This window comes from Bacillus rossius, chromosome 5 (assembly GCF_032445375.1).
Source record: "Bacillus rossius redtenbacheri isolate Brsri chromosome 5, Brsri_v3, whole genome shotgun sequence".
Classification (NCBI taxonomy): Eukaryota; Metazoa; Arthropoda; class Insecta; order Phasmatodea; family Bacillidae; genus Bacillus; species Bacillus rossius.
The window spans coordinates 31,668,124-31,956,481 of NC_086333.1; the positions used below are offsets into that span (position 1 = coordinate 31,668,124).

Consider the following 288,358-nt stretch of genomic DNA (forward strand, 5'->3'; position numbering starts at 1 on the left):
TGTTTGAATTATACATATAAATTGTAAAAGTAATAAAAATAATAAATACGATTGTTGCACTCAATCAATTTTTGATAATTGCTTGAATTGTAGGTCTTTTTGACCATGACACAATCAAACAAACGCCGGGTGTACTGGAAAAGTCTTAGCCATGGGATTATATGAGAATTATTGCTATTACAAATTTTTGACATCAAGGAAATATGAAACACGTAAATCAGGTTGTTTATAACGTGATAAGAGCCAACTGCTTTCTATATGAGTGAATTTTTTTCCATTCTACTTCTTAACTCGTTACTTCTCTTTATGTTACCAAAACAAGAATTTCATAGTAACCTTCAGTGTTAATTGCTTGTTCAATATTTTTTTTTATAAATCCTCTCCAAAAATTAATGATAGGACCCAGGATGATCTAGGAAAGTTTAGACACTCTGCTCACTTAATTAAAGTGCAGGCATATAATTAGGTTCGTGAGATTGATTTTTTTTGCAGACTGCTCTGTCGTAAAGAACGGTGGGTAAAAGCCCAAACTAAACCAAGTATTGTGTTCCCTAATGTGGTGGTAACGTACCGCTGAGCTCCTGGGCTCCGGGCGCAGTCCCGCCGAACTCCGCCGGGAACAGTTTCGCCGGGTAGAACTCGTGAAGCGCCTCGACCCCCTGCGAGTGCACGAACAACTGCGGGCACAGACACGGCCGAGATCACCACACACACACATCGCGCTGGTGCGATCCCTCGCCCGTTCCAGGTCAGTGTTTCATATCTATGGACTAGATGCTCAAACTAGTCAACCTCTTGAACTATATATATATATATTTATAAACTGTGCATACGTATTGCATAATTAACCGGCAAAGCTAAATTATGAACATTTTTGGCAGTTAGATAAAGAGAACTAAATTCAATAAATAACAAAAAAAAAATGGTTTTAAAGACAATGCTGGTGGATACTGTGTGAGATAATTTAATTTCTTAAAAAAAAAAAAAAAAAAAAATTAATAATATGGTTTGGCCTCTCGAGATCTTTAAATACTTCTTAATATTGGATAATGTTTTCCTAGGGTATATATTTTTAAAAAAATATCACATAAAAGCCAGTAAACTAAATTTTTAAACTTTAAAGGTTTAGATTTTATTCCTTCCCATTCTCCTTATCCATACTACACAAAACGTTAAAAATACTAATTTACCAGCAAATTATGCAAATTTAATGCTATATAATATATTTTTATTTTTATTTTGTGGAAGTCAAACACTCAAAAATTAGCCAAGTTTAACTGTGTGGAACGTAAATATAAAATAATCATTTGGCACGGAACATTTACCCTTAAGAATGCTGAATCATTCCCAGTGAACTTTCCAATGCATAACTAAGACATAAAATATTGTTTTAACCTTGCGTTCATTTTTTTAAATTTAAGTGCATTCTTGTAAATTATTGTTTTTTTTTTCACTTTGTGCTTAAGCATTTATGAACCACACCTATAAAATATATTAAGCATAAAATATTTAACACTTAGAAAAACATACAATCAAATTTTTGTAACTAACATGACATTATTAATACCACAAATATTGTTCCTATTCAAAAAGTGTTCTGACCGATGTGGAATCGAGCAAAAAATAGAGAGAGAACCTGAGAGGAAAATGGTACCAACATGTTATATTCAGTAAAAAAAACTATAGTTGACAACACATGAGACAAACATTTTAAATAGATTCAGTTAATTTCTTTCCAAAATGCAATTTACGTCTTAGGTATCTTAACAGTACACAAAATATGGAAGACACAGTTCATTTAAAATAACACAAATTTATTTTATTTATCTAAAAAAATAACAATAATTATTTTTACTACTAATAAGAACACTCATTTTATTGGTCTCAATATATTATCAAGATGTGATTGTAATACAATAAGTTGTTCACATCAAGATATCAAGTAAATTTTCGTTATTGTGTTGTAAATTTAATTCTTAAAATAAAAGACCTTAGATAATCAAAAACACACTAATAAATCGCAAACGATAATTTTCAAAGCATAAATATTATAAGATAGTCACATACACCTGACAAGTAGACCGATATATAATATTAAGACTCACCCTTTTCCTTAGCTTGGGTTTGAAGAAAGGCTTTAGGAAAGCAATAAACTTGTCCATAAATACTGGCGCGTTGACGAAGTGCATTGCTTTGATGCGAATAGGCAAAGCATCCTGAGGAGACAGATAGAGGTATGTTAAGTATCATCTTATTGGTTTTGAAATAAATATTCTAAGATAAAAAATGTAAATATTTTATTTAAATAATATAAATATATATTTACTATAAAAATATTGACAAAAATGATCAATATGGTAATTTTATTTCATAATTAATATGAAATTGTTTTTATTTTGGTTGAAGTAGTTCGTATTAAGAAATATTTTTTCTTTGTTTTTTATGGTACTGATTATTATTAAAACAAATTTAATATCAAAAAGAAAATTATTTTAATATGCTTTCGTTTGGTCTTGTACTAATTTTTTTTGACATACTCTTTGTAATTAGATTTATGTCATCTAGAATGCAAATAAATTAAAAAAGATAAAAACCATCACAGACTTGCATTAAGGCATGAAAAAAATTAAGTCCCAATATGCAAAAATTGTCCTAACAAATATTTAATGGTGTCGTTTAAATAAATTAAGAAAGCAAATACAGCGTTATAAATATCAATAACATTATGAAACATATAACAATAAAATAAAGAAATTTATAATTTTTTTGTGAAAAAAATCGAACAATTTACGGGATGTAAAACAATAAGCATTTGATCAGAAAGTTCACTGTCGGTATATTTAAGACTCAGTAATATTGGCGCCCCGTTAGTTTTACCTTATTCAAACTACATGCAGTTTAATTCAATTTATGTAATAACAGCACAAAGAAAAAATAAATGCCTTTTTAATTTTTTTTTAGAAATAACTCTAATTAAAGCTTTCACATAGTTTACTAACACAAATTTAATAACTACTTAGAAGCAGTTTTCTTTTATTTAACTTCAATGAATTTTGTACTCAAAAATTCCACAATAATGAAATTAAAAATTCAAATTCTATGACACCCACTAATAACGAAAATTTCTACTTTACTGTTATTCATAACTAGCTTATTCACTTATCATTAAATAAATGTTACTCACAAGATAGTAAAAAAGAGTGAATACATATTATAATTTGTTAAAACATTTTCCATAATTTTTCACTAGTGCATATAATACAATAATCTTTTAATTTTGGTATGGAATCTTATTTAAAGACTTTAGGATATTAAAGGAGAATAATGTATAAATATATTTTTTTTAAATTACAGGCCTTTCAAACAAGCAAAGATAAATTCAAACAAAGTTTAGACACCAGTTACAAGGCAAATTCTAACAATTCCTGACTTTAAGAAGTGAAGGATATGAAATTAACTATTCGTAACGAATATAATTTTACATGATTGAATAACAGTATTTCTGGTTTATGGGATATTCGTGCCACGACAAAATCACAATGATCCTGACAAAACCAATGGTTGTAATATTTCCATTGAAATCCTGATAGCTTTTGCAGGAAACTCCACCATGAATATCTTTACTATATTAATTTATAGAATGTCCCATAAATCAAAGTCAATCTGAACGGTTCTGAATCAAAAAAATTATATTCAAAAAGTGTCATAGTTTTTGAGTTAAAAGTTTTTTTCACAAGTTTTTAAAATCTTCAACCTACAGCCAAACTATAACATACTGTGAATATTATTTTTTGCTACGCAATAAAAAATAAATCCTATTATTGATTACCATTAAAAAAATCATTCATGTAATAATTTTGGAGAAAATAACTTGCGTGAATTATGCAACATCATACATACAACTGCATTTTTAATCGGAAACGTTAAAAACTTAAAACTGTACAAAAGTTACTTTTCAAAATTATAAATTTATTTTCTTCAAATTTCAATAATTTTAAATGACATCTTAAACAAGAAAGGTGTTTTTTTTAATTATAACTATTTAAATTCACCATATTAACAATTTCTACCCCTGTATACTTCCTAATAAATTTTCTTTCTTAATGTACAGAATGTTTGATTTAATCTTTAAAATTTATCAATAATGGTTTTATGAATAATAGCGCAGAAACAAAATTGAGCCAAAGTTTATAATATTTCGGTGGAATTTGTGCTTTTAAAAATTTTTTTAAAAAATACCTATAACTCTTCAACAACGACACATATTTTTAATTAGCAAAGTAATTTACTGGCATATCATTTGTTTTCGGCTTGACGTCGAGTTATGGGACAGCTTATATGAAAGATGAGTTGGAATTGGACATAAATATTTGGCTACAGGTTCGACAAGACTTAACAATTCTAATACATTCGTTGGACTTGTAGGATGGTGTACGGTTTTGAAGTTGGAGCTAAAAAAACAACCATTTATTTTGTTATAAATAAAAGAGAAGATATTTAATATAAAACATGAAGCAGCAGGATGAAAATGGAAATCGACGTGTAGTTTACCATCTGACGCTGGGTATAAATGGCTGAAATATGACTGACAATACGTTCCACTGTAATAAATAAACAAATATCACAATGTGATATTACCCTAAATAACACTGTTTTCGATAAATGCTAGTAACGAATTTCTAACGTAAAGCTACAACTCTGACAGGCATGCAAAGCACATGACACCTAGTATGCTATCGTTGCAATGGATAGGGGCTTTCATTGTTACGTTAGGTACTCTTTATTGAGTTAATTTATTCAATAACATATTTATTAAATTTTCATTATGCTTTCGTGTCCAAAAAAGTGATTAATAATAACACATCATATTTTTAAAATAAAATATTATTATAACGATTACTTTTAAATGCTTCTATTTTTTACACATATATGTAAGTATTAACTTTCTCGCAAACAACTTTTAACGTTTTAATTTGAATATTGAGAATACTTAAATTTTGGGATGAGACATCAATGTACCTAGTTCATAATGGGAGGAAATATATTTGAATGTAATTTCATTGTATAAAAATATATCAACACCATATTTAAGAGAAGTGATATAGAATATTTGTGTTTATAAATATGACATTTATAATATGTAAAAAAACTTCACTGAAAACCTATGGAATTGCAGATATGAAGTAAGTGCGTCTGTTGAAGTTACCGTACCTAACAATAGATCAACGAATAAAATAAATCTATAAAAATTGGAAGGCACACTCTCAAAACTGTATATACTATTGTATTAAAATAAAATGATGATTTAATTTTACTTAAAATTTTCCTACAATTTAAAACCATTTTATACGTTATCGTTTTTTAAAATAATAACATGAGTCATTTGATATGTACAATGCACATATATAAAAAATTTGAACCGTAAATTAATACCTTTAACCAAATTAATTTTTCATAAAATTTAGACCCATACATGGAGTAGAAAAATGCAGTGCAGTTGCACTGGCTGTGTAAGCACACTAGCATGTTTGAATAAAAAAATGAATTTTTTGTAGCACACGCTTAAATTTTCTGGTATATTATGAGTTACATTAAAAAAGTATTTTTCCTCCGCTTTTGGGGAAAAATAAATAAAATTTTCCAATTACATTATTTTGTAAATTCAATGAATTAAAATATAAGGAAATTCATTTAAATAAATAAAAGCATTATATATATTTTTGAAGGTTATACAAAATTAAAAAAAAATATATTTAGATATAAATTGTTACTTTTATTGAAAACATCACATGTTTAAAACTATATTTACCACATTTTACTTATTTGTTTTTATTTTGAACTTAAAAACTAATATTTAAAGATAAAATGAATACACGGTATAGTTTATTATAATTCGAATCCTCAGAATGAAGCTTGTTCTTTTAGGCTTATCCATTTAAAAATAATGCTTTACTTAGACAAAATGTTAAATGATAATCTATGAAATTACTATCATCATAGAAAAGCGATTGATACGAAAAGCTTTTGCTTTAATGTTAATATTAAATAGACTTCTAAAAAAATATTATTACATATTCATATTTAGGTGGCCATGTAGGAAACTTCAATTAGATAAAAATTTTGGAAATGAAATAACAAATAACAATTTAAGAGAGAAATTTAAACAAGAATGACACAATTAATAATGGCGCATTTTTCCTTTCGAAGCCTACTGTTGCTCGCTTATTAAGAAGCTGATACTACGTGTGATCTTACGATGAAGCAATGATTAAATGTTGGAACAAGGCGAATCTAAAGCGGCACGAAAAAAACCACAAGTTTTTTTTTTGCAATATATTCAACAAAACCCACGAAACAATCAGGGATCATCATTATTATCTCATTTCAGCAGTGATATTGAGACCCATCACAACGAAACAAATTATAAAGTTTTGATCTAAAACGCCATTATTGCTTTAACAATTAACTAAAAAAGTCTGTCAACAAATGTTTAGAAATTGATTCTACCTGATTTAAGCTGTGTAAAAGTTTAAAATGTACATAATAATAATATCAACTTGTACTTATCGTCAATGTAGAATATTTTCATCGTAACACATATAAATATTACTATCAGAATATAAGCATCTTTAAAATAACGATATTATGTGTGATGAAAATATTAAATTTTCGTATTTGTAAATGATGCCCCAAACAATGTGCCCAAGACGTGGTATAAAAATAAATATACATTTGCAGACAGTGGTTACAGTGGTTATATTAAATATATTTCTTTACATAATTTAACTTGTTTAAATGCATGTTGTCAAACAAAATTAAATTTAATTTAAAGGTAATTTGTTTTACTAATGTAAGTAAGAGTAAAATTAATTACTAATTTCACTGGAAATGTGAAACAAATGTTTTTGGAGATAATTAAATGGCTTGATAAATACACTAGGTAATACGTGGCTCCCACCTGGATGCAGACTATGAGCTTCTTGAGGATGGTGGGTGTGAACTTCATGAGGTGGGCCCAGGTGATGCCCGTAGCGTCGTACACATGCACGTCTCCCAGAACTTTCTCAGCGCGCAGGCGCAGGTCGAAGCCCATGAAGGCTCTCTTGATGGACTCTTCTACTTCAAACCTCGCCGGGTCCAGCTCTCGCATCTTCATAAAGACCACCCTGTAGCCCTCAGGGGTCATGCGCGGTAGTACCAAAAATTGTCTGCAAGCACGCGCGTACAGAGTTTTAACACATTGCTAAAAAAAAAAAAAAAACACTAAGAACGGTGGATAGTCGTCTCAGTGGCCATCTGCAGTAACGGAACTGCTGTTATTACAGACGAACACTGAGGATGCTAGATAGTCGTTTGTAGCCACCTGCAGTAACGAAACTGCTGTTATTACAAATGAGTACTGAGGATACTGAATAGTCGTCAGCAGCTACCTAAAGAAATGGAACTGCCATTATTTCAGAAGGGAACTGAAGATGTTCAATAAGCATCAGTAGCCACCTGCAGTAATGGAACAACGATTATTACAGATGAGCCTGAGGACGTTGTATAAAATCAGTGACCACCAGCTGTAACACAATGGTATTTATTACAGACGAACACTGAGGACGCTGGATAGTCGTCAGTAGCCGCCTGCAGTAATGGACATGGCTTTATTACAGACATGCACTGAAGAACTTTTTTTCATTAAAATTGGATACTTAATAAAGATTTTCAAGATGGTGTACATGATGTCATACTAGCTGACGGTATATTTACCTTGACATAAGTGGTGGGAGGTCAGTCTGTCGGTGGCTTCCGTGGAAAAAGGGTCTGTCACCATTTTTTTAAATGTTTTTTTTTTTTTTTTTTTGCTTTTACCATGTTCGAACCGAGGACTTCGTGACGTTAGTTCGTATATTATTATTTTTAAAATGTTTTTATGAAAATTTGATTAATATAATTTTTGAATTTTTATTCCAATTTTTAGTTAAAAATTACAGGTTTTCTAGATGGTGGCCGTAACTAAAAGTACAACGATCTAGGATCCATTATGTCGATCAAGGTCAAGGTTAAAGCTTCCCCAACAGCGGCTTACAGTGGGTTGACCAGGGTAAATTTAAACCGCTATGGGGACGTTTCAAGCCGCTGGTATTTTTAAGGACTAAAAACGGTACATTTTCCCTCAAAACGGGAATATTTCCTTTAAAAAGAAATTTTTTTTATTTTTCAAATTTTTCGAGATTTTTTATTGGAATTGTATTCCGAAAAACTGGAAATTTTGGGCGAATTTTGGCGAATTCTGAGCGAATTTTGGCAAATTTTGGACAAATTTTTACTGTCAAAATCAAGGTCAAAGGTCAAGTTTATACACGATAGCCGCCGTGACGTCAGATCAATCACATTGACACAATCCACAATCATCAGCCTGAAACCTGTCCCAGGAGCCCCTTTTATATTCTACGATAATATTGTTACGAATGTAAGCCGGGCTGCGGCGCGCAGGTGCAGCGCTAGTGGCTGACATCAGGTAGCCGCCGCAACATGAGAAGTGCCACGCGCTCCTGATTCGCCACTTCCCTTCCCTCCAGCCCTCAGCTCCTCACGAGCCGCTGTTATCTTGACATCCGAAACCTGACTGCTGCGGAATGACGCGACTGGCCCCAGCCGCGCTCGTGAATTCTAGAAGGCGCCTGGGCTGATATATTTGCCGAGGACACCGGTACCATGGGGAGATCTGTCGGGAGTTCTCCCGCGGCGGAGTTTCCGGGGCGATAGTGCCGCGGGTGCGGCAGATTGACGAAGTCCTTGGCCGAAGGTTCCAGGGCAGGGAGTGAGTGAGTTCAGTGTAGTTCGGAGTTCTCCCGTGGCGGAGTTTCCGGGCAATAGAGCAGCGAAGTCCCTGGACGAGGTTTTCAGGGCGGAGAGTTCAGTTCCGGGCGATAGTGTCGCGGGCGCGGCGGAGTCCCGAGCGAAGTTCCGAGCGAAGCGTCGAGTGGGATCTCGGCGAAGGGAAGTGTGCAGCGGCAGTGGAGTGCGACGACGGAGTCCCGCGACGGTGGTCCACGAGGGGTGCTGCGGCGAGAGTTGCGCCAGAGGTGCGGCCCAGCTAGGTGTGCAGTGTGTAAGAAACAAGTGACTGGGGAAGAGACATTTATTTAAGTGTCATTAATTATTTAGGCATTTTTATATTATTTGTTAGTGAAGTAAATCGTGACAATAAATAAAACTGTAGTGTAATAAAATCTTTAATTGGGCTTTCCTTTATGAACTCGAACGTAACAATATTATAAAAAATTTGGTTCCAAAGTGTGTAAGAAAAAAAGTAATAAAATTTAGTACCGTTTTTAATATGCATATAAACTTTACAAGGTTTAAATATTTTATAAAAAGAAAAAAATATATATTAAATATTGCAACTATTTTATTAATCCAAAAAAACCCACAAGTATTTAATTACCCTTGGTCAAATTAAAAGTATATCATTCATATTGAAAAATTACAAAATATAGTAGATACTCGAGTGGAATAATATATTTTAATATATGTTAATTTTTTTAAATTATTTAATATTTATAAATCCTTTAAATTATTGGCCAAACATAAATAAAAATATTATATGGATGGAGTGTCCATTTCATGCTATAAACGCTAGGAAAAGTATTACTTTTATTGTGTATATTATATCCAAGTCAAATTACAAAATTAAGGCAGAAAATCATCGTTAATTGTTATAGTCAGTAGGTAAAGATGGTGTTTCAATCATAGGTTTCTCATAATTTGATGAAAATATTGTTCATATTATTTTTTTATTTTACAAGCTACTTATTACCGAAAAAAAATTAATTTGTTTAGGTAATTAAATAACTTTACTTTTTTATAGTTTAAATACTTACACGACTTCACAGCATTCTTGAAAACTCTTGGAGGTTGCATCTCTGTTCTTGAAGAACTCGGGCACCGCACCCCGCACGGTGTAGTACATGTCCAGGACTTCCTTGCATCGGGACAGCCTGTTCTTGCAGCCGTACAGGAAGTGTTCCAGGAATGCCTCATCTGCAACACATATGAAAAATATGAGTTGAAGCTAACTTCATGAAATTGGTGTTGATTTGATTTGAACGTTAAATTACTTAATTTGTTTCGTAATTTAAAATTTAATTGAGTTTTTCTGCGAAGCGTAAAGGACACAATGTTAATATAGTTAAATTAATACTGCTTTAGTTATAATAAATATTTATATTAAATATTTTTTTTATATTACTTGTGTTTATTTAAGGAACATTTCCTGTCGATGGTAAACGCATAAAAAATTAATACCATACTGAAAACTGTACCACGATGATCACTTTAACAAAAAAAAGTCATTAAACATATTTGAAGAAACATTAACAAAAAATAAAAATAAACTACCAAAATTAGAAATATTATAAAAACATTCTGGTTTATCCTAGAACTCTATCCTTGCCGAACAAAGGAGTTCACTAGCTGGGCAAAGCTAAATTTTGTAATTTTGAATTTTTTTTAATTTTTTTTTGTTTGTGATTTATTGAACTTGATTGAGCAAAACGTGCGCTGGTTTTGTTTGTGTGCTATTTTGTTGGTTTATCCTGGTGCCTCTGGTCATTCATAGCGAGACTTCTGTTGGGTTTCTCCATATGCTCCAGGTTATTCCTGGCAATACGTCTGCTGATATTCTTGGAGTGCTTCTGGTTATTCCTGAGTAAATAATCCCTGTATGTAACATTTTTCGTAATAAGACAAGAAATTTTATTCTGAGTTTCGTATAAATCGCTGAATTCCTGTTATTTAATTAGTACGTACAATATAATTAGGTGGAATTCAAACAAAAAAATCGTTACTCAGTCTATAACTATGCATTAAAACAACTAAAAAAAAAAAATACTTTACTTGCAAACAGAACTTCCTTCTCCTTGATTTCTAGTGAAGCCATGCTTCTCTTGCGATCGTGAGTGAGCATTGCGCATTGTTCAAATCATGGAATAAAAGATGCATTACTGAGAGGATTGCTATGCTTTGAAACAGGTGAGAAACCCAATTTTGCAAGATGATTTTCTTCACCTTAATGTATAACAAAGTCATCCTTCTTTTGCGATCTTGAGTGAGCATCCTGCATCCCACACAAAAAAAAAATATTATTTACAACACAATATGTGGCGTCAAATGTTGCAAGAATAGGGACTAATTTGTCAAGTTTATTTTATGAGTTAAGTTAACTCTCGCCGCTGAATGGGGCTTTGGAGCATTGGAGCAGTTATATTAATTGAAGCAATTGCACCTTTGGTGAATTGGAGCACATGGAGCATAGGTGCATTGGAGCTATTGGAGCTTTTTATCAATGAAACACATGGACAATTAGAGCACTGGAGCATTTTGAGCTTTAGAGCATTGTAGTGCTGGAAATATTGGTGCATTTAAACAATTGGATCATTGGAGTTATTGAAGCATTGGAGGATTGGAGCTTTGAAGCACTAGAAGCATTGGAGAATCGAATCATTGGAACTTTAAAGCTTTGAAGCACTTGGAGTATTGAAGCATAGGATAATTGATGTATTGGAGCAATTTGAGCTTTATAGCATTAGAACACTAGGATAAACTGGATAATTGGGATATTTGGTGCATTGAAACCATTGTAGAATTGGTGAATTGGACCATTGGAGAGTTGGCGCATTAGAGCACTTGGAACAATTGGAATTTTTGAGCATTTTGAGCATAAGAACAAATTGAGCATTGGTTCATTGTAACAGTTATATCCTCGGGGTAGTTGGAGCATTGGGGCTTTGGAGCTTTGAAGCACTTGGAGCATTGAAGCATTGATACATGGGAACAATTTGAGCTTTGAAGCCAAAGACTGTTGGAGCCAAAGTCTGTTGGAGTCAAAGAGAGTTGGAGCCAAATACATTAGGAGACATTGCATTCTACTGCATCTTGCGACCGATCGTATCCTACTGAAGAGATCGTATTCATGTAATGAGATAGAACCCTTGCGCCGTATCCCTCCGATGAGATCGTACCCCTACGATGATAATCGTATCCGTTTGCCTTATTCCGGTGACGAGATAGTATCCCTGAGACCAGTGGCGAGATCGTATCTCTGTACCGTATTCCAGGACGAGATCGTATCCCTGTGACCAGATAGTATCCCTGCGATGAGTTAGAAACCTACTGCTTTGAATTTTCGTCAAATTCTGCGTTCTTTTCGTTAAATGTGCTTTCTTTATTTATGTGCTTCCTTTTTTGAATGTGATTCCTTTTTAACTAATCTGCTTTCGTTTTTTAATGTACTCCTCTTTAATAACGAATGAGCATTGATAAGACTTTACTCATGACATGATTGGACTCGTTCGGAGACAACTGGTCTGACACTGAAAATGACTATTTAAAATGTGGTCGCGTAGTTACGAATATTACATCTTATTTCGGAGACACTTGGCCTATATGACTATATTTGTACATAAACTCATTGAAAGGTATTCCCTGCATAATAAATTAGCCTTCCATGTTAGACACTGCAACAACATATTAATTTGGCGGTCAGGTATTCTGTATAGAGTCGTTTTACGTACAGAGAATAACTAATAAACTCCATGAAATGTAAAAGGAAACAAATAAAGTTAATTTTAGGCATTAAATAATCATACCACTGTCTAAAATCCAATAATGGACGTATATGGATCAAATCAATCATTGTTTTAATAGATAATTCTTTTGATAAAATATTGAATTTTTTTCCAGATTTATGGGTAAGTAAATACAAATTTATTAGATGCAAGATGGCATTGAGGCTAATACATGATTAAGTTAAAATTTATTTTAGGGCCGGCCCGTGCGAATTTATTAATAGATGCACAAACCATAGTGTATATATATATATACATACATACACACACACACACACCTATTTCTCCTGGTCAAGTTAAAACTTGAGAATGGCTTTACTGATTTCATTCATCTTTTTTTTTTTTTTTTAATGTTTTCTTATACTTCGTAGAAGGTTCTTCGATTAAAAAAATTAAGAAAATTACGCAGAAACTTAAAAAATTTAGGAAAACTTAGCGCTTGCCTTATTACAAACTTTTTTAATGTAACCTTAGCCCCAGCGTTATATACTATTTGCTAAGCACGTTTGAAATAACTGTCAGTTGTTTGACAGTTGTCTGTCAATTGTTCAGACAGATCGCACATTGCCAATACCGATTACAAAGATCGCATTATTCTAGCGTAGCGTTATATTCTCTTTGCGTTAGTTAGTTGTATTGGTCGGAATCAAGGACTTCATCATGGAAATCCATGGTCGGCATTAAGAACAAATTTTAACCCTTACCCTGCTCCCTGGTCGGAATGATATCTTTGACGAGGTAAAACTAAACCATTTTGCTTTGAATTTGCATATTGTTAATGAATTATGGTTTTTATTTCTTAGTGGACACTGCACAGTCGATTTAATCAAAACATTGTATGGAGTTATAAGTTTGTTCATTTATACTTTTCAGTTGAAATTTTGATATTAAAAATGCCAAGAAGAATACATACAAACATAGGTCGCAGAACTCGCAATGCTGCAAGTCAAATATATTTAAGAGCAAGTCAAACTAATTAGAAACATGAAGTGCGAAATTAAGTTGAACGGAATAGATATCAATAACATAGAAATGTTGAATTTGATTCACGTCGAGCTGCATTCAATTATAACGTGGCAATCGATTACAGTTCACAGCAAATCGTTGCTATTGGACCTATGAACGTTGTATGTTCACATTGCAAGGCATTGAAGTTCAAAAATAAAGCCCCTGGATTATAATGCACCAGCGGCCAGATAGTATTGATGGCAAAGGAAGCACCACCAGACCCACTAAATTAGTTGGTTTCAGATTCCGAAAACATTTTGACTCATATCCAGCAGTACAATAATTCCTTTCAAATGACCTTATTTGGTGCAACAAAAATAATTCGAGATAATTTTATGCCCACTTTCAAGATTCAGGGTCAAAAAGATCATCAAACAGGTTCCTTATTACCAACGCCGGACAGTGATTACAAATTTTTGCAAATTTATTGTATGGGCGATTCAGCAAGACAAGACGATCAGCGTTGTGAACACAATAATTCAGTGAAAAGACCAATTGTGGACCAACTCCAAATATTTTTCCATCAACACAACGAATTGGTTGGATTATTCATGACCACATTAGATCGCATGCCAACTGATAACCACAAAATTGTCATCAGAGCCAATAAGACGCCTGTAGGACAACACGCAAAATGTTTTTTATGCGCCAACAATAATTGATGAAGTCGCTATTGTCGTTGTGGGTGAAAATTTAGATAATCGAGATATTGTTTTACATAGGCGGAAGGATCAACTTCAGCGTGTCTCCGAAACACATCGATTATATAATGCGTTACAATATCATATCTTATTTTGGCAAAGTGAAGATGGGTATCATTTTTCAATGAAGATGATGAATCCAATTACAGGCGCCAAAACTAACAAAAATGTTAGTTCAATGAATTATTATTCATACCGACTGATGGTTTGGTAAAATGAGGACTACCACATCTTAAAATGTCGGCGTCTATTTCTCCAATATGCTGGGGATATGTACGTGAAAGTTGAGACAGAGCGATTGACATTTATCAGGTTGAACCAGGCAAAACTCCGTTCCGAGGAATATGTTCATCTGCGGGCTGCAATTAATGCTGACGGAAATGCACAGAATGTCGGCAGAACAAATATTCTCCCAAGCAACATACGTCGGAAGTCCTCGGCATATTCATGAATACGCTCAAAATGCTATGTCGTATGTACGTCATTTTGGCACACCAGACTTGTTTATCACGTCACGTGCAATCCACAGTGGACAGACATTCGACATGAACTTTTACCTGGCCAATCACACATCGATCGCCACGACATCACTGCAAGGGTGTTCAAAAGAAAATAAAAATCACTCATGGATTTTATTGGCAAGCATTGCGTGTTCGGAGAGACGCGTTGTTGGATGTATTCAGTCGAGTGGCAAAAGCGCAGATTGCCACATGCACATATACTCATTTAGTTGTTTGAGAGGATAAGACCGAATGAAATCAATGATGAAATATCAGCAGAAATTCCCGATAATGATAAAGATCCATTGTTACATGAGGTGATTACAAAAATATGATTAATGGTCCCTGTGGAATATTAAATCCTATTTCTCCATGTATGGTTGAAGGAAAATAATCAAAGCTCTACCCAAGAAAATTAGTAGCAGAAACAAATACTGGCAAAAATGGTTATCCAATATATCGCCGCAGATATACAGATTAAAATGGAAGGTCAACAATAGTCAATGTGAATCAACAGGACATTGAAGTTGATAATCGTTGGGTTTTTCAGTTTTCGCCGTTACTCTCAAAGGCAATTAAAGCACACATAAAATTCGAATTTTGCCAGTCCGTGAAATCTATTAAGTACATTTGCAATACGTGAACAAAGGTTGTGACATGGCTGTGCTTGGAGGTGCTGCCGAAAATTCAAACGATGAAGTCACTCAATTTCAAATGGGCCGCTATGTTAGCAGTAACGATGCGATGTGGCGTATTTTTTCATTTGCAATACATGAAAGACACTCAACAGTTTTTCACTTGGCCGTACATTTGGAAAATGGTCAAAGAGTGTATTTTAAACTGAGAATGTATTACTAGTTGACACGCCACCATCGACATTATTGACTAGCTTCTTTGAAATGTGCCAAAATGAAGACTTTGTCAGATCGTTGCTTAACTCTGAAATCCCAAGATATTATATATACCTGAAACCAATCGTCAAAGAAATTTCCACGACGGAAACAAGGGCAGCCAGTTCCAGGTTACGCACAAATATTTTCCGCCGATGCACTAGGAAATATTTACACAATCCATCCCATTCAAGACGAGTGTTTTTATTTGCGTTTACTGTAAGTCAATATTCGTGGCCCAACATCATTTCTACATCTGCGAACAGTTAATGGTGTATTGTGCGGCACATATAGAGAAACCTGCCACACATTTGGGATTGCTAGAGAATGGCGCTCATTGGGACTACACAATCGAATATGCTGTAATGTCGTCAAATGCTAAACAAATATGAACATTGTTTGCTATAATTTTGTGCACATGCTTTCCATCCACATCGATTGATATATGGAACAACAATAAAGATCATATAGCCGAAGACAGATTGCATCAGATGTGACTTAGAACATTGAATGCAGATTTGAAAATGAACGAAGAAATTCACAATGGAGCATAAATTTTAATTGACGACTCGTGCTTGATGCTTACCGACAAAAGAATATTACAATTAGGAATGACAATGCCCAATCGCCCAATGCACGACGCATTTATTGAAGAGTTGAGACGCGAAACCCAATAGCATTGCGATACATTAAGAGAAACCGTTCAAAGACACGTATCCCTTCTAAATCAGCAAAAAAAAAAATGCCTATGATATACTCATGCAAATAGTGAACAATGGAACTGGCGGAATGTTTTTCGTAGATGCGCCCGGTGGAACGGGAAAAACATTCTTGATATCATTGATTTTGGCAAAGATTCGATCGCTAAACGGTATTGCACTTGCACTTGCATCATCAGGTATTGTAGTTACATTGTTGGATGGATGTTGCACAGCTCATTCAGCACTCAAATTGCTGTTGAACATGCAAGTTAATGAAACTCCAACTTGAAACCTTTTTAGGAATTCTGCGATGGCCAAAGTGTTGCAGCAAAGCAGATTAATCGTTTGGGATGAATGCATGATAGCACACAAAAAAATATCTTTGGAGGAATTGGACCGCACAATGAAAGATTTACGAAACAACTAAAACCTATTTGGTGGAGCGATGATTCTATTGGCTGGTGATTTTCGACAAACATTGCCAGTAATGCCTCGATCAACGCCAGCCGATAAACTTAATGCTTTTTTGTAGTCGTCCATTTTAAGGAAATACGTCAAGACACTAAAATTAAATATGAATATGCGAGTCGTATTGCAAAATGACGAATCTGGTGAAGTATTTTCCAAACAATTGCTCGATATTGGTAATGGCAAAATGTTGTTGACACATCGTCTGGATACACTACTTTCCCTGCAAATTTTTGTCACTTTACTGCTTTGGAGCTGTTGGAGCATTTGGAGCTGTTGGAGCATTTGGAGCTGTTGGAGCATTTGGGCGCATTTGTAGTTGTTGGAGCTTTGGAGCTGTTGGAGCTGTTGGAGCTATGAAGCTGTTGGTGATTTGGAGCTGTTGGAGCTGTTGGAGCTTTTGGAGCTTTGGAGCTGTTAGAGCTGTTGGAGCTTTGGCGCTGTTGGAGATTTGGAGCTGATTCAGCATTTGGAGCTCATTCAGCATTTGGTGCTTATTCAGCATTTGGAGCCAATTGAGCATTTGGTGTTAAGGACATTTTTATTTTTCTTGACGATATAAGACAGAAAATAATCAATCAGCTTACTGATGACATAGCATCAAACGGACGTTTGAAATATAAATTGTGGTTAAACTGTATATATGGAAAGCCATATCTGTTCGATGACAAAGTGAAGAATTGTGCATTCAATACATCGGCTGCAGTAATTTAGTATTCTGACGATGTGAAGCAAACTGTTTAACACGGTATCCAGAAACTCCGTCAAGAAGAGGAGGACTTTGTCAGTAAATCTTCTGGCTGGTCTCTGTCTAGTATAAACCTATTGAAGCTTAGAATTAGTCATTTCAAGCCAACGCAGGCCTAAATGTTTATATGATTGTTAACTTTCGCAAGTGTTCCTGTCGTGGAATAGAAATTATGTAATAAATTTAATGTTTGTAAAAGAACTTGTGGTGTTTTATTTCTCAAAACTGAGACTTTTTGGTATTTTAATTAAATTTATTTTTAGCTGGTGGTCGTTATTGCTTGTAGGATGATGATGGCTAACATGGAAACTATGCTTCTTTTAGGACTTTGATCATGATTTAATGAAATTTATATGTTTCACAAAAAAAAATATTAATGCATTGCCAAGGGATCGAACTGAGAATATGAACTAATCTAATCAATCATTACTTAAATGAGTGAATTTTTTGATAAATTTAGGATTTTTCCCGAATTTCTAGCTAAATAATTACGATTTTCCAAGATGGCAGACGTAACGAAAAGTGCAACCAAGGTTTTAAATGATTTTTAATTTAATTTTAATGAATCAATTTTTTTAATTTTTTTTTTTTAATTTTTCCTGATTTCCTAGCAATAAATTTACGGATTTTCAAATTGGCGGACATGACGTCATACTAGCTGACGATATATATATTTTGTTATAAGTGGTCAGTCTGCCAGCGGCTTCCTTGTAGGAAGGATCGGTCACAATTTTTTTGTCGTCCTCACTGGGTTATAACCGAGGACTCCAAGTTCCATGTCGCAAATATATGTTTTTTTAAATATTTTTTACTAAAATATTATCAATTCAATTATTTTATTTATTTTATTTTTTTCAATAAAATCGACTAATAAATTGAGATTTTCAAGATGGCGGCCATAACAGAAATTAAAACGGTGATGTTATAATTTAAAATGGCTGCCTTGGCATCCTAATTTTACAGGTCATGACCTCGGTGGCTTAAAGCGGCTAGCTCTTAGGACTTTTAAGCCGCTTTTAGGATTCTCAGTTTTATTACTAAGGCAAAAAGTCTTTTGAAGTTTTTTAAAATCCTAATCTTTGAATTATCAAAATTTTCGAGATTATTTTGCGGAATTTTTTTTTCAGAATAATTCGAAGGTTTGGCGAATTTTGGGCAAATTTTGGCAAATTTCCGCAAATTTTGAAGGTCAAGTTCACGGCCAAGGCCAAATTTTAAGGTCACAAATCCAAGAGGGCGGTCAGCATCTAGCACCACAGCCTTAAAGCCTGTGCCCGGAGCCCCCAAACTATACTACTTCTAACTTTTAATAAAATTGCTTGCAGCATTAAGTAATAAATGTATCATGCAGAGATTGATTTCTCATTAATAACCAGAAGCAATCGGGGTACATAAGCATATGTAGCGCTAAGAATAATACGGAGAACATAGAGAAAACCAACAAAATATTGACTGTAAAAATCAGGAACACACGAAAAAAAAAAAAAACTAACGAATTTTATACTAAATCAAGATCAGTAAAAAACACAAAACCATCAAAAACACAAAAATTAATCAAATATAAAAAAATATAAAAATTAGAATTCTGGTTTGTGCTAGAACTGTTTTCTTGGTTAACAAATGAGAAGTTCACCAGCTGGCAGATGCAGTTTTAATTTTAAAAAAATTAATTACAGAATTTCTTTGTGTCTTTTTTTTTTTTTTCAAAATTGCAGATTTTTTTAGTTTGACAATTTTATTATTCAAATTTTTTAGAAATTTTGAAATTTTCCTTTTAAAATAGCATAGTAATAACAACGAATTTTCAAGATGCTGGCAGTAACAAAAATTACAACAATGACGTCACAGGCTTACGACTGTGGCGAAAGGTGTAAGATTCTAGAATCCAAGTTGGGGGCCATGACATCATAATCTAAGTAGTGGACCTCGGTGCCGCCTCCACACTCCAACACGAAGGCTTTGACCAGCCAATATATACTACTAATATACTGTAAATATAAGATAATAATATACTATTTTCTCTGAAACGTCGGGTATTGCCACTAGGTATTGTTGGTTGAATAAATGCGCACTCAAAGGCCCTAAAAAACTTTTGAATCCAATATATCTCCGTGTAATTTAAGTTCTAACAATTTATATTTTTGTTTCAATACTTGACTTTGAAAATTCTATTTTGTTTTTCTTTCGTTTCGTTTAAGGCGTGACAGTTGTCATTTCCTCCATATTGGACATTGTGAGAGATTTTTTCATGGGTCCATCAGCTCGGACTGATATACATCGAAATATTGAAACTAGCAATATCTCAAATATAAGTTTCACTTCTTTTCCTCTCATCGAGATGAGTATTTGATTGATTTACAATTTGTAATAACGGTTTTAACAGTTGTTTAATAGTTACTATACATATTTTTGGTTGAATTGCTTATAATATATTCAAAGCAAAGTGCGTACACTTATTTAATTAAGTGATATTAATTTAAATGCAATACTATTATAACCGTTAACTATTTCTTCATGTGTCACAAAACACGACCGGTAACGTTCATCTAAACCTTGTAACGGATTGATGACAGAAACGCTGAGACACGTTAGCATTAGCCAACACTCGCATGAAACATACGACTCTCTCAGGACTATCTTCAGGGCACGACCAGGGCAGGGCAAGGCGCTCACAGCAGTCAGACCGAGGGTTATGGCGGTATCCCCCGTCGTTCGGGTAACGTAGCGAATACGCACTGCCTTGTTGGGATACAATCCTAACCCAACTCGAGGGTCGCGTTCCAGAACGTGAAGAAACCGAATCCCAATGAGGAAAAAAAATCGCCAACCGTTTAAATAAACGGTGCCCTGCTTGAGGCTGGAAACTGGTTTCAACGCAAACTGGCGGACGTTTCACAGCCATCGATACAATGGTTACGGCAAAAAAATACAAGAGATAGCAGCATCATAGCACAAATGTCAACCGAATTTATAATATTTTCAAGAAAGTTAAAGTTGCAATTTTTTTTTGTTAAGACCATTAAAGTGTACAAAATGTATTCCAGGATAGTTTCGCAATAAAAATGATTCATTTGGCTCACCAACGCCCTCGGTACGTACCCTGATGTTCACGAAAATGTCTATATCGAAGTGTTAACGCCAGACGTGAATCCACCATCTGGACGAGATAAACGAAACATTGAGCTCTGCGCATGCGCGGAATTGAGCGACAGATCAAAACAGACAGGACACCTAAATCTGTTCTCTAATAATAAGAGACTGGCCGTGTCCTATAGTACACTTGGTATACAGTTAGGGTATAGACGTAGCATTAGCCACATGTAAACTATTATTTATGTGTTTTTGACTACCAGCCAAAGTGGTAATGGACCTCGCAGCACGTATGCACATCTAGTTCTGTGCAGTTTTCGTAGAACTCCCCGGATGCTTTGTAGCAAAGGTCACGGAACTTCCTCGTTAAGTGTGGCGTTTGTAGTTTTGCGAATAAAGCCATCTTTGCCTGAGACAGTTGTCAAATTCTGGGGTTTCAGGTCACAGGAAAGTGGTTGAACGCCACTCCTTCAATAAAAGCACGGAACTCGGATCGAAATGTTGAATTGAGATCTCATACCATGATCAAACGTTTTAAAGACAATCGCATAGCAAAACAATCGGGTTTGTTTTAAGCTCGTGCCTCACAAACTAGTAACCTGTATCCTTGTAATGCCTTATTCCTCCATCTATAATAGTATTTTAGGTAAGAAAAATCATGCAGGAACTTATAATGCTCGCTCGCTATTGACTCACAACAGCTCATGGCTGCAGGTTTCTCCCGACGCTGCCTTATAGTTGAAGGTTCAAGAGTAAAGGACGCCAGAACACCCGGACAGGTTCCCAGAAAACTTGGACAAGTTTAAAGAATTAGCCTCGATTCTGCTTGTCGTTGGCCTTGTTGGAAGTTGCTCAACTTGGGTCCATTTATTTCCGGCGTAAAATATTCTGAATTAATCGTACACACATTTTCTGATCATGGCTTTCTTCCTGTTTGCGTTCACAACTTTTCCGTAATGAGTAGCAGAATTTAATATACGCCATCCTTTCCTGCGGTATGATGTCACATTTGCAAAAGGAGATTCCCTTTATTCGATATGGTGTTTATATGTGAATATTGTGATATCATAACGAAAATTATAGAACAAATAGATTTAAGTCAATTCACAATTAAGTAATATTACTATAAAATCACGGTTATTAAAAAAAGTATCTAAAACATTTTATTCGTTGAAAAAGCTATTTAAAACTTAAGGGCAAATTAAGAGGCAATGTGTTTGAAATTTTCCAGCACAAGTTCCGATCTATATTTTAAAATAAATCCTTTACGTTTAAATATGTGTTACAATTTCATGAACGATTTTTAATACATAATTTTGTAATAAAATTATTTAAAAAACGTTTTCTAACTAAAAAAATAATAATTACCTTGATATGATTAAATGATTAAAATAAAATAATTTAAGTTTAAAAACGTACGGAACTTAAATCTTAAAAGCTACAATAAGATGAAATAGAGAACAAAGGTAAAAATAAAATAAAAAAGAAACACAGTATTGTTTTGTTTTGATTGGCTGTCTTTACAATACTTTTGCATTGGCGTGGATATTAGATTAATTCACCTGTTATGTTAAATTTAATTTCACGTCACAAATGTTTATGTGAAAACATATATTGTTAACGCGGAGTAAATAACAGTGTCCATGTAGGCTTCAATGATAGTCGGCTCTAACACTCACGACGGTTGACTTCCAGCGGTGGGTTCACCTTAAACGACGCGTGCAGTGCTTCTGTCTGAGCACACTCATACAGCTGGCTCGTGTTCCATAGCACTACCTTTCCCGACCATTCTATACTCTCCTCAGCCGGTTTCAACTTATTGCTACGTATTCTCGCCTTATCTTCCGAATCCGAATTTAAGAATTTTATACATTTGCTGTGGTGTTGTGCTGTTCTTTGTTATCCACAGTAAATTTGATTGGGAATGAAAAAAGAAATGAAATTAAAAGAATACGTCTCAATTCGCCCAAATTTCATAAATATATATGGTCAGCGTTCTGAAAATTTCCAGTAACATTAAATCATTTATACTGTTTTTTCATTTGGTAATGGTGGACGCATTGCTTAAAGTTGCTAAGCCCATTAATGTATTTTTAACTTTATACTTGAGTAATAAAATACCTTCAAGAAGTCTCAGAAAATAATTTTTTAACATAGCATAATAAAATTTATAAAACTTCTAAGCGTAAAATATATATTTTATTACTGTTATGACGAAACGTAAAATATCATATTTTGAGTTGCTGATATTTAAATTTACCGATATCAATAATCATCCAAAATTTATTTCCAAATATATATATTTCTCATTATAGGCTAAAAGTTTTAATGAGATTTTTTATTTTAAAGCTTCCATATCTTACAATCTTTCGCACTTTTAATAAACCATATAACTTAATTTTTAAAGTTGCGGCACAGCAATACCGGAATGGAAACCAAAACATTAAAGACAAATTTTTAATGGATTGATTAAATTACAAGTTTAAGGAAAAAAATACCGATAAATTAAAACAATCTCAACTAGGTTATGATGTAACACATCTTGGAGTCCCAATGAGAATGGGCAGGAATTTTTAGCGAAAAACTCTGAATGCTCATTTGTAAAGGCATGCATATTTCGCGAAAAGATTCCGTGACCAGTTGAATGTTAAAACACTGTAGCATCGTCTATGTTTCGTAATTGGGTGGATTTTTTCTTATTTATGTCGATCGTTTCGTAACCAATCACAGTAATTCAGTGCGGAGGCAAACGCGTCCTGAGTGGCTCGGTCAAACATGGCAACGACTTCTCTCTCAGACGGCCGCCAATCACAAGTTACAAACCGCTGGTGCGGGTACACCTTTTTGCAGTCAATTAGGCGTTCAGGTTTTTTTCACGAAAAATGCCTGCCCCTACTCATTGGACTGCAAAATGTTCACCCGCACCAGAGATATTTTCTTTGTGATTGGCGGCCGTCTGCGAGAGAAGTCTTTGCCATGTTTGACCGAGCCGCTCAGGACGCGTTTGCCTCCGCACTGAATAAATGTGATTGGTGTTCTAACAATAGGCTTAAAATGAAAAGAAACTCGCTCAATTATGAAACACAGACGATGATTCAGTGTTTTAACTTTCATTTAGTCTCAAATTATTTTTCACGTAAAATTCATGACCCTACCAACATCAACAGACACGTAATCCAAGATGTGCTAAAACACGCTAGAACCAGACAAATTTCGGCAGCCACTGAACCGAAAATGCATCTCTAACTGTCGTAGTAAAATCAAAAAGGAAAATAAATACCTTTAGTACTGAGATTTCTTTCGAACAGAACCATTGGCGTTATTGTTATGTCACAGCTTTGTTTGAGTCTTGGCTCAGTCATATAGGCTAGTGATGAAGCAGGCAGATTTTCGTCTTCCTCATACGTTTGTCATTAAGATAATGATTTGCTAACGCAACTTTCAAAACCGTAAAAAATTTTGACTTGAAAATGTGAATTACGTTTTGCCTCAAAATTAGTATATTATTTTCCTCATTTGTCTAGTTCTATGTGAAAAAATAATTTAATATGATTGACAAACTAAACAATTAAATTTTAAGTAGTGTGTAATTTTAAGTCTTCATGATTTCAAACTAGAAAATATAACTTAAAAATATTATATTGCCTCATGTTATGACGCGACTTCAATAGTTTGAACATTATCATTTTGATAAAACTAGCTCGAGGATAGTTTAGCGGGAAAGAATAAAGAATGTTTAAAATACCTAAGGAATAATTATTAAAATCCCCAATGAGTTGTAAGTGTATATCCTCCAGGGGCAGGAGCCCTCTGGGCGCTGACGGCACTCACCCTCCTCGTCCGGCAGGTGGGGCTGCTGCCGCAGCCACTCCTGGAGGTGCGCCACGTGCTGCCGCGTGGCGGCCGGGTCCTCGGCCAGCTTGTCGCGCATGCGCCGCTGCGTGGCGGGCGACGGCGGCTGCAGCAGCGAGGCTCCTCCCTGCGGCATGGCTGCAGCTGACTGCGGCCCGCGCGCGCCCGCCGCGGCTATAAGAGCGGCGCGAGGCCGCCCGGCCGAGCTTACACTCCGGGACACGCGCCGCTCGAGGCCAGCTCTCGCCAGCCAGTCCTCTTCTGGACACTTCCACCAACTCCTGGAACTTTTTAACAATGCACAATATGTTCTCCAATATCACAAATTGATCGATTGAAAAATTTTCTCGTATGCAGCGAAAATATTTTGAATGTTTTTGACACAATAGGCAACAACAAATTTCATAACATAAGCTAACCAAGGAAATTATCTTTTTTTTTTTTTTACCTCGAGGCACTATTTTTCATCCCTTGCAATAATTTCGAGATCAAATTTTTTTTTATTTCGACAAAGGCATAAAATAATGTTAAAACAGTTTTAAATTATTTCGAGAAAAAAAAATTGGTTGTCTGTAAAGTCGGTTTACGGACGATAGTTTAACGTGACAACGTCATAACAAAACATTGATGAAATGATTGCATACTTTTATGAATAAAATTGAATCATTTTTATTGAATTATGACTATTTTGTATGGATACAAAGAAGGAGTGAAATGAAATATATAATTTAATTGATAAATTAACTTTTATTTGCACACATTAATTCAAATATGTTTATTAATTTAACGACGATATTAATTAATCCATAACTTTTATACATGTTTGCTATTTAACTTCAAGACCGTCGAGAATGTTTTACGCTTTTTCGCAATGACATATTTAACGACAAAGATTGTTCGTCGTGAAATTAAACGTAGAATTTAATAGAAATGCCCTTGCAGTTAATAAAATAAATATTAGTAAGTTTAAGAAAGAATTTCGGCTTTAATCTCCAACCCAGACGCTCGTGGTGCGCTGGGGCCGAGATTAAAATTCATCGAGATTATTTTACGTTGTTATGTTTTCCTGTGCTTAAATTGATATGCAATTGTGGCTCCGGGCACGAAATTTTTTATAATTCATTAATACTAATGCCCCTCGCGATACACAAAGAAAAAATTTATTAACTAGTGCCTGGTTGTCGCGGAAGCGGATAGATATCACGATTCGTCCGTCACAGTAGATGACAGTACCGTAGGGGAATAATATTATTTCGTTTTTATATTACGATTTTATTACAAATATGCGTCCCAAATATACCAAACTTATTATAATGTTTACAATGTTTTTTTAAAAACAATGTGCAAAATATACCGGGTGTAATTTGAATTATTATGTATAACTGTAAAGCACTATTGTTTGTACAAAAACGTATTAGAAAATTCAACATTACTTTTAAATACCCGTAGCGATTGTGCTGAAAATCGGTGGACGATCGTTAAATTACATAATATTAATAATTCAAACGACGAAAACATGATTGAAAAGCCAAATCGATGGTGGTTCCAATCGAGTGGAAAAGAGATGCGGCGCAAGCATACAATGAGCGTAACGGGACACATCGTAGAGGGACAATGTGCGTTACGGGACACTTTTTCGTGCGTGTGGCCGGCGTTCATCTATTTTTTAGACGTTGTCACGTCAAAAATTTGATACTTAGGAAGTTTTTATTTTTTTATTTTTTTTTAAATTTCAACCACTGTTTTGACGGTAATAGTTGGTTTTATCAAAAATTATTTCAGCGTTACGTTTTAAATAAAGTTGAGGGTTTTAACAAATAGAAATCGAACTGATTTGATAGTATTGAATTTTTAACTTTCCACCCTTGTTATTTCCACCCCTTGCAGTAATGTTATGTTGCATAAAAGTTTGCATTAGACAATGTCTAAAAAGTTAAACCAAAAATAGAATGGATTCGAATGTGCACATGGTAGAGAAGTTATTTTTTATTTCAACCCAAGGCATTTTTAGCCCCTTGCAGTTCAATTCTGTTATATAAAAAAAAATTCCAAAAACGTTTATAGATAAGAATAATCAAATTAATTTTTTTAAAAAAAATTATGAAATGATTTGGTTGTATGTCTACTAAGGGCGTTATTAGTTTATTTTGTCATTTTAACCCGTATTTATCAACCCTTTGCAGCAATGTTTAATTGTATTAAAAATTGTATCAGAAGAAATAATTAGGTTATATTATTAAGGTTGAAAGGATTTGATAGTGTGCATACTAAGGGATTATGAATTATTTTGTCATTTAACCCTTGTGTATTCTACATCTTGCAGTAATGATTAGTCGTATAAAGATTATTTTAGATGAAAGTTATAGACAATGATGTAAGTATATACAGTGAATAAGAACGGATTTAACAGTATACATGGTACGGGTAGCCTACTATAATTTTTTTAATACTGCAACCTTTTTTAGCCCCAACCAAAAATGGCTCGTCTTATCAAAAATTGTTTCAAGTACGTTTTTACACAAAAAATTAAAAGATTTACAAAAAATTTGAAAGGTTTTGATGGTGTACTAATTTAGGTAGTTATGCATTTATTTTGTATTTAAACCCCTTTTTCATCCACTCTTTGAAGCAAATTGTTGGTGGTATAAAAACGTGTTTCAGACAATTTTTTTGGATTTTTTTATAGTGTTCACAAACAATTTGAACAAATTATATAGTGTGCCAACAAAGATTTATGAATTTTTTTTAAATTCTACCCCGATTAGTTTGAACCCCTTGTAGCAATGGTTTTTCTGAAAAAAATTGTTTAAAAAAAATGTTTTAGATACAAATTACAACACTAATATACATTTGGAACGAATTTTATTTTGAACAAACGAACGGTGTTATGTGTTTTATTTTGTCCTCAAACCCTTGTTTTTTCCACTCCTTTTAGTTGTGGTTAGTTAAGTTGAATTTTATTTAGACAAAGATTTTGGTATTACTTTTACAAAACTTTTACAAGTTATAATACGTCAAGCGGATGTGATATTCGTCATATTATGTGAGTTATAGTGATTTTTATTTTAAAAAATCTCCCCTCTTTCTACCCCTTGGTTCGGATATTTCCCGTTAACGTACTGGACTAAGATTTCCCACTTATATATTTTATATATAACTTTGGAAGTTATTTGTGAAAATGTACGGCAGTTATCCTATACATTAAAACTTTTACATTACCGATAGCTTTGGGGTCTATGGACTACGAAACGAAAAACTACATTAAAATTTTGTAGATGTCGCTACATGGTAATAGCTACAAGATGTAATATATGTTTGAAATTTACCTAAAAGGAAACTTCCGTTCCCATGTCAAATATCATTTCATTTTATATTATCATGTTATTACTAAAATGTTTGAGAACAATGACGCCACATAAAAAATGTATCACAAGCCACTAAAATTATTTTGTTTGTATTAATAAACACACTTTTTATATTTTCAAATTACAAAATGAAATTTTTTTTTCTACTGATTGTCGTACATTTTGGCAAAGTGTTGAGAAGCTCATAATGCCTCTGTTTTATTTACATTCTTATTCGCTAAGTAAAACCTTTTTCTGTACAGTATTACAATTGTGACATTTATTTTATTCGTAGTTAAAAAAAAATTAAGAACTAAACAATTTTACTAATTTGACTGGCTTGAGTATAATACCAAATAATAAAATTCTAACTACTGCCAGCGTTCTTCAGCTTGCTGCGCACGCGGACAAAGATAATGCAAGGACAAAGGTATAGCTGGCTTCTAGTCACGTACCTGCAGAGCCGGTATTGAGTTAGCCTGCACCAGCGAGTGCGAGTCCGAGCAAACTCGTCTCCCGCGCGGGCTTCCCAGCGACCAGCTGTGGCCCGAGGCCAGGCCGGAGTCTGGCTCCGCTCTGCCCCGAGACAGTGGCCGGACGCAGTCCCGGTGCTGTCCGGATACACAACACAGCACGTTTACTGACTTGACAAACAAGAATTCACCAAATAAAAGTCCTTTCTTGATTTCGGTTAGCTGGGTCTTTGTAGATAAACGCCGTATATTTCTTCTTCTGAGTTTTGTATTTTCGTTATAAACAAGGTAAAATAACAAACCTGGAAGAAATATGTATTTGTTTTTCCAGTAATTAAAACCAGTTTTCAGAATTAATTTTTATATGCCTATATTATTCTTGTTGATTCATGTTCAAAGTAAGTGGACTTAGTACGTATGAATTTAAGATGAAACTTTTTTTTTAACGAGCGTTATACGTAAAATGAAGGGAATATTTTTTAAACAGAGTAGCCCTGAGTATAGATATTTTAGTAAGTATATCCGGTACATCTTGAGGACTGTGGGACCATCACAGGGACATCTGCATTATAAGTCAGGCAAGTACGTGAATGAACTGGTGCTGGCCTATTGTGAGGGATGATCCTACCTTTTGCCTGGAAATATTTCAGTAGGGCATGGAAAATTAAAATCGGGATTTTTGGACAGGAATTCAAAACCTTTTCTCACCAAACGTGAGTCAAACGTAAAAATGTTGCAACATGTCCCGATGTGATGGACTGCGCTCTTAAATTTAGCCGTAAAAAAATCTGTGGCGTTAATTAGGATCATCTTATTTAAAAAATTGCAACATTAAAAAACGTGTCTCATGGTGAAAGTAGTTACCATATTTTTTAAATAATATACCATGTTATACTTTTTTTCACTCAAACAATCTATTAAAAGTCGGAGATGAGTAACTGTATTGAAAATGACATTAATTTAAAAATCAATATTGAATTTTATTATCTTAACTGGATTGTGTTTCTCTAAAGTAGTACCTATATATATTTGCATGTGTCATTTTAAACACGTTATCTTAAGAGTTAAATGAGATAATGATAGGCCTCTGCGCACAATAATTAAAAAATCATGCTGTGAATGAAGCTAAAAGCCCAGTACAAATATAAAGATTTATTTAAAAGTCCTTTGACAAACTTTAATTACAGGTTACACGTAACAAATATGGGGTCACAATCGCAAATGAAGATAGTTACAGAGAGCTCTTTGTAAGTGAGTAGGTTGGCACTTATCGTAATAAGAACTTTCAAGGTACTGTGAAGAAGTAGGAGGAGATCTGTGGCCATAATATTTATGGCAGACATGAAATTCCTTTATGAAATGTTCATGCATGGACTGACATCAAACGTTTGCGACCTCATAATTTTATGTAACATTACTTTTTAATATATACATTATATGAAGATTAGAACCACTATAGTTAACCTATAATGTAAGCCAGGTGTGCTTAACAGTAGCTCGGTGTTGCTAAATGTCTTACGTTATTGGAAACCGAGACAGGTTTAAAACTGCTTAAGTAACAGTCACTAGACGCGTTCAACTGTTGACAAGTTAAAAAGGTTTTCGACTGCCAAAACATTAGTTCACAGTCAAACCGAGTGCTTATAGGATCCTGATTGATGCTGGAATCACCTTTCGGCAATCCAAAAAGTAAGCGTCATTTCAGCTAAGCGATATCACACATGAGTTCACACTACTTGATTTACGATTAACGTAATGGAAAAATCAAGTATTTTCATACTATTATTTTATTTATGTAACTAAATTCTTCTGGAAAATGTTGCTCTGAGTAACTGGAAAGATTTTCAGTATATCATCACGTATTCCACGCTAAATCTCTGATAAGCAGGCATGTGCGTCTTGATTTATTGAAAAAAGAATCATTTAAATACGATTTGATTTTTTTTTTTACTTTTAGGGAGGTCAAGAAAATAAAAATCCGCGAAGAAGAAATCCTTGAAATAACCGGTGTTGACTGGAGGCTAAAATCTTTCTCTCTCTCTCTCTCTCTTTCTCTTTCTGGATAGGTTGGAGGCCGGAAACCTAGTATCAGGTCTGGAGTGTTGGCGTGAGGATAGGAAGGTTGTCTACAACTTTAGCCAACCTCCTGTCAAAAAATGTTCCTGCTGGTGTAATGCAGATCGAGAAGAATATCTATAAATTGAAGTTTTCACTGTGTTGCGCATTTCATGTTTTAATTAGTTTAACATTTCGTGAGCCCTAGACGCCAAAGATGGTCAACTTTAAAAAGTATGTGTGTATGTAGAGTTTTTAAGAAAACTAACGTATTTTTACACAATGAACTTTCATACATATAAATTAACATTTTAAAATTATCTTTCTCGATTAGTTTCGTGTATGGTAAAAATATTACTTCGTGAAATATAAGAAGAAAAAAATATTCAGAAACGTACCAATTACTTAAACTTCCTTAATAGGAATGATATATATTTTAAGATTATTTCTAACGATTCTTAAAATTGGATGAAGATGAGAGGTAAATAATGTATATATGTATCCAATTCCCTCAGTTATCATAGTATCAAAAACGTTAAATTATATATTTACGTTCCAAGTAGTATGAATAATGGGTGTCTAAAAAGTTTAACTAATTTTTGACTTAATACACTGAACAATTATTAAAAAATTAACAAAATCCATCACATTTCAGTTACCTTTATTTTTAGCACAGAAATAGTTTCACAGCTTAAAGGATATAGAGTTAATTATATTTACACATATAATTGAAATATCCGACATAGCTTGGGTGTAACAGAGTAAATCAAAACGTTTTTCTTAAATTTAACGAGAGAGTCTCGAATACAAAAATGTAAAGATATATTTCAGAAATTTAATCTTGCGTACTTGGTAATAATTTAGGGGCGGGGGAGGGGAGAGGTTTCTCAGTTGAGATATATTTTAATCAGAATAAGACAGTTAGTTTTGTTTATTTTAAATGCTAAATGTGCAAAATTTCATAAACGAACAAAATTTCCTCTTTAAGTCTCTGTCTCACGCGTCTATAGACTTCTCATTTATTTTATCCAAGGGATCGTTCAGAAATTATAAGATGAAACCTACTTCCCATTTGTTGTCCAGTCACCAATACTATAAACACATATATTCATTAAGTTTAATATAAAGGATGTACAAAATAGCGCAAGTGTCCGTATTTTTCATCACTTGCACGACTATTTACATACAATACATAACTTTGAGTGAATATCCGTTTAATATGTCCGTGAAAGAACCACAATTGCAAGGAAGGTATGGTGTTTAACTGTCAATAAATGACCCTGTAGTTCAAGTCTAAAAAATGAAATAATCAACATTATGTGCAAAGTCGACTATTAGAGGTAAGGATAAAAAACGAGACTTAAAAATTAGTAAAGGTTGTATGACATATTGTAAAATAATTTAACTTACTTGCTGAGCCCTGTATAAAAATTACTAATTTGTACAAATAGTTTATTGATTAGCTAATAACAGCGAATATAATTTTCGTAATTTTTAGTGTTTAAAATGCAATGATAATTAATATAAAAATGTAAGAAGATACTGTTCTGTGGTGTAAATCGAAAATAAATATTTTTCATTCAACCCCAGACAATTAGCCACTGAGCTAAAAAGATGCAAAAACAAAAAAAAAAGTTTAGTAAATTGAGTTATAATCATCATAATCCCATGATTTAAACATATTTTTCAAAATACACTTATCTTTATTATTACCACAATACAAGTTTTGAAAATGTGTTTCTGGGTGGTTTTGTCATCACGAAGATTATTTTCGGCATACTTTTACGCTTGGCACGCCCCTTAATGTTCACGTAAGCGAATATATACAGGTGAATGCCGCCACACTCGGTTGGCTGTCTGTAAGACTTCGGTTCGTGGATGGAGCAGAAAAACGTATCTGAATGAGACTTCAGCATTTTAAACATCCATTCAAGGCGCGCGTGCACTTCAAAGTACGTATTGTGTTTCTTTTAAAAATTCATTATTAATGCGCCTAAACAGTATAACATAAAATTTGTTTTAAAAACATTTTTATACAACCAACTCTTGCTGCAAGGTTTGAGCTAAATAATTCACCGAACAAAAACTTAATTACTCTCGTTGTTGACAACTATACGAACACTTTTATTTTTTTTAAATCTTTTAAATATCACACCAGTTTTGTGTATAAAATAATTTTTGATAGCTACAAACCTTTACGTAGATAAAAAAAAATTTAAATTATATGTTATGCAAGAATATGGGTGGTTTACTTTCGTAGGGGTTTAAATAAACCCACGGCACTGCTCTGGGCAGATTTCAAGCATGTGGCAATGCCAAACTCTAAGTCACATCAACCAGCTTTCTGTGTAGTACCTGTGTTAACAGTCATGGAGGAATCTGTGCAGGTATGAACCAGAATATTCTATATAATTTACAAATATGCTTAATTCATCTTTAAAAAATTTAACAATTTTGACTGCTTGAATAAAACGAAAATGTTTGACTTATTCCTAGCCAAAATTCGAAAACATATAAAGTATAATATAATTAATGTTTCCAGAATGTTTTTGACTGATATTTAAAGCTGCTTATACGTGGACCTTCATTCCTTTCAGAAAAAAACCTTCGTATGCTCATATGCTGAGCTGAAAGGGATTTTTGTGGTTATACAATTTTTTTATTTAAATATTTAATTTCAAATATCAATTGTTTAAGGAATGCATTTAATATTTAAAATAAACTGAAATAATGTAATGTAATTAAAGTTTGAAATATTTTTCTCACTTCATTGTGAATATTTGCTTAAAAATTGTTGCCAACTTTTAAAATTGTTACTGTAAAATTATAAATATTTAATTTAAAGCAATATTTTGGATGAAAAGTTGGTGAGCGAGGTTTTGGAACAATCAAGCACGAAATAAATAAAAACGTTTTACGTTTTTGTCTAAAAGTACGAAATGTAGGTTAATGCGGTTTTACAGAAATTTAGTCAAACGAGATTTGTCAGCATAGATATGCAGAAAAAATGTACTCTTTTCCAAACTGTAAACTTTAACCTGAAGCATTTAAATCATTGTGTAAGTTAAGACAACGCCAGTTTTGTACCAAAATTGTCCAAAATATTTATACTTATACTGGTAAACACAAGAGGTTTTTTTTTCCATTTGATATGTTCTCAGTTTTTCAAAAATATTCTTTAATAAAATATTTTTTCTCTATCTAGGTTTTACATTACTATTTTTATCACAAAATATTAAAAGAATAACCATAATTATAACATTTCAGAACTATGATGAATGTCTTTAGCAGTTTTCAAAAAATTTAGATGATTATTAATTATTTAGATATAAGAAAAAAAAATATTGTAATGCTCCTATCATTTCATTATAAGTATTTTAACCAAAAATTTCCATTTTTATTTTCTTGAAATATTTACTTACTGAAGTTCCCAGAAACATTTTAAATTTTTTTAAAATCATAATCAATAAGAACTGAAATTGGTGGATAGGGATCGAGATATATAGTTATATTTAAAAGAATAGTTATTATTTATGAATAAAGTTTCCTATTCCCTATTGCTACATGTGATTTTCATGGAAAAAAGTAATTTAACGGTGAAGTGAAGGTTTCAATCAACCGATTATAGTAATAGGAAAAAAATTAAAATCGCTCAAACGTATTTGTTAAGCAACATTTATAATAAACTAGCTTACTATCCAATGGTTCACTTACGCCAATTTCAGGAAAGTGTTTTTCGTACAAGAAGCATCGAAAAAAAATTACATGTGTAAAGAAAATCATAAATACAATGTCTAGGCTTTATGTGGTTTTTGCATAAAAACAATTTTGAAGTGGCAGTACATAAGCTATAGATATTTAATATTGTCTACGTTTGCAAATTTTTCTCCCGTTTAATCCTTGACAACATATAATTTATGTTTTTGTTTACTATTTAGTTGTAAGTAAATTAGTAACATTTTTCGCACCCTTTTTTAAATGTAATACATATTTAGCATACTTTTGTATTTATTGTTTTACATGCAATGCCTGAATAAAATAATAGCTTTCTTGCCCCAGAAAGTAAAATATTCCAAGGAATCATGAAGTTCTCATACTTTTATTTTTACATGAAAAAGTTTTTTCTACCCCTTCAGTATCAGTAGATACGTAGAGATATTGAAATAATAAACAAAATCAAAATATATTAGACACATTTTTTAATCAGCGTACACTAAAATAACAGTAAGTTTTCATTTTTCAATTAAAATGTATGTATATCTATTTATATACTCACCCCCATTCAGTATACATTTTATAGCTGTCTTATACCATCTTTGAATTATTTGAATTAATAGTAAATGATTAACTTCCCACTCAATGTTTTTTAACGTGCCAGTATTTATCCTATCTCAAACCTACACATCCCATTTACACATTACTAGAGGTAAAATATCAAAACTTTGGCGGTTCTGTAAGATTTATTTTCATCCTTTATATAAAACTTACCCCTTGATCAGGTTCATAGATGTGATTTTTACTATAAAACAAAACTTGGCACTTATCAAATTAGTGGCAATCGATTTACAAGAAACTCAAAAATACACTTTTTTAATTGATAGATTATATATTCAAATTACACTTATTAAATATCTTATCCCACTTGGGTAGCCCAAGAGTTATGAATAATTAGATACAAATCCATTTCAAACCCCTTTTCCTCTGCATAGGAAGACAATTATAAAAATTTTTGAAAAAGGAATGCTAGTAATTGGTTGTTTTTCTATTAATGTCTTATGTCTGGCCTTCTTCATACCTGGCTGAAACGATCAATATAAACCTTTGTGTCACCTTTCACCCTCTTAAATGTTGAATTCAGGATGTCAACTTAAACACTTTCACAGAATTTACTTTTTTATTGTTCGACCCAATATTTTATCTCACGTTATACATATTTTTAAATTTAAAAAAAACTAAGCGGTGAAATTAAAAATAAATTACATGCATAATTTTTTTATACTTAGTTTATAAAATGCCACTCCAGTAGATTAAGGAATATGAAACAAAACTTAGTAATTTTACAACTGTTATGAATTGAATTGGCCAATTTGCTGTTCATTATTCGTGCCCAATATATAACCGCCAGATTTATTTGCTCATTAACATGAATTTTTAATAATCAAACAAAAGCTATTTCTTACACTCACTTAACGGTTGAATCTTCAATAATTAAAAAATACAAATCAAACTGCATTTTGATCTATATGCTTTAAACATAGTCTAGTAGGTTATAAATTATGAATTTTTTCTTTATATGCCTAAACGCATCCACTTAACACCTCATATAGTGTAAATTTCCGTTTTATTATTTAAAAAAATGACGAAGTAATTTAGGAATGAAAATAAGAATATCCAATATCTTTAATTCTACTCAATTACCTTCCGAGAAGTATTTAGTTATTTCAAAACCATATCACCAAAACTTTTCTCTTCTAAAGTTTAAATCCTTGAAATAATATATAACCTTATTCTTTATTCAGCCAGTGATCCATCCAAGAACATAAAAATTCTTAAAATCGGTTTAGTATTTTTAGAGTGAGTCTGGATCAAACGGACAAAAAGACAAACGAACGTATAAATTGATAAAAAGACAACATACACGCATGAATAAAAATGTAGTTGTGTAAGTTCTGAACAATGTAAATATAATTTTTGTTTAGCTTTTGCTATATTTTTACTGAAATATTTTAACATTATATTAAATTTTAGATTTTTGATCTACCATTTGAAGTAAGTACCCTTTTCCAATTACCCGTGGTTCTAGAGCACACGTGGAAAGTGAGTAATCAGACGGAGTAAAGGCGATTGTGAACGTTGCGTGTATTCTTGTTTTATAGTTATTTATCAAAACCTATTAACTTTGAGAATGAGGCCACGCTCGTTTCGTGGCCAGATTACTCATCTTCAGCCAAGGTCGTCGTGGTCGAGTAACAGCGAGGTCACACCATAATTTTATTAAGCTGGAAACGTGTTATATTCTGCTGCGAGTCTTTGGGTATTATTCTCCATGCCATGTCAATATTTTGTTTGTTTCTCGACGATTTTCTGGTCATTCATGGTTTCACTTCCGTTGTATTTTCTCCGTGTCCTCCTTGTTATTCCTGCCGAGACTTCTGCTGATGTTCTCCAAGTGCTTCTGGTTATTTCTGAGAAATCTATCCCTGCATGAAAAAAATTTTACTTAATAAGGCATGCAATATTACTCAGAGTTTCTTATAAATTGCTAAATTCCTGTTGCTTAAACAGCACTTATCACTATATGTAAGGTGGAATCCATACAAATAATTATTTCATTACTTAGTCGAATACTATTCCTTTAAAAAACTGAGAAACCATATCTTGCAAGACGAACATCATACTTCATGATTTCTAGAGAATTCCTATTTCTCTTGCCACCGTGAGAAAGCATCCCACATCCTGCATCCCGCTTAAAAAATAAATAATATTTATCTCAACACAACATGTGGTGCCATCTGTTGGCAGGAATAGGAACTAACTGCGACAAGTTATTAAATGGGTTAATCTTACTTTCGCTAACAAAATATTACAAATTACATTTAAGGAATTGATCCAAATTAAATCTTTCAGTAAGCATCTGTAATAAGTCACAGAAGCCAATATGCATCCCAGGTTGTTTGCCAGCTGCATAATCTGAAGGACATAGCTGTAGATACTGCACCAAAAAATTGGTCCTGAGAAGGAATGCTATACGTCAAGAGAAAAATGATTCTGTTAAAAATCCTCTACCCAATTGTTAAGGTGTGATCGTTATAGCAGGTTGTTTACACAAGTTTATAGCTTAAAAAAAACATGGCAAAACTTGTAAAACCAGCCGTATTTCCGAGATAGAGGACATAAATAAAGCTTCTACACTTATGAAGAGTGTGCTGCATGATGTAAATAATTTCCCGTGTCTTAACAAGATTATGTTTATAGCTCTCCTGATCTCGACAAAGAACTTAAATTGAAGTATGCTGACGGTTTAAGAAAGACTGAAACTAATGGAAGTATCATTACCGTGAAAAGTAAGAATACTTTCAAGCCCATATCAAGTAGATTCTTCATACGTGGTATAATGATGAACGCTTAAAGAGGAAGATATTAGGGATTAAGATGCTTCGGTGTCCACGATTTCTCGTTCTTACAGTAATACAGGTGAAGACGCTGGCTTCTATGGTGATGGCGACAGTGACTCAAGCTGATGACGCGATCAAAGCAAACTTCCCCGTTTTCCAGAACGATTCAAAGAACGGATGCGGGAAGGTTATTAATAATTTTGAAGGTCAGGTAAATCCTGTGCTAGAGGTAGTTTCATCGCAGCTGATCTTTCTCCTTGTTCGAAGAGCGCCTGGCTTCCCAATGCATATTTGGAGAAGGTACTCGTTCCGTCGGCTTGCGCGTGACCTCTAGGTTGGCGGAGGAGGGGGGAGGCGCCAAGGACGACCGCTCCAGCTCTCCTGGAGTCCAGGCGAGTAGTTCGCCAACCTCTCGCGGGGTCTCGTGCGACACACGGGCTTCTTTGCGCGAGAATGCAGGCCAGCGAGTTCAAGTACAATCTCAAAAAATACTGTGGAGACAGTTTCATTCCGTTATGTTATATACATAAAACAAATCAACTAACGTATAACAATAACACCCAAAAAAATAAAAAAATAACATTTATAACAATATTATTTATAAAAGAAAATCCTATTTAAGTAATTTCTTAATAAAACCCCATCATCTTTAGACTACATATTATCCGGATTATGATCTTGCGCAGCTTTCAGCAACTGGCCGGGTTTGATGTAAACAGCAAATTTAAATAAATTCTAATAAACTTTAATCGTTCCATTAGAATCAGTTATTTATTTTAAGTACTACATATAAGGGTAAAATATATATTTTAAAATATTATTTTTATTTATGTTTCGAATATTTACTCTTTTTGAATAGCAGAGGACGTAATAAGGTACCAAAATCCAATAAAGTTTCTGGATTTTAATCGTTTGAGTATTCTACTCAGTAAAAAGTGACAAAGCACGTACAGATTTATAAACGAATTTTGCACGCCATTTATCATGCTGACGTTCGTGAGGTTAAAGTTTTTCCTGGTCGTGCTTGTGTGAGGTATGAAACTCATATCTACGTCATTGAGAAGCGGAAACTATGGGCGATAGTAATCATTACACAATTGATAAGCCAAACCGCAACGCACGTGGTTATCTCACAATCAGGGCCAGGAGACACAGAATAAAAATACAAGAAAACTTACAGGAACGAGTCTGCTGTTACTGGCTTTCAAAGTTAGGAAATGAACGATTCCAACACGTGAGCACACGCTGAAAACAGCCGTTGCTTAGTTTGGAGAAGCCAGCACGCCTGCCGTGCATTTAGTGGGCAACAGAAGTACTCGATCACGTGGATAGAAAAAGAAGGTTTTTTAAAAAAGTACATATGCGGACTGCCTCAGTTCCTTGAGGTTTAGCTTTGTTAATCTTTTGTTTAGTTCAAAAGCAAGCTAAAATGGTTTTTAGTAACGTTTCGAAAAAATACTTTGTTCATGATATTTTTCACATTCTGTATTTTTCCAACGTTTCGTTTGATTTCAGTATTAACACTTATTGATTAAGATTAACTAGCCATAAATTTTAAAATAAACTATTCGAAAAATCTCTTTATTCTCTATAAAAAAATCCAGTTTTTTTTTAATTTTTGAGAGTCACTTTTAAGATGGCCTTCATTAAATCAAACATTTAAATTTTCATAATATTAAAACTGTGAAAAATGTACTATTACTTCTTTTAAAATATGCCTACATCTCTTCATACTAAAAAAAAATCGTCATCTAATAGTTTTTTCACTCGTACATCCAAACACGAAAAAAAAATATGTTAGAGCGTGTTGGGAAATTATTAATGAATGTTAAGATATTAATTCCATATGAGTCAATTTTACATTACATATGTATGACTTAAGATATCCGTTTTAGTGACGGTATTTTAGTCTAAGAAAGAGTAAGGGTTGCCCTAAGGGAGAAATATTGCGTCCAAGAGCAATACAGAATTGACGTGAAGACAAACAGGTGGTATTGAGGCAACTAGTGTGTGAAAATAAATCTCTTTCAATGGTAGCAATAAAGATGCAAGTGCCACTTGAGTATTGCATAAGCACACCTGAGACAATTATATAGCTTAAGCTAAAAAAGTGGATTGCCAGTTGGGATGCAATAATGCAAATTATAAAATTGAACTAGCAAAAAGTAGATTATAAAGCTTACCATTTTTAAAAACCAAGTATCATCTCATTTTAAGTCAGTTTTTCAACTGTCGGGGAGAATAATACAGACCAAATGACATGCTGGCTCAAAAAGACCGAAAAACTACCAATGTTGTGAAAATAAATGAAAACTGCATATGTTGGTTGATTGTTTTAAATGTATTAAAAAAAATTTATCTTAAATATTTTTAAATGACTGTACTTTAAAGTACATACCAATAGTTCTACATTAATAGGAAGAATCACCTCGGAAATGACTCAGAGCGCTTTTATCAATTTAGGACAGAGCATGGACCCGGACTGACAAACAAGCGTACAGCTATCGAAGGCAACAAAAACTGAGTCGAGGTCGACATGAACTGAGAACCTTCAGAATGAACACATTGCTTAACGAATCCTGGAGCCAGGTAGACATTATGTAGTTATATCTTTTTTTCCTCTCTCTATCTCTCTTAGTTCTTTCTCTGTCATGATTTGAATGCAATGCATCCTACAATTATATTTATTCATCCACACATTATAGTCGGCCTCAAGAACATAAACAATTTAATTAGACTTGTTTGCGATGCTGCAGCAATTTGCTAATTGTCGACCGCTAAACTTAAAATTTAAATAAAAGCAGTCAAATAAGCTGTTGTTTCTTCACCACCTTTATATAACATATATTGCATTCATGAACGCCAGTTTTTATGAATAAGTTTGTTGTTGTATTTTGTTGTTCTGTTAAATTACAAGGCAAATAACAATAGTTACGAGTTTTAATTCACTGAGCCTGGTGAAAACAGAAAAAAATCTTTTTAATCGGCTCGTCCCAAATACGCTTTTTCTTTTTAGCTAGACCACCTTCAATTAAAATTTTTTATTGGGTTATCTATATTTGAGCCATGCGTAACAATGTATCAAATTTGTAGACTTCACATAGACCCCAAATGACTAAGTTAGCAATCACCCTTGAAAAACACTAATCGCATAAAATATATTATAAGGCAAAAAATGTCCACATTCTCATTTTTATCCAAACTAATTTAATGCTTATTGAAGATTCTAGTCGTGAACCTATTATTTCAAATATTATAAACTTTTAACAAAATATATTTTGATGAAATTTTGATTTCGGCTTTTTTTTAACCTTCTAAATGTGACCTCGCAATATTTGCTAAAAAAATGGTTTTCAAACACTTTAACTATACTTAAATCCCAAATGAACAATTCCGCAAACCCTCTCAAACTTTGCATCTCATCGAAAAACATTCCATTAAAAGGGTAATTATTTTTATTTTCATTCAAAATATATATACCAATAAAATTTAATTTGGTATTTAAATGTTTTTGAGCGTATTATGAATAAGATAATTTATTGGACGTTTGGTTTACATTTTACTAGGGCCAAAACCCATGTTCGCGATTCAAAGCCTATGACCTCCTACCTAGAATATACACCACATGCGTATTCGCAGGGGCTTCTAGGCTGAGAAGAATCAGCCTACGATGTAGCGTATGGTTTGGTGGAGAAGTCTTTCAAACGAAGAAATGAACAATCCTTTGTTAAGTGTTGGGGCTTCCCTCCTCGCCTTAATTCGTGGGCACTAGATGCCAAATACTTAAAAAATTTGCTGGTTTGTAATAATTGTTGGGTAACATTTATTTAGAAAAAATTATTTTTATATTGTTATTGCACTGGAAACATAGAAGTTTATTGTAAAATGTTATATTGAAATAACTATATACATAAACAATATTTTAATGCTAAAATAATCTTTATTTTGCATCGAAGCAGGGATGAACCGAGGACAATAATCGATCGGTTCAACCCATTTATAAATAGGAAAATGATTTATTGTTTATTGGATGATTTTTTTTTTAATTTTTGTTTGGTGATTACGTATTTTCAATATGGTTGCCAATAATGCCAACAAGTTGGCAGACTTTTAAATCTTATTTTTAACACAACTGCGCTCTAGTGGTTTTAAATAAAGTAATTTGGCGATATAATTTTTTATCAGATGAAAATAAGATAACGTATTAAAATAGAGCAACCATGATGTCATCTTGCTGATATAGTATATATTCCCTGGTATAAGTGGTGGGGGTCAGACTGCCAGTAGCCACCATTAGGGAAATATATTTTTTTAAATTTTGCACTTACCAGGTAAGAAACGAGCACTCAGATGTGCATTGAATTAGTGGTTTTTCATAATTTTTATTAAAATGGTTATTGAAAATTTTTCTAAGTTACAAGAATTTTCCTTATATTTTTGCATATTATGAATTTCGGAATTTCAATTAGCGGAATTAAAAATTGCTGAAGGTTCTAGAAAACAAAATAACGGTTGTAACGTTATAATACAAGATAACGGAAATGATTGATTGCAATATGGTGGCTGTGATTACATAATCAAATATAGCGGCCTGGCTCAATGTTCTCTAAAATTATGGCCTCAATGATCAAGGTCATAGGAGAAGGTCACCAAAATTGTGGCCATGACGAATCAGTTCAATACGGTGGACTGCACCAGGCAATTCTCGCTCTTCTGTATCATATACGAATGTATAGTACTAAATTATGTCAAGTTCACAACAAAAAAAATTGGTTTAGTTATTGTTCATTATAGTTTTAAGTTAAGTAGTTATTGTGTTTGTAAAAAGCACCTGTATACCTGACAAAAAAACTTTTTAAAAATACCCGTTAAGCATGTACACTAATCAAAAGGCTTTTAAAATTAATAAATTTTAAATTAAATATTTTATCCCTGCATAAACAGTACCTAATTTTTAAAATAATATATACTTTAAGGTTTGGAAAATTTAAATAAATGCCATTTTATATTGTAAAGAGTTATCATTTTACCTCGTAAAAAATAATTTCATTAATTTTACTAAAAAAATTAATAGTCTTAAATCAGTGAAGTATTCATATTACAAGCAACCTTTGAAAACGCATAAGCTTAAAATATTTAAAACGTTATACGAAAAGTAATAATTTTACTGTGCAATCTTAAGCACAATTATGTAGCTGGAACGAACCTTGAAACAGAAGAAATTTGCAGAACTATAAACACAAATAAAGAATAACTTTTAATGTCACTAGTTATACCTTGTGCACAACCGGTTTTTCTTTGTCTTGGCCTTGGTTAAGAAATTATGGTTGTCCTTTGGTTTAAGTAATAAGCAGTAAAATTATAAAAATCAACAAGAAACTCTATTCCTGTGAGCGATGGTTAAATTCAAGTATTTTATTTTTATTTTTACAGCCGGGTACGATCCTAACTATTTATTTCAAAAAAACTAAAAACAAAATACTTTAAATAATAAAAATTATTTCCGGTCTTTTATGATTGAATCATGAAAAATCCGAAAGGGTCTTTGAATGATTCTTGCAATAACAAAATTTTTTATTAAAAATATAAGAGCGAGTTTTTCTGTACTCGTCAGTGTTGTGTAAAATATAACCTCAATAACGAGCAAATAAGGTGGTCTGAAGTTGCAAATAAAATATTAATATAAATCTTGGACACGAAATTCAAACACGAATTCTTAATATACTGCCAAAAGTAGTAAGTGAATGAGCATCCGGGGACAGGCTTCAAGGATGAGGTGAGAGGTGCCTACCGCCATCTTAGATTGTGACGTCACGGCGGCCATATTGGACTAAAACTTCCTCAGTAATTACTAAATATAACTCAATATAACTTAAAATTACTAAAACATTTTCTCTATTTCAAGGGAAAACTTACCGCTTAAAGAGAAAATTTCCCGTTTTATTCCTCTATAATTCAAAAATTTGAAATTTGAAATACCTGAAAAGCCTTTTCACTTAGAAAGAATCAAAATAACCCCAAAAAGGCGACCAAGCTCCAAGGTTACGATCTTTATCTTGACCGTAAAATTCAAATTCTTTTATTTTTGACAAAAAATTTCATATATTTAAAAAATTGCATACTCAAATGATTAGTTACTTAATCAATTTCGGTCCTCCGTTCTATTCCCGGTAAGAGCAAACGTGTAATTTTTTAATACAATTTTTTTTAAAGAAATACTACTTAATTATAATGAAAAGAAAATTAATAGAAATTGCTTACGTCACATCCAACACCTTGAATAATGATGTAACCGTTGTTTTTTTAAGGCCGCTATATTTAAAATCCGTAATTATTATGCCATAAATTTGGGAAAAAAATTAAAATTGATTAAAAATATAATTAATCAAATTTTAATACAAATTACGCCATCTTAAACTAAAACATCACTGTTTAACATTTCGTTACATTTGTCATCCCAGATTCTAGAAACTTTGCAATTTTCGTTACGCCCACCATCTTGGTTGTGTATGATGTCATAGTTGCACATTTCGTTATGGCAGCTATCTTGTATTATGGTGTCACGACCCACCATATTGAAAATTTATAATTTTTATCATATTTTGATGGGAAAAGATTTAAAATTCATAAAAAAATTAATGAATTAAATTTTAATATAATTTTAATTAAAATACAATAATGTCATAGAACTCGGAGTTCTCGGGTCAAACGCAACATAGACAATATAAAAAAAGACGACAGATACTTCCTCCACTGAAGCAGCCGAAAGACGGACCTCCTACCACTAATGACAAAGGGATATATTACGCCAGCTAGCATTACATCAAGTCCGCCATCTTGTTTTCGTCTGCTAGAGTGCACTGCCGCCATTATAGTTAAAATTTTACCTACTGGAGTGCAGTGATCATTTATTATTACTGTGGCACCAGCCATATTAAAATATGGACGCTATCTTAGAAATCCATTAAAGTAGTATACAAATGTATTAACAGGACAATCATCAAGGATTGGTACCGGTTGTGCCGACCACCATCTTAGTTTGTGGCGTCACAGCAACCATATTGTTTTCGTCTGCTGGAGGCCACCATATTTTTTTCGTCTACTAAAGTGTATTTTTGTCATTTAGTTTAAATTCTAAGCCACTAGAGTGTAGTAATCATTTATTATTACTGTGGCGCCCCGCGATCTTGACATTTGGACGCCTTTTTGAAATAGTTTAATTATTTGACTAGAAATTTGGGAAAAATTTCTTATTCCATTATAAATATCTGCGATTAATAAACTAATTTATTAAATACATTCCTGTCCTTTGTTCTATCTTGAAATATACATAAAACATAATTTCGTGTAAAAAATAACCATTATATAATTGTTTTTAATGATCTAAATGCAGCTAAGTTTCCAAACCAACCGGCCTCTAGTAAGCAGATAAGACCACTATATTAAAATTTGTTATAACTATAAGTCCGGGAAAAAAATCACTTTTCTTACGAATACAATTAATTACATAATATATATTCTACTACAGGAAAAATTTTACAGTTAGCAATCTTATAAACATTTAGTCCTTCGTCCACTTAAAAAGACTAATTCTTAGCTCCAATCTGTTTCCTGAAGACAGAAACCAGCCAGATATTTTGCCTACAAAGTCTTTTTCTTCCGAACCAAGTTTTTTGTTACTATGTTTAACACACTGCCTCACATCGTCACAAATGTAAATGGGAGTATTCACCGTCTTGAATACACTCTTATTCACTTTATCCTCGAACGGATATGGTTTAGAATATGCAGAGTCCAACCACAAGTTTTTTTTAAAGGTCAGTATGTAGCTACTTCATCAGTAAGATGATTGATAACGTTCAGAATGTCGTCGTCAAGAAAAATAAAAATGTTTTGGCTTAAACTGTCTTAAGCTCCAACTGTGTTTGGCTCCAACAGTCATTGACTACAAATGTATTTGACTCCAAAAGTCATTATCTCCAAAGGTAAAAGCTCCAATGCTTCTATTGCTCCAAAAGCTCCGAGTGCTCCAACAGACCTACAGATTTAAGTTATCCAAATGCTCCAACAGCTCAAACCATTACAAGAGACCTATGTGCTCTATTGCTCTAATAGCTTCACTTGACCAACAACTCAAAATGATCCAAAGTTAAAACAGCTTTAATTGCTCCAACTGCTCCAGTGCTCCAAGTGCCCCAAATGATCTAATGTGCACCAACTGCTCCAAGTGCTCCAACCGGCCACAGATCCAAGTGCTCCAAATGCGCTAACATCTCCAAAGCACGTAAGGCACCAAGAGCACCATTGTACGAATTGCTCAAATTGTCCAACAGCTCCAAGTGCTCAAAAACTCGAAGTGTTCCAACAGCTAAACTGCTTCAATGCTCCAAGTGCTCCAACTGGCCAAAAAACCCTAACGCTCCAAAGCTACCATTGCCCCAACTGATCAATGCTCCAAGTGCTTAAAATACTATAATGTGCTCCAACCGCTCCAAAGTTCCAACAGCTTCAATTGCTCCAACTAGTAAAATTCTCTAAGTGCCCCAATTGCCCTAATGTGCACCAACTGCTCCAAAATTCCAATAGCTCAAATTGTCCCAACTTATACAATGCTCCAAATGCTCCAACTGTCTTTATTTCCAATGCCCCAACAGCTCCAAGTGCTCCAAATGCTCCAACGTCTTCAAAGCACCAATTACTCCAAATTTCTTTTGGTTTCAATGATCTAAGTGCTCCAATTGCCCTAATTTGCTCTAACTTCTCCAAAGTTCCAACAGCACCAAGTGCTCCAAGTGTTCCTTAATCTAAATGCTCCAAGAGCTCCAATGCTTCAATTGCTACAATTTTTCAATTGATCCAAGACTTTCAATACTCCAACAGCCATTGAATCCAAAAGTAATTTCTCCAATGCCCCCAGTGCTCCAACAGCTCCAACAGATCCAAATGCTCCCAGTTCTCCAATGCTCTAATTGTTCCAACAGCTCCAAATCTATGTCTGCTCCAAGAGTCCCATTGCTCCAAATGCTGCAACTGCTCCATCTACATTGAACTCCAAATGATTTAAGTTACATGTTTTGATCGAACTTGGCCTGATTGCTTCTATGACTGTTATTACTCCCTTTTTGGTCTGTCCATGGTGATGATGTTTACATATTTATTTAGAAGTTGTATTGCGATAAGTCGGGCATTGTATAGAAAATTCTTTTCGATTTAAATATCGTAAGTACTGATTTAGTTAAAGTAATTTATCAATTTAGAAGGTTAAAAAAAAGCCGTTTCATTAATCTCACTGTATTTAAGAATAGCATTTAAGATAAAATAAGACTTTTACAGCTGTGTGTTATAAAATTAAGAACATAAATTCTGTTGCCACTAATTTTTATTACTAAATGGGTTTGAAATTGTAACCCACGATTTCATCGGCAAAAGATCTAAGAAATAAGGGACAAAAATGGCCAATATTATAGCAAGCTGCAGTAGATTCCTATTATTTTTTTTTTAATTTTAAGGCTATCACGTTTAATGTGATTTCAATTATGCATACCTCATAATAATACGTTCAGGGAAAAAGTGTGAATTTTGTTTTATATTTTATCGTAGGTAATTCCCTGGTTATTGTTGTGGAATGTTTGAAAACTCTGTTTATAGCGATTTTTAGCCAACTAAATTACTAAAAATTTTAAGTTAACAATTTTTTATTCGATTTTGGTAAGAAAAGCCCAACAATTCATAACGCAGTAAAAACCTCAAAAAACTTATTAGACATTGTAATTATGTAGTGAAATTTATATAGATCAGCTATTCCAAAGTAACGGATGTGACAATTAGACATATTTACTATCACAAAAAATATAAAATAATCATGTTATTGGATTTTAAATTTGAGGACCACGTACATTTCAGTACTTTATGACTCTCTTGTAACTTTTAAAACAAAAAAGGAAATACGGATGTAAGAAATGTCTTATTACGGCAGGTAACGGACGTGACTCACACGGCTTACAGAGTCACGAGACGTACACAAATTACTTCTTATTCATCTGATCTGGTACAAGTGAGTGTAACAATATTTTTTTATTTGTTCTGATAAAAGAACGAACATGCATTAAATATCATTAAAATTAATACATCTACAACTTAAAAGAGAATATGAATTTTTATTTTGGGTAACCGATGTGACACCCTGAAGTAACAGATGTGACCAGTTTGAGTACTGATTATTGATAATGTAACATGCTGTGATATTTCAAATTAATTAAGAATGATGCAATAAACAGACTAAAAATGTACAAAACAAATAAACACATGTATCCATGAAAAAAATTCTTACTAGAAATAAATAAATAATCATAACTTATTATGTTTTATAAATGTCAAATTTTAATAAACTACAACTAAAACACTTTTTTTGAAGACATAAAATACACTATCTCCACTTGCTGTTATGTTAGATGCAGGTAAAATGTTTTTTATTTGTTCGAAATCAATGTATTTTTCATCTTGAGTATTCATGGTGTATTTTGTTTTGTCCTCACCATATGGTTTCATAAACCTTACTAAAATTTCTCCGTCAGAAACCCCACTTTGTGTTACTGCTACATGTTTTTTTTTCACTTTCACTCTTTAGTTCAGTCAAAACATAAATGCCAGGTTTGATATCATTACTTTAATATCACAATATTGGATGCTTCTTGATGATGAACTACATTGTGGTTGGATGTCCTCAGAATTATCATTGTCGTAATCTGTGCTGCTATAAACATCTTTGTATCTCAATTATTTTATCTTGGAAATTACAGGATTTTTAATGTGTGAAAGCTGCTTGCCAAACATATTTACAGTTGTCAGTTTTGCCTTGGCAGTGACGCCCACAAGGAGGTTATTACTGTCACGTGGAAGGGAGTGGTGTAATGTATGTAGTCCAGGAATATTCAAAACCGTGTTACATCGATTGACCAGGAAAGTTTTGTTTTCTTCAACATCTTCTTTTGGTACATCAATTACTTATGTTTTTATGCATGTCATTTCTACAAGTACATAAAATTTTTTTGCAGAATTAATACTTAAGTCTTTTGCCTTCACAAGTCTCCATATCCCATTTTTATGTGAACCACCCACACCATCCACTGCACCTTTCCATGCGAAGCTGCAAACGTATTCCATTCAACTGTTGAGCCATAATCTTATTACATGTAACACAAATTGACCAATGTAAATTTACTCTTAAATTGAGAGGCTGCATTGTCTGAAAAAAAATTATATGCTCCACAGATGGCATGTTTAACTTGATATAATTGGTAATAACTTTTAAGAAAGTCTATACTGAGTGCCTTGAGTGACTAAGATCATAGCTTATATTGGCAATGCTGTGCACCTCACCGAAAAACCATATGCAACAGGAGAATACTGTAACTTGCCGCTGCTTCCAATGAGTAATCTGGATTTGGTTTTGAGCTCTCAGCAAAGTCAATCTGCAAAACTACTTCTTTCTCATTTTTTCGCTGCTTGCATTCTTCAAAGTACTTGCTCTGAGTTTGTTTTACAAAACAATGAGTTTTGAATTGTGGAAGTTTACTATTTAGTTCACAAACAAGCTCCATAATTGTAAACTCCTTTTCAGTGAGTTGTGCATTTCCTTCTATAATTTCCCATTTCTTGCACTTAAGAGTGCGCGATACATGTGGTTCCGAGCAGCAAAATCGACGTTTGCGGTGGAGCAGATTCTGTAAATACAATGACATAAATTGGATTTTGGTAAAATATTATTTACAGAGAAAGGATGGATCATAAAATCTTATTACTCGAAATTTTGGTATGTGTCTTATTTTATTAACTAATTATTCCTAAAAACGGTGAAGTTTAGTAGACGAATGCTAGTATAATTTGATTGTAAATGGGAAACAAAATAATAATATTATACAACACATATGTGTGCATGAGTTAGAAACAGCAGGATGCATTTAGAAGCAATACCAGCTGAAAAATCTGTTCCGCCGTTACCTTTGTAATCGGTGTACGAAAAACTAATTTTACACATCGTAGTTCACGCGTCCACACACAGATGTCGGGCACTCCGTACGCAGAGGAGCATCCGAGACCGGCCGCAGCGTGGGAAGATAGCGTGGGAAAGGGCGGGCGGCGCCGGGCAGGCGAAGCCAGTGCGCATTCCACGACACGCTGGTGACAGTAGATAGGACAAACTGAATCCTTAAAAATGAGATCATACCATGTTTCACCAACATCGGAAAAAAAATTACAAGTTTTGATCTCTTAAGTTTATTACATATCCAGTTATTATAATTACATACGGCCATCTTTGTATTGTCTCGTGGTAATAATGGGATTTGAAAGTAAAAGTATATAATTTAAAAAGGCCACTGAAAACTAGATGCTGCGTGGCATTTTGCTGAAAACGAAAATTAGAGCACGTTGGCCTGTCGTTCTCCATATTACCTGCTAGGGTTGCTACTGTAGTTTTTGAAGTTGAAAATTAAAAAAAATTAATAATGGAATGGAAAATAAATATAATATACAGAAATAAAATTCATTACTAAACGATCATCAGTTTCAATCTGGCTGTATAGTTAATTTGGACTTTACTAGTGCAGAAAAATGTTCTATAAGTAAATACACTTGTTGAACTGTACTCTAAATAAATTGGTGGTCATGTGGGTAAAGGCGTCATAGCTCTAAACCAACGTTTGAGGGTTCGAATCCATTATTAATCTTTTTTTTTCTATTGCGGAAATAGTTTATCGTCCCATTATAAGGACTAACATAAAGCAATTTTACAATATCAGTAGCCTTTATCGAAACAATATAAAATATGGCGACTACAAAGGTGCCAACTATCACACACTAAACCTTTCTCAGGTTGTATCTGGCTGTAATTTTTTTGTTGTCAAGTTGCAAAGAAATGGTATGATCGCAAGGGTTTTGTTTACAAATTTAAGCAAACGATCATTACTATGGGAGTAGCGCCTCTCCCTTTACTTACTCTATGTGCTGCGGCCGGAGGTTTTTTTCCCCCTCGTTGCAGTAGGTAATAGTCGTTAATATTTAATGATATGTTGTTTATAACGACAAAATACACACAAGTAATACCAAATGTATTTAGTTCGAAAAGTTAAAGAAATAAATTGGGGTGAAAAGGGGGGGGGGGGGGGGCAAATGGGCCAGCCCCGATTTTACAAAGGCAGCGATTTTACGAATGTCATCCTTGGAACCGTGAGCCAAGGGCGCCCATACCCATGGGCAGGGTAGGGCCGTGGCCCCCTCCCCCAGCTTTCAGGAAGAGGAAAAAATGTATGGGTTTTTGAGGATTTTTGGAAAATGGTAATTTTTGACACTTTTTGTCAATTTTTGAAGGTCTGCCCCCTCCCCCAACAAACTATTTTATAGTCTGGCCCCCCCCCCCCTTACAAACTGCCATATGGGCGCCCTTGCCGTGAGCATACGTAAAATCGTGGTTCTAGTATTATTAAAATGTGGAAACTAACAAGTGTTGTCACAAAAAACGAACTCGAACCCAAATTTATTGACACGAACTTGAACCGAACTATTTCAAAGTTCGGTTCGAGTTCGAAATTTCGAACGTTCGCACAGCCTTATGCAATACAGTAGAGCACTCCTCAACCGGAATCATTGGGGGGAGGTCTATTCCGGTTATGGGAAAATTCCGGGTAAGGGGAGTTGCGGTAGGGAGGCAAATAAATAGGCCTTTACATGCTGCACATATTAACTTATATGTATAGCCAAACTTCTACTGTAAATATTTTCCACAGTTATAAAACCATACAATAAAAAATATGTAGATCTACAAGTACTGTTTTCAAAACGTACCGGGTCGTAAAACTCCGGGCTGGTTAAATAACCTTCATTCTAGAAAGCTGGCAAGCGGGTGTTTCTTATCTCTGTGGGTGGGTGGGGGCGTGCGTGATTGAAGAGGAGGGTGAAGAGGGTTCGGGTGAGGTAGTTTGTTTAAAAACACAGAGATAGAAAATACAGATAAAAGTAGACTTTTAACCATATATTAAAGAAAATATTTACATAATACATATTTGCACACTAAATTATTGTCTACAAACTGAAAGCATCACACATTGGAAGTATATGTTACTCGCTATCACGTGTGTCAGCGTGTATAGTGGGAGTCGGTGTACATACTCTCGCGCCGGCCGGAATTTTCCGTTTACTTGACATAGTGAATCAATGAAACTACTTATAGGATAAATATCTTTATAGTAATTCACGTCCTACGCGAAAACCAGCGGTGTATTTACGTAATGCGCGGGAAAGACAGGCTATAATTAGCTCTCTGACAGACGTGCGCGCGCGCGCCTACATGTACAGTCAGGCAAAAGCAAAAACGCCTCGTTCCAGTGCGGAAATGTTTTGGAGGTGTTTTGTAATGTTTTAATTTTTTTGGAAAATTAGTTCCGGATATCGGGAGTTCCGCTTGTGGGACTTATTGTTGAGGGGTGCTCTAACTGTACTACTCTTGAAATGTCACACGTGAATAGAAACTTATCAAATAAGCGTAGCATAGCAATTATATATCGCTTCTATTAAAAACATGATTTCAGAGGATTTAAAAACGGCTATCCAGGACTCTTTTTGGTCATAACATATTTTATATTGCTACATCTGGACACACATTAATGTTAATTGTTGCTGACATCACATAACACAGTAAAAACAAATACTAAACGTCCAAAATATATACGGCACAACTGCATTGCCAATTCACTATCTAGCACTAGCGGCCGGCCGAGGTCGACGTGCGACCTGAAAGATAAGGTGTAACGCTGTAAGCAACTACCGCGTCTACCATAAAAGGCAAGTGAATGGGTGTTGTGGGTTTGACGGAGGGGAAAAAGTAAAGGGAGGAGGGCATCGTGTTGTGAGGTTGTACGGGCCAGCAGATGTTTTCCTCAACTGTAGTTCCGGATAACTGGATGCCGGATACACGGGGGAGGAGTACAGTATAATAGAATATTATAATTACATCGTAAAATGTTATTGGTCCCGAAATGTTTGTATCAGTACGCGGTGTAACATAGTTACACTTATTTGTAAGTGAGGAGTATTTCAAACTTTTGGGCACGGTAAACGAATCTTACGAGATGCTATAGCTTCAATTATTTAATGTGTACTACTTTTGGCGGTGAATCCTTTTTGAACCCTTGTTCTGTTTTGTGCGAGTACATTACAATAATCGTAATTTTCACCGCGACTGAAACTGGAGAACATTGTAAAAATTCTCTCGTGTCTAAAAATTTCATAAATACGCATGAACAGATGAATAGAAAACAAATTGCAATGGCTACTAAGGTACTATTCCATCTTTAACAATTAATCGTTAATTTGTGGTATCATATGTGGTTTTCTACTAAGACTATGCTTTATTTCAAAATAAATTTTGACGTACTTTATATAGTAATTTAAAAAAAAAAACTTATTGGTGGAAAATAACTTGAAAGTTTATGTATTTTATCGCTCAAAGACTTGTTGGAACCTACAGCTTCGAAGCAATTTGATACCCCGAAAATCTTAATGAAATTTAAGAACCGTTACTAATACTTAGCTAACCAACATGAAGGATTTCGGGCTCTTTTCGCGAAAAACCGAGACTGCCTAAAATGACTCATGCAAACTGAGTCAATAAAGGTGCTTCACCTACACCATTACAGACATCCTGCACTACGCCAAGAGACCCTGACCCTTTGACCCCATAACACGTAACATTTTTGAAATATTGTATTTCCCCCAAATTTAATGTTACTGACAATATTTCATTTTCGTGACTTTTTATTAATACATACACGACTATGTGACCTTGAACTTTACTACATACCCAAATGAGCCAAAAATCCCCCCCCCTTTTATATACGCCCATGGACCTATCCTACTGTAAATTCATTTCATATAATTTTCTTAAAATATAGGTACCTACTCCATAATCTTTTATATTTTCTGCACACATTACTTATTATTTTGTGGATGCGATTTGTAAAACTTCGATTCTTGCAAGGGCCGAACACGGAATGTCATCTTTCTAAAGTATTCTATATACATTTTTAAAGTTAGTGATGTATTATATATATTATATGTGTAAACTTTCTACTGTATTCCATATAAATATATATGTAAACTTTCTAATGTATTCTATATACAACGTGTATCTAAAACATACTGACAAATTCTGGCATAATATTCCTGGCGAAAATACAAGACGTAAACCTGTGTACCATACTTTTCTCGTCAATGGATTCGGAGTTTTGAACCCCCAAAAATCAAATTTTCTTATTCTTGAATAACTTGCACTGCGTCTGATGATTTTGTAGAACGCAAATTTTTCACCACTAGATACGTAGGTTGTAATGAACATCCTTCAATGAATATAACTGCATTTCTGTTTTAGCACATTTTACCTCCTGAAAAGCTAATAATAAATAAAAAAAACCGGGGCAGGCATTACAAAGCACGTTTGCAAGGTGTAAAGTTTCCTTTCTAAAAAAATTATATGCCACAGTTTACTTACTGATGATGTTAATTTCAAGATATGGAAAATTCCATTTTCGGAGGTTCGTAACTCAATTAATGAGTAAAGTGGTTATTAGGCTTTCGTCTTGTATTCTTTCCAGAAACAGCCTGCCGAAGTTTGTACGTATGTTTTAAATAGTCGTTGTGTATATATGTCAACTTTATATGTATTCTATATATAGTGCTCAATAACCAAGAGTAAACTTACTTTGGTTAAGTTTCTGAACCTATGACTAGCCAATTGAAAGAAAACGCTACGTAACATGAACGAAAAAAAATTCTAAATTAATACATAATTTTTCACCCAAATTTATTACATGTTTCAATATTAATTTTCGATGGGCTCTTTCGTGGGCATCTTTATTGGAAGGCCGCGGTGTGCTAGGGTTAATGGCTGTCGCTCATTAGCTGTTATAGTATCTGTATCATATTTAGATAAACCGTAGCTTCAATTACAAAATAGCCACTGAGCGACAGGCAGCAAGCCCTCCCACACCTTAGGCCGCGGCCTTCCACCATAGACGCTCTTAACGACACATATAATTTAGTCTAAAATTTGCCGCAATATAGATACACTACTTAAAATATAACAAGACTCGCTGGAAAATGATTAAAACTAAGGCCAACGTGAATGCGAGTTCAGTAATTGAACCTTCAGAGGTAGTATATACATAGGTGGGTAGTTACAATGACCATGTTCTACGTTACTACGTTATATGAGAAGAGACATAAGTTTTCTTTCTGTAGCGAGAACTTGGCTGAATTTCAACATAACACAATAATTATATAGTGAACTGTCATTCAATTTCGAAAAACAGATATAACTTACATTGAGATGAAGTCCATTTTGTCCGAATTTTGACGTTCACTTTTTTAGAAAGTTTCTGGCAGTCCAATAGTTTTCTGGTAAAAAAAGATCTTTGCAATCCTGTTTACAGAGACCTTTCTCACAAGCTAAACGTCAAAATTCGGACAATGAAATAGATTATAATAGTTCTGTTTAAATTATGATTACCAGTTGTGATTTCAATAATAATAATAATTTATGTGTAATATACTGTAATGCCAGTAACATTCACTTTTAAGTTCACTTAATTGGTTACGGAGCAAATATTATGTTGATCGATAAAAAAAGGTAATCTTAATTATACACAACATACATTTATAAAAGTTAAATTAAAGTTAAAATTAAAGTATGGACATTTTGATTTAGAGAAAATATAGAAACTAGTATCTAGGTCCATTGCGGAGAAAAAAAAAAAGACAAATTCTTGTTTGACTTTTCAATCAAAAACGTAGACTACCCGGACTTCATGTTTTTTTTAAACTTCGAAACGAAATTTGGAGAAACAATTAGCAAATGTTCATGTAGAAAATAGTACACTAGCAAACTGATTAGAATAATATTTCCTGGAGTAGTTCAGCTTCAGTTGCCTGAGCCAGTGCCTAGTAATTCGGGTCATCCAGACAACGCTGACCAGACAGAGCGGAAAACTGTTCCAGCCTATCAGGACGCGCCATTGGTATTAACGCAACCTCGCGCGATAATAGCAGAAAAAGTTGAGGTCAAGCCGATATTTTGTAATGCGGAAAGTGCCGAGATCGGTGATTTTTCAGAGATTAATATGCTGTTATCTTCTCAAACTATTAACAAATTATGTTGTGTTTTATTCTCTACAAATCAACGGTACATTTGTTACAAAACACGAGTCAGAAACGTCAAGTGTATTAAAAAAGGTATAGATAAGAAGTTTCGTTCTGAAGTTGTCAGACAGATGACAATACTAAACTATTAGGTATGTAGTGTAACCTTGTATCGAAAGTTCTATTTTTTTTGTTTCGCTTGCAGTAAAATGTAATATAAACATGAGTGATAAATTTACTTTGTAATATTTTATGTACCAGAACTGTTGTACGGTTTTTATTTAAACGAAGTGATGTATCACACAGTAACATCCACGGACGCCGAAACGGTTAAGCATAAAAACGGCGTTCCTTTAAACGAAAAAAAAAAAAATGTTCTATCCGCTCTGCCTGGTTATGTATGAAACGGGCGTTATAGTCCAGTGTCGTCTTGTGCTTCTCAGCACATCACAAAGCCGTTGCGTTGGCTGCTACAGTTGACTCATCCCACCCCTATCAGCCGTCCTTCATTCTTCTTTGTGTCTCACTTCCCCCCCCCCCTCCTTACTCGCGGTGACATTCCGTTTTCCTAATAGTTCGCGGTATCTCCACTTGGGTTCGCACCATACGCCCGTGGCCGAAGGCAACGCTATCCTACGAGGAAAAAATGAACCACTTCAACTGACCGCGCGCGAGAAAATATTATCTCCCACGCGCTCTTAATTATAGCGCTTGGATTTATGGTGTATGGTAACAACTGCCTTAAATAATACAAACAGTCCCTGCAGTAATTGAGCATACAGTTTTCATTTTCAGTGTTTTAACACACAGAACACAACACTTTGATAGTATTTGATAGAAATTCACCCACTTGTGAAGCAAGTGCTTCAACCATGAATGAAACATTCAGATGATGTCTGCATATATAAACATTATGTGGAGTCATACTAGCTGGAAGAACTGGAGGTAGTTGAAGCATGAAAAACATAGTACGAGACATCTTTGTTTCTAGGTATTTTTCAGTTAATTCAGCGCATGCTTCACCAATATTCATAAACATGTGACGGATCGGAACTTGTTCCCTTTTTACAGTAACGGGAGATTTAATGGCCTTTACATCTCTTTTACCAGGAGATTAGCGACTTATCTCATCAGAATTGTAAAAATCTGTCACTAAAGAGCACATATCTTCATTCCGACTCACTGGTGAATTTTTTGTGTTTTGGAAGATCTTGCATACTTCAGGGCTAAATGTACTTCCAGCTAGCTCTTGATCTACTGCTATACGTTTTCGTTGACTTGATGGCAGTGCTGGAACAGCCTTCTTCACTGCTTTCCCAAGAGTTTGTGGTCATTGATAAGATCCATACTTGGAAATTGGGGGATCACGTTCAGTGGCTGCTAATATTTTTCGTAATCTACATTTTTGCTCTCGAGCTCTAGCCTTTACCCTCTTATTTTATATTTCATTTTTGTCAAAAGTATGACCTGACAAGTTATATTTTTTTCTGGCTTTCTTTTTCCTATCGCGATCTTTCTGAAGGCACAAGTACCACTTTTCTGGATCTTCTTTTTTCCTCTTCCTAGACTCTGCCATCAGTAAGCCTTTTGGTTTTCCCATTGCCTGAAATAAGAAAGGGAATATATTATTAGAGGGTGCTGGTTGGCTAAATATAAGAATTGAGTTAGTGACTTTTGAAAAATTCTACTGACAAAGGTTTTGCCCTTGCTACAACACTAGAAAGTGATTGATTAACATGAAACTGAAAATATATCATTCATGGAACTAAATAGTTTGACCAAATGTCACACCACAATTCAAGATGTTAAGCAAAACAACGACACACTCAACTTCCTTAAAACTAAAGGTCTTTATTCAAGCTCTTGTTAGAAACGCAAATTGTAATTTTCAACATTAGGATTCATGTTTTTCTCAGAAAAGCTTTTTGAACAAAAACAAAGGAGTTTGTATTAACTTATAGCCACCTAGAACAAGGTACCAATCCTAACAATGGTTTTGAGAATGTTTAATTTTTTTACTGAGCAATTTTTGGCTTATAAATACTTTTCACATTTTTTACCAAATTAAATGTGTGAAGTCCATTACCAACATTTTACATTAAAAACCGCTTTTAAAATTGTTATAAAATTTAACATAAAAGTTTTTGAGATGATTATTTATATTTCCAAATTATATGACTGCAAACTTAATGAAGTAACCATAAAATAAACTTTTACAAGTTTATGGTAACGGATGTGACATGAAAGTTGTTTACAAATGACTGTAAAAATAATTTATTAAACTAACCTTTTCCTGCTTGAATTTAGTCTCTCAGAATACTACACGATTCAAGCTACCTGGAATATATAACCTCAACTTTCACAGTTGACCACTCCATAGACATTATAACTATTCAAATATGTTATTATCAAAGAGATTTTTGCAGTTCGTGTCTTGCACAACATGCCAATATAACAAAACCCTGAGGAAAAAGTTAAAAAAATTTTTATGATTACTTTCATCAACTTTGCACTTTTACCATATACACAGCAGGTATAAAATTATAATGAGCAAAATTATTTTACAATTCATGCTTTGGTTTTACTTTTTGTGGAATGGCTGAGGTGTTGGATAAAAAATTTTTTTTTTTATATATCTCAAAGAATAAATCTTAGCTTATTTTTAACAACCCCTTTGTTTTAGATAGTGTAATTATTTTCTTGTTAAGTAATCACTTATTATTATTTTACGGACTTAAACATAGGTGTTAAAATTTTAATACGAATTTTGAAAAATAATCCTTTACGGGTAAAATATTTTGGTACATTAATTGAAGTTCACGTAGTAAGTTTATATTCAAACATAAATAAACATAAGTGTTTGTTATTGGTCTTACAATAGGAATGAAGCCAGGTGCTCTACCTCAATGAACAACCACTACTGAATAACATTTCAAAAATATAAATCTATTTATTGACTTTAACCTGAACAGAAATTCGTAGGTTGTCGCTAACTTATACAACTTACGCTAACGTTAGATAATAAGATGTTAATAATATAAATAATATGTTTTATAGTCACGTAAAACAGTTTCTTTTTGATTCAATACATATTGTTTTTTTTTTCATTTCACCATTTTATACTTGTTTTGATATTACATAAGTACCTAATTGGTGTGCAGAATGATGTCTAAGTATTGTTTAATTTTTGCCATTTTTTGGCTAAGCTTTATTTAACAAACATGAAAATTTAAACATTCCCAATAAGTTTATGTTCTCAGCTCTGACTGAAATTAGAGCTGGTGTGTATATTGGTTAAAGGAATGACAATATTTAACGAAGGTTCCAGACGAAAACTTAAAACATGATGGCTTAACTTTACTTCCAAATTGACCGTCCACTTACGGAAAGTTCGTAAAGCAGAGAGGTGTTCTGAATCCAGCTACGGAAGCTAACGATTAGGTTTGGAAGCCTAGTCAATGCTAATGCATCATTATAGTTGTTTACAGAAGTTGTAAAATGCGAACAATCTCTTTGCGCCTCGCCGAATACAGGTTTTTAAATACAATTCTGGCTCGAGTGTTATTAAAGTGATGACATGTTTCGAACCAGCCGGCCTCAACAAGCGTGGCTACGCGCCAGACCTGCTGTCCTTGCTGCCTCGGAGGTGCGCAGCCCTGGCAGGGAGCGGAAAAACCAGCGGAAAAACCAGCGGAAAAAGACTATGAAGGCAACCGCATGACCTCAGGGCTCACATTCAGTGCGCAGAGCTCCAGAATAAACCACGTGTTTCGAAAACTGCTCAAGATATCCGAGTGGTGTATGCTTACAAAATAAAATATATAAATGTGCTCAGGTTGGATGGGCAATTCTGTTAACATATTTAATTTTTTAGTGCAGTTTTGGGAGAGTGAAAAAAACTAAAACATGTGTTTAGAGAAAAATGTTTCGACGTTAATAGTGCTGTTAAGATTCTTGAAAGAGCCTAACTGATTGCATTACACATTTAAAATTCATTCCTCCGCCATATAATGTTATGTTTACCGGTAAAATTTCATAGTAGTACTATGCACGACTAGAAGACTTCGCACCATATTCAGAACCTTGCGCCTGAATGAGATACTGCGCTAGAAGCACTAGCATCCCGGCTTACTAAAACAAATACACAAATGACTAGGGGATCCCTTAAATTTTCGCAACGCAGATGGATTTATACAATTTTTTTTTCATAGGAGGGAGTAAGGTGACGTATGAATAAAACATTGGACTCACATTACAGAGAACGTGGCTTGAAATCTATTGTCTGGTGGTTTCACTTCGACATGAAAAAGTTTCCCGACATCATTTTATGCAAAGGCTATGTTTTATCACGTATCTGATGGGAATTTTTTTATTATCGGTTTTTTATGACCTCCATGTCCTCGTAATGCTATGTCCGAATAAAACAAAATTCATTTCAGAACCACATGTAAATTATTCCTTGTACGTTTATTTTATGAATCCATGCTATACCATCTACCCACCAATTAATTTCATTGACATGTTTGCTGGGAATTAACTTGAAAAAAAAATTATACGTATCTTACCATTTTCAAAAGAATATTATCACGATTAGAGAAAATAGGACCAGAAAGGATAACCCAAAAAAAAAATACTTGAAGATTTATTTATTAAATAATATTTACATTATTAATTAAATTACCACATTAAAAGTAATGTTTGATGCTAAATTACTTCTTAATTAATTCAGCTCAGTTCAACAGTGGCTGTCTATAGTGCTCGTATCTTACCGTGCACCTCTGTCCCGACACACTGCCTGGCACTACTCTCTCGTCCGCCGCACACACAACAGGATGCATCAGTCCCAATTGAATCTATCTTCTCGCACGAAGCCCGTTGCTCACCATCCGCTATCGCTGCTATGTATAGAATGAAAAGTGAATGACGCAGAAATCCACATAGTTTTTAGGTTTAACACTGAATGGTGACATACTCGTGGCACATAAATAACTTGTCAATCTTTACTTGTATTAATAACCCTAATGGGATGACCTGCTTAACCACATACGCTTTGTGAAACAATGGGTTGTCAAGAAATAAATTTTTTAGTGCTGTACAGTGTAGCAAATTGATTTTCCTACTAGTGAAGAAGGAAAATAAAAAAATAAAAGTATTTACATGCTAAAATATAACTTCTATAGAGTGACGAGCTTCATATACATATGGGGTAATTATTTTTGTGTTTATATTTATCAAACGGTTATAAAGGACCTCTAAAATTTACAGTGGGCACTACAATACTTGGTCACACACTAATTATTTGAGTTGTGCCACGGTGTTGGGAACGCCACAGAATTTAACATAACTAGTGTTACGGGCATTAGAAGGGCATTCGGTATAGTGAGGCCTTTTTTGTGGTGCAATATAGTCACGTGTCTAAATTAGGTGTCTTGTTGCTTTAAGCACCCTATTGAACCCCGACCTATAGCACTGTAATATGAAATAAAAAATGTCCATAAAAGAATATCCCAGTTTCAAAGATAAATAGACTTCCGTTATAGACAGCGCGACAACATATTTAATTCTTCGAACATGTATATTGTCTAGAATTGTAAACTCCACGAAAGATAATGGAAGCAGGATTTAAAATTAATTTTCAGCTATAGTTAGTTACCCTTAACACTGTCGAGAATAAATTTTAAGGACGGAAATATATTGCGTCGATTATTATTTAAATAACTGATTTTTTAATGAATTATGGAATAATTTCTTAATACCTATGTCAATAAATACAAATTTTTCAGATGGCGGTCATATTGGCTTACTGGAAGCTGGTATATGAGAAACTTAAGCTGCTTTCAGGATTTTTAAAATGCTTTATTTAAAAAGTATTTTTTGTCTAAAATAGCTTTTTTGCTTCCATCTAGTATCGAAACATGGATGAATATAGTTTATTATATTAACAAGTGATTTCTTATGATGAATTTTGTAATTTTTCTTGAATTTCTAACTAAATAGATAAAATTTTCCAAGATGGCTGTCAAATGTCATCTTCGACTTACTGCAGGCTGAAATAGAGGAATTTAAGCTTCTTTTAGGTCTTTCCACCATATTTATAAAAATTAATATTTTTTTACATAAAATATTTGTTTGCATCAATCAAGAATTGAACCCAGAAAAGGAATCGATTGAATCAATAAGAATATTGATAACAGATTGTTTTGATAAATTTTCGACTTTTCCCCGAATTTATAGATAAATAAATACAGATTTCCAAGATAGACCACAATTTCAATGATATCAGGTGCCCTGGCACTAAAAAATTACTGCACTATATAGGATGAAAATATGGTGGCAACGCACTCTAGCAGACGAAAACAAGATGCGGACATGAAATCATAGTAGCTGGCGATATATATATACACATCTTGGCATTAGTGGTGGGAGGTCATTCTGCCAGTGGCTTCCGTGGAGGAAGGAACCATCGCCAATATTAATCAAATGGTTTCGGCGGGTTCGAACTGAGACTCTATTATGTAAGTGCATTTTTAAATAATAATTTATTTAAGTTTGATTAATTAAATTTTTTAGTTTTAAGTTTTTTCTGATAATAATTACGGATTTTCAAGATGGAGGCCATGACCTAAATTGCAACGATGAAATCATAATTCAAAATGGCAGAAAGTTCTAGAAAACAAGATGATAAATCCAATATGGTGGAATAAAGATGGCCGCTATGGTCAGGGTCAAATGTTAAGGTCAAAGATCATCCAAGATATCCGCAGTGACATCACAATCGAAGATGACGGACCAGCACCAGGCACCAATGCATGAAGCCTATCCTCGGAGGAACCAATATATACTACTCGTGATGATTTGAGGACTTTCCAAAGTAGTCTGAATGTTTCACTTACTCATTTGACAACAAAAAACAGGTCTTTGACAAACACAAGGAAGAAGTTTCTGTGGACGAATAAATAAGTATACAAATAAGATTTGCAATATGTTTTCAGCCAGTACAATGTCGGAATTGGCCAGCGACTTTCATAGTGTCATAAAGTCTGTGGAAAACATGTACTTGCTAGAAGAGCAAGACTTGTACGTGAAATGTAAAATGAAGAGATATTTAAAACAATCATTAATCGTATCGCCGAATTTAAAAATAAAGAAGAGCCACCCATGATGGTAAATACAGTTGATGACAAAGTGGCAACTGTAAAGAAGAGAAAATAAAAACCCGTTCAAGATGAAGAGGACTTTGCGAGTACAGAGTTTATGCACAAGGAAAAAATTATAGAAACGAGGACACCAAGTTAATCCAATGGCCTGGCCATATGTGAGATCTTTCATGAATTTGAATAATGACACTACATATGGAGTGTGCAGAAAACATAAAAAATGTTTCCTCAGAGCTAAAGAAATATACTTTTTACCAGGAAATATTGTATGCTTAAAATAATTCAAAACACATACGACTCCGAGTCTGTACGTAATGCTGTTTCACAGGGAGTCTTAAGTCTATTCCCAAGAGGATTAGAAAGAGTACCAAAAACTGCTAGAACTAACCCATGTACTTTTTTGCGATAACTATCTGTAAAGTGGCATATATTGTCGCGTAGCTCAAAATTATCATTAATTTATTTAATTAGTTTATTTGTTGAAAATACAATTTTTAAATTCTTTTCGCTAGTTCGGGACTTGGTTTCCCTCACGCTAAGATGGGGTAACACCTTTGTTGGATTTGGGTTTGCGGGGGGGCTGGAAGAGTGCGAGTCTTGCACGTCTTTGTCTGGGAACGCAGGCGTGACCGCGTTTCAGCCAGGCCAGCTGACACGTTGTTTGCTGCAGTTCCAGAGAAACGCGGCGCAGACTTGTTTGTCGTTTTTTTTTGAGGCCAGCTGAGAGCGCAGATTGTGCGCAGTCGCCGTGCGCAGGCGAGTGTCGCAATCTAGCGGCCGGTTTTCTGACTACGTGGGCAACCTGGCGCGGCCGACCGCGCGGCCGGCTTGTTGTAATAACTTTACGTGTTTGTAAAACACAGGAAAACTTCCCGTCAGGATGTTTTCCCCGTAGGGGTTTTGCGGCCAAGAAAATAGCTTAAAAGAGATGTAAAATGTTTTCGCGGGGCGGTAATCCTGTGGAAGGCTGTCATGCTGCCCGGCCGCGCGGCGACTTGGTAATGGTTAGGTGAGTGCTATCGGAAATGGCGCCTGAGTGATGCCGGACTCTTAGCCTTCAGTGTTTCTTCGTAGTTAACTTTAAAAATTCTCGTTTGGTGTATTATTTGCTCTTATAAATAATTTGTTCTTAGAAACTTAGTGGTTTTAACGTGTAATACGTTGAGCACTACCGTTCCCTTTTTATTTTCAAGTATAACTCGGTAATTTGTTTGCATCACGATCCTTGTCTTTTCATGTAAATGATGACGTTATAAACTTAAACTAAATAATTTCTAAAATCCGTTTCAAGGTAGTGGATGTTCTTAATAAATTTTAAAAATGAAGTTGTGGAAGAGCTAATGAAGCTTGGTATCACTGGGTGGCCTGGAGGAAATTATTACGATTATGTTAATGTGTTAGTACTACTAAGAAAATCTTATATATGGTTTATTGTTTTTCTGTCGGAATATCTATAAGGCTGGTAGCGGACATGGAAGGTGCCTCATTATTTGTCAGCTTTATTTAACTGTTATAAATAAATGTGATTGTTCTATTGTTTTTAGGTTACTCTTATTTTTTTCTCAGTATCCTGATTTTCTATTCTTGTATAAGAATACACCTACTAAGATTCAATCCTCAGTGAGATGCTCTATGGCTAGTTAATGTTTTGAGTTTCTTATGTTCAGAGCTACATTTTTGAAGAATTGAACCCCCCCTCTGAAAGTGAGACGTGACAAATGGTGGAGATCGCCGGTTAGTAGGTATAAAGAATGTTGGGATACTGAAAAATAAATTAAGATAAGAGTGTTAGGTGTGGTCTAACATTTTGATTTATTTTAGTGAAGAAGAAGAGCATGCAGTGCAGCTGGTGTATTAAGATTGATGTGTTTATAGGATTAATTGTGTAATGATAATAAAATTTATTTTAGGTTATTTCAGGAAACCAGTGGGAGACCAGGGATGGCTGTATTTGTCTAACAATAATTAATTTAAGGTGAAATGTGAAATGTATGCTTAAGTTAAGGACTAATGAAAATAATTTAAGGTGGAGTCTATTAGGGATGGCTAGTAAATACACAATTGAAATATTGGATGACAAAGTAAAAAACCCTGAGAACAGTGATAGTAGTTCTTCGTCAGATGATGAATCATTGAAAGTGTTAAAAGATAAATTAAGCGACATAAAACCAGAATTGAAAGATCAGAATTTAAACATGGAGACAGGCAGGTGTTTTGTGGACCCGGGATATTTTTTTGGAAAGAGATGTGAGGAGGTTGAGGAATTTTTAAAACAGTTTCGCAGAGCAGCCAAGGTAAATGGGTGGAATGAGCAAAAATGTTTGTCATACTTGCCTACATTTTTGAGAGGGCCTGCTTTAAAATGGTATGACAGCTGTGAGAGCACATTGGAGAATTTAACTACATTTGAGGAATTAGCAAATAAATTAAGGGATGCGTTTGTGAGAGTGGGTCACATAGAGGACTTAGAGTTAAGATTGCAGGCGCGAGTACAAGCAGTAGATGAACCTTTCGAGTCATTTGTGTACGACATATTGAATCTTTGTAACCGACTTGATGCTAAGATGAATGAAGCTAGTAAGGTTAGATATGTATTGCGTGGGTTAAGGCCAGACATTGTAGAGAAAGTTATGCTTTTCCCAAACAATACTGTGGAACAGTTACTAGGTAATTTGAGGAATATTGAGGCAGGTCTGTATTACGCTAAAAATCATGAGAGGACACAGTGGGTAAATTCGAAACAGGAACAAGTACCTATCAGAAATCTTAAAGAAATTCAAACACCAGAAAGAGAATTGTCATCTATCAACACGAGAATTGAGGACAGTTTGATAGAGTTTAATAAACAATTAAAACAATTACGCGGGGAACTAGATACCATGAGATTACAGGCACAACCAAAGTCACAGTTTAGAACTCAGGGAGGAAATTACAAAAATAACAGTACACTAACACAATACCATCGAAATCAGAACAACAATTTTTTCAGGCAGACCCCAAGTAATTCATTTCCAAAAATAACTGACAGACCACAGTGGACCTCAGATGGTAGGCCGATTTGTTTAAAATGCAAACGACCAGGTCACTTGATACGAGATTGCAAAACGTCACAACAGGGAAACTAAATAGGGCGAGAGTCGGTCGGGGTGACAACTCGTCCCTTGTTAACCAAATGTCTCTTTTACAAAATGACGGTATTTTAAGTCAGAAGACAAAAATGTTCGGAAAAGAAATCCCCGTTTTTATCGATACAGGAGCTGCGGTATCACTAATTGAGGATAGATTAGTACCGAAAAGTTGTTGGAAATCCGCAGAACCAAGAGGTTTTACAGGAGTCTCAGGAAGAGTTCAGAAACTTAATAAGATGGCCAAATTAAGATTTAAATTAGGACAGTATGTTTATTCACATGCGGTAGGTCTGGTGGAAGCCCCAATAAAAGGGATCATTTTAGGATGTGATTTTTTAACCAAATATGGAGCAGAAATTTCTTGTAAGGGAGGCCAGAAAATGTCATTGACCATAACACGTCCTGATTGCTTCGTAAATACCACAAATACCGAAATAAGGGAGGTTAAAAGCCAAACCAAAGTAAAAAGAGACAAAATTCAAGTAGATCAAAACCAAAATCGGGTTAATCATAATGTAGGTCAGGATGGAACACAGGAGTTAAGCCAAATCGAGCCAGAAAATATTTTCAGGTTAGGTTGTGTGACAGTTCACAATCATGTTAGAGTAGAGCCAAGGATGCATCATCTTATCGAAATTAATTTTGAAGGAAATAATTTACCTGATGAGGTGCTGATAGAGCCTAAGGAGGATATTTACAACAGATATTCTGTACTTGTACCTAGGAGTATTGTAAACAGAAAACAGCATACTCACATTTGGGTTACTAATACTACTAACCAGTCAGTTACTCTTCATAAGGGAATGAAATTAGGATATTTAAATGAGTTTGAGGAAACACCCAGTATCGAGAACAAAGAAGTAACTAAGGTATTACAAGCTAGAGATAAAAATAATGTCGATTTTGATGTGTCTAAATTAAACATTAATCCAGAGTTACCAGAGGAACAAAAAAAACAGACTGGTAGAGTTGTTGTATAAATATCAAAATGTTTTCAGTTGGGACCCCAGCCAGATAGGGAGAACAAAAGAGGAAGTAGTTTTTCTGGATACAGGGGACAGCACACCCATATCATCTGTACCTTATCGAGTTTCTCCTGGGGAACGGGAAATTATTCATAACATAGTACAAGAACACATTAAAAATGGGATTGTGAGACCCTGTGACACGAGTTGGTGTTCACCAGTTGTTCTTGTTAGAAAAAAAGACAACGATTATAGGATGTGTGTGGACTACCGTCGTTTTAACACTATTCTTAAGGATAATAAATACCCCCTTCCTCGAATAGATGATTTCTTAAGTCACTTGACTGGTGCTAAGTATTTTACTCACTTGGATATGAATTCAGGATACCACCAATTGAGAGTAGCTGAACAGGATCAGGAAAAAACTGCATTTGTTACCACCGATGGTACTTTTTGTTTTGAAACCCTTCCTTTTGGTTTGAAAACCGCTCCGTCAATTTTTCAGAGATACATGGATAAGACTTTGGCAGGGTTAAAGTGGGGTTCATGCTTAGTCTATTTGGATGACATTCTAGTAGTGGGCAGTACGTTTAATCAACATCTTGACCGATTAGAACAAGTTTTTAAAAGGATGCAAAATGCTAATTTAACCTTGAAACCGTCAAAATGTACCTTCGGTTATTTTGAAACCGATGTGTTGGGACATTTGGTTAACCATGAAGGGATTAGACCCCACCCCGATAAAGTAGTAGCAGTGAAACAATTTCCTACACCTAAGGACCAACGAGGGGTGAGAAGCTTTTTAGGCCTAGCTTCTTTCTATCGTAAGTTTATAGCAAATTTCTCTCAGATTGCGAAACCCTTGTCGACATTGCTAAAGAAAAATGAAAAGTTTATCTGGACCGACAAGCAAGAACAAGCATTCCAAATTTTGAAAGAAAAGCTGATTTCTTCCCCCGTGTTAGCTCACTTCCAGGAAAACCAGCCCATTGAAATACATACAGATGCTAGTACCTTAGGGATAGGAGCCACATTGTTACAAAGAATTGATGGAAAATTACAACCTATTGCCTATGCCAGTCGAACTCTCACGTCAGCTGAGACTAGATATCCTATAACTCACCTTGAATGTTTAGCCTTGATTTATGCTTTAGACCAGTTTCGGCCTTACATTTACCTGAAGCCATTCAAAATTGTAACCGATCATCATAGCCTATGTTATTTGAATCGTTTGAAATTTAATGCTCATAGCGCAGGAAGGTTAACCAGGTGGGCATTGAAATTGATGGAGTATGAGTACACTGTATGTTATAGTAGTGGAAAAACTCATGTACATGTAGACAGTTTGAGTAGAAATGCTGTCAACACAGGGACAGCCCTTGACGAAGAAAAATCCCTTGAGTTACCTGTTTTTGTGATGCATGATGTGGATTTAGCTAAGCTGCAATATTCTGATGTGAGTCTAAGACCTTTAATTTCTGAGTTGACTCAACCGTCAGGAATCGATAATAAGTTAAGCCGACAAGCGAAAAATTTTTCTTTGCTGAATGGTGTTTTGTACAAAAATAACTCTAACCCAAGTGGTAGAGACAAGCTATTAGTAGTCCCAGAAAGCTTAAAGGCTGAAATTCTGAGGGAAAGTCACGACAATCCCACTTTTGGCGGTCACTTAGGAGTAGTTCGCACCGCAGACAAAATTATACGTCGTTATTATTGGACCAATATGCTAAAAGAGATTCAGGCCTATGTAAGGAGTTGTAGGGGATGTCAGGGGAAAAAGGGAGTTCCTCAAAAGAAAGCAGGGTTATTAGAACCATTACCTATCTGTGAACCTTTCGAACGTATTGGTGTCGATATTTTAGGCCCTTTTCCAAAAACCGTGTCAGGAAACAAATACATTCTTGTTGCTATTGATTACGGTACTCGATGGGCGGAGACTAAAGCCACCCCCACTAGTAACGCCAATGACGTAGCTAAGTTTTTACTAGAAAACATAATTTGTCGCCATTCTGTACCATGTTCCATATTGACAGATAGAGGAAAAGTTTTTACTTCCAAAGTCGTTAATGAATTACTTAGGTTAATGGATGTACAAAGTTTGAAAACCTCAGGATACAGGCCAAACACAAATGGATTATGTGAAAGATTAAATGGAACAATAGCAATGATGCTATCTCAGTATGTGGCATCCTCACAACGTAATTGGGATGAATATGTACCCTTGGTCACTTTGGCATACAACACGGCGAGGCAGGAAACATTAAAATTTAGCCCATTTGTGCTCATGTATGGTAGAGAACCTGTATTACCCTCAGATGTTCAATTAAGTCAGCCTGTAGAAGATGAGGACAGCCTTCGACTGCGTACTCGTTGGAAGGAGATCCTGCGACAGTCCAGAGAGAATTTAAAGAGACAACAGGGTATCGATAAAAAAAGGTATGACCGCAGACGACGAGCGGTGACCTATAAGATAGGACAGGAGGTTATGGTGTACACACCTGTTCGAAAAAAGGGTTTGTCAGAGAAACTATTGCATAAATGGTTCGGTCCTTATGTTGTGGTGGACAAATTGTCTAATAACCTGTACAGGTTAAAGAAGACGAGTCGAGGCAGAGATGTTTACGAAGTTACAAACGTAGAGAGAATGAAAAATTTTTACAGTGTATAAGTTATGATAAGTTATGTAATAGAGATTTTTTTATTGTGGTTGTGGATAACTAAATAAAACAAAGAGAGAGAGAAAAAAAAAATAATTCGAAAGTTTTGTAACACTTGTAAACAAAAATCGAGCCTGTCTAATATTTAGTTTTGTATAGAATTTTTACAGAGTCTTAAGGCGTGATCATCTTCCGTACTGACGATGAGGATGCTACACATCGTCCTGGTGCTCCTGCAGCTGGGAAGCAGCAGACAACATCGACCGCTACCTGAAGGAGCAGTGGGGGTGGTTGCGGGAGCGCATTTCGAGCCGATACCTCAGGTAACATTGTACACTTCATCGGTACCCGTAAATTTTAAGGTTGCTTGGCCAATGCAATTAGATGACATTCAGGATAGTATCAAAGAAATCACTTCTTGTCCCTCCAATAGTTCAAGTGAAGGGTGTGTTATTTTCAAAGAATTAAAACATAGCTTAATTTATACTGACATGCTAATTAATAAGGTAAACGAAGCAGCAGGGGATGACGTATTGGATTTTCAGTCTCAAGTTCGGGAAAGACGAGGGTTAAATTTCATTGGAGAGTTTTTTCATTGGTGTTGTGACATTGCCGTCAATAGTCAATTGAATAATCTTTTCCTAAATGAACAACAAATGTCAGAACACATAAACAAGATGGAATCACAAATTTTAAACACTCATGAGGCACTGGCAAATATGAGCAACACTATTTTTGTTATAAACGAGGGAATGACCGGAATTCTAAAAAGAGTACAATCAAAATTCACAAATTTGTCTGATTACTTAAAAGACCTCCGAGAGACTATGGTGACTAAGTTTTCAGGAATGGTTCAAGACATAGGACATTCATTCCAGTTTCAGGTACTGTTGGCCTCTCAATTAGCCAAACAAGCGCATACATTTACAAGACTAGAGATTCTGGACCAGTGCCGGTCAAATAAAATACCTGCCATTGTAGTTACACCAGCTCAATTGAAAGAGAAATTAAATATGCTAAATGAAATTCTTAATAGGGATGGTTATGCGTTGTCCATAAGTGTATCAGAAGTTCAGAAATATTTTAATTTACCCATTTGTAAATGTCAAGTCCACAAGGAAAATTTATACCTTCAAATTAAAGTACCAATTGTTAAACTAAATTCCAATTGGAGATTGTTTCAGTTCGTCGCAGTCCCATTTCAGTGGAAGAACTCAACTTGTCATTTGGATCATGCTCCGAATTTTCTGGCAGTGGATGGAGACCATCTAATCACTATTCAGGGTAGAAATTTATTAGATTGTAGACCATTTGAAGATAAATTGTGTTTTGTTCCCAGGTTCTCCGGAGATACCCTAGGTAGTGCTTTGTGTCCAAAGGCTCTTTTTCAGGGGATTACCGTTGAAAATCTTAGTACCACATGTGCGTTTCGATGCCATTCCGGAAACCAACTGATGATCACCCAGGCTGGACCAGAGCGGTACTTCCTAACAAACCCGTCAGGAAAATTAGACTTGCAATGCATGAAACATAACAATGAATCTTTATTTTTAGGAAGTGGAGACATCCTCGGAGCTGTAGATATAGAAGTACCGTGTGATTGTCGTTTGTATTTAAACCAAGAACTTAAAATTAACGAGTTGTATCCATGTGATGCGTTAACAAAATCTAAATTTCAATTGGTACATGTAATACCAGCTGCTTGGACGAAGTTACGTAAATTGAAAATTTTCCCTCATCCTACGTCAACACATACAGTTTTTCCATCCTTAATGGATTGTTTAGATGAAAATTGGCCAACTCTAATACCACATTTAAATTTTTCTTTGACAAAGTTTGAAACCCCTTTAGACCCGATTCATTTAAGAGAACCAGAAAACGTACCAAGATTTGTAATGAAAAACTTACAGAGTATTGCGCTTTCCATTGTAAGTAGTGTATTATTATTTATTATTATTAAAAATCCATATCTAGTAGGTATTGGAACGCTACCAAGAGTATCCGCCTTGGACAATGTTACTACCCTTGGCATAGAAATAAGTGTAACTGTAATTACTATATTGGTAATAGTTGGAATGTTTTTAGTTCTGTTATTAAAATATCTGAGAAATCGGAAACCCCTCAGTATGTCTGTAGAAATCTCGACTACAGTAGAAAATGCTGTTCCTTCTACCAGTGGAAAGGTAGAATTAAAAGACATACTAGCCAGAGATAATGGTTGTGTAGCTAAGTTATCCAGTGAAACTGGGGAGGAATTGAAAGTAACCATTTCCATTTGTGATGATCAGTAGTGAATGAATTTTGTTCAATGTAAAGCTTTACCTACGATTAGAAAAATTAGAATTTGATTAATGTTTATGTGAAGGGGCATGCGCCCATAAATAATTTTTATAGAACCAAATAACGATGGAGGGAGAATACCAGGTTCAATAAGGGGAATTATGACGTCAGGACTAATCATTGAGAAAGTGGGTGGGATCCTTTCCGTATTCCCATTTTCCACCATAAACCCCCCCCCCCCCCCCTTGTGTTTTTATTATTCAAGAAGTGACATTGATAGTTTTCGTCAATCGAAGAGAATGACTTTTGAGGCGGACTTGTTAAGGGCAATTTCGAAAGGAGTGCTGTGGTGCAGCTCCATCCAGAACTCTTGTCCCTTCTCGAGTTGGGAGAAGGCGCGTCGTTAAGGGTCAGCCAGATACCACGTGGGCCAGTTGGGAGAAGAGGACCTGCTTCTACCCATTGCTGCGGGCTGGTGCCCGTATCGTCGAATCGTGTGGTGATGCACGATTACCAGGAGTATCAGCGGTTTGGGAGTGGCCATGTCCAAGGACAGTGATTACGCATCGCGATAGGGTGTGGCCCCCCAAACAACAAATTTATCGAGAAGACTAGAATTATCCATCGTTTGAAACTACTGACCTGACGTTCAAAACAAAGTGTATAGCAAGACAAGGCCAGTGTAGTTATAAACTTTCAACCTACACGTGGACACAGTCAAGTTTTTGTTGTAAATTTTCCTATTAGGTACCTTACCTTATCCTTCCTCTACGAAATGTGGGGGGTAGGCTTTTCTTCAAGATGTTGAATATTGCAGATGAGTTACGAGTTTAGTTTTTGAATAGTTACTTGTTTTAAGAATCTTTAAAAGTTATTTTTGTGTTGATACCTGGTATGACCCTCCTTGGTTAGTTGTGTTGATCTATGTTGATCTCATGAATACTTCTTGATAAACACATGAAAATACGTCATTAACTTAAGTAAGATAATTTAATTGTTTGATTTGTTCACTATTATTTTGATGTTTGAGAGTTTTTTTTTAGTTGTTTGTAATTGTATGACTCCTGATGCTGCTCATGTATTTTGTGTAGGAATGGTGTCGTGTACCGTGGATGACGAGCAGTTGGGATGAACGACGTCGGGATGAACCGGCTGGGAGAGGCAGAAGTTGGAGTGGGGTGTGATTCTGCAGCTCACAGTTCCGCTGGCTGTTCCTGTCTCTGCCCTGAGTTGGTGCATCTCTTCGCCGTATCCCTCCTGGCTGCTTGCTGTCCCAAGCAGTGCTAACATGTGAAATTTTGTAAAACACATTTGTCCTCCGAGAGGAAATTGTCAATAAGTGCTAGTAGAACTTAGAGTTGGTATTTATACCTAAACAACAACCACTGTAATCACTAATTTAAATTTGTAACTGGATCACATAGAAATGATAGGGACAATTGGTTTTTTTTTTTTTGAAGCAAACTTAAATATTCCCCAAGCATTGTTGTAAGCTTGTGGGGCACAAGCTCCTGCCGCCCGGGGTGATGTCGCGTAGCTCAAAATTATCATTAATTTATTTAATTAGTTTATTTGTTGAAAATACAATTTTTAAATTCTTTTCGCTAGTTCGGGACTTGGTTTCCCTCACGCTAAGATGGGGTAACACCTTTGTTGGATTTGGGTTTGCGGGGGGGCTGGAAGAGTGCGAGTCTTGCACGTCTTTGTCTGGGAACGCAGGCGTGACCGCGTTTCAGCCAGGCCAGCTGACACGTTGTTTGCTGCAGTTCCAGAGAAACGCGGCGCAGACTTGTTTGTCGTTTTTTTTTGAGGCCAGCTGAGAGCGCAGATTGTGCGCAGTCGCCGTGCGCAGGCGAGTGTCGCAATCTAGCGGCCGGTTTTCTGACTACGTGGGCAACCTGGCGCGGCCGACCGCGCGGCCGGCTTGTTGTAATAACTTTACGTGTTTGTAAAACACAGGAAAACTTCCCGTCAGGATGTTTTCCCCGTAGGGGTTTTGCGGCCAAGAAAATAGCTTAAAAGAGATGTAAAATGTTTTCGCGGGGCGGTAATCCTGTGGAAGGCTGTCATGCTGCCCGGCCGCGCGGCGACTTGGTAATGGTTAGGTGAGTGCTATCGGAAATGGCGCCTGAGTGATGCCGGACTCTTAGCCTTCAGTGTTTCTTCGTAGTTAACTTTAAAAATTCTCGTTTGGTGTATTATTTGCTCTTATAAATAATTTGTTCTTAGAAACTTAGTGGTTTTAACGTGTAATACGTTGAGCACTACCGTTCCCTTTTTATTTTCAAGTATAACTCGGTAATTTGTTTGCATCACGATCCTTGTCTTTTCATGTAAATGATGATGTTATAAACTTAAACTAAATAATTTCTAAAATCCGTTTCAAGGTAGTGGATGTTCTTAATAAATTTTAAAAATGAAGTTGTGGAAGAGCTAATGAAGCTTGGTATCACTGGGTGGCCTGGAGGAAATTATTACGATTATGTTAATGTGTTAGTACTACTAAGAAAATCTTATATATGGTTTATTGTTTTTCTGTCGGAATATCTATAAGGCTGGTAGCGGACATGGAAGGTGCCTCATTATTTGTCAGCTTTATTTAACTGTTATAAATAAATGTGATTGTTCTATTGTTTTTAGGTTACTCTTATTTTTTTCTCAGTATCCTGATTTTCTATTCTTGTATAAGAATACACCTACTAAGATTCAATCCTCAGTGAGATGCTCTATGGCTAGTTAATGTTTTGAGTTTCTTATGTTCAGAGCTACATTTTTGAAGAATTGAACCCCCCCTCTGAAAGTGAGACGTGACAATATAAAGATGAAGATCATGAAATATCGAAATTCTCGCTAATCTCTTCAGTGAACTAGCAGTATATAGTAAATATTTTGAAAAGCTAGAAAGTGGTCGCGGAAATTTGACTATGTATATTGGGATGCCTAAACGAATTAGTGGTAAGGTTAAGACTTCTACATGCTTTGCTTAGTGCAAGAAACTATTCGCAGATTAACGAATTTGTCTCCAGACACGAAGAACTGAGGGAAGCGGACAACATACAATAATTCGAACTGGAATCACTCGCTAACTTCACGCTCCTGCAAAATGGAAATACCTTCAATGCAAAGTCATAGTGCGTGGATTTGATGATTTTTTCCAGGTGGACCTTGTTGAGATGATACCATATTTCCGATTGAATAAAGGTATCAAGTATATGTTGACATTCATCAATATGTATAGCAAGTTCGCTTGGACCAAACCTGTGAAATTGAAAACTGTAACCGATGTAGCCAAGGCCATGACAGACTTTTGTGTGATAAACGTGTACCATCGCAACAGCAAGCGGATCTCTGCGAAAAAATTCTAAAATGTGACCTTCAAGTTTTTGAAGAAGTATTGCATCAAACAATTTTCTACATGTAGTAACATCAAGGCCTCGATTGTCAAATGTATTATCAGAACTTTGCGCACCAAGATGTGGCGACAGTTCACGACTAACAGAAATTACAAGAGGCTTGGTATCTTTCAGAAACTAGTAATCGAATACAATTTCACCGTTCATAATACCATGAAAAAGAACCCTTAGACATAACGGATGATCACCTCCTTCGAAGAGTATTTTCCAAAATGAAAAAGAAATATCCTTGATATTGTAAAGCTAATGTCGGTAATATTGTGCTAATCTCCAAGCAGAAAGGCATCTTCGAGAAAGGTTTCACTGCTTATTGGAGTCCCGAATATTTCCGTGTGACCCATGTTCGTGAATCGTAACATAGGACCTACTAAATCGAAGATTTGAACCACAAGCCTATTTGTGATGGCTTCTATGCCGAAGAGATTCAACCTACATTGTATCCTGATACATATTTGGTAGAGAAGTGTTATGCCCTTTGCGCCTATCAAATATAAAGTGAAATATATTAATAAAACTATAATATTATAATAATATACCTTGGAAGTGGCTAGGATTAAAAAAAAAAAAAAGGCTTACAAAAATTAGTACATCAGAGGCGACATTAAAGGCCAAACAAAGAAAAGTGAATGCCTCCCTGTAAACACTGTGGAGACTGTGGATCGGTAAATTTATATTAATAAATAATGAATGTAGTTTCGTCTATAGGTGTGCTCCGATTTATTTAACTTATAATGTCTGAATTATTACAAAAGTAAATGAATATGAGCTCAGATTAGGACAGAGTTAATTTATAATAGGGCTGGCCCGAAAATAATCACACAAATGCATTTAAGACATAATTAAAAAAATAAATTAATACAATATGTTAACATATAGAATTTTCTCACTGGCGATCGTGTTTGTACATAAGTAAATATAAAAATGTGGCGATATTTAAATCTCGCATTTTTGCTTGACTTGCTCTCATCCTAATTATTGCAAAAATTGCCTACTGTTGGGGTTACAAAAGAAAAGGGGCCCTGAGATGTAGTTGAAAATTTGGAAGCTGAAATTCCGCAGCCAGTCTATTTGGAGTGATTATTTCTTTTGATGCCAGGAAGACAATTTGGCCACAATCTCGGCTCCAGTTCTTGGACCCTGTCTGCGAACAAGCAAAATCCAAAGGAATTAGACCTTGTCCGCAGACTGTCGTAAATAGGCACAAATGCGCGCAAAAAGGGAATAATTAGGGAGAATAATGGAAATAGACAACTCACCAAAACATGTTGTTGATCCTGGAAACAGGATGTGTCTCGACGAGTTGCCCACGAAATTCGACACGAAACTAGCACAAAGGACGTGGAAGCATTCATAATTACAAAACAAAAATAACTAACTATTAAATATAACTCTCACTGACTGTTTACAAAAAGGTAACAAAAAACGAGATTTGGGAAAACATCCCTTGATGAGGCGACTACATCTTAGTTGAAGTCGTGAAGTGGAATCTGGCTGAAGGCTGGCCGAGAACGATGCAGTCAGTCAGAAGTCGCGCAAAGAAGTCTCTGGTATGGCACCTGTGTCGCTTAATTAAATCCGGTGCTTCACTTTGGAAGAAGGAAGGGATACTTTGGCTACAGGGCTGAAATTTCCGAAGATATCCGAGGGAGGAGGTTTAGAAATACAGACTACTAAAACTCGGCGCTGCTGTTGGCACCTGATCGCAGGGCTATCTACTGTGAAATGGCAGAAACAGAGATGAAGTTGACTCGCACATATCGAACGAGACTACTTCAAATGCTTGGGACTTATTGAGGAGACTGGTGGAGTGCTCTGGTGGCTCAGAAGAGAACAATAGGAAAACATTTGTGGCATGGGTTAGTAGGTGTAATTGGTTCATATGGGTACACCGGGTCCTTGGTCGGGAGACGGGGAGCCATGGTGGCCATTTTGTATTGGGCCACTTATGGTGGCCATCTTGGATTACGTTGCTTCCGGTGGCCATCTTGGATTTGACCTTGACCTTTGATCCCGGCGGCCATCTTTGATTACACCATTTTGTTTTTTAGAAATTTAAGCCATTTGGTTTTCTAGAACATTCCTCCAAATTATGACATAATGTCCACCATCTTGAAATTAACTTAGAAAATCGAAAAAAATTAACAAATAACCAAATTTAATAATAAAATTTTAATTTAAAAAATTTATGACTTCGTCATCGAGCTCCTCAATCACGTGCGTTAAACATTTCGTTACGATGACATCATCATCGAGCCCCCCACTCCTACCCATTGCGATTTTCGCTACTTAGATATTTTAAAAATAAATTAATCATCAAAATAAAAAATTATACCATTATAGTCAGCCATCTTGTTTAGTGGAGACCGCCATCTTTATTTCATCTGATGGATGTCGTCATCGGGTGTAGGTTTCTAAAGTATGTTTGTTTATTGTGTATGTAAGGCCGAGTTTATATCTCCTACCAGTGTTGTTTTGCTCCTAATAGGCCAAATTTTCACAAATTTTGTTAAAATAAATCACAAAATCCACAGTTATTTTGTTTTTGTGACCACAATTTATTCTTAAAGACATACAATGTGTGCAGGTTTGTGTTTACATTTCCCATCAGAGTTGTTATAAGCCTTATAGACAAACTATTTTTAAAAAAATCCACAGCCATTTTAAGTCCACTATTTTTTCTTAAATACATTATCATTTATGATGTTTATATGTATAGTCTTTGATGGATGTTATCATATATCAAAAGAATTGTCTCATCGTTGCGGATGCGATGATTATAAAAAGGATAAATTTTAAAAAAAATATTTAGTTAATTTAATTTCTTTACTCCATCCTACACTGTTCAGGACCTGAAATTTCTTCAGAGTCGTAACACATAAGTTATATTTTTATTGGCGTATCTTCTAAGCAGTAACATGTTTGCGTACTCGTGTTTAAAAAGCCGCATGGAAGCTGATATTCTTAAATGTTTGCATATGATTTCATTGTACTTTTCAAAACAAGTCCGTGTTTGAGTACCGTGTTTAAAAAGCTGCATTGAAAGAAAAAAAATATTGTTTGCGTATATATTTTCATTTCTCACAGACAAATTTAAATAGGATTACCTTGAGGAATGCAGGTGTTATGTTAAAATAATAAACAGTATTCAGGTTAAAATTATATTTATTAAAATAAACTGGGGGCTTTTAACAACATAAAATACTCAATAAAAATAAATCTATTCACATCAGAAGAAACTATACAAGTAAAATATAAAATATATTAAAAAAACAGTAACTTTTTACAAAAAATGTTTATACAAAACAAGGAAACTATATACAACAGAATGGAAACTATAGAACAAAAAAAAAGAAACTGTACAACAATAAACGGAAACTATACAACAAAAAATGGAAAACTATAAAAAACCGAAAAATTACAACAAAACGAAAAATGTACAACAAAAATCGGAATAAAATAAACAGAACCATTCTGAAACCATACATAACAAATGTAAACAACAACCAAACTATTTACAGAATATTATTCCCCACTAATCATCTCCGATATATCCATGGGGGACCGTATTAATGCCATCCTAGCAGATTCGGCGCTTGTCATCCTGCCATGTAATGCCTAGCTTATTCGTGCTCTCACTATAGAGCACATGCTGCCTGGAGCGAATGGCCCTAACTGCGACCCTCCTTGTGCGGTGGTCCTGCAGGGCATCAAGGTAGTCACTGAATGTTATTTTGTTTTTTTGACTACACAGCGCTGGATGCCTTTAGCCTTCTTCTCCACTTAACCACCACAATTATAAGCATAGAGTTTGGCCCTCATACCGATAAACTCACTCATTACTTCCCCACCACACTGGTCCTTAACTTTCCAACAACTTTCTTGTTGATATGGGAGAAGCATGTTTGGTTAGGAGGGTAGCAGCTGGTGTCGAACTTCGCCATTAATGTAGGGTTGGCTTTGAGGTCTGAATAAAAGTCTGTTGTTCTTATTTCATACACAAAACTATCAGTATCCATGTATGCTAGATTAATGTTTTCTCGGTATCTGGGTTTCATGGTGTTATAATGAAAGTCATACATGAGAGTCTTGGAAAGATCAAGTACTGCGAGTGCTGTGTATATATGTTTATAAAAAATAATGGTTTCGTGGTTCAAATGGACAACAGACACATTCGGTTCGTACATTGTGTGGTCCTTGAAGGATGGGCGAAACCAGTTTCTTGAACCTCTTCTCGGAGCACACCAACTCAATTTTGAGCCCCCGCCTCTTATTTTCCATCAATTTTCCAAAAGTATAGTTAACAGAAAACTTAAAGAACTCCTTTTCAAACTCGTTGGCTGCAGACTGGTGCTTAGCGGTGTTAAGCTTAATATACGGGTCCAGGCATGCTGCCTGCTGAAACTGGAGGGCTCGATGTATTTTTGTCACTCTCGGCCTATTCGATACTGCTGCCTGGAGGTTTTTATAGTGGACAATGTAGTGCTCTTTATTTTCCAGTGTTGTCATTAATTTTTGATTGTTTGGAATCGGGCGGATATTGGTTGATGGGGAGAAACGGCAAGTCTTTGTGACTTTCATGGAGCTCGTGAGGGTATTCCACATCACACTCGATAATGTAGCCTGTAGGAGAATTTTCCGGAACAGACATTACATCAATATCTGCGTCGGTCCATTGGAAATGATGAATAGGAAGCGATAGCGACATGGCCAACCCTCCGCATCAATATACTCTAGAAATGTGCTCAGCTTGGCTGCATCGTATGCCTCAGGTACATATGTGTTATTGGCTACGCAATGCCGTTTGATGCTTTGCGCTACACCTCCCCGAATACCTGCTTCCACAAACATATGCATGTCATAATCTGTTAAAAGCTCCAATTTTACACCTGTGGTACGAAGCATCGCATCGAAAGCGAACCGTGGACAAGAAATTTAGTGCGAGGGGTCTAGATTGTATGTCTCAAAGGGACATACTGCAAAAATTCTCGAATACATCTGTCGGTATCAGGACATCTGTCTTTAGGTATAAGTCAGAATACTCCCCAAAGAAGCGCACTGAAACTTGCCCCAGACCTTTTGTGTGTGAACATAATCTGCCTCGTAAATCCCAGAATCAGTCAGAATATTGTAGAAATAATCAATGCATGGAAGACTAGTATCATCTTATTGGGCAAAAGAGTCGACAAAATAATGTGGGAAGACTCCCTTGCGTGTAACCAATTCCAGCTCATCAGGAGCGAAAAATGCAGAAGTAATTATAAATTTGTCTGCTGGCAAGAACTCGGTTAGAGAAGCGAGACCACGGCTCATGAAGCGGAATGTATCAACAAACTGAATACTGAACTTATCACAAGACTTCTTGGAAAACGTTATCAGCTTTTCCTCCGAATTAGGAATAATGAAAATATCTTTAGTATCATACCCAAATTTTCTAATAATGAAGTTCTGGTTATATGCCAGGTTATGGAAGAAAACAATCAACTTCTTCGGTCTGTGCCTGAGAAGGTTGCAGTCATTACAAGCAGCCCCCAGTTACTCGCCAGTGAAGTGATTGTGGTCACGAACTTTCTTTATAGTTCCTCCAAACTTTCCACGAACTCTTTCCAGCAACACTTTGATGCTTGCAGAAAAGCAGTGTCCTGTGCATGCGAGAGTGGGGTCATCGGAACAGATGTAGAAAATATTTCCTGTACAACCTGTCCAATCTCCACAATGCAGGAAATGAACATGTCCTCTGTGTCAAAATCTCGATACACTTCAGGCTCTAATGGAAGTGCTGAAGTAAGGTCAGCAGGAATTATGGTGTTATCGGCCTTTACATAAATGCAGTAGCTGTATGCCTTATGTTTTTGGTACTGCAACGTGTATGCCTCCTCAGGATTTGGCTGGCAGGTATGTATATTCTCATGAATTGTCTCAAAATCACAATGAAAAACAATATGCATTATATATTTTCAAGATGGCAACCATAGCGGAAATTGCAATTGCAATTTAGATAATTTTTAACGTAAAATGTTTATTAAATAATATATTTTTATTTTTTATTTTTTCAGGTTGTTCAGGAGTACCTAATAAAATAAAACGCTGTGTGTGTTTTTGTGAATATACAAATTATGTATGTATTGTTTATGTAGATGATAAGGATAAAATTCTGCATTTTTTTAAGTAATTGTTTTGTGTTCCCAGTTTACATTACAAATTTACCTTTGAGACAATTCTTGTTTATTCACATCCAATATCCTGGGGTTATATGTATGAAACGAGTCAATCGTAGAGATAGACAGAAATTTACCTTTACAAAGTCGCTACCAACCTCTCCCTCCCCTTTTTAAGTGTTTTTTTAAATATATTTTCAGAAAATGAGCAAACACCTATATGAACGTTTATTATAGAATCCCAGGTAGAGTAATTATAACACTGAAATATATGTAAAACATAAATACCTATATAAAACCAAACAAAATCCTTTAAATGCTGTTTATTAATTTAATTTATTAATATATCTTTATTCCCTTGGAAGTCGCAATATCATATCTAATTGAAGGTATTGTAATCATATTTATTACTATCCACACTTTTCTCTGAAACAATGTTTGATCCAACCAATCTCTACTGCAAGACACGACCAAAAGGAAACTTTGATCGCAAAATTATTTTTTTAAATGCACATTCAGGTTTAACTCAAGGTAGAAAGAACCCTACTAACAACTCCTTCAACCGAAATATTCATAAACGACATAGCAATCGTACTTCTATTCTGAAGTTTTACTTTAAACGCATTACCTACAAGGTAACTAAATTATAAGAATACCAAGTGATTGAATTCTGTTTCGACGGGTTCGTTGACCTCAGTCCGATTCCAACGTCTCTCGCCTGAGTGAGGGTGTGTGAGCCCGAGGCGTGCCGAGGCTAGTAAAGAATGTTCAAGACTAGTCTCCGAGGAATTGAACACCTCGCGCGGGCAGCTATATCAGCGCTCCAGGCGAGGCACTGTTCACTCAGCGTACATCGTCCGGATTATTTTTTTTCTTTTCCTAACCTAACTTAAAACTAAGTGTATTTGATAGGGGTCCGGGTTAGGGAGAGTAAGTGCGTCTCAGATCGAAGCCTATACGCCTTGCTCATGCTGGGTTTAAGCCATGCAGAAGAGGTACTGTAGGGCCGCGACGTCTTGGTGTGTCGTTTTGCGGGGAAGCGGGGAAGAGTAAATGAGAGGGGAAGCAGCTGCGCGCGCACATCAGCCGCTATGCGGTTCATAGCAAAAACATCAGGCGCCACGCTCTCAGTATGAAGTGAGCAATGGAGCCCGACGCAGGACATTCAAGATACAATAAAGTAATACATAGTGGGGAGAGGGTAATTATAAGTAGTGTAATCCAGTGCTGTGATGAAGAAGCTGCCAACAAATGTCTGCTAGTACCTCTTGCAAAAGCAACCGAAAGAGCTGCGCGATACACAGGTATAAGCCAAAGATCAGTTTCGCGCATCCGAAAACACAACAGAGAGACGCCAAATAAAAAACAAACAACACCAGGCAAAAAAAGGTAATTATAACTTTTAATAATTATACTTACATTATAAGTTTTTTAACGTGTTCCCCGTAATTTAACCCGCGGTTTGTTTGTTTTGCATTTGGCAATTTTCCAGACTTTCTGCACCGCTTGTTAGAATATTTGTTAGCTACAGGTGTAGCCGATATTGCTACACATTATATTGCATTATATTACATGATATTATATTACATTATATTACATTACATACATTATACATAGATACATATACATTATATATATTGCATTATATATTTTATTATATATATATGATTTTATGATATATATTAATGTATATAATATTAATATATTATTTATTTACAATTTATATGTTTATATTTACATATATATTACACTTCTTTATTTGACCGTGAAACAGCCTCTCATGTGTAATTATTCATTTCAGGCCAAAAAAAAACTGGGAAACATTTGTTGTCAGTTGATGACTTTGATAGAAGAGTGATCAGAGACACTATCCACGAATTTTATGCAGTAAAAAAAGTGGTTCCCACAACAAGGAAACTACTGCCAGTTTTGAAAGAAAAAATCGGATGGAGTTGGGGAAAGACATCGCTGCGTAAAATACTGAAAGAAATGGGTTTTGTGTGGAGAAGAAGCCAAAATAAGCGAATGCTTCTTCTCGAAAGATCTGACGTTGTTGCTTGGCGATCACGGTACCTGACTCAGATGAAACAGTGCAGGGATGCTGGGAAGAAGATATTTTACATGGATGAATCTTGGGTTGACACTAATTTAACCTTTCAGAAATGTTGGCAAAAGAAAGGTGACGTTGAAGGTGTAATGGCAACAGGAAGTGCAGCGCACAGACTGATAGTTGTAAGCATTGGTTCTAGGCAAGGCTTCCTTCCCGGAGCCTCTCTTGTTTATAAAGCAGGCACAACAACAGGAGACTACCACGGCCAGATGAACTCTGGAAACTTTGAAAAATGGATTACGGAAAAAGTGATTCCAAATTTGCCACCGGCTTCAGTCTTGGTTATGGATAATGCTCCATACCATTGCAAGCAGGAAGACAAACCGCCATCCAAGTACGACAGCAAATGTGCAATGATAGCTTGGTTGCAGAGAAAAGGTATAGAATGTGACGATAAAATGCGGAAAACAACACTTGCCGAACTGGTTGAAAAACATCGACCAAGAGAAAAACGTTTCAGAGTAGACAGGTTAGCTGAGCTACATGGTCATCGTGTAATTCGTCTGCCTCCCTATAATTGTGAATTAAATGCTATTGAGCTCGCGTGGGCCAAAATGAAGCGTTTAATTCGTGAGAACAATACTTCTGGCGAACTTTCGTTGCAAGCGTTGCAGTCGCAAACCACCAGGGCCTTAGATTCCATCACAAGCACCGACTGGGAAGGTTACTGTCAACACGTGGTCAGTAAAGAGGATGAGTATTGGAAAAAGGACTGTGTCATGGAGGATGTATTGGAAGGTTTTATAATAAATGTGTGTAATGACAGCGATGACACTGCATCTGAAAATAGTGACGCAACTACTGACAGTAGTGATGAATCTGTTCTTGCTGTCCCATTGTGACATTCATGTACATGCTGCTAGTCAAAACTGTTTATTTCAGATTCTCTAAACGGCATCTGTGTTTTCGTACCATGTGCCTCTCTGCCTGAGGACGGGAGCAGATAGCAGTTCCCGAAACGTCGCTTGTTTCTGTTTTAGAAAACTGTTGTGTTTGTTTCGTCTTTTGTTTTGTCGTGTTTTTGTCTCGTTTTGACTGTTGTGCTGAATTTTTTGGGTTCAATATTTTTGTGCTGTCATCATTTGTGGGTTTTTTTTCGTTCTCTTCTGTTTTTGGAAAACTATTGTGTTTGTTTCGTCTTTTCGTTTTGCTGTGTTTTTGTCTCGTTTCAACTGTTGTGCTGAATTTTTTGGGTTCGGTATTTTTGTGCTGTCATCATTTGTGGGGTTTTTTTCGTTCTGTTAGTCCATTTTTCTTTGTTTTTCTTTGTTTGTTGACCATATTCGTGTTGTGGAGTACTGTGTGGTGTTTATATCCTGACAACAGCAATTTTTTGCTTAATTTGTGTTTTTGTCATTTGTGTTTTGTAGTTTTCTTCTACAGACATACATGTGCTTAGCAATGGCATATGTCCAAAAGCTTACATCAAGTCATGCACTCCCATCGCACAAATCTTTCAAATATAATGGCCAAAATTCATACTTTTATGTTTGAGAGAGTTCTATTAATCTAAATACAAATGTTTTAAAACATATTTGTCAAAAAAGGTGTTTCTTTCAGAGTACTTCGGCTTTGTCTGTTAGGATACGCTGTAACTATTATATTATGTTACTATTGTGTTATGATAGTGTTATTTTTTTTGTTTTAATACTATTGTTGCCAAACAATGTTACTATTATCGTGTTTTTAATGTTAACATTATTTAACACTGCTGTCATTCATCTTAACTTAATTCTCTACAGGCTGCTAAAAAGTGTTATAATAGCATGTCATTCGTGTTATTTTTTGAGTCAAAGTACTAAACGTTTTGTCAGTAGGATTGTACATGAAAAGAATATACGTTTATCTATGGGTCAATGTTTTATAAAATACTCGAGGATGGTTTGATAGATATATGGTTTTCGGCCCCCTCTAAATTACTAATATGGTTCTTTCAGAGTGCTGTTATGGAAAAAAATACCAACCGAGTGCATAAAAGTGGTAAGGTTCTTGACGTGCGTGAAAGTGTCATGTCGATCGTCTTCACGTTTCAGCCAAACTAAATGGAAAAGAAAGCATCAGCGAGGGAGTTACCTGATGCAAGTCTTAATTAATTATGTTTCCTACAGCAACCAACAATTACAAATTTAGTTCTTAATGTACTACAACTATGTATATTTCCAGCCCAGATTAAGCTAATCATTTATTTTAATTTATATTTCTTCGTTCTATTTATATATTTTATTATTTGAAAACTCTTTGGATTTAATACGTAGGTATATCTATGTACCTAATTGAAACTATGACTAAAACGAACGTTTGAGACGGGCAATTGCAAGGACCCCTCTAGGAACAATTGAAATTTAAACGGTAAATTGCTAATTTGACACCGTGTTTATAAACGTAAAATGTTATTACTATATGATTTTATTTTGAATTTAATGTGAGATTTTGTGTTCCGCGCTATTGTTGCGCGCGGGATTGATGTGTTTTATTTAAAATAATATAACTATCATTAGTTCTTGGCCAATCAGGAGAAGTATTTTTAATGTGGCACGCATTGTTAAATTACTTAAATTAAGAAGGTTTTTAAGAAGTATGTAATGGCCTATTAATGAATGGACACGTATCAGACATCGTCGGAAATTTATCCTGAAAAATAGCAAATTAGAATTAGGCATCCGCACTAAAGGATGAAAGGAACTGATTGTTTAAGTGTCAGTGTATAGTAATAGGGCTTTATCCAAAAGGATAAAGATACTAGGAGTGTATAAATACGTGAGTAAGAAATGACTGTGTCTGTTACTCCATTTCGTTAGTACGAAGCACGTATCACATCCATACTTAGTTATTATGCGGCCTAATTTCAAGGAAAACATTGAGAAACTGAAATATTGTTAAATTAACTACGTGAATCTAATTTGGCACTCTATTTTAACACACAACTGTAATTACCCAGTGGTCTGGGAGAGAGAGCATCAAAGCTTTACCAACTTAAATTACTTTGATCTAGCCGAGGTAAAACTTATGTAAATCATAATTATATACTGAATCTGTGTATAAGATTTCGAACCCGAACATAAGAAACACTTCATTATTTAATAAATGTGCGCATCGTCACTCCAGACATTTTCCAATATATACGTGTTCTGCAGTGCCAACAATTGTTGTGATTTTGAAAGGAATAAATATTTTTACTTTTTGATATAAACCTGAGATACTTTGACTTTCATTAATAAATAATTAAAATTACCATTGTGTTTTTATGATATTGTAATCTACTTATTGCCAACTGTATCCCTACCTATAAATGTATGTGTATACCTATCTATGTGTCAATACAAGTAAATGGCATAGCCGTTAAAGTAACTGCACAATATAAACTGATTAATAACTGAGAGACCTAGTAGGTAGGGTACGTACATTAACATTAAAGTATTGTATAGCTATGTTTAACTATGTTTAACTAAGCTGCCCAGTCGAGCAAATAGTGCACTACCTTTAAATAATAAATTACCGTAAAGCATTATCGCATCTCTGTATCATTAAGATCTGCGCTGTGTTGCACCGTACGTGAGATTGTTCTCGACCAATGTTTTCGGAACGGCATGAAGACTTCCAGGCCGTTGCTATCTGCGGAGCAGACAAGGCGGGACGTGTCGATTACAAGGTCGCTGAGCTCTAGGGAGTCGACCCGCCAAGACGTCGCGGCCCTACAGTAGCATGCATCATGTGCTAGGAGGGGTTTGGCCAGCCATGGCTGCGATTGGCGCCATGACTAACTCCCCTCACTTCTTAACTCTAGACTAAAAAAACTAGGTATTTTGGGCCCAGGTAAAACCTGCACAGACGCAGAAAAAACCCTGGGCACGTACATGCGGGAGGCCAAATTTCATGAATTAATTTCATCAGGTTGGTTACGGGAAAAAGTGGGATGGTTCAGGAAGAAGAGTTGGACAGAGTAGAAAAGAGTCTACCATGCGGGGGTTGAGAACTTGGACTTTATGTCCTCATTGGGTTTGGGGGGCGCTGGTTTGCTTCGGGGGTGACTTAGTGTCGTTTCCCGCCAGGCTGCCAGCCAGCCTACGCTAAATTAGAAGCGGAAAGGTATTTGTGTACGCCTTCAAATTAACTTATATAAATAAACATTAAAATTAAGAAATGTTTTTTTTCGATAACATTAATAATTCGTAAGCTACAAGTTATTTAATAAATATGTTTGTCGTGAGTGATGCGTTGGGCTACACTCAGGAGTAGATATACCTACCTGCAGGTTAACCGAGGCCGGTTAGAGAAATTATCCAGTTGTTCATCGTGAGGCCACAGCCTCAACGTCTACGCTTCGTCGGCTACGATAGTGTTTGTGCAGTGGGTTACTTTGCAAGCGAAGAGGGGGAACGGTGGTGTGGGAGGAACCTTAAATTTAAATAAATAAAAGCTAACTTAAGTTACATGAACTGCCAGCATACGTGTGTGTAGTGCGCTGGTATTGTGTAATACAATTGGACACACACTGCCCTTTCCTGTGCTAAAGCATAGAGCAGATTTATTTCCGCCAGTCCATAACAATTCGTTTGCGAACTGGCATGAGCTCCGCGCATGCGCACACGCCCGAAGCTGTCGGGCGACTGAGCTCCGCTCGACGAGCGCAAATAGTTTTGTTAAAGTGTGGTCGCTCACAGCGTGCAGTTTTTTTTGAACATATGCCATTGCAATGGCGTATGTCCAAAAAACTGTACATAGAAAACATCTAACAAATGTCTTTGCAAAATATACTGTTCTTTCATTGATTGTGTCAAATCAAAAATAGTACGGAAAAGTAATTTTATAATTTTCTTAAAACATAAAATGCTCCTGTTTATCAGTCGGTAGAATTGCATGAGAATTCCTCTCAAGTCTTATGGATGAAGAGTTATGATTGTAATCGGTTACATGATCACTGATAGTTAAAGTTATTTTTATGTAACTTAAATGTAGTCAGGTAATTTTGAGTGTTTGGTAAGTATTAAACTTGATATTCATATAGTATCAAAAGAAATGACGTATACAAAAACTAAATGTTTTAGAACTTACTGCGACTGTTCTTTACATTATACAATTCAAAAAACAATTATCTATTTTGGGATAACCATTAGCATTTCTTGATCAACGATTTGCTTTTCAGGTCAGTAATAAAACATATAAGGGACTCTGGATTAAATAGATCACCTTCAAGATGTTCACACATATTTCTTATCACATCGTTTATCGCAGTAGATCCATACTAACAACGTTCCATTTTAAAATTCTTAATGTCTACATGCCGTAACCTGATAGGTCTAAAATTTCATAGTACAGCTTAAACTAATAACATGTTACATGAAATACATACTTCACTTTACCCAACCTTAATCAATAGAGTAAGTTTAATATCAAACAATTTCAATAGTTTTTATCTCATTTTTGGTTTTCAAAATTGTAATTTTTTTTATTATTTTATTATTAAAAAAATTTACATATTCTTTATAAATATTTTTTAAATTCAAAAGTTTCATTTCAATATAAAGTCATTTTTATTGTTTTACAGCATAGTTATAACATCTTGATATCCTGTTTTATAACTTTTTTTAATAAAAAAGTCTTAGTTTTCATTATATTCAGAAACGTTTAACCTAATTATTTTTCACGTGATAACGTCTTATAAATCGATGAACGCCAGCTGCACGCACGAAAAATTGTCACGTTCCGCATGAGCCGAGCGTGCAAGAACCGGCCAACCACCGTGCGATAAAATCTTCTATAATATCAAACAGGTTAAGGCGGGCTTTTTAACTAATTGTTCGTGATTATATTTAAAGAAATTATTTAAATTAAAGTTTCAAAAACTGTAAATAATATTTAAAGATTAAAAAGTATTCAATTTTTCATCAATGTTTTCTTATCGCATAAAATTATCGTTCGTAAACCAACTTTACAGACAACCACCTTATTTCTTAAATTTTTTTCCCATCATTTGGTGAGAAGAAAGCTTTTAAAAATATATTTAAAAAGCTTAAAAACACATTAAAATTAATGTTGCCGAGTTTAAAAATAAAAATATATACCACAAGGCAAAACCAACGGAATTAATATACATGACAATAATTATGGTTCTCAAAAAAAAATACAATTTATTATTTAAAACTTTTCGTTACTTAGTTTGGATTCTCAAGTAATTTCACAAGACTTTTTATACAATATTGTTCTTATTATGACCCTAGATAGTTTAAGTGAATGTTTTAATAACGGTTTTTAATGTATATTATAGGTTCAAACAGAATTTTATACATTTAAATATTTAAAATTTTATTTTCTTGGCAAAAAATATTGTAATCTCAATATTACAACCATTTATAAAAATTACGTCTATAGAATATATAATAAATTGAGGGGCTTACATAATAAATTATTCATTTGTTAATAATTAAATAATGTGGTATTATCCAAGCACTGTTCCAAATAATTATTATTGTGAAATTTTTAGACTAATTTGTCATATTTTTGAAACTACTTTAGCTTTGAATAATTAAACTATAGTTTTCTTAAAACTGATATTTTTCATAATGTCAAAATTCATCTACGGTTTTGAAACGATGAAAATTGAACTTAGACAAAGACACCAATAGGCTTAATTGCTTTCTTTTGCTACTTTATCTTAAGTAGGCCTATATTTTTTTCCATGATAGAATTGGTTACTGCCGTCATTAAATTAGTTTTCATCATAAAATAGAACTTACTGCAAAGTTTTTAGTTTTCAACTGCCATATATTTTGATACATGCAATTTATATGTATTTTCGAAATTATTTTAAAACTTTAATATATTTCAATAATATTTTATTATATATTATGTTTACAAACATGATAAAAAGGTACGAATATGAAAACATATTAAATTTCTATACATAGGCCTATATATAGTTAAAAAGAATATTTGTTTATTTTTATTACAATAGTAAACTATTATAGTTTTCCAACAAAAATTTGATCTAAAAAATTTTTTTACAAATTTTTTACAAAAAAGTTGGTTATATTTTGGTTTATGTAGCATTATTACTCTAGTCTATGATTAGTTGCCGGAATGAACCTTCTATTCCAAAAAGTTCGTCGGTGTTAATTTGTTTACGTGGCCGCTTCGACTCTTCAGCCATTTTCATCTCTTCGGCGAGGAACCAGTCTCTGTAACTTTCTATCCTTTTCTGCCATTCATCTGTAAAGAGTACAAAAAATATATGTTTAACTTAAAACTTAAAATACCCGCATAACTTATCATGTTTTACATAACTCCGATATTAAAATATTTATACACACAAAAATTGTTTCTATTATTTGTAGAATAAATATATTACATATTAAATTTATCTGATACCCAAGTTCAAGTAATAAATTGCTATGGTATGCTGCCTTATTTCCCTACATTCTGACTTGTTTAAACTACTTTAGTTTTTCAAATATTTGTACAAGTTGCATAAAATTTATAAAAAAATGTAAAATTTGCATTCATAACACTATGGCTGATTTATGAAAAGAAAGACCAAAAAGATTACGGAGTTTATACTATCCAGATAAACATAAATATAAAAAAAAATATATGTACTTAATCATTTTGAAGAATCTAAGCTCCCCAAAATTATACATAATTGCACACTAAAATTAAGTTGTAAATATGCAGAGAAAAATTTTTCACTGTTATAAATGAGCCAATTGGCTCAATTGAGCCAATTTAACATTGATACCATTAATATTAATGGAGTTATGAATTTAAGCGAACAGGTTTAGTGTATAAAATATAAATATCTGATAATAAAAATATTACTTAACTTAATATTTTCTCTGCCAAAAAAAGTAATAAATTGTAAACAAGTAAATTATTATTTATAAATTATAAGTAAAGTGTTTTCAGATGGCATATAGAGAAATAAGATTAATACGAGATTTCAATCGCGATCTTAACCAAGAGAGTTTACCAAATACTTAATAATAATTATTAAGATGATGTCATGCTAAATTATTATTTTATGTATAAACATATGAAATTAGTACTTGAAAAATAAAAAAAAAATTGCGTATAACCTTAAGTGGTTTATTAAATAGCTTTAAGTCCTACAAAATTAGCAATTGTGCCCGCACACAATTATTCAGTCATATTGCATTGCATTCCATTATGCAATAAATATTTTAAAAATACAATTAATAGATGCAAATAAATAAAATATAAACTTCTGAAATTTGTGTTGTTTAAGGAAATAAAATTCCAGAGAAATTAATTTTTCTAGAAATGGTTTTGTTTGTAAATGATCCATAAGTAATTTTTACGTGATAGAATGGATAAATTTGTTCAACAGCGAGTGCAAAACAGTTCGAACTCACAGTTCAGTTCTTTTATACTTCCGGCTGTGCCACCATACTCGTCAGGCAGCATGTCCACAGGCAAAATGTCATAAATTGCCTCAATACCCTGCACGTGGGCGTAAACCTGCAAACAATAGTGTTCAAATTTTGAGATGGCCGTTTGCATTTTTGAGGATTAAAACGGGGATTTTTTCCTCGTAATAGAATAATTTTTTATTTTTCAAATTTTTGGGCAGAATTTTTTTTCCTAATTGCTGGAAATTTTATCAGAATTTGGCGAATTTTCGGTTATTTGGGGTCATTTTTGTCATATTTCGCAGCTCAAGGCCAAAGCTCAAAGGTCAAGGTCATCAAAGTTTGCTGTCGTGAAGTCACGATCTACGGACTGAACCCCGGCACCGGCACCACAAGCCTGAAGCCTGGCCTAGTAGCCTTTTTTCTATACCATTTAAATTAATATAATTGCTTTAATTTCAAGATATTATATGCTATCATTTATTAAATTAGTCGAAGACAATCATGAATGCCTGAGTACCAACCGGCTAGATTAATCACGTTATAGTTACTATGGACTCTGTTTGCTCCACACTGGGTCAATTAAAGCACTTCCATAGTCACTGATCGTTATGTTTTACCAACACAATGTTAGATATTCGCACTCTCCGCTATATTAAACTTCCATTTTTGACTCTAGTTTAAGTACAGCAGTAGCAAATATATTCTCAAACGAATATGAGTTACAATAAATTATGTTTCAAATCTAGGACAGATGAATAACATTCTTGGCACTTTCTCACAACAAATTATCAATCTATTCGTAAATCTATAAAAGCCATGTTTTAAGAGCGATTTTAATGTATCACATCGCTGGCAGTCAATACTCGGCTGTTAAAGAAAACAATATAGAAATATTAAAATCAGTGGGTGTCAAAGGACCATGTAATCACGAGGCAAAGAATAAAGTTTTCCGATGTTTTTAAATAATTCACAATCCAATATTAATAGATTTTTCTAATATATATTTAAATCACCAAAAAGTGAAAAGTAGTAATAATTTATCTCGCTATATTCTAAACTCATAATATAATTATATTATATTATAAACATATTTGGACTTACCCTGTCTCGTATTTTCTCCTTCAAAAAAGGCTTCATCATAGAAATGAATTTGTTTATAATCGCCGGGGAATTTATAAAATGTATTCCTTTGACGCTAACCGGGAATGCATCCTGCAAGAAAAAATATGTTTTATTATATGGTTGTTTTAATTATATAACATGTTTAAACAAGTTATTTATGCAATTTTATTTACAACATATAGCACCCCTTGGATAGAATTTCAATTAAAGAAAAATATATTACAATATTTTATTCACCTAGTGCAAATAAATGTATTTTATAACATTTGAAAAACTATTATATTAAAAGTTTGAACAGATTACAGAATATTTATTCTAAAAAGAATAACATTATAAAATTATTCAAGTGTACTCTAAATATGAAACATAAATTTAAAGAAAAAAATATTTTTTCCAAATTTAAATCACAGTTATGATTCATTTTTATTGTAAAATTAAGGAGTACTTTATTAATGTTAAGTATTATTTTTAGTACGGTTATAATACCAAAATAAATTATTTTTATGAATTAATCACTTAGATTACTTATCAGGTTTAAATTAAATATATTATTAACATTAAAATGTTCTTAAAAATTACTTAATTTTAATTATGAACAAGTTTTATTAATTGCTGCATAGTATATAATTTTATTTTTGAATAGCCACAACTTACTTGTTACATAAAAAGGGAATTTATAAATAAGGTCACAAAATTATTATTTTTTTAACTAAGTGGAACATATAAAATTTTACATGCATAACACTTTTAATTTTTAAAGTAATATGTAGCCTATATATTTATGTATATTTCAAAATTTTCCTTTCAGACATACTGAAATGGAAGTTTAGAAACATGGCACTAATAGCAACCACAAAATGTTATGGTTTGACTTCTTAATAATTTCGAAAACAAAATTTTTAATAAGGTGAAAGATCGTTTTGTCGTGTTTTATAAAGTATAATCATAATGCATTTTAATACACAAAATGAGTTTATGACACGTTTGAAATTGTAAATATTGAAGATAAAAGAATACAAGTTTTAAATATACATTTATATTTCCACCCTATGTAGTGAAAATTAATTAAGCTTGATTTAATTTACTTATCGAATAAATTCGTGCTTATAAAAAAGGAATTCTAAAATTTTGCATACATACCACATATTACATATTAAATTTCAAGAACAGAAAAACTTTCTTTTATTTCTTCCCTGTTGGAAAAAAAATTATGAAAAGTAAAAAATTCAATAAGATTAAGCATAACTTATCAACAAAACGGTTTGATTTTTGTTATTATATGCATATACACAAAATATGATAGTAGATAGCCTATTTGAAGGGTAGAACAGTATCAATTCGAATAAAATAAGCACATTTATTCTTAAATATCGAGAACAATGTGTGAGCAAAGTAGCAGATGGTTTTCGAGTTAAAAATATATAAGCTCATTGATTCCGCCTTTCATAATTTTGATATTAAAAAATGGAAAAATTATAAAATCCTTGAAACCCATTGGTAGGGACCTGCAAAATTCGCGGATTCATTTCGTGATATGCTACAATTCAAATAATTATACCTTAGCGCTGCTTCTGCAATTGGTTCACTGTTGATCTGGAGTAATGAGGGCCAATTAGAGACCCTCGCTCAAAGAGGTGTCGAATCACAGACACTCGGTCGAGACGACTCACAAGTCAGCAGCCAATGAACAGGTGGCATTTGCGCGAGTGTGTAGAGTGTAATAGAGTCTATCCTGGAGGTGAATGAATCCGCGAATTTCGCAGGTCTCTCTACCCGTTGGTGTGATGTTCGAGGTGATGTTCACCGACCATGGAGCACACGAAGAACTTCTTGAGGAGGGTCGGCGTGAACTTGGAGAGGTGGGCCCAGGTGACTCCCCGCAGGTCCACGACCACCAGGTCGCCGTACCACGGCTGCAGCTTCATGTGCGCGTCCAAGATCATGAAGCAGCGGCGCAGGTAGGCGGGCGCGTCCAGGTGCTCTGGGCGCGTGTCCAGCAGGCCCTCCAGGGTGACGCGGTAGCCCTGCGGCGACAGGCGCGTCAGCGGCACCACGAACCTGCAGCAAGGCGCGGCGAGGCTTGGTCCAACACCTAGGCCCTTCCATTGCAGAGACTTGGGCCGATACCTGTGCCAGGACTGAGGACAGGGGGTTAAGTCTCGAACTAGATCAAGACTTCGGCCGGGACTTAGACTTCGGCCGGGATGTACGCCGGTACTCAGGAGTAACAGGCGAATTGCCTAACGGCGGTTTGCCTGAACATGAATTCGTTACGGCGATTTGCCTAAAGTAATTTCGCCTTAAGTCGATTTGCCTAATGGCAAATTGCCTAACGGCGATTTGCTTAAAGGCGATTTGCCTAACGGCGTTTTTCCTGACGGAGTTCTGCCTGACGGCGATTTTTCCTAATGGCGATTTGCCTGACGGCGATTTGCCTAACGGCGTTTTGCCTAACGGCGTTTTGCCTAACTCCTATTTGGCCAACGGTGATTTTACTAATGGCGTTTTACCTAACGGCGTTTTGCCTAAACGGCGTTTTGCCTAAACGGCGTTTTGCCTAAAATTAGGCAAAATGCCTTTAGGCAAAAGACACATGCCCGTACTCAGACCAGGACTAGGGCGGGAATATGGCCAGGACTTAAGGTGGCACAGAGGCCGGCTTCATAAACTGCGTAAGAAATGCAACAACGCAATGAATTCAAAACGCAAAATGTTAAGACAATTTTTAAAAATTACCATTTATAGATTACACAATACAAGCATGTTGTGACAACTTTCGACTTCTTTAATTTATGTTTGCGTTTCCACCTTCGATATTAAAAGGGAAGAATTTGTTAACTTTTAAACATTCCATAGTTATGATTTTAGGAGGCTATCGTGTAGTTTATTATATATGCATTAAGTTTTTACTTGTTAAGGGTCTATGCAGTGAAAGTAAATACAATTATTATTTTAGTGAAATTAACTTACAATAATATTATAATATTTGTTCACATAAATTAACGTTATCGACATCATATTTTAATTAAGTGAATTTCTTTGTATAATAATAAGAAAAAACCTAATGTACACCATTTGAAATCAATGATCCAATGAGCTCAGGTTTTTAAGACTGCAAACAATTTTCCTCCTTTTTGGTGCAGTTATTATGCATTCTTAATATTGTGGATATCCATCAGGATTCAATATTTTCATAACTCTGAGTGCTAGTAGAGATTATATAGTTAGTAGTATATAATAGGGGCTACTGGGACAGGGTCCAGGGTGTGGATTGAAATTGTCGGTCTGCTATTTTAGATTGTGACGTAACGGCGGCCATCTTGGATGTGTGTGACCTTGACCTTTGACCTTGACCCCGGCGGCCATTTTGGATCCGCCATCTTGGATCCGCCATTTTGGATGATGTCATTTTGTTTTCTCGAACATTCAGGAATTTAGTTTTCCGTAATTTTGAATTATGAAGTCATAGTTGCAATTTCCGTTATGGCCACCATCTTTAAAATATTTATTTATTATCCGATTTTAATGAAAAAAAAAATTAAAATTTATAACAAATTCAATTAACAAAATTTTAATAAAATTTTTTTAAAAAATAAACATTTATGACACGGAGCTCGGAGTCCTCGGTTCGAACCCGGTGAGGGCAAAAAATTAAAAATTGCGACCGATCCTTCTCCCGTGGTGGGTGCTGGCAGACTGATCCCCACCACTTTGTTCATAGCATGATGTCATGTCAGCCATCTTGTCCTTATCTGCTGGAAGCCATCATCATTGTATCGTCGGCTAGAGTGCGCTGATGTCATGTAAGTTTAATTCTTATCCGCTAGAGTGCAGTAATAATTTATTATTACTAAGGTGGCCGCCATCTGGAAATTTGAGCGCCATCTTGGAAATCTGTAATTTAATGCTACAGATGCGGGAAAAATTTCAAAATTCATTAAATAAATTTGTAGTCTATATACTTATTGATTCGATCGATTCCTCTCCTTGGTTAGATCCCAGGATGATACAAAACAACTTTAATTTAAAAAATACTAAAAAGTGGCAGGTTAGAGGAGATAAAAACACCGCAAATTCTTTTAAAAAAACTTTTATTACATAAATTCTACACTACTACAAGTACAAAAAAATACACAGACAAATTACTAAAGTCTTGTGGATTTATCGATGTCTGCATCTGCCACCCACAAATTAAAGTGAGGAGGAAAGCCCCACCACTTGACGTAGGACAGTCCATTTCTTCGTTTTATAATCTTCTCCACCAAGTACGTATCGGGATACAATGTAAGCTGAATCTCTTCGGCATAGAAGCCGCCATGGATAGGTTTGTGGTCCTAATCTTCGAGGTAGTAGGTCCTAGGGTCTGATTCACGAACATGTGTCTCACGGAAAAGTTCAGGACTCCAGTTCCCTGTGAAACCTTTCTCGAAGATACCTTTCTGCTTGGAGATTCGCACAATGTCACCGACGTTAGCTTTAAGCTTTCGTGGATCTTTCTTCTTCGTGTTGAAAAACACTGTTTGAAGCAGGCGATTGTCCGTTACGTCCTTTGGCTTCATTTTTGTGGTAGAATGCACCGTGGAATTAAACTCGCTTATTAGTTTCGGCAAGATATCAAGCCACTTGTAATTTCCGTTAGCCGTGAACTGCCGCCACATCTTGGAACGCAGAGTTCTGTTAAACCTTTCGACAACGGAGGCTTTGACGTTACTAAATGTAGAGTAGTGTCTGATGCCATACTTCTTCATCAAAGCCTTGAAGGTTGCATTGTAGAATTCTTTCCCGAGGTCCGTTTGCAGGTGCGACGGTACACGTCCACCCTCCAAAATATTGTGCATGGCCTTGGCTACTTCAGTTGCAGTCTTTGATTTTACTGGTCTAGCCCAAGCGAACTTGCTATAAACATCGATGACTGTCTACATGTTCTTGAAACCTTTATTCGACAGGGAATACGGTATCATTTCAACAAGGTCCGCCTGGAATAAATCATCAATTCCGCGAACAATAACTTTGCGACGAAGGTATTTCCGTCTAGCAGGAGCATGAAGTTCGCGAGCGATTACGGTTCTACTCATTGTATGTAGCCAGTTTCCCTCAGTTCTTCAAGTATGGAGACTATTTCGTTGATGTGCGAATAGTTTCCTACACTAAGCGAAGCATGTAGAATTCTAAGACGATCAACTAATTCATTGGGGTCGTCCCAATATACATAGTCAAATATCTGACCACTTTCTAACTTGTTTAAACCTTCTCCATATATTGTTAGTTCACTGAAGAGATTAGCGAAAATGTCCATTTTTTCATGATGTTCATCTTTATATACACCACTATCTGGATCGTTAACGCGAAAATGTGCATTGGTTAGCTCTAGCAGTTTTTTGTACTCTTGTAAGTCTTTGTGAGAATATCCTTTAGGCTCCCTGCGAAACAGCAATTCGTGCAGACCCGGATTCCTGTGTGTTTTGAACTCCTCTACGCACACGATATTTCCTGGTAGAAAGTCTATTTCTTTTGCACCGGGGAACCACTTATTATGTTTTCTGTACACTCCGTAGGTCGTGTCATTATTCCGGCTCGTAAACGATATCAGGTATGGCCAGACCATTGCATTAACTTGATGTCTCTTTTTCGGTATTTTTTTCTTGTGCATGGACTCTGGTTTATACTTTCTCTTCTTTACAGTTGGTATTTCATCTTCAACTTCTGTCTTTACAATGATAGCTGGTTCTTCCTTGTTTTTAAGTTCGTCGAGTCAACTAGTGATTGGTTTAAATATCTCCTCATTTTCCATTTCACGTGCAAGTCTGGTTCGTCTAACAAGTAAATATTTTTTACGAACAGACTGTATAGCCCGTTGATGGTCACTGGCCAGGTCCGACATTGTACTGGCTGAAAACATTATTACAAGACCTCCTTTTATACTTTTTTATTCGTTCACAGAAACTTTTTCTTGTGTTTGGCTAAATCTGAATTTTTTGACAAGTGAGATAGTGATGCTTTCAGACTACTTTGAAAAGTCCTCAAATCGTCACGTCTTTGTGCATTCGATACTTCGATCATGTCGCGAATGCGAGAATCCGAGGTTTCCACACGCTGGTCGATAGCAACGAGATACTCCAGTTATTCCGTTTTCACACTTTCTACTTTTTGAGCCAGTAGTATAACGTATTTTCGGATATCGGAGTCGTGACATACGGTATGTCTGCTGCTACGACCGAATTTCGAAATGCTATGACTCATGTGTGACGATAAACTGATCCAAACCTCGTCTGTACCTGCCCTTATATAGAGGCCAGTCTTTGACTATAACTAGGAATCCGTATTCTTCTTTCCAACACAAGGAGTACATGTCTTTGAATTCCTGGAATGTCATGTCGGTGTTTACGTGATCGTTATAATCGTGACATAAATTAAGTTCGTCCATGCGAAAAAGTACTATGACATTCGCGTTGTCTCGTAGGAGATGTTTTGGAATACGACTGTACGTCTGACACAGGTAAACGCAGTCTACCTTGGAGTGTCTGCCCATGGAAAAGTACTCTTGTATTATGCCTTGCTTCTCGCACATTACATCGTCGAAAACAAACACGGAATTGGCTTTTGTTTCCCTTGTAGGTGCCACATCTGCATTATCATAAAATTGAAAATACTCCAGACCATCCATCGAGCATAGAACCATACCGCCATTATGCAACGTACGGCAGAAAGCAATAGTAAGCGATGTGGTGATTCACGCGCACTAAATACATCGTCTTGCGTAATGTGCACAGGCTAACACACTTCTTGCTTGACGACCTGCATTGTACTGACGAAATTGTATAAAATCAAACACATTTATACTTTCTGGTCAGTTGTGCATAATGACTCGAAGAGGTAAGAACAAAAAACACATCGGTGCAGGACTCGTGAACTTGCTGATAAACAATCTGCCATTCGAGCTACACATTCCCGTCTACAGATTCTGCGGCCCCGGGACTAAACTAGCGAAAAGGTTAGCTCGCGGTGATGTGTGCATTAATTCTCTCGACGAAAAGGGCAAGCAGCACGATATCGCATATTCATTAAGCAAGGACCTGGAATCCAGACACCGGGCCGACGAGATATTGGCACAGGATGCCGAAGATATAAGTAAATCGTCGAACTCGGGACTAGGAGAGGAAATCGCAGCATGGGGCGTATCTAAGATCATGAAGGCAAAGACGAAATTAGGACTGGGTGCTCGTCGAGCCAGCTCCATCAAGTCAAAAACTAACTCACGCAAGACCAAACGCAAGACTGGTGCAGGCGTGCAAAAAGCCAAGCAAAAAATACAGACTCTCAACAAGAAGATTATAGGAGGATTACTTCCTTTGCTTTTGCCTGCATTGGGTGCTTTCGGCGGCCTCATCGGTGCAACGAGCGGTATAGTGCGGGCAGTCAACACTTCGAAGAATGAGCGCAAGCAGTTAAAAGAAGCACAGCGACACAATGCCAGCATAGAAGCCATTGCCATCGGTAAAAAAAAACGGCGCAGGACTGTACTTTCAACCTCACAAATCAGGTCGAGGCATGAAAAAGAAAAGGGTAAAGAGAAAATCCTAAGTTCTTTGCCGAAACGTCCGCTAACCAACGTAGATTTGATCAGGTACGCTCGAAAACTGAAAATACCAAATTTCCGCGGCGTGTTTATGCGAGACACTTTGCCCAGAGAGCCAGAACGCACGAACGCGCCATAATTAATTTAGACACGTCGGCGGGTCGCGGTACACACTGGGTGGTCAATGTAAAGAAGGGAAAAAAAAGCTACTTACTACGACAATTTCGGTAATTTGAGACCTCCGCCCGAACTTACCTAGGCCGGACCACTACGTTGTTTTACAATTACGAAACGGAGCAGAAGCCTAATCAAACAAACTGTGGACACTTGTGACTTCGCTTTTTAACAAACAAAAATTAGCTGACAAATAAAAATTGCCTCTTAAAAGTTGTTCAGTGATGATAATTTATTAGTCATGTCGATAACACTTACCTTGACAGGTCACGAATCTGAGCTGCGGGCGGTTCATTTCCCGCCTCTGGATTTAGACGGAGAATGCTGTATCGGACTCGTAGATTTTCAAACGTATAATGCCATACCTAATATCGACGAAGAAAACTGCAATATCTGCTTCCTGAAAAGCGATAAGACCGCTCATGAAATACGGTTACCTGTTGGCTCTTAAGAAATTGACGACATTGCAAATTACATCAAGGATATTTTACCACAGGATGTAGAATTTCAACTGCATGGAAATCCAAACACTCAAAAAAGCATTCTAACATGTAGTGAAAATGTCGACTTTACGAAACCTGGCACCATAGGTACGATGCTCGGATTCAAATCAAAGGTGTATGATACAGGAAGAACGTACAAATCTACGCACGCAGTAAACATTTTGCCTGTGAATGTCATAAGAATAAACTGTAATTTGGCAAGTGGATCGTATCTCAACGGAATACTAAGCAACATGCTACACGAGTTTTTGCCGATGGTCCCGCCAGGATATAAACTGGTCGAAGTACCGCAAAGTATCATTTACGTTCCAGTCGTCGTGAAGTGCGCACACGAAGTCGTCGTCAGAATCGTTGACCAGCGAGAACGATTGGTGAATTTTCAAGATGAAGAAATTACATAACGTCTGCACTTGAAGCGATGGGCATAAAGTTCGTAACACCGAACAGTTATAAAAGAAATCGCATTGGCGTGAAAAAGAACAGTTCTTTACCAGACATCGGTGCATTAACACCTGACAGCATAAAGTATCTTCTTAGTATTGGACAAGTGCCGAATAAATATGGAAGACGAAATCCTCAACGTGGAAGATCCGGTCATTTTTGATGACAGCATTACGAAAATGGAATTGCACGAGTACCAGCCTTTCCTGCTCGGACCGTACGCACTACCATCGGAAGTACGCATTGCTGTACAGCACCAAGATATTTGTTCTTTACCTTCGCAGTCATTTCTACGTATAAGAGGCACGCTTACAAAAGCGGATGGTACGCATCCGACATCGACGTCAATATCCTGCAATGGTATTCTCCACCTAATCGAGCGCATTACATATGTACTCAATGGCGTCGAGGTAGACCAGACGAGAGATGTAGGCATAACATCTGCTATGAACAATTACCTTTCGCTCACGCCAAATGAACTGTCTGCTGCAAAGATGGCCGATTGGGCTCTCGAGAATGAATATAAGCTTCCGGTTTATGCGAAGGGAAGTTCGAAGTTTGTGTTCCGCTGTCCATGCTTCTTGGATTCGCCGAGGACTACAAGCATATAATCATTAATTCGAAACACGAGCTCGTACTGCTTCTAGTAAACAAGCACATTAATGCAATTATCTCCGCAGCAGAAACCCTCAAGATGTCTCGCTAACACTGCAGTAAATCGAGTGGATGCTGCCCCACATCCAAGTGAGCACCGTTGCACTAGTAAAGATGTTGAAGAACATAGAAAATGGCAAGAACTTCGATGTGCCATTCCGATCCTGGAGCCTGGAAACTTATCCTGGCTTGCCTCATAGTCAGCGTATCAATTGGATAGTAAAGTCCAGCTTCGCTACGGAAAAACCAAGATACATCATCGTCAGGCTTCAGACCAAAAGACAGCTCAATGCAGGATTTAGTCGCTCCGTATTCGATAATTGTCAAATATGTAATGTAAAAATATTTTTAAACAGCGAAAGTTATCCGTACGTAGACATGAACATAGACTTTGAAAGTGGAAGATTTTTTTCGCATATCAAATGTATGCCAAGTTCCACAAGCTTACTATGGGCGGAGACAGTCACCGATACTGAGTCCCGACAGTTTCAAGATCAAGGCTCCGTTAATGGTGTTTGACGTTTCCAAACAGGATGATCGAATAAATTCAAACATCATCGACTGTAGGATCGAGATAACGACTAGCGGAAATATTCCACCAAACACCTATGCTTTTTGTCTGATACTTCACGATCGGCTTGCTTCGTACAATTGTCGAGACAAACATGTGAAAATTCTGACATAAATAGTGTTTCGCTTTCTATGATAATTTAGTTACGACCGAGAATTGCTAGCGACAAGATGTACTGCAACCTGCAAATTTCCAGAGTCAAAATGTATTCGTGCTCAAGGAAATTAGCGTCACCTCCGGAGACAAGACTCGAACACGCACTTTCCGACCTCCGTAACCATGGAAACTACTAGACGAAAAATTAAACGGTCGAATGAATGGCTATGTAAATATTATCACGGACTAGAGTGGGACGAAGGAAAAATACCGTACCACCAAGTGAAAAACACTATTGAAGATTTACTAGTTCAAAACGAAATAATCTACATTGCCAGACCTGAACAGAAGAAATGGCTGAGCGAGATGTGTGATGCGTCAGTTGTAATTGTAGACCTACAGACCGACTATGGCTATCCTTCCCTGCGTAAGCTTAGTGCAATATACGACGTGCAGCCACGTGACAAGTTTGAACGTGTCTGTGCCTGTACATACTCGCAGTTATTGCAGAAATGGCACACACAGTGTTAGTAGGAGCCTGCATATTTAAATGGCGTACATACATACGTGCCTTCAGTTGTCGTTCGACCTGCAAGAAGATGTTTACGTTTCATCCTGCTAAAGTGTAGGTGAGCTCAAGACCTAGCTTCAACAGTGTCGAGTACAGCTACTGGGATTCCGGGTATCTACGTACATATACAGAAACCTGTGATGGAGGCGCTCAGCATTGGTGGTTTGCGCACTTTCCTGTGTCCTACGAACCGACTCAGCAGCTGGTAGATAGTTGCGAACCTGGAAACTGTGTCGTCTATCACATGAGACCACACACAATCCTTCCTGCTAGCATCGCTGAGAAAGTCGCCTCGTCTGCACGTGCAACACCAAACATGGACGTGTTGCAACTTGTTGCGACCTGTGATGCTTCTACGCAGACGTCCAAACGGTGTGCTTCTCGTCGTCGAAGTTCAGGCAGTGAATCTGTCTCAACTAGCACTGAGCCAAAGCCCAGGCGTAGACTTGGTCACACACATCATCGACCATGTCTTGTCGGAGTTTTCGACGTCGCAGAAGATGACCAGCTGGAAACCTGTGTTCCTGATCCCGTGGCCTGCGATATCATAAAATTACAGGTAAAAAAATATTTAATATTTAATAAATATTTAATAAAAAAAAAATTAAAATGAAAACAATTACAAAAATACATAAATAGATTCTGCTAGCTTGTGAACTTCTCATTGTGTAACAAAGATAGAGTTCTAGTACAAGCAAGAATTTTATGTATTTTTGTAATTTTTTTCATTTTAATTTTTTTTTATTTTTATTAAATATTTTTTCCCCTGTAATTTTATGATATCAAAGAAAACGTGTGGTGGTTTTCTCCGAGTGCATCTGATTATTCATGTCAATATTATGATGGCTTTCTCCGTGAGCTCCTGATTATTCCTGCTTTCAATTTAATTTTTTTCAATTTAAATTTTTTTATTAATTTATTTTATTATTAAATATTTTTTCTGTATTTATTTTGTCACGTGGCTCAAAATTATCATTAATTTATTTCATTAGTTTATTTGTTGAAAATACAATTTTAAATTCTTTTCGCTAGTTCGGGACTTGGTTTCCCTCACGCTAAGATGGGGTAACACCTTTGTTTGATTTGGGTCTCCGCGGGGCTGGAAGAGTGCGAGTCTTGCACGTCTTTGTCTGGGAACGCAATCGTGACCGCGTTTCAGCCAGGCCAGCTGACACGTTGTTTGCTACAGTTACAGAGAAACGCGGCGCAAACTTGTTTACCGTTCTTCTTTTGAGGCCAGCTGGAAACAAGGTTGTGCGCACGCGCTTTGCGCAGGGCGAGTGTGGCAACCTGGTGGCAGGTTTTCTGACTATGTGGACAACCCGGCGCGGCCGACAGCGCGGCCGGCTTGTTGTAATAACTTTACGTGTTTGTAAATTACAGGAAAACTTCCCATCAGGATGTTTTCCCCGTAGGGGTTTTCCGGCCAAGCAAATGGTTTAAAAGAGATGTAAAATGTTTTCGCGGGGCTGTAATCCTGTGGAAGGCTGTTATGCTGCCCGGCCGTGCGGCGACTTGGTAATGGTTAGGTGAGTTCTATCGAAAATGGCGTCTGAGATGCCGAACTCTTAGCCTTCCTCACCTTCATGTTTCTTCGTAGTTAACTTTAAATTTCTCGTTTGGTGTATTATCTGATATCTTAAATAATTTGTTTTCAAAGCTTGGTGTTATTAACGTGTAATGAGTTGAGCCCTACAGTTTCCTTTTTATTTTCAAGTATAACTCGGTAATTTGTTTGTATCACGATCCTTGTCTTTTCATGTTTGATGACGTTATAAACTTAAACCAAATAATTTTTAAAATCAGTTTCGAAGTAGTGAATGTTATTAATAATTTTTAAAATGAAGTTGTGGAAGAACTAATGAAGTTTGGTATCATTGGGTGGCCTGGAGGAAATTATTAGGATAATGTTAATGAATTAGTACTAATAATAAAATCTAAATCCGAATTTGAATATGTTATGTCTGACTATTTAAGGCTGGTAGCGGACATGGAAGGTGCTTCAGTATTTGTCAGCTCTATTTACTTGTTATAAATAAATGTGATTGTTCTATTGTTTTTAGGTTTCTCTTATTTTTTTTCTCATTATCCTGATTTTCTATTCTTGTATAAGAATACACCTACTAAGATTCACTCCTCTGTGAAATGCTCTATGGCTAACTAATGTTTTGAGGTTATAATTTATCTGAGCTACTTTTTTGAAAGTTTGACCCCCCCCCCCCACCCTCATGATGTGAAACGTGACAATAATATAACAAAGAAACGTGAGATGGTTTTTTCCGTGTGCTCCCTATTATTTTTGTCAATATCATGGTGGATTTCTCCGTGTACTCCTGATTATTCCTGTGGTTTCTTCAAGTGCTTCTGTCTATTATGAGAAACCGCTCTCTGCATGACTGATTTTTTACCTAATGAGTCATGACGTGTTATTTAGAGTTATATTTAATTAGAGAATATCTGTTACTAAATCAGCACTTGCAATTTTTTTTTACCAGGTGGAAATAAAAATTAAGCAACCATTAATCAGTCAAATAAAATGTCATGAGACATCCGTTGAGCACTAACATGTAAGACGAACTTCCTTCTCCTTGATGTCTAGCGAAGCCATCCTTGTTTTGCGATCGATAGTGAGCTTCCCGCATACCACATAAAACAACTAAATAAATTATGACTCAACATAACACGTGGCGACATCTCATGCTAATAATCGAGACCACATGTAACAATTTATTTTGTATGAGGTAACTTAATTCTTGCAGATGAAATATTAAAAATTATATTTAAGTAATGTATCTAATTTAATAAATTCAGTTTGCATCTGACCATAGTCTCAGTAACTAATATGAATCCTGATTCGGTGACTGTTGCTGTATCGAAAGGACACAGGTGTAAGTTTTGCAGCAAAGAATTTATCTTGAGAAAGAATGGAAGACAACACGAGAAGAATGACTGTGATAAAAACCCACTACGTAATATGATAAGTTGTGTTCGATGTAGCAAGTCGTTTACGCGGAGAGAGAGCTTAAAAAGACATGACAGAACTTGTAACGCCAAGCCTGTGTACAAGCTAGAGGACAACGATGGCTCTACTAGACTAAGGAAGAGTGATCTGCATTACGATCATAATTTTCCTTGTCTTGGGAGAGATTATGATCGCGGCTCTTCCGATCTCGACAAAGAACTTAAATTGAAGGACGATTATGATTTATGGAAGAATGAAGAGAATGGAAGAATCTTTAACGTGAAAAGTGAGAATACATTCCAGCCGAATTCAAGTAGATCTTTCCTACTTTATAAAAATTATGGACTCCTAAAAAGGAAGCATGAAGACGATGAAGACGCTTCGACATCATCGACATCGAATTCTTACGGTAATCTGGGTGAAGATGATGATGCCTTCTACGGTGATTGCTACAGCGACTCTGCGGCTGTTGACAAAGGTATAGACTGTGATGAAGCAACTAAAGCAGGCAAGATCGAAGACTGTGGTGGTGTCCTGAGACCGAAACGATGGAAACATCGTGATATATTAAATAAATCGGATCAAGCTTGTGATGATCATTGTCTCGATAATGAAAGTTACCCTCAGGATGGTGTTAAAACGGAAGACATCAGAGAAAATAATATTTATAATAATCAATCAAGTAAGATGTTGGTAGAATAGACTAATTACACTTCATGGAACGATCCAAACATATTGGTTGACCGGCTAAGACTACTACATGACTCGCTTTGTGCAGGAAACTATTCGTGCATCAAAGAAATATCATTCATACTCAAAGAACTGAGGAAAGCTGGCTACATACAATAATAGGTTGTTTTACTTGAATTTGTATAATGTAAAGAAATAAATAATTGCAATTATAAAAATTAAATGTTTTATTTTTCTTGTATTCAGATTTCTAACTAAGACTAAGTTCTCGTAACTTGAGCTTCCAAATGTGCTTCCTTTTCGTTGATGGTGCGGCCTTTTCGTTGATGGTGCTTCCTTTTCGTTGTCGGTGCTTCCAAATGTGCTGCCTTTTCGTTGTCGGTGCTTCCAAATGAGCTGCCTTTTTTTTGGCGGTGCTGCCTTTTCGTTGGCGGTGCTGCCTTTTCGTTGACGGTGCTTCCAAATGTGCTTCCTTTTCGATGCCGGTGCTGCCTTTTCGTTGTCGGTGCTTCCAAATGTGCTTCCTTTTCGTTGGCGGTGCTGCCTTTTCTTTGTCGGTGCTTCCAAATGTGCTTCCTTTTCGTTGGTGGTGCTGCCTTTTCTTTGTCGGTGCTTCCTAATGTGCTGCCTTTTTGTTGACGGTGCTTCCAAATGTGCTTCCTTTTCGTTGGTGGTGCTGCCTTTTCTTTGTCGGTGCTTCCGAATGTGCTGCCTTTTCGTTGATGGTGCTTCCTTTTCGTTGATGGTGTTGCCTTTTCTTTGTCGGTGCTTCCTTTTTGTTGATTGCGCGTAGTACAAAATGTAGTGATTGAATATTTACTAGTTTAAATCCTCTTGGTGTTACTAAAATATTTTTCAAGGTTATTTGGTCCTTTAGAATGTATAAAAATGACACGATGGATTAATTGAATATAATTAGCTAACGACGAAGGACATGCGGTCCTGAAATTACTAGCCTATACGTCTGATAATGACATCAATCGGTCTAATGGACTGAAGGCAATTGATCTATATGTGTGGCTTTGTACATGAACGGCTTATAGGTTATTCAGATTATTGAAAAATTAGACTTTAATAATAGGCTAATCGGCACTGTATTATTTCGTTGGTCAGGTATATTGACTTGAGTTGTTTCTCGTAGAGTGAATGATTAATAAACACCACGAAAGGTAATGGAAAACAGAATATAAAATTTATTTAATAATTAGTTAAAACTTTCACTGGTCAGGAATCGATCCGTGGACAGGAATCCATCGATTCAATTTGTAAATTAATAATTGATTTTTTCGGAGACTTTTGGAATTTTCCACGCATTTCTAGCTAAATAATTACAAGATTTCAAGATGGCGACCAAATTTCAAGATGGCGGGCACCTCAGTAATAATAAATGATTATTGCACTGTAGCAGGTTATAATAAAAATAGCATGATGGAAAGACAAGTACACACAATATGTTGTCCTCCAGCAGACGAAAACATGATGGTGGCAATGACCGCTAGCATGTGGTAGCTCCTGGTAGCATGTAATGAACACACAATGACGGATCCATGATGACATCAAGGTCAAAGTCAAAGATCAAGGTCATGGTCAAATTTCAAGGCCATGGTCAAAGTTCAAGTTCAAGGTCAAAGTTCAAGGTCAAGGTCAAAGTTTAATGCCAACAGTAGAGGATAAAGGTATGGAGAACAGAACATTATACTAACATGGTATCGGCACACTCTAGCAGACGAAAACAAGATGGTGGCCTCCAGCGGACAAAGACAAGATGGCTGACATGATGTCATACCAGCTGATGGTAAATACCTTGTTATTGGTGGTGGTAGGTCAGTCTGTAGGTGGCTTCTGTGGAGGAAGGATCTGATGTTTTTTTATTTTTTGCCCTCACTGGTTTCGAACCATGGACGGGAATCGATTTAATCAATCAGAATTCTATTAAGTTAATTTTTTGATGAATTTAGGAATTTTTCCCGATTTTCTAACATAAAAAATACTGAATTCCAAGATGGCGTCTAAATTTCAAGATGACGACCATATTGATAATTGCAACATTAATAGGTTCCAATATGGTGGTCGTAAAGTAAAGTGTTAGAATGTCATGGTACTCAACCAAGATGGTGTGTGTAACGAAATATGCAACGTTTATAAAATCCAAGATGGCGACCATAACGATAACTGCAACAGTGGTTTTTAAGATTTTTTATTTAATTCGATTATTTAATTTTTTTAATGATTTTTAAAAATTTTCCCGATTTTCTAACATAAAAATTGCGGATTTTCAAGATGGCGTCCAAATTTCAAGATGGCGGGTGTCACAGTTATAAATGATTACTGCACTCTAGCAGATAAGAACTAAACTAACATGTCGTCAGCGCACTCTAGCGGGTGAAAACAAGATGGTGGTCTCCAGCAACGAAGACAAGATGGCGGACATGACGTCATACTAGGTGACGATATATATGCTTTGAAAAAAAGTGGTGGGAGTCAGTATGCCAGCACCCACTGCGGGGGGAAGGATCGGTCGCCATTTTTAATTTTTTTTTTGCACCCGTTGGGTTCGAACCGAGGACTCCGAACTCCGTGTCGTAAAAGTATGTTTTTTTAAATATTTTTATAAAAATTTTATTAAATGGATTTTTTTTATGAATTTTAAATTTTTTTTCATTAAAATCGGATAATAAATAAAAAAGTTAAAGATGGTGACCGTAACGAAAATTGCAACGGTGATGTCATAATTAAAAATGGCGTATAACTCAATGCCGGAATGTTTGAGAAAACAAAATTACATCATCCAAGATGGCGGATCCAAAATGACCGTCGGGGTCAAGGTCAAGGTCAAAGGTCAAGGTCACATCCTGATAGAGGCTTAACTGAGGCTTGAGTTAAGGATGCTTAAGCCTCTTTCAGGACATTTCTAGCTGCTGGGATTTTTATGGAATAAAACGGGAAATTTTCCCTCGAAACGGGAATTTTTCCCTCGAAAACGGGAAATTTTTTCTTAAAACGGGAATTTTTGAGTCATTTTGAGTCATTTTTGAGGAATTTTGAGGAATTTTTGAGTCCAAGATGGCCGCCGTGACGTCACAATCCAAGATGGCGGACCGGCTCCTCGCTCCACAGCCTGAAGCCTGTTTCAGGAGGAACATTCCTATACTACTGGTACCTAATAAAAAAAAATAATTTTAAATACAGACAATATTTTGACTCTTGTGGTATACCAGTAGTCCGCGGGTATATAAGCGAGGTTCAGAAGACTGAACCCGCAGTTCACCTCTGGTCGCGGTGCAGTACGGACTTGCTCTCTTCGGGTAGTTTCGTGAGATTTAGTTACTGTTCCAATGTCGACCGGAATAGACTGTTTACCGTCAGCAGCGGGGACCTCGATGGCAGCAACGATGATAGAGTCGGAGATCCCGATACCGACTGCAGAGGAGACCGCGACAGCGTTGGAGATCCCGATACCTGCTGCAGAGGAGACAACGATACGTGCTGTTCCACCATCAGCTGAAGTTTCATCATCTGCATTGAATACTTCAATTAATGAAGAACGTAAATTGCGTCAGTGCAAATACTGTGACGCATCATTTACTTTCACTTCAAATGCGCGCAGACATGAAAGAAGCGGTTGTCCGAATAATGCTCAAAGAATACTGTTTCAGTGTATACAATGTAATAAACTAATTTCACGTCTCGATAACCTAAATCAGCATTATAATAATGCTTCGAGAAAGTTAAGTTCAAGTATAATGAACATGGTTATTGTTTTGACTCATGTGTTGTACCAGCTAATGAGAATATATAAGTGAGACCCTGGTGATATGAAGTTCAGTCCGCCTCTGGCTGCCGTGATGAACGGATCGGATAGTTCGACTTGTATAACATATTAGATTAGTATCTAGCTATTCTTGAGAACTCGATGGCATCATTACCACTATCTACACCAACCTGGATCGAAGGTCTACCATCAACAGTGCAGAGCTCGATGACAACATCGTTTACAGCTACACCTACTCTCTCAGCACAGCAGGGGATTTCGACGCGTGCAACATCTTCCGCAGAGCAGACCTCAAAATCATTCAGAAGTTAACATTTCAGCAGTGTTACAATGGTTGTCAACAGTGCCAGTGTCATTGATTAAGGAAGGCACATCCAACGGTGTTCCATCACCCAACTGTACTTACTGTGAGAAGATCAGAAACTTGAAATTACGGGATTATGTAATACACAATTGTAGTAATAACTCTGAATGCATTAAATATCAGTGCAACATATGTTTAAGCAAGTTTAAACTCTATGGAAGATTAAAACGGCAACTCAGGAATTGTGATAGACTGGCTGTGCATTCATCACAATCAAGCTGTATATTTTGTAACAAAACATTGGCAAATATTCAAAGTGCACAACGACACGAAATATATAACTGCCCTTTTAATGAAGTCGATAATTCGTCTTTGTGTGAAAATTGTGGTGTACCAATATGTCGACCTGATAAACTGAATAGACATTTACGGACGTGTAAGAGACTTACTTCGTCCATTAAGAAGACTGTTTGAATCGAGGAATCCACAAATCTTTAGTAATTTGTATGTGTTTTTTGTACTTGTAGTAGTGTAGAATTTATGTAATAAAAGTTTTTTTAAAAGAACTTGCCGTGTTTTTATTTTCTTAAGCCTGCCACTTTTTTAGTATTTTTGTAATTAAAGTTGAATTGTATGATCCTGGGATCGAACCAAGGACAGGAATCGATCGAATCAATCAGTATATAGACTACAAATTTATTTAATGAATTTTGAAATTTTTCCCGCATCTCTTGCATTAAAATTACAGATTTCCAAGATGGTGCCCAAATTCGAAGATGGCGGGCACCTTAGTAATAATAAATTATTACTGCACTCTAGCGGATAAGAACTAAACTAACATTGTATCAGCGCACTCTAGCCGACGATACAATGATGATGGCTTCCAGCAGACGAGGACAAGATGGCTGACATGACATCATGCTAACTGGCGATATATATGCTATGAACAAAGTGGTGGGGGTCAGTCTGCCAGCACCCACCTTGAGGGAAGGATCGGTCGCCATTTTTAATTTTTTGCCCTCACCGGGTTCGAACCAAGGACTCCGAGCTTCGTGTCATAAATGTTTATTTTAAAAAAAAATTATAACAATTTTTTTAATTGAATTTTTTTATAAAAATTAATTTTTTTTCATTAAAATCGTATAATAAATAAAGCTTTAAAGATTGCTGCCGTAACGGAAATTGCAACGGCGATGTCATAATTCAAAATGACGGAAAACTAAATTCCTAAATGTTCGAGAAAACAAAATGACGTAATCCAAAATGGTGGATCCAAGATGGCGGATCCAAAATGGCCGCCGGGGTCAAGGTCAAGGTCAAAGTTCAAGGTAACACACATCCAAGATGGCCGCCGTTACGTCACAATCTAAGATGGCGGACCGACAATCACAATCCACACCCTGGACCCTGTCCCAGTATTATGTACTACTATCGTTATATGGAACTGAATAAGGGAAAGTCCTCTAGCCCCGGACAGTTAACATTTTTCGTTTATAGTAATTTAACTAACAGGTGTTTAAATTAAGTATTATATGCCAGATATCTTCAAAAAAATATTTAATAATATTACTCATTCAATAAACAAAAACTCTAATGCAATTAGTGAAAACTCTGAGGTAAAATTGAGTTATTTTCTTATTTCTCGAGATTGGCGGGTAGTATAGGACAGTTAAGAAAACTTGTCAAAAAATTGTGGATAATTTAAGTACTTTATATATACAGGATCATAATACATTTAATGTGTTTCGAAATCTCGGGGACACACATAAATATTATGCTAGAGCTTTTTAAGCAGTATAAAAGTATAAAATAAAATCTTAGCTGTTTTAATGCAAAAACTTTTTCAAAACTGCACGACGTCATTCAAATTTAGAATAAGAGTGTATAAATAGAAGAAAATGGTGTAATAAGTCAATAAAATATTTCTTGATTTCACAGAATATTCAGCCTAAAAATATACCCCCAAAAGAAAATTAGACGATGTTCTTAAAGTTTATCACATATGTCACATTTATAAAATAATGGTGCTCCTTCAACACTTGCACAGTTTTCATGGGCCCATTATTTACACACACAGCATTGGATCCAATCTTCTTCAAAACTTTCCCCACATAATATGCAGATGGTTTCCTGTACATTTGACTGTGATGATGTTGCAAAGGCATCGAATTTGAATGATTTCTTGTACTTCAGACGCTTTCTTGTTTCCTTCTCAACTGTATCATTGTGCTTAGCCCGCAGGGCTTCTTTAAATGGAATTGATGTAAGAATTTCACTTCTCTGAGTCTTCCTTTTCCTACTTTGAATTCTGCGTTTGCTGGCATCTGGGAGAGGTGAAAGTTTTTCTAAAATAGTCAAAGGGTTGACTAATCCACTTGAACCTGGAGTTGGTTCCACGTTAGTAGTATATAATAGGGCATCCGAGATCAGGCCTCAGGCGGTGGTGCCGGTGCCGGTGTCCGCCATCTTGGATTTTGACGTCACGGCGGCCATCTTGGATGGTTGTGACCTTGACCTTTGACCTTGACCTTGAATTTGATCCTCAAAAATCGCCAAAATCCGCCAAAATTGGGCAAAAATTGCCCAAAATTCCTCAAAATTCGTCAAAATTTACATTTCTGTGAAAAAAATTCCGCCAAAAAATCTCAAAAAATTCCTCAATTCAAAAATTAGGATTTCGAAAATCCTCAAAAGTCATTTTGTCTTAGAAAGAACCCAAATTCCTAAAAGAGGCTTAAGCATCCTTGTTTACAGCCTCCGATAAGCCTCTTACGTCATCTAGGATTATGACCGCCATCTTGGATTATGTCGTCACCGTTGCAGTTTCCGTTACGTCCGCCATCTTGAAAATCTTTATTTATTATCCGATTTTAACGAAATTTTTTTTAAAAATTATAAAAAAATTCAAATAATAAAATTTTAATAAATTATTTATAAAAAACATATATTTACGACACGGAGCTCGGAGTCCTCGGTTCGAACCCGGTGAGGGCAAAAAAAAAATAAAAATGGTGACCGATCCTTCCCCTGTGGCGGGGTGCTGGCAGACTGACCCCCACCACTTATGTCAATGCACATATACCATCAGGTAGTATGACGTCATGTCCGCCATCTTGAAATTTGGACGCCATCTTGAAAATCTTTATTTATTATCCGATTTTAATGAAAAAAATTCCAAAATTCATCAAAAAATTAACGTATTTAAATTCTGTTTGATTATATCGATGTACGTCCTTGGTTCGATTCCCGACGAGAGTAAACAGTCGATCCTTCCTCCATGAAAGCTACCTAGACTGATCTATCACCACCAATACCAAGGTATATATCGTCAACTGGTATGACATCATGTCCACCATCTTGTCTTCATCCACTGGAGACCACCATCTTGTTTTCGTGTGCTAGAGTGTGCCGATATCATGTAGTATAATTATCTGGTCACCACACCTTTGACCTTGACCTTGAACTTTGACCTTGACCTTGAAATTTGACCTTGAACTTGAACTTTGACCTTGACCTTGAAATTTGACCTTGACCTTGAAATTTGACCTTGACCTTGAAATTTGACCTTGACCTTGAAATTTGACCTTGACCTTGAAATTTGACCTTGACCTTGAACTTTGACCTTGACCTTGAACTTTGACCTTGACCTTAAACTTTGACCTTGACCTTGAAATTTGACCTTGACCTTGAAATTTGACCTTGACCTAGAAATTTGACCTTGACCTTGAAATTTTACTTTGACCTTGAAATTTTACTTTGTCCTTGAAATTTGACTTTGTCCTTGATGTCCATCACGGATCCGTAATTTTATGTTCAGTACATGCTACCAGGAGCGACCACCTGCTGGAGTACACCATCTTGTGCGTGTACTCGTATTACCATCATGCTAGTTTTATTCTAACATGCTACAGTGCAGTAATCATTTATTACTGAGGTACCCACCATCTTAAAATTTGACCGCCATCTTAAAATCATGTAATTATTTAGCTAGAAATGCGGGAAAAATTCCAATAGTCTCCGAAAAAATCATTTATTAATTTACAAATCGAATCGATGGATCCCTGTCCATGGTTAGATTCTTGACCAGAGACAGTTGTAACTAATTATTAAATAAATGTTAGGTTCTGTTTTCCATTACCTTTCGCGGAGTTTATTAATCATTCACTCTACGAAAATCAACTCAAGTCAATATACCGGACCAACGAATTAAATCAGTGCCGATTAGCCTATTATGAAAGTCTAATTTTTCAATAATCTGAATAACATATAAGCCGTTCATGTACAAAGCCACACATATAGATCAATTGCCTTCAGTCCATGAGACCGAGTCATGTCATTATCAGACGTATAGGCTAGTCATTTCAGGACCACATGACCTTCGTAATCCATCGTGACATTTTTATACATTCTAAAGGACCAAGTAACCTTGTAAAATATTTTAGTAACACCAAGAGGTGATAAACTAGTAAATATTCAATCACTACATTTTGTACTACGCGCAGTCAACAAAAAAGGAAGCACCAACAACGAAAAGACAGCACATTTGGAAGCACCGACAACGAAAAGGCAGCACATTTGGAAGCACCGTCATCGAAAAGGCAGCACATTTGGAAGCACCGACAACGAAAAGGCAGCACATTTGGAAGCACCGACAACGAAAAGGCAGCACATTTGGAAGCACCGACAACGAAAAGACAGCACATTTGGAAGCACCGACAACGAAAAGGCAGCACATTTGGAAGCACCGACAACGAAAAGGCAGCACATTGGAAGCACCGACAACGAAAAGGCAGCACATTTGGAAGCACCGACAACGAAAAGGCAGCACATTTGGAAGCACCGACAACGAAAAGGCAGCACATTTGGAAGCACCGACAACGAAAAGGCAGCACATTTGGAAGCACCGACAACGAAAAGGCAGCACATTTGGAAGCACCGACAACGAAAAGGCAGCACATTGGAAGCACCGACAACGAAAAGGCAGCACATTTGAAAGCACCGACAACGAAAAGGCAGCACATTTGGAAGCACCGACAACGAAAAGGCAGCACATTTGGAAGCACCGACAACAAAAAGGCAGCACATTTGGAAACACCGACAACGAAAAGGCAGCACATTAGGAAGCACCGACAACGAAAAGGCAGCACATTTGGAAGCACCGACTACGAAAAGGCAGCACATTTGGAAGCACCGTCATCGAAAAGACAGCACATTTGGAAGCACCGACAACGAAAAGGCAGCACATTTGGAAGCACCGACAACGTAAAGGCAGCACATTTGGAAGCACCGACAACGAAAAGGCAGCACATTTGGAAGCACCGACAACAAAAAGGCAGCACATTTGGAAGCGCCGACAACGAAAAGGCAGCACATTTGGAAGCACCGACAACGAAAAGGCAGCACATTTGGAAGCACCGACAACGAAAAGGCAGCACATTTGGAAGCACTGACAACGAAAAGGCAGCACATTTGGAAGCACCGACAACGAAAAGGCAGCACATTGGAAGCACCGACAACGAAAAGGCAGCACATTTGAAAGCACCGCCAACGAAAAGGCAGCACATTTTGGATGCATCATCGAATAAGGAAGCACATTTGGAAGCTCCATCAACTAAAAAAGGCAAAAAGGAAGCACAAGTTACGAGATCTAAGTCTAAGTAAGAAATCATAATACAAGAAATAAAAACATTAAATTCTTATAATTTAAATTATTTATTTTATTGCTTTACATTATACAAATGCAAGTAAAACAAGTCAAATTTTATGTAGCCAGCATTCCTCAGTTCCTTGAGTATGAAGGATATTTCTTTGATGCACGAATAGTTTCCTGCACAAAGCGAACCATGTAGAAGTCTTAGCCGGTCAACCAATATGTTTGGATCTTTCCATGATGTGTAATCATTCTCTTCTACCACCATCTTCCTTGCACCTTTATAATAAATATTATGATCTCTGGTGTCTTCCGTTTTACCACCAACCTCAGGGTAACTTTCATGTTTGAGACGGTGATCATCACAAGCTTGATCAGATTTATTTAATATATCACGTCGTTTCCATCGTTTCGGTCTCAGGACAGCGCCACATTCTTCGATCTTGGCAGCTTTAGGTGCTTCATCATAGTCTATGTCTTTGTCAACAGCCTCAGAGTCACTGTAACAATCACCGTAGAAGGAATCGTCTTCACCCAATTTACCATAATAATTCGATGTTGATGATGTTGAAGTGTCTTCATCGTCTTCGTGCTTCCTTTTTAGGAGTCCATCATTTTTACAAAGTAGGAAAGATCTACTTAAATTCGGCTGGAATATATTCTCACTTTTCACGTTAAGGATTCTTCCATTGTCTTCATTCTTCCGTAAATCATCAACCTTCTTCAATTTAAGTTCTTTGTCGAGATCGGAAGAGCCAAGAAAATTATTGTCGTAATGCAGATCACTCTTCCTTAGGCTAATAGATTCATCGTTGTCCTCTAGCTTGTACGCAGGCTTGGCGCTACAAGTTCTGCCATGTCTTTTTAGGCTCTCTCTCCGCGTAAACGACTTGCTACATCGAACACAACTTATCATATTGCGCAGTGGATTTTTAACACAGTCATTCTTCTCGTGTTGTCTTTTATTCTTTCTCAAGATAAACTCTTTACTGCAAAACTTACACCTATGTTCTTTCGATACAGCGTCAGATCCCAAATCGGAATTCATATTAGTTACTGAGACTAATGCCAGATACCAATTGAGTGTTTTAAATTATATTCAATACTTAAATAGAAATTTTTTCATATTTCATCAGCGAGAATTAATATATCTCATGCAAAAGTACTTTATGCATGTAGTTCTGCTTTTCAACAACAGATGTCGCCACATGTTGCTTGCAGGTAAATAATATTTAGTTATTTTATGCGGGATGCGGGATGCTCACTAACGATCGCAAAAGAAGGATGGCTTCGTTAGACTCCAAGGAAAAGGAAGTTCGTCTTGCATGTTGGTGCTCCACAGATGTCTCATGGCGTAATATTAATTTGACTGAGTAATGATATTTGTTAATTCCACCTGATAAAAATATTGCAAGTTTTGATTTAGTAGCATAAATTATCGAATTAAATGTAACTCCAAATAAAATGACATGTCTCATTAGAACAAAAAAAATTCCATGCAGAGAGCGGTTTCTCAGAATAGTCAGAAACACTTGAAGAAAGCACAGGAATGATTGCAAGAACACGGGAAAAACCATCAAAATATTGTCAAGAATAATCAGGAGCACACTCAGAAAACCACTATAATATTAACAATAATAATCGGAAGCACACGGAGAAAACCATCATAATATTAACCAGATTAATCGGAAGCACACAGAGAAAACCACCACATGTTTTCTTTGATATCATAAAATTACAAGAAAAAATATTTAAAAATTAAAATAAATTAATAAAAAATTAAAAAAAAAAATGCATAAATTTCTGGCTTGTACAAGAACTCTATCTTTGCTCAACAATGATAAGTTTACAAGCTAGCAGAAACTGTTTTTGCATTTTTTTTATTTTTTTTTAATTTTTTATCAATTTATTTTAATTTTTAAATATTTTTTTTTGTAATTTTATGATATCAAAGAAAACATGTGGTGGTTTTCTCTGTGTGCTTCCGATTAATCTGGTTAATATTATGATGGTTTTCTCCGTGTGCTTCCGATTATTATTGTTAATATTATAGTGGTTTTCTCAGTGTGCTCCTGATTATTCTTGACAATATTTTGATGGTTTTTCCCGTGTTCTTGCAATCATTCCTGTGGTTTCTTCAAGTGTTTCTGACTATTCTGAGAAACCGCTCTCTGCATGGAATTTTTTTTGTTCTAATGAGACATGTCATTTTATTTGGAGTTACATTTAATTCGATAATTTATGCTACTAAATCAAAACTTGCAATATTTTTATCAGGTGGAATTAACAAATATCATTACTCAGTCAAATTAATATTACGCCATGAGACATCTGTGGAGCACCAACATGCAAGACGAACTTCCTTTTCCTTGGAGTCTAACGAAGCCATCCTTCTTTTGCGATCGTTAGTGAGCATCCCGCATCCCGCATAAAATAACTAAATATTATTTACCTGCAAGCAACATGTGGCGACATCTGTTGTTGAAAAGCAGAACTACATGCATAAAGTACTTTTGCATGAGATATATTAATTCTCGCTGATGAAATATGAAAAAATTTCTATTTAAGTATTGAATATAATTTAAAACACTCAATTGGTATCTGGCATTAGTCTCAGTAACTAATATGAATTCCGATTTGGGATCTGACGCTGTATCGAAAGAACATAGGTGTAAGTTTTGCAGTAAAGAGTTTATCTTGAGAAAGAATAAAAGACAACACGAGAAGAATGACTGTGTTAAAAATCCACTGCGCAATATGATAAGTTGTGTTCGATGTAGCAAGTCGTTTACGCGGAGAGAGAGCCTAAAAAGACATGGCAGAACTTGTAGCGCCAAGCCTGCGTACAAGCTAGAGGACAACGATGAATCTACTAGCCTAAGGAAGAGTAATCTGCATTACGACAATAATTTTCTTGGCTCTTCCGATCTCGACAAAGAACTTAAATTGAAGAAGGTTGATGATTTACGGAAGAATGAAGACAATGGAAGAATCCTTAACGTGAAAAGTGAGAATATATTCCAGCCGAATTCAAGTAGATCTTTCCTACTTTGTAAAAATGATGGACTCCTAAAAAGGAAGCACGAAGACGATGAAGACACTTCAACATCATCAACATCGAATTATTATGGTAAATTGGGTGAAGACGATTCCTTCTACGGTGATTGTTACAGTGACTCTGAGGCTGTTGACAAAGACATAGACTATGATGAAGTACCTAAAGCTGCCAAGATCGAAGAATGTGGCGGTGTCCTGAGACCGAAACGATGGAAACGACGTGATATATTAAATAAATCTGATCAAGCTTGTGATGATCACCGTCTCAAACATGACAGTTACCCTGAGGTTGGTGGTAAAACGGATGACACCAGAGATCATAATATTTATTATAAAGGTGCAAGGAAGATGGTGGTAGAAGAGAATGATTACACATCATGGAAAGATCCAAACATATTGGTTGACCGGCTAAGACTTCTACATGGTTCGCTTTGTGCAGGAAACTATTCGTGCATCAAAGAAATATCCTTCATACTCAAGGAACTGAGGAATGCTGGCTACATACAATATTGACTTGTTTTACTTGCATTTGTATAATGTAAAGCAATAAAATAAATAATTTAAATTATAAGAATTTAATGTTTTTATTTCTTGTATTATGATTTCTTACTAAGACTTAGATCTCGAAACTTGTGCTTCCTTTTTGCCTTTTTTAGTTGATGGAGCTTCCAAATGTGCTTCCTTATTCGATGATGCATCCAAAATGTGCTGCCTTTTCGTTGGCGGTGCTTTCAAATGTGCTGCCTTTTCGTTGTCGGTGCTTCCAATGTGCTGCCTTTTCGTTGTCGGTGCTTCCAAATGTGCTGCCTTTTCGTTGTCAGTGCTTCCAAATGTGCTGCCTTTTCGTTGTCGGTGCTTCCAAATGTGCTGCCTTTTCGTTGTCGGTGCTTCCAAATGTGCTGCCTTTTCGTTGTCGGTGCTTCCAAATGTGCTGCCTTTTCGTAGACGGTGCTTCCAAATGTGCTGCCTTTTCGTAGTCGGTGCTTCCAAATGTGCTGCCTTTTCGTTGTCAGTGCTTCCAAATGTGCTGCCTTTTCGTTGTCGGTGCTTCCAAATGTGCTGCCTTTACGTTGTCGGTGCTTCCAAATGTGCTGCCTTTTCGTTGTCGGTGCTTCCAAATGTGCTTCCTTTTCGTTGTCGGTGCTTCCAAATGTGCTGCCTTTTCGTTGTCGGTGCTTCCAAATGTGCTGCCTTTACGTTGTCGGTGCTTCCAAATGTGCTGCCTTTTCGTTGTCGGTGCTTCCAAATGTGCTGTCTTTTCGATGACGGTGCTTCCAAATGTGCTGCCTTTTCGTAGTCGGTGCTTCCAAATGTGCTGCCTTTTCGTTGTCGGTGCTTCCAAATGTGCTGTCTTTTCGTTGTCGGTGCTTCCAAATGTGCTGCCTTTTCGTTGTCGGTGCTTCCAAATGTGGTGCCTTTTCGTTGTCGGTGCTTCCAAATGTGCTGCCTTTTCGTTGTCGGTGCTTCCAAATGTGCTGCCTTTTCGTTGTCGGTGCTTCCAATGTGCTGCCTTTTCGTTGTCGGTGCTTCCAAATGTGCTGCCTTTTCGTTGTCGGTGCTTCCAAATGTGCTGCCTTTTCGTTGTCGGTGCTTCCAAATGTGCTGCCTTTTCGTTGTCGGTGCTTCCAAATGTGCTGCCTTTTCGTTGCCGGTGCTTCCAATTGTGCTGCCTTTTCGATGACGGTGCTTCCAAATGTGCTGCCTTTTCGTAGTTGGTGCTTCCAAATGTGCTGCCTTTTCGTTGTCGGTGCTTCCAAATGTGCTGCGTTTTCGTTGTCGGTGCTTCCAAATGTGCTGCCTTTTCGATGACGGTGCTTCCAAATGTGCTGCCTTTTCGTTGTCGGTGCTTCCAAATGTGCTGCCTTTTCGTAGTCGGTGCTTCCAAATGTGCTGTCTTTTCGTTGGTGGTGCTGTCTTTTCGTTGTTGGTGCTTCCTTTTTTGTTGACTGCGCGTAGTACAAAATGTAGTGATTGAATATTTACTAGTTTATCACCTCTTGGTGTTACTAAAATATTTTACAAGGTTACTTGGTCCTTTAGAATGTATAAAAATGTCACGATGGATTACGAAGGTCATGTGGTCCTGAAATGACTAGCCTATACGTCTGATAATGACATGACTCGGTCTCATGGACTGAAGGCAATTGATCTATATGTGTGGCTTTGTACATGAACGGCTTATATGTTATTCAGATTATTGAAAAATTAGACTTTCATAATAGGCTAATCGGCACTGATTTAATTCGTTGGTCCGGTATATTGACTTGAGTTGATTTTCGTAGAGTGAATGATTAATAAACTCCGCGAAAGGTAATGGAAAACAGAACCTAACATTTATTTAATAATTAGTTACAACTGTCTCTGGTCAAGAATCTAACCATGGACAGGGATCCATCGATTCGATTTGTAAATTAATAAATGATTTTTTCGGAGACTATTGGAATTTTTCCCGCATTTCTAGCTAAATAATTACATGATTTTAAGATGGCGGTCAAATTTTAAGATGGTGGGTACCTCAGTAATAAATGATTACTGCACTGTAGCATGTTAGAATAAAACTAGCATGATGGTAATACGAGTACACGCACAAGATGGTGTACTCCAGCAGGTGGTCGCTCCTGGTAGCATGTACTGAACATAAAATTACGGATCCGTGATGGACATCAAGGACAAAGTCAAATTTCAAGGACAAAGTAAAATTTCAAGGTCAAAGTAAAATTTCAAGGTCAAGGTCAAATTTCTAGGTCAAGGTCAAATTTCAAGGTCAAGGTCAAATTTCAAGGTCAAGGTCAAAGTTTAAGGTCAAGGTCAAAGTTCAAGGTCAAGGTCAAAGTTCAAGGTCAAGGTCAAATTTCAAGGTCAAGGTCAAATTTCAAGGTCAAGGTCAAATTTCAAGGTCAAGGTCAAATTTCAAGGTCAAGGTCAAATTTCAAGGTCAAGGTCAAAGTTCAAGTTCAAGGTCAAATTTCAAGGTCAAGGTCAAAGTTCAAGGTCAAGGTCAAAGGTGTGGTGACCAGATAATTATACTACATGATATCGGCACACTCTAGCACACGAAAACAAGATGGTGGTCTCCAGTGGATGAAGACAAGATGGTGGACATGATGTCATACCAGTTGACGATATATACCTTGGTATTGGTGGTGATAGATCAGTCTAGGTAGCTTTCATGGAGGAAGGATCGACTGTTTACTCTCGTCGGGAATCGAACCAAGGACGTACATCGATATAATCAAACAGAATTTAAATACGTTAATTTTTTGATGAATTTTGGAATTTTTTTCATTAAAATCGGATAATAAATAAAGATTTTCAAGATGGCGTCCAAATTTCAAGATGGCGGACATGACGTCATACTACCTGATGGTATATGTGCATTGACATAAGTGGTGGGGGTCAGTCTGCCAGCACCCCGCCACAGGGGAAGGATCGGTCACCATTTTTATTTTTTTTTTGCCCTCACCGGGTTCGAACCGAGGACTCCGAGCTCCGTGTCGTAAATATATGTTTTTTATAAATAATTTATTAAAATTTTATTATTTGAATTTTTTTATAATTTTTAAAAAAAATTTCGTTAAAATCGGATAATAAATAAAGATTTTCAAGATGGCGGACGTAACGGAAACTGCAACGGTGACGACATAATCCAAGATGGCGGTCATAATCCTAGATGACGTAAGAGGCTTATCGGAGGCTGTAAACAAGGATGCTTAAGCCTCTTTTAGGAATTTGGGTTCTTTCTAAGACAAAATGACTTTTGAGGATTTTCGAAATCCTAATTTTTGAATTGAGGAATTTTTTGAGATTTTTTGGCGGAATTTTTTTCACAGAAATGTAAATTTTGACGAATTTTGAGGAATTTTGGGCAATTTTTGCCCAATTTTGGCGGATTTTGGCGATTTTTGAGGATCAAATTCAAGGTCAAGGTCAAAGGTCAAGGTCACAACCATCCAAGATGGCCGCCGTGACGTCACAATCCAAGATGGCGGACACCGGCACCGGCACCACCGCCTGAGGCCTGATCTCGGATGCCCTATTATATACTACTCACGTTGGATGGTGCTGAACTGGACTGTGTGGCATACATTCCATTTTCTTGGCAGGTCGACGGATTTTTCACTTCTGTCATTTTGGAAGGTAGAAAATCCAAATCTGAAAATACACCCGAGTTGAATGGATGGATGCCTGTACACGAGAATCCTTTCAGAGCGATCTCCAAACAACAGACCTTGGTGTAGGCAGAACTTGCCAACCCTGCAATGTCGTATTCTATAATACGCAGTCCAGGATTCTTTCTAATCCATGCGGAACATGCTTCTGCGTACGCCCCTTTAAAAGGTTTCATGAATGACCTGTCGAGAGGTTGCAGTCTATGAGTGGTGTAGGAGGTGTTGATAGTATGTGGATATGCCGCGATCTGGCATACACAATGACGTCCAGTTCCTTATGACTGCAGTGGCCGTCGAGGACGAGAAGTATGGGACTTTGCTTCTTTGGATGTGCGTGCTTAGCAAAGTGTTTTAACCATGCTAAAAAATGTTCTGCATTCATCCAGCCATTTGGCTGAGCGACTGCGAAGCTCTCACCAAGAGCACCAATCATAAGCCTATGATTCATGTTTTGTCGAGGAAAGATAAACATAGGTGGAATGAAGTGCCCCATAGCACTCATGCAGAACACTAATGTTACGTTTCTACCTCTCTCCCCAGAAATTAGTTTCCCAACTTGTCTTTTTCCTTTCCCTGAAATCACTTTGCTGTTTTCATGGACAGAAGATATTCCCGTCTCATCCACATAATAAATACGGGAAGGTGGGAAAGAATATTTATAGAACAATTGACCTAGTTTTTCATAAAATATAGTAACTTGAGGCTTATTAAAACCCACTGTTTGCATTATGCTGGTAGATTCTGCAGTTCTCAATGACAATTCTGGATGCCTCTTCATGAAATCGTAGTAGAAGTTTTTCCCTGCAAGTTTTTTCTCTCTATTGAACCTATGGGGCGGATTCAAAGCAGCAGCCAAATCATACGCTAGCTTCAGGAACTCTTTTCTGGTGAGAGGCATAAGCATATCATCATTTGCGTAGCTGTGTTCATAAAGTTGGGGGGGACAAATAAATGATTTTGATGTCATGTAAACCCATTCCCCTCTTATATAACGGGGGGTTCGGGGGACCTCCACCGGAAAATTTTGATTTTAAAAGTGCAAAATAGCGCTTTTTAAGCAGTTTTTGTATCTAACCATTGGATACATCGATGTTAAAATTATTATTGTTTCCATAAGATAAAATTTGAGAGTGAAGAAATTACAAATAAAGTTGGGCAGAATAATATTATAGAATAAAAATATTACGGTCTAGAAAGTTGGGGGGGACAGTCCCCTCCACCCAAAAAGTTCAGGGGGACACGTCCCCCCTGTCCCCCCCGGTTCCTACGCCCCTGCATATCATCAAACTGTTTGATGTGAGAGATTAGTTTTTCCTCGTAACTATCTGAAAATGTCTTCTCAAACCGGCCTAATTTTGGTGAGATCTGAATTTCCCCTCCACTTTTAATTCACATTAATCTGTCCTGTTAAGTGCTCTTTGGAACACTAAAAGTTATTGAAACTTCTCGTACACTTAAACTATTAGCCAACACATTGTTTACAGCCAGCTTCATATCGTCTTCCGACCATTTGCCTCTTCTTTTCGCATCATTTTTGTCTTTCGACATGCTTGAAATTTATATAATCTGCAAACAGAAGAATTATTTCATGTCTGAACACATTAAAGGCCCATGTAAAATTAGCATGTGGTTTCTATTACTAGCTACAGTAAAAATAAATGCTATAATTTCAAATTATTAGTAACGTCTTCAACACGCATGTTAAATTATAAAACATTCATAATTAGATTGCACCACTCCTTTAAGTAACAATTATTATAAACTCAATAACAAAAATATGTAACGAAAACTACTTTTTTAAACAATTAGCGACACTCTCGTAACCAAAATTTGTAAATCATGCAAATTGTTGCTAATGCATACTAAACACAAATCTCATTATTGAAAAAATAATCAGGAATTTATAAACGAGCCTCAAACCAGTTACATATGTGTCTGAAAACAGAACACTTATATTTGTGTGTCTTAATACAGAAAATAGAGTACCTATCTATGTGTCCGGTGCTACAGGACAAAGGGCCTGTTGGCTAATTGTGTGTCCGATACTAGAGGAAATTAAGTGTCCGGTGCTACCGGATCCGCAAGCGACCAAATTAATTCTCGCCATTAGATAACCACTGTTATATTTCCACTAAAAATCAATTAATATGTTATTCAGACTATAATAATTACCTGAACACAGTTTAGACACAATCCGTTCAATTAATTCCGGGTAGTTCACTTTCAAATCTTAACTTGGGTAGAAACATAAACAATGATATTCACACAAACGCTCACAGTGTGGTCACACACTGCCGGAACATTTGTGTACTGGAAGGAACCTTTAAGACGCACCCTGTATTATGGCTGATACCTAGCGGGATTTTCGTGAACTCTTATGTGTCCGATGCTAGAGGCCGTCCGGTTCTAGAGGACTTTCCCCTAAACGTTAATTCTTTCCGATGACTTCATAAAATAATAATTAGTTAAAATAACTGTAATTGGTACAATTGTTTTCCAAATTTAACAAGTTCTTGACTGAAGCAAAACTTTTAACAATAATTAACAATTGTTCCCAATTGCACCAATGCATTTAAGTTACATATTTAGTTAAATTATGAGTTACTCCCACCGAATTGTTTAGTTTGACGTCACTCAACACCACAAAGACAAATTTGATCCAACTCCCAGTGGGATACGCAAGTATTTGTTGCCAGTGGTAAACGTGGCAGACTTTGACAATAATCAGTAGAAGTTCTCTACGTTCTCCAGTTTACCTCATTAGTCAGTTACCTTAATGCTCAGTCTCATTGTTTCATCCCGCGTATACATCTCTAATGAACTTAATTTCACCTAAACCTATGCCCGTAATTCATTTATTACATAGAATTTTAAATGATGTATTTACAAAAGATTATTTTAAAACCGGTCGCAAAGATATAGTCTGTTATAAGTACTACAAGAAACATATTGTAAATTAGTACAACACATTGTTATCTATGTTTGTCTTTGCAATTCGTATATACCTACGTGTTTTAAAAAAAGCTGAAAATTTCTTGTGGTGCATACATTCATTAGCGCATTTAAATTTTTCATTGATATTTCATTCGATCAAAAAAATATTATAACCCGGAAAAAATAATCAAATATTCAAAAATTTGACGATATTTTGACGTAATTTTGTTTATTAATGTTTGCAGTTAAAGCTGGAAATTTGTTCAGGGAATGGATTACAAAGAACTTTATCTAATTAACGTGCTGGGACAGAACAAAACAATTGCCTGTGCAATAATCGAAACCCAGTATTATCACGAAATTATTTTTGTAGCTTTACATTTACTTTTATGTAGATCTTAAAGTTACAAAGATCTGTAGTTTTAAATTATAATTTCAGTTCCAATAACAACAAATATTTTCATTGTATACAATTAACATAGATTAGATTACAATAATGAACTGTAGAAAACGTAGATAAGTGTTTTCCAAAACATAAATTATTTTTTTTCTCGCACGTGTACCACTGTTTAAATAACGGCAGTAAAGGATACACACAACAAAAATGTTGATGGGGCAGGCACCAATGTTGAAGTCAAATTGTTACTGCTATCGTGAACACGAATTACGTCACGAGCTTGACCAAGTGAATCTTAATTCTGAAAAAGGTACACTCCATAACGTTTCAATTTCCATTACGGACAATATCTCCAAAATCCGTAAATAGTAGGCCTATCCGATTTTAGTGGAAAATATATGAAATTTTTTAAAAAAAATTCACTTATAAATTTAAACAAAACGAAATTCTGACAATTTAAGTTCCGTTTTTTTTTGAGCTATTAATTTTCGAAAAAAATTTAATCCACAAAAACATTACTTAGTAAATATTTAATTAAAAACGCACTTACGTCATGGAATTTTCTTTTCAAACCCGGTAAGGTCAATAGATTAAAATTGGCGACTGATCCAACCTCCACGGAAGCCACCGGCAGACTGACCTCCCACCACCAATTGCCCATTAGCTACAAGTGCTTCAAGAACAACAATGCTCCATTTACTCCAACACGCAATGTACACGCAATAACACAAAATGTACACGCAATACACGCAATGTACACACAATGACAACGCAATGTACACGCAATGATAAACAATGTACACGCAATGATAAACAATGTACACTCAATGATAAACAATGTACACTCAATGATAAACAATGTACACGCAAAAAACTCAATGTAAAGACCCTGCTGCGCGACAGAAAGTAAAGATTTCATTGCAACAACGATGCATCGATTTGCATTAGAGTACACCGGAAATGGGTTCAACTGCAGTAACATTAAAAGCTGGTACGGGTTCGTCTTCATCAACTAGGTATCCTTGCAGCTACTGCGATATGACGTTTGCTTTTTCTCATCATGTACGAATACATGAAAGGAGTAAATGTAAGAAAAATCCTTCTCGCATGAAGTTTCGCTGCGATGAGTGTCATGAATGGTTTACTCGAATTTATAATTTGCGTCGACATACGAAAAACTGTAAAGGTGAAGTCCGTGAGCCTACTGTTGAACTACCTGAAGAAACGTCGACTCCTCGGTTTAGATTGGAGACTCGTGAGCGTAGAAGCAAAAAAAAAAAAAAAACAGATGTGCAGCAACCGATTGCTATGACGTCTGGACATGAAATTAAACCCAAGACAATGTTCGGTGCATTACAGGTGAATGATAATGGCTTATACTTGGCATAGTCTGCATTTCGTGGAACATTGAAAGACTACTATTATCTGAATATGTTTGGTGAGTCAAAAGACATTTGTACCTCTCTTGTTGATATTAGGTAGAAAATAATCAATCAGCTTACTGATGACGTAGCAACAAACGGTCCTCTAAAATATAACTTGTGGTTGGACTGTAGCCTGTATATAGAAAGCCATATCCGTTCGATGACAAAGCGAATAAGTGTGCATTCAACACATCGGCTTTAGTAATTTACAGTTCTGACGATGTGAAGAAAACTGTTAAACACAGTACCTAACCAGAAACTCTGTCAAGAAGAGGAGAACTATGTCAGTAAAGTTTCTGGCTGGACTTATTCTAGTATTAACCAATTGGAGCTAGGCCTAAATGTTTATAAGATTTCTGGATTTCGCACGTGTTCCTGTAGTAGAATATAAATTGTGTAATAAATATTACGTTTGTAAAACAACTTGTAGTAAATATTTTATTTCTCGAGTCTGTCACTTTTGTGGTATTTTTATATAATATAAATATTTTTTGCATCGTCCAGCGATCGAACCAAGAACAAGAATTGGTCGAATCAATCAGTAAATATATTGAAAATTGATTTAATAAATTTTGGAATTTTTTCCAAAATTTTTGCTAAATAATTACGAATTTCCAAGGTGGCATACAAATGTCAAGATGGTGGTTGCCTCAGTAATAACAAATGGTTACTGCACTCTAAAGGGTAAAACTTAAACTAATATGGGGGTAGCGCACTCTAGTAAACAAAAACAAAATGGCGGACATGACATCATACCAGCTGATGATATATACATTGGTATTGGTGGTGGGATGTCAGTTGTCAGGTGGCATCCATGGAAGAAGGATCTATCGACATTTTTTTTATTTTTGCTCTTACCAGGGTAGAATCGAGGACTTCAAGGTGCAAGTGCATTTTTATTTATTATTTTATTATATTTTAAGTAGTAAATTCTTTTATAATTTTTTAAATATTTTTGAATTTCTGGAATAAAAATTACGGGTTTTTTTCAAGATGGTGGCCGTAACGGAAAGTGAAACGATCTAGAATCCAATATGGCGGCGGTAACGAAAAGTGAAACGATGACATCGTACTCAACAAAGATGAAGGGCGTAACGAAACATGCAACAATTATGGAATCCAATATGGCGGCCGTAACGAAATTTGCAACAGTGTTTTTAAAAATGTATTATTAAAATATAACTAATAAATTTATTTTTTTATTTTCTTTCCCAATTTTATGGCATTAAAGCTACGGATTTTCAAGATTCCGGACATGAAGACATATTAGCTGACGATATATATGCGATGAACAAGGTTGTGGACGGTCAGTCTGCCAATAGCCACCATGAGGAAAGGATCGGTAACCCTTAATTTTTTTTGCCCTCGCCGGGTTATAACTGAGGACTCCCAGCTCCATGTTGTAGGTAAATGTATTTTTTAAATAAATTTCATTAAAATTTAATTAATTGAATTTTTTATTAAAATGGAACAGTAAATAAAGTTTTTCAAGATGGCGGCCGTACCAAAAAGTGCCACAGTGACTTCATTATCCATGATGACATATATTACATGATGATTTCAGAGGCTTAACGTTATCGGAAGCTGTAGACAGGGATGCTTAAGCTTCTTTTAGGATTTTGTGTTCTTTCTAAGGTAAAAGTCAATTGAGGTTTTTCAAATTCCTAATTTTTTTAATTTTTGAGAAAGAAAACGAGAATTTTTTCCTCGAAGAAGAGAAATTTTTTATGTTTCGATTCTTTAGATTTTTTGGCGGAGTATTTTTCCCAAAAAACTAGACATTTTGGCGAATTTTGAGCAATTTATTTTGCCAATTTTGGCTCATTTAGCAAAATTTTGAAGGTCAAAGGTCTAGTTAAATTTCATCCAAGATGGCCACCGTGACGTCACATTCCAAGATGGTGGTCGACAAAACACACTGAACCCTGTACCCGGAGCCCCTATTATATACTACTTGCATCCTTACATTGTTTCCGTATTCAAACGTATGTCTTCTCCAGCAGGGTCTCTGTTCTTGAAGAACTCGGGCACCGCACCCCGCACGGTGAAGTACATGTCCAGGACTTCCTTGCATCGGGACAGCCTGTTCTTGCAGCCGTACAGGAACCTCTCCAACCAGACGTCATCTTTAGTCAGAAAATAAAATTGGGCATGATCAATCTCTTTATCATTACTGCAAATTCTATAAACACTGTACTCATCATTGTCTTATGGTGGCCAAATAAAGATAATATTTGTACGCAATTTGTTTAGGTACTTGAAAACATTTGCAAATATTTTCTGATGTCTGTTTATTATATTTTATTTTGCCAGAATGTTTAAAAAAAAAACCTTTCAAAGTTTTATACGAATATGAATTTCGGCACATATAGGTTGTGTCTTGTTTCATGTGTTATAAATTGGGCATAACTGTTAACATAACTATCATTATTTTAAAAGTTATTATTTCTTAGATATTTATTTTTTAAAAAGTAAAATAATTACCTACAAAAAATTACATCTCTCCTTGGTGAAAAACAAAGTTTCACAGTAGTGTCAAAACATTTATTGAGCATAATGTTCACCTATGAACGTAATATTTTTTTTAACAAAGGTGAACATATGTCTCCTATTATAATTCAGTCATTAACTACAAATATTTTAACTTAATAAAAAGAAACAAATACGTGAATAATATTTTCATAAATATTATCAGGATTTTATTTAGCTCAAGATAACTCATGTTCATAGTTTTGAAGTTAGGATATTGTTGTCTAAATGTATTCTTTTTTAAAATCATAAAAGTGTACGTTTAAGAAAAGGCATTTCTTTTCCTTGGACTTAACCAGTTTAAGAGTTCTGTAAATACCAAGATGATTATAGAAACTAACTCTTAAATATAGGTAAAATAAAAGTTTTACATTTCTTAAAACACAAGTAACTAAACAAATACCTTAAAATAACTTTTTCTAGTATCACTATTCATAAAATTAACTTTAAAGATTTACTTATTGAGGGAATAATATATTTACTAAGTTCCATCATTTAAGTCACCATTACGGACCTCAATAACCCAAGCCATATTAAATAACAGGTTTTCCATACACTAAGGTATTAATACTAAATTTGTTCAAACCAATTTTTGAAAGCAGTTCAAAAATCTTGCACGAAGTGAAGCAGTGGTGCCTAAATGCCGTTCATTAGATATCACTTTCATGCCAACATAACTCACCGACCACGTTCTCCTCATTACAATAAAATTTCAGCTTACAAATGCTTAACATGCGTATTGTGGCTAATGCTTTATTTTAACTAAAAAACATGACCATAGTAAATATTTAATTTCATATTCAAGTTTATATTACCAATCCATGAGTAAGCTGCACGTTGTATGCCTAATCTATGATAACTGCAGTAATACCTCCCAGCATCTATGACAACAATTTCCGAGCCACATGCCAATATTGTGAAATAAATTACTTGCTTAAAACTTGTTACAAACCAATAAAATGAATGTGTTGAAGGTGAACATGTTAAACACAAATTAGTAGTAAAGTTTGTATCTTTCTGGTGATGTTGCGGGTGCGTGACGTGTAATGGGATCAAAAACCGACCGCTCAGATGTCACGGCGGCCATCTTTGATGACCTTCACCTTGACCCCGTCGGCAACTTGGTTTTTCGCCATGTTGGTTTATAGAACATTCCTCAATCTTATGACACCACAGTTGCAATTTTCGTTACGGTCATCTTGATATTCTAGAAATATTGCAAATTTTTTTTACGATCACCATCTTGAAAATTTGTAAATCTTTTCTAGAAAATCGAGAAAGTTTTTAAAATTAATAAGATATTTACTTAATAAAATTTTAATATAAAATGGCACTTTTGAATTATGATGTTACCGTTGAACTTTTCGTTACGCCTACAATATTGAAGATCTGTAATTATTACACGATTATATGGAATAAATTTTATAATTTAAAAAAATTTAATTAATAAAAATTTAATTTAAAACGCATTTACATTGTGAAGTCCTTAGTCCGAATCGTGCGAAGTCATTCGATTAAAAAATTGTGGCGGATCTTTCCTCCACAGAAGTCACGGGCAGACTACCTCCCACCACTTAGGCCAAGGCAGATATTAAGTCAAGCAGTTGGACATCATGGCGGCCATCTGGTTCTCGTCTGCCGGATGCCACCATCTCGGATCCGACATATTGTTTTCATCCACTAGAGGGTGATGCCGCCATATTAGTTTATTTTTTATCCACTAGAGTGCACGAATCATTTATTGCCATCTTTAAGATTGTCCACCATGTTAAAATTCTGTATTTATTAAGCTAGAAAATCGGGGAAAATTCCAAAAATCATCAAAAAAATCGCTTGTTAAAATAATCATTGAATAAATCGGCTCCAACGTATTTTGCGACGATAATAAGGGAAAATTTTAATCAGTCATTTTCTCCGAACCATGAGACTAATCATGCCCTGACTACAGTCTTGACTAAGCACATCAAACCAAACGAAACACATTCAATAAAAAGAAAAGAATATGCAATACACACTCATGACACGCAATCAACACACACAAAGCATACACGGAACATGCAAATAACACATAGTACACGAATTCACGAGGACTCAATATTAGTTAGAAATCAGATTTTAAGAAAAAATTAAGAAAATCACTAAAAAAAAAAATATTATATTATTTTAACTCTAGTACACGTACACAAAACAAGGAGACAAACTTTGTTTAAAATTTATTTTCACATTTTATTTAGTGCAGTTCAAGACACTGTATACCTGTTAAGACCCGATTTTCGAGGCTGATCAACGAAATATTTAAAGTACATCTTACACACATAAATCTTGAGCTTATTTTTTTAACCTGAAGTCTCACAAGTTGGGAAAAGATTTTAATGTAACAATAATGTGAATTGCTTTCATTTGTCACAAGCAACAAATCTAATTAATTTCTTTTTTCTTGTATAGTTAAACGAATTGGAAACACCTTGTTATTGTTATTTAGTGCATAAACATTAACTGATAATTCAGGATCATTTTTCTCAAAACGTTTTATCTGATTGAATGGCGGTGTATATTTCGAACCACTGAAGTCGTTCCACTTATTCTCTAAAGCTCTAAAGCATAATACCTTTTATCAACGCGATTTTGATGACATCCCTCAAGAATTCTTGCCAAACTCCATTTAAAACAAAACTGATCTTTTATATTCCCACAGTTAAATACTTCTATTTGTCGATGATCAACTCAGGCAAAGCAATAAGTTATGATACCTGATGGTATTGAGTCATATTAGCACTTGTTTGTATTCCTGTGTACATATTATGGTGACCACCTGGACTGATAGAATGCGAAAAATCCGAATCGCATTTGCCACACTTATGTCATACGAGTCAATACCAGAGACCTACTGAAGGTTAAAAGATGCCTATTAACCTTCCCATGGCCTCCAAATTGTTTGTTACACTTGTCACACTGAAACAGTGTTCTTTGTTAATTATTAGTACATATGCTCATTCCATGTCTGCGTCCACTTGATGTTGTAGTGAATGACGCAAGTAGTATGTAAATGGCGGACCGAGCGCAGGCATCACGCTGTGGTGACTGGTGCCAAACGCCATCTTTGATTCTGATGTCACGGCGGCCTTTATTGATGACCATGATCTTGACCTTAAACCATGACCTTGACCTTTGACCTTGACCCCGTTGGCCATATTGGATCCGCCATCTTTGATACGCCATATTGGATATGTCATCATATAAACGAGTGCCCCACTCAATCATGATGAAATTTTCGTGACGGCCGCCATATCGATTTTTTCTGTTCCGCTGGAGGCCGCCATCTTGGATACCGTTGACTTTGTTTCTGTTGTTTGTTCGTAGAGAGCGCCAGCATCGCGCTTTTTTTCTGTTCCACTGGAGGCCGCCATCTTGGATACCGTTGACTTTGTTTCTGTTGTTTGTTCCTAGAGAGCGCCAGCGTCGCTCTGTCTCATTACATAAGGTCAATGTTCCATTACCTACCAGAGCTATTATGGTCCTTATCGTCATATTAGATTTTATTTTTTATACAAAATACTTTGGAAGTGCTGTGATTCGAACCATCGCAGCTTTTTTCTCTAGGTTGGAAAACATACGCCTTTAACAGCACGGCCATCGAGAAAATTACCAGACTGAGAATTAAATAAGGTATATATAAAAATAACATGCATATTCGGACTTGTAAGTTTTTTTAATTTGAAGTAATAATATCATCACCTGTTCGAGACAGAACCACCATCTAGTATTAAGACGTAACTGTTGCAATTATCGTTACGGCCGCCATCTTGAAAAACCATAATTTTAATGATAGCAATTCTAAAAAGATTCCAAAAAAAATTAAATATTGCCTACTTCAAATGTTTAGTTATTTAAACGATTTTGGTCCTCGGTTAGATTTAGGGCGAGAGTAAACCAGTATTTTATTAATATATTTCAAAAATTCTCAATAAAAAGTAATAAAAACATCTTACACCACACCCGACATTTTGAATTATGTCACCACTGCATAAATTATCGTCACGTCCGCCATCTTTAATTTTTTTATTTATTATCCGATTTTAATGAAAAAAGTTCAAAATTCATTAAATAAATTTGTAATCAATATACTTATTGATTCGGTCGATTCCTGTCCTTGGTTCGATCCCTGGGCGATACAAAACAATTTTAATTTTAAGAAATACCACAAAAGTTTGACTACTACAAGTACAAAAAAAACCCAGACAAATTACTAAAGACTTGTGGATTTCTCGATTTCTGCATCGGCCACCCACGAATTAAAGCGAGGTGGAAAGCCCTATCACTTGACATAGGATCGTCCATTTCTTCGTTATATAATCTTCCCCACCAAGTACATATCGGGGTACAATGTAGGCTGAATCTCTTCGGCATAGAAGCCGCCACGGATAGGTTTGTGGTCCAAACTTTCGAGGTAGAAGGTCCTAGGCTCTGATTCACATACATATGTCACACGGAAAAGTTCGGGACTCCAGTTCGCAGTGAAACCTTTCTCGAATATACTTTTCTGTTTGGAAATTCGCACAATGTCACCGACGTTAGCTTTAAGCTTTCGTGGATCTTTCTTCTTCCTGTTGGAAAACACTGTTTGAAGCAGGCGATTATTCTTTACGTCCTTTGGCTTCATTTTCGTGGTAGAATGCACCGTGGAAATATACTCGCTTATTAGTTACTGCAAGATGTCAAGCCACTTGTAATTTCCGTTAGCAGTGAACTGTCGCCAAATCTTGGAACGCAAAGTTCTGTTAAACCTTTCGACAATGGTGGCTTTGACATTACTAAATGTAGAATAGTGTTTTATGCCATACTTCTTCATCAAAGCCTTGAAGGTTGCATTGAAGAATTCTTTCCCGAGGTCCGTTTGCAGGTGCGACGGTACACGACCATCACGCAAAATATTTTCTATGGCCTTGGCTACTTAAGTTGCAGTCTTTGATTTTACATGTCTAGCCCAAGCGAACTTGCTATAAACATCGATGACTGTCAACATCTACTTGAAACCTTTATTCAATCGGGAATATGGTATCATCTCAAAATAGACCGCCTGGAATAAATCATCAATTCCACGATCTATGACCTTGCGACGAAGGTATTTTCGTCTAGCAGGAGCATGAAGTTCGCGAGCGATTCCGGTTCAACTCATTGTATGTAGACGACTTCCCTTAATTCTTCAAGTATGGAGACTATTTCGTTGATGTGCGAATAGTTTCCTACACTAAACGAAGCATGTAGAATTCTAAGTCAATCCACTAATTCATTGGAGTCGTCCCAATATACATAGTCATATATCTGACAAATTTCTAGCTTTTTTAAACCTTCACCATGTATTGTTAGTTTACTGAAGAGATTAGCGAAAATGTCGATTTTTTTCATGATCTTCGTCTTTATATAAACCACGATCTGGCTCGTTATCGCGAAAATTGCATTTGTTAGCTCAAGCAGTTTTTTTCTTACTATTGTAAGTCTTTGTGAGAATATCGTTTAGGCTCCCTGCGAAACAGCAATTCGTACAGACCCGGAGTCCCGCGCGTTTTGAACTCTTCTACGTGCACGATATTTCCTGGTAGAAAGTCTATTTCTTTAGCACCAAGGAACCACTTATTTAGTTTTCTGTACACTCCATAGGTCGTGTCTCATTATTCCAACTCGTAAACGATATCAGGTATGGTTGGACCATTGCATTAACTTGGTGTCCCTTTTTAAATATTTTTCTTTCTTGTGCATGGACTCTGTACTCTTTAAGTCCTCATCTTTCTCGATCTGGTTCATACTTTCTCTTCTTTACGGTTGGCATTTCATCTTCAACTTCTGTCTTCACATTGATGGCTGGTTCTTCCTTATTTTTAAGTTCGTCGAGGCAACTAGTAATTGGTCTAAATATCTCTTCATTTTCAATCTCACGTGCAAGTAGATACCTATTTTTCCACGAACAGACTGTATAGCTCGATGAAAGTCACTGTTCAGGTCCGACATTGTACTGGCTGAAAACATATTGCAAGACCACCTTTTTTTACTTTTTATTCGTTCGCAGAAACTACCTTCTTGCGTTTCGCTAAATCAGAATTTGTTAACAACTGAGTTAGTGATGCTTTCAGACTACTTTGAAAAGTCCTCAAATCGTCACGTCTTTGTGCATTCGATACTTCGATCATGTCGCGAATGCGAGAATCCGAGGCTCAACGAGATACTCTAGTAACTCGTTTTTCACACTTTCTACGTTTTGAGCCAGTAACGAAATGTATTTGCGTATAATGTCTTCATAATACTTGAGAGCAGTACGTAAGTTTCGACTGCTACGACCGAATTTCGAAATGCTATGAATCATGTTTGACGATAAACTGATCTAAACCTTGTCTGTACCTGCCCTTATATAGAGGCCAGTCTTTGACTATAACTAGAAATCCATGTTCATCTTTACAACACAAGGAGCACATGTATTTGAATTCCTGGAATGTCATGTGGGTGTTTACTTGATCGTCATAAGCATGACGTAAATTAAGTTCGTCCATGCGAAAAAGTACTATGACATTTGCGTTGTCTCGTAGGAAATGTTTTGGAATACGAATGTACGTCTCACACAGGTAAACACGGTCTACTTTAGCGTGTCTGCAAGTGGAAAAGTACTCTTGTATTATGCCTTGCTTCACGCACATTACATCGTCGAAAACAAACACGGAATTGGCTTTTGTTTCGCTTGGAGGTACCACATCCGCATTATCATTAAATGGAAAATACTCCAGACCACCTACCGATTGTAGAACTGTAGCTAGTCGCTGGTACTTTGGATGTTGCAACGATTTGGAATAGAGGTACACGTTTTCAAACCTAAGACCGATTGGTTTCTCTAATTAACTCATTAGAACGCACGTTTTACGGCAGTTGGACGGACCTGCAATTATGCATCGTACGGCAGAAGGCAACAGTAAGCCTTGTCATGATTCACGTGCACTAAATACATCGTATTGCGTAATGCGCACTGGCAAACACACTTCTTGCTTGACAACTTGCATTTTACTGACGAAATTGTATAAAAATAGCGTATTTATACTTTCTGGAAAGTTGTGCGCATTGACTCGAAGAGGCAAGAACAAAAAACACATCGGTGCAGGACTTGTGAACTCGCTGATAAACAATCTGCCATTCGAGCTACACATTCCTGGCTACAGACTCTGCAGCCCCGGCACTAAACTAGAGAAAAGGTTAGCTCGCGGGTACGTGGGCATTAATTCTCTCGACGAAAAGTGCAAGCAGCACGATATTTCATATTCATTAAGCAAGGATCTGGAATCCAAGCACCGGGCCGACGAGATATTGGCACAGGAAGCCGAATATTATAGTAAATCGTCGAACGCGGGACTAGGAGATAAAATCGCTGCCTGGGACGATTCCAAAATCATGAAGGCAAAGACCAAATAAGGATTGGGTGCTCGTCGAGCCAGCTCCACCAAGTCAAAGACTAACTCACGCAAGACAAAACACAAGACTGGTGCAGGCATGCAAAAAGCCAAGCAAAAATTACAGACTCTCGACAAAATGGTTATAGGAGGATTTCTTCCTTTGCTTTTGACTGCATTCGGTGTTCTCAGCGGCCTCATCGGTGCAACGAGCGGTAAAGTGTGGGCAGTCAACACTTCGAAGAATGAGCGCAAGCAAATAAAAGAAGCACAACGACACAATGCAAGCATGGAAGTTATTGCCATGGGTAAAAAAAAAAACGGCTCAGAACTCTACTGACAACCTCACAAATGAGGTCGAGGCATGAGAAAGAAACGAATGAAAAAATCCTAAGTGCTTTGCCGAATTGTCCACTCACCAATATAGATTTAATCAAGTACGCACGCAAATTGAAAATACCAAATTTCCGCGGCGTGTTAATTCTAGACACTTTGCCCAGCAAGCCAAAGACACGTGGACGTGTCGTTATTAATTTAGATACAGCTTCGGGTCATGGCAAGCACTGGGTGGCGTACATAAAATTTGGAAAATGGCAGAGTACTACGATACTTTTGGAAATTTGCGGCCTCCGCCAGAACTTAGGCAGTACCTGGGTCGGACCACTACATTGTTCTACAATTACGAAACCGAGCACTCACCTAAACAATCAAACGGCCGACACTTGTATCTTCGCTTTTTAACTAGAAAAAATTATCTGTCAAAAACAATTGCTACTTAAAGTTTGCGTAGTAATGATAATTTATTAGTCATGTCGAAAACACTTATTGACAGGTCACGCATCAGAGCTGCGGGCGGTTCATTTCCCGCCTCTGGATTTAGATGGATAATGGTGTATCGGACTCGTAGATTTTCAAAAGTATAATGCCATACCGAATATCGACGAGGAAAATTGCAAGATCTACTTCCTGAAAAGCGATAAGACCGCTCATGAAATACAGTTACCGGTTGGCTCTTACGTAATTGACGACATTGTAAATTACATCAGGGATATGTTACCACAGGATGTAGACTTTCAACTGCGTGGAAATCCAAACACTCAAAAAAGCATTCTAACATGCAGTGTAAATGTCGACTTTACGAAACTTGGGACCATTGGTACGATGCTCGGATTCGAATCAAAGGTCTATCATACAGGAAGAACGTTTTAATCTACGCGCGCAATAAACATTTTGCCTGTGAATGTCATAAGAATAAACTGTAATTTGGCAAATGGAACGTATCTCAATGGAAGACTAAGCAACATGCTGCACGAGTTTTCGCCGATGGTCCCGCCAGGATATAAACTGGTAGAAGTACCGCAAAGTATCATTTACGTTCCAGTCGTCGTAAAGTGCGCACACGAAGTCGTCGTTAGAATCGTTGACCAGCGAGGACATTTGGTGAATTTTCATGACGAAGAAATTACATAACGTCTACACTTGAAGCGATGGGCATAAAGTTCGTAACACCGAAGAGTTAGAAAAGATATCGCATTGGCGTGAATAAAAACAGTTCTCTTTGAGACACCTGACAGCATAAAGTATCTTCTTAGTATTGGACAAGTGCCAAAATAATATAGAAAAAAAAAGTCCTCAATGTGGAATATCCGGTCATTTTTGATGACAGCATTACGAAAATGGAATTGCACGAGTACCAGCCTTTCCTGCTCGGACCGTACGCAATACCATCAGATGTACGCATTGCTGTACAGCACCAAGATGTTTGTACTTTACCTTCGCAGTAATTTATACCTATAAGAGGCACGCTGAAAAAAGCGGATGGTACGCATCCGACATCGACGTTATATCCTGCAATGGTATTCTTCACCTAATCGAGCGAATTACATATGTACTCAATGGCGTCGAGGTAGACCAGACGAGAGATGTAGGCATAACATCTGCTATGAAAAATTACCTTTCGCTCACGCCAAATGAACTGTCTGCTGCAAAGATGGCCAATTGGGCTCTCGATGATGAATATAAGCTTCCGGTTTATGCCGAAGGGAAGTTCGAAGTTTGTGTTCCTCTGTCCATGCTTCTTGGATTCGCTGAGGACTACAAGCATATAATCATTAATTCGAAACACGAGCTCGTACTGCTTCTAGCCAACACACACATTATTGCAATTGTCACCGCTGCAGAAAACCCTCAAGATGTCTCGCTAACACTTTAGTCTATCGAGTGGATGCTGCCCCACATCCAAGTGAGCACCATTGAACGAGTCAAGATGTTGATGAACATAGAAAATGGCAAGAACTTCGATGTGCCATTCCGATCATGGAGCCCGGAAATTTTTCCTGGCTTGCCTCATAGTCAGCGTATCAATTAAATAGTAAAGTCCAGCTTCACTACGGAAAAACCAAGATACATCATCGTCGGGCTTCAGACCGGAAGACACCTAAATGCAGGAGTTAGTCGCTCCTCATTCGATAACTGTCAAATACGCAATGTAAAAATATTTTCAAACAGTGAAAGCTATCCATATGTTGATATGAACATGGACTTTGAAAGTGGAAGATTTATGCTCGCATATAAAATGTACGCCAAGTTTTAGCAAGCTTATTATGGGTGGAGACAGTCACCGATACTGAGTTCCGACAGTTTTAAGAACAAGGCTCCGTTAATGGTGTTTGACGTTTCCAAACAGGATGATCGAATAAATTCAAACATCATCGACTGTAGGATCGAGATCACAAATAGCGGAAATATTCCCCCAAACACCTATGCTTTTCGTCTGATACTTCACGATCGGCTTGCATCGTACAATTGGCGAGACAAACTGGTGAAAATTCTGACATAAATACTGTTTCGTTTTCGATGACAAATTAGTTTTGACCGAGCTTTGCTAGCGACAAGATGTACGGCAACCTGCAAGGTTTCCAGAGCCAAAATGGATTCGTGCTCATGGAAATTAGCGTCACCTCCGGAGACAAGACTCGAACACGCACTTTCCGAACTCCGTATCCGTGGAATCTACTAGAGGAAAAAAGTAAACGGTCAAATGAATGGCTATGTAAATATTATCACGGACTAGAGTGGAACGAAGGAAAAATTCCGTACCACCAAGTGAAAAACACTATTGAAGATTTACTAGTTCAAAGCGAAATAATCTTGTCCTTCCTTGCGCAAGCTTAGTACAATATACGACTTGCAGCTAAACGACAAGTTTGAACATGTCTGTGCCTGTATGAACTCGCAGTTAATGCAGAAATGGCACACACAGTGTTAGTAGGAGCCTGAATATATAAATGGCGTACATCCTTACGTGCCTTCAGTTGTCGTTCGACCTGCAAGAAGATGTTTACATTACATCCTGCTAACGTGTACGTGAGCGTAAGACCTATCTTCAGCAGTGTCGAGTAGAGATACTGGGATGCCGGGTATCTACGTACATATACAGAAACCTGTGATGGAGACGCTTAGCATTGGCGGTTTGCGCACTTTCCTGTGTCTTGCGAACCGACTCAGCAGCTATTAAATTGTTGCGAACTTGGAAACTGTGCCGTCTATCACATGAGACCACACACAATCCTTCCTCTGCACGTGCAACACCAAACATGGGCGTGTTGCAACCTGTTGCGACCTGTGATGCTTCTACGCAGACGTCCAAACGACGTGCGTCTCGTCGTCGAATTTCAGGCAGTGAATCTGTCCCAACTAGCACTGAGTCAAAGCACAGGCGCAGACGTGGTCACAGACGCCAACGACCATGTCTCGCTAGAGATGACGACATCGCAGAAGATGACCAGCTGGAAATCTGTGCTCCTAATCCCATGACCTACGAACCAGTTGGAACCGGAGTCGACGAGGCAGTTGGCACCGGCGTTGACGAGGCAGTGCGTGCGGCATTAAAGACTTTGCTTGCGAAAAATCTTAATTCCTTAACCTAATATGCATTAGTGTAATTTTTCTAAATAAATGTGTTAAACTTGAACTCGTGTGTTTTTATTTCTTTAATTTTAAGGTACCTAATAAAAAAATAATTTTAAATACAGACATTATTTGACTCATGTAGTATACCAGTAGACCGTGGGTATATAAGCGAGGTTCAGACCACTGGACCCTCAGTCAACCTCTGGCCGCTGTGCAGTACGGACCAGCTCTCTTCCGTAAGTTTCGCGAGATTAAGTTACTACTCCAATGTCGACCGGGATAGACTGTTTATTGTCAGCAGCGGGGACCTCGATGGTAGCAACGTTGATGGAGTCGGAGATCTCGATACTGGCTGCCAAGGAGACAACGATATGTGTTGTTCCAACATCAGCTGAACTTTCAACATCAGCATTGAATACTTCAATTAATGACGAGCGTACATCGCATCAGTGCAAACACTGTGGTGCTCATTTATTAGCACTTCAAGCGCTCGCAGACATGAAAGAAGCATTTGTTCGAATAATTTACTGAAAAGAACAAAGATTCAATGTAACAAGTGCAGTAAACTAATTTCATGTCTCGATAGCTTACATCGTCATACGTGAAAGTTAAGTGCAAGTATAATGAACATGGTTATTGTTTTGACTCATGTGTTGTACCAGCTAATGAGAATATATAAGTGAGACCCTGGTGATATGAACTTCAGCCCGTCTCTGGCTGCGGCGATGAACAGATCGGATAGTTAGACTTATATAACATAACAGACCAGTATGTAGCTATTCTTGAGAACTCGATGGCATCGTGGAAAGATTAATAATGCAGACATAAAAACAATCTTACTTTCAAAAAATAGAAGTAATTCATTACCACTACCAACACCAACCTGGATCGAAGGTCTACCATCATCAGTGCAGAGCCCGAAGACAACGTCGTCTACAGCTACACCTACTCTCTCAGCACAGCAGGAGATTTCGACGCGTGCAACATCTTCCGCAGAGCAGACCTCAAAGGCTACAGAAGATAACATTTCAGCAGTGTTAGACTGGTTGTCAACAGTGCCAGTGCCATTGATGAAGGAAGGAGCAACCAACGGTGTTCCATCATCCAACTGTACGTACTGTGAGAAGATCAAAATTTGAAATTACGAGATCATGTAATACACAATTTTAATAATAACTCTGAACGCATTAAATATCAGTGCAACAGGTGTTTAAACAAGTTCATACACTATGGAAGATTAAAACGTCACCTCATGAATTGTAATAGACTGGCTGTATATTCATCAGAATCAAGCTGTATATTTTGTAACAAAACATTAGCAAATATTCAAATTGCAAAACAACATGAAATGTATCACTGTCCTTTTAATTAAATCGATAAATCGTCTTTGTGTGAAAATTGTGGTGTACCAATATGTCTACCTGATAAACTGAATATACATTTACAGTCATGTAAAAGACTTACTTCGGACATTTAGAAGACTGTTTAAGTTCTAGAAATGCTCAAGACTTTAGTAATTTGTCTGTGTTTTTTTTGTACTTGTAGTAGTGAAGAATTTATGTAATAATTTTTTTGTTTTTTAATGGAACTTGTGGAGTTTTTATTTTATTTATTTATTTTTATTATTTTTAATTTAATTTTATTTTAATAAATCTGTCACTTTTGTGGTTTTATTTAAAATTAAAGTTGTTTTGTATCGCCCAGGGATAGAACCAAGTACAGAAATCGATTGAATTATTCAGTATATATTTATTACAAATTTATTTAATGAATTTTGGGATTTATTTTCATTAAAATCGTATTATAAATAAAGATTTTTAAGATGGCGTCCATAATGATAATTGATACAGTGGTGACATAATTAAAAATGTCGGGTGTGGTGTAAAATGTTTTTATTACTTTTTAATGAAATATTTTTAATATATTAATAAATTACTGGTTTACTCTCGCCAGAATTCGAACCGCGGACCGAAATCGTTTAAACAACTAAACATTTGAAGTAGGCAACATTTAAAATATTTATTGTATTTTTTTGGAATTTATAGCATAAAAATTACAGATTTTCAAGATGGTGAGCGTAGAGTAAGATGGGGAAAAGCTCCGCACTTAAGGTTTAAATTGATATTATGACTGTCCAAATAGCAGGAGGATGTTCTTCTCTTCATTTCCGGAATACACACACATTAATGTTATTCAGTTATATTCACAACTGTAGGAAAACAAGTTCATTATTTCATAAGTTACAAGTATCGATAGATGTGCAAATCCGTATCTTTACCCCACTAGTGGGGCAAAGATCCGAATTGAGTGGGGCAAATACCCGCACCTTTCAACATCTAAACCCACAGCGATCAACACTTATTATCTACAGGAAAACATTATATTTATTATAATATGCTTATTGTAAAATATCACTACATTGGAAGTTGTAAACAGGAAATTACAAAATCACACAAAGAGTCCAAAAATCTAAATAGACAAAATAATTCATAAATTTGAAAATATTGCTTAAATATATATAAAACAATGTCAAATTTAAAAATAAAAAACTAACTTTCTTAAAATATATATTTAAATAGAAAATTAAAAATATTCTAGCTCTACAAATTTGAAATTAAATAAACCAATGAAAAGTTAAAGAAACCCAATGGCAATAGACTAACGATAGTAGACATAGTAGAAAGTAGATAACTTCAACTTACACAATGTATGCAAAATATCATTTTCTTCTCATTTATGCCTTGGCATAAAATAAAATAAAAAATGGAACAGATGCAGTAACAGCATTGACATAGTGAAGGGACAAATACAACATTTATCTTGTAGTTTACAGACAGGTTCAATTCTGGAGCTTCATTGACACAAATCACACACAAAGTTTAGTGTGTCCTCATATGCACTACAGTTTTCGTGCCACCATGCCTCACATGAAGTACACTGGATCCAGTCCTCGTTAGGTGGGTCTTCATACGATGCCTCACAGCCTGGGCACTGTATTTTGTCTGACTGAATGGCTGATTTTACTTGTTTAACACCTCCTTTCTTCACTTCAAATGGTTTTTCCTTCGCTCGTCTTGATCAGCCATTTTTCTCCTTTTCTTTCAGATCTTCAAGCAATTTATTCTTGTATGGCGAACTGGATATTATTTCAGAATGTTTGCTTCTTTTATTCCGTTTTGTTTGCTCAGACCTCTTTGGCATTGGAAGGATTTATTTGGGTGAAACTGGAGTTATAGCTTTAGCGCCTGAGCAACCTGGCTTGTTTATGTCTAGAGTCCCGGAAATTTCGCGGATTCCTCTGGCCTCAGGATAGAATTCAAAGTTATAGGTGTGTTCGACCGATGTTTACTTTCCCATTGGTTGATTTCTTAGCGAGAACATTTTTATCCTTGTTATTTGGCACTACCTGATTCGCTCACTTCTCTCATAGCTGGACATCGTTGGCTCACGGTCGTAGAGGGGCGTGTCCAAATAACTGCGGTCCAATCATGAACACAGTGCGACAGTGTGGAGGTTTGCATTCTAGCTTGCGACTAAATGAATGCGCGAAAATTCCGTGGCTATATTTATGTCTAAGACAATTGATGGTTCACATGTGTAGGGAGGAGTCACAGGATTAGCAGAGTCCACATTAGGAACTGACCTACGAATATCTTGAGTTTTTTGACACGTTGACTGTTCTGAGTCAACTTCTTTGTCCACTTGAGAAGATTCTGCTCTGTTATCTCCACGTTATTCACTACAACGTTCACTATTTTGTGCGAAATCAGTGACACTAGAAGGAAGAAAGTCTTCGTCCGTGAATACATCAGAATTGATAGGCCAGATCCCACATGGTCTAAAAGCATTTTCTGCTTTCTCTAATGTTGCACACATTTCATAAGCTTTAACGAACAATTCACAAAACTGGTAGGGAGTTATGTTTCTTCCATGATGTGTCACTAACCATTTGTTGCATTCATCAGCATAGAAAGCTTTCAGTGGTCCGAAAAAGCTTCTGTCAAGTGGTTGCATTTTGTGGCTACTGTGGGGTGGAAGTGTCAGCAAATGTATGCTATGGTCACGGCAGAAGTTAATTGCTTCTAGCGACAAATGAGACTAATGAATATCCAGCAGAAGCAATACAGAATGATCAATGTCAGATCGCACCTTTTCCTGAAAGTGACGAAGCCATTGCATAAAAAGGCTACAATTTAAATAACCCGAGTCAGAACGCATTACAATAGTTAGTAAAGTTAAATATGTGGATATTGCAATGAAAAAGAAAGGAATGCAATGACCATTTACATTGCCAAAACATTTTCCTCCAAGAGCCTAAACCCACAGCAAAATATTGAGCATTAGAGAGGCTGAGACTTCAAATTAAAACATTATTTTAAACTATTTAATTTATGTAGGCCTATGTTAGGCATACACGGGTGAAGGGCAAAGATCCGCATGAAACACGTAGTGCGGATCTTTACCCCGTCATTAGTTGCGGATGTTTGCCCCCGAGCGCAGTCTGGCCTGTGCGCGACTCCTGCTGCTACCTGTGTTTGACAATCTCTACAAATACTAATTCACAGTAACCATAAAGAAGCACACTTTCTTACTGTGGTTTCAAAAATCCTTCCCGATCGTTATTCCCGGTGACATACATTGTTTTGTATTGCTGCAAAATTACATCAGATTATAGTAAATTAGTTCTTACCTCATTATGTTCGCTAGGTGTTATACACTGGCACGACACACATGGCAATAAACGACCACAATGGCGACACTTTTCTTGACTGTGTCGATGTTGCCTACAGTTTTCATTTATACGAAATATTCCAAGATAGGACCTTTGCCCCACACGGATTTTTGCCCCATCTTACTCTAACGATAATTGCATCAGTTACGTCTTAGTACCAGATGGTGGTTCTGTCTCGAACCGTTGATAATATTATTACTTCATATTAAAAAAAAATTACATGTCTGAATATGCATGTTATTTTTATATATACCTTATTTAATTCTCAGTCTGATAAATTTCTCGATGACCGTGCGTTTAAAGGCGTATGTTTTCCAAACTAGAGATCAGAGCTGTGATGGTTCGAAGCACAGCACTTCCAGTGTATTTTGAATAAAAAATTTAATTTAATATGTCAATAAGGACCATAATAGCTATTGTAGGTAATCGAACATCGACCTTATGTGTTGAGACAGAGCGACGCTGGCGCTCTCTAGGAACCAACAGCAGAAACAAAGTCGATGGTATCCAAGATGGTGGCCTCCAGTGGAACAGAAAAAAGGCAATATGGTGGCAATGACGAAAATTTCATTAAGAGTGAGTGGGGCGCTCGATTTAAAGATGGTGGAACCAAGATGGCGGATCCAATAAGAGTTTTGTTAAATACTCTTAATGACATATGGTTATCTAACTGGCATTTTTCTGTTTTAGTAATTTGAGAAAACAAGTTGTGGCGACCATATTTATTTCAATTATTCTTTTTTTTAGTTATACTTCTTTAGGCAAGTTATGGAAAAATGATGAGGATGAAATTTTAAAATGCGCGCGCATCACTGTAACACAAAACTAACAGTTTGAAGCTGCCCGTTAAACCGCTCATAAAGTCTCGAAAAAAAGCTACCAACAAAATAGACATAGAACCTCTATTAGACGCGCATGTTGGCACGCTCGTCGCCTCTGATCACTGTTTTCATATTTATAATATTTATCCACATGTTTCAAGTTTCTACATTCACAACACGTGTTTTAGTTTCATACAAGTGCGAATTATATATGTGCTAATAATTTTATATTCAGTACTGATTTAAATTGAATATCTTGATTAATATTATTTACTATTCGTAAATATTAGTAAAAAAAATTGTGCCTGTATATTTTTCAAGTGCTCCAATATAATTGAGGTTAACCATTCGTATGTATTATTTATTTATAAAATTTAAAATATTATTTTTAATATAATTAATACTAAATATTATTAAATTATTAATGATAAATATTTATTATTGGTTATTTACCTAATATTGTTACAATTTACCATGGGTTCGTAAAGGATAGCCCAATTAAAGATTTTATTACACTACACAGTTTTTAAAATTGCCACTACTTATGTCAATTACAAAAAACTTCTAAAATGGCAAATAATTAATTACACTTAAAGAAAGGTCAATTCCCCAGTCACTCGTTCCACACACCTCGCTGGGCCGCACCTCTGGCGTAACTCTCGCCGCAGCACCACTCGTAGGTCTCCGCCGCGGGACTCCCTCGCCACACTCCGCCGCCGCCGACGACGCTATTCCTCTTCGCCGAGGATCCGCTTGACTCCTCGCTCGCAACTTCACGTACTCCGTTGTGCCCGCGACTCTATCGCCCGGAAACTCCGCCGCGGGAAAACTCCCTACTCGACTGAACTCACTCACTCCCTGCCCTGGAACCTTCGTCCAAGGACTTCGCCACCCTGCCGCACCCGCAGCACTATCGCCCGGAACTCCGCCGCGGGAGGACTCCCGGCTGAACACTTGTAACTCACTCAGACTGACTCGAAGGTCGGCCCCACCTCCTTATATAGCCCTTGGTTTCCCGTCCAGAACAATCGGGCATGTCTCCGAGATATCGCGCGACCTTCGCCGTTGAAATGCCCAGAAACGTGTTGTGAGTCCTGTCGAAGGACGCGGCGGCTGCTCAAAGAACGCCGATAAACGCAACAAGCATCATGTTCCCACAAAACGCGCCGATAAACATGTCTGAGTCCTTTTATGCCGCAGTGCGGCCTCTTTTAAGTAACTCGATCTGAGGCAGGTGCGCGCTGCGAAGGTCAGGATGTCGCGAGATAGTATGACACGAGATACCAGGGAGATGATGCGGGTGGGAGGGGGCGCAGACAGGCTGAACGAGCGCGGCGATGCCAAGCACTGCAGCCAAGCGCGATCGTAACAATATTTACAAAATAAAAAAATAAATTATATAAAACATGTAATAAAAAATTTGTGATAAAAATTAAAATAAATATCAAATTAAAATAGTAATTTTTATTTTTATTATAAAGTTTGAATAAATAATAAATATTTATAAAAATTAAAAGCGAATATTAAATTATGAAAAAAAATTATATTTAAATAATTAATAAACTGAAATTTAATTTTTGTATTTATCATTAATTGTATTAATTTTCTTTTAAAATATTTAATAATCAATAATTAATATTAAAAATTTAGCATCTTATAATATTAAGTACAAATTATGACATAAATATATTATTGTCTAAATTTTATTTATTTATTTTTATAATTTAAACTGAACTTTATTGACTGTGTTGACTATCTTCTTCCATCCATTTTATTATTTTATTGTAATTAATTATTTGCATGCAATTAAAAACTATTTTTAATGATGCCAAAGAAGTATTTCTTCTCACGCACGTACATAAGTACAAGCACCCAATTTTGTTTTATTTAGCTCTCCAACCACCGGTATTAGAAGTTATATGATATTTGTTATTTATCCTGGCAAGTGTAGGTGTGTTGCCTTGTTGGCTTATAATTAATTTAATATATTTTGGATTGTGTTGTTTTAAACACAATATAAAAGTAGAAACATTATTTTTCAAGTATCTGATGTATGGAAAATTTAGTTATTATACTGTTTATTAAATTGTGTGTGTTTTTAAGAGAGTAAAATAAAACAAATTTAGGTAATTTACTTCTTCTTTTGTTGTTAATGCTCTGCCACATTGTAAAGAACTACGCATTAGGTTATTTTTAGTTTGAATTAAACTTTGGTGGCCTCTTTGGTAGCCTGTCTTGTTGCAAGGGATTGTATTCCATCAGACAAAAGCCACCATCTGCTTGAGACAATCTGCCTTGGAGGAGCCGAGCAGCGAATTCGGGTCCTAGAAGTCACATTCCTTTGAATTAAACTTTAAATATGCAGGGCACGTCTTGTTTACCTTGTAATTTTTGGGAATAAACTTTCTAATCTAGAGTTGATGTTTGCAGCGAGAGGTGTTTTTTTCTCAATGGTACCGGCCTCCGTTTGAAGACATTTCTTGGAAAAAAAACATCGTAAAATCGGTGCCACACAGCTTAGGTTGAGGACGGGTCTTCAACCCCAAGGAAGTGGAATGAAGGCAAAATATAAGAAGACGATTTTAATAATCACGAAGTATGTAAAAATGCTAATGCTCAAAATACTATCCTATAACTCGCTAATGATTTAAAATTGAAAATTTACAAAGGCAGTAGCTTCTTCATGGGAAATGAAAAGCTATTTATTTAAAAATCTAGTTGCCTCCATGAAATTGTGAACAATACAGAACGAAATGAATCTGACAATACCGAAGACTGTACTGAAACACCTGGAGCAGACATGATAGAAGACTGTTGTAATGTACCTGAAACTCACTAGATAAAAGACTGTGATCAAGAACTGACACAGAAACGATAGAAACAGTTTATTGAAATAATTTATCCTGATCAAGATTGTGATTGTCCCCGGGATGAAGATGATATTCACTGTTAGTCTGGTGTTAAAATGGAAGACTTCAGAGATCATAAAATTATTAATAATAAAAACATGTATTGAAAATGATAGTTGTAGAAGCGATTGATTACACATCATGGGAAGATCATAGCATATAATTTCGTCAGCTTAAGACTGCTGCTGAATTATCTTAGTGGAGAAAAATATTATGTCCGTCAAGTGGGCCCGGTCACATTTCGTCGGGAATAATTTTTTTTCAAAATTCGTTAGTGCTACGTTAGTGCTGGTTAGTGCCGAAATTTGGTCGTTAGTGCTCCAAAATTGCAACTTTTATGGCCGATTTAGTGATCCGGGCTGGCTTGACGTCAAGCTGGCCCGGAAACATAGGAAAAGCACAATACGGAAAATTCAATGAATGCATTCGTTAGTGCTACGTTAGTGCTGGTTAGTGCCAAAATGTGGTCGTTAGTGCTCCAAAATTGCAACTTTTATGGCCGAATTAGTGATCCGGGCTGGCTTGACGTCAAGCTGGCCCGGAAACATAGGAAAAAGCACAATATGAAAAATTCAATGAATGCATTCGTTAGTGCTACGTTAGTGCTGGTTAGTGCCAAAATGTGGTCGTTAGTGCTCCAAAATTGCAACTTTTATGGCCGATTTAGTGATCCGGGCTGGCTTGACGTCAAGCTGGCCCGGAAACATAGGACAAAGCACAATATGAAAAATTTAATAAATGCATTCGTTAGTGCTACGTTAGTGCTGGTTAGTGCCGAAATTTGGTCGTTAGTGCTCCAAAATTGCAACTTTAATGGCCGATTTAGTGATCCGGGCTGACTTGACGTCAAGCTGGCCCGGAAACATAGGAAAAAGCACAATATGAAAAATTCAATGAATGCATTCGTTAGTGCTACGTTAGTGCTGGTTAGTGCCAAAATGTGGTCGTTAGTGCTCCAAAATTGCAACTTTTATGGCCGATTTAGTGATCCGGGCTGGCTTGACGTCAAGCTGGCCCGGAAACATAGGAAAAAGCACAATATGAAAAATTCAATGAATGCATTCGTTAGTGCTACGTTAGTGCTGGTAAGTGCCGAAATTTGGTTGTTAGTGCTCCAAAATTGCAACTTTTATGGCCGATTTAGTGATCCGGGCTGGCTTGACGTCAAGCTGGCCCGGAAACATAGGAAAAAGCACAATACGGAAAATTCAATGAATGCATTCGTTAGTGCTACGTTAGTGCTGGTTAGTGCAAAAATGTGGTCGTTAGTGCTCCAAAATTGCAACTTTTATGGCCGATTTAGTGATCCGGGTTGGCTTGACGTCAAGCTGGCCCGGAAACATAGGAAAAAGCTCAATATGATAATTTCAATAAATGCATTTGTTAGTGCTATGTTAGTGCTGGTTACTGCCGAAATATGGTAGTTAGTGTTCCAAAATTGCAAGTTTTATGGCCGATTTTGTTGTAATAAAAATGCGACCCAAAACTATCTAATGTAATTACTGTATATGAAAGAAAATATTGATTAGGGGCAACTGTTGTAACTTTGAATATTGATTTAAAGGTAATATATCAGTGTTGCCAGCTATAAGTACTTACCTTGTGTCAAAACTCCCTTGGATTTTTTTAAATAACAATTTACGTGTATTAATTCAAACGTTTAACCGACTGTCGGACTCATACAGTCATTATATACATCCCAAACCATTAGTCGCAGAAGTTAGGAAATTTAGATTCGACTTTACCTTGATTCTCAGCCGTGAATTTTACTTGTTTGGTAGATTATTTGCCCTCGGTTTACGGAGTCTAGGAGAAAGTTTTCTCCATTAAAGTGCAACCACGTTAGACTGTAGTATATTTAGTTCATGTGTTCAGGGGGTCAAAATGACAAAAAAATATTTAATATTGTTCTAATGCCTAAGTTACGAATTTAAGTGATGATCGCTATTTTTTTTTTAATTTTAGAAATAATTTTCCTATACACCTGTTCAGAATTACAACAGCATTGTAACTACGGTTTCATTTTAGTAAAGTTCAGATTAATTTCCCAGAAAACAGTTACGAAATTGGTAAATTCTCTTTTCATGAACAAAAATAGAGTTCTTGCACAAGTCAGAATTTGTTTTGAATTTTTTGAATAAATTATTTTATTTTCAATATTTTTTGTTATTTTTTTTTAAATTCTTTTTTATGTGATTTATTCATATCTGGTAAAAGTGTGTTGGTTTTCTCCGGTTGCTCCTGGTTATTCCTGTCTCTACTTTGAAGGTTTTCTCCATGTAGGGTAATCCTGGTTTTTCATTTAGAGACTTCTGCTGATGTTCTCCGAGTGCTTCTGGAATATCTAATAAATTAATCTGTACCCGGAAATTAATTTTTACTTAATGAATCATGCAATTTATTTAGAGTTGTTTTTAAATAATGAATTTCTGCTACTAAATTATCGATAAAATGAGTTTTTTTTAATCTGGTGGATTTTAAAACAAATAACACCTATTACTCAGTCGAATGATGAGCCTTGAGACTGCTGAAAAGTACTAACATGAAGGATGAACTTCCTTCGTCTTGGTGTCAAGCGATCGATAGTGCGCATCCCGCATCCCACATAAACGAAATAAATAATTTTTTTACCTACCAAAACACGTAACGTCATCCGTTGACATAAATCAGAACTACTTACAACAAGTTCCTTTGCATGAGAGAACCTACATCTCGCTGATGAAGTATTAAAAATATTCTATTTAAGTAACTGTAGCAATTGAAAACTCTCAATCTGCATCTGTCATTAAACGTAGAAAGCTAACATGTATCGTGATTCGTTGTCTGATTTTGTAGCGAAAGGATACAGGTGTATGTTTTGCAGCAATGAATTTATCGTGAGAAAGAATGGTAGACAACACGAGAAGAATAACTGTGCTAAAAATCCTCTACGGAATATGAAAATTTGTGTTTGATGTAGCAAGTCGTTTACGCGAAGAGAGAGCTTAACAAGACATGAAAGAACTTGTAGCGTCATGCCTGCTTACAAGCTAAAGGACAACGATGGATCTACTAATCTAAAGGAGAGTAATCTGTATTATGTCAACACTTTTACTTGTCTTGAACGAGATTATGATCACGACTCTTCCGATCTCGGCAAAGAGCTTAAATTGAAGGATGAAGATGACTTGTGGAAGTATGAAAACAATGGAAGAATCGTTAATATGAAAAATGAAAATACATTCAAGCCCATATAAAGTACGTCCACCATACTTTGGAACAATGATGACTACTTAAAAAGGAAGCTTGAATTCGACGAAGAAGCTTCGACGTCAACAATTTCGAAATCTAACAATAATCTTTGTAAAGATGCTGACTTCTACTATGATGGCGTCAGTGACTCTGTGGCTGGTGACCAAATTAAAGACTGTGATAAAGCACCTAAAGCTAGCAAGTTCGAAAGCTTTGGTGAAGTTGTGATTCCGAAACGCTGGAAACATCGTGATAAAATAAATAATTCAGATTAGGTTTATGATGACAATAGTGATCTCAATAATAACATATATGACAAAGTAGCCTCCATACTTAAAGAACTGAGGGTGACTGGCTACATAGAATAATCACGTCTTGTTTAACTTGTATGTCAATAAAATTGAGAAATAAATAATTTAAATTTAAAAATCTTAGGTCTTATTTCTTGTAATCTGATTTCAAACTAATACTTAGTTCTCGTTATTAAGCTTCCTTTTTTTCCATTGAGTTTTTAATATTGTGCTTCCTTTTCGCTGATTGTTCTTACGATTAATATGCTTCCTATTGTGCTGCTTGTGCTTCTTATTGTGCTGCCTGTGCTTCCAAATTGTGCTGCCTGTGCTTCCAAATTGTGTTGCCTGTGCTTCCTATTGTGTAATTCTAAGGATGTATCAGGACTCGTTTAGCTTTGTGGTTTAGAGATGTCTGGTATATACGACCAACTTTATACCTGGTCTGGATGTTATTTCAACAACATTTTAATTTTTATCAGCAAGTATTTTGTATCGAGTCGTTTTTCGTGTAGATGCTAATTAATAAACCTTAAAAAAATTAAAATGAAACATATGTGTAATACGAAACTGAATGTGAAATTTATTTTATGTTTAGTAACTCTTTTCCGTGACCGAGTATCGAACCAAGGATGTAAATCTACCACTAGTATAAGTTAATTAATTTGTTAATGTATCCATGATTTTTAAAATTTTTCCCGAGTTTCCAGGGCAATAAATATAAATTTCCAAAATGGCGGTCATAATGGCTTATAGGTGGTTGGTAGGCTAGGAAACTAAGTTTATTTCAGGATTAAATGTAATTAATAATTTTTTTACATAAAACTAAAACATTTGCATCATCCAGGGTTCGAACCAAGGACAGGAATCGATAGCATCGATCGGTATATTAATTGCAGATTTTTTTTTATTTTTGGAATTTTCCAAAAATTTTTAGCTAAATAATTACGGATATACAAGATGGTGCCCAAATTTCAAAATGGTGGGTATCGCAGTAATAATAAATAATTACTGTACTCTAATAGTCATAAATAAACTTACATTGTGGTGGCACACTTATACAGACGAAACAAGATGGCTTCCTCCAGCAGACGAAAATAGATGGCGGTCATGACGTCATATTAGATGACGATATATGTAGGGATAGGAAAAATTCGCGGGTTCATTTCGCGACAGGCTAAAATACAAATAGTTACACCTCAGTGCTGCATCTGCTACTGGCTCACAACTCACCTGGATGACTCTGGGCCAATTAGAAACGCCCGACCAAAGCTTTATCGAATCACAGGCTGCTACGTTGGGACGTCTCACAAGACGGCAGCCAATGGGTGTGTGGCATTTGACCGAGTGTACGTAGAACTATGGAGTTCATCCTGCAGGTCATTGAACCCGCGAATTTTTCCTATCCCTAGATATATGTATTGGCATTAGTGGAGGGAGGTCAGTCTGCCAGTAGCCTCTGTGGAGGAACGACCTTTCGCCATCTTTTTTTGACCTCGTCATGTTCGAACCAAGGACTCCGAGCTCCATGACGTAAGTGCGTTTTTAAACAAAATTTTTATTCAATATGATTATTTATTTTTTTATGTAAATTTTAAATTTTTTCCCCGTTTTCTAATATAAAAAACGGATTTCTAAGATGGCGGCCGTAACGGAAATTGCAACAGTGATGTCATAATCCACGATGACGTCTGTGGCTAATCGGATGCTTGTGTGGATTGTAAGCCTCAAAGTGAATTATTTTAGTTGCTGGCATTTTTGAGAACTAAATCGGGACATTTTCCCACATAACTGGTAATTTTCCCTCGAAATAGTGAATTTTTTTATTCAGATTTTTTGGGTTATTTGACGGGATTTTTTTCTGAAAATAAAATCTTTGGCTGATTTTGGCCAATTTTGAAGGTCAAAAGGTCAAAGTCTAGGTCAAAGGTTAAGGTCATCCATGATGGCCGACGTGACATCAGAATCCAAGATGGCGGTCGGCACCTCAGCACCTCACCCTGGCCCTGGCGCTTTAGGAACTATTATATGCTACTATAGAACAGCATAGTTCCGGGAACGAAATTAAAAATAAATTCTATTTAAAATAAAATAAATTGTCCCACATTAGGTCACAGAATTAACTTTAATATTTATAGTTTATATCTATACAACTTCACAGAGGACACCACAGTTTCGATATCATAATTAAAAATGTTTTTATTAAAATACAATTGTGTAATATAACTTCACATAAATACATTTTGTTTTTTAAGAGTATTGAGGTCCTAGAGATTTTTAATGAACATCAGATCTTTCGCGAACGTTATTTGACCGCAAAATGGCACACAATTGTATAATTTCCGTAAAAATTTTCCTTTTTGTCCCTTTTTATAAATAAGAGTCAAAAAGAAGCCACGATACTCATTATTTCCTCAAAAAAAATTCAAAAAGAAGCCACATTTCCCGAAAAAAGCGTTCAGACGCCAAAAAACCCTTTTTCATTTGTTACCAGTATGCTTACACAGTTACCCTTCTGTTATTATATCGCTTTATAATCATGCCTATGACTGATTTCGAAAGCAAAGATCTTACGTCCTTATAAATTCATATTTATTGGCTGAACAACATACATATGTGCACAAATCATCCGTTTTAAAACAACATGCTTCATTTCGTAACTAAACGACTTACGCTATTCAAATTTCAAATGCAGATGTTCATTATAAATGCAACTTAAATAATCGTGCATTTTAACGCAAGTTTCTCTAAAAGCATACCTTAGCCTAATTTCGTAACCAAAACATTTTTTTCCCTTTAAAATTAATCGCAAGGCCCAGTCAAAATACACTCATTATAAATAAACCATTTTAACATAACATTCTCTATAATCATACACATGTATAATTAATTAACCAAAACACTTAAACCCTTCAAATTTAATACGCAGATGTTAATTACAAAAACTTTATTTGTTTAGAAATTCTGTAAAGTGAAATAATAACAAAATTACTGATGGACAGGTGGCTTTGAGGTTTCAAAAACATACTGTTAATATTGTTTGAATGAATTTGTGGCTTATTTTTGGATTTGTTGTATCTTTTGTGGCTTTTCAGGGTGATTAAGTGATAATTTGATGTTTCTTTTTGTTTGTTTTCTTTAAAAATGGGCAATTAGGTTTTTTTAAAATATATCTGATAATCGTACAATAGTTCGTGAAATTATGCAAAATTTACGCTATATATGTATATACAGCATTAATATATGCGTGAAATTAATTAATATTTGCCCACGATTAGGTTAATATATGATGCTGATATATGCAATTTAGTGGCCATTTTTGCAATTCCAACACGACCACCAGCTGATTTCAATAATCTTCACTATTCATGTTGCTCCGGGACATACTTTTCCTATTTGCTTAAATAAAATTTAAATAAAATCTTTGCAACACTGCACACATTTGGAAAGTCAACAATGTCTCACCACAGCTCATTCTACAAAATATAATTTTTCCCGTCTTCTCTATCACCTGCTGTTATACATGTCACATATATTGGAAACAAGCAGTTACTCATTTCGTGATAAAAATTCATGCGACATATAAAATAAAAATAACATACACAAATACATTTAACATAACCATTATAAATTCAAAATAATTCATATATACATGTATATACTTTAAATACAAAATATGACATAAAGTAAAGTTTATTAGGGCTACTGTTCTGAGAAAAACATTAATTTTATTACAGAAACATAGTACATGAACATGGAACATAACATGCCTGTGATTAAATACCTCGATATAACCTGATTATAATTTACAAATTAGGGGTTAGTATGTAGGAAATAACAATTCATGAAATGTTTCGACATATTTAAATGGCGTACACAGAATGTTTCCAAAGTGGCATGTCTCATCCTGCTTGATATTCTCATGACATGAAGAAAAATTCTTAAAAATATATATACATAATTAGTAAAGCTTCTATTCCTAAAAAACTAACTTAAAATCCAATATAAACAAAAATTTGTGGAAAAACATTGTTGGCTGACATGAACTTCGCATTTTTCAAATCGTCATAGCATTCCCATACATCATTTAACCCTTTGCAATGGACTCTGTAGTGGCCTATGAATAGTTCTGTTGGAGGGGGAATGAATTCCACAACTGCTTTCAATTTGAAGGTTTTATTTTGTAATTTTAAAGTTGAAGGAATGTCCTGAAGATTGCACATTGAAGGTGATCTGTCATTTTCATGGTAGTATTCCAAAAATATTATCTTGTCATTCACATTGCACTGTATTGTTGTGTCTCCATTACAAAGGAAATGTTTCGACATTAAGGGGTTGTACTGCTTATGTGTTTCTGGCACATCAACGTGGTTGGGTAATATGGAGTAGCATTTGCCGTGTGTGGTTGTTACAGCAGCTTCTGCTGAAATTTGTAAAAAGGATATCCCTTTACTCAAAAGAATGTCGTTTTGCATGGGTACGAATGGTGAATGTTTGATCCTGCGTGCATTGGGACAGTACACAGAAGAACAAACCCTTTCTTCTGTGCAGCTTGGAAAATCATGCATGAAAACCTTTCGCACAATATGACTACATGTTGTGTCACATTTCAAAATACTGATATTGTGCTTGCCTGCCAAAGGTTCAAACACATCCTTCAGTATTATGGTTCTCAGTCGATATGTCTCTGTTGTCACGCCTTTATTTGCAATTGATCTCAGCAACTCACAAATTTTGGATATTTTTTTCCTATTTACTATGCATCTTATTGCATCACTCGCATAATAACAACAATAGAGTGCTTGAACAATACTGTCGAAAGCACAGGTGTTTGTTACACTGTAAGTTCTCTCTTTAATTCTAACTGCAGAAAGGAGATTTCCGTTTCGTAATAAAACATTGGCTGGACTTGTACCCACTGCAGCTCTGTCTTTGATCCAATCTGGGCTTGGATACAAATATGAATATTGCCGGATCTTCTTCTTCTGAGGATTCTTTCCTTTCCAGTTTTCCTCTGGAGAAGAAGGTACCTGTAAGTCTTCTGGCTCATCTGCTTCAACAGTCATTACTTCGGGTTTCCTATAGCATAGAACACAGATTCTTCGTTGGCCATAACCCTCTTCTCCAACTGGCAGGGAACATTCCACCAATGCATGAACAGCTTTTTGGCATTTCGAGCATTTGTGTGCTCCACTTGGATTATCTCCATTCTCACATGCTGGGCACTTGGCAGTAAATGATATGTTTTCTGTACCATTACTTAAGGTTTCCCCATCATTTCTCTTTTCATGACTGATAGTTTCATTGAAAGAACACTGCTTGTTACATGGTTTTGGAAACTCCTCATTTCTGCGATGGTTATTTTGGGGCATATCCTCATTCCATGGTTGCCATAGGCCTCCTGAAATTTGGCTAGATTCATGCCTGTTTTCTGATGATACTGTCTCTGGAGGCATGTTTTTTGTACTTTCGAAATTTCCAGCAGCTATTTTAATGGTTCCATCAAGTGAGCTTACATGTTTCATAACAAACGAATCTACTCGCATCGGGGTACTTTCCTTTCCCAAAATACCTCTCTTTAATGTCTTGAAATAACTTTCCACACAAGCACTCGAAGCTGTCAGATTTCCGAACCCAAAATATGACCGCATTATTCCAGACCACAAAGGTATAGAAGGACATATTTCAGCCATAAACTTCACTAAATCAGGGAGATAAAATATGTTAGGTCTATTGCCTTCCACACAATTTTCCCTTTGGGAAATTTCTAGAGCTTCAGAGATCCAGTTGCAAGAGACTTCAGATGCCATATTTAGAATGTTTTGGAAATAAGTGTCATTCTCAGTGTTACTAGATTCAGGTTCATCAACTTCTTGATGGCCATCAAACATGCTGTTTTGAATGACTTTCTCGGCAAGTTTCTCCCTGGCTTTTTCCGCAGCACACATTTCCCCATTTTCTGTCCAGCCATCATTCATGCTGCTTGCTAAAGTAACCATTAAACAAACAATGTTGGTCGCTTCACTGATATTCTCACATTTTGCCAGCTGTCCAAAACAACACATATATAAACATTTTGCTCTTTTGTCACATTTTCCCCAAAACTTTTTCTTAGAAATCATTTTCATAAAATGAGCTATATCAAGTCTTTGGAAAACTCTTGGAAGAGAGTCTACGAATCCATCAATAACCTTGTAGCATTTAAACAAGTAAATTTTGACATTTTCGCAATCATTCCATGCTCTTGAAATTCCATTTAGTAGAGCAAGTGACGAATCTGTGACAGTTTCTTTAGGAACAGGTGCACCTAGTCGTACCCACTCTCGCAACCAAACTTCCACTGCCATTCCTGTGTGCTGCTGCGAAAGCATTTGGCACACAGGAAACGATTGGCTTTCATGCTCTGACTGACTAGAACTGCTGGAAATTCTTCCTGCCACTATCTGATATAAGAATACTGGTTTCTTTTTGCGCGCACTTTTCTTTACCATAGTGCATGTTGGAGGATTACATAACCCTCCAGTTGAATCAATAACAGCACTAGAATGCTCGGCTGAGCAGTACTGTTTATAGAGGCATAACTGCAGAGGAGTGACATAGTACACAAAAAAAGGGTCTAGTCCAATGTTGTGTATACTGCCTTGATATGGCAGCATATATTTGGCTTTGCTGAGGGAGATTATTGGATTGCTGTGTATCTGTCCCTTGACACTGCACTCGTGTTTAATCTGCCTGAGAACATTTAACTTAGGTAAATGAGCCGGTTCTTTGTCACCATATTTCATCAACTCCCCGGCCTTCTCATTTCTGTAAAGAAATGCTGATTTGTACTTAAGTTCTTCCGCAACATGTTCTCTAAGTTTACCGCACACTTTCCTCTTCATTCCTCTAGTGTGTTTAAATGACGAGTCAAACCCTGAAATTGTCACATGTAATTTACATGTCCCTTCCGAAATATCTTGATAAGTGGCATTTACATGCAGCTCAGCATTACACTGCTTGCAGTAACCAATACAGCTTATAACATCTTCTTTTGTAAGGCTAACAGCCGCCCTCTTGAACACCCACAAGCAAGGTTTCCTAGTTTTGTCCCAAACTATTTTAGAAATTTCGTATGACCAAACACCTTTTGGTAGGACATTGTACTGCTTAACACCTCTTGAATTCCTGTTCTTGTAAAAAACGTTTCTTGGCTTCAAAATATTCCATGTCTCCTCTGGAAGAGATACTATGAAATATTCCTTTTGGCAGTTTTCGTTTCGATCTGTAGTTGGTGGCTCTGGTTGCACTATATCACAAACATCATCACAGCTGTGATAATTGTAGTTCTCATTTCCTCGCAGTTTTGATAATATACCACACCTGTTTGCTAGCACAGCTGTGTACACTGCTTTCGGTGTCATCCGTTGGTCAAGACTCTCACTAACTTCCTGCCATACTCTCGCGGATGGCGCTGAGACTTCATCATTCACGACAATGGAACTACTTCGAGCTTCTAGAGCTTGCAGAAGCTCAGAGTCACGTACAGCTGCTATGCGTGGCATCTTTCCTGAAACATGAAATTATATATATCAACATTATTTACTCTTACATAAACATATGTGGAGATACATCTACTTTGGAATGGATTGTCAGAGTTTTGTGCCATAAAATATGTGCATTAATTAGTTTGTAAAATTATAAATTAAAAAGTAAAGATTAAAAATTTTATTACAAAAAAAATTTTACAAATTAATATTATTAAAAATTAATTTGACTATTTAGATTTTTTTTAACTACTGTATTTTATTAACATGATTATTTATTAATTTTTGCTGAAAAGGTTTTTGTTGGATCACTTAAGCCATTTTGGGGAATTTTTCAGCCATAAGAATTTTTGGGGATTGAAATGGGAAAATTTTCTCATGAAAAGGGATTTTTTTTTTTTGATATCTGTAATTTTTCCGATTTTTTCTGAATGTTTCGGAAATTTCCAGGAATTTCAGTTAAATTCGACACCAAAATGGCGGTCAAGGTCAAAGGTCAAAGTTCGAGGTCATCTCACAATCCATAGCCTGAAGTCTGAGCCAGACTTCATTTCCCACTACTCGTTTCCATAACATAATTTTAAAAAACTGGTATATGGTTTTTTTTGTATAACTCCAGAATTTGAGTACTTATTGTAAAAAAAATTAGGGGGAAAAAAACAAAACTTTTAATTATAATAACACTAAAGTTATTAATAAATAATTTTAATTTTTTTTAAACTTCAACACAATAAAGATACGATAAAAATTACATTTAAAAAGAGTGTTTATTTATATAAACAACTATATCTTCCAATCAAAATTGTTTTGATATAAAATTAAACATGATGAAATATCATGTTTAAAGAGACGGCAGGTGGATTTATGCCAATACTATTTGCAGTGATAGCAGTTGTCGGTTAATGAGAAGTTGGATCTGCTGCAATTACAAAAAAAAAAAATCTAATGGATAAACAAGAAAAAAGGATGCTATATTAGAAGAGCAAAAAAAAGTGATTTAGACATGCAAAATAAATTAAATTTTGATTTTAATAAGACAAAAAAAAACAATATTTGACCATTTTCAAAGAAATAATATTAAAATAAATAATATACCATTAAGTAATTTGGATTTTTGAAGAAAAGTTGCGAAAGGGATTTTAAAAAGTCCGATGTATATTATAGGTTTTGTGAATTAACAAATAATATTTACAAAAAAATTGCAGAATTGTTTATGTTAGGATTACGAAAAAATGAAAGACTAATATTTTTGTTACAAAAATTCAAACGAATATATCCCCAATTAATTAGTTGAGCAACTATGTTCAGAAAATGTATTTTTCAAAAAAAGAATAATTTAGATTAAATTATTTGTGGACAATAAATATTGTATTCGATATCATTGGTAAACACACAGAAAATGTAGAAAAGTATTATAATATCGTTATTTTAAGAAATATGACCATTTTAACTAAAACGAAACAAATAAATAGCTGTTACACTTATTTATAATAGGACAGGCATAATGGCATTAAAGTTGAGACATTTGTTTGTTTATTTTGCGCAAAGTGCTAACTACATTTGTTACATCGGTGTATGTATTTGGGAGGCGCATATGTGTATTTCGGATATATTTGTTACAATGTTTGGTATCACTGAGATTTATGAAAATCTTTGCTTTCAAATTGATATGATATTAACATTTAATCATAAAAGAATTGAGTCACTTTATACAGAAACAACATTAAGCTGTCATAAATTCCAGTTGATAGTTACTTAGTATTAGAACTTTTTACTCTTCATCATACATTATTGTCTGAACCAGTTATTCCTTCTCCGATATCAGCATAAACGAGATCAAAATAGGTCGATCTTGTGACAATTCAGATTAACGCCTATTTAATTATTTATTATGTTTACATATTTTTGCTTTTCATATTTAATTACGTACAAATCACTCTTCACACTTAATTACGTTATTTTATTTATTTTTAGTTTCAAATATTGACACTATATTATTTAAATTTTTATTTTTGGTTTTGTGTCCGTCACCGGTACACACATTGTTTTACTTCCTTTAATAGGGATGTTGCGTGAGCCAACAAAACTTCAAACCAGAGAAGGTTATAAAATGTGAGGCATTTGGTAATAGTTCTTGGGCGATGCCGAAATTTGTGTAATATCTGCGCGAACTTTGGCAATCTGAATACTATGAAATTGTAGGTGAGACTATGTACTGGGAATTTAAATAAGTAAAATTGGTAATTATTCGTCGTATTTTGAAAGGAATTATAGCCGATGGTACAAACTCCCGGGTAAGACTATGTTAATCTTGCTTGATCAGTGTATTTTTGTGTTTTCCTGACGATCGACATTCGTCGATTGCTACTGAGAGAAAGTTTTTATGTGTATTTTTGCAGTCATTTTTTCGTTAACTACCTAATTTTGGACTATTTTTTTTGTGAGAAACAGAAATGGATTTTATTTTTAGCATCATGTCTGTATGAACCAGGACTACGACAACCCAGATGAGTGTTGTGTAATTGTGTAAAGACTTGTGTTCTACTAGCAAAATTAAGATCATTTTATTTTACTATAAAGAACTACTAATTTCAGAACCCCGAGATACTTTAAGACAAGTTTCTGATCTTACAACTAAAGAATAGATATTTGCAGTATAGCCATTTCTGAGCCTTGAATATTTGTTTTGACGTCGACCCAAGTGTCGCCTCGGCTCGGGCAGACCGTTATGCTACGCCGACATCGCAGTTCAGGTGATCGTGTGAGTCTGTGCCCTGTGGCATTTTAGTGCAGCGCTACGAACGCTGAGGAGCAGGAGTGCCAACCCACCCCGCCGAGGTTTCTTTTAGACTCTAATTATTTACGTTTTAATTGTAACCGTGTACTTGTTGAATCCCTTTTCTCATTCAATTGTAATGATTTATTTTATTTAAAATTTTAAACCTTTATTCACTGTGCGCCTATGCCGTAAGGCCCAGCCCAAGCTGTGTTCGGTGCTTATCACATTTCGCGCATGAACGCGGCCGGCAGCTGTGGGCTGTTGCCAGTCGTCCAGACGGCCGAAGGGGGTGGTCGTCCCTGACAGTACGGGGTCCTCCCTCACCGTTTGAGCATCACCATCACCATATAGCTGCAATAGCGTAAGTTTACTTTAATCCTTTTCATCTGCCCCGTGTTCTATCCCCGATCCCGGCATAACTCTACCAGGTTCGCCGCTTTACCTAAAGTTTGTAGTTTTATATAGTTTTCAGATAGGTACCTTTTAGATTTTGTAGTCGACTGGCCGCGTGCGTGTGCTTATCCTCGGGTTAGAAGTCCGTCCATCAACTGTGAGTAAAGTCGTTTCACCCACACCGGGTTGCCTGCGGGCTAAACGTGCAACCATTATAAACAAACTTTACTTCATTATCCAACATGGGACTCTGCATTCAGCCTCGGTAGTCTCTGCGAGGGCGAGCTACGGGCCCATCTGCCCATGCGATCAAGTAGTGACTCGGGTCACTGTCACGTAACATGAACGTCGTTGGCAACAGTGCCCTTTGTCTTTGTGAACCTATGACATAAACGTTTTTGTCTTTACCTCTGTCTGGACCTAGTGTTTTTAAGTTCAGCGTTCGCCTAACCTCGCACTCCATCCGGAAATTTATCCGTCAAGTAATAAATATGATTCGCCTAGCTTCGGCTCCGACAAAGCCTGGGCTCGACCGCACGGCAGCACCATGTACGAGTGGTCGTGTGATAAATCGCGAAGCCAAACAAGGCAAATTTTTCATTCCTAACTACTGATATCTCCCGCCACTAGGCCAGGAACCTCCTCTTGAGAGTTCACCGGGCATAATAACCACGCCAGTTCAATCAGGGGACAGCCCAGTAGACGTCAGTTTGATTAAGGTAATTTCCTAGCTGATGTCGGTTTAATGTGAAGTTGTGATTAAGCCACTTGTATGTCCATGTAAAGCAGAGTTATTTATGTTTTTATTAAAGACGAGTGTTTTGGTATATGATGTATTACATCGTATTTTTTTATGACACGTGTATTATCGCCTTGCATTCACACTAGCAAATTAAAGGTAGTAAGCAGTGTTACATTACATACTACATACTTTTCTTGGTCACCCATCTAGTGAGGCCAGTACTCGTTTTCGTCGAGATACACATGTGTCATTCACCTTGACAGATTAAATGGGTATATATAAATTGTTACATATGTATACTATTACTTGTCGCCCAGCTAGTGGGACATCCTTATCCTTACTAATATTATAAATGCGAAAGTAACTCTGTCTGTCTGTTTGTTACCTTTTCCCGACTGAACGGCTGAACGGATCGTAATGAAATTTGGTAAGGAGATAGATTATATCCTGGGGATGGACATAGGCTATATTTTGTCTAAAAATATAAATTTTAAACGGGTTAAAAAAATTATATCTTAATTTTATGTAATGTGTGTCATAGATATACACACTGTTAGTGTCATTCCTCTATATATGCCGAGCAATAGCTTTCAAGCCATTGCGTTACGTTTTGCTATTGTAAGGAACTAAGTAGAGAGTAAGAAAAAAATAAAGATCTTGACAGTTTGTAGTGTCGCCATATTTGTTTCAATTTTCAATACCGTTTTTGTATATTACAATTTAAATTGCAGAAAAAAATAATGTTTCATAGACACATAAATAGTGAGTGTGTGTCATTTCTCTATGTCCACGAGGTCTCGCCGCGTCAATTTTCTCCTTGGGGCGAACCCGTCCGCTTACTTAAATAAACAGCTTTTATCGTTGAATGGTTTCATGATTTATTTCATGAAAATCTGCTCTCATAAAAAAGTTAGTTTTACAGACATTCAATAGGTGTCTCGCTCTCTCTGAAGATCAATCTATGAATCGTTACAAATTTATTTCCTTTATTTTTTTTAGTTTGATTTGATACAATATGATTTCACTAAAAATCAATTTCTACCCATTCCTATTTTCATTTCCATATTACGAAGTTTCACTTCTTCCACGCGGAGGGACTCCACGCAATATTTTTGCATGCAATTAAAAACTATTTTTTAATGATGCCAAAGAAGTATAACTTCTCATGCGCGTACCTATGTACACGCACCCATTTGTTTAATTTAATTTCTTCTATATATATTTTTTCTCCCTACCTAGGGCACTCATAATTCTTTTAAATTTCACGTGTATGTTTTCAATGTTATTCGAGTTGTACAATTTTTTTTTTTGTCAAATTGGTCATTATTTATACTTTGTTTCATTTTGGAATATGTTCGGTTGAGTGTGAGATAATTTTATTTATGTATGTTTTAATTTCATTTAATTTTTTATATATATATTCTTATCTACCTACTTCTATTAAATTTCAGGTGGATGTTAACGTTGTCATTCCAGTTGTATAAATATTTTTTTCAAATTAGTTGTTATTTATACTTTTTGTTTTATTTTGGACTATGTTTTTTTTTTTTTTTTTTTTTTTTTTACCTAATTCAAATATTTGTGGTGTGTACAGGGAGTGATATCTCTATTAATTTCTATACTACTTTGGATAAGCGGAATATGGCCACCACAGTTTTACATATAAACAAATCTTACAAATGTTTTAAACATTATGACTTAATAAAAAATAGTTTCACAAATATACTTATATTTTTTTTGGTGTGTATAGTTTGAAGTTTTATATTATGTATGTACGTAAATTCTTAAACATAGAGTTATTTATTAATTTATTTAGAAAATTATTCATAGGTAGGTAATAAGTTTTTCTATTTGTCAATATTATTATTATGGTAGATAGGAGTACAGTAAATGCCTACATTCTTATATTCCTTTATATCTCTTTCGATTTGGAGTGTTTCCGAGCCATTCGGTGTCCTCATCACCCCCCCCCCCCCCCCAAGATGGTCAAAGCCCCAAAATTTGAAAGTTTAAATTTTTTTTTAAAATCTTTCTCTTTCGATTTTAAGTGTTTTCTAGCCATTCAGGGTCTTCGAACCCCCCGCCCCCCTCTGGGAAAAAAGCCCCAAAATTTCGACAATTTCAGGAATTTCAAATATCTTTTATTTCGAGATGGAGTGTTCCGAAACATTCCAGGTCCTGAACAACCATATCACCCCCCCCCCCCCCCCACCCTTCAAAAAATTAAAAGCCGCAAAAGTTCGAAAAATTGGATGAAATTGTATTAAAATTAAGTCATTACGAACTAAAGTGTCCGGGGGATGGTGGAACTTTTACCCAAAATCTACTTCTCCATAAAATTTTGGGGGAGGGGGGGGGGGAATGCAAAACCCCAAAATTTCGAAAAATTTAAAAAAAAATTTAATATATACGTATACTTTTTTACTATTTGGAGTGTTTCCGAGCCATTCGGGGTCCTCAAACTACCCTCCCCCCACAAGGAGTCAAAGACCCAATAATTAAAAAATTTCCCAAAATTTCGAAAATCTATTTTCTTTCGATTTGGGGTGTTTACGAGCCATTCGGGGTCCTCAAAATCCCCCCCCCCCTTCTCAGGGGTCAAAACCCTAAATGTAGAAAATTTCAAAAATCATTCTCTTTTGATTTTTAGTGTTTCCCTGCCATTCAGGGTCCTCAAAATTAACCCTTCCCCATCTGGGGACATAGCCCCAAAATCTCGAAAATTTCAGGAATTTCAAATATCATTTCTTTTGATATGGAGTGTTCCGAACCATTCGAGGTCCTGAACCTTCACCACCCCCCCCCCCCCCCCCTTTTCCCAAAAGTGAAAGCTACAAAATTTCGAATAATTGGAGAAAATTGTATTAAAATTAAGTCATTACGAACTAAAGTGTACGGGGGATGGTGGAACTTTCACCCAAAGTCGACTTCCCACCCAATTTTGAGGGGGGGGGGGGAATGCAAAACCCCAAAATTACGAAAAATTTCTTAAATTTAAGAATACATTTTTAATATTTGGAGTGTTTCCGAGCCATTCGGGGTCCTCAAACTACCCTCCCCCCACAAGGAGTCAAAGACCCAATAATTAAAAATATCTCCCAAAATTTCAAAAATCTATTTTATTTCGATTTAGAGTGTTCATGAGCAATTCGGGGTCCTCAACATCACCCCCCCCCCCCAGAATGAATAAAGGGGTCAAAACCCCGAAATTTAAAAAATTTAAAAAATCATTCTTTTTCGATTTTTGTGTTTCCCTGCCATTCAGGGTCCTCAAAATCACCCCTCCCCTTCTGGGGACAAAGCCCCTAAATTTAGAAAATTTCAGGAATTTCAAATATTTCTTTCGAGATGGAGTGTTCCAAACCATTCGAGGTCCTGAACCTCCATACACCCCCCCCCCCCTCCTTCTCAAAACTAAAAGCCCCAAAATTTCTAAATATAAGAATATATATGATTGGATGTTGGCATGTATGACGTCGATAAACTCTTACACTGTTTGACTGATCGCCATGAAAGTTGGCACAGCGAAGTGTTTTTATGATGGAAAAGGTTTTTATGCGATCCATTTTTTTTGTAACTCGCCGCTAGATGGCGCTGTAGCGCAACAACTTCTAAACCTTTCAACCGATCGCCATGGGTAAACAGAAAATCATAGGTTACAGATACACAAACAGTAATTGTGTGTCTTTTCTTAATGTCCACCACACTGGACATATCGCTATCCATTTTGCTGTAGCTCGCGGATAATATATCACCCGGTGTTCAGCCCGGGCGAAGCCGGGTACTGCAGCTAGTATCTTATATAAAATTCTCGTGTCACAGTGTTAGTTACCATACTCCTCCGAAACGGCTTGACCGATTTTTATGAAATTTTGTATGCATATTCAGTAGGTCTGAGAATAGGCTACTATCTATATTTCATTCCGCTAAGTGATAAGGGTTGTCCACCCCTAACATTTTTTGGACAAAATTTTTATTTTTTTATAATGTGGCATTAAAAAATATATACAACCCTAAATTTTCACCCTTATATCACTAACCCTTAATTTTTAATAGAATTTTATATTTTTCAACTCCGATCGATAGCTTACCAATTACACTTGATCAACCTTCCCCGCATACAGTGAGCTCATTACCTGGATTAACACATAGACCACATATTTACATGAAATTCCATCCCTAAAGGAGTGAAAAAGTGATAATTTCATTTTATAACAGAAAAAATCATAGGTCATAGACATACAAATAGTGAGTGAGTGTCATTTATCTATGTCTGCCACACGATCATATACATAGTAAGGTCTGGCAAATTCATATTTTTGAAGTTATACTTCTATTGCGACTTCCAACAAGGTTACGTTAAACGTTTAACGCTCCTGGGGAGGGGTAATAGAAAGAGAGAGAGCGAGAGTGAATGCGTGCAACTCGAACGTGCTATTGTAAGGAACTAAGTAGAGAGTAAGAAAAAAATAAAGATCCTGACAGTTTGTGGTATCGCCATATTTGTTTCAATTTTCAATACCCTTTTTGTATATTACAATTTATATTGCAGAAAAAAAATCATGTTTCATAGACACATAAATAGTGAGTGTGTGTCATTTCTCTATGTCCACGAGGTCTCGCCAATTTTCGTCAATTTTCTCCTTGGGGCGAACCCGTCCGCTTAGTTAAATAAACAGCTTTTATCGTAGAATGATTTCATGATTTATTTTAGTTTGATTTGATACAATATAATTTCACTAAAAATCAATTTCTACCCCTTCCTATTTTCATTTCCACATTATGAAGTTTCACTTCTTCCGCGCGGAGGGACTCCACGCACTATTTTTGCATGCAATTAAAAACTATTTTTTAATGATGCCAAAGAAATATAACTTCTCACGCGCGTATTTAAGTACACGCACCCAGTTTTTTTCTCCTTGGTGAGACCAGCCCGCTTAGTGGAGCTCGCAGCGGCTAGCAAAATAAAGGCGCCAATAACAGTTTTGTTCTTAACTTCGTCAATAGATAGAGTTATTTGCCTTGAATTTCAAACGCACCATCGTTTGATGCGTTTGTCATGTCTTTAATTTTCGTTTGTTTGTGCAGTATGCGTTCCTATACCATTCATCCGATTGCGATGAAATTTTGGTGAGTGGTTATGCGCATGCCCGTGAAGGTTTCGAGACGGTATTACTATTTTGCAATAGTTGGAGCACAAATCTTTTCAAAAAATGTGTTTATTTCATATTATATAGCGGCACGTCTTCTGTTTTTGATGTATAAGTGCGCACGCATGACACAATTTATTTAAATATAAAAGAGAAGCTGAGATAGAGTGATATATAGAGTGAGATAGAGAGAGACAGTGATATAAGTTGAGATAGAGCGAGGTATAGAGAATTAAATGGGTTTGATAAAGAGATATATAGATGTATAGAGCTATATAGAGATTTATATATAGAAGAGATAGAGATAGTGGGAGTTATATATGTATCTATGTAGATATAAAGAGATAAATAGAGATAGAGAGATACATATATAAATATATAGATGTAGATAGAGATAAATATATATTTAGATGATTTTTATATGTGTAACTGCTTCAAACATATTAAAAAAACAAAACTGAATGAGGCATTGAAATGCATGCCGAGTATTAGCTAGATAATGGAATCTTTTTAATATTATTAATCTCTTATTTTTAAGCTTTTTTCTATAGTGATTTATAGAGTCTAGACTACATACAGACCACCAATTTTTTTTTAGATATACACAGGTAAATAACTATACACTGGCAGAACAACGTCTGTCGGGATCTGAAAGTGATATAAATTATTTTGCACACTTGACATTCAAATTAAGAAGACAACAATTACTAACTACATCTGATTTCTAAAAGGTCCCCTTCACCCTGTGTTCAGCCCGGGCAACGCCGGGTACTAAAGCTAGTAGGTATATAAATTTTTAATTATATATCACGTTGCATCAGAATCTTCTTTATCTAAAATAAACATGATCAGTGTGAAAAAATGTAAATGTTTAATCACTAACGTTAGGTCGACTAACTAAAAGTAACATGTATCATGTACACGTTATTTTTAATTAATTTAACCTCTTGAAACGGTTTGCATTCAAAAAAATTATTAAAAACCAAATTTATAACGCCGAACATTTTTATTTCTTAGAAAAAATAAAAATCATTATTATCAGAAAATTTCAAGTGTGGCTTTGATGAAAGAAAATCCACATAGGTATACGTTTGTCTGTAAATCTGTAAGGGGGTGCCTCCCATTTCAGGTGATGATTTTATATTTATATTAATCACTGATAAACTTTTAGACTTGTTCAATTGTTTAACTTTCACGAAATAAAATATACATACAGCGCATACTTTTTGCATAGGCAATTAGCTGTCAAAGTTACATTTTTAACGTTTTTGAGTTGTACAAATAAGGAGAATTTTATTTATTGCAGAACTGAAACTTTTTAGGTTTAACTGCAATACCACTGGCTAATTCATGATGTGGTTTGCATTTCCATCACAAAAACTCATTTATGTTTCTTGGCTGTCAAAATCGTAACAAATTTGAGAATTTTGAAATGCCAGGTAAAATAAATTAATATTTTCTGAAGGAAATTCAAACCATTTTTTGAAGTAGCCAGTGGCATTGCAGTTAAACCTAAAAAGTTTCAATTCTGCAAGAAATTAAATTATCCTTATTTGTACAACCAAAAACGTTAAAAATGTAACTTCGGCAGCTAATTATGCAAAAAGTATGGGCTGTATATATTTTTCATTTAGTGAAAGTTAAACAATTGAAAAAGTCTACAAGTTTATCTGTTATTAATGTAAATATAAAATCTTGACCTGAAATGGGAGGCACCCCTTAAGGTATATTTGTTCTAAGAATATACTTCATTGAAAGTGGTATTATTTCGTTACCAAGTGAAACACAACCTGATTCAATTTGCAAAACTGGCAGTAAAATATTAATTTAATTAATTATTTTCTACAGCCCATTAATTAGGTAACGATAATTATATTAAGATACCCTATAATTTTGCGATATTTTATTGTTTCAAGCTAGACTTCAAAATCCCATAGATACTTGACCACTGGTAATTAGTTTATTGACGGCCATGACATGTACAACTTGTTCTAGTATTCCACTCGGTCACACTGATTGAAGCAACGATAGTGATGTATGTTTACTATTGGTTCCTACAACAGTAGGTCGAGTGCCGGGCGAGCGAAGCTTCAGTGACATTCATGAAAATTGTGTGTACTTGTATGCCGTCTATCTTAGTATCGCTTTGTAACGCAAATTGTTAATATTAGATTCCAAAACTGCAAGGAACATGTGAAAAGCTCACTACTCTGTGTAAACACAATATTTAATATACTAATTACAAAAATTCATTAGTTACTAATTTTACACCCGTAACTAAGTTACATGCAAAGGTGTTTGGGCGTGTGACCTTAATTTCAACTTCCATTCGCAGTCAAACAATCACTATTCATTAGTTACACAATCAAATAGTTATGTAGTATATCTGCCCGGTGTCTGTATGTTGAGAATAATACACTGTTCTAGCATTTTTAATAATTTTTAATCATGTATTTAAGGATTTTCGCGGAAGTGTCCTGCTATCTGAAATAATTTGTATGTTTCGAAATATTATTTCGGGTTTTAAATTTAGCGACTTGGCACATAAATCTGTAAGTCCGATGTTCTAATCCAAGACAAATTATACTACGAATAACTTATGTAATTATTTTAATACGGGATTCATTACTTATTTTGTCTCACATAAACAAATAAATTTAATTTGCTGGCTCACAGTAGTGAAAATATATTCAGTGAAAGTAATTTACGGATGTAAAAACACTTTCAAGAGTGTATTTTATTTGTTTAAGACAAAACAATGACTCGTGATATGAAATACCGATATTGAAATCACGAATAAACACGTCGTTACATAATAATAAATAAACACTTATTTTGTTATAAAACAGTTAGTTGTTTATGCTGATCATAGAGAAACAAAGCATTTATAGGCATATATAAACTACTTTCTGTAGTGACTCTTCCTAAAAATTAGTCGCCGTAACTGCACTGTATGACTGATAAAGATCCTGGCCATACGGAGTACCTTATTTGTTTGTTCATTTTTCTTGATACGTGATATTTGTATAAATAAGTATGACTACAAATATAAAGAATACAAGTCTAAAATAGTCAATGCAACAAATGCATTGGACTACATATTTTTAACATTAAAGAACTATCTTTATCATACTCTACTTTAAATTTAAAATAACTCATTTGCAGGTAGTGGAAGAATACGCGGTAATTTGTTATTTACGGATTTGGTAAATAAATAATAATTTATCTGTTAACTTATACAGTATAATAACAAACAGTTTATATTAAAAAATCTATAAGGTTATCGCATAATTAGAAAACAATTTCATGAAATGAAATGGAAGAAACGTTTAAGCGTAATGTAGGACTCTTGTTAAGTTACTTAGTAATACGTTTTCATAACTGTATGAATACGAATTTAGTACAGCATACTCCTTACGTCATGTTAATTTAATGTGGGTTAAGGTAATTTTTGAAAAACCTTGACGATAAAATTTTATTTTAAATTTACAATGTAAGTTTTAATAGTTCAAAGTGAGGTCTACAACAAAAAATAAACACACAGAAGTACAAATGTATACCGTACAGTGTTATCCTATCCATTCAAGGGTAACGCCTAAAAAACGTGAAGTGAGTCGTATTACGATAAAAATAATTTATTTATTACAATAAATGTTGCTTTCATTTTGTATTTTTTTCGATTATATTTACTTGCATAATCTAAGTCTATTTACACGTAATTTCTCCATATAGTGTGAATATACATTCCATTTATTTCGTCAAAGAAAATACTAATAAGTGTAACTTACGCGAAAATGATTTCTAGTTTTGGGGGCATTCAAAAGATTGTCTGCCCAGCGAAAATCATACCGCAATTGTTTCCTTAAAACCAACATCCTTCTTCTCCCAGGTGTTTATTATTTTCATTATACTACAAATAAATTACCGGTATGCGTAAAACAATTTGTACGGCAATGTAAAATTATGCTGTATGCACTAATATATAGGTAAAATAAAATCCACTTACCTTGCAGAAGTTACATGTTCACTGATGTACTTTCGTCGAAAAATTCTTCTGGAGTGCTAATACGTTCACCAGTCACTGCTTCAAATATACTACTGACGCCAAACCTCTTCACGCAGGACTGCAGGATGGGCAAGATGGTCATAAAATCGCTTATGATCCTTCCCGTTTCCTGTTGACCGGCTGAAAACGGCACGCACCGCTTTTACAACATGGCATAAAATGTTTCCCCGACCGCCTTCAAAGCAAAGATACATCTGTCCAGGGAAAAAAAAATATTATTGCGGTATTTTCAAAGAAGGGCAATGTATCCGAAAAATTATCTCCAAAAAGGTAAAGTTTCTAGAAGATAATGCTGGAACATTAAAACATTCAAAAATACAGGTTCTCACTCTCTCTCTCACTCTCTCACTCTCTCACTCTCTCACTCTCTCTCTCACTCTCTCACTCTCTCTCTCACTCTCTCTCTCACTCTCACTCTCTCACTCTCTCTCTCTCTCTCTCTCTCTCTCTAAGATGATGAAAAAAATGAACTAAAAGAATCTCGGTTTCTCGGTTTTCAAACTTGAAACCATATACATACATGTCTGCAGTAGCGCGGCGTGACCGCGCGTCTCCACATATCACAGCCAGCGAACCGCCTTCCCCCTGCTCTTCATCCAACCTACCTCGGCGCTGATACCCTGCACCTGCTGAGTGTCACCGACATGCACCCCGCGCCTCCCCTCGAAAAGTTTCTCCGGCGCTATCTGCTGTCTGGATACTTCTGTAGAAGCCGACTCTTCCAGATTGATGTGTCTCAAACTGGCAGTGCCTTTGTGATCTGCCTCGCGCTTTCTGAACATCTTCCCAGGCAGCTGTTGTTCGGCCTCTGGTAAGACCGCTCCCAAAGATTACTCGGTGGTTGCAATCTCTAACGGGTAGAAATCATGTTGCAATTTTGGAGCACTAACGACCAAATTTCGGCACTATTGGGTTATAAGTAAGGTTACCTAGAAATAGAAGCTTTACTAAGTGTATATATATATATATGTGTGTGTGTGTGTGTGTGTGTGATTTTAAGATTTTATCTTCATGTCATTTTGAGAATATCATGTAGGATTAGACATACCGCTCTTGGAACATTCTGTGTACGCCATTTAAATATGTCGAAACATTTTATGAATTGTTCTTTCACACAGACTAACTCCAAATTTGTAAATTATATTCAGGCGATATCGAGGTACTTAATCACGGGCTTGTTGTGTTCCATGTTCATCTACTATGTTTCTGCAATAAAATTAATATTTTCTCAGAACAGTAGCCCTAATATACTTTACTTTATGTCAACTTTTGTAATTTAAAGTATATACATATAAATAAATATTTTGAATTAAAAATGGATATATAAAATGTATTTGTGTACGTTCATTTTATTTTATATATCGAATCAATTTTTGTCACAAAATGAGTAACGGCTTGTTTCCCATATATGTGACATGTAGGTATAACAACTGGCGATAGAGAAGATGGGATAAATTATATTTTGTAGAATGAACTGTGGTGAGACATTGTTGACTTTCCAAATTTGTGCAGTGTTGTTAAGATTTTATTTAAATTTTAATTAAGCAAATAGGAAAAGTATGTTCCGGAGCAACATGAGACTGAGGATTATTGAAATCAGCTGGTGGTCGTGTTGGAATTGCAGAAATGGCCACTAAATTATACATATCCGCATCATACATTAGACTAATCGTGAGCAAATATTAATGAATTTCGCACATCTATTAATGATATATGCCTATAAATATCCGAAATTTTGCATAATTTTATGTACTGTTTTACGATTATTCCATATATTCCTAAAAATTTCCCTAATTACCCTTTAAAAAATATATCTAAATATCACTTAATCATCATGAAAATCCACAAAAAGATACAATTAAAAAATTAGCCATAAATTCATTCAATCTGTATTAACACATGCTTTTTAAACTTCAAAGCCATCTATCCATCAGTTATTTGGTTATTATTTAACTTTACAAGTATTTAGAAACAAATATGTAAGCATTTTTGTAATTAACATCTGCGTATTAAATTTGAAGGGCTTCAGTGTTTTGGTTAAGAAATTATGCATGTGTACGATTATAGAGCATGTTGTGTAAAAATGGTTTATTAATGCATGAGTGTATGTGTAACTGGGCCTTGCATATTAATTTTTTAAAGGGCATAAATGTTTTGGTTACGAAATTAGGATAGGGTATGCTTTTAGAGCAACTTGTGTTAAAATGGACGATTTTTGTGTAGGTGTATTTGTAATGGACATCTGCGTAGGAAATTTGAAGGGCGTAAGTCGTTCAGTTACGAAATGAAGCATGTTGTTATAAAATGGATGATTTGCACATATATTTATGTTGTTCAGCCAATAAATGTGTATTTTGGAGGACGTAAGACCTTTGGTTACAAAATTAATCATAGGTATGATTATAAAGCGAAATAATAACAAAAGGGCGTAACTGTGTAAGCATACTGGTAACAGATGATTTTTTTTGCGTCTGAGCGTTTTTATCGTGAAGTTGTGGCTTCTTTTTGGCCTTTTTCTGTGGCTTTTCAGGATTAAAAAAAATAGGATACGTAATTGCTTTGTGACTCTTATTTTAAAAAAAGGACATTAGGAATATTTCTAGGGAAATATGGGAATACTTGAAATTTTTCGAAAATTATATCACTGTGTGCCATTTTGCTGTCAAAAAACGTTCCCGAAAGTGCTGATGTTTATTAAAAATTCTAGGACCCCAATACTCTTAAAACACCAAATGTATTTATGTGAAGTTATATAACACAATTGTATTTTAATAACAACATTTGTAATTATGATATCGGAACTGTGGTGTCCTCTGTGAAGTAGTATAGTGTATAGATATAAAAAAATAAAAAAATATTAAAGTTAATTCTGTGACCTGATGTTGGACAATTTCTTTTATTTTAAATAGAATTTATTTTTATTTTCGTTCCCTTAACTAAGCTGTTCTATGTATAAAAGAATATGTATGTATATACATATGTTTTTGCTCAAAAAGAAATTTATAACGTGTAAATTACGAACATAAAATCTTAATATTATATTTTAATACCTAGTAATGAATGGTTAAAACTTAATTTCCTAACTTCTGCGACTAATGGTTTGGGATGTATATAATGACTGTATGAGTCCGACAGTCGGTTAAACGTTTGAATTAATACACGTAAAATTTTATTTAAAAGAATCCAAGGGAGTTTTGACACAAGGTAAGTACTTATAGCTGGCAACACTGATATATTACCTTTAAATAAATATACAAAGTTACAACAGTTGCCCCTAATCAATATTTTCTTTCATTTACAGTAATTATATTAGATAGTTTTGGGTCGCATTTTTATTACAACATAATCGGCCATAAAAGTTGCAATTTTGGAACACTAACTACCATTAACGGCAGTAACCAGCACTAACGTAGCACTAACGAATGCATTCATTGAAGTTTACGTATTGTGCTTTTTCCTTGACGTCAAGCCAGCCCGGATCACTAAATCGGCCATAAAAGTCGCAATTTTGGAGCACTAACCACCAAATTGACTAACCAGCACTAACGTAGCACTAACGAAAGCAATTATTGAATTTTTCATATTGTGATTTTTCCTATGTTTCCAGGCCAGCTTGATGTCAAGCCAGCCCGGATCACTAAATCGGCCATAAAAGTTGAAATTTTGGAGCACTAACGACCAAATTTTTGCACTAACCAGCACTAACGTAGCACTAACGAATGCATTCATTGAATTTTCCGTATTGTGCTTTTTCCTATGTTTCCGGGCTAGCTTGACGTCAAGCCAGCCCGGATCACTAAATCGGCCATAAAAGTCGCAATTTTGGAGCATTAACCACAAAATTTTTGCACTAACCAGCACTAACGTAGCACTAACGAATGCATTTATTGAATTTTTCATATTGTGCTTTTTCCTATGTTTCCGGGCCAGCTTGACGTCAAGCCAGCCCGGATCACTAAATCGGCCATAAAAGTTGCAATTTTGGAGCATTAACGACCACATTTCGGCACTAACCAGCACTAACGTAGCACTAACGAATGCATTTATTGAATTATCCGTATTGTGCTTTTCCTATGTTTCCGGGCCAGCTTGACGTCAAGCCAGCCCGGATCACTAAATCGGCCATAAAAGTCGCAATTTTGGAGCACTAACCACCAAATTTTTGCACTAACCAGCACTAACGTAGCACTAACGAATGCATTTATTGAATTTTTCATATTGTGCTTTTTCCTATGTTTCCGGGCCAGCTTGACGTCAAGCCAGCCCGGATCACTAAATCGGCCATAAAAGTTGCAATTTTGGAGCATCAACGACCACATTTTGGCACTAACCAGCACTAACGTAGCACTAACGAATGCATTCATTGAATTTTCCATATTGTCCTTTTTCTTTTGTTTCCGGGCCAGCTTGACGTCAAGCCAGCCCGGATCACTAAATCGGCCATAAAAGTTGCAATTTTGGAGCACTAACGACCAAATTTCGGCACTTACCAGCACTAACGTAGCACTAACGAATTTTGAAAAAAAATTATTCCCGACGAAATATGACCGGGCCCACTTGACGGACATAAAAATATTTACACCTTAAATTAGATAGCTAACATACTCAAAGAAGTGAGGGAAGCTGGCTTCATATAGTAATAACTTTTATAACTGCATGCGTATTAAATTAAACAATAAATATTATTTGAATTTAAAATTTTGTGTTTCATTTTGATAAGTATGATATCTAACTTAAGACTGAGTTCTCTTAAAACTATTATTATCATAAAGATTAAAAATCAATACTAATAACTAATAAAACTTACTGGAATAATAAAGTTATTTCAGCGAATGGGACAAGTTCGAGCAAAATGCACTTGGATCACTTGATCAAGTTAAAGCAATTGGGACAGCTTGAGTACTTAGAGCACTTGGGCAGTTGAAGCACTTGAAACAATTGGAGCACTTGGAGTAAATGAAGCAAATGGTGCAGTTGAAGCGATTTGAGCACATTCGTCATTTCAGTTCATGATTAGCCTTGTGGTTTGAAGATGCCTGGTATATATGATGACATTTTCTATGTTCTGTTTAAAGTGTTTTCTAAACATGAAAATAAGGCATCTTGGCTACTGGCTGTATGTGCCTATCCAGGAAATGGATGTGGTTGGCCATCAACTGGTCGTGCTAGTCTGACTAAGTCTGGTTATATAACTGGTCGTGCCTGCTTGCTGACTGGACGTGTCTGATTAATCGACGGATGTATAACTGCCCTGAAAACATATGCAAATAACTCGCTTTGTTTTCTAAGACTGCATAAATCGAGAACAGCTAGTAATTTGCTTCTTTATTGTACCTGTGGGATTCACATAATATTTTTTTTTTTTGTAAAAGAAGTTGTGGGGTTAAATTTATTGCATCTGTAGTTTTCTTAATAAAATTTATGTGATATTTAATAAAACTAAAGTAATATTCAATTAAATTTTATTTTTGCATTGGTCGAAGAATGAACCATGGATATAAATCGATCGAAACAATCAGTAAATTAAATAGTTGTCTTTGATGAATTTTGGGATTTTTTTCAAATTAATCGCAAACTAATTACATATTTTTTTAATGGTGAAAAATTAATTAGCTTAGTGGAATGTGGCAGATGAGGAATTTTGATTTTTTTTTAATTTTTCATTTTATTGAATTGAATAAATATTTTTTTTACCCAGAAGAAAATATTTGTAACGAGCAAGGTTCAACCCAAGCATGCCATCGATCGAATGAATAAGTTAATTAATTTCTGATTTTTTAAATTGAATTTTGAAATTTTTTCTGTATTTCTAGGTCAATAATTACGATAATTTTATATTTAGTAGTGATTTAAATTGAATATTTTGATTAATATTATTTACTATTCGTAAATATTAGTAAAAAAAATTGTGCCTGTATATTTTTCAAGTGCTCCAATATAATTGAGGTTAACCATTCGTATGTATTATTTATTTATAAAATTTAAAATATTATTTTTAATATAATTAATACTAAATATTATTAAATTATTAATGATAAATATTTATTATTGGTTATTTACCTAATATTGTTACAATTTACCATGGGTTCGTAAAGGATAGCCCAATTAAAGATTTTATTACACTACACAGTTTTTAAAATTGCCACTACTTATGTCAATTACAAAAATCTTCTAAAATGGCAAATAATTAATTACACTTAAAGAAAGGTCTATTCCCCAGTCACTCGTTCCACACACCTCGCTGGGCCGCACCTCTGGCGTAACTCTCGCCGCAGCACCACTCGTAGGTCTCCGCCGCGGGACTCCGTCGCCACACTCCGCCGCCGCCGACGACGCTATTCCACTTCGCCGAGGATCCACTTGACTCCTCGCTCGCAACTTCACGTACTCCGTTGTGCCCGCGACTTTATCGCCCGGAAACTACGCCGCGGGAAAACTCCCATGTCGACTGAACTCACTCACTCCCTGCCCTGGAACCTTCGTCCAAGGACTTCGCCACCCTGCCGCACCCGCAGCACTATCGCGCGGAAACTCCGCCGCGGGAGGACTCCCGGCTGAACACTTGTAACTCACTCAGACTGACTCGAAGGTCGGCCCCACCTCCTTATATAGCCCTTGGTTTCCCGTCCAGAACAATCGGGCATGTCTCCGAGATATCGCGCGACCTTCGCCGTTGAAATGCCCAGAAACGTGTTGTGAGTCCTGTCGAAGGACGCGGCGGCTGCTCAAAGAACGCCGATAAACGCAACAAGCATCGGGTTCCCACAAAACGCGCCGATAAACATGTCTGAGTCCTTTTATGCCGCAGTGCGGCCTCTTTTAAGTAACTCGATATGAGGCAGGTGCGCGCTGCGAAGGTCAGGATGTCGCGAGATAGTATGACACGAGATACCAGGGAGAGGATGCGGGTGGGAGGGGGCGCAGACAGGCTGAACGAGCGCGGCGATGCCAAGCACTGCAGCCAAGCGCGATCGTAACAATATTTACAAAATAAAAAAATAAATTATATAAAACATGTAATAAAAAATTTGTGATAAAATTAAAATAAATATCAAATTAAAATAGTAATTTTTATTTTTATTATAAAGTTGAATAAATAATAAATATTTATAAAAATTAATGAACAAATGTAATGAAAACTTTTTTATAAAAATTAAAAGCGAATATTAAATTATGAAAAAATATTATATTTAAAAAATTAATAAACTGAAATTTAATTTTTGTATTTATCATTAATTGTATTAATGTTCTTTTAAAATATTTAATAATCAATAATTAATATTAAAAATTTAGCATCTTATAATATTAAGTACAAATTATGTCATAAATATATTATTGTCTAAATTTTATTTATTTAATTTTTATAATTTAAACTGAACTTTATTGACTGTGTTGACTATCTTCTTCTATCCATTTTATTATTTTATTGTAATTAATTATTTGCATGCAATTAAAAACTATTTTTAATGATGCCAAAGAAGTATTTCTTCTCACGCACGTACATAAGTACACGCACCCAATTTTGTTTTATTTAGCTCTCCAACCACCGGTATTAGAAGTTATATGATATTTGTTATTTATCCTGGCAAGTGTAGGTGTGTTGCCTTGTTGGCTTATAATTAATTTAATATATTTTGGATTGTGTTGTTTTAAACACAATATAAAAGTAAAAACATTATTTTTCAAGTATCTGATGTATGGAAAATTTAGTTATTATACTGTTTATTAAATTGTGTGTGTTTTTAAGAGAGTAAAATAAAACAAATTTAGGTAATTTACTTCTTCTTTTGTTGTTAATGCTCTGCCACATTGTAAAGAACTACGCATTAGGTTATTTTTAGTTTGAATTAAACTTTGGTGGCCTCTTTGGTAGCCTGTCTTGTTGCAAGGGATTGTATTCCATCAGACAAAAGCCACCATCTGCTTGAGACAATCTGCCTTGGAGGAGCCGAGCAGCGAATTCGGGTCCTAGAAGTCACATTCCTTTGAATTAAACTTTAAATATGCAGGGCACGTCTTGTTTACCTTGTTATTTTTGGGAATAAACTTTCTAATCTAGAGTTGATGTTTGCAGCGAGAGGTGTTTTTTTCTCAATGGTACCGGCCTCCGTTTGAAGACATTTCTTGGAAAAAAAAACATCGTAAAATCGGTGCCACACAGCTTAGGTTGAGGACGGGTCTTCAACCCCAAGGAAGTGGAATGAAGGCAAAATATAAGAAGACGATTATAATAATCACGAAGTATGTGAAAATGCTAATGCTCAAAATACTATCCTATAACTCGCTAATGATTTAAAATTGAAAATTTACAAAGGCAGTAGCTTCTTCATTGGAAATGAAAAGCTATTTATTTAAAAATCTAGTTGCCTCCATGAAATTGTGAACAATACAGAACGAAATGAATCTGACAATACCGAATACTGTACTGAAACACCTGGAGCAGACATGATAGAAGACTGTTGTAATGTACCTGAAACTCACTAGATAAAAGACTGTGATCAAGAACTGACACAGAAACGATAGAAACAGTTTATTGAAATAATTTATCCTGATCAAGATTGTGATTGTCCCCGGGATGAAGATGATATTGACTGTTAGTCTGGTGTTAAAATGGAAGACTTCAGAGATCATAAAATTATTAATAATAAAAACATGTATTGAAAATGATTGTTGTAGAAGCGATTGATTACACATCATGGGAAGATCATAGCATATAATTTCGTCAGCTTAAGACTGCTGCTGAATTATCTTAGTGGAGAAAAATATTTACACCTTAAATTAGATAGCTAACATACTCAAAGAAGTGAGGGAAGCTGGCTTCATATAGTAATAACTTTTATAACTGCATGCCTATTAAATTAAACAATAAATATTATTTGAATTTAAAATTTTGTGTTTCATTTTGATAAGTATGATATCTAACTTAAGACTGAGTTCTCTTAAAACTATTATTATCATAAAGATTAAAAATCAATACTAATGACTAATAAAACTTACTGGAATAATAAAGTTATTTCAGCCATCGGGACAAGTTCGAGCAAAATGCACTTGGATCACTTGATCAAGTTAAAGCAATTGGGACAGCTTGAGTACTTAGAGCACTTGGGCAGTTAAAGCACTTGAAACAATTGGAGCACTTGGAGTAGTTGAAGCAAATGGTGCAGTTGAAGCGATTTGAGCACATTCGTCATTTCAGTTCATGATTAGCCTTGTGGTTTGAAGATGCCTGGTATATATGATGACATTTTCTATGTTCTGTTTAAAGTGTTTTCTAAACATGAAAATAAGGCATCTTGGCTACTGGCTGTATGTGCCTATCCAGGAAATGGATGTGGTTGGCCATCAACTGGTCGTGCTAGTCTGACTAAGTCTGGTTATATAACTGGTCGTGCCTGCTTGCTGACTGGACGTGTCTGATTAATCGACGGATGTATAACTGCCCTGAAAACATATGCAAATGACTCGCTTTGTTTTCTAAGACTGCATAAATCGAGAACAGCTAGTAATTTGCTTCTTTATTGTACCTGTGGGATTTACATAATATTTTTTTTGTAAAAGAAGTTGTGGGGTTAAATTTATTGCATCTGTGGTTTTCTTAATAAAATTTATGTGATTTTAATAAAACTCACGTAATATTCAATTAAATTTTATTTTTGCATTGGTCGAAGAATGAACCATGGATATAAATCGATCGAAACAATCAGTAAATTAAATAGTTGTCTTTGATGAATTTTGGGATTTTTTTCAAATTAATCGCAAACTAATTACATATTTTTTTAATGGTGATAAATTTATTATCTTAGTGGAATGTGGCAGATGAGTAATTTTAATTTTTTTTTTTAATTTTTCATTTTATTGAATTGAATAAATATTTTTTTTACCCAGAAGAAAATATTTGTAACGAGCAAGGTTCAACACAAGCATGCCATCGATCGAATGAATAAGTTAATTAATTTCTGATTTTTTAATATGAATTTTGGAATTTTTTCTGTATTTCTAGGTCAATAATTACGTATTTATATTATGGTGGCCACGATGGTCGACAAGATGGTGTAGGCCAAGGTAATAAATAATTACTGCACTCTAGTGGGTAAAATTCAATTTAATATGGTGGCAGCGATCTCTAGTAAATACCGCGAGTACTAAATGACACTAGCGCTCCTTGTAGCGATTACTGAAAACAATATGGTGGCAGCACACACTAGCAGGCGATGTGTGTTAACTATTGCTCCTGGCAGCAAGTACCGAAAATAAATATGGTTGCAACGTCCTATAGCAGCTAATTCTATTGTTTCTTTAAAATAAAAATAAAAATCAAGTAATAATATGACAGTTTTTTTAATAAACCTTAATTAATTCTCGGTCTGGTAAATGTCTCAATGGCCGTCCGGTCAAAGGCGTATGTTTTCCAATCCAGAGGTTCGAGCTGTCATGGTTTGAAACACCACTGTTCCAATGTGTTTTGTATAAAAAATAATAATTTGATATGTCAATAAGGATAACAATAACATTGGCATGTAGTCGAACTACTACGTAACGTGCATGAGACAGAGCGATGATGGCGCTCTCTAGGAACAAACAGCAGAAATAAATATGTTAATATCCAAGATGGAAGCCACCAACGGATTACAAAAAAAAAGATAGTGGTTGTGACGTCATTTAAGATAGTGGCCTTCTGCAGACGACAACAATATGGCGGTAAGACATAACATTCGAAAAAAGTGATTGTGACATCAGATTCAAAATGGCGGTGGTAACATAAGGATTCAAGATGGCTGCTAAAACGAAAATTGCAACGTTCTAGAACCGAAGATGGAGACCATAACGAAAATTGCAACGTTTTTGGAGAGGATATTCGTTTCTATGATGGCGAATGGTTCTAGTAAACAAAATTGCAAAAAAATGGTCGACCTAAAATGGCGGAATCCAAAATTGCAGAATCTTAAATGGCCGCTTGGGTCAAGGTCAAAAGCAAAGGTCAAGGTCAACCAAGATGGCCGCCGTGACATTATGGCGTTCGTTCATTGAACCCATCCTCAATTCTTACTCCGACTCTTGTGCCAGATGGAACTAATATATACTACTAATAATATTTTGCTATTTTAAAAATTATATGGAAAGAAGAATTCGCGAATAATTAAGAACTAATTTATAATTTTGTTTGGATTCATCTTTAAATTTCCTTGATAGTAAATTTAAACAAGATTGTGTTATTATTTGTAAGTATGTGTTAAGTGATAAGGAGAAAGCATACACAATTTAAATTAAATTAATATTTCGGCTATTAAACAGTTTTAAATAATAACTTTATTTAAATGATACTGCAGGAAACGGAGGTACAATAGAGATTATTTTTCGAGAATGCCACCGATTTTCGATTTTGTTCACTAATATTTCTTTAATTTACCTCTCATTATTTTATTCAGCTACCCATTTTCGAAAAAACAAAAGAGCACATAGGTGTTAATTTTTATTTTTAGTAATTGTAAATTGTGGTACAATAGATATTATATAATGGTGGTTACTAAAGAGAGATAAGAACTGAAACAGCTGGAAGAAACGCCCACTCTAACCGGATTTGACCCAGCTTGAGCACTTATCGCCTTGTTGGGATGTGACATGATTAGAGACCCGTGAAATTCACGATTTCAAATCCCCAAAGGATAGACTCCATGATCCTCTATGCACTCGTGCAAATTACATCTGCTGATTGGTTACCGACTCGTGTAACACCTGTGTGACTGGAATGATCGCGATTCGCTAATTCTTCTGTTGAAGATTTTTTTCATTGGCCCAGAGTCCTTCAGATAAACTGTGGCCCAATCACTGAAGCAAAATAATGACAAAAGTACTTGGACTCCATCCCATCGCGAAATGAATCCGCGGATTTCACGGGTCTCTGGACACGATCCAGACGGTGTCCGACCTCGTGGTCGCCGCGAGCGCACTCACCGTCCACCGCGGGCAGGTGCGGCTGCTTGCCGAGCCACTCTCTGAGGTGCCTCAGGTCCTGCGCCGCCGCGCCTGCGTCTCGCGGCTGGTCCTCGGAGGACCTCCTCTGGGGCGCGGGCGACTTGTGCGGCTGCGCCATGCTCCCGAGCGACTGCCCGCCGCAACTCGCTTTCTCCCGGCCCGCGGGCGTCGCGGTCTCCTGGGAACAGGGTGGCCTTGGCTCATGGGCGCGCCTTGCACATTTGCGCGGCCATGAGAGCCTGCTTTACGGCTCGTTGCAACGCAATCACTGCTTATCGCCGCGTTACCTTCCCGCACCAAGCTCAGAACACCTTTAAGAACAATGCTAAGCTGAACCTTTTATGTATATCCACATCATCATGGAAACTCATTCACGGTGGGCACATTTGAACTGTTAGTATTTTCGGTTTCCAATAAAAAAAACTATATAAATGGTCAAGATAAATACACGCAATTAGCCATTACTCTGAAATATGTTATTGAAAGTCAATTTAGTTATTATTTACTAGGGGTTAGATACATTTATGACAAAAAGTTCATTTCAGACTGATGTATAAAAGTTCAAGGCAGAATATGGGGACTAAAAAGGCTATTATAGGATATCCGGTCCGGCGCCAGAGGGAACGACCGCCATCTTGGATGCGATATCACGTCGACCGTCTTGAATTATGAAATCACCGTTGCACTTTTCATTATGATCACCATTTTGACCCTGACCATTGTGGTTTATCATTGATATTGACCTTTGATTTTGACCTTCTACCTAGTTCTTGACATTTCACCTTGACCTTGACTTTTACCACAATCTTCTTGCACTCGACCTTGAATACACTGGTCATCTTGCTTTCCGCCATTTTGAAATCAAGTGCTCATCTCACATACATTGATGTTTCCATTGTGGTTAAACATTCCGCAATATTGAGTTATGACGTCACTTCCGCCATATTGAATTATAAAATTACAACCACTTACCTACTTCGATTCTGATGTCACAGCGGCCATATTGTTGTTGTCTGTTGGAAGTAGGCTTTGAATGACATCACAGCCACCAAAAGGTTTTGGTCTTATCAGGGTTGCCATCGTGAATTATGTTTGTACTGCCATCTTAATTTTTTCTTATGGAGGTCGCCATCTTGGATTAGGTCATCCTTGTTTCGGCTGTTTGTTCCTAGACAGTGCCAGTACCGCTCTGTCTCATGCATGTAAGGTTGATGTGCCATTACCTACGATTGTTGATATGGTACTTATCAACATATTCAATTAAAAATTTTATAAACTATTCATTGGACACGAAGTGCATAGAACCGTTAATGCATGTACCTCTAGTTTGGAAAACATACGCCTTTGAGCACATGGCCATCGAGAGAATTAAATAAGTTATGTAAAACATCACACGAATATTCTGACTTACACCATTTATCATTAAGGCGCACGCCTAGCTGGGAGTGAATCCCCACATTTCGCTCATTAGCCAGGTAGTCCTGGACAGCCCACAGTGGGCGGGGCTGGAACTTGTCTGCAGCTGTGGTTGCACTGCGGGGTCCCAGCCATGTCCCACCTTACAAGAAGAGTCACGACCCGTAATAGCATGTTTGTAAACCTCCTAATGCTTCTCTAATCTGCGTGTTTTCTTCAACATGGAGGCCATTGCTCTCATTAGAGACGTACTGAAGTCTCGAAAAAATCCTAAATCACAAGTAAGAATATTCTATTAAATTTTTAAAGTTTGGTCATGTATTATCATAAATAATGTAATTTAGAGAATATAATAAAATTCTAAATTTTTCCCCACGAATCACTGATAAAACTTAAAGTCATCAATATTATAACCATCATATCTCATAAATTAAAACAATGTCAATCTATAAATGTAGTCTTGTGCTCCACGACAGCAAAATTATAAGTTTTAAAACTGTCTCAAAAAGCTCTACCAAAACTTTTGGTTCAAATCACGAATTATTTTGAAGATTATCCCATTTATCTGTCAATCTGTCTTGTGTGTTCCAGTTCAGGATTGCTAGATAGTTCAGCTACCTCTTTAACACATCATTTGTGACATTTACCTACAAGATGTGTCCGACATTTCATATTATAACAGTTCAAAATAATGGATGTTTCTGCAACTTAATATATTTGTTGTTTGTGCAGTTATTATGCATTATATCCATCCATGATCAAAAAAATTATCTTGTAAAATTGTATAGATTTTATTTATTCTTAACACGAATTTAAACTCTTGGGTAATTTAAGACATTCCTTATTTATCCTAAAAACAAATACAGGTTCTTTATAAATTAAAAAAAATGGCTACCTTTTTCTCTACCAAATTCAACAAAAACACATCAATATTTTAATTTTATTACAATTTCCATTAAAACAAATAATTTAGGCAAAATCTCATAAAACATGGAAAAGATTATATCTTTTCACACAAAGGTTTTAAATAAGATATGGATAAAGTATCTTGGCTTCTGGGTTGTAACTGTGTTCTAGACGAATAATTCACCGACGTTTCGGTCAACATTGCAGTCGCCATCATCAAGGAGCCGTTACCTACTGAGGTTCTTATTTTTTTCCTAACCTAACTAAAAACTAAGTGTGTTGGGGAGGGTTCCGGGTAAGGGAGGGAGACTAAGTGCGTCTCAGGCCGAAGCCCATACGCTCTAAGCATGCAGGGGTAGCATGCATCATGTTTTAGGAGGGGGATTGGCCAGCCATGGCAGCGATTGGCGCCATGGCTAACTCCCCTCACTGACTATACTAGACTAAAACTAGATAAGTTGAGCCCAGGTGAAACCTGCATAGACACAGGGAAAACCGTGGGCTCTAACATGCGGGATGAAAAAATTGCATGCATTAAAATCAAGCAGGTGGCTTACGGGAGACAGAAGGATGGATCTGGAAGAAGAGTTAGACAGAGTAGAAAAGATTCTAACATGTAGGGGGTTGGGGGCTTGGACATTGCTATCGGCATTGTTTGGGATGGCACTTGTTGTTTCGGGGGCGACTTTCGTCGTTTCCCGCTGGGCTGTCAACCAGCCCACTTAAATTTAGAAGAAAGAAAATATATAGTTTATTTATTTAAGCTGTAATTCAAAATCTCATGCCTTTCAGAACAGAGCCAGCACTGCAGGTGAGGCCTGCCAGGCGATCCATGCCATCAGGCATGAGGGTCAGTACTAACAAGACAGGCATAGAACCCGAGGGAGTCAATCTATACACCTGCATGCCTTGCACTATTTTGAATCTTGCACTATGGTTTGTTTATGGCGATTGTGTGTGTAGTCTGGGGCGGGGTGGAGGGGAGAAGTTTCGCATGTTTAACGCGAAATTTTTAGTGTGATAACAGCTAAATACTTAATCTATTTATGACGAACTGCCAGCAATACAAGTGTATGTGTGAGTTTTACCCACCAGTCCGAAACCACGTGGTTGGGGTCAGGCCTCGGCCGTCGCAGGCGGCTGTGATTGGCCGGCTGCTTAGCCAATCGCGCATCGCTACGGGGGGCGATGCGCGAGGATTGATTTTGGGCGTTTGTATTTTTGTGTTATGTGGAGATCATAATTTCCGAGTGAGTAAACATGTGGATTTAAACTGTTTACGCATTTATCGTAGAATGTTTGTGTTGTACTGTTACATGTGCTTCCGCACAACAGTACCGATGGTTTCGGGGAATAGTCTAGTGTCATCGAGCGTATACTCGCTCGGTGAGTTTGTGTAATGCATGAAAACATTGAAGAACTGGTAACACCAAGTACGAATAAGGTGTAGGCAGGGGTGTGGTGAGTAGTAAAATTTCTGGTGTCAGTTCCCGGTGAACGAGCAACACATACTTGGGGTGCGTCTATATGAGTGGTGACTTGCCGACCATTCCGAACATCTACGACTTCCAACGAGTACGAGTACGAATAAGTGGAGGAGTCCCTGACATCAGAAGAACACGGCGGTGTTCCAAAATTGCATTGGACTGGAGCCCCAGTGCGAGTTCTTGACGGCGTTTTACTGGAAGTACGACGACGGGCCCAGGCTGTGATGACGGGACGTGACAATCCGGGAGTTCGTCTCTTGCTGGACCCGTGCCAAGTGGCGACTATGAGTTGCACACTCGCTTTGGAAGACATCAGTGGTGCTAACACCAGACACCCGACCAAGAACGAGGACAGCAGCAATGCTTACTGCAACCGAATAGTAAGCAGTGGATTTTAGACACAAGTCCAAAATTTAATAATTGTTTATTTTGATAAAATTACTGAGCTCTACTTTAAACGTAGGTCTGCAGATAATCACTTTCAAATTATAGTGCTGAGTTGTTCAGGTATTAGCCATAATAAATTATAAGCCGATAAGAGCAGTTCTAGAAAGGCCAATTTACAATTTTGTATCAAATGGAGTAAATATTTTTTGGCAATTTTGAGCAGCACTGTTTAGTCTCTTAAGATCGGTTTTAATTGTATAGCTTTTATAACATTTTAATTCTTGGTGTTAATGGTCAATATCTTTATGTTCGTAGCAAACCACTAAATGAAAATTTATGTCGGCATTTTGAGATTTGCAAGGCACAAATAGTCGTTTTTTTATCCAATTTTATTTTCATGTAGGCATATGCCGATAGTGCATGAATTTGAAACGATGTATCTTTGCTTAGGGCAGGAAATTATTCGCACCTCAAGGAATATAATTTTTTAACCTAAAATTAAATTTTTTGCATCCATCAAGGATTGAACGGAGTTGAATAGAAAAATAATTATTTAACAAGTTTTTTTGATGAATTTTGGAATTTTTACTGAATATATAGCTTAAAAATTACATATTTCCAAAATGGCGGCCGAGATCACCAACAAGATAGTAGGCCACCTGACAACAATTTATTACTGCACTCTAGCAAGTAAAAATTAAACTAATATGGCGACAGAATAATCTAGCAGATGAAAACAATAGTATAATCCAAGATGGCGGCCTCCAGTAGCCGAAAACAAGATGGTCACCATGACGTCATACTGTATGACGTAATACCTACCTTGACTTTAGTGGTGGAAGGTCAGATGGCTTCCATGGAGGGAGGATCTGTTTTCATTTTTAATCGATTGTCTTCACCCGGTTATTACCAAGGACCTTTTCTGAAATTTCAATAATAAAATGATAATAATTTAATTTTTTACTATATTTTTTCCTTTTTCTAGTTTAAAAAATTATGGTATGTCAAAATGGTGTTTGAATTTTAAAATGGAGGAATTTCTTTGTATTAATATTATATTAATTGTAATCTTTTATTAATTTTTAAATTTTCGCTTTGAAATCAGATAAAAATTACGGAATTTAAAATTGGCGGTAGTAAACAGAAGTGATACGATGACATCATATTTCAAAATGGAAAAATGTTATGGAATCCAAGATGGCCACCGTGACGTCAGAGGTGGTCGGTCATTGACGCCACTTCACTCCTCAAACAAGATTCTGTAACAGTTTGCGCGTTTGTATAGCCTACTAGTTATTTCTAACGGTACACTATAGTCTGAAAACTCGTGCTTCTTGTTTTGAAACTGACAAACCTTTTTTTTTTTTTTGGATAATTTTACTTCAGACACAATAATTGCGTATTAAAATGCAATGTTATGACAAAATTTCAAGTTAAACGATCGATTTTATTTTTCGAGTTTTGCGAGCACCAATATACGGAGGTGAATTTATATATTTATATATAATTTATAGAATATTTAATTTATATAAACTAAGGTGATATATAATTAAAACGTTTTTATAGATAAAACAATTTTTTTTTGCATCGACCAATGATAGAACTAAGGATGTGAATAGATGAAATAAATCAAAATATTAACACGGAAATTTTTTCCCAATGTTTTTGTTGATAAATAAAAATTTTACATAGGACATAAAAAATGTTCTCCAGAATGATATATAAAAATAAACCAAAATGCTGCCAGCAAACTCCAGAAGCCAAGGAAATCCAAGATTGCAGTCCCAATATGGCTGTCATGATGTAAAACTGAATGGAGTAATATATACTTTTTATAGTGTTAGTGGTGGTCCGTTTGCTTGTGGAGAAGGATTTTTTTTTTATTTTGCTCTCTCCGGGTTATAACTATGGGCTCTGGACTCGATAACGTAAGTTGGTTTTGAATTTTAATTAAAAAATTATTTAACCTATAACCCAACATTAAATTTTTTTTCTGAATTTTTGTTCAAAAGTAACAGAATTTCAATGTGAGGGAAAGGAATTCATATAAGAAGCCATAATTTTTTTTAGAATCTAATTAAGCGGAAAGTTCAAGAATCCAAGATGCGAATTTTCTAGAAATTAAAATAGGAGCTATGACGTCCCAACAAAATAGTGGATTCCATGATTTCGGCTGTAACGTCACAATCAAAGATGGTGAAATCCACGGTGGTGGCTGGGGTTAAGGTCATTTAATATGGAAGCTGGGATTTAGTCAAGTTTTATTATATGTCGGCCATGACGTCACAATCCAATATGGCAGTGGACTACTCAATAAATACTCGCAGGCATGTGTACCTAGTAGATTAGGCACTCCTCCCACAATTATTGATATGCTGGCGCTATGGCCAAATTTAGATATGATTTAACTCATAAAGTTCTGCATTTAATTGACTAATAGCACCATGGTACTGTTAATTTTATATTTTAAATTTAATGAAAGTTAAAATAAATTCGTATTCGTCTTCCCAGCACAAGGAACACAATATTTATTTTTTCCTTAAACATCTTTTCCGTGTTTACATAGTCGTTGTTGTCATGAAACACGATAACATTTAAGTTTTCCAAAGCCAATGTAAAGATATTCTATAATTTGATGAAAACATGTAAACACAGTCCATTTTTGCTTATTTCCCATAAAATATTATGATTTATAAAACCCGGTTTCTCACACGTAAACAGTTTTAATAAACTTAAGGATTTGGGTCACTTTTTACCAATTTTGTTCTACAACTGCATTTTTAGAGCGTAAATGGAAAATTATATAGGCTTTCCTCCGATTGCACGTCCAAGCATTTCGTTACTTAGGATGTTGTAGAGATTTGATATACATGTACAAATTCTTAAACTGAAAGCCGTTTTGACCTAAAGCAAACTAAGGTATGTCACAAGTTTTGCCCCAAGTGGATGCTGCTACAATAATGCAGTGCACAGTTGTGGTTAATTCTCACCAAGGTGCAATTAAAGATGTCTTCATTGAGAGGCTTGATTCGTCAGGCGCAAACAAACTTATCTCTTGGCACTGTATCGATTAAATTTTATAAAATCATCCACATTACGAAGTGCATGAATCCTCAAAGAGATAGGGTTTAGAAACACGTCGGTGCAAGACTCGTAAACTCGTGATAAAAGTCAACCCTTCGAGCTGTATATTCCCTGCTACAATTCCTGTCATCTGGGAACTAAACTAGCCAAACGACAATATCGCAGTGACGTGGGTATTAATATTCTAGTCAGTGTGTAAGCAACATGACTACGTCTGTTCTCTAAGCAGCAGTTTGGAAACTATAAAACGAGTATCAGAAATTCAAGTCCAGGGAGGATACTTATCATTTATTTAAATCGTTTATGCAGTTCCTTCTTTTACTTTTATAATCATGGAGAATTTATTTGCTCACTAGACTAAATATCGCAATGGCAAACTTTGGTCGCCAAAACTGGACAATGTTATCCTTTGGCAATAAACGCAACTCTTTGACGAGCGCTGCAAACCTTCTTGGTAATGCTCTTAGCCTCACATGAAACCATTTTTTTTTCATTTCTCCTTCGTTACCTTCCGTCCTCTCGCGAACGAGGATTACACGTTCCCGCGACCGTTATACCCGGTGCCCGACGCACCCGTTTGAATTTTTCATTACGCCGGCGGTGAGAGAGAGAGAGAGAGAGAGAAAGAGAGAGAGAGATGGAGAAAAAATGACGCTGTTGCTTAATTTCGGGCGACGTCATTGTGAGTGGTATCCCGTCCCCCAACCCCCTGCAAACCGTCTCCCAGGAGATTTGGCAACGGCGCCGGTGTTATTTATGCATGCCGGCTCGCCACTCACATCCTGACGGAAGCCTGCCGGTCAACCAACCGGAATAAAAAAAAAAGAACGCGACTCAACTTCTCGTTAAAAATTATTGGGCGGCGTTTGCTCCGGACTAATGACGTCAACATGTGCTTTTTTTTACTTTCAAACGCATGAGATGCTCTCGCCGGAAGCATTCGTTCAAACCGATAATGGCTTTAAAAAAGATATTCGAAATATTTGTTTCGATTTTCCAATCCATCAACAGACACATGAAATTGGCACAACTTGGGGGAAAAAATATTTTGCTGACCTAAAGTAGTTTCTCTATCGATTGTGTCAAAGTTGTTATTTTAAATACATAGACTTGTAAAGAATGCTCGGCAGTCTCAAAAATTTATGTCTTAATGTATTAGTTTCAGAGATTTTATTAATTAATTTAAATTTACCCATTATTAACCCCCTTAAATGAAGAATTTTATTGACTTGAGAAAAAAACGGAACCATAAATGAATGTTTTTACTTACTTATTTTCTTCTTACCTGTATTATAATAGATTCGAAAACACTGAAGTAGCCTACGTGTTGAATCCTTGAGCACAAATAGGTGTTCGGTGTAAGTATACTCCGTTATCAAAAAAGATAAAGGATTATATTCTACATAACCATTAAAATCCTATTCATGATGACAATAAGATTAATAATATAACTTCTTAAGGGCATGTATAACAGTACGATAGTTAAACGTATTATATTATTAGTATTTCAGCCACAATCACAAAATATTTTATATATTTTTTACATTTGATTATTTACGATCTGAGAAAATGTTTTAGTTAAAAACATTAAGAAAAATAAATTCTTGCAATAACACCTGCTGAGTTTATAGCTATTCATCGCGATTATTTATATAATACACATTACAATTCATTGTGATAAACCTTATCTGACTACAAATTTATTCTTACATTTTTAGCCGATAGCCAAATTGTATTCCACATTTCAATCACTATTTAAAGCAAAAAGAAAAAAAGTTTTTATTTGGTGTTTTTCAGTTCTTAGTTTTAATATTTGAATGCAGCCAAACTTTAAACAGTTGCGTGAATTATATGTTTAGGCAAACAAGAAAACTTGAATTTTCACCGTATGTGGCTGTTTACCAAAATGTTGGGTTCCATGTTGAGATGCAATAGTTAGCATTAAACCAGCCTTCTTGTTGAATTCTGGTACATACCTATTGGAGTCATTGGGTTTGCATCTACTTGAGCATTAAGTAGTAGGCCCCCTATTGTCTATCCTCTGCCAAATTGGTTTGGAAAACTCAATATTAATTTACATCTTTAATTATTTTAAAAACTGAAATAAAATTCTATGGCATGCGTTAATTTTTTTAATTTAAGTGTTAAAACTGTTCAACAAATTTAAAAAATTTTAAATTGGAAACTAAAATGAAATAACTAATTTTTTGCAAAAAATTATATATTTGCTTCTTTGTTCGATTATACGATTAAGAAGTTAATATAGTAATGGCAAAAACGTTTCTCGGTGAACTGTTTGCTGGTGCCAAAAATCTATGTGTGCCGGAGACTCCGCCGCTGACAGGCTGTGTGGTGCTCTGTGGTATAGCCGTTAATATTTAGGAGGGGGGAAGTTGCCACGGGATGAGGACTGACAACACACATAACACATGTTTCTACGACGGCAACTAGACCGTTGCCAAGTAAGTCATGTCAGCTCCATCTCTGGTAATAATCATAGGCCACAGCCCCCTTTTTGAAGAAGACTGTTCCATTTTAAAAGATTTTTTTTTTGGGGGGGGGGGGGGGGGGGGGTTGGAAACATGCCAGTGTAGCAAAATACTTTGAAAAATATTTTGCATCTCTCAAAATAGGTTATTTTTTCCTTGTAACGCGGAAAGGAACTTAATCTCTAGTGCATTTTGAGCAGTACTTGATTTAAACCTCAATTATTTAGGCAATGTAATTTTTAATGCTTTCGCAACTTTCTTTACAATTTCTTCGAGTGTAACGCCATATGTTAACTGAAACGAAATTTTTATAGCGCACGAGATGTAGTACTCCGTAATATTGAACTAATGGATTTTGCTGTGACATATTTTAAAATGGGAAATATGTTTAATTCTTTACAAACTGAAATGCATCCTAACATAAATTACAGAGTTGAAATTTAATTTTAGATAAAGATTTGGTCGAAAGTGAGTAAGTGATCTGGTGACCAAACGAGGATTATGGTCGTGTTTGAATGGTCTATGGCGCAAGAAACTGGGTTTGGCTGCGTACAATTACGGCTCATAAAACTGTTTGACACATTTCGTAGACAATATTTGAAACATTAATAACTGCATAAAGAAGTCACTGTGTAAAATAATATGATAAAGTGACTTATCTGGCTTGCGATTTTAAATGAGTCCGGCCTAAACTGTACGTAACTACTACATGAAATATGTCAGCTACAAACGACGCTTTCTTATAGACCCTTTAAGTGTTTAAATTATCTTTAAATTTGTTATTATATTTAATTGTTTAAGATACTTTTTTTATTACGAAATAAGTTGATAGCACTTCACGCATGAGCTAAGATGACTATATTCAAATCGCAAAATGTGACAGCGTATAAGTTATATCTACTTTTTATGGCTTCAAGCTTTGATGAAAAATTGTTTGTAATTTAATCTTACTTAAGTATTAATAAAATATATATTTAACCTTTTTGATTACTTGTATATTTTTTGGAGTGTTGCTTTTCGTTTGTTATTCAATGCGCTGAGGAATAGTAGGAGGAAATGTTCATGCAGACTTACAAGGTGCAAATTTGTACACCCAAATAGTGATTTGTTGGTTTTAGAGATACAATGCATTATATTTTATTTGTTAGTTTATGTTTGGTATCTTAACATTATATCTCTTGCTCGATTTTAATAAGTTTTTTTAAAGTCTGTTCTTGGTTTAATTCGATCTTATATTCTATAAAGTACCGAGCATTGGTTTGCTATTACAAAAAAATATTAAATTTTAGATTCTTGAAATTGATGAAATACTTTTCAAGTATTTTACGTTCACCTATAAGTACAGTGTACTGACCAAACAAAGTGCGCAATGGATAACATGTTCGTAATACTTAAACGTGACAAAACGAAAACTTAGCAGATTCCCGGCCATACAAAAGTATTTGAACAACAGGGATGTAGCTTATCAGAACAAACTTACACGTGGTTAGGCCTCGGGCACAAGAAAAAACCTACTGCGAAATAACATAACACGCAAAATTAAACATATGGCAATTTAAGGTGTCATTAACTTAAGCGACACAAGTAAGTAATTGTTTCAAACGCCAACGTTGTAACTTATGGAACTTAAAAGACAAGTCGATCAAGATTGACAAGAGATAAAAAGGGTCACAAGCACTGCAAAATTAAATAAAGTTGCTTATGAGGCAAACGCGTGTACCGACAGGCTGGCGTCGTTTGTCGCCACAAATAATTGTAAGAATTAAACCAGCTATATCTCTCAAACACAACAGCTAAGAACTCGTTGTAACTAAACTGAAAGTTAACAAGATAGCAGCCAAGTAGAATCACGTACTTCCTACGCAACCATGACTAACGCGCGCATTGTCTCCCGCGCTGATATAATAACAGCTAAACATGAATCAATGATAAGGGTGACAAAAGCCTTGCATTGCTTTTGAGAGATAAATTTAAACGCGCGTGTCCAGAACCCCAGCCCCCCCCCCCCCCCCCCCCAATTCAAGTTCGCAATGACACGGGGCATGTCACCGAGAACAAAAAAAATGGTGGAGGGGGCAGGTAGAACAAAGAAGTGGGAGCCAGATGTACCGCACTGGGTGCCTTTGGATCTTAGCCTATGCAGAGTTATTGACACCGGCGAGTCGTTCAAATTCTAGTGCACAATAAATCACTGAAGTAAGGCGCCACGCAGTGGCATGAACAAGTCACTGAACAGCGGCCCGTGTGAATGATCACGCTGCAGAGAAGCGCCACAGAGCAAAGTAGTTTTGTCACAAAGCAAGGAAGATGAGTCGCAACTCAATGCTACAACTAAAGCTCTTATTTTTTTTTTTCCTAAATAAAAGAACTGTGAGGTATTTATATGTAAGCAACTTAACAACTTTAAAATCATTAATTTTTCCAAAGTAAATTGTGACAACCTTGATTGTTGTTTGTGGTTTTACGTTGCTGGGAATATTCCCCATATATGTATAAGGGTATCTATTTTACAATACGGAAAAAACTAAAACACTGTTACATTCGTTATCTTTTGTTTCAAAAATGAAAAAAACTGCATAGCCACAAAGTATAAATGTTGAAAACCATAATCTTAGTTTCAGAGCAAAAAATACACACACGCACACCTCTACACAAGTGCAAATGTTATATATGCTTATTTCATTGCTACCAAGATAATTCTATATTTTAAAAAAAAAATTACCAAAATATTATATTTTGCAAATTTACTACTCAATACGCCATTCCGTTGAAACCCCATTCTAGAAATTTTGAACTAATTTTTTTTTAAAATTACTTTTTCAAATTATTGTTCTTAAGGCTCTATGCGCATGCACCATGGGACGAAATTTTCACAGGATATAAAAAAGGCTACATAGAAATAAAAATTATATATTAGTTTTTAAATAATATACTTTTGTGTTTTATATTGAAAACTGGTCCATATTTTTTAAAGCATTTATTTACTGTGAACATTACTTATAGAAATTATTTTATAAACTTGTTTAGTGTATTTTTAATGGTTTTTATGTAAGCAAGATTATGTTCCCATATGTATAATTTATTTGCACTATAAATTCTAACATTATTATTTTATAAATAATTAAATTTAATCAATTAGAAAAACATTCGGCATGTTTATAAAATTTCATTAACAACTAACATTTATCTAGATTATTTTACTAAATAAAATAATTGATTTTATACACACTTTTATATTAATATTGAATAATGAGTATTTAATTATTTCTTATTTGCTTGAGTTCATTCTTTATTAACTCTATTTATAATATTACTTTATTTTATTTTTTTATCAATTATTTGAATGCAAAATTAAATTTAGATTTTTACTACATCAAGTATGTATAACTTCAAACGTGCCCACATAATTCCACACAATTATAAATTATTTATTTTCCATCCAACACGAAATTCTATTCGTACAAAAAGTTAGGTTTTACTTAATATATGTAATATTTTAATACGTTTTACTTCATAATATACATACAGAAATTTCTTGCTGCATCCACGACAGCAAAATCTGGGACGAACTATGCTCACACTTTCCATCCGAAAACTTCATTCGTAAAATTTGTCTTGATGGTAGGGATCAGATGTTGAATCCCAGTTGCTGGTCTTGATCGCATTACAATGACACTGCGGTGTGAACGCTATAAAACAATCCACCCGTGTCTAGTATCTGAGAGTACCGGAGCCATGGATAAAGTGGCTTGACGCGCGCCTGGAAGTGGCCCGTGCAGACAGCTCCTCGCCACTCTGCGGGGACACGCATCAGCCCGCCACAGACGCGCGCCACCGTCGCACCTTTGAATATATATATATACTGTATAGAAGTCGCGAGTGGATAGGATTTACTCTACTTTTTTCAGAAGCTTATGATGAGCAGCTTGGGAACTTCGCCGCTGCAGTGCGCTGCCGTAACGCCCTGTATCGTCTTAGTTGTTATTTACACGTTAGAGCGCAGCACTGTCGTCCACTGTCATTCCCCGCTCCCCCCACCTATCATTCACTTCAGCTCGAGGTCGTTCAACGGGAGGGGGAAGGGGTGTTTGAAGAGTTCGACACTTGTCCGCTAGGGAACACCCCAAGTCGATGCCCTAGAGATGGAGGCGATTGCGGCGGTGAAATAACCAACTACCTCAAAACCGTATTAGAAATTTTAACCTGGGCTGGCGACTTCTATACAGTATATATATTCAAAGGTCGCACACAGTGACAGCTAACTCGCCACTCGGTGGTGCTACTCTGTGCAAAGGCCTTAACGCTCTTTAAATATGAACTGGACTTTAAAACGGAGTTTTAAGAGTAAAAATAATTTCTGAGTGACAGTAGAAAAAAATAATTTTCTACTTAAATAACTTTGTTTATTTAGCTTTGGAAATATATAACTTTTACATTAAAATCTCTAACTTACACTCTTTTCAACCTCTTAGCGTGGAGGAGAGCTACAGGGAAGAAAGAAAATACCCGGAAAAAAAATTGAAAAAATCAAGATGAGGATGGCCGCAGTGAAATGCGTGCCTGGTTCCAGTGGAATAGCAAGTTAAATGCTATATGGCTTCGGCATCTCGCTCCATTACATATCGGCCTCCATGCCGTAGCCGACAACGTACCGGGTTTCGGTGCGGGTGGGCCCTGGGTTTAAATCCCGGGTAAAACAGGGATGTAATTTGTGGTGTCCTAGCCATCTCTTCGGCACTCACCCATACACCAACAACTACAACAAAAATCACAATTATACAACGACTCGGTGTTTCGTTATTTGCATGATCAACGCCTCGATCCTGAATTGGCTTTAAAACAATCAAAACTTGTTATTGTTAAGTGTTGGCAAGTAAAATTAGTTACACATATTGCAAAACATTATATGCATATAATTACATGCAAATTAACCAAAATTGAAGATTGTCAATCTGCACCTCAGAGGTCCCCAGTGTTAACTTTCCTACTGTCTCCTGAACTATATAGTTTTATCATCATAAATAAACATAGTGTGGAGAAGTTCAAGCTGAAACTTACAATAAAGCATATAGATACAGACATTTTAATACTGAGTAGCCCTGACTATGCCAAGTTAATTAACAAGTATGTAATTGACAAAGAGGACAACGATTTTTCATTAAATATTTTTTTATTGATGTTGTTGTTGTTTGTTTGTTAGCCCAACTATCCTTTATTCGCTGCAAACAGTGAGTTTCATCATACATGTTTACACATTTTTGTCGTTTTCGTGAGGTATACAAATAGAAATAAATTAAAACTGTTTATGTACATGATAGAAGATTAATGGGAAGGAGAAATAATAGGCTCAGTGGTAACTGTCAAACTTGCTAGTGTGCAACTTAATGTTTTGTAAAAAAAAATTGTCCTGCCTCATGGAAGCACGTGTAAGCAGGAGAGGTAGGAATGTCTGACTCCGCTGCTCCAGCTGGTCCCGTGACGTGACACGTTACCCGCGACCCGTGCTGCGAGGGGCGGTCCTCCTCTACGACCAGGAGTGCTCCTGCAGGGCTGATGGCCGCGGCATAACCCTGCCCTCCCTCCCCCGCGTCACCCCTCGACGACACCCCGCATACGCGTGCGACCAGTAGGGCGAGCATGGTTCTCTTCACCGCCCGTCATAGGAAAGACGCGTCATCAGTATGACGCTTCGCCACTAAAAGCAAGCATGGATCTTATTTCGCCTTCCAGCAAGACGCCTAAGCCACGACAGACCCGTCATACGTAAGGCGCAATGGCCTGGCAGATACACCAACTGCCAAATAAAACACCTCCTTCCTGTAAATTTACTGCCAGCCTCTGCATATTATCGATTGCCAAGCAGTCGTAGGTATGGCGCCTTAGCGATGACGGGAGAGACATGACGACGGGATCCGTGCTCGCATTTTCACGCGGCCGTCACAACTCAGCCGTCATGCCGGCGAGCGAAAGAACCATGCTCGTCCTTCAGATGACTAGCCTAGCACACACGTGATACGGTTCAATCGGGAAGATTCCGTCAAGTTGTGAACGTGAAACCGTGGCTCACAAACTGGGGTCTTCCGTTACTTCCACACACATTTGTTCTTATCTCGCATAGCCCCGCGTCGTTTTTTAACGACTGTGACATCGACTAACCGTTAGGTCTAACCTCATTCGTTTATTCATACGCCGAATGAGGTAATATGTTGGACTCGCATTCTGGAGGACGAGTGTTGTATTCTGTCCTGATTTAGTTTTCCTGCCGATCCTTACGGATAATCATTTCCTCAATCTCCTGATCAGTATTAAACAAAAAATGGTTGCGTGAACGTATGTCTGTCCGTTAGAAGTTATACTTTCTTGACTTAAATAAAACCAAGCTTTAATTTTGCATAAAAAATAGTTTATACCTATAATTAAATTTATAATAAGCCTGGAGTGATAATATAAAACATGTTTGTAAATTACACATTTTATCACATTAATTTTTTTAAAATAAATACTCAGTAATCAATATTAATATAAATCCGACTATAAAATGTATTTTTCATTTCGTAAAAAATGATGATGAATTATAATAATAATGAAAATAAATACATATGCTGAAAGTTTATTCTAATGAAATAATTTTTATTGTTTAATAAATAATAATGATAAATTTATAGTTCTTAATGCAAAAAAAACTTTACATACGTGAACATAAACTCACAAATCCCATGAAATCGGCAAAGATACTAGCTACTAAACATTCCGCAGACACTCCCTGTCAGTGAGAATGGAAGCTTACAAGCAACCTTAGATAGTTACACATACGGGAACATAACCTGACTTATAAATATACACTTGAAATACTCTTTTAAAAGTTTATAAACCAAAATTTTTATTACTTATATTCACACTAATTAAATGTTTTATTTTAAAAACATGGATAAGCCCGCGTTGTTTCAAAGCATTCTAGCGGACGATTTGTAACCACTGATACAATTTTTTCGACAAAAATACTACAGAGAGCAGCACCATCGCACAAAAATAAAACGGCCTTTCTTTATTCTGAAGTACTTTTAAAGTTGCGACTGTTTCTTGTTATGAACATTGTATTGTACAAAATGTATTCCAAAATAGTTAGGCTATAATAGAGTTTCATTTGGCATACCAATACGCTTGGTACGTCCCCAGATGATAAAAAAAAATTACTTTATACGAGTTAATGGCGCCAGACGTGGGTGCGCCATCAACGAAAAATTAACCACTGTGCATGCGCGGAATTTGGGCAACAGTTCTGTAACGGATAGGCCAGCAAAATCCGTTCTTTAAACAGTGAGAGACTGGCCGTGTCCTATCGTGCACGGTTAGGGTGGAGATGTAGCATATTCAACTCCTAAACCCTTATTTTTTTGTGTTGGAATATATACCTTACATACTATGCCATATCTACCTCACTTGGCTAGGTTAGCCACGTAAAGGATGCAACAGAGAAGCATCCGAGACCTTGGGCTCAATGGCATAGTGTTTTGCACGTGTAGAGAGATAATCAGAGGAGGTATCATGCGCCGACTGGCTCATCACTTGGCTCTTACAACTGCTACACAATTGCAAAACATAATCAAATAAATAATTAAAGAAACTGGTTTTATATTTAATGAAGGAATACATACTTCAGGGGTCATACCATGTTTTATTAAATTATTACGCACATAATTAACAGAACTTTCTTCACATTATCTGGAAATCATAATCGGTATTTTGAGTTTCCAGCATTTTCATACAACATACCTATATAGATAAGCTTGGGGTCCCCGCAAGACAAAAAAAGGTTAAAACATAACTTGTTGTACTATAGTGGCAACTACAACCAATTAGAAGAATTACATTATTTTATATAAATTATTATAACTAAAATTTTATTTTTAGTTTTGGTTGATAATACAAACAAATGTCCTTTCATTGGATCAATTATAGTTTCGATGCGATGATAAATATGTAGAAGTACGAAAAGGAAAGTTAATGCTAAAAGAAAATTATAGTAGTGACTTTCCTGAAATTGCAGGCAGCATCGTGAGGTCATAAGAGGAGGAGAGAGAATTACTTCCGTCCCGGTACTAAATGAACTTAATTAAGTATGTGCCCGGAGGACTCACGCCACACAAGGACCGATAAAAGAAATTAATAAAAATAAATAAATACCAGACATCGGTCACAAATAAATACTTAGAATGATTCCGGAGGAATAAAGCAAAAAAAAAAAAACTCACCCAGATGGCGGTAGGAAGTTACAAATTTACCACATAATCAAGTGAAGTAAACAACACAAAATAATACTACAATGTACACATGATCGCTGACCACAATAGATGAAGATCAAGAAAAAGGTGACCTTCCTCGATGTAGGAGGATCACAGATATTGACACAATATGTCAAATTTGGTAAGCAAAATTATACAAACACAGGTTCAGTTCTAAAATTATAAATAATACAGGTAAAGTAATTTAAAAAGCTTAAGTTATTTAAATTTGCTTTAAAACGTTTGACAGACACACACACACACACACACACACACACACATATATATATATATATATATATATATATATATATATATATATATATATACAAACATATTTGTTATATCTTGAGGCACTTCACTTTAGTTTAATAATAACTTCACTACATTGAGATATAAATATATACATTTAGATAATCTTAATAACAATAAGGTCTTCTACCCAGAACATAAAGAAATATTTTTTTACAAAATTGCGCCTACATAATGTTCAGTATGCCAACAAAAAAAAGAGAAAAACACGTTGAGTACATGGCACACCACATAGTGCAACGGCACAACACCTATTGGTGTCATCAGCGAGGTTATGACGCATGAGCTGCATACCACAGACCAGGCGTGGTGGCACGTGACGTCGCTACTTACACACGCCTTCAATAGAAGGCCTGAGCGCTGGTGAAAGTTGAAGGCGTGACGTCGCGCATAGTAGGTCGACCCTACACCCGTGGCCAATCCCTCAGCCCTGCTACATAAACGAACCAGGCAGTTATCGTGCCAATTCCTAAACGCGTTGTTATGTTGTGATTTCTGTAGCAGTCGGCAGTATGTATTTTAGAGTTTAGCTGTTTTTATTGTGCATTTCTGTAAAAATACTTTATTAAAAAGATATATCTTTAAAGGTTGAATCAGTGCGTGTTTCAAACTGTAGATGAAACTATACGAACAGACCAATACTGCACATGTTACCAATTTGTACAAAATGTTTGGGGTTAAAACGTAAAGGCTTACAGCTAAAATTTTAAACAAATTGCAGGGCCAAGAGTAAGTCTTAAATTTTAGTTTTTGAAGTACACACTAGTTTTACGTAAACGTCTATTTATTATTTATATTGTAATAAATCTCTGAAAAGTGCTTTATTTAAACATTCGTAGGGTACTTGCAAAAAATTTATTCATATTGGAGAGAAGTATTCAAATAGTTTTAGTTTCTGTTTTCAATTCCAGATATTAGAAAATTCGGGTTACCCCAATGTTTGGTTTACTACAGAGTAAATTATTTATGATATTACTATATGTTGTATTTGCGCTTTTCAAAATTAAATAATTTAATAAACGCACAGTTACTTTAACAGGTTTTGAAAAATCATAAATTAACGTTTTTTAATTGTTATTTTGTTTCATAAAAGATAAAAAGGAAGCTTGGTTATCGCTTGGCGGCCAAATGTTAAAAACTTGATAAGGCAATGAAACATCTGCGTGGACGCACCCTGATAACAGTAATGATAATAACAAATTGCAAAATGATAAAGGCCAATTAAAATGACCTCAGATTCTCACGGAGAAATCGGGCAGCTTGTTCCGTGGTGTGTTTTCTCCAGGGCCATTCATGAAACCAGCGAACTTTATTTCTAAGACCAAAAAAAAAAAACCTGGAATATTGAATGAATTATTACTTTCCCTGCACACCACACAACGGCGCCACCTGCTTAACAAGGCGATTACAATTCCATCTCGTGTCGGGCAATCCTACTAACTTTAAAAGTGCACAGAATTTTTTTTCATGACATGGCGTCTTCTATGAGTATTATTTATATTCAATGTTCGTAATAAGGTCTCGCAACTTTCTATCCTTCTCCTTGGCCTAACCCATCCGCTGAAGCTCGCAGCTGCTAGCGAACTGAAGGCGCTAATAACAGTTTATAACTTCGTAAATTGTTAGCGTTGCCGTGAATTTGTAACGTGATATCGTTTGGTGTGTCCGTCACGTCTCACATAGGGGTTAACTGCTTTCCCAAAAAAAAATCAAGTTGAAGATTGGCGTCCCGGTTTTGCTGATTCGTGCCCTTGTTGAACCGAGATTGTGCAATCGATGTCACTTTAAAATTAAAATTTCCCGTTTTTCAAGTGTATGTCCTACAGACTTGAAGTGGTGTTCCTTATATAAGATGTGTTTAGCCCGGGCAATGCCGGGTACTTCAGCTAGTATAAAATAAGCCCGACACTCCACTCGCACTTGCTGGAAAGTGCACAAAGTATCTAGAAAGATTCACATGTAAATATTAAAGCTCCATTTGCGTGCGTCTCTAAGTCGAGCCATAAAATAGCGACTTTTATTTTTAATTTTAATATATGTACTGCTTGATTCACATGGTGTGATGTTTTCGTCTTGTTTTTAATTTCGTGAACATCTGATTGACAAAGAGGACATTTGAAAAGATAAAGTAACATTTCCTCAAACCAGGGATGTTGAAGAAGGAATCTGTTGTGGCATAAATAAAACAACCATCTCAACATTTCCCTGGAGAGATTTCGGACAACCATGGAAAAAAAAAAATCAAGATGGTCCGGATTTGGATATGAATCTGGTTCTCTACGCAAGGCTAGTGTTTTCACACTGTGCTTACTCATCGATGAATTGATGTCTTTGCGGTAAGTAAGTATGTGGTGGTTATTAGTATGAGTTTTTTTCCATAGAATAGTAATAATAATAAATTGTATTTCCTCTTTTTTTGCACTTTGATTATAATTTACTAAATTAAACAGGGAATTTAGCACTCACAAAAGCAAGCTTGTGTGTGAGTGTATTTAGTCATCTTAATCTAAGTGCGGTAGTTTGACTAATAAAAACATTTTAAAAATTGTGACAGTTGACAATGAAATAAAATAAAAAAACATTTAATTAAATAAAAGATAAAATATATCATTGTCACAGAAAAAATTGTACATTGAAAGACAAAAGCTTATTTTTATAGAAAGATTTTAAGTACATAAGTAACTACAGAATATAAAATCTTACTTAAATATTACAATAATCTCTTCATCCGTCAAAACATTCAGTCAAAAATTGAAAATTTTTATGTGAATATTAATTTTTTTTTCAATTTTTGAGGATGAATAGCTCTAATTTCTAAAGAGCTGTGTGAAATTGTTTATGAAATGAATGAAAACGCAATTTTTTTGTTATGTCTATGCCGCGTAGTGTTATTATAATCTACATAATTTAACTGATTTTCCATTCGATACGTACTAGTTATTCCAGATATAATATACAATATTTAATATCAAATTCACTTAAATGTTTATAATGTTCCTAGGATGTGCATGTATGGAATTTTTTAAATAACACGTAGATTAAGTTTTTGAACTGTAATTAGTTGTTTGATTGAAGTTTGCCTCCTCAGGTCGGAATGCAATACTGTAGAACAGACTGAAAAATAGTATTGCTTACCATTCTAATTCCTTCAACAGATAATAAAGTTCAACATATTCATATACCATTTCTCGAATATTCTTTGTTATATAAGAAACATGTTGGTTCCATTTAATATGAGTCGAGCACTATACCTAAGTATTTTATATCCTATAGTCAATGATCCTACATTTTTCGCAGTTAACACTTATTTAATTACATACATGAAATTTAATTTAATATTCAATAGGTTGACCACAAATAATCGCAGAGAATGTTATATATTTGGTTTAATTTATATTTTGAGAGAGAAAACTATCATTTAAAAAGTCTTTATTTTGTTAAGTTCGTTATTACCTTTTTAAAATTCAGGAGGCCAATTTTAAGAAAAAAAATTAAATTGCAGATTCATCTGCAAAATAAGCTATCTGCCCCTTTATGTAGATGTTACATGAATCATTTATATATATATATATATATATATATATATAAGAAATAAAAGTGGCCCAAGAATACGTCCTTGTAGGAGCTCTTAATTTATATTAAGGGAGTTTTCTAAATTATTATTAAATTTTGCTCTCTGAGACCTACAGTCCAAATATTTTTTATGCCAAGCGTTTTTCAAAACTCTTATTCCTACTTTATCCAAATGATCTATAAAAAATTATGTGAGACATAAATACGTATTTATTGTTCAATGGCTTTGCGAACAAAGTTTGTTACTTTGATAAATAATCATTTGTACTTTTCTAATCCCATATTGATTTAAAGACAGTATTTTTTTTATGACATTTGTTGTTTTTCATCACATTTTTCTAAAAATTGTAGATGTTTTTTAATATCAGGATTTCTCTAAAATTTTAATAGGCAGAGCTACTCCCTTATGAAAGGGAATAACAATAACTTGCTTTAATCGTTCAGAAAATTTACATAAACTTAAGTTTATATTTGCTATTGCGCTATAGTTCTGCAAAATGTATATTTGTGTTATATTAGTATGTTTACTTTTATCTTATCAGGACCTCAAGCTATGAAGTTTTCCGTTTCAAAAATAAAAGATTGTATGTCAGATTCTAATAAGCTAAAAATAAAGACATTTGACCAATTTTTGTATTGATTGAATAATTTATGGACGTATTACTAGACCTATTTTTTTATTTGTGAAATATTTATTTTTGCATCTTCTTTGGGTTTCAACACGGCATTTACCATGATTTAAAATTTGATATAGGTTTAATTTCAAATGTTTCAATTTATCAACCAATAAAATTTTTAATGACATTCCATATTTTTCTGAATAATTTTCTGCTTTAACAATTTTTGTTTTATAGTAATTTTCTTTAGTTAATAGTGTAAGAGACATACGTCTTATTCTTTAGTTACAATATTTATGTCTTAATTGCATTTAAATAGTTGTTTTTTTGCTGCTACTGCATCACTTGCTTATTCGCGTTAGACGCCTATTTATATATGCTCTAGCGTTGCTTATCACAACAGTTTAGGTCAGCACATAAAACTTTAAGTAGGTACTGGTATTCTCTATAATGCCTTGTTTGTGTTGGCTGTTTATAAAAAAAATGTATCCTACAATAGTGTTTGGTTGTGTGGCAAAATAAATGAGAAGCACTATATCAAAGCTATTAGGACAGACATCTGACACAAAAAAATGAAAAATCATGTACATAAATTGTTTAATTGATTTATGTTTGTATATCTCACGAAAAGGACAAAAGAGTGTAAACATATATGCTGAAACTCATTCTTTGCAATGAATAATTAATAGTTGGGCTTGCTTAGTAAAAGAAACAAACTTCAAACATCAATATAAAATATTGAATGAAGAATCGTGCAGTTATCTGTGAAAGTTCCATACTTGTTAATTAACTGGTTTTAGGTAGGGCTATTCAGTATTTAAATGTCTGTATCAATACGCAATATTATAAGTTCAGCTTGAACGTCACAACAGTATGTTTATTTGTGAAGATAAAATGATTTTGGTCCGACTAGATAGTTTAGGGGAGAGTAGAAAAGTTTACACTCGGAAAATCTGAGATGCAGATTGATAATCTCAAAATATGTTCAGTTTGAATGTTATTATATATAATGTTGTCATTATGTATTAATAGTTTCTACTTGCCAATACACTTAAGAATAACACGTTTTAAATGTTTTAAAGACAATTTAGGAACGTGAAATCGGTCACGCAAATGCAGTATGGTAGCATAGGTATGGCGATTACTTACATCTTTGCTTCGGTGAAAATAACAATCGTGGCACGTATGAGTTCTGAAAATATTTATCTTTATAGTTATGACCTTTGTCACTGCCGCATTGTCTATAGTGAAACGTATTCTAACTACTTTAAAGTAATTTTACCTTAATATGCGGCACGTCGCATTGCCATGACGCTACTTAAATATATATTTCACGACCTTTTTACTTTATATTCGTAAAATCGTTAGTTTGAAAATCTGACTGACCCGTGAGCACAGGCGCCTCGACGCTAATACCACACTCACGGTTTAGCAAAATTACAAATTCAAAGAAAGTTAGTAATGTCATTATTTTCTAAAACAATAATTTTAGGGTAGTTCTGTTTTTCCTTAGAAGGTCACATCAATTTACTCGTAGCGATCGTTTGAACTGCCTACAGTATGGTGACCTAAGAGTGTTTGTTTTTAGTGGCCATATCAATACAGTAGGAGCAGAATCAAAACATAGTTCAGAAACGTAAATAAATAATGTTTATAAATAATTACACAACATCTGATCCCTTGTTTTGGCACATTTTATTTAATTGTTGTTTCATTTTTTATATTTTTATAATAGATTTCACCAACCCGATTGTATCTCATGGTTTTAAAGTTTTATATGTCTTACGTGTACTAACTCTTAGCGAACTAGCTTTATCAATATAATTTTCTAGCAAACTGACGAAATTATCTTTTTACCGTCAAAATTTTGTTCATTTAATACCCAAGTCCTAGACTGGGATTTAAGAAAATCGGATAAAAGTTTTCTGTCAAAATATGTACTTACCGTATTTGTAGCAAGGGACCTTTGACATATATTATTATTGTAGCTGATAACATGGCAAAATGTTCCGCAGTAAGAATTAGTGTGTGACACTGCAGCATAAACGTAATTTAAATTTTTTAATTTTTGTAAACGCATGTTCTGTTCATGTTTGTTATAAAAGTGTTATGCGTGTATATTTATTTATCAAGAAGAGGTCAAGCCGTGTTTACCAAGAATATTGAAATATTTTTACGAATTTTTTATCGTAAACACATATATTTATATGAATGTCTCCAACTGGCATTAACCGTGTGGTATTATATACCTTCAATGCATTCTCTAATGTATTTATGAAGTCGCCAAGACAACCAGAAGTAGAAATGTAGACAGCTAAAAGCGAAGCATGGTTTGAAACATTGGCGTAGATGTATAGTATGGATTTTAATTTGACAACATTATCACCCGTAGTCCAGTGTATTTTAATCATGAATAAAAATATGCATGGTTAAATAACACAATTACGTGCAAAATTTTATTTTGTAATGCGGAAATACTGGTCTCAGATAAGACATTCTTTTTTTAATTACTTCATATGTAGCCATATTATTATCTAAATATTAAGCGGTATAGGCCTATGAGAAAAATAATTATATCAGTATGTCTTTCACAAAAATAAAAATTCCGCCTGTTAACTCTATCAGTACTTTCATCGGAAATTTTGTCTCTTTTAAATATACGGCCAGAGAGATAAGAAAATATGCAGAGAAAATAACTGCACATTGTGTAGATACTTTAATTAAATATGTATATTAACATATACTGACCCGGTCACAGGTTTGAAGCAATTGATGATGATGAATTACATTTAATGTAAAAATTAACAATAAAAATAACTAATTTTTTTCTTTAAATCGTAAATGTGCATATTACTGCTTATAATAACTTACATTATGGTTTTTAAAAATAGTTAACTCGATAAACCAAGAGTTGACTTCAATGAAATGATTAAGCAAAAAATAGATATAATTATTTCATTACATATATATATATTTTTAAATAATGCTTTTGTCCTCTCACATAAGTAAAAAATTAAATTTTCTCTGAAAGGAAAAAATATGACTAAACTCTATACTGGTAGTTAATATTTAAAGAGATAAATTGGCTCTGAAAATAATGTTAAAATTTCATTCTCAATAATCAGTGCAATGACAATTTTAACACTTTTAAATATACATTCAAGAGAAATTTGAAATCATGCATAAACCTCTTTATAGTAGAATAATTACTCTTGATCAAAAAATTATAGATAGTTTGCAAACTGCAAACCTTTTGTAAGTCTCTCTTCTGATATAAGTGTATTTATTTCCTCTCACTTTAAATTGAAATAAGTAATTTCTAATCTCAACTTTTAAAATCGTGATGGATATATGTATGTACGATATATGTATTTTGATACACTTTTTGAATGCGTTTTTAAGAGTAAACACAGTAAAGAAAATTATTGTTATAAATATAATATCATATCAATTTTTTATTTATAATTCATGTTTATCTGTTTGGAAATGAATAAGACACATATTTTTCGTAAAAAAATATAATAAATTAAATGAATATGTATACATGAGAAATTTTAAGTTGCTAGTTACCTTATGTTTATGACAATACTAAAAATGTAAAACATGTCAACAAACATTTAATATAATTGTGTTTCATAAAAATCTATGTTTAGTATGATTTAAAAAAAATGGCGTTATTTCACCTTATTAGTACGTAAGTTTTGTAAGACAAAATTAAGTAAAATTGTCTTACAAAACTAAAAAAATAATTTTACAATAATTTTGTAAGTTGTTAAGTAGAAAATGAACACTTACAATACTAGCATTAAAAACCTGTCTTGTGTAAAATTCAATTTCTTTATAAATTAAGGATTAGGATCATAAAGACCTGTAATCGTGGTAATGACATTAAATTTTGTTTTGAACTTAAATGTCATTTCAGATACTTCTTGTAAAATTATTATTTTTCAATTACTATTTTATGCCCCTCTTTCATTGTCTTGATAATACAGCCACAAATTTTAAGAGCAGTATGATAGTTTCTGACGTTTTAAAGTAAAAAAAAATATTCACCGGTGTTGTTTCGCTTTGTCTGATTAAGAATTTTTTAATATAAATTTTTTTTTGGCATGCACAGAAGAGCATGTTCAATTTTAAAGAAATAATAACAAAATTAAGTTAGTTCATATATTTAACTTATTTTTTAAAAAAAAAAGTTGTGATAACTTTTAGCATGGTTGAAACATACTTGATTATTTCTTATGTTTTCTTTAAAAAGAAAAAAAATTCCATAGAAGTACTGTAAACAATATTGAAAAAAGTGGATTCTTAAATATAATATGTCAGATAGTTGACAAGTGAGAAAGTTTCTGACTGCTGGTGTTCCAGTTCGTCACGACATGTACCACTGCTGCCTGTGCTGAGACGGGTCTGCCTCCCTGCATTGTCTCGCGCAGCCGGGGGAAAGTGCGACGTCTTCAGATAAGGCAGGAGGAACAGGATCTTTAGCGGATTCCTGGGCGGACTTCCGCCCTCCTCCGGGATGATGGTGAGTTGCGGGTTTAGAAAAACTTCCCCCTCGCCCCGTCCTTCCTGCCGCGGCGAGACACGGAACTTCTCTTTGGCCCTCCCCTCCCCCGGCCAACCTGCCGAGGGAAGCCCAGCGCAGAAACCTTTCCGGAGGTGCGCTTCGCCCGCAACTTGCGGCCCGAGCCGCGCCGGAACTCGCCTGTAACTTTATTCATGGGGCGTCAGGTATTAAGTCCTCGCCAAAGATTATAACTCGGTCAAGATAAGTCAGCTTCGCGGCATTCTAAGGCACCATCCCCCTCACTACTGTTTTTTTTCCCCCGTAAACGTAATTGTTTTTTTTTTTGCAAGAAGATACGGAATGTCTGTGCAAAACACTTTAAAAAAATATAATTTGTGCTCTAAGTTCTTTATTTTACTTAAAAAAAATACTTCTAAACCTTTAACTCCCCGTACTTTCTATCCGTCGCGAACATAATTGCTTTAAATATTTGAAAAAAAAAAAAACACAGAACATTTTTAAACATTTGTTGTGTGAATAAAATCAATTGATACAATACTTAAATACTAATCATTATTTTTAAATTACTAATTAAAATTTTTTTATTAACACATTAATTTACAAATATTATACCCGCGTGCTTAACATGTTTATATTCTAAATATCAAGAGCTGAGCCTACTTACAATTTTTTTAAGTATTCTTTTATCTGCATAATAATGTGAAATGCTAAATGATTCTTGTGTCGTTTTTAATTTCTGCCAAGGACCTTCCATGCAGTTTCTGCCAAAATTCTTCATATTGTCGATTCATAAAACATTTATGACTGCCAGTGCTAAAATGTAAACAAAATGATAGGCAAGAGGTGAGTTTGTATAAATAAGTTCCCTTAAAAAGTTTTGATGCAAGTAATGTCTCAGGTGAAAATTTTATTTATCATATAATGCGCTTCAACTATTTTAATTTTACTAAGGGTCTCATCAGTTTCAGTACAAACGGGAAAAGATTAGACCAGACGATAGGGACACACATACGTTTTAAGGAAGAACACAAAATTTATATAAAGGGATATTGGTAAACAATTGTAAAGTATGTAATTGATAAACTCAAGAGCTAAATAAAAAAGGACTCCTCGCTGGTAGGCAACTCGCACGACAAGCTTTCGAACCCAGGACCGCAAGTTAGCGTTTTGTCGTCGGGGCCCAACGCACTTCGCACACTCCTCCACTGACGTGCGACGTCTTGCCACGGGATTGGCTATCCACCGTGGCAATTTTACTTAGTTTTTCTTTTTTTTATATTAAATGTTTGGTTGTCCCGTGATTTTCATCAGAAGCAAGCCATACATCCCCCATTAATTTAATCGTTGTTTCTTATAGTTTAACAAGTTCGTGTGACAATTTCATTGACTTCGACGAATTAGTGACAAATGATAGCCAGTGTGCATCCGACTACGCTACGTAGTTCGGCGGTAATCACGCCAATGGATCATACGTGTTTGAGGTGAGCCTGATGGAATTATACCCACTGCATTTCCCTCTGTGTTTGTTCTGCAAACAATCGACCTTGATGTTTGGGGGTCATGTTTTAACTACCATGTGGTCCCGGGATTGTGGTGTAGCCACTTGTTCGACGATTTGCTTTCAGTGCAAATTCAAGCATTTTTTTATCATGTGTATTTAAAAAAAAACGTGCTGTTAAATATTTTTAAATTGCCTGCAGTTTGCTTTACATAAAGATAATCTACTGTACATACTCTGCCAAAGTGGTGCTGTTTTGTTCGAAACTGGCTGAACACGTATGTAGAGCAATAGGTGCAACGTGCAGTCGCCTTCACGAACATTGCAGCATCTCCAGATGTTGAGTGACGCCGTGTCTCAATCCTCGACCCAAGACGCGCGGTCTGGGTGCATGTGTAATGCCAGGCAGTTGTAGAATCTTGTCAGCCTCTCCACACTTAAAACCGAGATCCGTTAAAAGCGTTTAAGAAATAAGTTTATAACAGTTAATGATCTTAAGCACAAAGTAATATTTTAAATAAACAATAAAATAATGCCAAAAATTAAAGTTGCATTTTTTTACGTATGTTTAGTAAGATAACTGATGAAAATTTTTAGCTGTTTAAAAAAACATTTATTTTAACACACCAAGTTAAAAGTATTTTTAAATAATTGTATGCGATGTGTTGTATCAGAATTCACGTAGCTTATTTGTATGTTACATGTTTAGGAGACTCGTGCTTTAAGCAGACCTGTCAGTCACTGTGTGAAATTTTACACAATTAAATAACCAGAAGTTTAGAAGATTTTACGTTTACTTTTAATTAAGATGCACGCATGCAATTGGAGAGTGTTACCGCAAACGTTCCAAACCTATTTTTTAATTCCTTTACAGATGCGTTCATTCTCGTATTTTCGGCCCCGGAAATTTCGTGCCATAGTCTGACAGACCACCGGAAATGACGTTTCTGGTAATTTTTCGTGTGCATGTAGCGTGAAATCCGCTGAAAATGAGTTACTGGTCAAAACACATCATGATTTGGTTTTGTGGATACTAGCGTTTGCCTTACGCCTGGCCACAATTCCTGGTGTATTTAAACAAGTGTGTCAGTATCGGGTAATTACTTTCCGTTAAATATTTTTGTCTTACATTTGTTTTTGTTTTTGAATTTATGGAAATAATTAATGTATTTTATTTATTATAAGTGGAAAAACTTTGCAACATTAATATAACATTTTAAGTAAATTCTTGACATTAGTTTTAATAATATTTCAGGATAGTATTCAAAACTATCAAAACTTGTTATTTAAAAAATTGTAAAATATTGAAATTTATTTAGTTTAAAATTCCATAAGTTCTTATTGTGTATAATTAATAATTTTTATTTTTATTTTTAGTGATTTCAGTACTGTAATTAATGTAAATAACGTTTTACGGAGACATAAATAATGTATTTCCTACCAGAATAAATACAAAATACATTTTTAAGGAGGTTTGATGTGCTCTTAGTTTCGCACAGCGAACCTCCTGGTCTTTGCACCGAGGTGCCGCCATAGCGTCTCCCAATATCGCAGGGGACGGACGATTTTCTCGGTTGGGGCGGCCATAAAACTGAGCTGTAACGGCTTACGTGCCTGGAGCACGTGTAACAAGATCTGCGTTCCGCTGAGCCGAGCGAGGAGAGAGGTGATTCCTTCTGCTCAACATAGTACAGTGTTTATGGTCAGATAGTAGTTTAAAGATGTGATAACCTTGAAAATGATGTCTATGCATTAAGTCAGCTTAAATTAATTTATGAGAGCACACTAAAAATAAAAATTATTCTACCTTTCAATTTTTACTTTCACTATTTGTACTTTCGGAATAAGACATGAGGTAAATTTTAAGGCTATTATTTATTTTTATGCTTCTATTAAAGTGAATACTTAAGTAATGTTTTCTGGCACATCAACATTTATAAAAAAATCTTTTAATGGGCCTTGCTCTATTTAACTACAAAACAACAGAATAATAATTTAAAATAGAAATCCATTTGTGATCAATTTGAATAATGTATAAGCTAAGAAAACCTTTGGTCTACCATTAACAAACACTCAGAAATAGTATATAAGAATGCACCATTACCCACAACACAATTTTTACTTATATGCTATTTTAAGAACGATAAAAAGTTAACCAATGACTCTATTACAAACTTTATTTACAGTATTTACTGTAAATTAAAAAAAAATACGAGGTAATATCTTAGTACATTGGATGAAATTATAGAATTGAGAGAACAACACGATGTGACATTTAATGTCTTATAAGTCTTTTAAACCCAAGCTTTTCGTTAAAACTCTCCAGGTTATTTTGCTATGGTTGCTCGTTTTACGGATTTCACCGACATTAATGGAAATCAAATTGACGGTTTTTAATGAAACCATTTATTAGTAGTAATGTGTTTGTCTAAACTAAACTAAATACTATATATAATTACAAAATTATTATGTACTAAGGAGATACAGTTGAATTTCTGGAGCTTAACAAACATACGAAAAACAAAATGGCTATCAATAATAAAATTATTAATAACTAGCTGACCCGGTGAACTTCGTACCGCCTAACAGTCAATGAATGTCGTGATAACTTTTAGCTAAACCTAATTTAGGATTTTATTAACATAATAAAATGAATACTCAAAATTTAATAAAAGTACAAAAATCAAATATTTCAAGGGCGTGTCAGCAAGACATTTGCTTTATTGGAGCTATGTATTTTGCTGCATGGGTTGCACTCGGGTTGATTCTCTTCAGTGAAGCACCTTGTTATATACGAAATTTTTTAGTTTTGTTATCAGGCGCAAGAACAAATAAAGCGGATGGTTTGCCGACAGGTGAACATGCCACGTAAAATAGACCATAAGAAAAAAAACCATTTTCTAGATTCAGACCACAAACACTTAAGGATTGGCCTTGTGATTTGTTAATCGTCATGGCGAATGCAAGACGAATCGGAAATTGAAATCGTTTAAACTCAAAGGGCATATCGGTTGGAATCATCGGAATATTCGGAATGAGAACTTCCTCACCTTTGAATGTTTCTTTGAGTATCATGGCGTGAATCAGTTTGATCATCAGTTTTCTTATTACTAAACGCGTTCCATTGCATAGTTTTGGTTGGTTTAGATTTCGAAGCATGATGACTACCGAGCTAACCTTCAGTTATAAATTGTGCGGTGGTAAGCCAGGCACATCCAAGCAGTTTAAAAATTCAGTTGGATAGTTAAGTTGATGGCTTCGTTTTCGTTATAGTTGCACAATCAATAGATTTGAATGAATGCAGAGTACCAACGATTTGATTTTGAATTATGAAGTTTAATTCATCCGCATATTTGTTCTTAGCCACCAAAATTGCTAGCTCACTCAACCATTTTTTATTTTTGTGTTTAGCAATAATGTTCGAGAATACTTTATTGATGAGCTCGTCTTTCGATGAGACGAAAACACAAAAATTCGGAGGAAATAAAATCAATCCGCGTGATTCGTTGACAGGAACACGGTCATTACCGATAGTCAGCAATTTCTTGGAGAACTCTTCAGCAGATGGATGTTCAGAAATGCCACTCTCATGTTTGTTGCCAGCTGAAGTTTCTTCACAAAGTGCCAGTGATTTGAGGCAAACGTTTATTTCATCGGCAACAGTCGATCTTGGAATCACTGGCAGTGTTTGGCGCAAATCTCCAGACAGTAAAAACATTGTGCCTCAAAAACATCTCGAGCCATTGCGCAGATCTTTCAATGTTCGGTCAAGTGCTTCCAATGCGCTTTGTGTGCCATTGTGCATTCGTCCCAGGTGTTGTCAATCTGTTTTTTTTATGTGGTAGTGCTGTAGTGTCAATGCGATTGGGTGATTAAATTTAATTAATTTTAATGATAAAAGTAAACAATAAATCACAAAATGGGTAAAAACAATTGTCCCAAACATGGCGACGACAAAAGGTTCAGAGCTTCAGTTTTTCTTACTCTCTCTACTTGATTCGTTAGAACAGCTTCGCGGCTTTTGCTTGGCGGACATAGACAAATAACACTCACAGTTTGTACGTCTGTAACTGTGTATGTCTATGGCCAAAATGCGTGACATGAGTTGTCAATTGCGGAATATGGCGGAGTTACAAACCTAATTTTTTTAAATTTTTTTTGTGTGAATTTTATCAACATTTTAATAGTTATTCTGCTAATCGGGGCGGAGACGAATCCAAGAAATCAGAGATCATTAAAATCAGTCCAGCCGTTCTTGAGTTATAAATTGTGTAACTAACCCGACTTTGTTTTATATATATAGATAAAATTTGCAAAATAAGATTTTCGTCAATTTATATAATTTCAAAATATTCAGTAGGCTTTGTTTATATCGCGCCCAAGACAAACTGAAAGAAAAGAGATCGCACATTGTAAAGAAAACCATTTCGCTCATGTGCGAACTCTTTTCTTTCAGTTTGTCTTTGGCGCGATATAAACAATGTCTACTAAATATTGTGACACTAAATTCAATGGAAAGTGACATTTAATTAAATGAAAAGTGAGAGTGGGTTATGATTATTGTGAAAAATGTATTTCTTTTTTGATTTTCTATTTTTTAGTTTGGTTTTCTATATAAAGCGCGTTTTTTAGTTTTTTTTAACTATTATTTATTTTTTCCCCCGGGAACAGGATAAAAAGTATCCTTTGTCCGTCTCCTGGTTCTAAGCTACCTCCCTACCAATTTTCAGCAAATTCGGTTCAGCCGTTCTTGAGTTATAAATAGTGTAACTAACACGACTTTCTTTTATATAAATATAGATGTCAACTATATTTAAAACATACAGGGAAATTCCAACCATTGGGAAGCAAAATGGTTATATTTTATTTTAAGAATAATACAATTATATTTTTAAAGAAAAACTAATAAAATCCTGCTTTTATCAATGAATGAACTTAAAACTAAAAAATCAATTTTAAAATCAATTTTTTTGTCCAACAGCCAATTAATGCACCAAAACCCTATATAACTAAAAAAGGAGGGTGTTTAATATTGTTAGTCTTACATTTTCTATGCCTAATAACAATATGAATTGTAATATATTTTCTACCACTAATTTTATGATATAGTCAATGCAAAAAATTTACAAAAATGAATATATGAAATATTATAACAATAATTACTTTAAAATTAGTAATGGGTTGCGTCAAGGGCGCAAATATGTAGGATTCGCAATTTGGGCACACGGTAATTTACAGGGGGGGAGCGAGGTGTCCCGAGAATTTTGCACGTGGGGTTAACCGAAGCTTCATATCTGAATGCGAGGCCAGTATGCTGTTCCCTGCCTATATTTTGGCCTACATGCATGCAATAAGAAGAAAACTTTAAAATTTTCAGAAAGTTTTCCATAAGGCTAGTTTTGACATCAAACACGTTTCATAATCACCCTTTTGCAAGTGCAGGTAGCCCATACCCTTTATTAGTGAGGGGCTTCTTAATTCCAGGGGGTCCCGAGTTCCCCCCTCCCCCCTGAAACAACGCCTAGCTGGTGCTTGATATCATTTGTCTTAATTTTTCTATCATTACTTTTAGGATAAAGTGATTACGAAAATGAGAGAAGAGAGCACCCCATGCTTTTAGTTATACAGAGTTTTGGTGCATTATTTGGCTGTTGGACAACAAATTAAATTAAAATTTTTATTTAATTCAACGATAAAAGCGGGATTTTATTAGTTTTTTAAACTATAAGTTTATTTTGTTATATGTAGTCGCAAATTAAATAAAAATATAAGTAATTGAAACAAATTAAAAGTACTAAATATGAATGGTTAAAGTATTTCTTTGTTACAATCAACTTAAAATTAGTCATTAATGTTCTCGTAATCTAGTCATTTCAGCTAATGCGTTAATATGACACGGAAATTTTCTTGTTATCTTAGAGCACTCAAGTTGTTATACTTGAAGACCATCCAGTTTACGCGACTAAGAGCTGCATAAGTCCGTCCGGCTGCAAAGAGACGCGATCCCAAATAAACAACTGCATAATCTGCAGTGCAACCTTACATTTTATGCACTGTAGATGCTCAACTCAGTATTGATGGCAGCATTCGCATTTCAGCAGTACCATAGCTGTATTTCGCTGGAAACTGAATGGCTATTGGTTTAATTATATGTACACCATCTGTGTCGAAATCAATACGGATTGGTGATCACGCCGGAAGAGTGGGCAGATAATTTCAATTTCAGATATAGTACCGATATTGCTATTAACGAACCCCGGGTATATTTTCCACCATAGTCCTATCTCGGAAAAAATATAAATAAAAAATAATACATTTTTGAAATTTTCGAAATTGAGGGGCATTAAACACTTCCCCCCTTTCCGAGGGAGAGAAGGTCGTACTCCGGACACATTTTCCACCATAACCCTTCCTCGGAAACACTTTAATTTTGGGTTTTTAATCACAAACACCATCTCCCCCTCCCTCCGGCAGGGTAACTGTCGACCCTGGGGCAAATTTCTACCATGCCTTGACCTCACGGATACACAAAAAAGCCTGGTTATTAACCATAGCTCTAAACAGTGATTTTTACACTCTCTGATCCCCATTCCCTCTTCACACTTAGGTCTTAAGTTATCAAAATATATTATTGTCAGAATTCTTTATACGTATGCAAAATTTCAACACAATCTGACGTTGTAAAGTGGGTGAAAATTAAATGGAAAAATTGTATTACGGCACAAAGACACTACCGGGTATCGGATGTAAAAAAATCGCTTATCTTGAAGATTTTGGTAAGGATATTGGGAAAACCTTTTTAAAATACTATATTTTCATTAGTCCTTGATAAGTGTGCAAAATTTTGAATTAATCTGACTTTTTAAAGTGGGTAAAAATCGAGTTCTAAGTTTCCATTACATACAAACACACACACACACATACAGTTGAAGCTAATAATTAAAGCGTGTTAAAAATGCCTACTTCCGATTCTACTATAGTTAAGAGTTAAGAATCTAAGAATGAACATCATGCATATTGAGTAACGTATTATATTTTCCCCCTTTTACGAAATTGGTCCCTTAAGGGGTTGTAAAGATACGATTTGTTTTATTTTAAATAATCATATCACCGATGGCAATAATGAAGAACGTGCTGTATTCGGTAGGCACACAAACACAATAAGACATATTTTTTATTATTCTGCAAAAAATTGTAAATGGGGTAGGTTTTGTTCCAAGAAATAAAATGCGTGTTAAAAACGACGATAACTAAATATTATAAACTAAGAATGAACAGCATGCAATTAAAAGTACATATAATTATATTGTTTAAGTGTTAGTGCGGTAAAAAGTGGATCGATTTTGTTTTATTCTACACAATCGTGTCTCTAAAAAAAATCTAGTGGATGGTAAGAAACTAAGCACGAATAATGTACATAGTATGTTACCTTGCATGGTTTTATAAATTATTGGTATTTGACTGCAAGAGGGTGAAACTAAGGTAAGTTTTACACTAAAAAGAAATAATCTCCAAATAAATTTTTTCAAAAGTCAAGAAAATAAACATGAATAATTTACATTTGAATATCGTAGCGTGTTCTTTTCTATTTAAAAAACTCCACAGCAAAGGGGGTAAAAAGTGCAAAGTAATTTTTGATAGTAATAAAACACATATTCGAAACAAATCAAGTCGGAGGTAAGAAACTTGGGATAAATAATTTACATTATTAGTTACGAAAGGTATGCTTTTACCATCTATAGGAAATCTATCGGAAAGGTTGTGAAAAATCGGTAGTTTGGGGTTTATAATAGGAAATTAAATTTCTGAAGTAAAACTAGAGTGAAGTAAGAAATGAGAAAGTATTACTTACATAATAGTTTGAGTAAGGTGTTTTCATTACATTTTTGTAATTTGACTGTGAAAGTGGAGAACAATAATTCAGATTTGTTAAATTTTCAGCTCCACATAATCAAAATAATCCAGTAGTTTTATTAAGTATTCAGTAAAATTAATTAACATACATAATATATCAACTACATTTGAGATTTCCAGAATTTATTCTCATTAGAAATAGTAAATGTATAAAAATGGTTTTATTATAAAAACATATATTAACTACTCATCGTATTTAAGTAAATAAATTATATCATTAACTAAAAGTTTAACTATATGTTTACACTTGTAATAAAAATCATTTTAATATTTTAATCAGTCCAGAATTGCCTAAAAAAATGTATCTAAAAAGTAAAATTTGCATTATCTTTAAATCGGCATGAGTGAAGTTTCGGGTTATAAACTAGTTTAATATTCATTAGAGAATTATAAGATACAAAATAATGCAATGAATAATTTGTATTACAACGAACAAACTTGTTTATTTTGTATTTCAGTATTAGTTAGCTGTATGCATAAAGTTTCAGCTAAAAAAGTTTGATCTGAGTGTCACATATTTAAAGATATTTACTTAAAAGATTCTGACATAACTTAGGTTTTCTTAAAAATCAAGTGCTTAAATTAAACTGGATTTTAAAGTTTTTTTCACATTTTTGCAGTTATAAAAAAATGTCTCTTTAAAAAGCTAATATTGTTAAATTTGGAGTATATAATTTTTCATTTTTGGAACAAAGCTAAAATCTTTTTTTTGTATTATATGCTTTCATTGTATAATATATTTAAGTCATTTCGACACAAAAACTTAAAACCAATTGTAAGTTTATTTTTTAAGATTTTCACGCTTTTACTTCTTTTAAACATAAATTAAAAATTGTTTAAAAAATATATATATCAATTAATTTTATTTTTGGTGTCGTTAATAAGTTTTAGGAATGATAAAAGGGCATGAAGTTATCGTAAGAGTATCAATATTATAAAGGAAAAATGTTCTTTCGGAGATGGCCGGTCTACTTGGCACGTGGGTGGCGCGACACAACAGTTTTACCCTCAGTGACCGGATGCTTTTTTTTCTTATCGCAGTGCACACCGTGCCCGACGCCGGCTGTCTTTACAACAGTGCACACTCAGTGGTAGACCCTGCATCGGTACACCCGCTCATCATCCCACCGCCGCCCGTCGCGATGGGCCGTCGCATAGAGCGCACACCTGGATACATCTGGCCGCTCCTGGCCTGGAGAGAATCTCAATGGAACCATACTTCGGCAGCTCTCCGTCGTCAGAAGAACTGTAGTTCTTCTTGGTTAATGGCACAATTGGAAAGACAGGCTATCATTTCGCAGCCACTCCCGCAGAGTATGAATCCCCATCGGTAATAACATCTTTGAGGAGTCTTTCCTTTTGGTGATACCAGTGACTAGGTGTTGGCGATGACTTCTGTATCGAGGTAGAGCACGACTGTTTGGCTAGATAGGTAAGCTTCGTGGCAGGAGAGATAGAGAGACACCCGAGATTAGGTTATTGACGCGGCGCGTAAAAGAGTGTTCGGGAACTACTGTTCTAGGACAAGGACCAACAAAAAATAGGTTGAGACAGACTATACTAACACGCGTAGAAAAATGTAGAAAAATACAGTCAGAATTTTTTTGACAGATATTGAACTGATATTTATTGTGAGGTTTTGACAGTCGTCACATTTCCTGCCTGCCTAGTCTGATTAATCCTACTTTGTATCCGTCAACGTCAGTAAGTTTTGGCATTGGCTGCATCACAACACTGCTTTTTACTCGACTGATATTCTACTGGTGAGTTGATGGGAACGTATTCTACTGTAACCTGCAAGCGAACATATCCTACATACGTGGTCGTATGCTACTAAGTTGAATGTTCGTCGAATGTACATCGTTTTCGTTAAATGTGTGTAGTTTTTTTCGTATTCTACTGATGGGATCGTATCCTACTGATTTTATAGTATCCTATCGTGGGGAGCGTATCTTACTGAGTTAAATATTTGTGCAAATGTGTGTCCTTTTCGTTAAATGTGCATAGTCAAATCTGTAGTTTGTAATGAATATTTAATGGTTTAGAACCGCTTGGTGTTTTGTATGAGTATAGCATTTTATAGAGATCCTTAACCCTATAGTAAGCGTAAAACATGCAAAAATCACCTTGATATACAAATGATTTTTTCTAATGGTTGTTGTAGCCGTGTAACCATGTAGACATGTAGCTTTTTAGCCTTGTAGACTTGTATAATTGTAACCTAGTAACCATTTATCCGTATTCGAAACTGATTGGTTAGTTAAAATTTATTGACAATTAAAATATAACATTCAAATAAACGAATTGAATTGGCTATGCATTAACTCATATCTTTTACCAGTCGCTGTGAGTATATAAGCGTGGCTCAGACGACAGGACACTCAGTGGTGCAATGAGGATCGGTTGACTTCAGAAGGTTTTCTGGAATTTAGTTGCTGTTCCATTGTCGACTCTAATGGAAGGCCTACCATTGACGGTGCAAACCCCTATTACAACGACGTCATCTACTTTTCAGAACTCGATGGAATGTCTGCCATTGTTTTTGGGGATCCTGATGGCTACGACGATGATGGCGACGTAGATCCCAATGGAAGGATTAACGTCGACAGAGGAGATGATGTAAATCGTACCATCGTCTCCGACAGCACTATAGGAGATTTTAACGTGTGCAGAATAAACGACTATGTCGTCTGCATCATCAACTATTTCGACAACGGTATACGATGGCTACTGGAGGCGTATGGCTACTGGAGACGCATATACATCTTCCGAGCACCAGTGTCACCACTGTGGATATTTTTTTCTTGAAAACAGATATGCTTGTATACACGAGACGTGAGTTTTTGCTAAGAATTCTCCTCCAAAAAATGTTTGGCTGTGAAAAATACTATTAGCAGTTTGCCAGAAAAGATAATATGATAATACACTTTAAAAAATGCAAAGATGGTAGTGAACGACAGAGCTCCAAGAGCGATGAATAGATGTGCATAAGAGTACACTGGGAATTGGTAGTGCGGTAGTAACATCATTATCTGGTTCAGCTCTGAAAGGTTCGTCTTTATCGACTAGACATCAAAATAATTGAGGCTACTGCGATATGTCGTTTCACATTTTCCCATGATGCACGAAGACGCGAAAGGAGAAAATGTACAAAGAACCCTTCTCGTATAAATCTTTGCAGTGATAAGAGCCACGTTTGGTTTACTTGTATAGTAGTTTGAGACGACATACGGAAAACTCTAAAGGTGAAGTCCGGGTGCCTACTTTGAGGCTAATTACTAGCGTTTATCGATTTATACTGTCCTATTTGAGTCCAAAGCAAGTCTTTTGCATACATTGGCATGTGTTTTCAGGGAGGTTCCACTCGATAGTTGATTAACCAGGCAAGTAAAGTCAGTTGCCATGGACAGCCAATTTTCGTCCACGAATGTCAGTTGGTGGTCAGGCATGTATATTCAGTGGCCAGACTCATGGTAATAATACTTCTAGTACCTATTAGGTTTTAAAAACAATATGGCGGAAGTACTCTCTAGCAGAAAATGCTAATATTTCTTCAAATAAAAAGAAAATTGCAATTTTTTTAAAAGAATTTTTATACCTTATTTAATTCTCAGCCTGGAAATGTTTTTATGGCCGTGTGGTCAAAGGCGTATGTTTTGCAACCAAGAGATCCCAGCTGTGATGATTCGAATCACCTCACTTCCAGTGTATTTTGTATAAAAATATATGATTTATGTTAATAAGGATCATAACCACATTGGTACGTAATGGAACATAGACCTTATTTGCATGCTACAGAACGATATTAGCGCGCTCTAAGAACAAACAGCAGAAACAAGGATGTCGTAATCCAAGATGGTGGCCTCCAAAAATAGAATAAACAAGATGGCGGACATGACGTCAGAACTCAAAATGGCTGAAGGTTTTACCGTAACCAAACATGCAAATTATGGGTACTGGGGCACTCATTGTAAATATGGCTGAATTCAAGATTGTGGAAACAATGATGACGACTGAGTTAAAACGTCGAAAGGTAAAGTCAAAGGTCAACGCCAAATGCCCATTTTAAAGGTCAAGGTCTATGACAAAACTCAAAATGGCTACCTAAACGGAAAGTGCAATGTGATGTCATAATTTAATATGGCTGCCACGATGACAGATGACACAGCGGCTCCTCGTTCTTTGAACCAGAACCATTAAACTTATACTAAGTTTATAATTGAAAAAATAAAAAAAAATTAGTATTCGGGTAACTTGACTATAAAAATTAATACACAAATTCATTTACGCCTTTAAAATGCTAATACTAGATTATAGATCGTAGTTAATGATGATAGAAGACTGATAATGTATAAATATATATATGGTCAAAAATTCTAATAGTTAAAACAAGATAAAATAATCTTATTAGAAAAAGTAATTATAATTGTTCATGGATATCCTCTGAAGAATAAATGCGCTGGTTTCGGAATTCTCTAAAGTTAAAGACCAACGGACTCACAAACTCCCTTTTATTTTTAATCTTGAAATAAGTGTTTTTTATTTATGCGAATAAAATTAACTTTAGGAATTGTAGATGGTTTTAAGTGTATGTTGAGTTTCCGGATATTTAAGCTGGTTGAAGTAACCAAACGTCAATGTAAAAGCTGTAAGCTAGGAGTGCTGTGGAATGATTTAGGACGTCAAATCTGCAGTGAAACGAAGGATGACATCTGGGGAAGATAAGATAGAAATCTCTCACCATGGTCACTCGAGGCACAAACCACCTTTAATAGCTGGTCTTCCTGAGCAGTATGAAGGTGACAATTCGAGGTAGCTGAAGAAGTAAATGATTAAAGTGATTAAGAGAAAGCCCCAGCGTTTGTCTTAGCTTTGCAATAACTACGACTCGAGCTGCCTTAGATCATACCTGTTTTAAACCAAAATGAAAATTTAGTTATATTTGATTAGGTTTGGCTACTTACACATGGGTAAATATTACACACTATAGTTTTGAATTAATGCCAACAGTGATCATTTAAATTGTAATCTGAAATTGAGATGTCTGCGCACCTTGCTTAGCATGAAGCTCCTGCAGAGTTCTGTCAATAGTTTGCTACAACGAATTCCATAATTGATTAAGGAATATTTAAGAACAAATAACTCTTTGTTAAGCCTGGTACAAGAAGATCTCTGAAGCACTGGTTCGTGGTACAGAAAATGAATTGATGTGCAGTGCTTCAAGACTCACAAGCATAAGAACGACGACTATTGCATTATAACCATACCATGAGGGAGATTCTGTACCACCACTATTGAAAAACATGAGAACATTGAAGAAGATGTTGAGTAGTGCTCTGGGTTTACATATTCAAAAGGCAGGAGATCACTCGCTCTACGTCGTCCGCCAAGTGGGACTGCCCGATGAGAAAAAAGATATCGCAGCAAGAAGATACATATGTGATTATCGGATTGAGCCAAGGAGAGGAACAGAGTTCCAAAGAACAGCCACATCGCCTGCGATGCTTCGCTTGCAAACAATTATAACACATACAATGGGGCTGCCGGATGCGTAGTGAGACATCACAGACCAAGAACACAATATGATTGCTGGATTAGGCAGAGAATAGTCTGCCGGTAATTTACTCTTGTTTCGGTTTGCTTAACCTCACCAAGGTAAATCACGACGGAAGACTCCGGGATCTTAGGTTGAATGGCATTGCTTTGTTGTATTAAAATAACGAGAAGAGAGGAAATATGCCGACTGGGAAAACTACCGAACAAAAGTTGATAACCTGTTAAGAATTTATATAGATAAGAAATTAAATAAAAAGGTTAGGTAAATGCAACATAAAATACACAGATATCGGGTCAGCCATAACAAAACATATTTATTTAAAACACAATAAAGAGTATTAATTGAGTATTCGTACAGTCAAAACAAAATGGGGCCCCAAAAAAAATTATTTACTTAGTTACGTCTTCAAAATAATTATTACTTAGTTACATTTTCAAAAAATATGATTACTTAGTTACATTTTCAAAATAATTAACGTAAATTTAAGATACAGATAGAATTAAAATATTGCTCAGGAATTAAATGTAGATTACGATGCCAAAGGGGAAGTTTGATGAAATATTCGATGAAATTGCAAGATACGCGTGGCCGAAACAGGTTAACTACCCATGCTGCATGCTTAGGATTTAGTCGTCGAAAACTTTCCTGGGATATTTGTTGGCGGCTCCCATCGCCGTAGAACCACGGGACAAGCCCTGGGGTGCCCAGATGTTATGGGCGAAGCTTATGGATCACACCTCAGGCATGGGGCAGCGAGAGGTCGCCAACACCCGGACCGCTAAACAAGTTTTGTAACAACAAAAAATTAAACTATCCCATAAATAATTATAAAACAATGATTCCCGGGGCGGTAAAACTCACCTAATGCGGTAGTAAATACACAACTTTCGACATGGATGTCGATGGATACGTGACGAGCACAAAAATTTTTGAAGTCTACATTATGGCTGACAAAAACAGAAAGGAAGGTACTACCTTTTCCTTTCCAATATGAAGATGACCATAGATATGACAATACGTAGAGATGAGAAACTTAAAAAGTTACACTTTCCTGCATTAAGTGCAATAACTCAATAATTAATCTTAACCACAATATTAATATAAACAAAAGGAAAAAGGAATTTATGATGTTTAAAGTCTTTTAAAGTCTTTTAAAGTCCATATGTTTTTCTTTTAAATCCACAAAGCTTAACAAAGACATAAATATATTTTAACAAAAAAAGATTTTTATACAACAACAATTATTTCTTACAAATTGATACTTAAAATAATAATAATTTCATTATTCTTCAAATAATCAAAAAGTTAAAAACAATTAGGTATTAAAAAAAAGATATAAAAAAAGTAGCCTCCCAGTTTGCATTTAATTAAACAACATATATAAGCAATAATGGGCGCATGCCCACACAACAAGTGCACAACGGCACAATAGAATCACAATTACGAAGAGCAGGTGCTCATCTAAGCATCTAAGTTTTTTTGACTGCCAAAAACACTGTTATAAATAACATTAAATTTACAGAATTTTCAACGAAGAACTAACCTCAAATAAACGAAGATTTTTTCGTAATATTTGAAAACTGGATCTCACATAAACTACTACGTGTCCCGCCTTTGAGTTCTGTGTAAGCAAGGTAAATACAAACGCTGAAGGGAAAAAAGTTTTTGTTAATTACTCAAAAAGTTTTTGAATGTTTTATTAATATAATAAGATAATATATATTTTTTTAATTTTGTTTAAAATATGTGAATCCAACACCTGTTAAATTACGAAGACGGCTGTAAATTTACGTACATCCTTGGATAATATTTAGATAGCATTATTAGTGTATTTAAGATACAGTTTATTAACACAGGACGTTAAAAAAATTTGTGAAAAAAAAAACATTTTTTATTTATAACGATTTAAATAAATTTTTTAACCATATTATTTATTTTTTTCCTGATTAAAGTTTCATACTATCTTTAAAATTTGTAGCAATAAAATAAACTTTATGGCTTTCTTTTCAGATTTATAGTATAAAAAACAGGGAGAAAATATTTTTGAAATTAATGCTTAAGATTAAAATAAAAACTTTCTAAATATAGGTTTTCCAAAAATATATATATATTTATTACAAAAATTTATTTAGTTTTTAAACGATAGCTTGCCTTTACAGATATTGAGTTTTAAAAAATACCTCCGTAGCACAGCCTAGAAACGAAGATAATTTTTAATTTTAAATCTATTTTAGAATATAATGGTGACCTGAAACATTCTAAAAATTTTCAGAAAATAATATAAACTTAAGGAACATTTTAGAACTTTTTGTACTTCTGAAAACATCTGGAATTTTCAAGAATTTCTGAAACATGTAGAAAATAATATTATACAATAATTACATTTAGTTCTCCAAAATTATAGATCACTTTTTATTATTCCTAGCAGAAAAAATGTTTCTAAATATTTCTTTTTATTTCATATAATATATTTTTTAGAGTTCTTAGAATATTCTTTATGATAATAGCATTACGATGACTTTTGATTTCCCTGGAGCTCTTTTGTAGGTTCTGCACTATGCTGCTAGTGAAATCTTTTATCAGATTAACTTTTTTTTAAAATCTATAATCTAAGCTTATAAGAAATTAAAATAAAAAATTACATAGTTTCGTTCTATTTCTACTAATAGAATTCCAAATTGTTTTTCCTTATAAAACGACATATATTTTTTTTCAAAAATCAATATATTATTTATAAAATAACAACTTTTAATGGATTGCAGTTATTACCTTGTCAAGTAAAATATAATTTTTTGTATTGTTTACCAGCCAATGTTTTCAACCCCTTGCATTCAGTAATGGCTGGATGTATCAAAAATTGGTTTTGACAATATATATATTTTTACATTAGTCTTAGGAGATAAAAATATCATCAAACAGAATGAAATATTTGGCATATTTAGAGACTTCCAGTGACTTTTATGTAGAAAATAAATTTCCCCTATTTTATTTTTCTGGTTTGATTTTTGCCATAAAAAACTATACAGAAATTTTCCATTTACTTATTTTGTGTACTATTTGAAATTGGTTTGTGCAAAATAAAGGCAAGAATCTAATCCTTATAAAATTATATATAAACATATACGTATATAAAACTTAAAAATAAAAACCAGTTTTCGGGGGTATATGAATAAAAAAACTGAAATATATTCTTTAATACTTTTCGGGAGTCACGCCAAGCTAACGATCAAACGGGCAAGTTTTTTCTTTAAAATTGACCAAAAATAAATGAAATGCAGTGTTTTTTTTAATAATGTATTTGAATATTTTTCAGTAATAAAGTTGAAGTGAGTATGCTTTAATTTGCATACAAAATGTTGTTATTAATGTTTTAGAAATAAATGTTTTAATATCATCAAAACGTATACAATGTGGTTATGTATAAAAACAGTAATAGTTGTGTACTTGGTTCAATAATGTATATTTCATAGTAAAAATAACCAAAATCTGTTATACAAAGAAACAGAATCAGTAATTACCGGAAATCACAAAGGCTTCTCAGTCACTCATGCCAACAAATCACTCCCAATCTCCTTTGCTTACAGCTTGAAGCCGGTTCCCATCGGGCGCTATCCGCAGGCGGCCTTTCAACTCCGCGCAATCACGCGACGCAACAAACAAACCGGTTAATTTCAGCTCGCTGTCCTTTTGTCCGGACCACCGGGGACAATGAGGCGAACCTCCTACCTTTCTCCCGGCCCACAATGCTGGCCGTCCATTGCCGGCCCTTCTCATGATGTTAATAACTCTCCCGGCTTCCCTCCTCGCTCCCCGGCGTAGAGCCCGCCGCCCCTGGGTCGCCTCGCGGCCGGAACGACCGCCCCGGCGAGCAGGTTGCCTATTCACCAGGCGCCACAGGTTATCACAAGTCGGGCATTGTCTTGCGAGGGCACAGGACACGTCCGTGGAATGCCGTGTTGTGTTGGGCCCTTCCGAGGCTGTTTGCCACTACTTTCATCACACAGGAAAAAAAATTGGTTTGATTTTTGCTAGCCACATCATACCAGCAACGACATAAACAAAATAAAATTCTTTTAACATAAAAAAATTCTTTAAAGCTTATTTCTTCATATGACAATCTAACCTTTAAAAAGGTAAACGAAACATTGTTTAAAGGTATACATTTGCACATCAATAAATATTATCTCGTTGTGTCTGTGGGGCGTACACTTATGTAGGCCTAGTGGTTCAGTATTAACGTTTTATTTTTGGTTAAAATAAGGGATTTTTTTTTTCACAGCGACTTCAATACCGACCGAAAATTTCAAAACAACATAAATGATAGGTATTAAAAAAATTAATTAAAATTTCTATGAAAACTATCTTTGGATTGTTTCGAGTGGTAATTTAATAATGGTCTTCCTGAATACAAATCATTAAATTGGTTTTAATTGTTTTAATAGTTCATAAAATATGTGAGAGATTTCATAATTTTTTTTTGTTGTATCAATATTGTTTTAAGTGTTATTGTTTTAAATACCTGAAACTATTATTTCTACTCATTGTGAGCTTTCGAACACCCGGATTTAATTAGATCTTGGCCGAAATTTAATAGGCTGATATTATGGTTTATGCTATAGAAGTTTTTTAACTAATCTATTTTCTCTAAATTTAGATACAGAGTATATATTTGAGGCAAAAAGGAATCAAAATTGTACGAGATATTTTTAGCTTATTGGTATAAACTTAAACGATGGCTCATCCAAATTACATTCAAGCAATAAGGAAGTTTAAACATTTATAAGGATTAAAAATATATTTCGTTTACTTAATAATATGTGTAGTTTGTTGCTTAGTTAACTACAACTTCTTAAATTTTCTGAATTTTTTTAACTTAGGTAATAGCTAAGGAAATATTGGACTGTAATTAAGTTGAACTTATATTAATTACTCGGAAATATTCGGAAATTATTTAATGTATTGTAATATTTTCGTAGAAAACATAAGATTATTATTTGTGTGTTAACAATTTCTTCAAATTTATAAGTATGAATACAATTTTTTTTTTGTATTTCTTCAATGCAACTGTTCACCCTGTTAACAACGATACACGGAATTCCGAATCTGCATTCTGGGGTAGCAACTTGAATCAAGTCATCTGGAACTACTGAAAACAATTCATAGTTGAAATTGAAAATTTTTAAAAAGAATCATGGCGGTAAATATTCTTTAATGTTAATCGGCGTGTGTCCGACGTAAAGGGACGTTACATGACTTCAACAGTGAGAGAAATGTCCCTCGCAAACGTTCAAACGTATCTCGTTCCGCCGCCGAAGCGAAGCGTGGGAGCGAGACCGGGAGGAGAGAAACGCGGGGGGCCCCTTGCGTCACTTGAGGGAGAGTCGTGAATGTGCGAGAGGCATTCCAGGCGACAGCCCGCGCTCGGCCGACGGGACGGCCCACGCGTCCCGCGAGACAGCGGCGTACGTTTCCTCGCCTCCTTCTTTTCATCGCTGGTCTGCCTCCCGGACAACACAGCCCGGGCCACGCTATACCTCCCCTCCCCCTCGCCCCCTGGTGGACACGGTGGGAGCGACACGTACCTACTTGCAGATAAGTTGCTGCCCTGTGTGCGCGGGAAGGTAGCTCCACGCGGCTGGAAGGGGGGGAGGAGGGAGGCTCTTTGCTGCCGATCCACGGCCATGCACACGCCGGCCGAAAATGACACATTAATCATCCCCGGGATATATCGCCCGCTCTATGGACTGCCGGCTCGTGATTAATCGAAGCCTGCAGCTTCGCCGGCGTGAATTATCTTCCGTCGTTCATTCAACACGACGCAATTTTATTTTTCTCTCTCTCTCTCCCATCTTCACCGTGGCACACTGTCCAAATTTATTCTTGCGTCGCCTTCTTAAGCTCGTCATTCAGTATTGACGCGCTTTTTTTTTCCCTTCACTCTCCGGAATCCATGCATTCCTGGAAGGGGAGTTTCGCTTGAAATCGTTCTCGCGTGGATGGAGAGCCTGAAATTTACACGTCGGAGAATAAATGACGTACCGTATTTCCGAGAGCTGATAATATATCTGCTCCTTTTCGGTCGGATTGAAATCTTGCCGATTCTGCGCGTGGAAAGGCAGGAGAGCAGAATAGAAGATGCTGCGCTGGAATATAATTCTATTCCATTACTCTTGTATGAATTGTAAAGACACGAACATTAAGAGGCTAGTTTTTTTTTCTTCCTATAATTTTTACTACGTTAAACGTTGAATGTTTCGCTTTAAATTGGTAACGATCACACGAATAGGCACACTTGGTATTTTATTTTATTACTCCATCATTGCAAATGAATAAAGGTTTATTGATACTGACTTTCAAACATTTTTATAGAAGATATTTTTTTAAATAATTTGAATTGTTATTTTTGAGTCACAATAACGTGTAACAAATGCCACATGAGAATTTTCTTATATTTTTACAGGGAAATAATTAACAATGCTATTTATTTTATAAATGTTATATGTCACATCAGTTTAATATTTATAAATTGAAACATTCGTTTCTGCTGATTTTTAACCAGCCATAGTAGTATATTATTGATATTTTGGCACCAGGCCTCGCCAGGAGGAGCTGGAGGAGTCTACCGCCATCTTGGATTATGACATCACTGTGGCCTTCTTGGATAACCTTGAACTTTGACCTTGACCTTAAACTTTAAAAGTTTGCCAAAATTTGTAAAAATGACTCAAAAGTTACCCAAAATTCACCAAAATTTGGCAGAATATCCAGTTTTTTTAGATAATAATTCTGTCAAAAGATCTAAAAAATTTTGAAAAATTATCAATTTTCCTATTTCAATGAAAGTTTCCCGTTTAGAGGGAAAATTTCTCGTCTTAGTCCTTAAAAATGCCAGTGTCTTGAAAAGTCAGCAAAAATCCTTCAAGTCCGCATCTACAAACCTCCATAAACTTCCGAGATCATGGCCTTGAAAATTAAGATGCCATGGCCACCATTTTGAATCGTGATATCACCGTTGCACTTTTCGTTACAACCGCCATCTTCAAAATCCGTATGTTTTTATGCTTGGAAATCAGAACAAATTAAAAAATATATACATAAAAATTAATAAAAAAATCTGTAAAAATAATCCGCCATATTTTATTATGTCAGCACGGCCGCCATATTTAAAATCCGTAATTATCAGATTTTAATGGGAAAAGAAATGAAATAGATAAATACATTTTATTATTAACAATTAAATAAATTTTAAACTTAAAACGCACTTACGTCATGGAGTCCTCGGTTCGAACCCGGCGAGGTCATTCAATAAAAAATGGCGACAGATCCTTCCTCCACGGAAGCCACATGCAGACTGACCTCCCACCATTAATGCCAAGGTATATATATCGACAGCTATTATGACGTCATGTCTACCATCTGGTTTTCATCTGCCGGAGGCCGCGATCTTGTTTTTGTCTCCCGGAGGTGGGCATCTTTCTTCATCTGCTAGAGTGCGCTGATGCCATATTAGTTCAATTTTCACCCGATAAAGTGCAGTAATTATTTATTGCCAGAGCGTCCGCAATTTTTGACCTTCTTGTATGTCATCATGGTAATCTGTATTTATTTAGCGAGAATTTGAGGGAAAAAAATACAAAATTCATCCAAAACATCAGCAGTAAATTAATTGATTGTTTTGATTGATTACAGTGCATGGTTTGATCCTTGCTCGATCACAAAACGTAATTTAAGTAAAAAATATTAATTGCAATAAATATATTCAAACGTCGTGAAATAGGCTTAAATTACTATACTACCAGTCTCTAGTAGGCCGATGATAACATATTGACCACCTTCTCGAAAATTCGTAGTAATTAAACTATAAATTCGGGAAAAATTAAAAAAAAAATTAATCATTGGAATAATGATTGTCTTGATCGATTCCCGTCCTAAGTTCGATTCACAAACATAGATAAGAGTAAATAAAACTTATAATACATTTTAAATCCAGTTTTGCATTAGCTTTTATCAAGTTTATTAATTATTTTCTCTTCGAAAAACGACTCTAATCAAGATACTTGTCCAACGAAATAAATACGTTGTCTCTAAGCCTACCAGGTAAGTATAATATTTCGATACTTGGAATACCATCCGACTAGGTCTTGTAATACCCCAAGTGTCTTAAAGAATAATAAGATAATAAGGTAAAAAGATTTGGAAGCTTTGATTACTGGGGCCCTCAATTAATAACCATAAAAGTCAACAACAGAGGCGACACTAGGAGTAAACAAAGAAAATTTAGAGACTCCCTACGAATACTTAGGAGTAAAAGGATCGTTATTATATATTAAATAAATAAAAACAACTGTTACGTCTATAGACTTCCTTATTTTATTAATCATTGTTCTTTCTTTTTTATAGATTAAATTTTCCTTAGTAAAGTCTGTTTTTCATTGATAAGTGATCTTATTTACATAACTCACAATTACACTTATTTTATGATATTCCTTAACGTTATTTACGATAGGGCCAGCCCTGAATGTATAACAAAAATTAAAATATTTAAAAACAAGAATGAAATTAACATTGGTAACTTTAAAGGTTGTACATATAGTCCTTCCAGAACATAATATAAATTTCTTCTCCTCGAACTGCTTTTTACTGTCCGCTGTCTTACTTGGGTTACACTATTTTTGAGTTCGTGAATAAAAAGATAGAATTATGCGGGTATCACTCGGGGCTGTAGGTAGACGGTGATCGAGGTAGTAGGCCTAAAGATGTTGGATTCTGCTCAGGAACCGACTCCAGTGGGTCCTGGCAGAGGATTTTGGTTGCCCCAAACTTGGAACCCTGTCTGAAACAAAGGTCCAAATTCTAAAGAATTAGACCTGTTTCCAGACAGTATACATAAATGGCGCAAAAGGCCAATAGAGGGAAATTAAAGGGGGGAATGACGTCAAGACTTACCAAAAGAGGGTGTTGGTCCTGGCGCTCAGGAGAGGGCGTCTCGTCTCCGCCAACTCGAACCACGATTCGCGGTAGCCACGGAAGTCATCATGAATAATTAAAAAAAAATAAAAAAATACTAAATTTTTTCTAGTTACTTTCAACTAAACTACTGACTGGTTAATAATTTTAGCTAGGGACTCCATCCCTTTAGTCTGAGAAGACTACATAATATACGATGTCGATGATTCGCCGAAGATCGCAGATACAAACGGTACCAGTCAGTCCGGAGGCGCGCACCGAAGTAAGTTCAGAGCGGGATATCACCAGAATATCATAAGCGCGGGATCCCTAGAGAATGGGAGGGGGGGTAGGCTCTGAGCCGAAAATTACCGAGCCCACCCGAAGGTGTCTGGCATAAAAAAAATTAGATCTTACTGGAGTGACTGCGCGACTGAGGCGCTATCTTTTGGTGGCGAGCAGAAGTACTAATAAATCGACTTGTGGCCGACGAGTGTGTCAAGCTAGGGGGTAATGGAGTAACCAGCGGTGCCACCTAGCGGCCTGAGACATAAGGAGGGGAAAGGTTGTCGTTACCTCCGCGCGAGCGCGGTAGTGTCGGCGCTGCCGACGCCTCACAAGTGTCATTAGTTACCACAGCCGTCGCTAGGTGTCGCTTGAGTCCAGAATCGTAACTGCGGCTGTCAAGCCTGAGATGGCCTTGACTTCGGTTAACGTACCCGAGCGGTCGTCGCTCCTAGCCACTTCTGAGAAGAAAGGGGGGGGGGGGGTGAGCAGGCGGGGGATGGCTTCAAAAAACGCATGGTCTGTGGGACACAAGGCCCACGGGATCCTCCTGTCGTGTCTTGCTGCTAGTGAACCTTATACCGATTCGTGACAGAGTTAGCAGGGCTCAGCACTGCTTCACAAGCTGCTCTTAGGCAAAAGTAGTCACGTGAAGAAATAACGTTACCGGCCCCGACGTGCCTGGAGGCGGGAGAAATATTAGCCAGAATGCTAGCCTAGCATGAGGCTGGGAAAGAGAATCAGCTCGCCTCTGAGAAAAGAGGCTGAGGGCCTGGCCGTAAATAAAATAAGATGAGAGAAAAAAAAATTATTTCCAAAAATATTTAATATTACAAAATTTTAAATAAAACGTGCCTAAATCCCTAATACACGGCACATAGTCCCCCGCGTTAAAGCGGAGCTTAGGGAAAAGCAAAAACAAAAAAAACAAAAACTTCAGTAGGACGAGTTACCAGGTTCGCCTGTATCCTACTACTTACATGCTAACACACAAAAAAAAGATTAAACACTCTTATGAACTAATGTGCACATTATTAATGACTTACATGATTAAATTCATTAACTTAATTAAAATTATTAACTTAAATGGCCACTTAAACTAACACCTTATATTAAGTTTTCTTACAAACTAGTACCATGGATTTTTATTGTTACTTAATGTTACTACCTAGGTTTTGTATTCTTCAGTTAAACTCCTTATTGAGTCTTAAATATATATAACTGTATGGCATGCCAAGGCTTAGAGGAAGTAATCGCTCCTATTTTAAATTCGGATGCGCTTTCTTAAGGTGGGAGATGTGCGCTCGTGTCACATACTCTCCGGAACTGGGGTCGGCTAGACTCACAGTCACTGGGGTTAGAAATCGTTGGATCTGTAATGGTCCAGTCCAGCGATACGATAACTTGGCCGATCGCTTATCGATGGCCTTACTCTGCGGGTGTGCTTTGCACATTACCGTGTCACCTACCCTGTAGGGGTTAGGGGAGCGGTACTTATTGTACCTTCTCTGACTTGTTTGGTGAGCCAAATTTAAATTCCTACGCGCCTTTCTCCAAATCTCCAAGATGTCCTTGGGATCATCCGGCAGTAGGTCTTCGAGAGACCAAAGATTGGAAAGGGGTGTGTTTGGCTTATAAGTAAACATAATCTCAAATGGGGTGGATTTGTGTCCTTCATGTCGGGCATAATTAAATGCCATCTGTAACCACACCAAATTACTGTCCCATTTTTCCTGCGCAATCGCGTGGAACGCTATGAGCGCCAAACGAAGATTTCTATTAAATCTCTCCGCGTGCGAGGGTTTCGGGTAGTATGGCGATGTCGTCATATGCTGTATACCATGCGAGAAACACATGTTCTTGAAAGTTCTGGATGTAAACTGTGTTCCGTTGTCGGATACAATTATGTTCGGTAATCCTGAAGTTTTAAAAATGTGATTTTGTAATGCACGCACGGTGGTGTCAGCTGTAGCCTTACGGAGTGGAATAAGCCAAAAAAACTTCGAAAAGGCATCTATGCCTACAAGAAGCATAGAGTGTCCGGAATTGGATCGAGGAAATGGCCCTACAAAATCAATAAAAAGTTTTTGCATAGGTCTTTCGGCTACTTCTGAGGCAAGAAAACCGTACTGTGTATTTTGTGCAGGTTTACTTAGTGCACATAGCTTACATAACTTAACTCGCTGTGTAATGTCCCGGTGCATTCCTTCCCAAATAAAATGGCGTCGGATACCTTGAATGGTTTTATAAATACCTAAATGAGCACCGAGAGGTGAACTATGGTAATATGTGAAAATCATATCACGCAGATTTTGTGGAAGGACAATTTTAAGGTGCCTGGACTGTTGTGTACGTTTTTGTAGGAGACCTTTAGCTAACTTATAAAATTTCGGAGCTGTACCAGTTTTAACTTGTTCAATTATTTTTGCCAAATATGGGTCGGCTTGTTGATGTGTTTGTATGTCCTGAAAAGCTAAGGGGAAATCGGTTAGGAGTGCCTGACACGAAATCTGAGGTTCCTCCTGAGATATTGTTTCGGAGGGGTTCTCGAACATTCGAGAAAGTGTGTCAGCCACAATGTTTTGAGTACCGCGAATATGTTGAATATTAAATTTGAGAGAAGAAATTTTGGTGATTGACCTTCCAAGTTTTCCTAATTGTTTAGGGTGATCTAACAGCCAGGCGAGTGCCTGATTATCAGTTTCCAATAGAAATTCCCTATGTTCCAGAAACTGTCGGAATTTATCAATACCAAAAACTACTGCTAAACATTCCAACTCATACACTGAAGATGCTTTCCTTTCCTGAAAAGTTAATGTACGTGAGGCAAAGGCAATGGGTTGCCTGGCGCCATCTATTTCCTGAGACAATACCGCCCCTATAGCAACACTTGAGGCGTCTGTTTGTAAAATAAAGGGTTTACTAAAATCTGCCATGCGCAGAACAGGTGGATTCGCTATAGCTTCTTTCAAGAAATTAAATGCCTTGTCTTGTTCAGGACCCCAAATATATTGTGTATTTTTCTTACGTAATGCATTCAAAGGTGCCGCATGCTCGGCGAAATTTGGTATGTATTTGGCATAAAAATTAGCCATTCCAATAAAACGAGCTATGCCCTTTGTGTCTTTAGGTGGTTTGAATTCCCTGATCGCCTGTGTTCGTTCTGGATCAATTGTAACACCTTTGTGTGATACCAAATGTCCAAGAAAAGATATTTCTGAAGCAGCAAATTTTACCTTTTTTGTATTTACAGTGAGGCCTGCCTTGCGCAGTCTTTCAAGGACAAGAGTAAGATGCTGGTGTGTTCCTCAAAACTTTCTGAATAAATTACAAGATCATCTAAATAATTGTAAACAAATTTAAATTTAAAATCTCCTACTACTTGTTCAAGAAGTCGTGTGAGTACTTGAGCACCTGTGGCCAAGCCGAAAGGTACCACATTATACTGGTAAAGATTCCAAGGTACGCAAAATGCGGTAATAGGTTTTGAGTCTTGCGTGAGTGGGATCTGATGGTACGCCGAATTGAGATCGAACACACTGAAATACCTGGCCTTACTAAACCAATGAAAGGCCGAGTTCAAATCTGGGAGGGGTGTTTGCGGTATTTTAATCTGTTTGTTCAGTTTTCGATAATCAGTGACGAAACGTTGTTCCGTGCCCTTGGGCACTAGAAATGCAGGTGAACTGAAAGGAGAATTAGAAGGTTCTATTACTTTATTATCTAACATTTTCTGTACGAGTTTTCTCATAATTTCCATTTTAGGACCTAAAAGTTGATAAGGGTGACTTTTGACTGGCGTGGTATCAGTCAATTCAATTTGATATTCAATTAGGTTAGTTCGACCTAATTTCTTAGTTAGCACATCTGAAAATTCATTACACAAATCTTGAATAGCAACTTGTTTACTGGGCTCGAGATGATCCAGGGACAAAGAATTTTTCTCGTCAGTGTTGGTAGAAACATAAGTAATTTGTCCTGACCTTTTATTTTCAGGTTCCACGAATGATATGACAAAATTTTTATTAAATTTAAATACAAAACTTCCTGCTTGTAGATCAATTAAAATACCTGTTTTAGCGATGAAGTCGGAGCCTAGAATAAGCTGCGTGGCTAAGTTTTCTGCCACAAGAAAAGGGAAATTCCAAGTGAATAATTCTATCCTGATTTTCACTATAGCCACTTTGGATATACTAATTGGTTCGTCCGCTGCAGTAAAACAGCGCACATCCGTGACTTCTGTTTTCAGAACCTGCTTGTTCTTCTGTAATTCCCTAAACAAATCGCCTGAAATAAAACTACGAGTAGCTCCTGTATCTATCAGACCAATAATTTGATTTTTGCCAAACATTGCTTTAGTGTATGAGTAGTATAGGAATGACGGTACTAGATCAGGATGCAGGTAGTGGAGCCGAGAGCCGGCTCCGCCATCTTGGATTATGACATCACGGCGACCATCTTGGATAAGCGTAACGGGACACAGCGTAACGGGACACAGCGTAACGGGACATATCGTAACGGGACATAACGTAACGGGACAAGTAGATCACGGCGGCCATTTTGGATCCGCCATCTTGGATCCACCATTTTGGATGACGTCATTGTGTTCTAGAAAATTCCGGTAATGTGTTTTCCGCCATTTTGGATGACGTCATTTCGTTTTCTAGAAAATTCCGGCATTGTGTTATCCGCCATTTTGAATTATGACGTCACGGCGGCCATCTTGGATGAGCGTAACGGGACGTAACGTAACGGGACATAACGTAACGGGACAAGCAGATCACTGCAGCCATCTTGGATCCGCCATCTGTAAATCGAGCGCCCCACTCATGATGAAATGTTCGTCTCTGTAGCCATATTGATTTTTTTCTGTTCCGCTGCAGGCCGCCATCATGGATACCGTCGACTTTGTTTCTGTTGTTTGTTCCTAGATAGCGCCAGCGTCGCTCTTGATTTTTTTCTGTTCCACTGGAGGCTGCCATCTTGGATACCGTCGATTTTGTTTCTGTTGTTTGTTCCTAGATAGCGCCAGCATCGCTCTTGATTTTTTTTGTTCCGCCGCAGGCCGCCATCTTGGATACCGTCGACTTTGTTTCTGTCGTTTGTTCCTAGAGAGCGCCAGCGTCGCTCTGTCTCATCACATAAGGTCGATGTTCCATTACCTACCATAGTTATTAAGAACCTTATCGACATTTTAAATTTTATTTTTTATGAAAAATATATTGGAAACGCTGTGATTCGAACCATCGCAGCTCTGATCTCTAGGTTGGAAAACATACGCCTTTAACCGCTCAGCCATCGAGACATTTACCAGACCGAAGATTAAATAAGGTATATATAAAAATAACATGCATGTTTGGACTTGTAATTTTTTTTAATTTAAGTAATAATAGCACCACCTGTTCGAGACAGACCCACTATCTTGTCATTTGGCCGCCATCTTAAAAATCCGTAATTTTTATGCTAGAGATGTGGGAAAATGTTCAAAATTTATTAAATAAATTGACAATAAACATAATGTTTGATTATATTGATGTACGTCCTTGGTTCCATTCCCGGCGAGAGTAAACGGTCGATCCTTCCTCCATGAAAGCTACCTAGACTGATCTACCACCAGCAGTACCAAGGTATATATCATCAACAGGTATGACATCATGTCCGCCATCTTGTCTATATCCGCTGGAGACCACCATCTTGTTTTTCATCTGCTAGAGTGTGCCGATCCCATGTAGTATAATTATCTGGTCACCATACTTTTGTCCTCAACTGTTGACATTGAACATTGACCTTGAAATTTGACCTTGACCTTGAAAATTGACCCTAACCTTGAAATTTGACCTTGACCTTAGCCTTTGGCCTTGACCTTGAAATTTGACCTTGACCTTGAAATTTGACCTTGACCTTGAAATTTGACCTTGACCTTGAAATTTGACCTTGACCTTGAAATTTGACCTTGACCTTGAAATTTGACCTTGACCTTTAAATTTGACTTTGACCTTGAAATTTTACTTTGTCCTTGTCGACCATCATGGACCCGACATTTAATGTTCAGTACATGCTACCAGGAGCGACCAACTGCTGGAGTACGTCATCTTGTGTGTGTACTCATATTATAGAGTACATTTACATCTGATTAATTTTATTTTAACCTGCTACAGTGCAGTAATCATTTATTACCGAGGTGCCCCCCGCCATCTTGAAATTCGGACGCCATATTGAAATCATGTAATAATGTAGCTAGAAAAGCGGGAAAAAATCCAAAATTCATCAAAAAAATCACTCATTAACTTACAAATCGAATCGATGGATCCCTGTCCACGGTTCGATTCTTGACCAGAGACAGTTGTAACTAATTATTAAATTAATGTTAGGTTCTGTTTTCCATTACCTTTCGCGGAGTTTATTAATCATTCACTCTACGAAAATCAACTCAAGTCAATATACCGGACCAACGAATTAAATCAGTGCCGATTAGCCTATTATGAAAGTCTAATTTTTCAATAATCTGAATAACATATAAGCCGTTCATGTACAAAGCCACACATATAGATCAATTGCCTTCAGTCCATGAGACCGAGTCATGTCATTATCAGACATATAGGCTAGTCATTTCAGGACCACATGACCTTCGTAATCCATCGTGACATTTTTATACATTCTAAAGGACCAAGTAACCTTGTAAAATATTTTAGTAACACCAAGAGGTGATAAACTAGTAAATATTCAATCACTACATTTTGTACTACGCGCAATCAACAAAAAAGGAAGCACCAACAACGAAAAGACAGCACCACCAACGAAAAGGCAGCACATTTGGAAGCACCGACAACAAAAAGGCAGCACATTTGGAAGCACCGACAACGAAAAGGCAGCACATTTGGAAGCACCGACAACGAAAAGGCAGCACATTTGGAAGCACCGACAACGAAATGGCAGCACATTTGGAAGCACCGACAACGAAAAGGCAGCACATTTGGAAGCACCGACAACGAAAAGGCAGCACATTGGAAGCACCGACAACGAAAAGGCAGCACATTTGGAAGCACCGCCAACGAAAAGGCAGCACATTTTGGATGCATCATCGAATAAGGAAGCACATTTGGAAGCTCCATCAACTAAAAAAGGCAAAAAGGAAGCACAAGTTACGAGATCTAAGTCTTAGTAAGAAATCATAATACAAGAAATAAAAACATTACATTCTTATAATTTAAATTATTTATTTTATTGCTTTACATTATACAAATGCAAGTAAAACAAGTCAATATTGTATGTAGCCAACATTCCTCAGTTCCTTGAGTATGAAGGATATTTCTTTGATGCACGAATAGTTTCCTGCACAAAGCGAACCATGTAGTAGTCTTAGCCGGTCAACCAATATGTTTGGATCTTTCCATGATGTGTAATCATTTTTTTCTACCACCATCTTCCTTGCACCTTTATAATAAATATTATGATCTCTGGTGTCTTCCGTTTTACCACCAACCTCAGGGTAACTTTCATGTTTGAGACGGTGATCATCACAAGCTTGATCAGATTTATTTAATATATCACGTCGTTTTCATCGTTTCGGTCTCAGGACACCGCCACATTCTTCGATCTTGGCAGCTTTAGGTGCTTCATCATAGTCTATGTCTTTGTCAACAGCCTCAGAGTCACTGTAACAATCACCGTAGAAGGAATCGTCTTCACCCAATTTACCGTAATAATTCGATGTTGATGATGTTGAAGTGTCTTCATCGTCTTCGTGCTTCCTTTTTAGGAGTCCATCATTTTTACAAAGTAGGAAAGATCTACTTGAATTCGGCTGGAATATATTCTCACTTTTCACGTTAAGGATTCTTCCATTGTCTTCATTCTTCCGTAAATCATCAACCTTCTTCAATTTAAGTTCTTTGTCGAGATCGGAAGAGCCAAGAAAATTATTGTCGTAATGCAGATCACTCTTCCTTAGGCTAGTAGATTCATCATTGTCCTCTAGCTTGTACGCAGGCTTGGCGCTACAAGTTCTGCCATGTCTTTTTAGGCTCTCTCTCCGTGTAAACTACTTGCTACATCGAACACAACTTATCATATTGCGCAGTGAATTTTTAACACAGTCATTCTTCTCGTGTTGTCTTTTATTCTTTCTCAAGATAAATTCTTTACTGCAAAACTTACACCTATGTTCTTTTGAAACAGCGTCAGATCCCAAATCGGAATTCATATTAGTTACTGAGACTAATGCCAGATACCAATTGAGTGTTTTAAATTAGATTCAATACTTAAATAGAAATTTTTTCATATTTTATCAGCGAGAATTAATATATCTCATGCAAAAGTACTTTATGCATGTAGTTCTGCTTTTCAACAACAGATATTGCCACATGTCGCTTGCAGGTAAATAATATTTAGTTATTTTATGCGGGATGCGGGATGCTCACTAACGATCGCAAAAGAAGGATGGCTTCGTTAGACTCCAAGGAAAAGGAAGTTCGTCTTGCATGTTGGTGCTCCACAGATGTCTCATGGCGTAATATTAATTTGACTGAGTAATGATATTTGTTAATTCCACCTGATAAAAATATTGCAAGTTTTGATTTAGTAGCAGAAATTATCGAATTAAATGTAACTCCAAATAAAATGACATGTCTCATTAGAACAAAAAAAGTACATGCAGAGAGCGGTTTCTCAGAATAGTCAGAAACACTTGAAGACACCACAGGAATGATTGCAAGAACACGGGAAAAACCATCAAAATATTGTCAAGAATAATCAGGAGCACACTGAGAAAACCACTATAATATTAACAATAATAATCGGAAGCACACGGAGAAAACCATCATAATATTGGCAAGAATAATCAGGAGCACACGAAGAAAACCGCCACAAGTTTTCTTTGATATCATTAAAAAACAAAAAAAAATTAATAAAAAATAAAAACGAAAAAAAATTCAAACATTCTGCTAGCTTGTGAACTTCTCATTGTTGAGCAAAGATAGAGTTCTAGTACAAGCCAGAATGTTTGAATTTTTTTTCGTTTTTATTTTTTATTAATTTTTTTTTTGTTTTTTAATGATATCAAAGAAAACTTGTGGCGGTTTTCTTCGTGTGCTCCTGATTATTCTTGCCAATATTATGATGGTTTTCTCCGTGTGCTTCCGATTATTATTGTTAATATTATAGTGGTTTTCTCAGTGTGCTCCTGATTATTCTTGACAATATTTTGATGGTTTTTCCCGTGTTCTTGCAATCATTCCTGTGGTTTCTTCAAGTGTTTCTGACTATTCTGAGAAACCGCTCTCTGCATGGATTTTTTTTTGTTCTAATGAGACATGTCATTTTATTTGGAGTTACATTTAATTCGATAATTTCTGCTACTAAATCAAAACTTGCAATATTTTTATCAGGTGGAATTAACAAATATCATTACTCAGTCAAATTAATATTACGCCATGAGACATCTGTGGAGCACCAACATGCAAGACGAACTTCCTTTTCCTTGGAGTCTAACGAAGCCATCCTTCTTTTGCGATCGTTAGTGAGCATCCCGCATCCCGCATAAAATAACTAAATATTATTTACCTGCAAGCGACATGTGGCGATATCTGTTGTTGAAAAGCAGAACTACATGCATAAAGTACTTTTGCATGAGATATATTAATTCTCGCTGATGAAATATGAAAAAATTTCTATTTAAGTATTGAATCTAATTTAAAACACTCAATTGGTATCTGGCATTAGTCTCAGTAACTAATATGAATTCCGATTTGGGATCTGACGCTGTTTCAAAAGAACATAGGTGTAAGTTTTGCAGTAAAGAATTTATCTTGAGAAAGAATAAAAGACAACACGAGAAGAATGACTGTGTTAAAAATTCACTGCGCAATATGATAAGTTGTGTTCGATGTAGCAAGTCGTTTACACGGAGAGAGAGCCTAAAAAGACATGGCAGAACTTGTAGCGCCAAGCCTGCGTACAAGCTAGAGGACAACGATGAATCTACTAGCCTAAGGAAGAGTGATCTGCATTACGACAATAATTTTCTTGGCTCTTCCGATCTCGACAAAGAACTTAAATTGAAGAAGGTTGATGATTTACGGAAGAATGAAGACAATGGAAGAATCCTTAACGTGAAAAGTGAGAATATATTCCAGCCGAATTCAAGTAGATCTTTCCTACTTTGTAAAAATGATGGACTCCTAAAAAGGAAGCACGAAGACGATGAAGACACTTCAACATCATCAACATCGAATTATTACGGTAAATTGGGTGAAGACGATTCCTTCTACGGTGATTGTTACAGTGACTCTGAGGCTGTTGACAAAGACATAGACTATGATGAAGCACCTAAAGCTGCCAAGATCGAAGAATGTGGCGGTGTCCTGAGACCGAAACGATGAAAACGACGTGATATATTAAATAAATCTGATCAAGCTTGTGATGATCACCGTCTCAAACATGAAAGTTACCCTGAGGTTGGTGGTAAAACGGAAGACACCAGAGATCATAATATTTATTATAAAGGTGCAAGGAAGATGGTGGTAGAAAAAAATGATTACACATCATGGAAAGATCCAAACATATTGGTTGACCGGCTAAGACTACTACATGGTTCGCTTTGTGCAGGAAACTATTCGTGCATCAAAGAAATATCCTTCATACTCAAGGAACTGAGGAATGTTGGCTACATACAATATTGACTTGTTTTACTTGCATTTGTATAATGTAAAGCAATAAAATAAATAATTTAAATTATAAGAATGTAATGTTTTTATTTCTTGTATTATGATTTCTTACTAAGACTTAGATCTCGTAACTTGTGCTTCCTTTTTGCCTTTTTTAGTTGATGGAGCTTCCAAATGTGCTTCCTTATTCGATGATGCATCCAAAATGTGCTGCCTTTTCGTTGGCGGTGCTTCCAAATGTGCTGCCTTTTCGTTGTCGGTGCTTCCAATGTGCTGCCTTTTCGTTGTCGGTGCTTCTAAATGTGCTGCCGTTTCGTTGTCGGTGCTTCCAAATGTGCTGCCGTTTCGTTGTCGGTGCTTCCAAATGTGCTGCCGTTTCGTTGTCGGTGCTTCCAAATGTGCTGCCGTTTCTTTGTCGGTGCTTCCAAATGTGCTGCCGTTTCGTTGTCGGTGCTTCCAAATGTGCTGCCGTTTCGTTGTCGGTGCTTCCAAATGTGCTGCCTTTTCGTTGTCGGTGCTTCCAAATGTGCTGCCGTTTCGTTGTCGGTGCTTCCAAATGTGCTGCCTTTTCGTTGTCGGTGCTTCCAAATGTGCTGCCATTTCGTTGTCGGTGCTTCCAAATGTGCTGCCTTTTCGTTGTCGGTGCTTCCAAATGTGCTGCCTTTTCGTTGTCGGTGCTTCCAAATGTGCTGCCTTTTTGTTGTCGGTGCTTCCAAATGTGCTGCCTTTTCGTTGGTGGTGCTGTCTTTTCGTTGTTGGTGCTTCCTTTTTTGTTGATTGCGCGTAGTACAAAATGTAGTGATTGAATATTTACTAGTTTATCACCTCTTGGTGTTACTAAAATATTTTACAAGGTTACTTGGTCCTTTAGAATGTATAAAAATGTCACGATGGATTACGAAGGTCATGTGGTCCTGAAATGACTAGCCTATATGTCTGATAATGACATGACTCGGTCTCATGGACTGAAGGCAATTGATCTATATGTGTGGCTTTGTACATGAACGGCTTATATGTTATTCAGATTATTGAAAAATTAGACTTTCATAATAGGCTAATCGGCACTGATTTAATTCGTTGGTCCGGTATATTGACTTGAGTTGATTTTCGTAGAGTGAATGATTAATAAACTCCGCGAAAGGTAATGGAAAACAGAACCTAACATTAATTTAATAATTAGTTACAACTGTCTCTGGTCAAGAATCGAACCGTGGACAGGGATCCATCGATTCGATTTGTAAGTTAATGAGTGATTTTTTTGATGAATTTTGGATTTTTTCCCGCTTTTCTAGCTACATTATTACATGATTTCAATATGGCGTCCGAATTTCAAGATGGCGGGGGGCACCTCGGTAATAAATGATTACTGCACTGTAGCAGGTTAAAATAAAATTAATCAGATGTAAATGTACTCTATAATATGAGTACACACACAAGATGACGTACTCCAGCAGTTGGTCGCTCCTGGTAGCATGTACTGAACATTAAATGTCGGGTCCATGATGGTCGACAAGGACAAAGTAAAATTTCAAGGTCAAAGTCAAATTTAAAGGTCAAGGTCAAATTTCAAGGTCAAGGTCAAATTTCAAGGTCAAGGTCAAATTTCAAGGTCAAGGTCAAATTTCAAGGTCAAGGTCAAATTTCAAGGTCAAGGTCAAATTTCAAGGTCAAGGCCAAAGGCTAAGGTCAAGGTCAAATTTCAAGGTTAGGGTCAATTTTCAAGGTCAAGGTCAAATTTCAAGGTCAATGTTCAATGTCAACAGTTGAGGACAAAAGTATGGTGACCAGATAATTATACTACATGGGATCGGCACACTCTAGCAGATGAAAAACAAGATGGTGGTCTCCAGCGGATATAGACAAGATGGCGGACATGATGTCATACCTGTTGATGATATATACCTTGGTACTGCTGGTGGTAGATCAGTCTAGGTAGCTTTCATGGAGGAAGGATCGACCGTTTACTCTCGCCGGGAATGGAACCAAGGACGTACATCAATATAATCAAACATTATGTTTATTGTCAATTTATTTAATAAATTTTGAACATTTTCCCACATCTCTAGCATAAAAATTACGGATTTTTAAGATGGCGGCCAAATGACAAGATAGTGGGTCTGTCTCGAACAGGTGGTGCTATTATTACTTTAAATTAAAAAAAATTACAAGTCCAAACATGCATGTTATTTTTATATATACCTTATTTAATCTTCGGTCTGGTAAATGTCTCGATGGCTGAGCGGTTAAAGGCGTATGTTTTCCAACCTAGAGATCAGAGCTGCGATGGTTCGAATCACAGCGTTTCCAATATATTTTTCATAAAAAATAAAATTTAAAATGTCGATAAGGTTCTTAATAACTATGGTAGGTAATGGAACATCGACCTTATGTGATGAGACAGAGCGACGCTGGCGCTCTCTAGGAACAAACGACAGAAACAAAGTCGACGGTATCCAAGATGGCGGCCTGCGGCGGAACAAAAAAAATCAAGAGCGATGCTGGCGCTATCTAGGAACAAACAACAGAAACAAAATCGACGGTATCCAAGATGGCAGCCTCCAGTGGAACAGAAAAAAATCAAGAGCGACGCTGGCGCTATCTAGGAACAAACAACAGAAACAAAGTCGACGGTATCCATGATGGCGGCCTGCAGCGGAACAGAAAAAAATCAATATGGCTACAGAGACGAACATTTCATCATGAGTGGGGCGCTCGATTTACAGATGGCGGATCCAAGATGGCTGCAGTGATCTGCTTGTCCCGTTACGTTATGTCCCGTTACGTTACGTCCCGTTACGCTCTTCCAAGATGGCCGCCGTGACGTCATAATTCAAAATGGCGGATAACACAATGCCGGAATTTTCTAGAAAACGAAATGACGTCATCCAAAATGGCGGAAAACACATTACCGGAATTTTCTAGAACACAATGACGTCATCCAAAATGGTGGATCCAAGATGGCGGATCCAAAATGGCCGCCGTGATCTACTTGTCCCGTTACGTTATGTCCCGTTACGATATGTCCCGTTACGCTGTGTCCCGTTACGCTTATCCAAGATGGTCGCCGTGACGTCACAATCCAAGATGGCGGAGCCGGCTCTTGGCTCCACTACCTGCATCCTGATCTAGTACCGTCATTCCTATACTACTTGTATGGTAATACAGTTCGACGTGACCGAAAATGTTGTGACACTTACGTTTTCCTTTGTTAGTCAGGCTAACACATGTTTTGCAAATTCTTGTGAATTTCTCAGAATTTTCTTTATGATTAATTTGCTGTGTTATAATCTTTTGTTTGTGTTTTCTGTCTTTTTCTGTGTATTTCTTTCGTTTATTTTTCTTGTGTTTTTGTTTTCCTGTGTTATGCCTTTTTTGATTTCATCTTGTTTTTTGATTCGTTAGTATGCACATTATGAACAGAAAAATTCCTCTCGGATGAAGTTTTAGGTGGACCAGGTAGAAATTTGCCTGGCCACCGCCTTACTCGTTTTTTGCCTTGTTGAAATTTGGTTTGAAATTTTTGTGGTTACATTGCTCAATGTAATGTCCTGTTTGCTTGCAATAATTACAGAAAGGTGTTTGTTGTTGTATGTTCTTGTTTGAACTATACTTATTATTTCTGTAGTAGTTTGTTTTCTGTTGTGGGTGGCTATTTTGTTGTTTCGTGTATGGAAAACTATTTGCAGTTTCTGCCTGAGAATCATGCTTATCCACGGACTTCGCTGACCTGTTTCTCAGAGAGTCTGCATATTCGTAACTCATGGCCTGTATACAGAGTTGATCTAGTTCTACAAAACTCCGTGGCCTAGCCTGGAAAACAGCGCGTGAGCGCTCTGCCTGATTTAGTCCGTCTACTATGCAAATAACTATTTCGCTCTCTGATACGCCCAATCTGAGAACCGCCGCGGCTTCTCTGATTGATGCTACATAGTGTGGCAATGCTTCATTACTTCGCTGTAGCCTGTTGTACCATTCCAAACGGTAATTTGTCAAAAGTCTGGCAGGTATAAAAAAATTCAAAATTTCTTCGTGGTATTTGTCAAAAGAGTAACTATTTTCTATTGCTTGGCTCGTTCTTTCACTCAGTGGTGGTTGGGTGTAGGGAAAAACTATCTCCAACAACTGTTTGTCAGGAATGCCCCCTTTCTGTCTGATTTTAAGTAAGTGCCTTATGAATTCGATTAATTTATCTGGGTCAAGACCACTTGTTTCTGGAAAACCAACAAGTAATCTCTCGACTGGATGGGCAATTTTCCCATAACACCTATACTCAGCCGCTCTTGGCGTAACTGGTAATGTTGTTTCTGGTTGATTCTGCGTTGATGGCGGAGGTGGGGGTGAAGGATGTGCAATTTGCGCGGTGGGGATGGTAGGGATCGGAGTTCCTTGCCCGGATGTCAATAAAGAATGAAACTGGGAATATGGATTAAAATATGGCTGGTTTGTGGCGAATGGGAAAAACAAATTTTGTTGTGTTAAAGGATGTGGATTTGCAGGCAAGTTACCGGAAAGTGTGACACTGGTGATGGGAGCTGTAGAAGCCTGTATGCCTGAGGGAATTTGAATGGTGGCTGCTGGGATGGGAGGGGTTGAAACCGTGATGAGTGATTGAGATGTTGATGTTGATGAAATGGGCGGAACCTGCCTTGTTTGACACAAAGATACTTGTGTGTCGGGTTGCCTTATTTCCTGAGGAAATTCCGGATTTTCACTCACTACATTTCCTAGTGTTTCCATTCCTAGGTTTTCTGCCTGGGCAATGTTGGCCCGGAGGTCCTGTTGAGTTTCTAATTGGGCTGCCCTAGCTTTCAATTTAATTTGGAAGGCGTTTGTCTGTTGCAGACAACGATCTAGCTCTGTTCGATAAACACCATTGAGCACATCTGCGGAAAGTACCACAAGATTTTCCAGTCGTCTGGTGACATGCTCCAATCGCATAATGTGTCGCTTTACATTGGGCAAATTCTCTTCCACATCTGAATAACTTACAAAAGCAGCTATGTCGTAAAATTTGGAGCAAGCTATGTTGAATTCCTCGAGTATTTCTAAATTTAGATTATGTACTGAGGTAGGTAACTTATCACGTACTGCGGCTCGAAGCCTCTTTCGCAGCTCTTGCGCATTTCCAGTAGTTGGTAAATTACGCAACTGCAACTCGTAACTTAATTCATCTACTAGTAATAGCTCCGGAGTAATCATCCTGTCCGGATTCATAGTATTACACAAAACAAAACACTACCCTCTTAAAATTATCCCTTGAACTTTAAACTTAGGTATACACTTAAATCTAGCTTATGATTAAAACAATTGCTTTATTGCATGGGAAGTATGTGCCTTCATAATTTATTATTATTATTACTACGCGCGTCGGGAAATGAACAATGTACTCGGGTGTAACAAGCTGTTAGGTTAGCTTGCACAACTCGGTACCCACAATGAATGTCACGTCAGCCGGCAGGACTGACCTTGGCGCGTAGCACCTTTAACAAGGTGAGTGGGGGGGGGGGGGGGGGTATCTTGTCCAGCGGACACGTCTCTGTTGATAAGCCACGCGCGCGAGCTGAGTGGCGTGGGCGGGCAGCCAGCTGCCTCTTGGCTCGCGCTCAGATGTAAACACAGAGACCAAGTTCAACAAAACTTATTGTAATTTTAAAATTCAAGGGTCAAATCAGCTACTAAGTGTATCAGCGGACAGTTCACAAATTACTTACTACAAAAAGATTCTAAGTGACAAAAAAATATAAAAAAAAATTTTTTATTCAATTATTTTTTTTTTAATTTTAATTTAAGGTATGACCTTTCAAATTAGGTATGCCTATAGATGTAACCATGCTCTGCTACCATTTTGTAATACCCCAAGTGTCTTAAAGAATAATTAAATAATAAAGTAAAAAGATTTGGAAGCTTTGATTACTGGGGCCCTCAATTAATAACCATAAAAGTCAACAACAGAGGCGACACTAGGAGTAAACAAAGAAAATTTAGAGACTCCCTACGAATACTTGGGAGTAAAAGGATCGTTATTATATATTAAAAAAATAAAAACAACTGTTACGTCTATAGATTTCCTTATTTTATTAATCATTGTTCTTTCTTTTTTATAGATTAAATTTTCCTTAGTAAAGTCTGTTTTTCATTGATAAGTGATCTTACTTACATAACTCACAATTACACTTATTATATGATATTCCTTAACGTTATTTACGATAGGGCCGGCCCTGAATGTATAACAAAAATTAAAATATTTAAAAACAAGAATGAAATTAACATTGGTAACTTTAAAGGTTGTACATATAGTCCTTCCAGAACATAATATAAATTTCTTCTCCTCGAACTGCTTTTTACTGTCCGCTGTCTTACTTGGGTTACACTATTTTTGAGTTCGTGAATAAAAAGATAGAATTATGCGGGTAACACCCGGGGCTGTAGGTAGACGGTGATCGAGGTAGTAGGCCTAAAGATGTTGGATTCTGCTCAGGAACCGACTCCAGTGGGTCCTGGCAGAGGATTTTGGTTGCCCCAAACTTGGAACCCTGTCTGAAACAAAGGTCCAAATTCCAAAGAATTAGACCTGTTTCCAGACAGTATACATAAATGGCGCAAAAGGCCAATAGAGGGAAATTAAAGGGGGGAATGACGTCAAGACTTACCAAAAGAGGGTGTTGGTCCTGGCGCTCAGGAGAGGGCGTCTCGTCTCCGCCAACTCGAACCACGATTCGCGGTAGCCACGGAAGTCATCATGAATAATTAAAAAAAAATAAAAAAAATACTAAATTTTTTCTAGTTACTTTCAACTAAACTACTGACTGGTTAATAATTTTAGCTAGGGACTCCATCCCTTTAGTCTGAGCAGACTACATAATATACGATGTCGATGATTCGCCGAAGATCGCAGAAACAAACGGTACCAGTCAGTCCGGAGGCGCGCACCGAAGTAAGTTCAGAGCGGGATATCACCAGAATATCATAAGCGCGGGATCCCTAGAGAATGGGAGGGGGGTAGGCTCTGAGCCGAAAATTACCGAGCCCACCCGAAGGTGTCTGGCATAAAAAAAATTAGATCTTACTGGAGTGACTGCGCGACTGAGGCGCTATCTTTTGGTGGCGAGCAGAAGTACTAATAAATCGACTTGTGGCCGACGAGTGTGTCAAGCTAGGGGGTAATGGAGTAACCAGCGGTGCCACCTAGCGGCCTGAGACATAAGGAGGGGAAAGGTTGTCGTTACCTCCGCGCGAGCGCGGTAGTGTCGGCGCTGCCGATGCCTCACAAGTGGGATTAGTTACCACAGCCGTCGCTAGGTGTCGCTAAAGTCCAGAATCGTAACTGCGGCTGTCAAGCCTGAGATGGCCTTGACTTTGGTTAACGTACCCGAGCGGTCGTCGCTCCTAGCCACTTCTGAGAAGAAAGGGGGGGTGAGCAGGCGGGGGATGGCTTCAAAAAACGCATGGTCTGTGGGACACAAGGCCCACGGGATCCTCCTGTCGTGTCTTGCTGCTAGTGAACCTTATACCGATTCGTGACAGAGTAAGCAGGGCTCAGCACTGCTTCACAAGCTGCTCTTAGGCAAAAGTAGTCACGTGAAGAAATAACGTTACCGGCCCCGACGTGCCTGGAGGCGGGAGAAATATTAGCCAGAATGCTAGCCTAGCATGAGGCTGGGAAAGAGAATCAACTCGCCTCTGAGAACAGAGGCTGAGGGCCTGGCCGTAAAGAAAATAAGATGAGAGAAAAAAAAATTATTTCCAAAAATATTTAATATTACAAAATTTTAAATAAAACGTGCCTAAATCCCTAATACACGGCACAGTCTTGTACAATGTTAGGTGTATAGACCAAGCTTCTCCGAACCAAGAGATATTTTTAGATGATACTCGAAAAACACTTTAACAGGCCATGTCCAACGCCAGGCCTTTAGACCAGACATCTCCGAACCACTGTACCAATCATGTCCTGAGTAAAGATCCACAATTAATGAAAAGTAAGCACATTTGGAATCACAATCGGAAGAACAATCAATGAAAAGGAATCACAATCGGAAGCACAATTGGAAGCACGATGATGGTGACAGTGACTTTGAGGCTAAAGAAAAAACAGAAGACATTGGGGATCTTCCAATAATAAACTTTATACATTCCATAAATATGACAGCTGCAAAGAGATTGATTTTTCGTCAGAGTAAGATCCTAAAATATAGATCTATCATGTGAGACTACTGACCGCATCGATTATTTGAGGAAAATGCTTACACCTGAATGAAAGGCCATTCCACTCGGTGAACTAAGAAATGCAGGATACATACAATAATGGATTGTTTTACAGGAATTTTTATAAAATTAAAAAATATATTTTATTGTGGATTTCAAAAATTTTTGTTTAATTTCTAGAAATAATATCTGTACTACGACTGAATTCTCGTGACTGCGTGTCCAATGTTTGCATTGCGTGTTCATTACGTGTTCGGTGTGTGCATTGCATATCCAGTGTGTGTATTGTGTGTATACTGCAAGTCCATTGTGTGTATTGTGTGCACATTGCGTGTCCAGTGTGTGTATTGCGTGTACATTGTGTGTCCAGTATGTGTATTTACGGTTCATTGGTTGTCCTGTCTGTGTGATGTGTGTCCATTGCATGTCCTGTGTAAAAATTGAATTTACATTGTATGTCCTGTGTGTGTATCATCCGTACAATGCTTGTCCTATGTGTGTATTATAAGTACATTGCCTCTCTTGTTTGTGTACTGTGTGTTCTTTTCTTTTGTTGAACGAGTGTAGTGTCGTTAAATGTGCTTAGTCAAGTCTGCAGGCAGGTCATGATTGGCCTCGTGGCTCGGATATGCTAGGTCTAAACGCATGACATAAGACTTAGTTAGTTTAAAATGTCAGCCAAACATCGTCGAAATATACCTCTTTTTTCGGAGGTGCTTGGCCTGTATGAAGATTTGTTTCTTATTATTCGTGGCTTTTTTTGTGGCACGTGGTATTAGTTATACCTTCGTATATGCACTAGAAAATGTTTTTGGGTGAAAATGTTTTTTTAGGTAGGCTTATTTTCTACTGTCGTTCCGTTTTTCGTACTTTCAATCGATTCCAACAATTACTTTTCATGTACTGGGTTATGGTTTCAAAGACGTTTTTAACTGTTAGCGGTAGTGTCTTTGAGGCAGATGGTCCGTCACCTGACACTTTTGCAAGCTTGCGAATCCCTCCCCGCGCGCCGGCAGATTATTCTTATTCGTACAGCCTCTGTCTTTACCCTATAGAATTTTTTTTAATCTATGTGGTTAACGTGCTAGAATTTCAGTACATTCACAAGTCGTTCATGAATACTTTTAACTTCACATGATTAATAGGAAGTTATTTTCTACGGAAGGCCAAAATGAAATACAAATTTGGCAGGTGAGAATTGATCACATGGTCCTTACCACAAGTGTGACTGACACTTGGCGTGTGTTTACTCCTTTTTCCTCTTTCCTGTTGTTTCACGTAAAGTTGATTTTTTTTTTAGTTATTGTATCTTGGAACTTAGACGGTTTAACATATAAATAATCAATTTTACTTACTCTGTACTGCCTGCTATGAAACCACGGACTTGAATCACTCGAATCAGTAATTATTTTAACACGCGATTTAGAATTAAGACTTCTGATAACTTTTCTGGAATAAATTCCCTTGAAATGGTTTTTTTTTTTTATTTATTTTTAGGGTTTTTATTTTGAGATTTTTGAAAATGTTTTTATAACGAATGTTTGGTAAACTTAAGAAAATTTAAAAAAGTTTTGCAAAATTTTGTAAATTATTTAACTTCAAGGTTAAATTTAAATGGAAAGGTCGTCTCGATAACCGCCAATATGGCGGGTGGCACAATCACGATTTACACCCAGCTCAGTACAAGAACATACATTTATATAACTGTATGTTTGTCACTTGTAACAAAAAATTTTGAAATTTTTTTTTATAAAATCTGAACTCTATTCTATAACAACTCCCTCAAGATGTCATAAAGGTTTTTTTTTTTTTTTTTTTTTTTTTTTTAGGTATATTTCAAAGAGATACTACCTATTCCAGCCGTTACAATGGTGCGCCTTTCGGAAAATGTTTATATAATTATTCGTTTCATGGTTCGTAGACCCAAAAACCATCGTTAACTCAAAAATTATATTTTATATAATATAATATTTATATATTTTGCTATATATAGGCCTATATAAATATATATATATATATAGCCAAATGTTTTTTACACTATAACTGTCGCAAAATTTCACAAATCACTTCCAAACTGATACATAAATAAGGTTGTGGAACAATAACAAAAATGGAATAAAAAATTACAAAAACAGCTTTTGCCAGCTTGTGAAATTATTCTTTGTTGACAAAGTCTAGAATTCTATGTTGTAGTACAAGCAAGAAAATTTTGTAATTGTTTATTCATTTTTTGTTATTTTTAATATTAATCATTTTATTTTTTTATTTCATATTTTTATTTATTTTTTTCTGTTTATTTTCTTACATGAAGGTAAAATGCGTAAGATTTCTCCGCGTGCTCCAGATTAATCCAAAAAATATTTTGATGGTATTATTTGTGTGCTCATTATTCCTGTAGAGACTTCTGCTGGTATTAACCGAGCACTTCTGCTTATTTTTGAGAAATTTATCTCTAAATTAAAAAAAATTTACTTATGGAGTCACACAATTTTATTCAGAGTTAGGCCTACATTTAAATTGTGAAATTCTGCTACCAAATTATCTCTAAAAATAATTTTATCAGGTGGAATTGAAACAAAAAACATACATTAATCAGTAAAATGTAATGCATTGTGACAGTTGAGAAGTATTAGCACGAAGGATAAAGTTCAATATCCTTCCTTCTCTTGCAATCGTTAGTGAGTATCCCGCATCCCACATTAAATAATTAAATAATTTTACCACAACACGTGACGACATCTGGTGGCAAGAATCGGGACTACTTGCAACAAGTTTCTTGTATGAGATAAATTAAATTTTTTCCACTGAATGGAAGGGAAAAACATTTGAGACATGTAACCTCGTAGTTAGTTGAAAGCTTGTAGTCTTTAAGTCCTGTAGTCTCGTAGCTTCGTAGCCTCCTATTCTAGTAGCCAAATAGCAGCTAGGCCTGAGACATTTTTGAGCCAAATATTCTGACGCTATTGACTTTTGGAGCGAAAGACTGTTGGAGTCAAAGACTGCTGTAGCCAATGATTGCTGGAGCAAAAAAAAAAAACTTTTTTGAACCATTGGCTGTTGGAGCTAAAAATCCTTTGCAGTCACAAGACTTTTGGAGACAAGGACTGTTGGAGCCATTTACGTGACAACGTCTAATATATCGATGAACACCGTCTGCACGCACGGAAAAGTGTCCCGTTACGCTCATTGTACGCTTGCGCCGCATCTATCTCTCTTCCACTCGATTGGAACAACCATCGATTTGACATTTTCGAGGCACATTGAACTTGAAACACTCCCATTCGTTTCCTACTTTTCCTATCATCGTCCTATCCTTAACAAAATAACACAGATTGGAAGAAGTTAAATAGCAAACATGTATAAAAGTTATAGTTAAAATAATCGCTTCGTTAAAGCAATAAACATATTATAATAATGAGTGCAAATAAATGTAAATTTATCAATTAAGTTGTAGATTTCATTTCATTCCTTCTTTGTATCCATACAAAATAGTGATAATTCAATAAAAATTATTCAATTTTATTCATAAAAGGATGCAATCATTTCATTAATGTTTTGTTATGACGTTGTAACGTTAAACTATCGTCCGTAAACCGACTTTACAGATAACCAATTTTTTATAGCTTTGTTCATAGGTTGGACACAAAACCAACTAAAAATAATTTCATCTTAATTCTTTTAGTAGTGCATGTATGAGTGATGCCAGAAAGAACTGGTAACTAGTCAAACCATAGACAATCAAATATAAAAATACAAAAAAAGACAGAAAACTACATTAAAGAAACGTTATATTTGGGTTCCAAATTTGGCTGAAAGCTGTTCCTTTTTTATAAAGCATTTTAATATCCGACTTTTCTTCCCAGTCAATTTCATTAATAGGATAATTTTTTGTTTACTTTTCATTGACTGTTTATACCTGAATGATAAATAAAATGTCACCATTCCTTAACAAGCATTTACGTCTGCACATTTCATGCACTCGACACGTTCACAATGAACGCAAACAGCATCGTCACACTGCATATACTTCCATTTTGTTCTGTTTTCCCCTGTTGAACAGACCTTTAAGCGTGCATGCTACTTTCCCCACCTATGCCGCCTTTCCCCGCCCTAATGACGGGACGAGCAAAGGAAGCCTACGGTTCGATTTCCTGCAGCGCTCCACCTCATGCATTTCAACACAACAACGTGATTGTCGGGAGAGCGGGAGGGACGCGTGGGGCATACCAGACATGCCACGTGGTGAAAACCCCAACTACCTTCCCCCTCAGGCTCACTCTGGCGAACCGCACTTCCCAAACCTCTAGCCATATCCTACCAATCACCTCGCCCTAACAGGAGAAGATATTTCAACCCGATAATGCAGATCAACGTAGTGTGGACTAGCTACATTACTAGTGGTGATAAAAACTTCCTCACCTTCGGAAACTGCCGCAAATATTTGGTGCTATCATGCTAATAATTGTGAAATTAGAAGTTTAGGGATTGTTGTTTAACCTTCGTAGGCAAAACGCAAGAATGAGGTCATTATCTGATAGTTATTAAGAAATGGGGCACCAGTCATTAGGAAAAGTTAAAATTAGTTAATAAGTGGGAACCGGGTGATATAACATTCTGTATAGTGCTAACGTTAGCTAACCTCCTATTGTCGCCCGGTCACCATGACAGGTCGTTTGGCCTAAATTGTGGGGGGGGGGGGGGGAAGTCTTGTACGCCCTTGAGCTGTGTTGTTTGTTGTAACTATTATATTTAAGGATGCCTTATGCTGAACTCGTAATGTGTAAATTGCTACCATGAAAAATGTAACAGTAAGTTATTTTAACTATTTGGTTTATCATTAATTATTTTTACTTTGCATCCCACTTCTATAATTTTCTTAATTGCTCAAAATGTCTTAAGTATTGTTAGTAATATAATGTTTTAAAGTTCAATTATAATTTGGAATGTAACTTATATTTAAACAAATTTAAATTATATTAGAAAAGGAATGAAAAGCTTACTTCATTTACATTAATGTTTTAGTTTCTCTCAAAATTTAAAATTCTCTGATAAAAACTGTAATGTTTATAATGGTTCATCAATTTTATTTAAGAAAGATTTTTTCGATTTGTATTATTTTAAAGCTAAGAATTACATTTCTTAATTAGGTGGATGCATTTAGCATTGAAAATCTCTGACATTTACATTATTTCCACTAAAACACGCTAAAACTATTAATAAGTAAGTTTTTATATAAAATAAAATATATTTTTTTAAAATTTTACTTTCATATCATTCTATCTGGTTACCTACTTAACATATAGCGATGAATCAGTAAATGTAATTATAAAAAATATCACGTGTAATAAGTGTTGGCCGGTCCGAGCGCTGGTGCCGGTGCGTGGTGTGTAGTTGGGTCAATGACTGACTGCCCTGATGTCACGGCAGATTATTCCGACCTTACGGCCGGCATTCTCACGTTCCCCTCCCACATATGCGCCTTAATATGGTAGGGTGGGTGTAGGATTCCAGTTCGCTTTTTAACCATTCCAGAGCTTTTAGAAAACCATAACTGTTAGGGATCGCTGCCTTTAGTGGATCGGGAGGGTATTAGAGCTTCGGCAATGACCAGTGGCTGGGGCTACCAACCCAGAATAATCACCGCCTCAGCCCCTTTACCACACTCAGCTAACCAGACAGTTGGCTGTGTCCTGAGCCCACATCATGCTGGGACCCCTCAAAACACCCAGTGAACCCGTGGTCCGGTAGAGGCCCATTCAACCTCTGTTAGCTATCCAGACTTAGTACCGGAGCTGTGTCCTTTCTCACCACGTCGACTCCGCATCGGGCTAGGGAACCCTTGAAGCCTGCTCCAAGCGATCGGAGCACCACTACCAAAAACAAGTCCTACCCAATCAGAATCCAGGGCCTTGGAGGAAACCTCAGCGGGGCACCATTTAATATATCATGGATTCTTCCTTTACTACTACCAACTTGGTGTCAATTCGGCAGACCGTTCGCCAGTAGCTAACCGACTGCCACTCTTCAGAGTTACTCCACTGGATGTCCTCGTCTCCTCGGACTACCCTCCGACCTGCCGTACCTCGGCCCGACAGATTTACAGACGATTAAGGCCCGGAAGTACCTGAACTCATCTAGCGGCAATCATAAAAAGCCCTGGCTAGAAATGATAGACTAACTGTGAGTATGCTGGAGGGCCTCGGGGTTACCTCGGTACTTCCCCCGACCACTGGACTAGGGGAACGTATCACACCTAGTCGAGCAGTTTACATCTCTTTTTTAAGCCCTGGTGCACCCTAACACAGCGGTGCCTTTCTCGGTCCGTCCGTTACCATAGGCCTGATCCATTCACTATAGGGCCATTTGGGGCCGAAACGCCGAGGCTCGGCAGTCGAACCCCCAGAAAGGTTTCTAACGTATCTGCTGTTGCCCACAGATTCAGCGAATTCACCATTTTTGGTCATATACATGCAATTCAGGATGCACTGCAGCAGGGTTACGCCCGGTATTGTCCTCTTCAGTTAAAGCGATGCTATGACCCAAGGTTGAGGCTACCCATACCAACATGATCACCACGATTCGCCCCAAAAGAGCAGTACCCACGTGGAGGCAGAGGATTGCCGCTTGGTGCGGAAAGGCTATATATTCGTATCCTTGCACCCATTCCGTGCACCTGTTGAATCATGTCTCGGATACCAGAGCCGGCAACAGCTCCGGCACTTCAAGGGACTATCACCTTCTCCGAAGGGTCAGGATGCACTCCCGCCTGATGTCACGGAAACCATATTTGATGAACTTGACCTTGACCTTCACCCCGGCGAGCATTTTGTATCAGCCATATTGGATTCTGCCAGTTTTATATTCCGCCATTTTGTTTTCCACCATTTGGTTGTCAGCCATATTGTAATCGTATTCCCCTTTTCCCTAATGTTGCAATTTTGGTTTTTTTCGTTCACCATGCCTTTTGTAGAGGACATTCGTGGATTGATACTGGGCCACGTAGGCATGAGCTACGAATAAATTCGGCAGTGCCCGACATCCACCATCAGCAACACTCTCGACAAGTTCCCGGTGGACAAAGTATTCATTTTGTACCTGCATCATGATATTCTCTCAACCGTTGAGGCGGCGATGCCTATGCAAGAAAAAAATCAAGATGAATGAGTTTACAGTGGTCTGGAAGAATAAGAATAGTAAATTTTCTTGGTTAGGTCTCTAGAAAGTCCACCATCCCACCCTCCCAAAGCTCAATATTTATTTAATTTCGTCACAGTTGCTGCTGCGGCAAAAAAGATTCTCAGTAGAAGTCTCCAGAGCCGTCAGCTTCGTTACTGCCAACCTTCCACCATGTCTACAAAAGTCCCAGTGATAGAATTATATAAGGGCCAACGGAGGCCCTTCTGATACCACCGCCTTCCGTGCTGGACGATCTGTGGCCGGAACAGCTGGGCAGCCCGCCTTCATGACCTGGCAGCAGCCCCGGGGATCCTCCACCTGCTTCGCCCAACGAATTTCCACGGTCAACTATATGGACGTCATCATGGGCGACGATGAAGGTGAGCGCATCTTCTCCACATGGTTCTGGACTTGTGTCTAGATCCTCGTCCGTTCAAGACGAACAAGTGCACGTTGTTAAACATCGGCGAGGAAAACTACTTCTTGGTCTGGACCGGACCGCAGTGCGTACAGTATCAATTATGGTTTTACGCCACGATGTCAGACTGGTTCACAACCTCAATCACATACCTAAAGATGTTTTGAGACGGTATGCATTTCTGACTAAAATGGAACCCTAAAGATCTTTACAGGTCAGGGAAATCAGTGTCTGTCTTTGTCTGCGAGGACCCTGCTTGTGCTGTAAAGCTATGTAACCCGAGAGTGAGTTTCTCCTGCTTGCTTCGTTAACTTATAACTTTCTGAAAAACCAACCGCGAACTTTGCTACAGCAAGCACTGCAGCAGAACGAAACATTGTCGTTTGGTCAAAGTATGAAACGCCTTGCTGCGGCTATCTTTGCCCTGTGGATAGGACAAACCAAGTGTGCCAAGCAGACTTTTCCACAGCAAAACATGATAAAAAACTGAGTAGTATACGAATGTATGTTCTGGAACATGGCTTCTGGCTGTGGTGCCTGTGGTGACACCCGCCATCTTGGATTGTGACGTCACCGCGGCCATCTTGGATGAACTTGACCTTGACCTTTGACCTTGACCTTTAATTTGATTCTCAAAAATCGCCAAAATCCGCCAAAATTGGGCAAAATTTGCCCAAAATTCCTCAAAATTCGCCAAAATTTCCATTTCTGTGGAAAAAAATTCCGCCAAAAAATCTCAAAAAATTCCACAAATTAAAAAATTCTCTTTTCGAGGGAAAAATTTCCCGTTTCGAGGGAAAAATTCCCGTTTTTAGTCCTTAAAAATCCCAGCGGCTGAAAATTCCTGAAACTGGCTTAAGCATCCTTAACTCAAGCCAGCGTTAAGCCATTTATAGGATTATGACGTCACCGTTGCAATTTTCGTTACGTCCGCCATCTTGAAAATCCACAATTTTTATGTTAGAAAATCGGGAAAAATTTTAAAAATCATTAAAAAAATTATTTAATCGAATTAAAAAAATATTAAAAACCACTGTTGCAGTTATCGTTACGGTTGCCATCTTGGATTATATAAATGTTACATATTTCGTTACACCCACCATCTTGGTTGAGTACCATGTCATTCTTACACTTTACGTTACGACCACCATATTGGATCCTATTAATGTTGCAATTATCGTTATGGTCGCCATCTTTAAATTTGGACGCCATCTTGGAAATCCGTAGTTTTTATGTTAGAAAATCGGGAAAAATTCCAAAATTCATCAAAAAATTAATGTATTTAAATTCTGTATGATTATATCGATGTACGTCCTTGGTTCGATTCCCGACGAGAGTAAACGGTCGATCCTTCCTCCATGAAAGCTACCTAGACTGATCTACCACCACCAGTACCAAGGTTTATATCATCAACTGGTATGACCTCATGTCCACCATCTTGTCTTCATCCGCTGGAGTCCACCATCTTGTTTTCGTCTGCTAGAGTGTGCCGATACCATGTAGTATAATTATCTGGTCACCATACTTTTGTCCTCAACTGTTGACATTGATCATTGACCTTGGCCTTTGACCTTGACCTTTAAATTTGACCTTGACCTTGAAATTTGACCTTGACCTTGAAATTGGACTTTGTCCTTGAAATTTGACTTTGTCCTTGAAATTTGACTTTGTCCTTGTCGACCATCATGGATCCGACATTTTATGTTCAGTACATGCTACCAGGAGCTACCACCTGCCAGAGTACTCCATCTTGTGTGTGTACTTGTATTATGGAGTACATTTCCATCTGGTTAATTTTATTCTAACCCGCTACAGTGCAGTAATCATTTATTACCGAGGTGCCCCCGCCATCTTGAAATTCGACCGCCATCTTGAAATCATGTAATAATGTAGCTAGAAAAGCGGGAAAAAATCCAAAATTCATTAAATAAATCACTCATTAACTTACATATTGATTCGATCCGCTCCCGTCCTTGGTTCGATACCCGATCGATGCAATAATGTTTAATTTTATGAAAAAATAATAATTTCAATATACCATGTTCATCATTCTTAAAGAGACTTTAAAACCTCTACTAACATCATCCTATCAGACATCAAGACCAGCATATTGGAAATTCATAATTGTAATGTTAGAGATTCAGGGAAAAGTTCAAAATCCATTAAATAAATTTGTAATCTATATACTGATTGATTAGATCGACTAAGGTCCTTGGTTTGATCCCTGGCCGATACAAATCAACTTTAATTTTAAAAAAGTACCAGAAAAGTGTAAGGTTCGAGAAATAAAACACCTCAAAGTCTTTTACAAACATAATATTTATTACACAATTTCTATCCTACTACAGAATCACTTGCGAAAGCCAGCAATCTTATAAACATTTAGCCCTGCATAGACGTGCATCGACTACTTCTTAGCTCCAAATGGCTACAAATGCTTCAAAAGGCTCCAAATGCTCCAACAGCTCCAAAAAAAGGCTCCAAATGCTCCAATAACCACCAAATGCCTAACACAGCTCCAAATGCTCCAAACGACATCCAAATGCTTGACAGCCTCCAAATGCTTGACTGCTCCAAACGGCTCCAAATGCTCCAAATGTCTCCAAATTGCTTCAAATGCTCCAAACGGCTCCAAATGCTCCAAATTGCTCCAAATGTTCCAAACGGCGCCAAATTCTCCAAATGCTCCAAATGCTCCAAACAGCTCCAAATGCTCCAAACGGCTCCAAAAGTTCCAAATGTCTCCCAATGCTCCAAACGGCTCCAAATGCTCCAAATGTCTCCAAAAGGCTCCAAATGCTCCAAACGGCTCCAAATTGCTCCAAATGCTCCAAACGGCTCCAAATGCTCCAAATTGCTCCAAATGCTCTAAACGGCTCCAAATGCTCCAAACGGCTCCAAATGCTCCAAATTGCTCCAAATGCTCCAAACGGCTCCAAATGCTCCAAACGGCTCCAAATGTCTCCAAAAGGCTCCAAATGCTCCAAATGCTCCAAATGTCTCCAAAAGGCTCCAAATGCTTCAAAAGGCTCCAATTGCTCCAAACGGCCTCCAAATGCTCCAAATGGCTCCAAATGCTCCAAATGGCCCCAAATGCTCCAAATGGCTCCAACAGCTCCAAAAGGCTCCAAATGCTTCAAAAGGCTCCAATTGTTCCAAGAGCTCCATCTTCAATTGATTCCAACTGATTCCAATTACTTTTCTTATCGAACTTGGCATGGTTACTAACATGTCTTTATTAGTATACATTTTGACTGGCAGTGGTAACGTATTTTGCACCTTTAAGTTATAAGTTTTATTTAGAAATCAGATTTCGATAAATGGTAGATACCATTTGGAAAGAAAATATATTAATTTATCTTCAAGTTTATACACATTTAATTTAAGCCATTATTGTATGTAGCCAGCTTCCCTCAGTTCTTTGAGTATGAAGGATATTTCTTTAATGTTCGAATAGTTTCCTGCACAAAGCGATCCATGTAGTAGTCGTAGCCTGTCAACCAATATGTTAGGATCTTCCCATGAGGTATAATCAAACTCTTCTGCTGCGTTCATCATCCTTGCATGTTTATAATAAATATTATTATCTCTGGTGTCTATCGTTTTGACACCAACCTCAAGGTCACTTTCGTCATCGTGACAGTGATTATCACAAGCTTGATCAGAATAATTTATTTTATTACGACGTTTCCATCGTTTTGGTCTCAAACCACCATCACAGTCTTCGCTCTTGCATGCTTTTGGTGCTTCAGCACAGTACTCAATCATGTCAGCCTTAGATGTGTCAGCACAGTCTTCGTTCACGCGAGCTTCTGATGTGTCACCACAGTCTTCAATCATGTCAGCACCACAAACTTGATCAGGATAATTTATTTTATTACGTCGTTTCCATCGTTTTGGTCTCAGACCGCCATCACAGTCTTCGATCTTGCCTGCTTTAGGTGCTTCAGTACAGTACTCAATCATGTCAGCCTTAGATGTGTCAGCACAGTCTTCGTTCACGCCAGCTTCTGATGTGTCACCACAGTCTTCAATCATGTCAGCACCACAAACTTGATCAGGATAATTTATTTTATTACGTCGTTTCCGTCGTTTTGGTCTCAGACCGCCATCACAGTCTTCGATCTTACCTGCTTTAGGTGCTTCAGTACAGTACTCAATCATGTCAGCCTCAGATGTGTCACCACAATCTTCAATCATGCACGCTTCAGATGATTCATCATAGTCTTCGACCTTGTAAGCTTCAGATGGTTCTCCATCTTTCTCATTTTCATGGAGACGACTAGATATTGGAGTAAATATATTTTCATTTCTAATGTGGTTACAACTTCCTTCGTTTGTTTTAGATTTTAAATTTTTATCTTGATCTAGATCAGTAATTTTAGCATTAGCTTTTTCGCCTTCGTTCCTCTTCCGCGATGTTGTAGCCCAGTCTTCGTTATCTTTATTCATCTTAATTGTACAGGTCTTGTAATGTCTATCCAAGTAATATCTTCTACCAAAGGATTTCTGACACTGACTGCAAAAAAAATGGTTTTTGACAAGGACCCAAATTACACTCGCTTCTCTCATGTCGTTTAGCATTCTTTCTCAAGGTAAACACCTTGCTACAGTATCTACAGTGATGACGTTTCGATACAGCGTCAGATCCTAAATCGGAATTCATATTAGTTACCGAGACTAATGCCAGATGCAAACTAAGAGTTTTAAATTAGATATATTACTTAAATAGAATTTTTTAATTATTTCATCAGCGAGAATTAATTTATCTCATTCAAAGGTACTTTTTGCAAGTCGTTCTGCTTTTAAACAACAGATATCGCCACATGTTACTTACAGGTAAATAATATTTAGTTCTTTTATGCGGGATGCGGGATGCTCACTAACGATCGAAATAGAACGATGGCTTCGCTAGACACCAAGGAGAAGGAAGTTCGTCCATCCTGTTAGTGCTTCTTAGATTTCTCAGAAATTATTTGACTGAGTAATGATATTTTTTTTTAATTTCCGCCTGATAAAAATATTACAAGTAATGATTGAGTAGCAGAAGTTCACTAATTATATGCAACCTTGAATAAAAAATGACATGCTTCATTAAGTAAAAAAATCCTTCATGCAGAGATAAATTCCTCATCAGTAACCAGAAGCACTCGGAGAAAACCATCAGATGTATAGTCAGGAATAATCAGAAGCACCCAGTGAAAACCATCAAAATATTGTCAAGAATAATCAGGAGCACACGGAGAAATCCATCAAAATATTGTCAAGAATAATCAGGAGCACACGGAGAAATCCACCATAATACTGTCAAGAATAAACGGGAGCACACGGAGAAAACTGCCATAATATTGACAAGAATAATCGGAAGCACACGGAGAAAACCGCCACAAGTTTTCTTTGATATCATAAAATTTCAGGAAAAAATAATAAAAAATAAAAATAAATTAATAAAAAATTTAAAAAAATAAAATAAAAAATACATAAAATTCTGGCTTGTACTAGAACTATATCTTTGCTCAACAATGAGAAGTTCACAAGCTAGCAGAATCTGTTTATGTATTTTTTATTTTATTTTTTTAAATTTTTTATTAATTTATTTTTATTTTTTATTATTTTTTCCTGAAATTTTATGATATCAAAGAAAACTTGTGGCGGTTTTCTCCGTGTGCTTCCGATTATTCTTGTCATTATTATAGCGGTTTTCTCCGTGTGCTCCCGTTTATTCTTGACAGTATTATGGTGGATTTCTCCGTGTGCTCCTGATTATTCTTGACAATATTTTGATGGATTTCTCCGTGTGCTCCTGATTATTCTTGACAATATTTTGATGGTTTTCACTGGGTGCTTCTGATTATTCCTGACTATACATCTGATGGTTTTCTCCGAGTGCTTCTGGTTACTGTTGAGGAATTTATCTCTGCATGAAGGATTTTTTTACTTAATGAAGCATGTCATTTTTTATTCAAGGTTGCATATAATTAGTGAACTTCTGCTACTCAATCATTACTTGTAATATTTTTATCAGGCGGAAATTAAAAAAAAATATCATTACTCAGTCAAATAATTTCTGAGAAATCTAAGAAGCACTAACAGGATGGACGAACTTCCTTCTCCTTGGAGTCTAGCGAAGCCATCGTTCTATTTCGATCGTTAGTGAGCATCCCGCATCCCGCATAAAAGAACTAAATATTATTTACCTGCAAGTAACATGTGGCGATATCTGTTGTTGAAAAGCAGAACGACTTGCAAAAAGTACCTTTGAATGAGATAAATTAATTCTCGCTGATGAAATAATTAAAAAATTCTATTTAAGTAATATATCTAATTTAAAACTGTACAATTAAGATGAATAAAGATAACGAAGACTGGGCTACAACATCGCGGAAGAGGAACGAAGGCGAAAAAGCTAATGCTAAAATTACTGATCTAGATCAAGATAATAATTTAAAATCTAAAACAAACGAAGGAAGTTGTAACCACATTAGAAATGAAAATATATTTACTCCAATATCTAGTCGTCTCCATGAAAATGAGAAAGATGGAGAACCATCTGAAGCTTACAAGGTCGAAGACTATGATGAATCATCTGAAGCGTGCATGATTGAAGATTGTGGTGACACATCTGAGGCTGACATGATTGAGTACTGTACTGAAGCACCTAAAGCAGGTAAGATCGAAGACTGTGATGGCGGTCTGAGACCAAAACGATGGAAACGACGTAATAAAATAAATTATCCTGATCAAGTTTGTGGTGCTGACATGATTGAAGACTGTGGTGACACATCAGAAGCTGGCGTGAACGAAGACTGTGCTGACACATCTAAGGCTGACATGATTGAGTACTGTACTGAAGCACCTAAAGCAGGCAAGATCGAAGACTGTGATGGCAGTCTGAGACCAAAACGATGGAAACGACGTAATAAAATAAATTATCCTGATCAAGTTTGTGGTGCTGACATGATTGAAGACTGTGGTGACACATCAGAAGCTCGCGTGAACGAAGACTGTGCTGACACATCTAAGGCTGACATGATTGAGTACTGTGCTGAAGCACCAAAAGCATGCAAGAGCGAAGACTGTGATGGTGGTTTGAGACCAAAACGATGGAAACGTCGTAATAAAATAAATTATCCTGATCAAGCTTGTGATAATCACTGTCACGATGACGAAAGTGACCTTGAGGTTGGTGTCAAAACGATAGACACCAGAGATAATAATATTTATTATAAACATGCAAGGATGATGAACGCAGCAGAAGAGTTTGATTATACCTCATGGGAAGATCCTAACATATTGGTTGACAGGCTACGACTACATGGATCGCTTTGTGCAGGAAACTATTCGAACATTAAAGAAATATCCTTCATACTCAAAGAACTGAGGGAAGCTGGCTACATACAATAATGGCTTAAATTAAATGTGTATAAACTTGAAGATAAATTAATATATTTTCTTTCCAAATGGTATCTACCATTTATCGAAATCTGATTTCTAAATAAAACTTATAACTTAAAGGTGCAAAATACGTTACCACTGCCAGTCAAAATGTATACTAATAAAGACATGTTAGTAACCATGCCAAGTTCGATAAGAAAAGTAATTGGAATCAGTTGGAATCAATTGAAGATGGAGCTCTTGGAACAATTGGAGCCTTTTGAAGCATTTGGAGCCTTTTGGAGCTGTTGGAGCCATTTGGAGCATTTGGGGCCATTTGGAGCATTTGGAGCCATTTGGAGCATTTGGAGGCCGTTTGGAGCAATTGGAGCCTTTTGAAGCATTTGGAGCCTTTTGGAGACATTTGGAGCATTTGGAGAATTTGGAGCCTTTTGGAGACATTTGGAGCCGTTTGGAGCATTTGGAGCCGTTTGGAGCATTTGGAGCAATTTGGAGCCGTTTGGAGCATTTGGAGCCTTTTGGAGACATTTGGAGCATTTGGAGCCGTTTGGAGCATTTGGAGACATTTGGAGCTTTTGGAGCCGTTTGGAGCATTTGGAGCTGTTTGAAGCATTTGGAGCATTTGGAGCATTTGGCGCCGTTTGGAACATTTGGAGCAATTTGGAGCATTTGGAGCCGTTTGGAGAATTTGAAGCAATTTGGAGACATTTGGAGCATTTGGAGCCGTTTGGAGCAGTCAAGCATTTGGAGGCTGTCAAGCATTTGGATGTCGTTTGGAGCATTTGGAGCTGTGTTAGGCATTTGGTGGTTATTGGAGCATTTGGAGCCTTTTTTTGGAGCTGTTGGAGCATTTGGAGCCTTTTGAAGCATTTGTAGCCATTTGGAGCTAAGAAGTAGTCGATGCACGTCTATGCAGGGCTAAATGTTTATAAGATTGCTGGCTTTCGCAAGTGATTCTGTAGTAGGATAGAAATTGTGTAATAAATATTATGTTTGTAAAAGACTTTGAGGTGTTTTATTTCTCGAACCTTACACTTTTCTGGTACTTTTTTAAAATTAAAGTTGATTTGTATCGGCCAGGGATCAAACCAAGGACCTTAGTCGATCTAATCAATCAGTATATAGATTACAAATTTATTTAATGGATTTTGAACTTTTCCCTGAATCTCTAACATTACAATTATGAATTTCCAATATGGTGGTCTTGATGTCTGATAGGATGATGTTAGTAGAGGTTTTAAAGTCTCTTTAAGAATGATGAACATGGTATATTGAAATTATTATTTTTTCATAAAATTAAACATTATTGCATCGATCGGGTATCGAACCAAGGACGGGAGCGGATCGAATCAATATGTAAGTTAATGAGTGATTTATTTAATGAATTTTGGATTTTTTCCCGCTTTTCTAGCTACATTATTACATGATTTCAAGATGGCGGTCGAATTTCAAGATGGCGGGGGCACCTCGGTAATAAATGATTACTGCACTGTAGCGGGTTAGAATAAAATTAACCAGATGGAAATGTACTCCATAATACAAGTACACACACAAGATGGAGTACTCTGGCAGGTGGTAGCTCCTGGTAGCATGTACTGAACATAAAATGTCGGATCCATGATGGTCGACAAGGACAAAGTCAAATTTCAAGGACAAAGTCAAATTTCAAGGACAAAGTCAAATTTCAAGGTCAAGGTCAAATTTCAAGGTCAAGGTCAAATTTCAAGGTCAAGGTCAAATTTCAAGGTCAAGGTCAAATTTAAAGGTCAAGGTCAAAGGCCAAGGTCAATGATCAATGTCAACAGTTGAGGACAAAAGTATGGTGACCAGATAATTATACTACATGGTATCGGCACACTCTAGCAGACGAAAACAAGATGGTGGACTCCAGCGGATGAAGACAAGATGGTGGACATGATGTCATACCAGTTGATGATATAAACCTTGGTACTGGTGGTGGTAGATCAGTCTAGGTAGCTTTCATGGAGGAAGGATCGACCGTTTACTCTCGTCGGGAATCGAACCAAGGACGTACATCGATATAATCATACAGAATTTAAATACATTAATTTTTTGATGAATTTTGGAATTTTTCCCGATTTTCTAACATAAAAACTACGGATTTCCAAGATGGCGTCCAAATTTAAAGATGGCGACCATAACGATAATTGCAACATTAATAGGATCCAATATGGTGGTCGTAACATAAAGTGTAAGAATGACATGGTACTCAACCAAGATGGCGGGTGTAACGAAATATGTAACATTTATATAATCCAAGATGGCAACCGTAACGATAACTGCAACAGTGGTTTTTAATATTTTTTTAATTCGATTAAATAATTTTTTTAATGATTTTTAAAAATTTTCCCGATTTTCTAACATAAAAATTGTGGATTTTCAAGATGGCGGACGTAACGAAAATTGCAACGGTGACGTCATAATCCTATAAATGGCTTAACGCTGGCTTGAGTTAAGGATGCTTAAGCCAGTTTTAGGAATTTTCAGCCGCTGGGATTTTTAAGGACTAAAAATGGGAATTTTTCCCTCGAAACGGGAAATTTTTCCCTCGAAAAGAGAATTTTTTAATTTGTGGAATTTTTTGAGATTTTTTGGCGGAATTTTTTTCCACAGAAATGGAAATTTTGGCGAATTTTGAGGAATTTTGGGCAAATTTTGCCCAATTTTGGCGGATATTGGCGATTTTTGAGGATCAAATTAAAGGTCAAGGTCAAAGGTCAAGGTCAAGGTCATCCAAGATGGCCGCCGTGACGTCACAATCCAAGATGGCGGGTGTCACCACAGGCACCACAGCCAGAAGCCATGTTCCAGAACATACATTCGTATACTACTAAACTGTATGGACAAAATTAAAGAAATATAAGTGAATAACATAACCGAAAGTGTATATATTCTTAATATTTGTATATAATTGTGTGTTTAAAAAATCTTGCACTAAATAAAAAGCCAACTGGAATAATTTTAATGTCTTCTCCATAGTATGAACTAAAGTTTAAAAAAACGTAACCAGAAGAATATATATATGATTAATTTTTAATCACATTTATATATAAAATAAGTGTTCAAAAAGCATACATCAAATAAAGAGTGAACTGTTTATTTTTTTTCCTGTGAAAATCTTTTACTGGGTGGGAGCGTGGGCGAACTATCGTGAATAGAAAAAGAAATTAATGTATTTATGTGTGTTGTTATTATAAAAAAAAACCCTTTAATTACACTAAATGAAACACTTAAAAAAATTTTCCAAGCATCAACAATGCAACAGCCGTTACAATTAAGACGGAAATTTTAATCTCTAACGCATCTGAACCTCTTATGGAAGCTTATTTTAGTAAAACCACTGACTGACATCACGAAATCTCCGGAACTGTATGACCTACAGACTTGAGATCCTGCACTATATTTATTTTGCTAAGTAGTCATAGTTTTTACAAACATCAGCTCCTACGGGTGGTTTGCCATAGGCAACGCCAGGATCTTTAGCTTTTATATATATATATATATGGGTAGGTGTTGTTATGCTTATACTTTGTCATTTTTTCAAAAACTTAATTTCTTAATTTTAGGTATTGATGTATAAATTTATCCATTATATCATGTTATATTATGTAAAGACATATTTTTATGTCGTTCTATATATATATATATATTTGTATAAAATATTTACTTATTACTCCCATATTCCTCTTTAATTCGGACAGGACTTTTAATAGCAAAGTAAAATATTGAAAGTATTGATCAACTGGTATTTGGAGTTAAATTTTCCTACAAAAATTTGGGCATTAATGAAATATTAATACAAAGACTTTACAAAATTATTTCAAGCAAAAAAATTATGATTCGCAATCTAGAGATATCAATTAAACCTGTACAGTATTCTTATTCTAATGTTTTTAAAAAATTGATGTAAAAATAAGAAGAGACAAAAATGTTTGCATAAAATCTTACGTAATTATAAATATTTTTTTTGGAAATACTTTATACTTTCTTCATATCTGCGAAGCCTTTGTTTGCGGATTTAACAGCATAAAAATTTCGGAAATGTAAATAATTTTTTTTAAAATAATTTCCTTATGTTGTTAAGAGGTGGAAATATGCAATAAATTAAAAAAAAACAATACAAGTTAACCTTAGTTTAAGATTGAAAATAATTTGTTTAATAATTAAATTTTCCATATTAATTCAGTTAGAAATTAGATATTTTTACTGGAAAAGATGTTACTATTGAAATTATCCTTGGCATTCTTCTACAGCTGAAAAGAAACGTGATAAAATCTACACTGGTTTTGGAAGTATATCTTTAACCCCGGGAACCAAAAGTTTCAATGATATTCGTGTTCTTTTGTATAGCAGTGGTGGTTAACCTGCAGGGTTTCTGCGGGTAAGAAATTTTTTTTTCTCCCCTTCGGTTCACAGGGAGCACGGAGGGTGGCGCAATTTTCTTTATTGCTTTGCCGTTACATTAGCTTCACTTTGCTCGCAGCGAGAGGCTGCGGAGATGTTGAACTCCGGTTCAGCGGTCGCCGGGGGAGGAGGGATCGGCAGAAACTTTAGTACACAATATTCAGATTTTTAATATAAAATATTTATAAGAAGTGGGCCCGCAGTTCGGCCCTCCCCGCCCCCCTCCCGACGGTGAAACCACGGCGCGGCAGTGTTCCGAAGTTCCAGGCGCCACCGCGAGTTGGAGCGTCTCGGGTTTCTTTCCTCGCAACTTTGCGGAACGCTTTCGCCTTAAAAGTTCCTGCGCCTCCGCAACATTTAATCTACTCGGCGCCCGTCGATTTTTCTTCCGCTCGCCGAATATACGCACTCTCTCCTTTATCCTGCTGGCAGCTCCCTTACCGACCTTCTTTTCCAACTGTTCGCGCCACCCGGACCCCGTCTTCTAGCTCGCGAACTGCTGCCGGTCCGCTACACTCGTACCAGCACACCCTCGCATGCCTTCATACCGTGGCTTTGTGCGCTTCTCACCACACCCAGCTTTATCACTTCTGGTTGCCGTCCGGTCAGCAATCCTCGATGGTAATCCCACACGCCGGTCTGTCCGCTGCCGTACCTTCCTTGTTTCTTCAGTGAAGCGGCTTGTTCAAAGGAATGAAGGAAAGAAATCACCACGGCATAAAACGTTATTTCGTAACAGTATTTGACAACATTAATAAACTTTACTAATAGAGAGAAACCCTTCTTTTCCTCCAACGAATGTTGTTTGGAGATTTCGTAAACCAGTTGTAATGTGAGGCTAGTGTCTGCATTTGAAAGACCTTGAGCTCGCATAATAATGTGGTATTAATAGAGCGAGCTTAAACCAATTATATATATTTTTCTTTTTTCCTCAAATTTTTTCCATCTGGAATAATGTAACTTTTGTTTTGAAAATTATATGTAAATTATTATTTTAAATTAAAATTACGTTTATTTTTATTTTTATTGTTAGATTTCTATAGTTTATTTAGTGTTTACGTATTTGTTAATGTGGTTTTAATGCTAGTCTTACGGGTCTTTTGTCAAATCTTTTCATAAATAACCAGTGTGCAAAGCTAAGTGCATTTTTACCTGATTGTGGTTTTTATTATTTTGTGTGTTTATGACAGCTCGTCATCTGTAAAAAAATTTTTAAGCTAGATGCTTTTTGAGGATTTCAATTTGTGGTCTAACAAAAAATATTATGTTGTGCAAAAATTAATAGTCTCATAGTTTTAAACGAAGAATAATTCGTGTCAGCTTTAGCAGAATCCAGTGTCGTATTCTAAATTTTGAAATTTACTGGTACGACATTCCTTTTTGGATCTAACTCTATATAGGCGGAAAAGAAGCTTTAACCCATAAAGTAAATGATGTGGACATTAAAGATTTATTTCTTTCAGTCTCACATATTCGGTATTTTATTAGAAGGAAAAAAAAGACAAGATATTCTGCAGTTCTATTGGTGTGAAAAAGTTTATGTCTCGTAGCTATAGCACAACGTTCAGCCACAAAGGTACTGTCTTAATTCTGTCAGATGCCTCAAGTCACCAAGGCACAGTTGCCCACGCATCCGTATCTCAGACTACACGGATCTTGCTGCGGCCCTCTGATGGGTCGAGATTTTCTGTGTCACACTCGCTAGTACTTCGTTTAAGGGATGAATCATCTTGCACAAACACGCCTTGGAACTAAGTATCTTAACAGTTATTAATTTATTTTTAATCAGATAATTTTTACGGCCCTAAATAAAGTCCTGCATCGTTATTTTACCCCTTTATATGGCTTCCATGTTAGCATTGGTTCGCTGTGTTCCCTCCATCTGCTGGAGCTTGTTTTTTGAAGTGTTTGTTCACTGCTCATACTATAAGGCTCGTTGCACTGATGAAACTACAGACAGAAATTGCAGGTAAAATAATATGTGAAATACAATAGTTATTTTCTTGTTAACTGCTGTGCTTTTTTTTTATTGATTTTTCTAGAACCGATATGAGTCTTGCAGAGATAGCGTTAGTGTTGTGGGGCTGTGTACGGTTCCAGCGAGGACCAATTCCTTACTTAGTCTTTGCCTTCATCAAATCCGAAATGCACAAAAATTTTCCATTTATTCTTGGATCCCGGCGTCCCATCAAGTCACTTAAGACAAGGTTTTAATGGCAAAATTATTATTTCTATATTCAGGACACATAAAATTAACGTGGTTTAAATTCCGGCAATAAGATTTTATCAGTAAAATTTGGCCCTTTAATTTCCTGATATAATGTGGTACGTTCTGTGAACGTCTATAAGTATAATTGATTTATGAGACTTTAAAGACGCCTTAAAGCAAGATGTGATGCAAGTAAGTTGACAATTTACTTCCAAAAAACATGGAAAAAAATTCTAATCTCAGTTATTTAGTGTTCGGAAATAAATATACATTGCTAAGGGAAATTATTTTTTTGTTGAGTTGTAGAGATTTCAGCTCAAATATATTTTTTTATTGTTTATCATTTAGTCCTGTCACAAAGTGAAACGGGGCAAACTATTGGAGACAATAGCAGTCAGTTCTCCACAAACTCTAGATAAATTTGTAATATTGTAATTCCGGTATTTCAGAAACCAGCCAAATTTTGGGGAAAATAGGAGTTAATTCTTTTAGATGTGAACTATGTATAAGCTTAAACATAACAGTATATGCAATTAACTATAATTCATTAAAAATAAAACATTTTGTATGCACACCACTAAAATTCTGGTAATACATAAATATAGCGTTCCGACCACGTGCGGATATAGTTTTCGACTAGCCTATATTAACAATGACCCTAAAATGTCCAATTAATGTGCATGTGTTGTGGAGATAAATGCCGGCGCTTTAACCAGAGTTTCTGCTATGACCAGTTCTGTCGTGTGTGAAAATGATATGACAGGTATTTTATCAGGGTGTAGTCTTCCATGAAATTGGCCAATTGAACAACCAGCTGGCTACTAAATTAATTGTGTTGTTTATTTTTTAAAAGTTTTGATTGGAACAAATTTTTTTTATGGTTTTAAGTATTTAATGATAGGAATCCTACCAAACCAGTTTAATAAGTGTATTTTTTAATCATCGGGAAAATAAGAATTATTTATTGTCTCCTACATTACGAATGTTATATTTTTTATGCTTCATATTTAAATACCTTTTGAAATTTTGTTATAAGTGACTCGTATAACGCCTATTTGGTTTCAGTCACTTATTCCAAATAATAACTTTTTTAATTTTAGTTTCAAACTCATAATAATCTGAGGCATAACGTGATAAACTGTTAAACCTCACGTCTCTATTGTGCTTAGGTAACTACTTTTCATACAATATATTCAGAACAAAAAGTTTTACTTAAATAATTAACTGGCTTCAATATTTTTACTTATTAATTCTTTTAAGTTACGCAACAGTTTTCTTTTGTTTCTGTTACTCCATGATAATTGCAAGCTATTTACATCACATTTAAGTAATATTCATTTAAATATTTATCAATTAAAGTGTTATCTCCTGCAGCGAATCGAACAGAGTTGCCAAGGGAGATAGGGAGGGTTTTTATCTTGCGAAAAAACTTAAACAGTTTTGTGTACAAGACGCTTTTATTGGTTATGACATAACACACGAGAAACATGCAAACTTGATATTTGTACGTCACCGTTTGCTTCAATAGCTGAAGTCGGTTAACAGCAAATGGCTGACGGTGTCTGTGAACACAAATTACACACTTTTAATTCCATGCAACGAGTACCAACACAGAACGAATAATAACCCTGACAGATACGTTTAGAGATAATGATAGCAATGGGAACAAACAATGTAACTTTTGTATTAAAATATTATTTGAATTATTTTACTGATACTTCCAAAAACTATGTTGCAAAATTAGACTTATAACTTTACACAAAATTACAAGAACTTTATCTTACACACAATTCAGAATATATACTTGACTGAGACTTACAATATTAACCTACGCCGCGAGTTTGGGTCCGCCCTCTATTTATGTAACAAACATTTAAATCAGAGCCCTAGTGGCGTTTTCGCCTACACCCTATTGAGGTGCGGCCAACTCGTCTTTATTCCTAGTTCCGGCTTTCCGGCGTCTCAGTCCGGTCTCTATTAGTTAACTACTCTATGTACAAAGTCAATTCCGGGTAAGTTCGCCAACGCTGCCTATAAACCCTCGTCGCCGTATGCGGACGACGTCGATGTCGACCTCCACTCTCGTTGCGCCGACTCGCTCCTTCGCTAACCGCTGAGCGAGTGTCCCTAATCAAAATTCTGCTCCCGTCACTATTTACCTTCAGGGGGTATTCGCCCACCCTTGAGGACGTCAAATTCGATTAGCAGCTTTCCTCGAAATTACTCGCCGAGCGAGTTCCTACTCGCTCCTGGCAAGTATTGGTGGCGGTTTTTCTTTTGTCGTGGCGTCTGAGGTTAAGACTGTTTCTTCGTGGTATGTCGTCTGCGGCTAAGTCCCGATCCAGAGTGAAAAAGTTAAAGTTCCACTTACCGTCTTGTTGGAATTCAGCTAAGTCCCACCTTGAGTGCGGATGGAGGTGATAGACTCCGGAGGTGACAGCGCGGCCGCCGCAGGCAGAGTCCGGTTGTGACCTCTGGATGCAGAGTGACTGTCTCTCGTGGCGGAGCAGCGGTCCCTTTTGCCCCGGGTGCGGATTTTTCTAAGTCGGCAGCGTTGTGGCGCAGCGAAGTTTCGGACGTCGTGGGCGATGGCGGCAGCGTGTCGATTTGTAGTCTTCTTCGGAGCGATGGTGTAAGCCGAAGCCTCTGGCTAGTAGTCAAGCACCTTCTGCTTGCTGCTTGCTAACAAACCAGTATTTATACCCGGCGAGCCCCGAGTGACATCATCAAGAGCCAATCAGCGCAACCCCGAAGTGACATCATCAAGAGCCAATCAGCACAGACCCGAAGTGACATCATCTAGGGCCAATCGGCGCTCACTGCGTTGTTGCTAAGGGCTCGGACGCCTGTGAGCCTCGGGTCGCCTCTGCCTGTGAATCCCGTGTTTCCTGGGGCCTAGGAGTTATGCAACCTCTTAAGACTCCCGTGTATTGCTGTTGTCCTGCCTTTTAGGGAATTCTCGTTAGGTAGGTATTTCCTACCATAACAAAAGTTACACCTAACTTTGTAAGAAAATATTTTTAAAACATTGATATCGGGGGAAAAACGATTTGGTGTATGCTATTTAAATAACTGTTGGCTACTCATAGAGGCATGACAAACGTTACTCTTTTACAAATTTTCAATCAATATAAAATTTAAAAATTCCAACAATCGTTATTTGTTTGATTTTATTCGATTTCAATTTTGCAAACTTTTTTTTTTGCCAATATTAAGAAAACATTAAATTAATTCATAAAATATAAATATGGTTTTAAATCAAAATAGTTTTAAAATAAAGTTCACAAGAAACAAGGATATATGATTTTTAGTTATACATAAAAACACTTGTTATTGTTTTTCGATTAGTCAGTGATTGAAATAACCTAAATTGTAATGAAAAGCAACGCATTTACAATGAAAAATATATAATTAAATAAAACATTGTTTAAATAACCGATCCAAAATGTAAATATAATTATATCAAATTTGGTTAAGACTTACTAAATACGGATCTGTATGTGGCAGATACCGAAGTATGGGAACTGGTAACGTATGAACTGATACGTGCTTAATTAATAAGTTTTTCAAAATAATAATTTTGGTACAAGTTGGAGTCCGAGAGCCCACTTATGTTCGTGAAAGATATAAAATGGGCTGGGTAGTGACGGTGTGTGGAAAAGGATAAGTGTTGTGCGCAGCAGGCTATCAGATCAGATTACCCGTGTTGTGCCGTTGCGAGGCGAGAACAAAAAAAAAAGGTCGTGGGAAACAAAGCCAGGAAATAACGAGGGCCAGTAAAAGCAAATTTCTCCGGCGCCGTGTTGTGTATCCCTCCGCTTGGATCGTTCGTTGCGTCCATTTGGATCGACCGGCGCAATGCAGGACGGCCGAGGGCGCCTAACGAGTTCAAACAAAGCTCAAAATCGTATTTTCGGCTCTGCCTGACCGCCACGTCCTGATGCCAAGTGCGACGTGCTCATGCCACGTATCGGGGAAACATTGGCTTTCCTTTTTACTGCCCGCGTCTCCAGTGTAATGCCTCGGATTTCGTACAAATATATATTTTAGACGGTGTATTAATATATAAAAACATTGACACTTCGGTATTTCAAGAGTAAGTATAAATATGTAACTTTAAATTTAACATAGCAATGTGAAGTGTTACATCTCACATAACTCAATTAGTGCACTTTCATCGCAAAAAAAACTTGAATAAACTAACCACAGATATGAACGTGTGTATTATTTTTTTAGATATTTTTTTCACGTTATTTTGTTAGTTATGTTAACAGCACTTTCTGTGATTACTTTACGATGTTTAAGTTTAATGAAATATTAAAAATAGTATAATACTAATGCAGTATCGATACTTATTAAAATATTTCATGTAGTAAACATACTTTAAAAACATTGCTTGAGTTGAAAACAAAATGAAAATATTTTTTTTAAGTTTCGACTTACATCACTTGTTAAAAAAAACGGAATTACTTCCATAAATTAAGTTTTTTTAGTGTATCACGATAAGTTTACATAATATTAAAGTAGTATAGGAATGACGGAACTGGCGCAGGCTGCAGGCTGTGGTGCCTGTGGTGCCGAGCCACATCTCTGACACCACGTCCATCTCTGCGTCACGGCGGCCATCTTGGATGAGTGTAACGGGACACATCGTAACGGGACATAACGTAACGGGACAAGTAGATCACGGCGGCCATTTTGGATCCGCCATCTTGGATCCGCCATTTTGGATGACGTCATTGTGTTCTAGAAAATTCCGGTGATGTGTTTTCCGCCATATTGGATGATGACGTCACCGTTGCATTTTCCGTTACGGCCGCCATCTTAAACTTTTTTATTTATTATCCGATTTTAATGAAATTTTTTTAAAAATTATAAAAAAAATTCATTTAATATAAATTTAATAAAATATTTATAAAAAACAAACATTAACGACACGGAGTTTGGAGTCCTCGGATCGAACATGGTGAGGGCAAGAAAAATAAAAAATGGCGACCGATCCTTCCCCCGTGGTGGGTGCTAGCAGACTGACCCCCACCACTTTTACCAATGCACATATACCATCAGTTAGTATGACGTCATGTCCGCCATCTTGAAATTTGGACGCCATCTTGAAAATCTTTATTTATTATCCGATTTTAATGAAAAAAATTCCAAAATTAATTATATAAATTGACAATAAATATAATGTTTGATTATATCGATGTACGTCCTTGGTTCGATTCCCGGCGAGAGTAAACGGTCGATCCTTCCTCCATGAAAGCTACCTAGACTGATCTAACACCAACAACACCAAGGTATATATCGTCAACTGGTATGACATCATGTCCGCCATCTTGTCTTCATCCGCTGGAGACCACCATCTTGTTTTCGTCTGCTAGAGTGTGCCGATACCATGTAGTATAATTATCTGGTCACCATACTTTTGTCCTCAACTGTTCACATTGAACATTGACCTTAACCTTGAACCTTGACCTTGAACTTTGACCTTGACCTTGAACTTTTACCTTGACCTTGAAATTTGACCTTGACCTTGAAATTTGACCTTGACCTTGAAATTTGACTTTGTCCTTGTCGACCATCATGGATCCGACATTTTATGTTCAGTACATGCTACCAGGAGCGACCACCTGCTGGAGTACGCCATATTGTGTGTGTACTTGTATTATAGAGTACATTTCCATCTGGATAATTTTATTCTAACCCGCTACAGTGCAGTAATCATTTATTATGGAGGTGCCCTCCGCCATCTTGAAATTCGGTCGTCATCTTGAAATCATGTAATAATGTAGCTAGAAAAACGGGGAAAAAATCCAAAATTCATTAAATAAATCACTCATTAATTTACATATTGATTCGATCGATTCCCGTCCTCGGTTCGATCCCTGGCCGATACAAAACAACTTCAATTAAAAAAATACTAAAAAAGTGTTAGGTTTGAGAAAATAAAAACACCACAAGTTCTTTTAAAAAAATTTTATTAAATAAATTCAATACACTACTACAAGTACAAAAAACACTGACAAATTACCAAAGCCTTTTGGATTCCTCGATTCAAACAGTCTTCTTATTGTATGGACTAAGCCTTTTACATGACTTTAAATGTCTATCCGATCCATCCATCACCGCAGCCAGAGACGGACTGAAGTTCATAGCACCTATATATAGTCTCATTAGCCGATACAACACAGAAGTCAAATCAATAAGCATGTTCATTATACGTCTCGGAGCATTTTTTATAATGACGATGTAAGCTATCGAGACGTGAAATTAGTTTATTGCACTTATTGCACTGAAATTGTATTCTTTGAACATTATAAGAACAACCACTTCTTTCATGTCTGCGAGCATTTGAGGTGATAGTAAATGATGCACCACAGTATTTGCACTGATGCGAAGTACGCTCTTCATTAATTGAAGTATTCAATGCTGATGAAACTTCAGCTGATGGTGGAACAGCACATATCGAAGTCTCCTCCAGTGTTGTCAGAGGCGTTGCCAACGGGATCTGCTCCAACATCGTCGGCGCCGACGTCATGGTTCCCGTAGTCGATGGTACATCCTCCATCGAGTACGACGTTAAATTCGGTAAAGATGCCATCGAAGTCTCAAGAACAGCCAATTACACGTCTTATGCACCAGAAGAAGAAACAAACTAGGTGATCCGTACACCGTCGAGGGCAGTAACAAACTGAGCGTCCTGCTGTCTAGGACTCGTTTATATACATTAACCGGTTTGAATAATACGCTAGTCAAATCAAGAACAATTTACTAAAATACTAGAGTCAAAACAACATTAAAAAAATAGAAGCACCATCAAAAAATAGGAAGCAAGTAGTATAGGAATGACGGAACTGGCACAGGGTCCAGGGTGAGGATTGAGGAGTGGGATTGCCGGTCCGCCATATTGGATTGTGACGTCACGGCTGCCATCTTGGATGGAAGTGACCTTGACCTTTGACCTTGACCTTGACCCCGGCGGCCATTTTGGATCCGCCATCATTGATCCGCAATTTTTGATGACGTCATTGTGTTCTCGAAAATTCCGGCGTTGTGTGTTCCGCCATCTTGGATGATGACGTCACTGTTGCAATTTCCGTTACGGTCGTCATCTTTAACTTTTTTATTTATTATCCGAATTTAATGAATTTTTTTTTAAATTATAAAAAAATTCAAATAATAAAATTTTAATAAAATAATTACAAAAAACAAACATGTACGACACGGAGTTCGGAGTCCTCGGTTCGAACCCGGTGAGGGCAAAAAAAAAATGGCGACCGATCCTTCCCTCACAGTGACTGCTGGCATACTGACTCCCACCACTTTTTTCATAGCATATATATCATCCGGCAGTATGACGTCATATACAACATCTTTAAATTTGGAAGCCATCTTGAAAATCTTTATTTATTATCCGATTTTAATGAAAAAAATTCCAAAATTCATCAAAAAATTAACGTATTTGAATTCTGTTTGATTATATCGATGTACGTCCTTGGTTCGATTCCCGGCGAGAGTAAACGGTCGATCCTTCCTCCATGAAAGCTACCTAGACTGATCTACCACCACCAGTACCAAGGTATATATCATCAACTGGTATGACATCATGTCCGCCATCTTGTCTTCATCCGCTGGAGACCACCATCTGGTTTTCGTCAGCTAGAGTGTGCCGATACCATGTAGTATAATTATCTGGTCACTAAACTTGTGTCCTCAACTGTTGACATTGAACATTGACCTTGAACTTTGACCTTGACCTTGAAATTTGACCTTGACCTTGAACTTTGACCTTGACCTTGAAATTTGACCTTGATCTTGAAATTTGACCTTGACCTTGAAATTTGACCTTGACCTTGAAATTTGACTTTGTCCCTGAAATTTGACTTTGTCCTTGTCGACCATCATGGATCCGTCATTTTATGTTCAGTACATGCTACCAGAGGATACCACCTGCTGGAGTACGTCATCTTGTGTGTGTACTTGTATTATAGAGTACATTTCCATCTGGATAATTTTATTCTAACCCGCTACAGTGCAGTAATCATTTATTACCGAGGTGCCCCCGCCATCATGAAATTCGACCGCCATCTTGAAATCATGTAATAATGTAGCTAGAAAAGCGGGAAAAAATTCAAAATTCATTAAAAAAAATCACTCATTAACTTACATATCGATTCGATCCGCTCCAGTCCTTGGTTCGATCCTCGATCGATGCAAAACATTGAATTTTATTTAAAAAATAATAATTCCAATATACCATGTTCAACATTCTTAAAGAGACTTTAAATCATCTACTACCATCATCCTATCAGACATCAAGACCACCATATTGGAAATTCGTAATTGTAATGCTAGAGATTCGGGAAAAAGTTCAAAACTCATTAAATAAATTTGTAATCTATATACTGATTGATTAGATCGACTAAGGTCCTTGACACGATCCTGGACGAAGCTAAAATAAATTTAATAAAAATACCAGAAAAGTGTAAGGTTCGAGGAATAAAACACCTAAAAGTCTTTTACAAACATAATATTTATTACAAAATTTCTATCCTACTACAGAATCACTTGCGAAAGACAGCAATCTTATAAAAATTTAGCCCTGCATAGACGTACAACGACTACTTCTAAGCTCCAAATGGCTCCAAATGCTCCAAACGGCCTCCAAATGGCTCCAAAAGCTCCAACAGCCTCCAAATGCTTAACACAGTTCGAAATGGCTCCAAATGCTCCAAACGGCTTCCAAATGCTTGACAGCTCCAAATGCTTCAAAAGGCTCCAAATGCTCCAAATGCTCCAAACGGCCTCCAAATGGCTCCAACAGCTCCAACAGCCTCCAAATGCTTGACAGCTCCAAATGTTTCGAGCAGCCCCAAATGCTCCAAACGGCCTCCAAATGCTTGACAGCTCCAAATGTTTCCAGCAGCTCCAAATGCTCCAACAGCTCCAAATGCTCCAACAGCCTCCAAATGCTTAACACAGCTCTAAATGGCTCCAAATTCTTGACAGCTCCAAATGCATAACACAGCTCCAAATGGCTCCAAATGCTCCAA

The 288,358-nt window shown here is 36.1% G+C and overlaps 2 protein-coding genes across 2 annotated transcripts; one reads left to right on the forward strand and one right to left on the reverse strand.

Annotated features, from left to right (window-relative positions):
• Positions 1-367: 367 nt before the first annotated feature.
• Positions 368-187,727, reverse strand: LOC134531691 (uncharacterized). The gene is made up of 8 exons (XM_063367501.1): positions 187,509-187,727; positions 131,016-131,175; positions 28,375-28,530; positions 24,555-24,862; positions 9,873-10,032; positions 6,959-7,208; positions 2,106-2,216; positions 368-677 (listed from the first exon to the last, which is right to left on the reverse strand). Exons 1-8 carry the CDS (start codon positions 187,645-187,647, stop codon positions 552-554), a joined length of 1,410 nt encoding a protein of 469 aa, XP_063223571.1. The 5' UTR covers positions 187,648-187,727; the 3' UTR covers positions 368-551.
• Positions 63,346-74,572, forward strand: LOC134531690 (uncharacterized). Its single transcript, XM_063367500.1, has 2 exons — positions 63,346-63,917; positions 69,818-74,572. The coding sequence occupies exon 2, from the start codon at positions 69,862-69,864 to the stop codon at positions 71,947-71,949; it is 2,088 nt and encodes a 695-aa protein (XP_063223570.1). The 5' UTR covers positions 63,346-63,917; positions 69,818-69,861; the 3' UTR covers positions 71,950-74,572.
• Positions 187,728-288,358: the final 100,631 nt, after the last annotated feature.

Excerpts from the sequence above, each read along its gene's own strand:
- LOC134531690 (XM_063367500.1), top strand. The coding sequence starts at position 69,862 with ATGAGGATGCTACACATCGTCCTGGTGCTCCTGCAGCTGGGAAGCAGC.
- LOC134531691 (XM_063367501.1), bottom strand. The coding sequence starts at position 187,647 with ATGGCGCAGCCGCACAAGTCGCCCGCGCCCCAGAGGAGGTCCTCCGAG. Across the intron at positions 24,863-28,374 it reads ACTCAATACCGGCTCTGCAG|TTCCAGGAGTTGGTGGAAGT; the intron begins GTACGTGACTAG and ends ATTGTTAAAAAG. Across the intron at positions 2,217-6,958 it reads AGCTCATAGTCTGCATCCAG|GATGCTTTGCCTATTCGCAT; the intron begins GTGGGAGCCACG and ends CTGTCTCCTCAG.